Below are 263,181 nucleotides of genomic sequence, written 5' to 3' on the forward strand. Positions count from 1 at the left end.
CAGCCCCTAGTGGGGCCCTGAGCCCGGCGGGGGTGGGGGGGCGCCTTGCCAGGAGCAGCCTTGAGGGAGGGGCTGGGTCCAGGCTGGGGGGACCACAGGAGAAGCTGGAGCCCCACAGGCTCCCCCAAAGGCCTCCCGTGCCCAGGGCAGCTGCTCCCAGGTGGCACCGAAGTGGCCCTCCCTCGATGGCATGCTTGGGAGTCAGGTCTGGGCAGGACCCTGCTGACTCATGGCCCTGGAGCTGGGAGCCAGGCTCTCTGGGCCTCTCTGGCTTCCTTGGCTTTCCAGGGGGTGGAGGGAGGCAAGGAAGGAGCCTTCCTGGGCCAGGGAGAGGGGAGGGCTCCCAGACCATCACCAGAGTGTCCCTCCCTCTCCCTCTCCCACTCCACCCCCCCCCCCCCCCGCCCCAGTTCTGGGGTCCCTCAGAGAGCTGGTGGAGCCAGCCTTTCCCCTCCTGGGGAGCGCTTTCTAAATATCTGACGGTGGGGAGGCTCCAAAGAGGGATCTGGGTGGGGTGGACTCTGGCTGAGCCTCAAGAAACTAGGGAGAGGAGGGGGTGGGTCCTTGGTGGCCAGTGTCCCCATAGCTCTCCAGCAGCTCTCCACCCATCACCTCCCTCCCAGCTGCACTTTAACCCAGAGGGGGAGTGGGGTCCCGGGGACAGGGCAGGCGGGCAGTGAGGAGTGCCCCTCGGGACCGCTTCCCGCCTGTGTCTGCTCCTCTGACCCCAGGGCGGCTGGTAGCTCCCCCAGCCCCCTGCCTGGGGGTGCCCCCGGCCCTCACGGCTGTTCCGACAAGAGCTTCTGGAGCTTGTAACCAGCAGATTGTTTCCCTGACGGACCCTGAGTTTTCTCATGAATAAATTCGTTCAATGCTTGTGTTCTCTTCCTTACTAGGGGTGGGGGTGGGGGCTCTGCTGACCCAGGGTACCCCCAAGGGGCCCTTGCTGAGGCCTAGGGGGAGGCGGTCGGGCTGCACAGTGAGCCCCCCCCCCTCCCCCAGCACACCCTCCCTGGGGCCTAGTGACCCTCTCACTTTCCTGCGGTGTTGTGCGCTGTGGCTCCTGCTTTCCTGGCTCCCACCTCTTTCCTTGGGCGCCCACTTCTGGCCTTGTATATGTCTTGTGGGCCTCCAGACCAGGCACTTCCAATCTTGACCTTGGTCCCTTGGGCTTGCCTCCCGTCAGCCCTCTTCACCCTCACAGTGAGCCAGCATCAGCCGTTTCCTGGACCCCAGCCTAGCCCGGCTCAGAAGAAGGGGAAAGAAACAAAACCAGTGGTTCTAAATGAATATACGAGGTGGGGTGTTGTACCTACTATGTGCCAGGCTGGGCACCTGACCGCCTCACAATGACCCTATGGGTTTGGTATCATTGCTCCCCATGCCATTTGGTCCCCCCGCGTTCTCCATTGAGACACCGCGGAGCTGGTGGTGTGGGTGAGGACTCTGACCCTTTCTTCCTCACACACATCGCTGTAAACACCGTGTGCCAGGCAATTTACATATATTATTTCTAATCCATGGAAAATCCTCCTTTTGCAACTGAGCGCGTTCATGCCCTGGGAAGGCTGTGCCCAGGCTGGGAGGCAGCGGTGCCGGGAGTCTAACCTTGCGCCCTCTAGCGACAAGGACTGTGTACTACACACGTGGTTTCCCCAGTGGACACAGCCTTCCCTTCTTGGCTGCTCTGCGCTGTTGTGTACTTCCCAGCTCCAGGACGTCGCTCCTTGCAGTTGTTTGGACATACCCATCCATGGGTAAGACCTGGACTTGGATTGGAGAGAAGTATACCTCCTGTATGCAGACTTTAGTGACCCCTAGTCTGGTAGGGACAAGCCCTGGCCATATTAGTAGCCATTCTTTACGGCTGGTGGTGAGGACTGACGGGAGGGCACAGAGAAGATGCTGCGGCGCTTCCAAGGACTCAGAGACCAGGTCCAAAAGAAGGGCTTCCTGGGACCGTGTCCTTGGTGCTGGACCTCTGAGGCCCAAGGACCGTCTTGGCAGGATGAATCTTGGTCAGGAGCCGCCTCCATCCTGTGTGTGGAACAAGGCAGTGTAGACATACAAAGAGATTAAGAGGCTGGTTGGAAAGAAAGCAGGAAGGTGGGTTGGCGCGGCTGGTGGCAGGTCTGGAATGCTAGCCAGAGTTCAGACTTCATTCTCTTTGCAGTAAGCGCCCCGGAGGTGTCTGCACAGAGCTGGGTTTCTGGGAGAGCGGAGACCCGCGGCGGTGACTGCAGTGGTCCAGGCAGGAGAGGACGGACGCCAGAATTGGGCGGGGGCAAAGGCGCGCTGGGGAGGCGGGGCGAGGAGGAGAGGCGCCGATGATTGGATGCGGGAGCAGCAAATGGGAGGAGCCAGACTTGATTGCTGGCAAACCCTTGAGAAGCGGCGCTAGCGGTGCCAGCTTGCCCCTGGGAGTGAGGTGCACGGAGCAGTGACTTCGATTTTCCTCCGGGCCAACCTCAAGCTGAACCACCCAGAGAGCCCCCAGCCCCACAGCGATGGTGGAAGGACCTAAAATCTTTACAAGGGATTAACGCTGACAGCACAGGCCCCTCCCCGTAAGGGCGGGCGAGTAATTAGCTCCAGCTTCCCCACCTTGTTGGTTTACGTGGAACCTACAACTCCCAGCTAGTTTTCTTCCCCTGCTGCATGCCTTTGGGAATATCCAGTCGCCCTGGGTTCAAATCCTGGTCGGGCCACTTCTTAGCTGTGTAATCTCGAGGAGGTCGGTTAAACTCTGAGGCTCAGTCTCCCCATCTGTAGCATGGGGACTAATGATCACACCTCTCTTAACTCCCAGGGTCGTGGTGAGCTTTACATAAATTGATGTACAAATGGAGCTTGGAACGGTGCCTGGAAAGTAGAAAGACCTTGAAAAACGAGCTGTTGGTGCAGTTGGCTGGCTCAGTCGGTAGAGGATGTGACTTTCCATCTCAGGGTCCTGAGTTCAAGCCCCACATTGGGTGTAGAGTTTACATTAAAAAACAAAACACACATACACAAGAAAAATGCCAGCTGTCGTTCTAATTATCGAGAATGAGTGATTGGGTCACAACTGCTGGTGGATGGGCTGATAGTTTTGTTCACTCATTCATTCATTCATTCATTCACTGAACAGATGTTTACTGAGGAGCTTAATATATGCTGAGCCTACAGCAGTGAACGAAACTGACCACGAACACAAGGAATGTATCCAGTTAATAAGCATCTTCTGCAAAAGCAGCTTTGGGCAGACCTCACAACCTCCCTGGACCTCAGTTTCTCCCTCCCTGTAATGCAGAACTCTGGCAGGCATAAGAGAGGTGGCACCAGCCTTCTCCTCCAGAGAGGGAGCTCCCCATGGCTAGAAGTAATCAAGAAGAGACTGAGCATCCCTGAAGGCCCCTCTCTACCCTGAGACGTTAAGGGTGTTTAGGACTTTATTATTCCATGACAGAGATGATAAACTTTCAGAGCACACACATGGAGCTTTAAGAAAGTTCTTACATTCAAGATAATAACAGTGTGGCCACAAGGTGGCACCACTACCCAGCCCAATCTAGAAAAAAATTTTTTTTTAAAAAATTATAGTTAAGTACAGATCACAATATAGCAAACATCTTGGGGGACGCCTGGGGGGCTCAGTCAGTTAAGCGTCCGACTCTTTATTTCAACTCAGGTCATGATCTCCCAGTTCGGGAATTGAGCCCCACATCAGGCTCTGCACGGACAGCTTGGAGCCTACTTGGGATTCTCTCTTCCCACCCCCTTCCCCCACACCCCTCCCCGGTTCACGTGTGCACGCTCTCTTCCTCCCTCTCTCTCTCAAAATAAATAAATACACATGAAAAAAATCCTCAAACATTTGTGAATCTGTCACCAGAATGAACAAATAATAAAGTTGTCATGTTTTCTTCAGACTTATAAATGAATGAATGAATGAATGAATGAATAAAGGCCTCCTCCTCCTCCTCCACAGCCCCATCTGTGGGCAAGACTGGGACTCTGAGCACCAAATAGTGACTTGAGGGTGGATGGGGTGCTGCAGGGTCTTGAGGTTTTTCTTTTCTTTTTTTTTTTTTTTTTAATTTTTTATAACATTTATTTATTTTTGAGACAGAGAGAGACAGAGCATGAACGGGGGAGGGCCAGAGAGAGGGAGACACAGAATCTGAAACAGGCTCCAGGCTCCGAGCTGTCAGCACAGAGCCCGACGCGGGGCTCGAACTCACAGCCCTCACAGACCGCGAGATCATGACCTGAGCTGAAGTCGGCCGCTCAACCAACTGAGCCACCCAGGCGCCCCTGAGGTTTTTCTGGCTTGGGCGTCGGACGGTCCTGTTTCAGTTCCCCTTGATCTCTTGCTGACCTTGGGTGAGTCCCGGCTTAACACCCACATATCAGCATTATTGTAGCGGTAGGAATAATGGAGTAAAGCCTCTGGAACATGGCGCGAATCGTGTACATGGGAGGTACTCCTTTTCAGTTTCTGTGGAAGGAAAAAGACCCCCTCCCCCCTCAGATTCCCTCAGGTTGCTTGCTCTCCGTGTTTTCTTTCCTTTATGGCGACTTTAAAGGTTTATTATGCTTATTGTTTACTGTCTGTCTCCTTCGACTAGAATGTAAACTCCGTGAAGCTGGATGTTGGTTGTGGTTACTGTCGTGTCCTGATTGGTCAGAATAGTGCCTAACACCTAGTAGGTGCTCAATAAATGTGTGTTGAATGAATGAGTGGAAGCCCCAGTATTGATCTGTGAAGTTTCTGGTAGAGATTCTTCTTAGCTAGGGGAAGAGACACACAGAGGGGTCTCCTTCCGGGGGTGTTACACCCAACCTCTCTACCTGCGGTGTCTCCACCGCATCTGGCCTAAGGATTCCCGAATCGGAGACTTCACCCCCAGTGAGGCTGTCGGGAATGTAGGTTTCTGCTCAAAGGAACCCAGGGAGGAGGTAAGCTGCTGTTTAAAGGTTGGAAGGATTACAAATACTATTCTATACGTACATATGTGCACATATGCGTGTGTGTACACACTGGAGGGCAAGCGAGCTCCCCAGTAGCTCCCAACGGGCTCCCCCTGCTAGCGCGACGACCCCCGCTGCGGGTGGGCAGCCCCCCGTTGGGGAGCAGCCCTAGGTAGCCGCGGCCACAGCCCCTCCTCTGAGTTCCTCCTGCGCCGCCGCCGCGAGAGGGTCGGAGAGGGGTGTGCGGGGTGGAGGAGGCCGAGGCTGGGGCGGCGACCTGGGGGTGCGGAGGGCCCCGCGCGCGGCGGGGCGGGGGCTCGGCTGTCCCCGCCCACCGCGGGGCGGGGCGGGGGGGGGCGCAGGCTCCGCGGCGCGGGGGACCGCGCGCTCCTGGAAGCGCCACCGGCTCCTTCGCGCGCGCCTGCCCCTCGCGGCGCCTCCCGGGCTCCCTGGGCGCCTGCCCGGCCCGCGGCCGCCTCTTCCTCCCCCAGCCCCGCGGCGCCTGCCGCAGTCGCCGGCAGCGGAGCAGCGCCGAGCGCCCAGGTACCGAGCGCGGGCGGGAGCGGGGCCGGGGACCCGGCGGCGGCGCGGCCGCCGCTGCTCCTGTCCCCGCGGGTCGGCCCGGTGTCCTCCCGCACGCCGCAGGGGGCCGTGGCCTCCCAAGCCCGGGCTGCCTCTGCGCCGGCTCGGAGACCTGCCTTCCCCACCGGGGGCTTGGCTGGGGCTCGCACGCGGCCCCCCCCCCCGCCCCCCATCCGCCGCCACCCGAGTCACCGCGGTACGCCCACCTGCCACGGAGGGGGTGCCCCGGGTTGAGCGCGTCCCCCGCTCCCGGCTCCCCCGGTCCCCGCCCCAGCAGGCGTCCGCGCCCCGATCTTCCCGCCCGCCCCCTCTAGGGGGCTCTGCTCCCACCCGTCCAACCTTCCAGTCACTTGGCGTCTCGTCCTCCCGACTTCCCGCCCGCTCTCCACTTGGCGCCTCATCGTGTGCCCCCTCCCGAACTCCCCTCCAGTTTGCTCCGTAGCCCCACCTCACACCATATAATCCCTCTCCACCTTCCTGGGCCGTTGCCCCTTCATCTGGTGTGCCTGTCCCTGTCTTCCCGCCTGATCCGTGGTGGCGGTCTGTTCTCACCGACGACGCCCATCCAGTCTCCGCTCCTCCAGGTCCCTTGCCGAGTCCTCCCGCCCACCGTACCTCGTCCTCCGGACCCCTCTCGGGCCTGACGTCCTTGCTCTCCACCCCCTCGCCCCCATGGTCCCAGAGCCCGGCCCCGCCAACAACAGCACCCCGGACTGGGGGTCGCGGCCGCCTCCGGACCCCGCAGGCAGCGGCTGGGTGGCGGCCGCGCTGTGTGTCGTCATCGCGCTGACGGCGGCGGCCAACTCGTTGCTCATCGCGCTCATCTGCACGCAGCCCGCGCTGCGCAACACGTCCAACTTCTTCCTGGTGTCGCTCTTCACCTCGGACCTGATGGTGGGGCTGGTGGTGATGCCGCCGGCCATGCTGAACGCGCTGTACGGGCGCTGGGTGCTGGCACGCGGCCTCTGCCTGCTCTGGGCCGCCTTCGACGTGATGTGCTGCAGCGCCTCTATCCTCAACCTCTGCCTCATCAGCCTGGACCGCTACCTGCTCATCCTCTCGCCGCTGAGCTACAAGCTGCGCATGACGCCCCCGCGCGCCCTGGCGCTTGTCCTGGGCGCCTGGAGCCTGGCCGCGCTCGCTTCGTTCCTGCCCCTGCTGCTGGGCTGGCACCAGCTGGGCCGCGCGCGGGCCCCTGCCCCGGGCCAGTGCCGCCTGCTGGCCAGCCTGCCCTTCGTCCTCGTGGCCTCGGGCCTCACCTTCTTCCTGCCCTCGGGCGCCATCTGCTTCACCTACTGCAGGATCTTGCTGGCCGCCCGCAAGCAGGCGGTGCAGGTGGCCTCCCTCACCACCGGCATGGCCGGCCAGGCCTTGGCGACGCTGCAGGTACCGGGGTATGCAGGGAGAGCTGGGCTCGGGGGGATGGAGGGGAATGAGCAGCCACTGGGCACCCACCGGGCAGCGTGCACTTGGTGGCCATTTCCAGCTCCCACCCCTCTTCTGTGCTCTAGACTCAATGCTGTCTCTAGGACAGCTCCATCAGCATGTGGGGCAGGCTTCTCGAAGGTTCCATGTGCAAAAAGGGACTTCAGGGGGTCCCAGCCCTCCCTCCCTACTCCTCTCCCGTCTTTCCCATCATGGCAAATGGCAACATCGTGGCATCACCCGACAGAAAGTTAGGAATAATTTTTCTTCCTCATGCTCATGGGATTCATTCGCAAGGCCTGTTGGTGCTGCCCTCCTAAAGCTGTGCCACCTGTAATGCCACCCTCCCCATCTAGGCCACCAGTGCTTCTTACCTGGAGGCCTTTTCTAGTCTCCCACTGGCTTCCCCTGCCTCCACTCCAGGCCCACTCCTGTCTATTCCCTGCATAGGAGCCACAACAATTTACAGAACGAAAGTGATCCCATCATTCCTTTTTTTTTTTTTTATTGTTTATTTATTTATTTTGAGAGAGAGAGAGAGAGAGAGAGAGCGTGCGCACACACACTAGGGGGCGAGGCAGAGAGAGTGGAGAAAGAGAGGAAAGAGAGAGAGAATCCGAGGCAGGCTCCGCTCTGTTGGCACAGAGCCTGACGCAGGGTTTCGATCCTACGAACCATGAGGTTATGACCTGAGCCGAAACCAAGAATCAGAGGCTTAACCGACTGAGCCACTCAGGCGCCCCATCACTCTTAACAGAAAAGAGGAGACCCATGTCAGGATCTGGCCTCGGAATCTGGTGCTGACAACCTCTCTCGCTTCACCTCCTCCCCTTGCCCTCTCTCTGCACCAGCACGTTGGCCTTTCCATGCTCCTGGAAGGCGCCAGATGGACTTCTGTGTCCAGGACTTTGCACTGCTCTGCCCCCTGCCTGGAACGCTCTTCCCCTGGGGCTGCCCTGCCCGACTGCTTTTCAGCTCACAGGTCACCTCTTCCCAGAGTCCGTCCCTGCCCACCCTGTCTTCAGACCCGTCTGTGCTCCCTCACTCTGTTATTCTCTATCCTGACCACAGGTTTATCTGTTGACTTGCTCATTGTCAATCTCCTCTACTACAATGTAAGCTCCATGAGGGCTGGGAACATCTGGGTAGGTTTTGATCCCCACTGTACATAGTAGGTGCTTACTAATTACTCGTGAGTGGTAAGGGCCTGCAGTGTCTGGAGTAGACTGGCCGCTCTTGTCACTCAGGCCAGTTGGCACTGGAATCTCAGTGCCTATTGTCCTAAACCCCTGACGAATGGGGTTTAGGTTGACCAGGCCTGAACCCCAGAGAATTAGGTCACAGGCTCCGAGGAAAGTCCTGAGTGGGCCCTCCAATCTTTTTTGTGTGTTTTTTTTTAATTTATTTATTTTGAGGGTGGGGGGGAGTGAGACAGAGAGAGAGAGAGGGAGAGAGAGAGAATGCCAAGCAGGCTCTGCATTGTCAGTGCAGAGCCCGATGTGGGGCTCGAACTCACCAACTGTGAGATAATGACCTGAGCTGAACCGACTGAGCCACCCAGGCACCCCATCAGCTCTCCAATCTTGATCTATCTCCAGGTGCAGGAGGCTCCTGCAGGATCGAGGGGCGGTGCCTGGAGGTTTGGGTGGTTGGGGGCTGAAAGGCAGTTCCACAGAACAGCTTGCCTGTCCCACGCCAGCAGTGTGGCTGGCCCATAAACCGGGGGAACAGGCCTTGGGTGGACAGGAGGTCCTGGCAAAGCAGTCCTACTCCCTCCCTCTATCTATCTGTGCTTGTTGGAGAACATTCTTGAATCTCAGTAGGTGGCTGTGACCCTGACTTGGTTCTCCAGTGGTAGGACGGCTGCCTTGGGCCATCCACACTCTCTCCCTGGGTTCTTGTAAAGGAGCGTTTCCCAAACCTCAGGCATCTGGAACCACCTTGGAATATCTACCTTCCTTCTTTCCACCCACCCGCACGCCTCAAGTGGCTGCCTCCCTATGTACTTAGCATTTTCTCTAGATCATTTCACTTATCTTTTTACTTCCATGCACTTGTTTAGAAAGGAAACTTCTTATCTCTTCTGGAAATGGAAACTCAGTACCTTTGCCATAAACGGAAGGAAGGCAATCACAAAGACAGCTTCAGTGAGCGGCAGGAACCCCAGAAGTGTTATTGAAGTCCAGCTTGGCGTGATTGGAGTGGCCGAGCCCCCAGGCCCACTTTCTCTCGGGTGTTAGTGGGATGTTAAAGGCACAGCGGCATGAACACGAGACTTTCTCTGGACGTGACCAGAAGAGCTGGGAGGATGCTGGACAAGCCTCATGTTCTCACTCTGTGATTCAGTTATTTTATGGGTCCATTTACCATCTAGGGTCATCTGCCACTTTTGTGCTTTGGGAGGTTCTGCTCTAGTGGTGACGAAGGATGTGACGAGCTGGCTGGTCTTGGTGAGCTTGGGGTGGGACTGGGCTGGATTCTCCATTCCGACGGTGCTTATGACCCATCTTTTCTTTCCGTGAAGCCAATCGGCTGGTACCAGGATTGCACCTGAGACTGTGGCCTCAGGACCTGGGCAGGAATCCCCCCGGGGTGCTGACAGCTGCAGCCCCACAGTCTTTGAGCACTCACTATGTGCCGGGCACCGAGCTAAGCTCATCCCCCAAACACCCACCCGGGCAAGGACCACCATCATCCCGTTGGACAGATGGGGAGACTGAGGTTCAGAGAGAGAGGAGGTGTCAGACCCTACCACTGACCTTGCTTCCAGAACCACTCATCTCCTCGGCAAGCCTCCTCCATGCCTGTTTTCCTCATTTCCCGGACACTTGCCTGCATTTGGGGAATTTGTTTCTGGACTATTGCCTCTAGTCCGTCTTTCTGGGTCACCACCCCTTTCCTCCCACCCAAGCTGACCTGCCTCAGAGACCGAGCTTTCAGCGGGCAGTGGGGGGCTCTCAGTGCCAGCAGGAGCTGACGAGAATGAACAAAACTCGGGGTGCACTGGACCCCTTTCCTCCTGTCCTCAGTCCCGCTTAGCCCTTAGCTCCCTCCCTTCCCCAGTCCAGCTGCTAGCTTCCCCACGAGGGAGGGGTGGGGGACACGTGTTTCTGAGGCCCCAGCTCCTCTGGGGTTGAGGACATGGTACCTGAGCGGTCTTGAGCATTTTACTCTCTCCCGCTACCTCCCACCTCTACCTAGTTATTTGAACGGGGTTTTCTGAAGCCACTGGTTAGCTTGGTGGTTTCAGCTGCTGTCCCTGCAGCCGTGAGGAAGGGGTCCCACTTACAGCTGAGGCAGGGATTGGGCTGGGGGTGAAGAGAGGGGCGTGGGAGGAGTGGTGTCAGAGTGAGTGAGATGCTTGGAGGGCAGGGGGAGAGAGAAAGAGATCTGTGCCAGGGTGGGCTGGTGCCCATCCTCGGGAGGGACCCGCATGGGAGCTCAGCGATGGAGAGCAGCAGGAGAGAAGGAGGTCTGCCTGAGACTTTGCCTTCCCAGCTGTCTCAGCGCCAGGACCTGTGCCTCTGGTCTGGAGCCCTCTCCCCTCTGTCTTCCTCGGCACCTCATCTTTCTCCCCTTCTCCCACCCCTCTCTCCAGATCCACCTCGCCCCCTTCTCTGCCTTCCTTCTACATCTCCCCATCTTCCTCTCCCCCCGTCTCTCCCATCGGCTTCTCCCCCTCTCCTCCTCCGCCCTCACCCAACTCTGCACCACTTTGTCTCAGTGATCTGCCTTCCCTTCCATCGCTGTCCTTCCTCCTCCTCAGAAGAGGCTGTGATCACAGAAATATCTCGGGGGCGGAGGAGGGGGCTGAGCTGGGGAAGGGTTGCAGAGGAGCAGTGCTGAGCATGGCAGCCTCAGCTGCTGCTGGGAACAAGGTGGCCCGGAGCAGCCAGAGCTGGTGCAGGTGCTTGTACATCCGGCTGGTCAAGGGTTCGGGTCCTGCCTCCTTCCCATCGCTGCTGATGACTTTGGACCAGGTCATTCACCTCCCTCTACCCCAGAGTGATGCCATGTATCACATGAGGCTGTTTGAAGAATCAGTGAGATAATATATATAAACCTGGCACATACTGGGTGCTCAACCAGTGGTAGTTTCCCCCCTTTCCTCTTGGTGGTAAGATATATGGTTCCGGAGAAGTTATCCCTTCAAGCCTTTCTAGGGGAAATCCCCACGATTGCCATCAATAGCAGCCACATCACCATAATCAGAGCGTTGAGATGGACTCTAAGAGAGGATAGCTGACTCTTACATGGTGCTTACTATGTGCCAGGTGCTGTTCAAGGGACTTTATGCATATTATCTCAGTTAATCCTGACTACAATCCTACGAAGTAGATGCCATTACAATTGCCATTTTACAGATGAGAAAGCTGAGGCTCAGAGAGGTGAAATACCTTGCTTGAGGCCACACAGCCAGTGAGTAACAGAGCCATGATTTGAATCCAGACGATTCTGGCTCCACAGTCTGTCTGAGAACACTTACGCTAGGAGTAGGTGATTGTGGAAAATTTAAATCACACAAGGGAATACATCAATACACTTTAAAATAAAAATTCAGGAGGTGCCTGGCTGGCTCAGTGGGTAGAGCATGCGACTCTTGATCTTGGGGTCAGTAGTTCAAGCCCCACATTGGGGGGTAGAGGTTACTTAAAAAAAATAAATAAATAAATAATAAATAAAAGTCTGGCCATAGGGAGAAAATGAAAGACCCTCTCAAGTTCCACCCAATCACCTTCCATTCCCAGGGACACTCTTATCAATTTAAGATATGTCTTTCCACTCCTTTTTCTTTGTGCGTCCATATTTGTTGATGCACCCAAAGAGACTTAGTGCTTTGTTTTGTGTATTTCTTCAGCAATGGAATCACGTCGTCCCTATTATTTTGCAACTTGCTGTTATCACTTAATATCGATATTACGTCTTGGAGATCTTTTCATTTGATCGATTATGTTCTTTTAATCATCTGTGTCATAGTCCATAGTGGGGATGTACCATGGTTTACTTAACCACTCTCTTTCCATGCACGTTTAGGCTGTTTCCAGTTTTTTTCCTGTGTTGTGATACACATTTCTGTATATGCAACGTGTACAGACATGTGTATAGGTATTTTTTTTTTTTAGTGTTTACTTATTTTATTTTATTTTTTTTTAAATTTTTTTTTTTGACGTTTATTTATTTTTGGGACAGAGAGGGACAGAGCATGAACGGGGGAGGGGCAGAGAGAGAGGGAGACACAGAATCGGAAACAGGCTCCAAGCTCTGAGCCATCAGCCCAGAGCCTGACGCGGGGCTTGAACTCACGGATCGCGAGATCGTGACCTGGCTGAAGTCGGACGCTTAACCGACTGCGCCACCCAGGCGCCCCTAGTGTTTACTTATTTTTGAGAGAGAGAGAGAGAGAGAGAGAGAGTGCGAGTGGGGGAGGGCGGAGAGGGAGACAGAGAATTCAAAGCAGGCTCCACACTGTCAGTGCAGAGCCCCATGCGGGGCTCGAACCCATGAAACATGAGATCATGACCTGAGCCAAAATCAAGAGTCAGACCTCCACCGACTGAGCCACCCAGGCGCATTTATTGAACACAGGAGCCTGTAGGTGGAATTGCCTCCTGGCAGCCTGCGCTCTGGCGGTGACACGCATATCCGAGGGGCAGGCAAACAACAGATCACGGCCCTGAGGGGCCATGAGGTGGTTACAGGGCAGAGAAGTGGGCAGGGTGAAGCTGGCATCAGCTAGACCTCAGGGTGAGGCTGGTGGTTGCCACTGGCTTCTGCTTCATGAGGGCTTCTGGCTGACAGTGGTGGGGGTTTCTGGAAGCCCCCAAATGGAGGCAGTGCGGTGAGTGGATGAAGTGCAATTTCTGGAGCTAGAAAGGACTTTGAATCCCTGACGCAACACTTATCTGCTGTGTGACTTCCGGCAAGTTGTTTTGCCTCTCTGCACGTCACCTGCAAAATGGGGATAATAATGCCTACCTTGTGTAAAGATTAAATGGCATGATGAATATCAGATGCCGACACATAGTAAGTGGGTTGTAGTGTGGGCTATAAATGTGGGTTATAGTGCTGACTGGGGGTCACTTGGAGTGCTTCGCTTTGAGACCTTGTACTGGGACAATGTGACCTGGGAAAGGTCCCCTGTCCTCTCCGAGCCTTGCCCTTTTGTCTGTGTTTTTGGGTCACCTCTTTGGAGAGAAGAAGAGAAAGAAAAACCCAGGGTTTCCCCAGGAATATTCCTAGAGAGGGAGTCTGAGGCCGTCTTTAATTCCTTTTCTGGAGCTCCCTCTCTGATGATTGCCCCCGAATATCTCCCCATTGTCTCAGTTCCCCAGTGCCATAGAGCTCTGACAAGATCAAGGCTGTCTCTTGCTCCGTCCAGGTCACCAGAGGTCAGGGGGGATACTTGTATGAGTGGTCCCTCTGAGAATGGTGGCTCCCTCCTCCCCTATTGGCTATCCCCACTGTTGGAAGCAATTTGAAGGCAAGGCAGATCTTTGGGGGAAGCAGGAGTCTCTCCTCCAAGTTGACCATGGTGGGTCCACAGAAGCCATATAGTCTACTCTGGAAGGGAGAAAATGAGAAGAGGAAAGAGAAAAGCAGATCCTTTTTTCCTCCCTTGCTACATACAGCATGGTGAGTCAGAGCATTTGTCCTGACATCTGTGCTGCTTTGGGGAGCCTGAGTTGCTGGCAGAAGGACAGGGTTTCTGAGGGTGCTCAAGATTTCCCCAGTCTCCAACACATGCCACTGAACCAACATCAGGGCTACCATGTATTTAGCACTTACTCTATGTCAGGCACTGTGCATGCATTTATTATCCACAGCCTCACAATGACTCCACAGCTGAGTATTGTTTTTCCCATTTTACAGATGTGGAAACAGAGACTGTCTCAAGATCACAGAGCGAGTAAGTGGTAGAGGCATGACTTGAAGCCAGATCACTTGTCTTTACAAACCCAGCTCTTGCCTCCGCACAGTGCTGCCCCACCAAGACAGAGGGGAGAGATCAAGTGCTTCTCATAGGCTGCTCCTTGTGAATTTGTCTCTGGTGGTCATATAACCAGATTTCACCTGGATAAACATACTGATAAGCTCCCTGGTGGGAGTTACAGTGTGCTTCATCTCCGACTTCCTGCCCACTGTCATTCTAGAATAGGACTCCTTGATTCTATAGAAAGAGAATATATACCTGGGGTTTCAGCACCATGGACAGGACCCCAAGACTGGATACCCTGAGGAGGCTGGGAGAGAAGACACGGATGGAAGAGGGCCCCTGTGCCTGAGAGCGGGGTGGGGGTTTGGCTTTGGTGCTCCCCAGGACTGACATGTCTTCTTGGCTTTGCCTCCTCCGCCCCCTTTCCATCTGTGGAGGTTGCCTGGGAATCTGGTTCCCTTCCTGCCTCCTTCTGACTCTTTCATCACCCCATACCCAACCCACCTCTTGCTGCCGCAAGAGCTAAGCTGAGCTCTCACGCAGTTTAGGAAATGTTAGAGGAATCCCTGGCTTTCAAAGGCCAGGCGTGTTCCCAGGCAGCACACGCAAACTTTGCACAGTTCAATTAATTGTGCACACCTCGGCACACCGGTATTTACTTAAATTGCAAATCTAGGTGGGTCTCACTTTGTGCAAAACTGGTGTATGAAAATCCAAATTGACTCTAACATGCAGTTCAGAGGGGGGCTTCATCTCCCAGCTTTCATGGGCCCCAGGGGTTTCATGGATGGACAAGATGGTCTCTGAACCCACTGGAAATGTGGGATGTTTTTTTCCTTCTCTGTGTATGCATGTGTAAGAATTTATAAGCTTTTCGTTTTCTGGGAAAAGGTTTTGTAGATTTCATTGGATTCTCAATGAGCTCAGGAGGTTGAAAAAGTTAAGGGAATAGCTGGGCTAAAGGATCATCCAGTTCAAGGCTTTTAATATTTTGGGACTACTGGTTGCCAGTTTCCAAAGTCAAATTCTAACCTGCTCACGCCTGTGTCCCCTTCGATGGTTGCTGTGGGGCAGCTCCTTTTTCCTCCTTTTCTCCCCAAAATCCAGCTCTTAAGTCAGTGTTTGGGAATGAAGATGTCTGTCTGCCATTCCACATTGTAATTTGGGTTATAAAATGCCAAGGTTAGTGGCATCCCTAGTAGTCTAAGTTGATTTTATTGCAAACATTGCTCTGTGCACACGTTTTCAGAAAAGCACTTTAGCATGAGGGTAATGGTGCAGGCAAGAGCATTACTCCCAAATATGAAGAGAATCTGTATATGAAGAAAGTGCCAGACCTGGACAGCATCAGAACTTCTTTTGTCAAGTACTGTTTATTTTTCTTTTCAAAAAATTTATTAATTAAAAAAATTTACATCTAGGTTTGTTAGCATATAGTGCAATAATGATTTCAGGAGTAGATTCCAGTGATTCACCCCCTACATATAACACCCAGTACTTATCCCAACAAGTGTCCTCCTTAACGCCCCTTGCCCAATTAGCCCATTCCCCCACCCAAAACCCCTCCAGCAACCCTGTTTGTTCTCTGTATTTGAGAGTCTCTTATGGTTTGTCCCCCTCCCTGTTTTTATATTATTTTTGCTTCCCTTCCCCTATGTTCATCTGTTTTGTTTCTTAAATTCCATGTATGAGTGAAGTCATAGCATATTTGTCTTTCTCTAATTTCACGTAGGATAATACACTCTAGTTCCATCCATGTTGTTGCAAATGGCAAGATTTCATTCTTTTTGATCGTTGAGTAATATTCGATGGTATATATATATATATATATATATATATATATATATACCACATCTTCTTTATCCATTCATCTGTTGATGGACATTTGGGCTCCTTCCATACTTTGGCTATTGTCGATAGTGCTGCTATAAACATGGGGGTGCATGTGCCCCTTCGAAACAGCACACCTGCATCCCTTGGATAAATACCTAGTAGTGCAATTGCTGGGTCATAGGGCAGTTCTATTTTTAGCTTTTTTTTTTCAACGTTTATTTATTTTTGGGACAGAGAGAGACAGAGAATGAACGGGGGAGGGGCAGAGAGAGAGGGAGACACAGAATCGGAAACAGGCTCCAGGCTCTGAGCCATCAGCCCAGAGCCCGACGCGGGGCTCGAACTCACGGACCGCGAGATCGTGACCTGGCTGAAGTCGGACACTTAACCGACTGTGCCACCCAGGCGCCCCGTAGCTTTTTGAGGAACCTCCATACTGTTTTCCAGAGTGGCAGTACCAGTTTGCATTCCCACCAGCAATGCGAAAGGGTTCCTCTTTTGTCGCATCCTTGTTAACATCTGTTGTTGCCTGATTGTTAATTTTAGCTATTCTCCCAGGTGTGAGGTGGTATCTCATTGTGGTTTTAATTTGTATTTTCCTGATGATGGGTGATATTGAGCATTTTTTCATGTGTCTGTTAGCCATCTGGATGTCTTCTTAGGAAAAAGTGTCTATTCATGTCTTTTGTCCATTTCTTCACTGGATTATTTGCTTTTTGGGTGTTGAGTTTGATAAGTTCTTTATAGATTTGAATGCTAACTCTTTATCTGATATCATTTGCAAATATTTTTTCCCATTCCGTTGGTTGCCTTTTATTTTTAAAAAAAAAAAATTTTTTTTTCAACGTTTATTTATTTTTGGGACAGAGAGAGACAGAGCATGAATGGGGGAGGGGAAGAGAGAGAGGGAGACACAGAATCGGAAACAGGCTCCAGGCTCTGAGCCATCAGCCCAGAGCCCGATGCGGGGCTCGAACTCACGGACCGCGAGATCGTGACCTGGCTGAAGTCGGACGCTTAACCGACTGCGCCACCCAGGCGCCCCCCGTTGGTTGCCTTTTAGCTTTGCTGATTGTTTCCTTCGCTGTGCAGAAGCTTTTTATTTTGATGAGGTCCCAGTAGTTCATTTTTGCTTTTGTTTCCCTTGCCTCTGGAGACGTGTTGAGTAAGAACTTGCTGCGACCAAGATCAAAGAGGTTTTTGCCTGCTTTCTCCTTGAGGATGTGGATGGCTTCCTGTCTTACATTTAGGTCTCTCACCCATTTTGAGTTTATTTTTGTGTATGGTGTAAGAAAGTGGTCCAGGTTCATTCTTCTGCATGTTGCTGTCCAGTTTTCCCAACACCACTTGCTGAAGACACTGTCTTTATTTCATTGGATGTTCTTTCCTGCTTTGTCAAAGATCAGTTGGCCATATGTTTGCGGGTCCATTTCTGGGTTCTCTATTCTGTTCCATTGATCTGAGTGTCTGTTCTTGTGCCAGTACCACACTGTCTTGATGATTACAGCTTTGTAGTATAGCTTGAAGTCCGGGATTGTGATGCCTCCTGCTTTGGTTTTCTTTCTCAGGATTGCTTTGGCTATTTGGGGTCTTTTCTGGTTCCATACAAATTTTAGGATTGTTTGTTCTAGCTCTGTGAAGAATGCTGGTGTTATTTTGATGGGGATTGCCGTCAAGTACTGTTTAATTGGAACTAATTCTTATAGGCCAAAGGCTTTGTGTGGTGCTGGGGCTCACAGCCATGTGTGTCGACTGAGTGTTGTCCTTTGTGGGGTGAGCAGGGTGGTCTTCTGAACGGATTTGTGTTTGGGGCAGTGTTGCTCTGTTTATTGTGCTTCCTAGAGGTCCTTGTGTCAGGGTCAGGGCTCAGTGCAGGGCCAGGATCAGGGCTCAGTCTATTGCTGAGCTCAGGCCACAGTCTGGGGCTAAGGTTGGGCTCAGTCCAGTCCAGAGATGAGGCTCAGTTTGGGACCTTGGTTATGTAGGTCTCAATCTATAGTAGTTATCAGGGCTCAGTCTGGGACCAGGAGCAGGGCTCGGTTTACTGCTGATGTCAGGGCTTGGTCTAGAGCCGGGATCAAGGTTCACTCTGGAGTCAGGGTCAGGTCTACAACTAGGGAATCTAGGACCACAGGGCTCATTCAAGGATCAGGAGGGCTCCGTGTATCGCTCGTACTAGGGCTCAGTCTAGAATTAGGATCGAAGCTTCATCTGTGGCTGGGGTCAGCGTCGAACTGGAGCTCTTCTCTCAGGTATCTTATGTATGCGGCCTTCTGTTTCACAGGTGCCCAGGACCCCACGCCCAGGGATGGAGTTGGCTGATAGCAGGCGTCTGACCACCAAGCACAGCAGGAAGGCCTTAAAGGCCAGTCTGACACTGGGCATCCTGCTGGGCATGTTCTTTGTGACCTGGCTGCCCTTCTTTGTGGCCAACATAGCCCAGGTAATGCCACCACAGGGCGCAGGTGAGTCCAGGCCTTGCTGGGGAGGCCCCGAACCACACCCCAGCCCAGACATGGGGATGGAGGAGGGTGGGCTGCCTCTCATGGCATTTGTGTTTGTGTGTGCCTGTCCCATCCACGCTGGGTGGGGTGGTCTGTGAGCCTGCTCCGGGACCAAGCATGACATACCCCATCTCTCCAGGCTGTGTGTGACTGCGTCTCCCCAGGCCTCTTCGATGCCCTCACGTGGCTGGGTTACTGTAACAGCACCATGAACCCCATCATCTACCCACTCTTCATGCGGGACTTCAAGCGGGCCCTGAGTAGGTTCCTGCCGTGTCCCCGCTGCCCCCGGGAACGCCGGGCCAGCCTGGCCTCACCCTCCATGCGTACCTCTCACAGCGGCCCCCGGCCGGGCCTGAGCCTGCAGCACGTGTTGCCACTGTCCTTGCCACCTGACTCCAATTCTGACTCGGGCTCAGGCTCCGGTGGTTCATCGGGCCTGCAGCACACGGCCCAGCCGCTGCTGCGTAGAGAGGTCCCCCGGGACCCCCCGCCCTCTGCCAGGGTTGCTGCTGTGGTCAATTTCTTCGACATCGATCCGGTGGAACCCCAGCTGCAGCTGCATCCACTTGGTGCTCCCACGAACTGACCTGGGCTTGGAGCTGGTCAGTGGGGAGCTGAACCGGATGGGACCAAGTCCCCAAGGCCTTGGACTGGCTCTGGGCTAAGGCTGGAGGCTGCAGGTCTCCTGGGAGCCCTCTGAGTTCCGGTGGGGTGCATCGAGCCAGCCCCCACTGCCCCCTCCCTGGGATAAAAACTGGCTCAGATACTGTTTTCTCCAGGATGCTCCATTGCTGAGTGTTACCCGTGGATGTGTGTGGAGGTGGCTGGGGGACTGTGGCAGAGGGGAAAAGGACCTCTTGGTTCAGGTTGGGGCGAAGACAGCCATCTCCTTTGACATTCTAGGAGACTGTAGGGAAGGGATGCCTCTGTCTGCAGAGGTAGATTAGTGCTGAGCTGAATCCCTCACTCCTCAAAAAGTGTAATCCGTGGGCCACCAGCATTAGCATCACCTCCCTGCCATTTGTTACAAATGCACACCTGTACCCACGCCCCCACCCAAGACCTGCTGAGTCAGAATCTGCATGTTAGCGAGAGCCGCGGGGTTAACTGTGTGCACATTACAGTCTGAGATGTGCTGGCTGGGATGATCGTTAGCCCTGAGGATGATTGGCCGGTTTTCAGTCTGGCCACTGCCTTCAGGATGCACAGAAAAACACCTGCCCCGGGTGTCAGGAAGGCATATGTTTGAATCTCTGCTCCACTACTCCTGGCTCTTACACGAGTTCTGTAACCTCTCTGAGCCTGATGTTCCGTGTGCAAAGTGGGGTAACAATGCCTGCCTCCTAAGGTGTCATGAGAATTAGGACAGCATGTGTGGAACAGAACACGCAGCACCCGCAGGTGGTGCTGCTGTAGGTGGTACCTGCTGTTAGAACTCCTGGCCCAGATCCCACCACCTGACTATGGCTCCCCGACTTCTAGCTCTGGATGCTGAGTGGGGCTCCCGTGTCCACTCCCAGGCTGCGGCCCTACCTCTCCTGGGGGCCAAGTGGGTGCAGGTGGTTTCTTGCTCAACACCAGGAATAGGTTTCCCTTCATCTTGGACTTCCTTGGACCTAGAAGGGAGCCAACTGATGGGGGACAGGCCAGCCCATTGCCCCATCTCCTTCTGGCATTCCCTGGGTCAGTGAGGGAAACAGTGGTGGCCCCTCAGTTCAGCAGAGTGGAAGAGCCATCGCTGGTGTGGGTTACTGCCCTCGGGCAGGTAGGTGGACCCTGGCACAGGAGCCTGGGTTGCCTTTGAGGTGGGGGGACTCTTGGTCTCCACAGTTTACCTGCCGTAAGTTCTTTTTCAGTCAGAGGCCTCCCCAGTTTCCACCAACCCAAATTCCCAGGGGGCCCTCCATGGCGGCCGGGCGCTCTCCTTGGTGCTGATTAGAGTCAACTCTGGCCCTGGCCACCAGCCACAGAGGGGTCATGGTGCTTGTTGGGGCTTCCCCTCAGCCCCCAGGCCTGCCTGAGTGGACTCCCAATAAACACTACCTGAGGCAGTGACCATGGTGTGGACTGGATTTGCTTGAGGGGCCCCTTGGGATGGAGAAGCAGCTGGTGAAGTAGGTTGAGACCCTGGGCGAAATGGGCTGTTCGGACTCAGAGCAGCAGGAGTTCTGTAAATATCTGTTGAATGAACAAGCAAACGCATACGTGAGGATCCATTCAGCGCTAATATTCTAGTTCCTTCTGCCGTCCTCCTCCTGGCAGCCTGCCCCAGAGCTTGTCAATACTCTGCCTGGACCTTGGTTTTCCCCTCTGCACAATGGAGGATGACCTTCTCTGGCCCTGTCATTCAGGAGCACTGGGAGGAGCAAAGGAGATACAGACACAGTGGCCAAGTGTCTGGAATCTGACTGGAGTTTGAGACTGACCAGCTGTGTGATGTTGAGCAGGTTACCTAACCTCTCTGGATCTCAATAACCTTCAGTAACATGAAGGTAATAGCAGTAGCTACCTCATAGCTATTGGTAGGGTCAGCTGAGACAACTCATGAAAGCACTCCGTCCATGGTAAATTCTCAATAAGTGCTAGCTATTGTTGTTTTTATTATGATAATCATGATCACCTCTTCCTGTTCTAGGAAATCCTTCCCCACCATAGTGCATGCTGATTCAGCATATATTCACCACACTGTGACAGTTAGATCCAGGGCCACCATAGCACAACTGGGGGAGTGTGCCCGTTATATCACGTTCATGTGATTGAAGCTCCTGTGGTTCTGCAGTGCACAGCCTGGGTAGCTGTACAAGGCAAATTTGATCAGATCTCCCAAGAGCAGAGAGTAGTCTGCTGGCTCCCCATCTGTGCCTGCTCTGCCTGTGGGCTGCTGGGCAGCCCTGGAGTATGGGCATTCACCTGGATTTACTGGGGCTTGGGGGGGGGGTGGAATGGTGCCTTGGAAGCCTTGGGCCCCAGAGAGCCCCCCAGGCCCCCAGATGGTCAGCCAGACCCCACAACTGTGACCTGAAATATAGGAAGCCCAAGGCTGGTTGAGTCCTGGGGCTCTAAACTGTGCTTGGTCGTCTGCAGGGCTCTGGCCTTGCTTGCTCACAGAGGGAACGCTGTCTCTCTGCGAATCCCCCTCCTTCCAATTCCTTTCTTTTCAATTCCAACGCCTTTGACTTAGGAAAGGCACCGGTGGACATTCAGACTCGTGGGGGGCACCTGGTGGAGGGGTAAGAGAGTGCTGCATGTAGGAGCCTGGGAAGACAGCTCCAGTCCCCTTCTGCGGTCAGTCCAGCCCTGCGCAGGGCCCCTGGGTCTCTCTGGCACAATCGGGGCAGCCCAGTGGGTTGGGGCCCATGCCGTGGCTGCATATCTGGGGACTCTCGGCAGGGTCCAGCCCTGCTGGCACCGGGGCTCGGTTAGGGTCAGTGGCTGTGGCCACTTTGGGGCTGTCTCCAGGTGTGGTCTTGTCTGATGAGGAGGTGGCTGCTGTCTGGTGAGGCTCCTCCTGGGGCAGGCTGCCTGGGGCCAGCAGGAGCCCCTTTTCGTCCCAGCCTGGCTTGGTGTGGATGCCCACAGTCTTCAGGATGACGTCCATCTGCTTGGCGTAGTCCAGATGGCCGCTGACCTGTAGGGGGGGAGCAGTGAGTGACCCGTGGTGGGTGGTCAGAGCCCTGCCCTCCCCAGGGCCCCAAGCTACACTCCTGGGCCTCACCCTCTCCTCCCTCAGCAGCCTCAGCAACCCAATCCCTGACACCAGGAGTCTAGCTCTCAAGGATTCTCAAATCCAGAGTGGGTTGGGAAGCCTCTGGGTTCAAGGCCACTCCGGAATTCATTATTTTTTTATTTTTTTTGAGAGAGAGATAGAGGGAGGGAGCCGGGTTGGATAGGGGCAGAGAGAGAGAGAGAGAGAGAGAGAGAGGCAGAGAATCTGGAAGCAGGCTCCGAGCTGTCAGCACAGAGCCCGACGCGGGGCTTGAACTCACGAACCCATGAGATCATGACCTGAGCCGAAGTCGGACACTCAACCGACTGAGCCACCCCAGGCACCCCTAGAGTTTATTAAATAAAGATGAAGGATGTTTCTCTACATAGTCTGGGTCCGTTGGGGGCAGGAAGGAATCTCCTGATAGAAAGTTGGGGTGGAAGTTTTCATTCTCTGCCAGCAACTTTCAGGTACGGCAGAAGCTCTCTGCTGCTCACAGCTGTGGGACCGCGAGCGAGCCTCTCTAGACCTCGGACCTCCACTTGCCTCAGCTGTAAAATGGGAACAGTAAGAGTAGCTACATCAGGGGCGCCTGGGTGGCGCAGTCGGTTAAGCGTCCGACTTCAGCCAGGTCACGATCTCGCGGTCCGTGAGTTCGAGCCCCGCGTCGGGCTCTGGGCTGATGGCTCAGAGCCTGGAGCCTGTTTCCGATTCTGTGTCTCCCTCTCTCTCTGCCCCTCCCCCGTTCATGCTCTGTCTCTCTCTGTCCCAAAAATAAATAAACTTTGAAAAAAAAAAATTTTAATAAAAAAAAAAAAAAAAAGAGTAGCTACATCAGAGCGTGGCTGGGAGGATTCCTTCGGGAGAAGCCCCCAAACTGAAAACAGCTGTGGCGCAGACTGCTAGGTACGTCCTGCAATTCTCGCTCCCCGTTTCTCTGTCATGAGAACTCATAGCTGAGTACATTCTCCCCCGTCCCTTGTAGCTGAGTGTAGGTTGGCCACGGGAAGCAGCAGTAGTGTTACGTGGCACCCTTTGGGTGCCTCTTTATTTTTATTTTTTGGGGGGTCTGCTTGGCTTAGTGGAGAATGCGACTCTTGATCTCGGGGTTGTGAGTTCAAGTCCCGTGCTGGGAATAGAGCTTATTTTTTTTAAAAGGCAGAGGGAGTGCCCTTCTCTCCTCCACGTCCTCTTTCCTGCTTGCTGGAATTCAGACGCGATGGCCAGAGCCTGAGCGGCAATCTTGGGCCAGAGTTGGCCCTCTACAAGCAAGAGGGAATTTTGACCCCTGAAGCCTGCACAGCTACCATACCAGCCCTGAACTGCCTATTCTGGCCTTTCCTTCCCTGACAGCAGCAACTCTTGTGTGTTCAAGCTACCTCAGCTGGGCCTCTGTTCCTTGGACCTGAATCTTTACTATGACAAAGGTTGAGGACTCAGAAGTGCCCACCTTCTTCCTCGGAGAATAGGGACACCCCCACTTTTGTGTTGGCTTCAGGGGTGGCTGAGAATGCCCGATGCCTCACCGTGATAACGGACAATGCCCCGTACGGAGTAGGTCCGGATACAGTCCTGTGACAGGTGTCGGCTGCTAACTGTAGATGAAGAAATTGAGCCCTGCAGAGGTAAGGTGAGTTGCCCAGGGTCATCTAGCTAGGAAGTGTCCGAGTCGGGATTGGCATTTGGGGCCTGGTCTCTTCGTAGAGAACCGGCTGCGGTGGGGAACGCTGAAAATCATTTGTCATTTTACTGAAGAGGAAAGCAAAGTCCAGTGAGGGGTGGTGGTTTGCTTCATGACACACAGCACGTTTGAAGGCCAAGCCGTGTGGTGCTGTTTTTGAGATGCTGCAGTGGGGGCTGTTCAGCTGGGATCTGCTCCCTGAAATGCAGCCTCCTGCTCTCCCTGCCAGTTTCGGGGGGGGGGGGAGGTCTGCTTAGTGCCCAAGGTGAGTGCAACCCAGAACATTCCTTGTTGTTTAGAAAGAAGACAGGAAAAATGCCAGGGACGCTTAGGAAACCGCACGAAGGCTCTGCTGCTAACATTCACTGGAACCACACATCACACGCTATTCAAATGATTTCTCAAGAACACGAAGACACAATTTCCTGTACAGCCTGGTGGTTTGCTCATGACCAGAACCTTTCTCTACAAACACTTTTTAACAGTGTTCAGCGAACACACATGCACGTACACCCAGACGAGGGGCTTTTCGGATCCCTGCGTTCCAGGCGGAGGGCAGGGTGGGGCAGCATCTTTCCACAGAGGGTGGACCTTAGTGGCTGCAAAGCACTAGAGAGGACCTAACTTCGGGCTCAGAGAAACGGGGGTTCCAGCTCCTTCTTTTACGAGGAACTGGGGTGAGTCTTAACGATGTCCCGACCTCCAGCTTCTCCATCTGTAAAATGAGGATCATGATACCTACCTTGAAAGTCTACGACAAGAGTGCAAGGGCCTGGCACTTCGTAGGAATCAGCATACGTTACCTCTAACTAGGACGTGTCTTGTGTTATGGCTCAAAACACTTTCACAGGGACATTACCCAGTTAGAGTTAGTGATGCCTACCTCACGGGGTGCAGGGGAAAAAATAATACGTACAAGCCATGAGGTACATGGCACGTGGCTGGTGCTGCGTGAGCGTGAGTGAGTTCCCTTGCCTTAATTTCCCTGGAAGGGACAATAGGGGATAGAGGGTAGGGAGTTGGCTGGGCTGATCCACCTGGGAACCCAAGATGGCTGACCGGGCTCTAGCCATCACACCTCAGTGTCCAGCCAGCAGAAACCTAGACCCACAGGGACAAACAAGAACTGTTAGTGAAGGGCCGGTGCTGGGCTGGGTGGAGGCAGGCAGGCAGGAAGGGAGGGGTTTGTGGCCCCCGGCTGCCGCTGACTGCAGGTGGAAATCCCACCACGCGGTTCTTCTAGAATGCACAGCTCTGGCCTTCCCTGGCTAGGGACTGTCCCCGGGGGCTCCTCTGTGACCGTGTCCACCGCACCCCACTGTCTTCGTCTGCTTGCTCCTTTGTATCCTCCGATGGACTGTGAGCCTAGGGAGCGCAGGGGCCCCTTCTAACTCGCCGCACTGCCCACGGCTGGCCCGGCGCCCGGTGACCCGTGCTGCCTGGACTGGCCTCCGCACTGCCTGTTTGCTGCCTCGTGAGGCATCTTGGGACCCGCCTCGACTGGGCCGCTGCTGCCCGCCTCTGCCCGCCAGTAACTCCTTCCAAGCCCATTGGGCCCCTTCGGGTTCCTTTACCCCTTGGGCCTCAGTTTCCACATCTGTCAAGCGGGGCTAGGGAAGGCACCCGCGTCACGTGCGCTGGTGGGAGGAGTCAGTGAGCTAACACGCGTGGCAGACTCCTTGACCCGGAGGTAGAGGTCACCGGCGGGACACCACAGAGACGTGTGGGCGCGGGCAGCACGAGTCCAACGGCAAAGACCCCGGGCCCTGCCCGCTCCCCCCAGGTTCACCTGGCTCGACCGCTTGCGTGCAGCCTCGGTTTCCACGCCTGTACAATAGGGCTACCATCCCTGCCTCACGGGATCGTTATGGGGACGGGCGACATGAGGTCTGCAAAGCAGGTACAGCAGCACCTTGCACACGCCGCCTTTGTTACTGCTACCGTTGGAGCCCAGCCCTGCGCTAAGTTCTACAAGTCAGCTGGCATTTCCTTAGGGCCGTGAAGAGCGGAAACCCCGTGACACCTCAGGAGTTGGCCCCGCCCGAGCCAGACGCCCCCAGCCGCTGCACCCCAGTCCCCACACGGGACAGGCCGAAGGGCAGGAGGGCCGCCTGGCCTTCGTCGGCTTCGTTCACCCCAACAGGAGCTGCCTGCCTGCGACGGGGCCAGCCCCTCACTCCCTGCTGGCTCAGGCTTGTCCGCCACCAGGAGCCACCGCGGACCACGTCTGGGTGGGTGGCTGACGCCGGGCTGGTGCGCAAGGGCTCTGCCCGCGGCCCGGCAGGGAGAAGGCGGCCCGCGCAGGCCTCTGCCCGGAGCACCTGGGCAGCAGCGAAGGGAACTCACTGGCCGGCGGCCTCTCCTCCAGCAAGGATTTTCAGCACCAAAGCAATGCTAACTACCTCCAATTACCCAGAAGACGACGGCACTGCTTTTTCTGTGCTGTGTTCCTGAAGTGATAAAGAGCTGCGATCTCCGACGCCAGAAGCCGCCTCAAAGACGGTCTGAGGAGGGAGAGGGGTCTGAGGGGCGAAAGAACTGAAGACGGCGGCAGGGGTAGGACAGGAGGGAACTAGTATTACATGAAGGCCTACGAGGCAGCAAGCATCTTACTTGTGCTGCCCCGGAAGGCAGGGGCCTCCCCCCATCTCGTGTAGGAGAAAACTGAGGCACAGAGAGGCTGAGTAACTGGCCTGAGGTCACACAGCCAGTATACCAGCGGCAGAGCCTGGCCTCTCTGGTGCCAAAGGCTGCTGTGCTCTCGTCACTGTACCCCATTCAGGGGCTCCCCAGGGCAGAAAGCGGGCCTTGCCAGGGCTCTGTGGTGTTTAAAGGGAATTTCACGCACGAGGACGTTTCTTCTGACCCTTTGCACCTTTGATTCTTCTGGCAGAGGGAGACTGGGCATGGTGAGGCACAAAGTCACTTCTGTCCTTCACCCCTTCGGGGCACAGCAACCCTTAAATAGGACGGCGACCCCTGGACACGGTCAGGAGGCCTCGCTGTGGTCCTGTGGTTCCCCGGTCTGGTCACTCAGCCTGCCTCACCCCACAGGGAGGTGGACAGCACGGCCCTGGGCCTGGTTTCAGGGCCCGGATCCACGACCTCTGGCTCCATGAGCCCATTCTGTCAGGTCTCAGTTTTCCAACCTGTGATTGGGGATGCCCAGTACCGACTACACAGGCTGCCAGGAGGTTCGCATCGTGTGAAGCTGGTCTATCAGGGAGACAGATGACCCAAGGAGCCTCGTGTGGCACTGGGGGTAGAAGCTCTTATCTGTCCCGGGAAGACCGTCTCTCTAAACCATCAGTCTTGCGTATGTGTGAGTCTAGAAGGTCCTTTTTCTCGGGCCAAACGCCAGCCTCTGAGGCTACCAGTTAGGAAGGCAGGGGGTTGGGGCGCCTGGGTGGCTCAGTCGGTTAAGCGTCTGACCTCGGCCCAGGTCATGATCTCACAGTTGGTGAGTTCGAGTCCCGTGTCGGGTTCTGTGCTGACATCTCGGAGCCTGGAGCCTGCTTCGGATTCTGGGTCTCGCTTTCCCTCTGCCCTTTCCTCGCTCATGCTCTCTCTCTCTCAAAAAAAAAAAAAAAAACCATTAAAAAATATATATATGTTTTAGGAAGGCAGGGGGCTGCTCCATCCGTGTTCTTCTGGGGGGTTAGGACTTGTGTGCGAGCGTCCTGGGTACTTGGGGAGCAACGATGTAAGCGAGGAGGAAGTGGCCCAGCAGCACGGCGGCAGACTGAGCGAGAGGCTCAGGCAAAGGACACAGCCCATGGGCTTCAGTGGCGGCAGTGCCTGAAAAAGTTCTGGCCTTAAGTGTTTTGTGCAAGAATATTCTCCTGTGCTGCCTTCAGACCTCGGGCAGGTTTCAGCAACCACGTGGCCCTGAGTGAGCTGTGCGTGAGGGCAGGGTCCAAGGTGCCCAGCTCCATCCACCATCCAGGTGAGGCGTGGGTGTCGCTGGGGAAGCTGGAGTCTTCCAGAGCGCCCCTCCCCCCAGGGGCTTTCAGATGCCCCCCCAGGGGTCTGCTTTGTCTGCTTTCGGGTGCCTGGTGTGGAGCCTGGGAAGCCTGGGCCATGCCTGGGAAGTGCTTGGCACCTGACGCCTGGGGCCAACCATGTAACAATCAGATGCTCGTTCTTGTTCTCAGGGGCCCCTTGCATCACAAGGATTTTCCCTGGCTGGAGGCGGCCTGTGGATGTCGCTGCAGCTCAGTGCCCTCGCCTTCCTGGTAGCGGGCCCCTCTCCCACTGCCGGCCACAGCTCCCCGAGCAGGGGCGATGCCCACTGGCTTCAGACTTGGGGTTGAGTCCTGCTTGGCCATGTTCCCACTGTGTGACCCCGGGCAAGTCCCTTAGCCTCTCTGAGCCTCGGTGTCCTCATCTGTGCGATGGGGACACTGGTACCTGCAAAGGCTGAGTCCAGCTCAGAGCTGGACGGCAAGTGCCCCACAGACAGCTCCCTGTGTCAGGCATGCGCAGGCGGATGAGGCTCCTTCAAGCCCGGCAGATGGATCTAGAACCTCAAGTTAGGTTTGTCCCACCCCGTCTCCAGCAAGAAGTCTTTTGAGCCATCTGCGCTCTCCATCGAAGCCTAGTCTTAGATGTCCAGAACCACTGGGGAGGGAGGGGTCTGTTCAACCGTAGACTGGCAGGCTACTGGCAGACTCTACCCCGAGAGACTGATCTAAAGGTCTGCATTTTATTTATTTCCTTATTTATTTATATTATTTTTCCTGGTGTCCCGTGTGTGTGCGGGGGGGTGTCCTACGTTTTAAATAACCTCCCCCCCCCCCCCCACCGATGATTCCAAGGTGGGTGATCCTTGGAACACACTTTCCCTGGCATGCAGGCATTCCACAGTGTCACAGCCTGGCAGTCGGGGACATCTGCTGTGGTCAAGCCCCAGTCCCCCCACCTGCGCCCTCTGGTTGCTCTCCTTACTTCTGGGGGAAACAGTCTGTCCTGACTAGTACCTGGGGGTGGGAAATAGGGGGAGGGCACCAATGTAGGGCCGAGAGCATGGCTCTGGAGGGCCACATCCAGGCTACTGATTGCCAGTTGTATGACAAGAACTTTTCTAAGCCTCGCTTTTCCTCATCTGTGAAACGGGCCTAACCATGGCGGCCCCCGGGGCCGTGTAAGGATTAGAGACAATGTGTGTAAAGGAGCTGGTGGCAAAGCTCTGCACAAAGACGGCGCCCGTAAACAGGAGCGATGACCTCTTCGCAAGCAAATTCTTATGACCTCCCTCCTCTGGGGTGAAATGGGCCAGTGGCCCTGGGGCTGGCGGTGGCTGGGCTGGAGTCCCAAAGCACCCCCACTGGCCGACGCAGGGCCCTAGGCGGGACGGGCGATACTCACGACAGAGGACAGGTCCACGTTCTCTACCCTCCTGTCCTGCAGCAGCACGGGCTGTAGGCCGGCGACACGGAGCTGCACCGAGGACGTGCGGTACACGAAGCTCAGCAGCCAGTCCCCCCTGCGGGCAGAGAAGTGGGGGCCGTCAGCCCTGGGAGCCCCAGCTGGCCCTGGACAGCCTGGCGGGACCGGCACGTTTGCGGGAAACCGGGGCCCTGGCCGCACACGGCGGGGCACGATGGTGGAGCAGTGGCCGCCTCTTTGGGGGTGCTGCCCGCTCTGTTCGTGCTGGGTCCCCACCGCCGACCACGGTGCCTGGCGCGCAGGGGTGGGGTGTGTGCTGGGTGAGGGAATGAGGGAGCCAGTTGAGGTTCTCACAAGTCAGCATGTGGCTTTGGAGGGGGCTCCGGCTTCCAGGGTGGCTGGGCTGGGGCTCCACGAGAGAGAGGCAGCAGGGATCCTCCTGGTGTGAAGGGACTGCGGGGGGCTGGGGGTCTACCCTGCCCTGTGGCACGGAACTCTGAGGTCTGGATTCCTGTCTGTCCAGCTCGCCCTCTGAGTCAGGCCCGGCCCAGCCCACAGGCCTCCCTGCCCCCACTCATCTTGGAAGAGGCGAAGGTGTTTGTCCAGGCAGGTCACGCCCTGGGAACTGTCCTCCACCTTCAGGGGTGCGGTGAACCCTGCTCCCGGCACCCGCATCCCCAGCCACACACACAGTCCTGAGGGAAGAGAACCCTGGACCTGTTTCTTCATGTGCATGTTTCTTCAGGTGCCTGTTTCTTCAGGTGCAAGGGGCACCATCTGTGGGGGACATGGTCCGAGGGGCCCACGAGACAGCCTTCCCCTCAAACCCCTGACTTTGTCCGGCTGAAGTTGGGCCAACCAAGAGCCATGCCCTTGGCCTCGGTGCTCAGCAGGTCTGTGCAAGTGGACACTCCTCGCCTCCCCTCTGCATCCAGGACTTGCATCTAACTTAGCAGACCTGGTTGTCTTTTATTTAGACTGATTCTGACTCTGGTTCGTATGGCGACTCGAGTCCGTTATTTTTGCGTTCTTACGTGGAAGAAGGGCCCCCATGCGGCGCGAGGGAAGAAGGGGTCAGAGTCGGGTCCCTGCCCTGTCTCTGTGACTGCTGTCTGGGGCCCAGGGTTTGGGGGAACTCCCCAGGCTCCCTCATAGGTGCTCTCTGACCGCATGGGCGCTTGTGTGCTTACCACCCCAGAGACCCCTGGACGGACCGGGGCCCAGAGTCGAGGGGCCCCCTACAGACCTTCCTGATGTGTCCCACACCCGAGTTCACCGGCCCGGCTTCCCTCTCCACTGCCATCCTCCTGGTCCCTCAGGCAGAAACCAGCAGGTCAGTGTCTTAGGCCCCCTTTTCCCCGACGACCAAGTCAGCACAGAGTCCTGCTGATTCTTATTACCTGCCCCTGCACCCACCCCGTGTGCCCCAGCCCTGAGATCAGGCACTCCGGTCCCCAGGAACCAATGCAACAGCCTTCTCCCCGCTCTCCTGCTCCTGGCCTCACCTCCCATGTGCCACTGCGGCCTTCCTTAAACCCTCATCTGACCACTGCTCTTCTCTCTGAGAAGCCGACTGTGCCTCCCCGTGGTGGCCTCTGGGCCTTCTCTTCTAGAAAATTCCTTTTCTCTCTCCAGAGAGCAATCCTTGCAAGTCCCAGGGATTATCTTAATATCGAGGGCCCGAGAAGCACTGTCTCTAAGCATGGATGACTAAGGGGAGAAGAAAGATGAACTCAAGTTGTTGTTTTGCATTGATCACGACTTCCGAGCATCAGATACTGGGTAGGAGGGTGGTCTGTAAATATTTCTGCCGTAGACAGTTTTAAATGAGTAGAGTCAGCCTTAGTCCTTCCAAACTGTTTCTGTCTTAATGATCACAACACTGTACGTAGAACGTTGACTGCACTTACTTGTTGGTACACATTTAGGGACAGAACAGGAACATATGTTGGAAGGTTCTGTATCTTCTAAATTGTGCTGAGCAAACCATAGGGTCTTCACTGGCATTCGGGACTCTTCTCCATCTGGCAGCTGCCTCTCTCGCCCAGGGCGGGCCGTGATCCTATGCACGGGACCACACAGAGCAAGGCTCAGGTCACACCTTGTTACTCGCTGTGTGACCTTGGGCGAGTTGCTTGCCTCCTCTGAGCCTCAGTCTCCTCACTGCATCTTACTTCCCAGGGTGGGCGGGAGCATACGCTGAGGTGGCACATCACGTAGGTGGCGCCCACACACGTGAATCTTCTGGAAGCATCTGGTCTGATTACGCCTCCTGCTGTGGGCCTTCTTGCTTGGCCTTGTCTTCCAGCGTCTGATGGGCTCTTGTCCATCCTTTCAAAATTCAGCTTGGACATCACCTCTCCCAGGGAGTGCTCCTGAGGCACCCCCCCCCCCCCCCGTATTATTAATCCTTTGTGCCTCACGTGCCTGGTATATATGTTCCTTTGGGGACGTTAGTCTCGTGCCTTCTGTGTGTCCGTTCTTGGGTCTTTTTCCTTTTCTAGGCAGAGAGCTTGCTGCTGACAAAACTGTGCCTTAGTCCTGTATTCTGAGCTGAATCAGTGCTCCCTGGTGGGGGCCCAGCGAGCCAGGCTTCCGTGGCCCTCCAGGCCCTGCCGATGCGCCAATCATGACCGAACTCTTGATTCGCCACCACAAGGCCTGTGGGAGGGCTGCCTTGGCTGCTCCCAGGCCTGGAGGCCACGTGCAGGCAGGCGTCCTCACTGCCTCTTTTCCCATCATCCCCTCCTCATGGGGTACTCGAAGCGGCGACCGCGAGAAGTGCCCCGGGAGGCTCAGAATGAAACCCTCTCACCGTGGAGTGAGACAGGCCTGCCTGAGTTCATATCCTGGCTCTGCTGTGTGACCTTGGCAAGGCACCTGACCCTCTCTGAGCTTCGGTTTCCTCACGGTACAACAGGGAGCATTACCACTCGCCCCGGCTAGCTTCCGGGCGGTTCACGAAAGCCCAGCCAAGCGAACAGATTTGCAAAGAGCTTTATTAATGCATACGATAAAATTATAAATGTATGCTGTTTGGTAGTGTTGCCCTGAAGCTTCCCTCACCCTTTCCCTCCACCCATCATATTTATGTAGGTTCAATGCAAGTAAAACACCTTTGGGGGCCAAGAATATAAAATCCTGGTCGGTGCTCAGTTTAACCAAGAAACCACAGTTATTGTTTTGTCTGTGTTTCGCCCCCTTCTTTCCTGGATTTCCTCCTCCTCTTCCTTTCTCTAGAGAGATGGCTCAGGATCCCACAAAATAATTGAAAACCAAGCTTATTAGCCTCAGGTTTGCAGCAGAACAGATGAATTTAATACGTTTTTGCTGCTTTCATATTGCACCCATGCAATTTTAATTCTTTCCCTTTGCTGTTTATGAAAAACACCAAAAAATCATGCGCCGCGTGAACAGGCCCCGTTATTATAACCGCTATAGTTTATTGGGCACCTACTAAGAGCCAGTGTGTTTCCTAAATAACGTCGTTTAACCTCCCCAGAACCTCTGTGCAGGAGGGACTGTTATCACCACTTCACAGGTGGGAATACTGAGATTCAGAGTTGTTTGTCCAAAGCCACCCAATAGGTAGGTAACTGGCAGAACCAAGATTTTAACCGAAGGCTGCTTGACCCCCAATTGAAGCTTTGTCCATTCATTTCCTTCTCTTGTTTTTAAAACTATCCTTACTTAAAAAAAATCACATTAAAGTCTCTTTCATGCCTGACTTCCAGTCTTTAGGGGTGGCCACCGTTAACCAGTTTCCTATGGGCCTTCTGGACCTTCCTGTGTATGTACAGACATATAGATACGCATGTGCACACACACAGGTTTCTTCCCTCAGAAGTGGACTCTGTGCTTGCTCCCCCCCCCTTAACTGTTCTCCAGTTCGTGGTCATTTAGATTGTTTTAAATTTTTAATTAGAAACGAAGCTGCGATGTCTCTCTTTGCACATCCGTTTCTGTGTGTGTGTGTGTGTGTGTGTGTGTGTGTGTGTCCCTGTCCAGTAGAGCAGGATCACAGAAGTCAGAATGTGGGATCAGAACATTGGCACATTAAAAATTTTGATGGATATGGGCAACTGTTCTCCATAAAGTATTCACTAAGTTCAACTGTGGCCAACAGTGTATGGCAATGCCCATTTCTCTACATCTTTACCGACACTGAATGTTATTCATGTTGATAAGTGGTATCTTACTGATTTTATCTGCATGTATTTCATTACTGATGAGGTTGGCATCTTTTAAAAAATTTATCGACTGTATTTATTCTGTGAGTTTCTGTGTAGATCTCCTTTGACTATTTTCTTATTAGGTTTTTTTTTATTGATTTGCATGAGCTCTTTATATATTATGGCTCTGTCTTTTGTTTCTTTGTTCTTCCTACAGTATCCTAATTCTTTTTTTTTTTTTTTTTTACATTTATTTAGTTTTGAGAGACAGAGAGAGACAGAGCACAGTGGGGAGGGGCAGAGAGAGAAGGAGACAGAGACTACAAGGCAGGCTCCAGGCTCTGAGCTGTCAGCACAGAGCCTGACGTGGGGCTTGAACCCACACCACGAGATCATGACCTGAGCCGAAGTCCGATGCTTAACTGACGGAGCCACCCAGGCGCCCCTACCATATCCTAATTCTAAGAACTCAGCTTACAGTACGAGTGATAGAGCCAAACTGATTGTCAGAACTCCTGTGTCCTGACTAATGCCCTCTATCTGTGCCTGAAAATCGTATTTATCTTTAGCTCTGAACTACCCAGTCGTTGCTGCAGCCTCAATCATCAAAATGATAGACTTTTCAAATCTGTTCCATTTAGGTTTGGGTCCTACTTAGGATGGTTGGGCTTAGGTCAAAATTAAAATTAAAGTTAACTGGCTTCACGACTTAACCTGAGCTTCAGTTTTCTCATGTGTAAAACGGATGAACGTAGTAACACCACAGGGTTCTGGGTAAGAGTCTAATACTTGTTATATCCTTCCCCCTCATATTGTATCTTTTTAGTTTTGACTTTTTTCATAACTGTCTATTTCCACATGTGTCCTTTCCACCGGACGTGAGCCTCTCTCCTCTTGCCCATCTTTGTGTTCCCATGCCCAGCTACGGTCTCGGGCACCGAATGCCAGATGATCCCGAGTTGCCCCAACCTCAGCTTGGAACCTCTTCCTCCCTGAAACATATTACTTAGAATTGGGAATCCAACGCTTTTCTCTCTCTACACTTTGCCTGGCCAGTGATCTCTGCTGTCCCCCGGCTTCAGTGGCAGCTGGTGACCCCACTGGCCTTCACTCCAGCTGACTTCTCGGAGCTCCATGCTCTGTTTCCAGCTGGCTGCTGGAATGGTCGTGTCCAAAACCCAGGGATCAGCTGCTTCCCTGAGGCCTATTTCCTTGTTTTCTAAACGGCTGTATGTTAAGTTGTGTTCACGGAGCCCACAACTAGTCGGCCAACCTTCCTGTTTGCTATACTCCAAACCTGTTCTTCTGGGCTCAGAATGTCACCTTCTGGTCAATACCCTGTGCTTTGTATCAGGACCATAAAATGCAGGTCCCTTGTCGAAAATCCTTGGAGGACCGCGTTTCAGAATTCGGGGTAATGTTTTGGATTTTAGGGAGGTGATCCAGCTTGTAGCCCGTGTGTCACATGATCTCCCTGTGAGGTTTGTGTGTGGGGGGTGGGTGGCCCAAAGTCACCCAGCCCAGATGCCCAGCGGGAGGAGTCAAGCCTAGCAATCCCTCTCGGCAGCTCAGGCCGCACGGAACCCGGGGGAAAGCCTTTGATTTCACAGCTTCTGGAGTTTGGTGTCGCGGACGAGCTTCCAGATGCCTGATTGGAGCTGCCTGCTTTCCTATTTTCCTTGCTGGACGCTGGTTCCACGGGGCTGGGGAGTGTTCCTTATTGCAGCTGGCGCAAGGCTGGTGCTCACAAGTCTGTTGAATGAATATCCCAAGGCTGGTGGTCCCGGGGATAAATAGTGACACCCTCTGTCAATCACAGAGCATGCGCGCACCGTGTGCAACTCTGTGGATCACTTAACTATCATCACACCCTGGGGGAAGTTACTGCTATTACCCACCGCCCCCTTTTTCCGATGGAGAAACTGAGGCCAGCATGAAGATCCAGGTCCGGGCGATTCCAAACCACCACTCTTCAGTACTGTCAGCCCGTCCTTGGCTTCATTTGGCTGATGGGCCTGGGACCTTGTCAGGCTGACCTCCTGCGGTCTCCTCTTCCCTGGAGGCTGGGGCATGGCCTTGGCTGAAGCCCTTGAGTCCTTCTTCTCCAAGCTCCAACAAGTAGAGGGGGGGGGGTGTCCCTTGCAGCCTCACGGCCGCCAGCCTTCACGGGCCCCGCGTCCTGCCGAGGGTCGCGGCACGGTGTGGGGACTGGCTCCTGCACTGTCGCCCTGCCCCGCCTGGAACGGTGCTCTGAGAGCTCGGGCCCCCCCGCTCTCGCCCGCCCCTTCCCTCACGGAGCACCTGCAGTAGCCGTTGATGATCCTCCCAGACACCACCTTCCGGAAAGGCTCCCAGTGCTTGGCTTCTCCTTCCACGGGCGCACCCAGCAGGACGACGTCCTCAATGATCCCTTGGCAGTCTGGGAAGAGACCCCAGAAAAGGCTGTCAGTGTCCCTGGCCACAGTGGGGCCCGGAAGGGGCTCTTCAAAGTGGTGGAAGAGGGGGATGTCTCTCTCTCTCTCTCTCTCTCACACACACACACACACACACACGTGCACGCGCAGTAGTGGGGGCTTCCAGAGTGTGGCCCAGGCCATGGGCTTGATCTAGTCCTGCAAAGCACCATTACCGCTATCTTATTTATTTTTTGAAAAAGATACTCTTTTATTTAAAACGTTTATTTATTTATTTTAATGCTTACTTATTTTTGAGAGAGAGAGAGACAGCGTGGGAGTGGGGGAGGGGCAGAGAGAAAGGGAGACAGAATCCGAAGCAGGTTCCAGGCTCCGAGCTGTCAGCACAGAGCCTGACGCGGGGCTCGAACTCACAAACTGCGAGATCGTGACCTGAGCCGAAGTCGGACGCTTAACCGACGGAGCCACCCAGGTGCCCGTTTATTTATTTATTTTTTTTTGAGAGAGAGAGAAAGTGGGGGAAGGGCAGAGAGGGAGAGACAGAATCCCAAGCAGGCTCCTCACTGTTAGCACAGAGCCCGATGTGGGGCTTGAGCTCACGAACCGTGAGATCGTGACCTGAGTTGAAACCAAGAGTTGGACGCCTAACTGCCTGAGCCACCCCGGTGCCCATTAATGTTTATTTTTGAGAAAGAGAGAGAGAGGGAGAGAGGTGGGGAGGCACAGAAAGAGAGGGAGACAGAGGATCCAAAGCAGGCTCTGCTCGGTTAGCGCAGAGCCCAACGTGGGGCTTGAACTCCTGAACCACAAGATCATGACCTGAGCCGAAGTTGGATGCTTAACCGAATGAACCACCCAGGTGCCCCCCATTATCCCTATTTTTTTTTAACGTTTATTTTTGAGACAGAGAGAGACAGAGCATGAATGGGGGAGGGTCAGAGAGAGAGGGAGACACAGAATCCAAAGCAGGCTCCAGGCTCTGAGCGTTCAGCACAGAGCCCGACGCGGGGCCCGAACTCACGGACCGCGGGATCATGACCTGAGCTGAAGTCGGCCGCTTAACCGACTGAGCCACCCAGGCGCCCCCCATTATCCCTATTTTAGAGTTAAGGAAAACTACATTTTCAAGATCACATGGCTGGCAAGGGACACAGCCTGTGTTGGGACCCAGATCTATTTCCACCACCCACGAAGCTCCCAGCCGGCCAGGAACTCGGAGGGGATGTCTTCCTTTAGAAGGGACGGGTGAGCCCTGGATCATCACACACACCAGCGGGGGAGATGCCCACGCAGCAGTTCCCTGGGGCCTGCGCAGCGTGACGGGAAGGCAGGAGGGAAGGGAAGACGGGGCGACTGGGTCCCCAGGACACGGGGTACATTCATCAGTTGCACTGACCAAATGGTTCAGAAATATTTTAGACAGGGTTATTCCAAGTGCGATTTAGACCAGGGCTGGCCCATGGACTGTTTGTCCCATAAATACAGAAAGAGGGAAGAAGCGAACCCGTCAGTTCAGAGCCAGCACACCTTGAGCAGCAGGGCTCCTGACCAATGAGAGGTGCACGTGCGCCACCCCACCCCCACGGGCTCTGTCACTCTCCGTCCCTTACTCTGCTGTGGTCTTCTGGTCATGTACCATCTGTTGATGTCTGTCTGGGTTCAGTGAGGCCGGTGCTCTAACTGCCTCGTTCTCAGCTGTACGGCAGGGTCTGGAACAGTGCCTGGCATATGCTTGGTGCTCAGTAAAGACCAGTAAAGATCAGAGTGAATGAACGAAGAGTAAGTAAAGTGCCTTCCCTCAGGAAGGCCAATATGTGCACTTTTTAGCTGCAAAGCCCTGGATTAAAATCACGTCTGAGTTTGGGACTTGGGCCAGGTCACTTTTCTGAGCCTCCAAGTGGGTAATGACAGTGGCCTTGAGGGTCTTTATAAGGGTAAGTCACAATGTGGGGAAAATCCAGCACAGGGGATGCACAGTGGAAATTAGAGTGCTCTCTGCCTGCCCTGCGCTCCTGCCTCCCCACATTCAGCTCTTACGATTCTGAGTTTCCGCACGTCCTGGGAAGCTACGCGCTCAGTGTCACTCCTGGGGCGTGTGCCCAAGAGGGACAGCTCTGCCCAGGGTGCCACTCTCCTGACGAGTGATGCTGGACCGGTGGCTTCCTCTCTCTGGGCTCCAGCTTCTTTCTTTCTTTTTTTTAATGTTTATCCATTATTTGGAGAGAGAGAGACAGAGAGACAGAGTGTGAGTGGAGGAGGGCAGAGAGAGAGGGAGGCACAGAATCGGAAGCGGGCTCCAGGCTCCGAGCTTCAGCACAGAGCCTGATGCGGGGATTGAACCCATGAGCCATGAAATCACGACCTGAGCCAGAGTTGGACACTCAACCGACTGAGCCACCCCGGTGCCCCTGGGCTCCAGTTTCTTCTTTTTTTTTTTTTTATTTATTTTTATTTTTTTTTATTTTTTTTTTTTCCAACGTTTATTTATTTTTGGGACAGAGAGAGACAGAGCATGAACAGGGGAGGGGCAGAGAGAGAGGGAGACACAGAATCGGAAACAGGCTCCAGGCTCTGAGCCATCAGCCCAGAGCCGGATGCGGGGCTCGAACTCACGGACCGCGAGATCGTGACCTGGCTGAAGTCGGACGCCCAACCGACTGCGCCACCCAGGCGCCCCTCCAGTTTCTAACCAGAGTGCTTCCAACTGTCTTCTGTTTGGGATTCCACGTCGGCGTTGGTCTGAATAAAGGGTTCCAGGCTAACAGGTGTTTGGGAACCCCTGTAGAACCAAGTGCTCTTCTGGCTCTGACGTTAAAAGATGCCATGGCACAGAATTCTCATTTCACTCCTTCTGCTTCCAGGGAGATGACAATCTGGCAGAAGGACTTAAAACTTCAGTGAGCTGGGTGAGCATGTGCTGGGCAGGAAGGAGGACGTAGGCGCCCCTCGAGAGAAGGGCTATTTTGGGTACTTACGTTGCTGGCAAGGCTGTGGAGAACGGGACTTTATTCTAACCCCTTCCCTTGGCAGATGAGGAAACTGAGTCTCAGAGGGGATGGGATGCGCCCAAGGTCATGCAGGTAGTGAGAATAAAGCTGGGACCGGAACCCAGACTGCGCGGGTCCTTGTGGCCATGCTCTGTGCTGTTTGCACTAACAACATGAAGCACAGTGATCGCACGTGGGTTATCGTTGCTCCCACAGTGCCACACGGTTGTGGACCCAGGGCCGGAGCTCTGCAGCTCTCTCTGGGGGCTGGCCGCTCAAGGCACCTGCTCTGCCCTACAGAATCTCGCCTTCACCCGAGGGCTTGGGACCCCTTGTGGCCAGCAGCGGTAAGGCGGCATTCCTGGTGGGCGGCCGATCCTGGAAGTGGCTACAAGAGAACTGTTAGGAAAAGCCAAAAAAGCTAGTTCCCCGTGACCTTGAACTGAGACCGGTAGTTGAACTTCATAAGACAGTCCCGGATGCAGCCAAATCAAGTCAGGGTGGGCAGTGAGCTGGAAACACATTCACTTCGTCCTCAGACTGATGCCACATCCAGGCATGCTCCTTTCCTTCTTTTTTAAAAAAAATTTTTTTTTTTCAACGTTTATTTATTTTTGGGACAGAGAGAGACAGAGCATGAACGGGGGAGGGGCAGAGAGAGAGGGAGACACAGAATCGGAAACGGGCTCCAGGCTCTGAGCCATCAGCCCAGAGCCTGACGCGGGGCTCGAACTCACGGACCGCGAGATCGTGACCTGGCCGAAGTCGGACGCTTAACCGACTGCGCCACCCAGGCGCCCCACTCCTTTCCTTCTTTAAAGAGGGTTTGCTCGCGTTTCAACAATAGCCAAATTATGGGACGGGCCCAGATGTCCATCAACTGATGAATGGATAAAGAAGGTGTGGTTTATATACACAATGGAGTACCACTTGGCAATGAGAAAGAATGAAAACATGCCATTTGCAGCAACGTGGCTGGAACTGGGGGATATTATGCTAAGTGAAATAAGTCAGTCAGAGAAGGACAGATATCCTATGTTTCCACTCATGTGGATCTCGAGAAACTTAACAGAGGCCACGGGGGAAGGGAGGGGAGGAAAAGTTACAAACAGAGAGGGAGGGAGGCAAACCATAAGAGACTCTTAAATACAGAGAACAAACCGAGGGTGGTTGGGGGGTGGGGGAGAGGGGAAAATGGGTGATGGGCAGGGAGGAGGGCACCTGTTGGGATGAGCACTGGGTGTTGTATGGAAGCCAACTTGACAATACATTATATTCATAAAAAATAAAAAATAAATAAAGAAGTTTGAGAAGCAAAAAAATAATAAGTAAATAAAGAGGGTTTGCTCTCTGCGGGGCTGCAAACTTGGTGACGAGCCGCGTGGCATAGCAGGCCCCCGGTAAGGCGCAGGCGTTAGCTAAGGGAAGTCGGCAAGGATGACTTCAGACCCACCCAAGCTAAACCCTCTACGCCAGGCCCTCACCACCTGCCCGGCCTGGGAACGGGGACGGTCCAGGAGGGAAACCTGGGGCGAGGAGAAAGAGGCCGCTGGCTGCTATAGGAGATGCTGTACAGGAAAACACGTCAAATGTCATTGCTCAGCCCCAAAGCCTGTAACACCAGCAGGTTTCATGCTTCCAGGTAAAACAGAGAAAATCCTCACTCAGGAACTATTCGAGTGTCAAGTCGTGTCTTCACTGCCTTTTTGCTGCAGGGACAATGAATGTTTGCTGAAACACGTTTGGATTTACTCCTCTCACTACCATCTACTTCTCTTGCGAATTTTTACGGTATGAAGATAGTTCTCTGGCTTTACAAATAGACTGCTGGGGCGCCTGGGTGGCTCAGTCGGTTGAACGTCTGACTTCAGCTCCGTGATCTCATCGTTCGTGAGTTCGAGCCCCACCTCGGGCTCACTGCCGTCAGCACGGAGCCTGCTTCAGATCCTCTGTCCCCCTCTCTCTCCCTCCCCTTTTGTGTGCACATGTTCTCTCACTCAAAAATAAAACATTAAAAAACCCCCAGGGGCGCCTGGGTGGCTCAGTCAGTGGAGCGTCCGACTTCGGCTCAGGTCATGATCTCGCGGTCTGTGGGTTCGAGCCCCTCATCGGGCTCTGTGCAGACAGCTCAGAGCCTGGAGCCCGCTTCGGATTCTGTGTCTCCCTCTCTTTCTGCCCCTCCCCCACTCATGCTTTGTCTCTCTCTCTCTCTCTCTCTCTGTCAAAAATAAATAAACATTAGAAAAAAGAAAAAAAACCAAATAGTTAGACTTTTAATATAAAGGAGGGCAGGGATCCAACGTGCGTTCAGTGACTCTCCAGTCAGGGGACGCAGGCTTTCTAACATTTAAAGTTTTCTGTATGATACTAATATCCTGCTTTGTTAAAGCTGGAGGCCCTCCACCCTGTTATAACTCTGGCGAGAAGGAGGCTCTGAGCCTCCAGGAGTTCAGAAAGAAGAGCTTTGCCAGTCATGTCTTACCTCCCTGCTTCTAGTCCTTTCTGTCACTCGCAGGTGCGGCAAAAAACATTTCCTTCCCACACTTTCTTCGTTTCCACCTCTTATGTTTATTCTTAACACAGGAGCCCAAGTGATCCCTTTAAAAGCAAGTCTTAGGCACAAGGCATCTTTCGGGGGTGATGGAAATGTTCTAGAATCGGGTGGCGGTGATGGCTGCACGACTCTGTACATTGACTAAAAATCACTGAGTCGTATACTCAGAATGGGGGATTCTGTGGTAGGTAAATTATACTGCAGGAAAGTCAGATCATTTCACTCCTGTGCTCAGAACTGTCCTGTGGGACCCATGTCCCCTGGAGCCATGTCCCCTGGAGCCACAACGACTTGACCTGGAGCCAAGTCATTGTGATAGCTCCCAAAGGCCCAAGTGACCTTCCCCATGCTTCCCCCTTGCTGACTCCCCTCCAGCCACACTGGCCTTGCCGTTCCCTCTTCCCGAATGCTCTTCCCTCTAATATCTGCGTCTCCCTACTTCCCTCCCCTCTTCACTTAACTGCCACCCTCTCAGAGTAGACAAATGCACCCACCACCCCATGGGCCCCACCTCCCTTCCCCGATTTCTTTTTCTCCATTGCACTTAAGACTACCTGACTTCCTACCTGCTTTACTTTTAAAAACCTCATTTCTTGGGGCGCCTGGGTGGTTCGGCCGGTTAAGCGTCCGACTTCAGCTCAGGTCATGATCTCACGGTTTGTGGGTTCAAGCCCCGCATCAGGCTCTGTGCTGACAGCTCGGAGCCTGGAGCCTGTTTCAGATTCTGTGTCTCCCTCTCTCTCTGCCCCTTTCCCACTCCCACCCTGACTCTCTCTGTTTCTCTCTCACTTCCTTTTTTCTCGCTTACTTATTCTAAGTACACAAACTTTAAAAATAAAAAATAAAAATAAGTAAAAATAAAAACCTCGCTTCTAGTCTGTCTCTCATTAGCACACGGGCTCCCCAAGGGCTGAGATGGGCTCTTTGTGCTCTCTCGTGAGCCCCCAGTGCCTGGAACAGTGCCTGGCACAGAAGCTGTTCTCAACAGGTATGTGCGGAACGAATGAAAGTGAGCAGCGCGACTCAGCAGTATGAACCCTTCGTGTTGAGGATACAGGCACAGAGGGTATTTCTTCTTTTCCTTTTCTTTGTTCTCTCCTGGCACTATTTTTTCCCGGCAGCTACGGTTGGGGATCTCTGAAGACTGGATAAAAGCAAACGAAGAGTGCTAACCGAGGTGAAAGCAAACGGAAATGTCTTTACTGTTCTCAGTCTTTCAGTGGCTCATTTCTAGAGCCGTGTTCTGGGGGACGGATGCTACTGAGCATGACTGCAGGCTGCAATGGGGCAGAATATGAGTGGTCCTTCTAAAGCTAACGCTGCCTCAGTCTCCCTCCCCTGGCCTCAGATCCCCGTGCCAGGCTCGAGCATGGAGCCTGCTTAACATTTCTGTCTCTCTCCCTCTGTCCCTCCCCCCACCTCTAAAATTGAAAAAGAGAGAGAAAGAGAGAGAGACAGCCTCACACAACACACACATCAGGTGTTGTCATTTTAAGACTGTAGGCAGATGCTGTGGTGAATTCCTGGTGATGACAGCTCTTGGCCATTCAGTATCTCCTCAGCCAGGAGACACTGAAGATAATGACCGCTGCTGTGGGCGGGTCTGTGAAGACGTGCGCCACTAGAAAGGGCCCCTGGGCTCAAGAGGGCTGGGAATCACCTGCCCGGGGAGAGCCGCCTGGCTTGTGGTGTGAGAGAAACCCGTGTTCGAATCCTGGCCTCACCGCTGCCTGAACGGAGGTCAGTTATTTAATAATGTGGATTCTCAGCTGCCTCATCTGTCAGAGGGAGATAGAGAAGGTAGTAATACTGATAATTGATAATATTGATAATAATATTGATTTCCCAGCGCTGGTGTCAGGCCTTGTGTTCGGGGCACGCGGCTCGGTCCGTGGGGTCAACTCCACGTTCTCCCCACACGGTCAGTTTGGTAATCGGGGCGGGGGGTGGTGGGGGGAATGGGGTGTGCGAGGCCCTGTCTGTGCAGACGGTCCGGCCGTGAATAGAAACACTAGCGGCAGGCACTGCTGTGGCTCAGCGGCGTGGGTCAGATGGTGGCAGGAAACAGCAGCACCGGCCCCTCGGAGCAGAGCCTCTGCAGGAAGCGGCTGAAGGGCTGTGAGCTATGGTCAACCGCTTCCTCAGCTACTTTTCTTTAAACAGAGTTTTTCGTGGTGATAAGACACATGGAACATAAACTTCACCATCTACCCATCTTTAAGCGTATGGTTCAACAGAGTCAAGTATATTCACTTTGTCATGAACCACCCTCTCTTTTATCAACCGGAAATTAGGTCCATCAGTGTATATCCTGTCAATTACTCTTCTCACGCTTCTGGCAGGTCGCACTGGATTCCTGATGGGAGGCTTTCTACGGGACGCTTTTTTTAAAAAAAAGTTCACTTATTTCTTTTCGGGGTGGGGGGGGGGAGCAGGGGAAGGGCAGAGAGAGAGAATCCCAAGCAGGCTCCGTGTTGTCAGCACAGAGCCCGACACGGGGCTGGAACTCACGAACCGTGAGATCATGACCTGAGCCCAGGTCAGACGCTTAACCGACTGAGCCCCCCAGGTGCCCCCACACAGCGGGCTTTCTCCTAGTGAGGCAGGCCTCTGCAGGGCTCTCCAGGTATTTCCAAACAGCCCCCCCTAAGAGTTCGCAGAAATCTCATCAAGCGGCTGGAAAGGCGACATCACACGCTCGCCCATGCCTATCACGCTGTCAATAATGAGATTCTCCTGGGCTGCAAAGACCAAAGGATCTCAAACCTGAGAAGCAAAAAAAGAAGCATTTTCTCCCTCCTGGCAGGGGGTCCATGTGTACAGGGAGAGATAAGGCGGGAAACGAAGGAGGAAATTATCTCCCAACCACGGGTCCAGAAAACAGACCTTGAAGGAAATGATATGAACTGCGTCGAACACGAACAAAATCCATTCCGAAGATATACACACACGCACACTATAAACACACAGATGGAAGCAGCCAAATGGACAGGGAGGGAGATGGGTGGCTGGGCAGGAAGGGACTGGAAAAGGGAAGCTCTGACGGTCCCCAGGAATGAGGTTCACACTGGAAAGAATCGCTTCGGGGAGCCCGTCTGGATATACTGTAAGGATCCAGGATGAATTCTTTTTTTTTTTTTTTAATTTTTTTTTTCAACGTTTATTTATTTTTGGGACAGAGAGAGACAGAGCATGAACGGGGGAGGGGCAGAGAGAGAGGGAGACACAGAATCGGAAACAGGCTCCAGGCTCTGAGCCATCAGCCCAGAGCCTGACGCGGGGCTCGAACTCACGGACCGCGAGATCGTGACCTGGCTGAAGTCAGACGCTTAACCGACTGCGCCACCCAGGCGCCCCCAGGATGAATTCTTTAGAGAAGGAGAAAACCTGCATCCCGCCTTTGACTTGGCTGTGCAAAGTGATAAGGCTGGCACGAGCATCCCGGGGCCCTGGAAATGAACCTGCCCGAACTCTCGCCGCTCTCGACCAGGATAAAGCAACGGGCGGGTGCGGTTCCGTGTGAGGGAAACAGATGACGTCATATGAGATGTCTGCTATCGTGAACACGGAAGAGCCAGCTGAGCGAATGACAGTCCGTTCTGCACGTCAGCTGGTGACAGCTCACAAACAGTTTTCAGCCAAGTGGGAGCTTAGGCACTCACAGGCCAGGATGCTGAGATGTATCTGTGTGAGCTTATTCTATTAAAAAAATCTTTTTAATATCTTTGAGAGAAAGAGGGAGAGCGAGCGCGAGCGGGGGAGGGGCAGAGAGAGCCGGAGGCACAGAATCCGAAGCAGGCTCCAGGCTCCCGGCTGTCAACACAGGGCCCGACGCGGGGATCAAACCCGCGAACTGTGAGATCACGACCTGAGCCGAAGTCGGATGCTTAACGGACTGAGCCACCCAGGGGCCCCTGTTTGTTTGTTTTTAAATAATTAATTTTTATATAAGCTCTGAGCTCAATGTGGGGCTTGAACTCAACCCTGAGACTACAGACTGAGCCAGCCAAGTGCCCCATTCACTGCTTTCTGAAGTAGATCCTTGTGTTATTGCTGCAAAAGTCTGTTACAGGTAAAAGTGCTCAGTTTGAAAATATCTGTGCTCTTTTCTCTTGAATGATACGGCCGTTCTTTTTCTTTCTTCTCTGGCTTCTATTGTTGTTTTGTGGGGTCTCCACAGTCTAGTCGCTCTTTCTTTGTAAGCCATCTTTTTCTTCTTCCCTTTTAAAGTCTTCTCTTCATCCTGGCAGTTCTACAATCTGACTATGGTGGGTGTGGGTGAGATAGTTATCCTGCTCAAACATGCTTCTTGAATCTCAGGAATCAATTCTGGAAAATTATCAGCCAACAGACTGCATCTCTCCCCTTTTCGCTTCTTTTGGAGCTGGTATTAGGCAACTGGTAAGCTCTTAACTTCCCTCTCCATCTCTTGGCTCCTTACCTCTCCATGGTGCACTGTCGGTAATTTCTTCACATCAAAATTTCCAATTCACGATCTCTCTCTCCAGCTTTATCTAATCTGCTATTTAACTCATCCAACTAAGGTCATCCCAATGACCTTGGTTTTTCACTTCTCGAAATTTCATTTGATTTATTGTCAAATTTCCCTGTCTTTTCCCACCCCCTCCAGTGTCATCTTCTTTTGCCTTATTTATAATGTTTTAATTGAGGTCTTTAATAATTGTAAACCGACTTATTTTCTCAGAGGGTGCTCCTTCAAACCATTCTGTCAAAGACTGAGGGTCTATTCCTGGTGTTTGTTGTTTCTGTGACTTTCCCACATGGTTGGGCTTTTCCTTGTGCGTTTCAGAAGTCTGGATTATGGGCTCATCTTTAAGCTGGTCTTACATGTGGCCTGGATTGAGGACCTATTTTCTCCAGAGTAGTCTGGTGTCAGGTTTTTGACTTGGGGGTTCCGGGATCCTGCAGGTAGTATAATCATGACCCCTAAATCCCAGTGATACCTTATCCCGTGTCTCTGAATTCCCCAAAGAAACTTTTTTTTTTCCTCTCTCCAGTCAGGGCACATGCTTACTTTTCCTCCCTGTTTCTGCTTCCTCCTTGTTTCTCATCTCTGGAAATTTCCTTTATTTTTAGGAGTGCTGCTTTACAACTCTTTGTTCCATTTCGAAATGAATAGCACAATGATTGCTGGTGAGGAAGAGTCAGGGAAGACAGCGTTGATCAACCTGCTGGTGGCAATAATTCTGTGTGACAAACCCCGCCATCTCTTTGAATGAGTGGCCTGCCAAACAGCAGAGCCCCGGACTGTGGAACGGCCAAGACCCAGCCGCAGCCTGCGTCTTTGAACATCTCTGTGAGCATGAGTGTACATTCACGGACCTCTTAGGCTAAGCCCAGTTCACAGGTAACGACACATCATGAACTTGGTCTTCCTCCTCTCTGCCAATGATTTCTCCATATGAGTCTGCCACGTGGCAGGGGCCTCTCAGTGTCCTCTGGGATGCCGTGGAATTCTCAGAAACAACCCCATCTGAGTTCCCTTGCATTTTTAAAATGCGCCACACCACCCTGCTTGTGTATAGTTTTGGTCATTTTCAAAAAAGGGGACTTGTCCCTGACGGGATCCAATTTTTCTTTCTTTCTCTTTTCTTACAAGAAATTCTTCATCAGACCATTTCCTCCTGATTTTCATCTGAAAAGCACAAGGTCACTGAAATAGTAGCCCATTTCTGGCAGCTGCTGCCAGAAAGTCCAGTCGTGCCTGGATGAGCAGAGCTTTTGCTCGGATAGCGTGTAAGCAGGGGTCTGAGGCTGGCCCTGTGCTGTCCGGCTGTGGGGGTCGGGACTAGAGAGCACCTCTTCATGTGCCCATGTCCTCATCTGGAAAGTGGCCCGAGAATCCCTCACTTGCAGGGCTGTTGGGAAGGCTCCATGGGATGGGGTCTGGAAACCCCTGTTACAGTAGGTATTCACTGTTTGGTAGTTCCTTCCCTTTGTATCTTCGGTACCTAATAAATGCCAACAAAAAGGATGTAACTGGGCGGCATGCGAATTTCTCGCGAAGCAGGAGCAACCGCTCGGCTTTGCACCAGCCCTCAATGGAAGGCAGACTGTAGACCCTCCTGGGCCAGCATTTGCTGGAACCCACCCGTCACTGGGCATGGAGGAGCCCTTTCCCTGTGAAATGTGTGGCCCCTCTGAAAGTCACCACAAGATGGTACTGTGGTGCCCACAAATGTATCTACAGGACCCGGCACTACTCCAGGGACTTCCTGGAAATGCTCAGCTGAAAAATTAAAGGGACGAGTGAAGGGTCCCTGTGGGTGGTAGAGAGAGGACCGCTGGGGGAGTCTTCACTTACATCTGTGTGACTGTGGACAAGTTCCCTGGGCTCTCTGAGCCTGTTCTCTTGAGCACCAGCGATAACACGTCTCCCTCTCCCAGGCTGGCTGGGATGGTTGGTGACACTACATGGGAAGGGTCTGGCATGAAGGGCACTCGGTCAGCTGGCTTCACGTGGTGCAGTTCACCCGGCCCCAGGCCTGGGGAAGCAGAGGAAAGAGGCCTCCAGGCCACGCAGAGGGACGGGTGGGTGCAGCCTCAGGCGGGAATGCTGAAGGACGGGGAGGGAGTGTGGTTGGAAGGGAGGTCCTGTCTCATCCAAGATCTCGCCGGGTGGGGCTGCGGTCTGGCTGACCTTGGTCCCTGAGCCCTGTGCAGGTCATGGCACATGGGAGGTCCTCAGCAGGTCTCTGCTGACCGACGGACACAAAAATGCAGCAAGGGAAAGAAGCACCAATACCAAAGCCTCAAGGCAGAGCCTGCATCCAGGTCCCATTCGACAGGTCAGGTCCCTGAGTTCCGGACCCTGCTCACCTCTCCAGCCTTACTTCTCCCAACTTCCCAGAGAAACCCGGGATCCGGCTGCCTGCCCTCCCCTGACCGTTCAGCTTTCTACCTTGGGGTCTTCGCTATTGCCAGTCCTGGGATCTGAGGCATCCTGTCTTCCTCACGGCCTTTCAAGGCTCATTTTTTCCTTTGAGGCCCGCCACCTGCTCCCTGAAGCCGTCCCTGCCATCTGGAAGGAAAGGCTCTCTGCTCTGAACTGCTTCATGCTTAGGCCCTTGCGATGTGGCATCTGGTACTGTTATTTATGTTTCAAGGCTGGCATCTATTCTCTTAGCCAGACTATCGGGCAACTTGAGGGCGGCAAGCTTATCATCAGAAGAAGCATAAGAGATGCGTTCACGGGAAAAGGTTTAGAGTAGGATTCACCTGTGTTAGCATCCCAGCTTTGCTGTGTGTAATCCCAGATTACTAGCTGTGGGCCCTTGGACAAGTCACTTAACCTCTCTGGGCTTCTGGCTCCCCATCCTTAAAAACAGAAAATGCAATACCAGGTGTAGTAATGCCCACACCTTAACACTGAGATGGGTTCTGTTCCCACCTGGCACACAGTAGGTACTCAATGCGCCTCAGCTCCCTTCCCGGCTCCCCATCTTGGAAAGATGCTTTCTTGTTTTCGAGATGAAACTGTTCTCTATCAAACTTCAGCAGAAGAATGTGGCCGGCCGAACCAAAAACCATGTTTTCCACTGCTCTGTAAGCTGGTGATCCAGGCTCAACAACAGTCCCTGAAGCCTCAGTCTCCGCCAAGTGCCAGATGACAAACGGAAATGCAGCTGGGGACGTGCCGCCTGATTAACAGTCTCCCAAGTACCCAGCTGCTCGGGAAAGCTCAAGAGATCATGATCTCCAGACCGAGTTTCCGAAGAAGCCCCTGCTCCAACCCTCCCCATCACCAGAAGGCACCTTGGGAAGATTATTCTCAACCACGACATTGCCCTCATGATTCCGGTTTGTAACTTCCAGTCGTGACCTTCCTAGTGAAGCAAAGGTAGAGACGTTTGAGGCTCTGAACCTGTGCGCCCAGCTCCCCAAAGGCGAAGATAAGCTGCTCTCAGACAGAGGAAGTGAGGGTGAAACAGAGGGTCTTGTTACCCGTGCAGCTGGCATCTCCACGTCCCCCCATGGAAGTGAGAAACAAGCAGCTGTGGCCTTATTCACAGCTCAGTTACCGCAACTGGGTCATCACAGGAGAACTCATAACAGTAACAGCGACAAAGCTCGTGGTTACCGAATGCCAACTACTGGCCAGCCATTCTGCTAAGTGCTTTACGTATATCACCCCCCTGAATCTAGTCCTACTAGACCCGTTTCACAGGCGAGGGGACTGAGGCACAGGGACGAAGTGCACGCGCCTCTTTGCTGAGCTAGTATTCAGATCCAGGCCCGGTGGCAGGGTCTGAGCCTCCTCTGGCATCGGGCCCTGCTCCCCTGCATCCGAACTTCCGGATTGGCTCAGGCCCCTATTCACAGGTGCCGGGTTTTGTGCTCCCAATGTTTTACATTTAACCCTGAGTTGCTGCGTTTGAGGCTGTATTTGCTGAGAAGTCCTGCAAGTCCTTTGAGGAAGGAGATGTGGATTTGCATAAATTAATAAATGGATGTCTGAGAAAATGAGTCGACAAAAGATGGAAGAAATAAAGAATAATGGAGAACCCTCGAGAGACCTGAAATGTCAGAGTTCACACGGGGACATGCTGTGTTGGGGGGGGGGGCAGGGACAGGGGCCTCAAATCTCAGACCCTGTCATTAAATTGCCAAATATGGGGGACACACTGACCCCACAGGTAGGAACGTTTTATTTTATTTTTATTTATTTATTTTTTCAACGTTTATTTATTTTTGGGACAGAGAGAGACAGAGCATGAACGGGGGAGGGGCAGAGAGAGAGGGAGACATAGAATCGGAAACAGGCTCCAGGCTCCGAGCCATCAGCCCAGAGCCTGATGCGGGGCTCGAACTCACGGACCGCGAGATCGTGACCTGGCTGAAGTCGGACGCTCAACCAACTGCGCCACCCAGGCGCCCCAGGAACGTTTTAATCTGCTGCTGCAAAGCGGGCCTGGCCATTTTCTAAAAGACAGCAGTTTGAGGATACTAGCTAAGCAGCCTTGATGATCACTGACATCTTAGATACAGGGGAAAACCCCAAGAGTTTCCATTACAGAGTGCTGTGAACCGAGATGGTCAATTAATATGTAAATCAGTGGGACTTGGGGTGTTTTCTTCCTTGGATGGAATCCACCCCCCCCCCCCCCCACCCCACCAGGAGTGCTCCCTCACTGCACATCGTCTGGATTCTTCCGTTGTTATTAAGCAGGACTCATACACAGGACCTATTTATACAAAACTCTGAGGGGAGGCCTGGGGTGGCGGGGGTGGGGGAAGGAAACTGGGAATGGCCACTAGAGGGCCGATCTGGCCCATGAGATTGGGATGGGCACCAGGGCTGATCATGGCCAGGAAAAGGAACATTCCCAGAGACCGTCCCCTCCCCATCCCTGTGCTCACCATAGAAATTCTGGCAGAGAATCTGTTTTCCCAGGAGATTGGGCAGCGAGCAGGGACAGCTGCTCCATCTGCTTGAGGGTGACAATTACTGGTGAGCCTAATGAATCAGCATTCAGTTCCCAGCGCTGTCTCTTGTGAGTTGGCTTAATGGGACTCTGATCAGCTCTGGGTGCAAAACGGACACAATCATGTTTCTGAAAAGCCTAGGAACAGACCTGGGGATGTGCTGGCCGCCCAGGTGCTGCTGCAGCGCTCGGGGCTCGGTCGTGGTGCCAGCGGCCACTCTGGATGACATCTGAGCACAAGCAGCCTGAACAGATGCCCTGGGGCAGAGCCCAATGTCCCACCGCCCATAAGCCACGGATGCGCAGATGAAGTCGACCCATTCCTAAGTTCCTAACCACTCCTGGGCAGAGCAGTAAGCTTCCTGTCACCAGAAGCAAGTAAGCGGAGGCTGGTAGGCACCTCTGACGGATGATGCCAAGGAGATCCCGTTTGTGTAGAGGTCTGAACCAGGCGATTCCAAACAATCCCTCGGAACCTGCGCGTAGGAGTCTGTACTTTCTGGTGTTCATGGGATGGAAGAATGAAGGCCTTGCTGACCGACCCCAAGAGGACGCTGTGAAATGCCCCTGGATCGTCAGACTATGATGGCCTGGAGTGTTAAGTGCCCCTTACAGTGTTTTAATGCTTTCGAGGCTCAAACCACCGACCGTACCATAGCCAGTTAGCAAGCATTTACTATGTGCCAGGCTCGTGCTAGGTGCCTCCTATGTGCTGTTTTCTCGATACATCACCATGAGGTGGGTAGCATTAGCTCTTACTCACAAGGAAGGCTTGAAGGATTTATGTACTCTGCACACGGTCACAGAGTTGGTAGTGGAGGCAAAATCTGAACCCAGGGCTTTCTGACCCTGAGCCCCTGATCTTAACCCTGTGGTGCGGAGAACAGTGGCCTGCTGGGTAGTTGTTAGCAGACCCTTCTATGGCTTTTCATAGAGCTACCCCTCCTCATTCCCCACACAGGTAGGAGGAGGAAAGCAGGTCTACAAATGGCTAGACCAGGCGGTAGGAAAGCCAGGCTGGGGAGACGGGTTGGTTTCTGGAGGCCCCGGAAAGGTAAGAGGACTCATCTCGTAGGGGCTGGTGGCCAGTCTGTGGGAGCAGCTGGGTCAGCTGGTGGCTCTGCCCCGTGGGTTGACGGTGGAGCAGGGAGGCCGGGCCCCAAGCGAGAGCAAGCCCTCCAATCCTTGCCTTCTTCACACAACCATGACAACCCAGGTTCTGTGTGTGAATAAATGCATTTTGGCAGGTGGCAACCACCAAAGTTAAGGGTGTCTGCATCCCCAGGAGGATGCAAATGCCTTTCCAAGGGAGCCAGGGGCCGAATCTGCAGCCGAGCCTGGCAGGAAGACCCCATTCGTTTGGACGAAGGCAGCAAACAATCCCACGTTCTGCTGAATCATTCCTCCCCTGGGAGCTGCCATCCGAAGACGTTACTGTCCTAGAGCGAGGTCAGAAGCAGCGTGTTACAGCCTTGGAAAAATCCACGTGGATAAACTAATGGAAAGAGGGAGAAAGGAGTTCTTACTTCCTAAGGGCCCACCGTGTGCCAAGCACTGTGTGTTCACATCTGCTATAGCAAAAGGCCAGCAGTGGGGTCGAGTTGAGCCCCGGGGTTGCCATATGCACATGACTGTACCCCTTCCCTGCACCGAGTCCCGGGCCAGGTTCTGGTGACACAGGTGAGGAGGACATGACACAGTCCCTGCCTTCAACCTCTTCACAGGCACAACACAGCACTAACAGCTTAGTGCCACTCATATGTGAAAGGAGAGAGAACATGCCAAGTGCTTTTAGCATCGTAAGTGTTCAATAAATAGGAGCCATTAGGGGTGCCTGGGTGGCTCAGTCGGTTAAGCTTCTGACTTCGGCTCAGGTCAGGATGTCACGGATCGTGAGTTCGAGCCCCGCGTCGGGCTCTCTGCTGACAGCTCAGAGCTTGGGGCCTGCTTCCGATTCTGTGTCACCCCCCCTCTCTGCCCCTCTCCCACTCACGCTCTCTCTCTGAAAAATAAACATTAAAAAAAGATTAAAGATAAATAAATAAATAAATAAATAAATAAATAAATAGTAGTTATTAAATCCTAGGACCAGCCCGAGAGGCCTTGGTACCCTGCTCCGAGGTGGGTGACTAGCCTCAGGGCACCCAGAGAGTAACAAGCAGAGAGCCTGGATTTGAACTCCGGCTTCCAGACTCCGGGTCCAGTGCTGCTTCTTTCTGTCATCCGCCTTGGCTGCCACGATCCCTTGCGTCTTGGAGACACAGGAAAGGTGAATGAATGGAGCCAGCTTACAGATGGAGTGTGGATGGGGGAGCCAGGCTGAGTGGATGCAACGCACCCCAGGACCCAGAGCGCAGCACGCCCGGCGGGCTTCCGTGTACAGACTGAATACGCCGACAGGTGGGCTGGCTCATCTCAGATGTCTCGCTGACTACCTGCCTGGAGCCACGGGGCAGAGATAATATGGAATGCCTCTAATTAATTCCCCTCAAATCCTTTTGGAACGAAGAGGAGAATAAATGCATAAATAAACTGAAACAGAACTGATTTTCTTGGTTCATGAGGCCATTTCCTGGCTCAGTCTGCTGCCATGAGTCAGTCTGAATTGAGCTCGCTCTCCAACTACTTAATTTTTGAAAGCTTTCGATGGAAATGCAGAGAAAAACGAACAGTCTATCATGATCTGGGGCCCAGAGGCTCTCAGTGAGTGCTTGAATGGTGGTTCTTCTTGGCAACGGGCACTGCTATAGTCCCCCTGCCACCTGCCGGGGCCAGAAATACCCTTGGTTTGGACGGTCAGCCACTCCCAAAGCACATCCATCCCGTGGGCTGGCAGACGGACCGCCGGAAGTGGACGGTTCGTCTCTGGGAATTCTGGCTACGTTCATTTCCTGCCCAAAGGCACAAACACTTGTTGGCAGGTGCCCATTGTCTCGGTTTTGAGTGGGCAGGATTGGTGCATGGGGGTGTGGGGGTGCTGGCCGATTGTGCCTGCTGGGCACGTGCTGGCTGGAAGCGGAGCGGTGGGGGGGGGGGCTGGCCCAGGTCTTGGGGGCTGTCGTCGCGTTCTGTAGGCTGCACTCACAGCAAACTTCCCGGCTACCGTCGTGTGCCTCATCAACGAATTGGCTACTAACACCTCCTATGTGCCAAGTCCTGGGTCAGAGGTGAACCTGAAAGACAGGTCCTCCCTGAGGCTGACTGCCCTCTAGTCCGGGAGAAAGACCAGTAAACAGCTGCACAGCACAGTGTGGTGTGTGCGGGGACAGCTGGCTGGGGAAAGAGCGGGGGGAGAGGCAGCAGAGAGGTGGCCCCCCAAACAGAATGGCTCACACTTAGGACTTGGATGCTGGGCATGAATCTGAGCTCTGCCGCCTCCCGGCTCTGCCTCTGGGCAAATCCCTTCGGCTCTCTGGGTCTCAGCCTCCTTCTCCGCAATTCTGTAAAATGGGACCAGGAATACCACCTCGTGAGGAAGCTGTGAGGATCAGTTAATAAAACTGTGCCATTAGGCCGAAGCACGGACGTCCCATCCTGTTGTGGCCCAAACCCCAAAGACAAGCAAACGTCCGCTTTATCCTCTGAGAGAAAGCAGAAACAGGAGGGCCCCCTTGTCACATCTAGTTCCCCAAATGAACGAGCACCTCCTGCAAGCTGCTGACTCCATGAGAATAGCTCTGTTCGCAGCATCTGGAACACGGATGGCGGAAGATCCTGACACCCCATGTGGCTTCCATAATCTCATGAGAACATGGCAGTTTTCCCACCGTGTGATAAACACGGGGTAACCCTGGGACTCAGGAGTGTGAGTGTGTGTGTGTGTAATTTGATAAGCCTGGCCTTCTGAAGTCTGGCTAGTTTGCACCTTTTTGCAAGAAACACCTTTTCCTTCCTCACTGCCTCCGAGTCTGAGACTTCTCCCTCCATGAGGAGTACGGGGGAGGGGATCTCTGAGCCACATCTTGAAGGATGTGTCTGAGCTGGCGCCACGCCTGGGGCTGGGGGAAGGCGGAGAGCCTTCTGGGCAGCAAGAACGGCTATAAAGCACAGGATGCTCTGACCCAAACAGACAGGAGCCGCCCTGAACTTGCAGTTGTCTTTCCCGGGCACGGGGCAGCTGATGGGAATCCAAGGCCTTGCAACCAAAAAACCCTACTGGATGCACCCGGAAACGTGGCTTTGCCTCACACTGAGCCTTCCCGCAAAACGGAGAGAATCATCCTGATCTCAGGTTGCTGTCAGGGTTAGCGACCAAAATCACGCATATGAGCACGGGTCGGCCACTGTGGATGCAAGTTCCAGCGGCACCATTAGCAGCCCTGTCACCGTGGCCCAGTCGCTTCACCTCTGTAAGGCTTGGTCTCCTCATCTGTACAACGGGGTTAATTAGAACCTCACAGGATTATCGCTGAGGACTAAATACGGTACGTACAATATGTAGCTGTGGTGGGCACAGAGTAAGTGCCCACGTCTGTTAGCTAGCAAGGCGAGGATGAAGAGAAGATGATGGCTGACTGGAGTGAGTCAAACAGGGAGCAGCCATCAGCACACCCCGGCGCAATCTGGGTCTGTCTATTTCTGTCTGAAGACGACGAGCTTCCTTGGCCACATGACGCGTTCAAAACGCTCATCCAGAAGACAAGGGATTCCCAAGGGGGGAGTCAGTCCTTCCCGCTGAATACGCCGCCAGGCTGCTCTGAGACTCCGAATGACAGATGGAGAAAGCTGCATGGGCAGAGCATGGTCCAGCCCCCACGCACCGCTGCGAACTCCGAGCCACCTGCCTGGAACCCCGGGAGGAGCAGAGCAGCCCTGGAAGTCTCGCTAAGCATCCGACTGCGTCCCGGGGGGCTGTGTTTCCTTCCATGTTCTAAGCCAACTCCTTACGGGAGATGGCGGTCTCCCCGCGAGGGCGGGACACTCAGGTTAAGGATGTCAGCCCCCACCAGGCTACTCTGTGCCAGGCGCCTTTCAGGTGACTGACACACATCATGGGCAACCTCCGTGGCCATTCTGCAAGGCCCCACCTCCTGTCTCAGATGGCAGGTTCTTTCAACAGACTGGGCTCTTTGCTCTGTGGGCGGGGAGGGGCTGTACTGGCTTCCTCACTGCCACCTCCCCCAAAGCCCAGCACAGTGCCTGGCACACAGCAGGTGCTTCATGCGCGTGGACAGGTGGAGCAAATTTCTTTTCTTTTTTTCTTTATTTTTGTTTTTGGAGCGAACTGAATTTAGAGTAGTTCTGTTTAGCAGGTCTGAGGTGAGCTACTGCTTTCAGTGAATATATCCAACCAGAAGGGGCCCCAGATACTAATGTAAATAAAAGTTCTGGAGTCAGAGAAAGGTTTTAAGACCTTGGTTCTAGGGCAAGATACTTAGGGTTCCTTTTACGGAACCACGAGGCCCCCATCGAGAATATACAGGAATGACAACATCGGCCTGGGTCTCTGAGCGACGACGAGGATCGGAGCCCCTGCCCGCCCACAGTGGACAGAGAGCAGGCGTGAGAAGGGAACCTTTGTTGTGTTTCGCCTCTAAGATTTGGGGAATGTTTGTCGCTGTGGCATAACCTAACCTATCCTGACTGATACAGCGTGAAGGCTTATAACTCTACACTTGAAGTTCAATTCGCTTAAACAGCATGCCCTCTCTGTGGGCTTCATCCCAGGTGCAGGCAGCACAGAGGTTAGTCAGACGCAGTCCCTGCCCTCGATGGGCTTGTAGCCTAGGCGCCTCTTTGAAAGGATGCTGAGCCTAAGACGAGGGCAGGTGCGGCTGGGAGGGGCACCTTGTGAACACTGGCATGTCCCCCAAGCAGTAACCCCCTGCTGTTTGCAACATCACCCAAGAGAGGAGATAACGCTGTGAAAATGGTTAATTCTACAAGCAGCTTTTCTTGGGGGCGAGGGAAGGGAGAATAAGTGGCAGCTAGGAGGCAGTGGGGAGGGGGAGGCGGGCGGAAGTGACTCTGGGATTTATTGCTACATTTCATTTACTGGGCACCAAGGGGCTGCAGAAAACAATTAGTGGATTCGGACGCATTAGAGCAGTTCCTTTTTTACATCCCCTAACTCAGATAATGACAGCTTTCCTGCAATTAGGAGAGGGTCTCCTTCGTGCACAGATTAACTGGGTGTTAAGCAGGGCTGCGTGAAACCAGACAGCTGAGCTGGAATGAACTAGATGTGAGGCCTCAGCTCCAGGAAAAGGGTGACTAACTCATTCACAATCACAGCCAGCTGCGGACTCGAAGATCCGCCCCCCCCCCCCCATCAGTAACACAAGGTGGGGGTTGGAAGGGGCTGGGGAGGAAGCCGGGAGAAGGTGGGTGCAGGGGCGAGGTCACGGTTTCTCTACCGGGTCCATTTTCCAGGCACCACGTGCGTGGGGTGCCCTGATACAAAGTGCCGGCTCCCTTTCATAAAGCTTAAGACAGCCCCTCGCATAACAGAAATGCTCAGTGAGTGTCACGGGGTGCATACATGCTGGCCTTTAGGCATACTCTCGCGCTTACTCCCCGCAAGCACCTCGATGAGCGACTGTCCTTTTCTGCCGTGTTTCGCACGAGCCAGGGCAGCTGAGAGAGGTTGCTAGGTGGCTTGCAGCGTGGGGGGTCTGGGGTTCCAACCAGATGCCCTGACTGCGGAGCGCGTACGCGTGCAGCCCCTAAGCCCGTGCAGCTTCTCAGCTGCCCACCCCCCCCCCCCATCTCATGAGCACCCACCACAGTTCCTGCTGTGCCAGGCCTGCGGGGACCGGCGGGGACTGGATGGCGGGTTGTGGAGCCCTGGAAGGCCAGAGGCTTGCTGGAATGCTGCTAAGTGAGCAGGTGCAGGAGGAATTTGAGGGCCTGAGTGGAGGGCGGACGCATAACCGTGCACGTGTGCGAGCGTACTTTTGTGGGCGCGCGTGTGTCCATGTTTTCGTGTGTTTTACTTTCTGGTGTGGGTTAAAGAACTGTGGCCTGCAAGGCGCTGCTGGAGTCCCAGCCCTGGGCCCCCTGACCCCCCCCCCCCCCCCAGGGGCTGCTGGCGGGGGGGGGGCGTCACGCTCTCGGGATTCAGGACCTCTCAGTTCCCTTTTGCAGGTTGGTATGTTTCGTGTTCAACTTCCCATTTGTGGGAGCCATCAGGAGTTCCCTCACCCTCCAGAAAGAGAAAGGGAAATGGGTGGGGTGGGGGTGGGGTGGTGTAAATGGCTCGGAGGCCTAGCTTTGGCAAGCGCCCCTCTATGTGGAGTCACCGAGAAGGCCAAGGGGGTGCAGTGGGTTAAGCTGAGTGTGGCCTGCACACCCCTGGCACAGGAGCCAGCCGGGCCTAGGTTGGGAATCAGCCAAGACTAACCAAGGGACGGACCTGCCGGAGTGTTTGGGACCAGGGTCAAGGCAGAGGGTTCCCAGAGCTCTCTCACCTCCCATCCAGACACAGGATGGGACAGGACATTAGGAACCTGAGGGGGAAACTATCAGAACTACCAAGAATGAAGACTTGTTCATGGGGCGCCTGGGTGGCTCAGTCAGTTAAGCATCTGACTCTTGGTTTCAGCTCAGGTCGTGATCTCACGGTTCGTGAGTTCAAGCCCTGTGTCGGGTTCTGTGCTGATGGCACAGAGCCTGCTTGGGATTCTCTGTTTCTCTCTCTGCCTCTCCCCCGCTCACGCTGTCTCTGTCTCTCTCAAAAAGAAAAAAAAGAAAGAAAGAAAGAAAAAAGAATGAAGGCTTGTTCAGAGTCTTCTGGCCGTGAGTTCTCCCTTCTGAGCAGAGGCGAGATCAGACCAGGTGCGCTTTGGACCGACGGGTTTCTGTTCCGATTCCTCCCGAACTCTCGTTACTCGGAGGGCTTCCCATCTTAGTGGTTCCCGCTTCTTTTTTTTTTTATTATTATTATTTTATTTTATTAGTTTTATTTTTGAGAGGCAGAGAGAGACAGAGTGCCTGTGGGGGAGGGTCAGAGAGAGAGGGAGACACAGAATCTGAAACAGGCTCCAGGCCCCGAGCCGTCAGCACAGAGCCCGACGCGGGGCTCGAACTCACGGGCCGCGAGATCACGACCTGAGCTGAAGTGGGACGCTCAACCGACTGAGCCACCCAGGCGACCCTCGCTTCTTCTTTTAAAATGCAGAGGTTTTCTAAAGAGAACGTGGATGACTCTTTGCTGCCAGCATAAAAAGGCCTCCCTTTTTCCTGCAGAAATCTGTGAGCGTCCACAGTCGGCCCTGGCAGTGCAGAGTTGAGCGCGACACGGTTCATCCCCGCAAGGCGGGGGAGGCCGGCATGCAGACCCCCGCCCCTGACCCATGGTGGGGCTCATTCCTTCGCGTGGGACACTTGTCACGTGTCCCTTTACGTGCCAGACGTAGGCTGGCCACAGGCTCGGGACGCGGTGACGAGGAAGACGAGGAAGCGGCATGCCCTGCCCCCGCCTGCATTATGGTTCCTGGCCAGGGGACCGGCTTCCACCACAGGGGGTGACTGACCCCCGCCGTGTAGGGCCCTGGCACGTATACTTTGGGGAAAGAATTGCCCAGGGAGTTGTGCTATGCGCTCCTAGCTCCCAGTGACTATCGGACCGGCAGGACAGAGGAGTCGACAGGCCATTGTTAACGGTGACGCCAGTGCTGGGAAAGATGCTCGGCTAAGAACGGAATGGTGGCCTGGAGAGGTGGTCTGGCTTTGGGGTCGAGGTCACGCAACCCGTGGCTGGACCGCCTGCTCTGCCATGAGCTGGCTGTGTGGTTCGGGCACGTTACCTGAGGTCCGTATTTCAGTTTGTTCATCTGCCTAATGGGTACCGTAACAGCATCGACCTGACGGGGCTGCTATGGAGGATCACGTGAGAGAAGAGACGGGAAGAGCGTCAAAACCGCGGCCGGCAGACGGAAACACGGAGCGTGTTAGGGGAGCGCACTACGCGGCAATCACTACGAGTGCTGTTATTACCGATGGAGGAGTTTCACCCTTGCCCCTCGAGACACAGCCCGGAGAACACCACGTAAGGACGTCAGGTGAGCCTACGGGAGGATGCACAGTCCGCCAGGAGGGACTGAGGCATGCCGGGTGACCGCCAGCACCCGCGGCCAGTCAGTGGGAGAGGTCGGCCTGGACGTTCCAAGCCTTCCAGCTGCGCCTGCAGCTGCACGAGTGAGCCCAGGTGCAGAGAGGAGAGGAACTTCCTGGTCAACCCCCAGAAGTGTGAGAATTATCCAGTTATTGCTGTGTTAAGCCACTACATTTAGAGAGGTTGTTTGCAGCAATAAACAGCGGACACAGAATGTTAGCAAACACGGCACGAAAAGAGATCCTAAATGTGCACATGTGGCTGGCCTTGGATCCGGAGCTCTAGCGATCTACCGTAAGGAGGAACACGCCCTGGGTGGCTGCTCCCCTTCAGCCTCAACGGGACAAATGCACATGAAGCGGATGTGGGCCCAGCCCGCAGCCTGGGGCCAAGCCTGTCCAACCCGCAGCCAGAAACAGAGCCTGTTCTAGAGCAGCCGAACCACAGCCAACCCACAGATCCTGAGCAGGAGAACATTCGGTGTTGTTGCCCTCGGAGTTTAGGGGGTGGCTTGTTATGCAGCATCGCTACAGCAAAAGCTGACTGCTATGCCCATCCTGCCTCTCTATGACCCACACGTTTGTAACGAAGGTCCTGTGTCCTGCATGAGAAATGCCATCCCCCCAATTTTCGTGAGAGATTCTGTCATTTGCACAACGCTGCAGGAATACAGAATATGGCAGTATGCAGGAGTCGAAGGTGTTGTTGTATGCCGACGAAGCCCTTTACTGCAAGAGGTGAAGAGCTGAGGACGGGGAGACATAGAAGGTCTCCAGGGGGTTCTTCCTAGCAGGCCAGAAGGTCCCAGGTAGATTATTATATTTTTAAATGCTTATTTATTTATTTTGAGAGAGAGACAAAGTGGGGGAGAGGAGCAGAGAGAGAGGGAGAGAGAATCTTTAAAAAAAATTTTTTTTAAATTATTTTTATGTTTATTTAGTTTTTGAGAGAGACAGAGCACGAGTGGTGGAGGGGCAGAGAGAGGGGGAGACACAGAATTGGAAGCGGGAGCCAGGCTCTGAGCTGTCAGCACAGAGCCCGACGCGGGGCTCGAACTCACGGACCGGGAGATCATGGCCTGAGCCGAAGTCGGACGCTCGACCGACTGAGCCACCCAGACGCCCCAGGGGAGAGACTCTTAAGCAGGCTCCATGCTCAGTGCAGAGCCCGATGCGGGGCTCAATCCACACCCGTGAGATCATGACCTGAGCTGTGATCAAGAGTCAGATGTTTAACTGACTGAGCCCCCCAGGAGCCCCCCAGGTGGATTATTTGTACTAGGTAGAGCAGGAAAGGCAGGTAAGGGATGTCTTTTTGACTCATTCGGCTCTGGTGATGCCTGGGTAGGGGAAGAATTTATATAGAAAGGAAAAGTACAATGTTCTCCACGGTGTAAGTGGAAACTCACTTTCACCAGAGCCCCAGATTCAGCCCTGCTTCCTCCGTGGTTTTTGCCTGACCTCTGACCCCAGCCTGGATTTTCCTGGTGAACGCAGCTCCGAGCTGGCTCCCCAGGCCCTTCTGCATGGTGGCCCCAGGTTACCCAAAGCTCTTGGAAATAGGACAGAGCTACCTCCTCATTGCTTAGTGATGCAGACAACACCGGGTGATGGGGGGGGGGGGGCAGGGGCTGCTGAAAGCTACAGGGGAGTGGGGGTGGGGGGGTCCTCCAAAATGACACAGAGAAGACACGAGGCTCATCTGCAGGCCTGACACACAGGGGCTTGGCCCTTCCACGGTAAATGCCAAGGACGGCACATCCACCTTGCCCGTGTAACCGGGAAAATAGCTCTGATCCTCAATCCAAGGTGGGGGACCATTTTAGCAAAAGAGAAGAAGCAGGAATGAGTCATGCCCCTCAGCTCCAGGGTCTCTCCCAGGCCCTCCGGGGCTGCCAGCACTGCAAATAACCCGGGTCAGCCCGACACGTCCGGCTCCCTCAGGTCCGGCCAGCGGCGGGCATTCCCGCCCCTCCCTGCTTGCTGGCAACCGGCCAGCAATCCGGTCACACACTTGGGCCGGCCGGGGAGCGGCCAGGGGCCTCCTTCGGGGCTGGCCTCAGGCTGGCAGCAGCTCTGAAGAGCAGAAGCTGCAAAGCGACATGCCTTGAGCTGAATCTGGTCAACCATGGGTTTTGCCATTTGCAGAAATACCGCACGATAAGCGGGGCACCTCAGAACAAGCACGCGGCTGAGCAGGAGAACTCCACGTTCGAAGTCGGGGAGCTGACGCCCAGAGAGGCATTCGAGGCAGCCCCCAGCGAGACGGCTGGGCGGAACTCTGGCCCTCCCTGCCAGCCACCCTCTGCTCCCAGGCCAAGGAGTCACCGTCTCAGTGCCTCCTCCTGCTCCAGGGTCCTACTGCTGCTGTGTTCCCCTAGGAAACATTAAGTCTGGGCCCCGCAGACCGTGGACCACTCCGAGCGCCCCAGGCTCTGCACCTGTCTCCCCCAGCCGTCCCCTACGGGCTGTCCCAAACCAGCATTCTGTCCTGTAGACCTCACCCACAAAGGCCCGGAGCAATGACACTCAAGCTTTCCACTGCCTCAGCACTCCAAGTATGTCCCTGGACGGCACGACACACACCCAAAGGTGTCTGTGGAGGCTAGCTCCCAAAGATACATCCACCTGGCAGCCGTGAATGACACCGTCTTTGGAAAAGGTGTCTTCAGATGTAATCGAATTATGCAAACATAATTAAGTTCAGGATCCTGAGATGAGATCATGCTGGCTTTGGGGGGGGGGGGGCCCTAAATCCAATGAGACTGTCCTGAGAAGAGAAGAGAAGAGAAGAGAAGAGAAGAGAAGAGAAGAGAAGAGAAGATAGGAAGGAGAAGATGTAAGGATTCAGGCAGAGAAGGCAGGGACGCATCTACAAGCCAGGGAGGGCCAAGGGCTGCCAGCCACACCAGAGGCCGGAAGCGACAAAGAAGGATCATCCCCTAGAACCTCCGAGGGAATGTGGCCCTGCCGATGCCTCAATTTCAGACTTCTCGTCCGGCTCCCTTCGCTCCCACTCAAGAACGCACATGAGAACGCCAGGCCAATGCCATTATCGTAGGACCGTCTCGCATCCACTCGAATTTGCGTACAGAGAAAAAACAAACCATTTTCCAAACGACTTCGCCGTTTTGTCCATTGTCAAACTATTTTTAACTTTTAACGACTATCACCAAGAACTGGGAACACATTCACAAGGCTCGTGACCCCTGGCCCAGAACCTCCTGCCTGGGGGATGAGCTGGGGAAGGGTTTTCATCCGTGACAAGCCAGACTCACCTTTCTCCTGAGCCATCTCTTGCAGACAGAAGTAGATGACCCTTGCTCCCAGGCTGAAGCCAATCAAGGTGACAGGTCGCCGGCCCTGTGGGGAGACAGGACACAGGTGTCTGGGGGATGCACAGCCACTTCCGGCAAAGCATCAGCCCTGACAAGGACGGCCCCCTGCACACCCCTCGGTGCCCGCCTCACGCTGAATGAATCATGCCTGTGCTCCTGTCCTGGAGCTCTGATGTCTTAATTAATTAACTAATCTTATTTGAGAGAGCGTGGGGGAGAGGGGCCGAGGGAGAGAAGGAATCTCAGTGCGGAGCCTGATGCAGGGCTTGATCCCCTGACCCTGAGAGCATGACCTGAGCCGAAATCAAGAGTTGGATGCTTAACCGAATGAACCACCCAGGCACCCCCAGAGCTCTGATGTCTTAATCAGGACGGGCAGGGCCCTCATTCATGCAGGAGTGCACCTGCTGTGGGAACCGCAGGCAGCCTCTGGCTGGGTTAATTCCCTTTCATCTCCAACCATCATCCGGCCACTGTCTCTTCTGCCCAGGGGACAGGACTCAACTATCAGGTGGCAAATGACTGCAGGAGAGCGGGGCCCTTCTGGAGCCAGGAAGAGGAGGCGGAAGGTACCCCCAGGGGTGATGACGGGTAAAGAGGCAGAGACAGGTGAGGGATGATTGTTCTGTTTCTAGATTGAAAGGTGGGACATGAAATCAGGCAGTAAGTTCGGCATGAAGGGGAATCTTCTGACTAAAGAACTTGCAGAAAAGGCAACTCGTAAGAAGAAGAAAGTTCCCTGAGGTGTCTGGGTGCAAGTTCTCCATGGAAGGAGGAGGAAGGAGCAGAGGAGCTCCAAAAGGTCCGGTCGGGTCCTGCCGGTCTATTCGTTTTCCTTGTTTTTGTGCCAAAATGTGTATCCCCCCTCTCCGCACCCCCGCCCCCTTTACGACAACAGGAAACCCTTGATCAAATAGTATCTCCGTCCTGCAGGAACTTTGTGGCAACGGCTGCTGGCCATCCCCCGACACCTACTCTCCCTGGGTCCCTGGGAACAAACTCCCGAGTTTTGCTGGCACACAGCTCCTCGACCAGGGACGAAGTTTCTCCGACTCCCCTGCAGCGAGGGATGGCCAAGGGAGGAGAGGGGAAGCAACTGTGTGTCTACGCCTTTCCCTTCACTTGCCTGCCTCCAACTGTCTGCAATGTCCGTCTCGAACTGAAGGAGAGACTGAACGCTGAGGACGTGTGGCCATGACGTTGAAAGCTGCCCACGTGAGGCAGAGTGATAGCCCCCGGGAGACGGTCCCATCCTAACCCGTGGGCCCTGCGAATGCCACCTTATATGACAAAGGGGGAGGCAGGAGGGTCCGAGTCAGACAGGTGACCTGCTGGCAGAAGCAAGGGACAGAGAGAAAGATCTGACGATGCCACACTGCTGGCTCTGAAGACGGAGGAAGGGGGCTCCCAGCCAAAGACAGCAGGTGGCCTCTGGCAGCTGGGGGAGGCAGGGAAGTGGATGCTCCCTGGAGCCTCCATAAGGAACGCGGGCCCGCGTTTTAGATTTTCATTTATTTTTCCTTAATGTTTATTTATTTTTGATAGAGTGCGAGAGAGCGGGGGAGGGGCACAGAGACAGGGGGACAGAGGATCCGAAGCAGGCTCCAGGCTGACAGCAGTGAGCCCCATGTGGGGCTTGAAGCCACGAGCCATGAGATCATGACCTGAGCCGAAGTCAGGTGCTCAACTGACTGAGCCACCCAGGCACCCCTATTATTTATTTACTTTGAGACAGAGAGAGAGAGAGGGAGAGCGCATGGACAGGGGAGGGGCAGAGAGAGAGGGAGAGAGAGAATCCCAAGCAGGTTCTGTGCTGTCAGCATAGAGCCCAATGTGGGGCTTGAACTCCCGAACCGTGAGACCATGACCTGAGCCGAAATCAAGAGTTGGATGCTTAACTGACTGAGCCACCCAGGTACCCCACCCCCCTGCCATTTTTAGATTTCTGACCTCAGAGCTGTAAGATAATAAATTTGTGTTGTTTTAAGCCAGTATGTCTGGGGTAATTTGTTACAGCACCACGAGCAAACGAATACACATCTCATTGCCCTGGATGCTGATACCCAGGCTATTCCACGGGAGAGGATAAACGTCTACCTTGTTTAAGCCGAGGCCACTCTGGTCTCTGCCTTACTTCCAAACCTGCCACAGGACCTCCCTATTTCTTCTGGCACAGACACAGAAATCAGATGGGGGTTTGGGGTGTCAAGCAATTTACCCGCTGTGGCAGAAACTGCTAGCTGTCCCTCAATATCCATCCTCCCCTTCCCATAGCTGAATTTCAGCTGGGTTCACTGACACCCAGAATAAAGACGTCCCCCAGCCTCTGCGGCAGTAGGTGTGGTCCTATGGCGAGGGTCTGGCCAATGAGACGTCAGTGGAAAGGCTACAAGGCCTTTCTTTTTCCTGCTTACCTGGAGGGCGGATGCTGGCATCTGGTACCACGAGGTCAAGACCCCCTACAGCAGAGCAACAAGCCAGATGGCCCTTTGCTGCCTTGCCATGGCACAGTGTTCTAGTGCAAGACTGCCTTCCTAGGCTTCTCCTAGAGCAATAAACTCCCACCTCGCTTAAGCCACTGTTATTTGGGGTTTTCTCTCGCCGCTAAAACTAATCCTAACTGCACAGTCATCTCTGAAACTTTTCCCCAAACTTCTGTTTCCATTTACTCAAGTTTATTCTGAAGTTACGGGACGGGGGGGAGGGGGGGGGAGAGGGCGGGGCATGCAGTTTCATTTCCCTGGTAAGTACTGGATTCAAATTTTAAAAGTATTCTGATTGTTTATCTTCCTGATCATTTTACACGGTATTTGGACCATGGGACATCTGCTCAGATGGTGGCTCTAGACTTCCAGGAGGGAACACCTGCCCTTGTCCCTTCCCTCAATGTCCCTGTTATTCAGTCTTCACCTCACTACCTGCGAGAAACGCACAACCTACAATTCTCACTGGTCCATCCTGGGATATTCTTGTGACTTGGACTGTAGGGGCAGTGAAGGCCATCCACCCCCAAAAAGCCACTGGACTACCTCCATGTGGGCTTGTCTTTAGGGCTGACATCTGTGCACAAGTCAGTTTCCACACTTCCCTTCTTCCCTGCCCCTCCCCCAACAGCCCAGGTACCTGCTGCCGGGAGAGCAGGATGTGGGCCAGGTGCTTGCCAACCTCTGCGGATCGATGGAGACACACGCCCCAGGGGTTGTCGATGACGTTGGCGACAGTGAGGAGTGAGGCTGGCCAGGTCAGGGCAGCCACGATGCCTGGGGAGGTGGGATATCAGTGATGAAAGCAGTGGGGGAGGTCCTTCTCGGGAAGTGGTGGGCTGGCCAATGGATGCCCGAGTGAATGTGTGCAGAGTCTTGAACTTGGAACCTGTTAAGTTTTCCAAGTGCTGTCAAACTGCTATTAGAGCAATGAAGAAAGCTGATGCTCATGCATTTCTGACTCATGGACTAAATTCCTTCTGTTCAAGCATCGGTCATCAGTGAGATGCCAAAGATGGCCTCAGTTTGTCACCCGACCCTGTATCCTCCCGCTTTGTGTTATAATTCTGCAGGGCCCGGGCCCCTGCCCTGCCCTCCACTCTAGCCTTGGCCATGTGAGTTGCTTAGGCCAATGAGCTATTAGTCGACGTGAAGCTTGAAACGGTTTTGTGCGTTGGGTCCAGGCTCTCACGCACTTCTAGCGCTGGTGTGGGCTAGCCTGCTGATCCCAGGAGGAGGTGAGAGACAAATGGAGCAGGGCTGAGTTGTCCTAGTTGCCCCAGACCAGGCTAGCCCAGATCGGCGGACATTTGGCTGACCCACGGACGCATGAGCAGGCCCACCTGAGATCAGCCAAATGAAGCCTTACGACTTCTCAGCTATTATGAGAAATGATTGCTGTTTTAAGCTACTGAGTTTTGGGGTTGCTTGTCATGCAGCAATAGCTAACTGATACGCCGTGGGACAACGTGATTGGCTATTTACCGGTCGCCTCCCCACAGAGACCATAAACTTGATAGACAGGAATGCAGTCTTAACCTCTCTGTGTTCCTAAGACCCAGCACGGTGCCCGGCTCACCAGGGGCCTCAGGCACGAGAAGATATGCTACTGGTGTGAGTTGGGAGCTGTGGGCCTGCTGCTGGCGGTGGTGGCCACGTCGGGGGGTGCTTACCAGACAACACTGTGTACTTCAGGGCCTCCTGGGCTACCATGTTGGCGAGACCACTGAGGATGGTCTCCAGGGCGTTGCCGAGCTCCATCAGGTACTTGGCCTCCCAAGCCAGGCAGTATTGCTCGCGGCTGCGGGCCAAGGCTGCCCACGGGGCGCTGAAGGTACCTAGGGAAGAACGCAGGTAGGTGGGGGAGGGGGTCTCTCCGGTCTGTGACAGAGGGTGGCCCACCCCACCTTCCCAGACAGGTGGTGACAGGGGACCGCTTGCCCTTGTGGGGAGACAGAGCCCCGTCCCCCCCGCTGATGAGCGTCAGCTGTTAGCAGAGCCGACAGAGCGCAGCGCCACCTCGTGAGTCAGCAGGCTGGGGTTCAAGTCCCAATTCTGCATTCAGTAGTAGCTGGGTGACCCCGGGCATAACCACTTTCCTACCCTGAGCCTTACTGCGCTTATCTGTGCAGTAGGAGATGAGTATTTATCTCCTTCTATAAAGTGGGTAGGAATGAAGTCTTCGAACTTCCGTGCACGTGAAGTGCTACTCTGTCTCTCCCTGCAGAAATTCTGGCATCAGCTGCCGGGGACATACAACAGGAACGTGCACTGCACACGGGGACGAGCAGCTGGCTCTGTGAACCAGTGGCAGGTCATTCAACAAGCTCGGGCTGGGAAACAGTCTGGAAGCTTGGGGCAGAGGTATCTGAGCCCGGCTCTGCCACAGTCTTGCTGGGTCAGCCGATGCTTCCGGGCCTCGTTTTTCTCACTTAGGGACGAGTTAATGGGGAGATGTGGACAGCACCACCACAGTGACCAACGTCAAGCAGGAAGTATAATGTCGAATGTCTGCCTCCCTCCTTTTCCTTGCTCTGTGCCCTCCTTCTGCCCCTAGGATAGTGTCACCTCTCTGCATGACACTGTAGCCCTCTGCCCTCTGTGATGTGGCCCCTGCCTCCTTCCCAGCCCCTCCCTCATCAATGCCTCACTTATGCCCTGCCCTTCAGAAACACACTTCACCTTCTCACGGCCTCTGAAATAGGGTGCCACAATTAGTCTGATTTAAATTTTTTTTTAATGTTTATTCATATTTTGAGAGACAGAGCGCGAGTGGGGGAGGGGCAGAGAGAGAGAGGGAGGCACAGAATCCCAAGGTGGCTCCAGGCTCTGAACTGACAGCACAGAGCCTGACGTGGGGCTCGAACTCACAGACTGTGAGATCATGACCCGAGCTGAAGTCAGACGCTTAACTGACTGAGCCAGCCAGGCGCCCCCAAATTAGCCTGATTTTATAGCTGAGGAAACCGAGCCATCCAGCCCTCTGGCTGGGCACAGACAGGGACATGCACACATCATGCTGTCACTCTATTCTGGGAGAAGGGAAAGGGGCCCAGGAGGATGCCTGACCAGTCCCCCCCCCCGCCCCATGCTTTCCTGCCTGTGGCCCCAGTGACCTTTCCAAAACAGAACTCTCCTCCCACCCCCGCCGAAACCACCATTTTCTCCCTTCACTCCTACTTGCCCTTGAGCTTGTAGTTCAATCACCTCTTCCACAGGGAGGCTGCGTGGCCCCTCTGGCGGAGCAAATGCCTTTCCGCTGTAAGTTCTCATACGGCCTGTAGTCACACGCTTACTTTTGTGACCGTCTGTGTGACGCACGTCTCCCACAGCCTGTTTGCCAAGGACCAGATTCTCAAAGCCCAGTGACGTGGCACAGGGTAAAACTCATGAAAATACGACGATGAATGAATGTGCACCATCAGCTTCCCGGAGGCTTCGGGTTCTGGACGTCCGCTACCTGCCTGACTCAGAGGTGTCATCCCTACCTAAGGGCGCCATGCAGACACGAGGACCACCCTGGAGCTGCTCCCTGCTCTGCGGGGACCCTGCCATGGCTCTGCAGCAGCTCAGGGTGGAGAGCAGGGGCGGGGGAGGGGGGCGGTGGGGAGAGTGAGAGGGAGGAAGGTAGGCCGTGCCGGGTCACCGGCCTGGGCTTGCACCCGGCTCAGTAGCTTCCTGGTCGCTTGGCTCGCAGCTAGCCAGGCCGCCCTTGTGGGCCTCGGCTTCCACATCTGTAAGAATGGATGATACCTTCTGACTTCCGAGTGTCGTGGGGCTCACGTGAGATGTTGCATGGATAGCATTCGATACATGTAAAGCACTGTATCGCCCCGCGGCCCAGAACACGGGGTGTGGGGCCAGACAGAAAGAAGAGTGGTGAGTCCTGCCCCAGTCCCTGGCTACCCAAGTGGACCCTGAGCAGCCCTTACGAGCCTCAGTTTCCTCATCTATAAAATGGGGGTGACATTGATGCCCACCTCCCCGGCTTGCAGTAAGAGACCAAGAGAGCGAGGCAGGCAACACGCTTGGCTTAGTGCCTGGGTTAGTTTCCTGTTCCCTACAAAGCGGTGGTCATGATTGCACATAATCCTATCCAACGAAAGGGTGGGTCAGGAGACACGGGTTTGAATCCTGCATTAGCCACGCCCCTGAGCTCACGTGACCGCCCTGGGTTTTGCCCTTCTGCCAGAGCAGGACCGGAAAGGCCCCCACCTCAGAGGGTGGATGTGAGGCTCGAGGGAGGTAACGCATACAAGTTCCCTCTGAGAGGGTAAAACGTCTGACTCAGGGTAGGCACGGGCGAAGTGCTCAGCTGACACCAGAGGCCCGCTGTGTGCGGATGGGGCCTGGCGATCACATACCAATGAGACTGGCACCCGGGAAGGCCGCCACACAGAGATGGGGCATTTTCTCACTTGCTTTCTTCTGCGTCACGTAGAAGGACTGTGGCTTCCAGCCTCAGAGCCCAGAGATTTGGAAACTCAGGAGGCTGTCAGCATGGGTCTGGCTGGAATGTTCCGGATTCCCTGGCCCACCCTGCTCCCTCTCTCTCAGTGATGAACTGTTCACGGAGCCTCACACTGGGCACTTGCAACAGAGAGCCAGGCAGTGGGTGGACCATGGTGTTAGTCCTCGATGCCACCCTGGTTGGCCTCTCCCCCAAAACACAGATTCAGATTAGAGCAGCAGAGGGAACTAATGTTTGCGGAAAGTCAATGAGAAACCAGGTGCCTTCCATGTGCTCTGTTTAATTTAAACTTTGTAAGTGTCTCGAAAGGCAGAGACAATTTGTTCTACTTCACAAATGAAGCAGCTGAGGCCCAGAGAGGGTAAGTAACTTGCCTGAAGTCACGCAGTCAAGATGTACTGATCTCGCACCTACTTAGAAGTCCTTTCTACTTGAAGCCATATGCTTCAATCCTTTGCTCTTTCCCACTTGCTCTGAGGATAAATACACACTCCTTGCCATAGCTCACATGCTCCAGCACGATCTGACCCTGCCCACACTCTTGTCTTCTAGCTCCCTGTTCCAGCCATCCTGTGGTCTTTTGTACCTGCTGCCCCTTTACTTAGTGTACACTTCCTGCTCCTTCTTACCCAGTTAACTCCCAGTCCTTAGCCCAAAGTCACTTTCTCCAGGATCCTTTCCCTCATTCCCCAGAAACACTCCTGATTTCCTCTATTGTGCCATCCGTAGAACTTCCCTGTAATTCCTGCTCAGTGGTCTTTCTTCCACCCGGGACCGTAAGTTCCACGAGAGCAGAGGCCATGACTGTGCCGCTCACCACTGAATTCCTAGGGCCTGGCTCAGTGTCTGGCAGGTGGTATGAAGATACTCTATAAATATTGCTCAATGGAGGAATTAATAGGTGAATGGGTGGGTGAATGGATGGATGGGTAGATGGATGGTTGGGTGGATGGGTGGATAGATGGATGGATGGACGAATGAATGGGTGGTTGGCTGGATGAACTGATAGACAGTTGGATGGGTAGATAATAGATAAATGCATGGATAGATGCATAGATGGGTGGATACATGGATGAGCGGGTGGAGAGATGAATGAGTGGATAGGTGAGTGGGTGGATGGGTAGGTGGGTGGATACATGGATGGAAGGGTGGATGGATGATGGATGGACGGATGGATGGGTGGCTAGATAAATGGGTGGCTGGATGAATGGACAGATAACTGGATGGATGATGGATGGATGGGTGTGTGGATGCATCAGTGGATGAGTAGATGGGTGGATGGAAGGGTAGAGATGGTTGAGTAGGTGGATTGTTGGGTAGGTGGATGGAAGGCTGATGGATGGGTGGGTGTGTGGATGATGGGTGGATGTGGGTAAGTAGATGGACGGTTGACAGATGGATAGATGGATGGGTGGGTAGGCGGGTGGAAAAATGGATGTGTGGATAGATTGGTGGATAGATGAATGGGTGGATGGACACGGGATGAAGTCATCTCACCTCCTTGAGCCTCGGTTTCCTCCTCTGCAAAATGAGGCTCCCCTCCCCACCCTCTAGAGACATCCACAGGCAAGAGCCTAGGCCGGGGTCTGGCCCACAGCAGCAGTCAGAGTCATTCAACACCCACCTCTCCCCGCTCCGCTCCCCCACCCTCAACCTTCTTTGCTTTGGCCCCGGTCCTCACGGTATTTGCCAGACGCCAGCCACCCTGTGATGGCGATGGTGATATGCAGCTGCCTGCCTTCTGTCAGAGGCAGAAATGTGAACTCTTCAATGGCCCCGACACGCTTCTTCATCTTGTATCCTAAAGACGTAGATACAAAAATGACGATGGGATTAGTGAGAGTGGCTCTCTGTGCTCTCAAACTCACAGTGAGTGCCAACTGTTTGCCTTGCCCCTGGAAACATGTCTCATTTTTTAAATCGTTAAAAGTAGGTGCCATTATTGTCCCCGATTACAGCCAAGGGTCAGAGGCTTCCAAAGGTTGGCCAGCTCTAGTGGCAGAGTTGGGGCTGGAACTCGCTGGTCCATTGTGACTCCGTTGGTTCTGTATGTTTTCTCCTGCCCATGCGTGTCATGGGTGTAATATACGCCTCTCAAAAAAGCGGATCAAACTGATGATGATTCTCAACACGGGGAGGGATGGACCCCACCTGAGGAGTGGAACAGGAATCTCTGTGTGTGACTGGGGGGCTACTGGCACATATGATCTGGAAAACCCACCCAGGAGACACAGGTAATTTCAGGGTATCCTCGTGGCCTCTGAACATGAAGAAGCCCATGTGTTTCCGAGGTGGCCTGCCTGGAAATTTCCTGGATGGAGACCAGCAGGTCCAATCAGACCCTCCTCAGAAAATCTGTCCAGGGGCAGGTGCTCACATCCAGCTCTTTTCTGACCCACGTCAGGCTCCTGGGGCAGGTCTGTGGGAAGCCTGCTATGGGTTCTGGCGGGGCTGGGACCCAGCGTGAGAAAAGCAGTATCCTCCTCCGTCCCCGGGGGAGCCGTCTTGGGGGAGAATCTGGGCATGTTTTGGAACAGCCGGGCGCCCCTGGCTGAAAATCCCCCCGAGGCCACCACCCCTTTGGAGCCTTACCTGTCAGGCCGGCTCCAGCCGCACCAAACAGCGAGGTCAGGACAGCGATGCCGGCCACTGAGCCCAGAGCCGCTGCCCCGGCACTGCCGATGATAGTCGCAGCGCCAGCGGCAACAAGAGGGGCAGCCAGACCCCCGGTGACGCCTGCAAGAACAATCCATGGTTGGTGAAGACGGGAAGATGCGGCCCACTGGGTTCTTCCCCCGTCAGCTGCCCAGTGCCTTCCGTGGATGCTTCTAACGCTAATGAACGCGCTTTCTGCTGACAGAGCACCTAATGCGAGCTGGGGCCACCTCCCAGCTGCCCTCCTTACGCTCTGCTCTCTAGCTTCGAGCCTGGCACCGTCCCTGGCTCCGCACTGGCCCACGTGCCACCGGCTCAGCCTGGGCTGGCCTTACCAATCACCGTCCCGCCTCCGACAGTTGCCAGGCCTATCAGGAGATAGCGCTTCCATTTCCTCCGGTTTTCCTTCTTCTTCCGGGATGCCTCAGCCGTTCTGGGGGAAAAGAGGTTGGTCGTTAGGGCTGGCTGTGCCTGGGAGCCCGTGAGGCCACCCCGCCCCACTCAGCCCCCAAGACTGGGATCGATGCTGCCATGCAGAGCAAGGTACCAAAGTCACCCTGGGCCCATCGACGCTTTTAAAAAGCCGAAAAGTTTCTACAACCCAGCTGGGAAATCCCAGCGAGTGGGGCGTGCTACTTACCCGACGGATCCATCCTAACAGGGTTGCAATTTGAATAACAAAAAGACAAAAAAGTAATAATAATAGCAAGAGCAGCACAAAAAAAATATCTTTGAACAGACGGACCCAGAAAGAGTAGCAAATATAATCACAGACTCCGTCACTGCCATCTTCCCATCCCTCCCTGCCCCCCACCATCTGGTCCCAGCTCCCTCGGGAAAGGTCTGCCAGTTGGAGACCTTGGCCTTGGGGCAATAGCTAGGATCAGTCAGACTTGACACTTAAAAGCTATCAAGTGGAGCAGAAAGGAGGCACGTGGGGTGAACGGGGTCAGGCGAACGGGAGAATGGCCGCTGTGAGTGTCCCTGAGCCTGGCTCTGGCGTCTGGCGCGCAGCCCTCGCTGCTGTGGGGCAAGAAGGAGGAGGACGAGGGACCAAGGGCAGGTCGGTGAGGTCTTCACGAGCTCGAACTCTGAGCTGACGGTGGAGTTTGGACAGCAACTCAACGTATGGTGTGATAGCAGACGATAATGATAAAGAGGGAAAATGGTTAATGTTTACTGAGGAATTCCTTCTCGCTGGCCACTGTGCTTTGTATTTCACGTGGGTTATCTTATCCTGGAAGCAGGATCGTTATTGTCCGAGCTGGGCGCTCAGGATCTGCTATGCCTTCTGGTTCCCTGCCAGCTCACCTCTATAAATTCTTGTCCTACGTCCCTCCTGGGTGTTCAGGACAGCCCTTTGCAGCTACTTCACTACAGGGAGGCGGAAACATGCAAGATAAAAGTCTCCATGCACGGGGCGCCTGGGTGGCTCCGTGGGTCGAGCGTCCAGCTTCAGCTCAGGACGTGATCTCACGGTTCATGCGTTCGAGCCCCATAGAGTTCGGGCTCTGTGCTGTGAGTGCGGAGGCTGCTTCAGATCCTCTGTCCCCCTCTCTCTCCGCCCCTCCCCCACTTGCATTTTCTCTCTCTCTCTCTCTCTCTGTCAAAAATAATAAACATTAAAAAAACACATCTCCATGCACACCACAGGTGCTGGTTTCCCAGGGCTGAAATTCATGCCCTCAGATGTGGGATGAGGCGTGAACGGTGCGCATCTAGCCAAGTGGAAGGCAAGGTGGCAACACAGAGTGTGGGTTCTGACATCAGAATTCGACCCTGTGAACTTGACTCTGACCTCTGTGGTGTGGTACTGGAGCACCAGGTTCGATTCTCCCTGCCTGCACTGGCCCTCCCCGCAGAAAGATGACATCCTTGCCCCGTGGAACTGAGGGGCCCCGTGACCCACTTCAGCCACTGAAACGTAGGCAGGAGGGAGGTGTATCACTTGTGGTACAATCTTTAAGAGTCAGTGTAGGCTGGGGCGCCTGGGTGGCGCAGTCGGTTAAGCGTCCGACTTCAGCCAGGTCACGATCTCGCGGTCTGTGAGTTCGAGCCCCGCGTCAGGCTCTGGGCTGATGGCTCAGAGCCTGGAGCCTGTTTCCGATTCTGTGTCTCCCTCTCTCTCTGCCCCTCCCCCCGTTCATGCTCTGTCTCTCTCTGTCCCAAAAAAATAAATAAAAAAAGTTGAAAAAAAAAAATTAAAAAAAAAAAAAAAGAGTCAGTGTAGGGGTCGGATGAGTATCCTGCTCTGCCCTGAATCAGCAACGTTCCAGATGGAAGTCACTCTGTGACCCCAGGCCCAAGACAGTGTGGACTAAAGCCACCGGGGTGTGCAGTGGACAAGTACTGGGAAACAGGACCTACAGCTTTGCTGCTGTAAGCCATTGAGAAGGGGCGGTCATTTGTTACTGCAGCAAAACCCAGTCCATCCCGATGGGAGAGCCACTTCCTAACTGACTAAGCACCAGTCTGACTTGCCTCACCCAAGTGGGGATAATAATAGCACTTAATCCCTGGGGGCGTCACGAGGGTAAGTGAGATCATCCACATCCAGTGGCCGGCATATTGTAATGGGTCGGTATGTTTGCTGTTATTATCACTCCTTTTATTACTACAACTTATTCCATACACAAGGCTGGAGATACACTTTGGCCCTTAATCGCTAGCACCATTCCGGGCAAACAGGAAGACTGGGAATGAGCTGCTTTCGGCAGAGTTCAAGGTCTGAGGTGAAACGCAAGCTGCTGAGGACGTGCAGTAAGATCGCGCACTGGGACAAGCGGCTGGGTCTGTGAATCAGCGGCATCAGCGGCATCTCGTTTAACCACCTCGGGCTGGGAAACAGTCTGGAAGTTCGGGGCAGAGGTATCTGAGCCCGGCTCTGCCTTGATCTCTCTGGGTCAGCCAATGCTTCCGAGCCTCAATTTTCTCCCTTAGGGACTGGCGATGGGGGGATAGGGACAGCATCACCATAGCGATATATACAGTATAACCCCGACTGTCTGCCTCCCTCCCTCCCCACCTCTGTCTGTGTCCTCCCTCTGCCTTGAGTGAGGGCAGCGTCACCTTTCCGACATGACACCTGGCCCCTGCCTCCTTTCCAGCTTCACTGCTCATTACTTTCTCACACTCTGCCCTCCAAAAACACACTGCCTACGCCTCAGTCCCTGTGCTCCTGGGACCCCCACGGTTTCACCTTCTCACCTTCCTTTGACTGGCTAAACATTAGTCACCATTCAAGATGACATCATTCCTCCTCCAGGAAGCCTGCCTGAGCCCTGACTCTGGGGCCCCTAACCCTCTGTCCTCAACAGGGAATTCTAGACCATTGTTTTTCAAAGGGTGGGGCTTTGTCTCAACTGCATCACAAGCCCCCAGGGTAGCTGTTAAAAGCACCCACGGGGGTGGGGGGTGGGGGGTGGGCGCCCGGGTGGCTCAGTCGCTTTAAGCATGGCACTTCGGCTCAGGGCACGATCGCACGGTTCATGAGTTCGTGAGCTCGAACCCCGCATCGGGCTGTCTGCAATCAGCACTGTCCCCCCCTCTCTGCCCCTCTCCTGCTTGCACATGTTCTCTCTCTCTCTCTTAAAAATAAATAAACGTTAAAAGGAGAAAAGGCACCACTTCCTGGGCCAGAAGCTCTGGGCAGGACGGTGGGAAAGCTGGACCTGGAACAAGCCGTCCAGGGACCCGCCGTCTCTTGAGTTGGAGGATTGCACAGATAGGACCTTTCCTGCTCGCCGCCCTCAGCAGCTTGTCCAGGGCTTGGGACCTGGAAGGTGCTCAGAAAACACCTTTCTCGAGCAGAACCTAATCACTCCAACAAGGACTGGACGTAAACATATTGCTGCAGTATCTATCCCCCCGATCACTGCCCACATCTACAAAGCCAGCGCGGCATTTTGGCTAAATATTCAGCCAGAGAATAGGCCGATCACCATCAATAATAAAACTTCTGAGATATTAGGACAAATCTGGAATGTTATAAAATTTCATAAATTTCTGCTCCTACATTGTTCCTGCAGTGACATCTGCACATCCATGATACTAATCTTCCCTTTTAGCTGAGTTTAGGGAAGGGGAAACTCAGAGCCTAAAGGGAATAAAATAACTAAAAAGTAAATGTGGTTCTTGAAGCTGTTTTATTTCAATGTATGAGTGCTGGTACAATCAAATCAATTTTACGAAGATTAGATGGATGATACACTCTAATCTCTAGTATTCAGCTTTGTATTATTGTTGGAATGTTCATAAAAATTTGCTGAATCAAAGAGAATACAGTATTTTCCCCAGAGTTATTCAGCTAATTCCCTCTCTAATGTTTACCTGAACTAATCTCCTTATTTAAGTCCTCAAACGTTAATAACTGTTTTGTACGTAAAATGAATAGCCTTCCCAATCATCGTTCATTATCACAGCATTTTACTCCTGCAATTAATCCATTGTGTGAATTTCAACATCTAAAGCACCACAATGTTGGCTCGGAGTTACGTCTACAATGCTTCCTATATTAGGAAGTGGGAATTCAGATCACAACACTAAATCCAAATGGAACCCTGTCCCCATCACTGACTGCCTACGGGTTAGATACCAGGCCAATCTCTGCCATCCTACCTATGGTCCTGGCCACATTCATGCCTCAGGATGCTAGAAATGACCTTGAGTTGGCGTTCCATGTGAGCCTTCCCAGGCCAGAGGCTGAAGCCATAGATAGTGAAGGGCGAGACACCCACACCGCCCGTCTCACGGATCCACAAATAAATGTCGCCCACGGCTATCTCCTCTCCCATGACAGGGTGGTTCTTACCCTTATCACCATCACCACCACCTTCTTGTTGTTTTCTTTTTTAATCACCTTCTCCAGTTCATAGACGGTGAGTTTATTTCTGGGAGGTCTGGAGACACTTTCCTAGTAAACACTCAGAAAGCCCCATTAAGAATTATCTTTACTGCTTTTTTTCAGAAGGAAGGAAGGAACTGGGGCTTGTCAACCATGAGGTGAGGGATGTACTAAGGGCCGTTCAGAGGGATATGGTGGTTGAGTCTGAGGGCGCCACTGGCCAGTGGTGCAACCTCGGGTGAGGCAGTCAGCCCTCTGACCTTCTGTTTCTTCTTCTGCGAAACCCTCAGGGGCTTGTGTGCCCATCTTGTCCCGCATCTACTAAGGGCTCAGTGAAAGTTAGATGTTGACCATGTCATTCTGATGTGATCAGTATCAGCCTCCAGCAGCACAGCAGCCAACATTTACTGGCACCTACTATGTGCTAGGGCACTGCTCCAAGTTTTTGATATGTAGCCGTTTAATCCTTGCAACAGCCCTATGACGGGGATACTGCCATTACCCCCATGTAGGAGGTGAAGGAAATGAGGCACAGAGAAGGGAGGTCACCAAGCCTGTGGGGGAAGCCTGGATGGCCTCAGGGCTCAGACGGGGACCTGAGAACAGCAATGTGGTACCTTACACCTGAACTAGGGTAGCAAAGGATCGCCTCAGGGTGTCGAGTGATAAGCTCACCTTGCAGAAATGCAAACCTTGGAGCTAAAAGAAACCTGCACAAAATTTGATCCTGTACTTGTATAGGTGAAAAAAAAACTGGTGCTGTTGACCAGAGAGGGAAAGCCACATGCCCAGGGCCACACAGACACTTAACAGAATCACGCTGAGACTAGGCTGAGACTAGGTCTCCTGGCCCAACAGTTGTTAGCTTCCTCTGGGTCTCAGACCCTTCCAGAGCCCACAGGTAGAACCTGAGAGGTCTCTACGGTCCCTAAATTGGAATTAAAAAAATTACACACGTGGAGTATTTTTTGAGGAAAGGGAGTATCAGCAATGATGACTGTACTATAGCAAATGATGATGTTTATCAACTCGTTTACTCCATGCAAAGCCTGCTCAGAGCACTTGTATGAACTCATTTGAGCCCTACGAGAGACCTAGAAGGAGGGTGCTGTTATTATCCCCATTTTGCAGAGAAGCAAACTGAAGCCCAGAGAAGTTCAACAATTTCCCCAATGTCACACGCCGAGAAGTGGCCATATTAGAACTTGTTTCACAGGGTCCCTGATCTGGCATTACTAGTATTATCAGAACAAATCCTCTGGACAATACGTTTTTTCGGATGATAAGATTTCCAAACAAATAGCTAACAAAAACAAATAGCTCTCCCTTCATCTCAAGGTGTGTGCGTGCATGTGTGTGTATGTGTGTGCGTGCGTGGGCGATACATCCAAAGAATCTGGGCGGTGCTTGTGATTATGGGAATTGGCCTGGCTCCGGGTGTTTCTTTACTGACCCAGCTCTGGGAGTCAAAACAAGCCGGTTTTCAGGTTATTTCAACAGATCCGGTTTCCCCCTTTCTCAAGGAACCAACCCCTTCCTGGCAGGAGGGCAGCTCCAGCCCTGAACCTGGCTTCAAAGCTAACTTCCCAGTGGGGTTGAACTGGCTCAACCCGGCTGCTCAAAGATAGCCATGGCAGCCCAGACCAAAAGGACGCTGGAAGACGTGCCTGGTTCAAGGAGCCTGCAATTAGGCTGTGACTGGGATTGGCTTTATTGCTCTGGGATCAGATCCTGCATGAGGTGTTCTGCAAGGAGCTGAGCTCTGGCCAAGTTACCAGGATACTTTCCCTCTGCACACTCCTGACCACACAGAGATAGCAAAGTCGCTCTGCAGCTGGTAGGTATAGGCGGCCGTGGCGGAAGGGAAGGCCTCATATCTACTGAGCACTTGCTCCGTGCCAGCCCCAGGCCAAGCCCTCCACGTGATCCCATTCGTTTTTCACAGTGACCCTGGGAAGACTCTATCCTTACACCCATTCCACAGATAAGAATAGTGTGGTTTAGAGACGCGGTGGGGGGGGGGGGGAGCACCTGCCCAAGGTCAAAAAGCAGCTGGGTATCAGAGGTAGGATTTTAATCTAGGCCACTCCGGCCCACGGACAAGATGTCATGAGAGTCTGAGGTGGAGCGGGGTGTTGGGGCCATCCGTGTTAAAGCTATAGACTCACAGTCCTCAGGAATAATCCATTCAATCCCCATTTCCTACCATTGAGGACTGGGGCCCCCGAGAGGGGAAGTGACTTGGTAAGGCCACACAGCAAGTCAGGGCTACACTGGGACTCTCGGTCCAGTGCTCCTTCCACTTCAACGGACCATCTCTTAACGGGGTCATGGGGACAGAAGGGGAACCTCTGTTATCCGAAAAGTGCAAGTTCCTGATTCCTGGCAAGTGGAGCTAGGGTCACAGGGCTCCCTTACTCAGATTCCTCCTCTTTGGTTTCCTTCAGGCTCTCAAGGAACGTCTCTTCAAGGAGATCCAGCTCCCCCACGGGCACTCGGAAGAGGGAGGTCATGTGGCAAATGAGGACTCGGGCCCGTGCATCATAACACCCTCGAAAGAGAGACACAAGGGCAGAGAATCAGTTTGGCCTTTAAGCACAGTGACATTAACAGCGGTGTAATGGATAAAACCCACACCCTGGAAGCGTCCTACATGCACAGCCCCAGGGAAGCGGTCCGTTAAACCACAGGACAGACTCCCAGACCGAATAGTGTGCAACAATGAAAACCACTGATCGGGAGTAAGATGGTCTTTTTCACCAGTCGAATGAGTAAAGATGAGTTCTTTCCAACTCCAGAGCTGTGAAGAAGGTGGTGAAAACAGGTAGGTGCTCGAGGACATCGCTGCTGGGAGTGTGTGTTGATTTTAACCGCCGAGGGCAGCGATTTGACGATATGGATCAAAACCTGAGCACAGTGCACACCCCCAAAATCGTAGAGACGGAAAGGAAATGGCAGCTGGGGGCTAGGAGAGGGGACAAGGGGAGTCAGTGTTGATGGGGACAGACTTTCAGTTTTGCAGGATGAAAAGAGCTCTGGAGATGGACGGACGGTGGTGGGAGCACAGCACGGTGAATTGGGGAATGCTACTGAACCGTACAGTTAAAAGTGGGTAAAACACTGAAGTGTATGTTACGTGTATTTTGCCGCAATTAACAAAAAGTGGGTGGGAGGAGGTGTGCATCCCCATTGGCCCAGGAATTCCATTTCTGAAACCCTAAATCTTTTTTTTTTAAGTGTTTATTTTTGAGAGAGAGACAGAGAGGGAGAGAGAGACAGAGCACGAGCGGGGGAAGGGGCAGAGAGATACAGAATCTGAAGCAGACTCCAGGCTCCGAGCTGTCAGCACAGAGCCCGACGCGGGGCTCGAACCACGAACATGATCATGACCTGGGCCGAAGTCAGACGCTCAACCGGCTGAGCCACCCAGGTGCCCCTCTGAAACTCTAAATCTTAAGAAAACAATCCCAGATGTAGAAAACAGTAAGCGAAGGCCCTACTTTATAAGGTGAGAGTGATAACAATCTGGAGACTTCTAACATCAGGGGGTTAGACAGGTAAACCACAGCATGTCCACCCTGTGGAGAATAAGCCATTAAAAAAAAAAAAAAGATTCCTAAGAAGTTTGTAAATCTGAAAAAAATGCTTATGTAATGAAAGAAATTTTTAAATGGAGAGATTTCTTGATAATATGGCATCAGGGCCCAACTAAGAGGAAAAAAAAAAAAAAACAACAAAACACTGCATAGGAAAAAGGGAGAGAAATATACCAAATAGGATTTTTTTCCCATCTTTCCAAAATTATCCATAATGAGCTTGGGTTAATTTTCTAATTGGAACAATTAAGCGACCAAAGGTGGTCTGTCCAAGCTCTATTTATTATAGCCCGAAAGCTTGTAAGAATGCGTTAGTATCTGGTTAGAGCAGAGTGGGGGACCTGAGGGTGCCCCATGTCAGAGAGTGACACGGCTCAGCCACCCAAACGAGACCGGGAATACACCCACCCTCCTCCTTCACCCTCACAGCCCAAGGGCCCGGGACCCTTAGTTTATCCAAAAGCAGCTCTAATGCGTCCTTTCCCTGCTTCTCCCCCGCCCCCACCCCCTTCCATTAGGAGGGCGGCCTTTTCGACCAGGACAGTCTGGTGGTCCCTGTTCTCTGTAGAGAACCTGGCCGCTCTCCCACATGGTGAGCTTAGCGGGGCAGCGAGGCCCCTCGGGGTGAGGCATGTCAGCACCTCAAGTCCCCAAACTGCCACCATAGTCTCCTGTCATCCGCTGACACTGGGGCTCCCCTCTGCCTCACCCAACTGGCTCCAAACTCTGGTGGGGGCAAGAGGGGTGTTACTCGGACCCCTGAGTACCACTCCCCCCCCACCAAGAGATTCTGGTTCCATAGTGGTGGGACAGGCCCCCGGGGCCCGTCCCTGCAGGTACACAGCCAGATTTGAGGACCACTGGCCCGGGGGCCGGGAGTCGGAGGCACAGAGCTGCTGTTACTCCTGACTCTGCTCTCGGGTCTCCCTCCCTCAGTCTCCCACTTGCCCTCCTTGATTCTTCCCCAACCCAGAAACAACTCCATGACTGGATATGGGACTCCAGTCAGGGGTCTCACTCTGCTTTCTTTTTTCTTTGGTGATCATGAAGCAATTGGTCATGACAGAACCCAATCCAAACCCTAACCTGACCTATGAGACCCCCTGGTCAAAGTCCCTGACCTTGCCTTCTAGAATGTTCTTGCTTCAGGGCCTGTGCACTTGCTGTGTCCACTACCTAAAAAGGCTCATTCCTCAGATCTTCATGTGGGGCGTCTCCCTATTCAGGTTTCTGTTTATTTTTTAATGTTTATTTTTGAGAGAGAGAGTGAGCGAGCACGAGCTGGAGAAAGGTAGAGAGAGAGGGAGACACAGAATCTGAAGCAGGTTCCAGGCTCTGAGCTGTCAGCACAGAGTGCGGGGCTCGAACCCCACAAACCGTGAGATCATGACCTGAGCGGAAGTCGGATGCTTAACCGACTGAGCCACCCGGGCGGCCCTCAGGTCTCTGTTTAAATCCTCCTGCCCAGAGAGGCCTTCCTGACCATCCCTCCAGCACTCTCCATTCCTTTTCCCTGCATTTCGTTCCGCACAGAGCTTCCTACTGTCTCATATATTCATTTACTTGTTTGTCTCTCCTCCCGAAATATAAATGTTACAAGGGTAATCACTGCTCTATCTTTAGTCCTTAGCATAGTGCTTGCCACAAAGAATAAATGTTCAATGAGTAACTTGACAGATCTGGGTAGGGACCCTCTCTGTGTGTCTAACCCTGGGCAAATAGCACATCCTCGTTCAGGTGGAAAACGGAAGTGGTGAGAGTCACCTCACAAAGTTTTGAGGAGAGGACTCCTGGTCCACGAGCGGCCCCTGATGAATGTCACGGAATTAGACTCCTGCGCTGGGTGTCCGCAGTGTGGGCAATCATATTATACTAAAGTAGTAGTGGCTAGCCTTCAACATGACACAGCCCCCCCCCAAAGTCCTGAAGTTTCAGCTTCTGTGGAGTAGACCGGCTCCTTCCGTGCACTAGGGCACTCGGAGTGAGCCACGATCTGGTAGCCTTTGCCCTGCTGTCCTGGACTGCCTCCTTAGATGAGCAACTGTGTACGTGCTGGGGAACAGACACGTCGTGGCTTGGGATCACTAGGTCAGTTAAAGCCTCACACAGGAGCTCCTCACTTTCTCAAAGGATCAAAGATGACTGCACCCAGGCGATAGTCGAGCTGTGGAAATTCAGCCAGCCTTGGCCATGGGGATTAATTGGTGGCAATCATAATTACCTGCTAATTCATACTCCACTGGTTAAGCCAGCAGTGATTCAGCTTCTGGAATATAGGTTACCAGATGCACAGGAGATTAACCTCCCAAGATATTCTCAGGCATGGGGTTCTGGAACGTCAGCCTCCTGTAAGGGTCACGGGGGGGGGGGGGCCAGGCTGCAGGATTTGGGGCTGAGGTTCTTTCAAGGCAGGTGGTGGGCAGTTGGGGAGAGGCAGGAGCCTCCGGCAACCTTGACGGTGGGGTTTTCTGGTCTCTGCGGCCAACTTGCCGGGTGGCCCAAGTTCACTGCCCAAGGGCCTGACTATCCTGCTGTGGAGCTCAGGTCAAACGCCTGGGCCTTGTTCCTGGTTTTTCTTGTTGCCCTACCCCGACACCCAGTCCCACCAGTGCTGTCAGCTGCACCTCCACAATCTATCCTGAGTCTGACCCTGGCACCCGATTCCCACCACCGCCGCCTGCCGCTGCCCCTGTGACCACCTTCCCTCTTCAACTACCAGCCGTCACGCAGGTACTCATCTTTCACTCTTGCCAGCACTATACTTGCCACACAGCAGCCAGAAGGGCAAAGTCATACGGCAGATCGCGCTCTCTCCCCAACTAAAAATTCTCCCAGTGCACTCAGAATAAAATCCACACTTCCTCCCCTGCTCCGCAAGGCTGTACATTAGCTGGCCCCTAGCCACCCTCCCTCTCCCGCATCACTTTCCACTGACTCCTGTGTCATGCACCAGTATCTGGCCCAACAGGAAGGCAAGCTCTTTCCCACCCCAGGGCCTTTGCGCTTGCTTTTCTAACTCGAAAGCTCCTCCCTCCCCCGGAGCTCTGCCAGGCTGGTCCCTTCTCATCACTCAGGTTGCAAATATCACCTTCTTAGAGAAGCCATCAGCCTCTAAAGTACAGCAGCCCACTTCTGGTCATGCTGTCCCCACCCCCGGTTCCCACCACCCTTGGATCTGTGGATAGAGTTATTGTCCGGCTCTCCCCACCAGAGAGTCAGGCCCACGAGGGCAGAAACCTTGGCTTTGTTCCTTGTCTCCCAGGACGATGCTCGGCAATTAGTAAGACGTGTTGGCTCATTAACTAACTGAAGCTCTCCCTTGTCTGCCAGGATTCTCTGACATGCCCACTCTTTTCTGCTTCCTACCTCCAGCCGAGACTTATTCTGTTTCTAGGACCATCTGAGTCCTGCTTCCCCAGGAGACAAGGAGACAGCGGCTTTACTGGGTAAGGCCTCTCTCCTCCTCTGGGTAGGGTCATCTCTTACAGTGATGAATTACTCTTGAATGTCAAAGTCTTCACAGCGCCTAGCATACTCTCTCTTGGACCTGTTTATCATTCAGTTCCTTCCTTAAGTGCTGCCTCCTCTGAGAAGTCCTCCCTGACTCTACTGCTTTCTATCCCTTTATCAGGAGGTATTTTCTTATCGCCATTTAAAGCTAAATTTTTAGTTTTATTTATTTATCTATTCATTTTTAAGTTTATTTATTTATTTTGAGAGATGCGGGAGCAGAGAGAGAGGGAGAGAGAGAGAGAATCCCAAGCAGGCTCCACAGCATCAACGCAGAGCCAGGCATGGGGTTCGACCCCACGAACCGTGAGATCATGACCTGAGCTGAAATCAAGAGTTGGAGGCTTAACCAACTGAGCCACCCAGGCACCCCCTATCTATTATTTATTTTTTTTTTAATTTTTTAAAAAATATTTATTTATTTTTGAGACAGAGAGAGACAGAGCATGAGTGGGGATGGGGCAGAGAGAGAGGGAGACAGAGAATCTGAAACAGGCTCCAGGCTCTGAGCGGTCAGCACAGAGCCCGACGCGGGGCTTGAAATCACGGACCGTGAGATCATGACCTGAGCCGAAGTTGGACGCTTAACCGACCAAGCCACCCAGGCGCCCCTATTTATTTTTTAATGTGCATTTAGTTTGAGAGAAAGAGAGCGCATGCAAGTGTGGGAGGGGTGGAGACAGAGAGAGAATCCCAAGCAGGCTCCACGCTGTCCGCACGGCGCCTGACACGGGGCCCAAACCCACAAACCGTGAGATCACGACGTGAGCCGAGATCAAGAGTTGGACGCTCACCGACTAAGCCACCCGGGCGCCCCTAAAACTTTTCAATTTGCCTACTAGTTTATCGTTTTTGTCTCTCCTTCTAGGAAATAAGCTACAAATTCATTGTACATCCCTAGCACCTAGCTCTGTGCCTAAAACCAAGCAGATGTGTAATTATCTTTGTAAGAGTGAAGAACGGAGTATTTGTAGGAATGAACGAACGAACGAACGGGTCTCAGTTGGGAGAGGTCCAAAATAGGGGAGCATAATTATGCTGGAAGAGATTCGTATCCCCTTCTGGCAGAAACACCCTGCGATTAATAATCATATTCATACTGGAAGCTTCACATATGCACTGCTCACTCGAAACCACACTTGGTGCTGCCCTCCACATGCACTGATTCCCTGAACCCTCACAGCCGCTGCAGGAGGCAGCTGCTATGGTATCTCCATTTAATCAAAGAGGAAACAGAGGCACAGAGAGCTTGGTCGCTTGCCCCGGGTCGCCCAGCTGGTGAGTGGTGAAGCGGGCGGTCTGGCTGCAGAGGCTGTGCCCTTGTCCTGGCCCAGAACACAGGAGCCACAGCTGAGACAGCAAAACACGGTCTTGACGCACCTCCCAAGCTGACACATGGCTTTTGGCTTCTGCTCCTCCCTCCTGGCCTCCCCTCGAATCTGTGTCAGGCTTTGATCTTCCCCAGCCTGCCTGGCAGTGGGCAGTGGGACCCCACGACCGCCCTGGCTGATCCTGTCCCAGTCCAGCGCCTGGGCTGGCACTTCTGGAAACCCACCCAAAGGACTAAGGCCAGAGAAGCTGGTCTCCTGAGGTCCCTTCCAGCTCAGAGATCTAAGGGTCAGCCCCAGGGTACCTGTCCCCACCCCCACCTTCCCCCCACCCTCTCTGGGAGGAACCTGCAAAAGTCCAAGGTCAGATGGGCTTGGAGCAGCCCCAGGGCAGCCTCTGCACCCCCACCTCTCGGGACCTCAAGAGACGGGAATCTCCAAGTCAGCATGTGAATGCAGATGTGGTGACGTGCGGTCTTGAGACCCACAATGGGAGGTCACAGGGGAGCTGGTGAAAATTCAGATCCCCAGGCCCCACGTGCAGGTGTGGCATGGGGCTCAGGAATCTGCACCTTTAACAAGCTCCCCAGGAGATCCTGGAGCGGGTGGTCCCCACTGTGAGAAACACAGCAGGGGGCGTCCTGGTCTGAGAAGGTCTGGGCACCCTGATGCCCAGAGGCAGGGGCGTGATCAAGACGGCCCCTTGTGCTACCTGGGCGGGAAGGAAAATCGTTGTCCACGGCACCCCTACTGAAGTGCCAGGTATCATCACCCCAGGAGCTTGCACGTGTGATTGGCCGCCCTCCCAACGGTCTTAGGAGCTTGGAATGATGATACTCAGCTTTGTACAAGAGGGAAGCCCAGAAGCAGGGAAACTTTCTAAGTCACTCATCTGAGAGAGTGATGAGCCTGGATAACGATGCGGGGCTTATCTGATGCCAACGTTTCTGTTCATTCCACTGTGGCTGTCTTTTTTTTTTTTTTTTTTTAATGTTTATTCATTTTTGGAGAGAGAGAGCATTAACAGGGCAGGGGCAGAGAGAGAGGGAGACACAGGATCTGAGCCAGGCTCCAGGCGCTGAGCTGTCAGCACTGAGCCCGATGCGGGGCTCAAACTCACGAACCACGAGATCATGACCTGAGCTGAGGTTGGATGCCTCACCAACTGAGCCACCCAGGCGCCCCTCTGTGCCTGTCTTTTAAAGGCAAATCTAGGGGCGCCTGGGTGGCTCAGTCGGTTAAGCGTCTGACTTCGGCTCAGGTCATGATCTCGCGGTTCGTGAGTTCGAGCCCCACGTCAGGCTCTGTGCTGACAGCTCAGCACCTGGAGCCTGTTTCTGATTCTGTGTCTCCCTCTCTCTCTCTGACCCTCCCCTGTTCATGCTCTGTCTCTCTCTGTCTTAAAAATAAATAAACGTTTAAAAAAAAAAAGGCAAATCTACTATGGAGTGAGTTTGGGGGTTCTAGGGCAATCCTGTGAGGTCAGCGGCAAATCCTATTTTCCGTGTTCCATGTTCAGGGGTATGTAGCGTGTGCATACAATTCCAGGCATGGCCCTAGGCCATGGTCCACAAGCACATATAAAGGTGACAAATCACCCTGTTCTTTAGATAATCTTAGTGTGGTGGTTGGTGGGGGAGGGAGCGGGGGCGGGGGGGGGGGTGGGTAGTGACCGGCTGGTGTGGGGAACCTAGGGATCTCAGCTCTGCCACCAGGGGGCAGGAGTGTGCCAGCCCCTGCACCCACCTCAGACACACAACCACATACTGCGGAACCCCTTGGTGCCCAGCTGGTCCCTCTGGCCGAGGAAGAGCAAGGGGCACGTCTGAAGTCACCCAGGGTGTTCATGACAGAGCCAGGGGCCAGAACCCGCCCTTCTGGGCTCCTTCCTCCCCCAGCATCTCCCAAGAGAGAAGCTACTGCATTTTGCACGTCATTGTCCAGCGCTGTCCTGGGCACCAGAGGCCAAGCAGCACCTCTGGAGAGCAGTGCGAAATGCTGGCTGCACCCCAGGTCTTGTAATAACAAGGCTGCCCTCCCCACGTTTTCTTTCTTCTTTTTTTAATTTATTTTTGGGAGAGACGGAGAAAGACAGAACTTCTTATGCGAAGACCCCGGCTAAGAAGTCAGGACAGGAGGTACTACCCTGCTACTGTCCACACCGTGCACCGTGTTAGGCAGGCCGGGGACTTGTTCACTCCTCTCCCGAGGGTTTGAGGACACACGTCTCAGCCTGTACACATACAACTGTCACCCAGCCTGCTGTGCCAGCATCCCCTCAACTGACCGACTTAAATTTTTTTTTTTTTAACGTTTATTTATTTTTGAGACAGAGAGAGACAGAGCATGAACAGGGGAGGGTCAGAGAGAGAGGGAGACACAGAATCTGAAACAGGCTCCAGGCTCTGAGCTGTCAGCACAGAGCCCGACGCGGGGCTCGAACCCACAGATGGCGAGATCGTGACCTGAGCCGAAGTCGGACGCTCAACTGACTGAGCCACCCAGGCACCCCTCAACTCACCGACATTTAGAAACTTCGAGAAAATGTATCCCCATTTTTACACTAAGTGAACTTTTTTTGCATGTAAAGAATCTACGCCTTACTCCAACCCCGTCCCACGCTGCCCACCACTAGGCCCTGGGTTTAAGCTTTTCTGTCTGCCTCTCGTCTTCACTTTGCGACGCAGAACACAGATGGAGGGATGCGACCTTTAGGACGGCCCCCCCCCCCCTCACAGGGCAGGAACTGACCTCGGATTGTTCCGGGTATGACGCCTGCCTTTTCCGTCCACGGCTTATTTCAGGGGGACAATTAAGGGCATGAGGGTGGTGACAAGGCTACTTCAAGGTCATGGTCCTTCAGCTCCACCTTCTCGTTCTTCCTGCCACCCGGGGTACCCCCTCTCAATTCTGACCTTGTCAAATCTCCTCAAAGTCAGCTACGAGGAAGAGGATTTTTTAATCAATTTCTACCTACGTGGGAAGCACAGCAGGAGCTAAGAGTAGACTCTAGAACCACGCTGCCGGTGTCTGAACCCTGGCCCCACCGCTTTGCAGCTGTGTGACCTTAGGCAGGTTATTTCCCTCTCTGGGCCACAGTTTCTTCTTTTGTAAAATGGAAACAGTAATAGCATCTGCGCATTAGGGTCACTGTGGTGTTTAATGAATTAGTATAAAGACTTAGCTCAGGGTGTGCACACAGTGGGCCCTCAAGGAGTATCAGCTATGAGGAGAACTACTCTCAGGGCCTCGCACAGGACCAGGCACACACAGTGGGTGCTCAGTTCTTACCTGCCGGTGTTTGGACCGGTTTTTGATACTGATAACAGGTTGCATGAATCTCAAGTTGCAGACAAAAACACTCAGCAATCAGGTGATGGTGTTTGCAATTTCACCACGCCACGACACCAACACCTCAGTCTTCTCTGATTCATCAGGGAGGGAGGGTTTGCAACTCAGTAATTAATAAAGACATCACAAAGTGGAATCAAGTCTGTGCGAAGACTGCCTGGACGTCCAGTCCCATAGCCTGGAGTCGATGCTATCTTTGGATTCAGAGTACAGAGGGCAAACCCCACGATTCAGGTGAAGTTTCCTGGCCACCAGCGCAGAGCTCACGGTGACACTCACTTTGCCTTCAATGGAATTTCGAAACTTCCTTTGAAATGTAACCCTGGGCTACTCATTTAACCTCCTGAGCCTGACTGCCTCCCCGGTCAGTGGGGGTAATATTGCCTTCCTCAGCAGTTGACCTGAGGATTATATACTGTGTAGCAATTCCCAGTCCACGTGCAGAACCTAGGAGAGCAACTAGAATAACTTATAAAGATTACCAGCTGTACATAAACCGGCCCCACCTGAGATGGGCGAATTCTGGGTCCTAGAGCACTGGTTCTCAACCAGGGACATTTTTGCTCCCCAGACGACATTTGGCAACTTTGCAGACATTTTTGGTTGTCACAACCCAGGAAGGGCTACTGGTATCTAGTGAGTGGAGGCCAGGGACGCTGCTCAACGTCCTACAGTGCATGGATGACCCCGGAACAAAGAATGATCCAGTCCCAAATGCCAATAGTGCCGAGCTTGAGGAACCTGGCTGAGAGCTATCAGTTTGGATTCAGTGGAACCTTCACATAGAGAAGACTCATTTTTTTCAGTTGCGTGGGGAAAGAGTGTGGTGGGTTGTTAGTGGATGAAGAGAACATGATTAGCACACACACAAGTCCACCCAGCTGCCAAGATGGCACCGTCTGGTGACGAAGATGCCAGTACTGTCGGTAAAGGTCAAACTTCCAGGAAGTTCTGAGAAATGCCGTCTTTCATACTGAATTTCTGGGCTGATTCCATGACTAATCACTCCACCTCACACCCAGAGAAAAACCTAAGGGCACAGAAAGCCTCTTCCTATTGTATTAATCTCTGTAGAAGAAGATGGTTTAACCCTCAAGTTCAGACAAACCACCTTGCTAATATCCAAGCTCATTCTCTACAGGAAGGCCATCTATCCACCCACCCATCCATCCATCCACCCACCCATCCATCCATCCATCCATCCATCCATCCATCCATCCTTCCATTTATCCATTCATTGATTCATCCATTCACCCTTCTGTCCACCTGTCCACTTGTTCTTCCTCCCATCCATCCATCCATCCATTCTTCTGTCCATCCTTCTATCCATCCATCCTTCCATCTATCCATCTAATAATTACTATATGCCTACTACGTGCCCATCAGTGTGATAGGTGTTGGGATGCAATGGTGAACAAGCCAGACCAGGGCCCTGCCCTCGTGGAGTTTATGGGGGAAGTAAGTACCTAAAAAAATGGGCCAACAATGACCCTGATCTTCTCCCTCCAAGATCCCTAACTGTGCTCTTAGAACCAAAGACAGTTTTTGTTTGTTTGTTTGTTTGTTTGTTGTTTTTAAGGAGCATCTGGCTGTTGCCCCTTATTTTTATTTGATATTGCAGTTCAGAGAGGCTAAGTGGCTTGATCAAGGTCACACAACGAGGGCGTCTCAGGGACAGGGTAAGTATCCAGCTTTCCTGATTTCCAGGGCTTTGCCATTTACCTCTAACCCCCACCACATGTGAGCGGCACCCATGGCCAGCTCTGTTCACAGCACTTGGCATGTGTTTCTCACTGAATCCTTACCACCACCTTGTAAAGACTACTCTTATTCTCATTTGACACCTTAGGAAACCGAGGCACAGAGACGTTCAGTTACTTGCCAAAGTACAACCTGAACTTTAACACCCAGGCAGGCTGGCTCCCGAAATGCCCCCACTTCTTGGTCCCTGGTTCTTCATTAATATGGATAAAGAGTTAGCCATGACAACTACTGGCGAGCCAGTCCCACCTCTGGACCTCATTTCCCCATCTCTATGATGAGATGGCAGTCTAGATGGTTTCAGGGTCCCACCTCTGACCTCTGTAGACCTTTGGAACCCCAGCACCTGCCCCCACTGGGTCCCAGTGTGTTGCTGAAGCTACTCTTGTTCATGTCTGCAGGCACTTGGTGAGGCCATCAGATAAGCCGAAGGCCCCCCGATGTGATCGGGGACTGGTGTTATTCAGATACGGGGTTCTATGACATTCCGTGGGGACGCCTCTGGATATCCCAACCCTTGGGGGTAAAATCTGCTAAGGCTTTGGTTAGCAGTACTCGTTTTAGAAAGTCGAGCTCTGCCACTCACCAGCTTAGGCCAGTTACTCAGCTACTCTGAGCTGAGGTTTGCTCATCTGTAAAGTGGGCGGGGTGCCTGCAGTAAAGGTGGCTGTGAGGGTGAAACGCAACAATGTGTGAAAAGGGCCAGGTGCCAAGTGGTGGTTACTGTCAATAGAATCTAAAAGGCAGTGCTGGGCTCAATGCAGCTCAGAGAACGCCCCTGGGATGTACCGGGTGGTGACATGACATAAGACACGCAGTTTTAAACCCACCCCAACTGTTCTGCAAGAACAAGACCTTGTGGCCAAGGTCACCCATAGCAGAAGGGGTAAGTTGCGTTCTAACTGCTCGAGGGTGCTCGGGAGGGTTTGTGGTTTGCAGGTGGGGGGCAGGAAGCGGGGTGGGATGAACACGGCTCTCCAGGTAAGGGAGAAACTGAGGCAAACGCAGGAGCACTGGGACAGCTTCTCCTCCCACCCAGTGGTAAGGCAGTGGGACAAAGTGCTGGTCCGGGAAGCCAGAGACCTGGGTCTGACTCCTAGTCTGCCTCTGGCGCTGTGTGTCCCTGGGAAAGCCTCTTCCCCTCTCTGGGCCTTAATCTCTCCACTTGGAAAAGTGAGAGGCTCATCCAAGATGACCTTGACCATGTGTCTCAGACCTACAAAATGGAAGCAACAGCCTCAACCATGCCCCACCCCCCCACCCGGGGGAGGGGTGCTGCACAGCCCTCAGCAACAGTAGACACTCAGTGAATGCTCGGCTGGTGGCTTAGTCATTACAGGATTATAGCGTGAGAGTGTCTGTGCTCTCCAGCCACTTGGGTCTCAGACCTCCGTGCAAACTCAAATCCTTTCCTCCGCGAGCATCTGGGAGAATCAGACATTATTATCCCTCCCTTACTTCTGTTAAAAAAAAAAACAAAAAACAGGGGCGCCTGGGTGGCGCAGTCGGTTAAGCGTCCGACTTCAGCCAGGTCACGATCTCGTGGTCCGTGAGTTCGAGCCCCGCGTCAGGCTCTGGGCTGGTGGCTCAGAGCCTGGAGCCTGTTTCTGATTCTGTGTCTCCCTCTCTCTCTGCCCCTCCCCTGTTCATGCTCTGTCTCTCTCTGTCCCAAAAATAAATAAACGTTGAAAAAAAAAAAATTAAAAAACAAACAAACAAACAAACAAACCAAAAACCCAAAAGCAGTGATGTGACTGAGCAACGTTCTCAGACCACTTGTGCCACGTCCTGGGGCAAGCCTCGCCAGCAAACAGAGGAGTATTACTTGATGCCACACGTGTCCGAGACCAGGGGCTCAGCAAATCACCCTTGGGGCCCCATTCAGCTCTGAGATATGGAGTGAAAATATTTTGTCTGGATACAGGAGGACCAAAAAATATACTTTGGGTTTTGAGCCTTAGAGCTGTGCTTCTCAGACTATAAAGGAACCCCCTGGGATCCTGTCAATGCACAGATTCTGGTTCAGTAGGCCTGGGTGGTGCCCGAGGGTGGCCTTCCACCAAGGTTCCCGGATGCTGACGCTGCTGGTCCCTGGACCACACTGTGAAAAGCAGGGACTTAAGGCTCTTTCTTTTTAAAAAAAACTACGAAAGAAAAATGTCTTCGTCTCGTTATAAGAAGCCCCAAGGTAGGGTGACCTCTGTGCTCTGCTGTCCTCACGGACCTTGCGCTGAACAAAGCTTTAGTTGCAAGCGTGCGTGAGAAACCAGCTTCTGTGACCTGTCGCGTCGGGCTTGTGTAGGCTCCCTACTCTCTTAGGGTCCCTGACCGCCACTGTGCCTGAAAGCGTCACTTAAGACACACACCAGGATTCCCCAGCTGGATCTGAACATGCAGGCAACCGGCATCGGGCGACCAGAATTCCAGAGACGAGACGTCACTCCTGGTCGCTCTCCTGCATTCCCTCTGTCTGGCCCGTCAGCCATTCTGCTGTCTCTCCATCAGAATGACTCCTGGGGCAGCCCTTCACCCCAGGATCTCGGCTGCCCTCGCTGAGGCCACGTTTCCTCACGTCTAGCTGATAGGGACGCCTCCTAAAGTCTGCCCAGGGGAAATGCACCCTGCTGTCTTCCCCAGCTCAGCCGCCAAGGTGGCTCAAAGCCCTGCCCGCTGGGCTCCTGCCCCCAGTGACCTGCTCCCGTGTGCTCTTTCCTCCCGTGTTCCTGCACACGCTGTTCTCATGATTCCATTCTTCTTCCTCCTCCCACCCTCCACTCCCCACGAGCCAGGGCTCCAACGGGAAGTTGGTGCCACTTTCCCTAGGTACCTTTCTAATGTAATTTTCTGTAATTTTTCCAGCAAAATTTTGCCCCATGTGATGGTCTGGAGGTTGTTGGGATTTCACCGGTCATTCTCTGTTCCTCCTCCCTGCTTGCCGTCAGAATAAACATCGGAGGTCTTTGTGCCAAAACCCCTCGCCAGCTCAGGGAACAGAAGAAGCCGCACACACAGTAACAGGGGAGCCCGGGCAGAGAGGAGGTGGTGGGGAGAATCTGATGCGGAGCTACGGGGGCAGGGGGCTGCTCACGAGGCAGCCCAGGCGTTTGATGGAGAGCACCCTGGGGTGCTGCAGGGGGTTGAATGGTGACCCCAAAAGATACATCCACGCCCTGACACCTGGGGACGTGACCTTATTTGGAAAAAGGATCTCTGCAGATATAATTACGTTAAAGATCTCCAGATGAGGACAACCTGTACAACGTCCTCACAGGAGGCGAGGAGAGGAGGGCAAAGGGAGGAGGAAGCCACGGGACAATGAAGGCAGAGACCAGAGAGATACGGCCACAGGCGGAGGAACACCGGGAGCTAGCAGAATCTGAAAGAGGCAAGAAGGAGTCTCCCCAACAGCCTTCGGAGGGAACAAGACCCTGCCTGACACCTTGCTTTCAGAATTCGGGCCTCCAGAGCTGTGCGAGAATACATTTCTGCAGCTTCAAGCTGCCCAGTTTACGGTAATTTGTCATGACAGCCCCAGGAAAGAAAGCAGGTAGAATCCCACACTGCCACTTGCTGTGCAGCTTTGGGTAAATCACTTAACCTCTCTGAGCCGACTTCCTCATCCACAAAACGGGGCAGTAAGATCTATCTCCTTAATTCATTCAACAGATAGCTACTGAGCATGTACTATGTTCCAGGTGCTATGTTAGGTACTAGAAACACGTGGTGAAGGAAACCAGATGTGGTTCTGCCTGCCTGGCACTGATGGTCCGGAGGAGAAGTCTGCAAAGAATCACGTAACCATTCAACTGCAGCTGTGGCCACGTGGTGCTGGGAGGAGCATCCCAGACGGGGGGTGGGGGTGAGGGGGTGGGGGGCAGAGGCTTCCCCAGGGAACAGATGCCTGAGTGGAGGGTTGAGGGCAAGGTGGGAGTAACTGGATAAGAGGAGCAGGGAAGGGCATGTGCAAAGTCCACGGCGCAGGAAGCACAGGTGCTTGGGGAGGCCGCTGTGGAGAGGGGGGACAGGTGTGCTGAGAGATGAGGCGGGGTAGGCTGGGGGCCACGCTCCTGAGGGCAGTGGGAGCTGCGCGTGGTCCCACGTGCATCTGGAAAGATCACTGAGTTGCAGCGTGAGAACAAAGTGCTGACTGAACGGAGGCAGGAAGACCAGTGAGGATGCCAGGAAGGCGCAATGGTGGCTGGGGCTGGGATGGCAGGTGGAGATAGCGAAGGAACCAGACCCAAGAGCTACTTAGGAGGTAAAACTATGGGGCCTTGAGAAATAACTACCGAGCACCCACAATGTCTGGCACAAACGAAGTGCTTATTGGCTCCCCCATCACACAAGGGTCCCTTTCCTTCCCTGCACCAAAAGACCATGGTGGGGGCGGGGGGGGGGGGGTAGGTCCACAGGTCGCAACACCTGTCACTGGCTTTCCTGGCCAAGGGTGGAGATGAGCACCCCAAATATACAGAACTTAGAAAATCAACTCACCATCCTGGAGGGAGAAGCTCAGAAGGTCCTGGGGGAAAAGGGGACAGGAATTAGCAATACGTTCGATATGTAACTAGCCTGCTTGTTTGAACAGCACTTACTGACTTTTACCAAGTGGGGGAACGAGACCGACAAAATATCTCTGCCCAGTGTTCTAGTGGCGAGCCAGCCACACAGGTAGGAAAACAAAGAAAGAAATGGGTAAGAATTTCAAGGAGGGAAACCCACTGATGCGACAACAGCCGCGTCATAAGCTGCCTGCTGTAACTGCACCCTGAGCAGGTCGAGTGACATACCCAAGGGCACAGAGCAGAGCTTAGCACTCAGGAGCCCGGACTCTGGGGTCAGACTGCCAAGGTTCAAGTCCCGGCTGAGCCACCTGTCAAGCCGCATGTCCCTGAACAAGTTACTTAACCTCTCGGTGCCTCAGTTTTCCCATTTATAAAATGGGGATGATCACACACTCTAACTCATAAAGTGGCTTGGAGAATTAAATGGGCTACTATTTGTAAGGTGCTAGCACATAATAAGCACTGTTTAAGTATGAAATTAAAGCCACGGTAAATATTCAGTAACGGTAACTTACTGTTAGCTCTGATCATCATCCTGTGATATCACGACAAACTATTTTAGCTTTCAATGACCCCACCCCACTAGAAGCGATTTCTAGGCTGACTCTGAAAGGAAATCATTTGTTCTTTCCCCAGCAGCCAGCTGCACCGCCCGGGTGGTGGGTGTACCTGAATGATCACCAATGGGTCGTCCTTCAAGATGGGGTCCTTCAATAAAATGGCAGCAAACACGTCTGCTCCTTCGCCTCCCAGGCCGTTGGCAAAAGCGGTCATGGTTGGCAAGACGGCTCCAGGCAACTCCAGCCACTTCACCAGGCCCGCCACAAATTCTGTGCAGAAGGAGCTGTAAGACAGACATGGCTTAGATCCCAGGGCTCCCAGAACACGTCTCACGAGGCCACTGGGAAGTTCGGGTGAGATGCATTCATGGGTGTGAACAGCCAGCTTGTACAAAAACCACGGTGACCGTGACCCACGGAAGGAGACAGAGAGCCAGAAACTTAATTTCAGGTGATGTGGATCTTAGCTTCTTCTCCCACCAGAACTTTCACCAAAGCAGCTGATGAACCACAGGAAGGAGGGTAATGAGCAGTTACTGACAGGTGGCCCTGCGCCCAGCCTGTGCTGGGGGATTGAGGAATCAGAGGAACAAGGCACCCCCGCCTCAGGGGAGAAGCTCACAGACACGTACATGACTCACACACCCTCGTGCCCTGCCACAGGCCAGGCCAGAGGCAGGAATGGAGCCCCATGTGTCCAGAGAGGGAGTGCCCAGACCCACCTGCAGAGGTGAGGGGCAGCTGCTAGAAGCTGCTAGAAAAGGCATCCTACAGGTGATTTGATCTGCTGCTGTCGGAAATCACTGAGGACATGCTTTCAGGAAAGAAGTCGGCCACTGCAGGAGCAGGTAAGCGCACAGGAAGGGTCTTTCCCCCCACGGTGCCCATGGCCGTCGTTTGCTTTAGTCCCACAGGAGTCCCTGGGCAGGTGATGGACCCCTGGAGGACCCCAGGAGGAAAGGGACCCCTGAGCTGTGGGAAGCACACAGCGTTTGGGAGACTGGGACAGAGTCCACATCAGGCTTTGCTTCAAAGCCAGCAACGTTCCTCACAGTGACCGTGGTGAACTAGGTGGGGGGATGGGGGGCCCCGGAGCAGGGGGTCAATTAGGAGGTGAGTCCACCAGTCCAGAAAAAAAAGGCTGAGGCCTAGAGGCCAAGTCTCTCTGCAAACCCACGTCCCAGCCTGCCTCGACCACACTACCCTGGGGCTCCTCAGGCTGGCTTCTGCACCCTGGGTTCTGACGGGGCCGGGGTGGAATCAGGTCTCCCCAAAACAAATTGAGCTCCCTGGTGGTGTGGGCAACCTCGGGGGGCCCCCATGGATCCCAGGCAGCCCACCCACCCCCTCCCTAGAGCCGCCAGTGCCCAAGCCCAGTGGAGAGGTCGCTGCGGGCCAGCTACAATCCTGCCCTGACAGTGTTATGGTTCAGTCTCCAGGAAGCAAGACTGGCCGCCAGGCCGAGCTGCACTGCAGCCTCAACAGAAGCCTCAGCCAACCCTGCAGGGAGATAGGAGACCCTTCAGGGCTGCCCCCAGTGGGGCCTTTCCACGCCCGCCCCATCAGGCCATCACTGGAAGAGGGCTGCCCAGGAAGGGGGCAGAAGCGTGGGCAAGATGGCTCTCCTCAGCCGAGGCAGCCCCGGCCGTGCGGGCAACCCTGTCTCAGCAGTGGCGGGAGGAGGCCATTCCCGAAGGGACATCTGAGTAATGTGGCACCGTGCCAAGTAAACTGACCTCCTCTTGCCCCAGTTTCCCTATCTGCAAATGGGTTTAAGAGACCAACTGCAAATTTGTTTAATGTTTATTTACTTTGTGTGTGTGTGTGAGAGAGAGAGAAAGAGAGAGAGAGTGTGGGGGAGGGGCAGAGAGAGAGGGAGACCCAGAATCCAAAGCAGGCTCCAGGCTCTGACCTGTCAGCACGGAGCCTGACGTGGGGCTTGAACTCATGGACTGACAGATCATAACTTGAGCCGAAGTCGGACGCTTAACCGACTGAGCCATCCAGGCGCCCTGAGACCAACTTCATTAAGTTGTTTGAGGACTCAATGAGATGATACATACGAAGCATCCAGAGCAGGGCCTGGCATGCAGGAGATCCTCAAGTCATGTCAGCTGGCCTCACTGCTTTGGTTATAACGTGGCCAAGGGAGCTAGCGGAGAATAGGTTTCAGAGTCAGGCTCTGAAGTCCGGTGCCCGGGGAGTCCTGGCTCCCTCAGCGGCTGGGTTCATGTCCTTACTTCACTTCTCTTAGCTTCATTTTCCTCTGCTATAAAATGCGGATGTGCCTCAGAGATTGGATAGAAAGATTAAGTGATATCGTAATAGGGCCTGGCACCTGATAACCCTTCAATAAATGCTAGCTATTGCTACTACAATTATAATTTACCCCACTGCAATCTACTGGGATAACCCCGGGGGTGGTTACATGGGTGTGTATGGAGGCAGGAAACGACGTAGTGAACTAAACATTCCTTCGGAGTAAACTAAGCGGGGCCTGGCCCTGTGTCCAACAAGGAAGTCTTGGATGTAGACAAGCATCTCCTAATAAGAGTGGAGGCGTAGAGAGCACAGCCTCTGGTTCAAATCTCAGCTCTGTCACTGGCTGTGTCATCTTGGACCAGTTACTCAACCTCCGTGTGCCTCGGTTTCTTGGTCTATAGAATGGTGGCGATAATGACGAAACCCATTTCACAGGGTGGCCGACAGGATTAAGTAAGTTAACATGTGGCCTTGTGCTCAGAACGATAGCTGGCCCGTATAAAGCGCTATGCGTGTGTTTCTTTAAAGGAACAAATGAATAAATATGGTCGTAAAGCGGCAGCACAGCCATTGATTAAACAACAGCGTTTAGATCAGCGGGGTTTTGGTAATCGCTTCTAATGTGGTTGTTGGTTTATCGAAATGTGTGATATCAGCAGCAACCGTGATCACAAAAGACAATCACAGAGCAACCATCGGTCAGTCCCTGCGCTAGGTAAGCGCCTTCTACACACCGACTCATTTACTTCTCGCCATACCCCTACCAGGGACGGACGTGTTATTTTTACTCCAGTCCAGAGATCAGGAAACCTAGACCCAGAGAGGTGACATGACAGCTCTAGGGTTCAAAGCCCCATCTCCATGACACCAGGGGCCGTGTTTAACCACCGCAGAGACTGCCCCTCTCCAGGGATTATATTCCCGGGCACTCACCAAGCTCTGGGCCCTGGCTGGGCAGGTGCATCAAACGTCCCCTTGCATCCTGTGCCACCCCCTCCCCCCCTTCCCCACGGATGGAGCACGTGGGCTGCAGAGGTTCAATGCCATATCGAGACTTTCAAAGCCTCAACAGGAATCCAGCGTTTCTCACGATGAGTCCAAAGCTCCAGCCCAGGGCCGGCAAACTACCCACGTGGGCCAAAGCTGGCCCTGCTCTTGTAAATGAAGTTTTATTGGAACACAGCCACACTTATCCTTTACATGTTGTTCCTGGCTCCTACCAGGCTATGGCAGCAAAATTGAGTGACGGCCACAGCAGCTACGTGGCTCGCAAGCCTAAAATACCTGGCCCTTTACAGAAAACGTTTGTGGTCCCCTACTATACCCCATTAATTTCTCCACGCTTAATAAACAGAGTTAATTTTAGGGAATATTATCTGTGATGTTTATGGCTCAGATAATAAATACATTAAAAAGGCTGGCTTTTATGTCCCACGTGACAAAAAAATCCAGAGTGTTTTTCCAAAGACTACTGAAACTGGGGCACCTCGGGTGGCTCACTTGGTTGGGCACCTGACTTTTGATCTCGGCTCAAGTCATGATCTCATGATTCCTGAGCTCAAGCCCCGAGTGGGGCTCTGTGCTGATGGCTCAGAGCCTGCCTGAGATTCTGTCTCTCCTTCTGTCTGCCCCTCACCTGCTTGGGTGCTCTCTCTCTCTCTCACTCAAAATAAATAAATAGGGGCGCCTGGGTGGCGCAGTCGGTTAAGCGTCCGACTTCAGCCAGGTCACGATCTCGCGGTCCGGGAGTTCGAGCCCCGCGTCGGGCTCTGGGCTGATGGCTCGGAGTCTGGAGCCTGTTTCCGATTCTGTGTCTCCCTCTCTCTCTGCCCCTCCCCCGTTCATGCTCTGTCTCTCTCTGTCCCAAAAAATAAATAAACGTTGAAAAAAAAAAAATAAATAAATAAATAAACTTAAAAGGAAAAAGATTACTGAAATCAACAAGTACATCTGGGTTGTAAAATGACTGAGGTCATTTTTAAAATGTGTTTTAGGCCTAAGAAAACAGAGATCTCGTGGAATGAACTGACAACTGGATCGTAAACTTTCAGAAAGGAAATACCCCAGGGCAAGTGCTTCTGGCCAGGCAAAAGCATGTGTGCTTAAAGTGGTACCTGGATGTGTGTGTGTTTGGGGGGCTGGGGGCACACAGGATGATAACTCACTTCTCCATGTGCCATCCTAGGTGGTGCCCAGCACAGGCCTGGCACACAGTGCAGGCTCATGAACATGTGTGGGGTTTGTAAACATTTTAAAACAAATGTCTTTTTAATTAAAAATTTTTTTAATTTTTAAAAATTTTTAAACATTATTTTATTTTTTTATTAAAATTTTTTTTTAATGTTTATTCGGAATCGGAAGCAGGCTCCAGGCTCTGGGCTGTCAGCACAGAGCCTGATGTGGGGCTTGAGCCCATGAACCATGAGATCATGACCTGAGCCAGAGTCGGACGCTCAGTCGACTGAACCACCTACGCGCCCCTAACTTTTTTTTTTAAGTGTTTATTTATTTTTGAGAGAGAAAGAGACAGAGCACGAGCAGGAGAGGGGCAGAGAGAGGAGACACAGAATCCGAAGCAGGCTCCAGGCCCTGAGCTGTCAGCACAGAGCCCGATACAGGGCTCGAACTCACGAACTGAGAGATCACGATCTAAGCCAAAGCTGGATGCTTAACTGACTGAGCCACCCGGGCGCCCCATGAACATCTGCTGATGTGAACAAAGTACACAAAGTTCTCCCCACTGTGTACTGGCTTGTCGGCTACACCAACCTGTACGGGAGGCTCTGGGGACTTACAGGTGAGCCAGGCAGCCCCTGCCCTCCAAGAGCCCAAACTGGAGGGGCGGTGGGTATGGGAAGAGCGTGGTGGTCGCAGGGCTGGGTCGCTGAACATGTGGCTGGAGAAACACCCTGGTCTAGGGTGTGGGGAGGGTCCCAGAAGGCTTCCTGGAGGTGCCCCCCAAGTAGAGGGCTGTGCTCAAGTATTCAGCGGGACGGATGAAGATAAAAAACAAACAAAACAAATAAAAACCCAGCTAAGACCTAAAGCATGGGGAAGTTTACTCACGGGGGACCTTTGGGGAGGAAGTCCTGAAAATACTGCACATGCAAAAAATCTCCTGTCATTTCCTGCCCTCATCTGTTGCTTCCCCTCTCGGTGATGGTATTTCTGTCCGTCTAGCCCCACCCTCCACCTCGAACTTTGGGGCCATAGACAGCTCCTCCCCCTGCCCCATTCACAGCATCCAACCTGTCCCTGAGTCAACTCCATTCTCCCCAAGGAAAGTCTTACCTGTGCGCCCCCCCACCCCCACCCCCTGGTCACAGCCCTGGGGAGACACAGAATCCAAAGCAGGCTCCAGGCCCTGGACCACTCCGTCTGCCTCCCTACGCCCCCTCGTCTTGCCTCTAAACTCTCTTCCCCAAGAGCCCTCAAAGGCTTGGAGGCTTTTCACAGCTCTGCTATTCTGACTCCAAATGTGTGATTGAAACACATCTGTCCTAGATACCAGCAACAACAGATACTAATGTTGTCATTAAACCCATCAATCTTTTGTTCCTAGGACACCTGGTTTGAACTCATCCGGGCACTTACCCCATCTGTCTAGTATAATGGTAGTCAGTTATTGGGTGCCTTCCCCCATCCCAGACCATAAGCCCCTAGAGGATAGGAGCCAGGCCTTGCTTGTTTTCTCCACAGGGCCTAGCACGACACCCAGCACAGAGTAGGTGCTCAACAAAGGCATGCTGCATGCATGAATAAGCATCTTTTCTCCATTAGGCTGTGTCCCGTTTATGGGCAGGGACAGCATCGGCCTTGTCCATCTTATTTGCGTATTCCTTCCATGTACTCCAAATCATGCCCGGCACAAAGTAGGTGCCCAGAAAATGCCTGGTGAAGGTATGAATGAGTGAGTACTGAAGGAAGGCTATCTAATCCTCTAGACTGTGAGCTCCTTCAAGGCAAGGCCAATGACTTTCTCCTCTTTGCCAGTAATACCTGGCAGGTGGCTTGGCTGTCAGTAACTGCCTCCCCAAGGAAGCATGACATTTCCTCTGTAAGGACAAAGGCACTCACCTTTGCTCAGGTTCTGGAAATAGCTGGGACAGGGAGATGCCACAGAGGGCGGCATAGGCAAAGCGGTTGGCCTCAGCCAGCTCCCGGCCCACGGGCAGATGAGGCTCCCCCTCCACGGCTGGCTCGGCCACCGGAGGCAGCCCCTCACTTGAACTGTTGCACGTGGCCATTTCCAGCCCTGCAGGAAAAAAAAAAAAAAATCTCAGTGAAAAACGCAAACGGGGGTGAGGGGTTAGGCCAAAGTTACTTAAATGGACACAATAACTACCAATCATGAAAGAAAAGACTGATAAATAGGCCTTCATCATCTTCGAGAGAGTGAAAACACACACCATGGGCTGGGGGGAAGATATTTTCAGTATGTGTATCAACAAAGGATTTGTATCCATAGTATATAAACAATTCTTATAAATCATGGTGAAATAGAAATGAGGCAAATTTAAAAACTGGCAAAAGACGTGAACAGGCACTTCATAAAAAGATATCCAATGGCCCAATAAGCACACGAAGAGGTTTTCAACACCATTAGTCGTCAGAGAAATAAAATTAAAACTCCAAGATACTGCTACTTACTCATCAGAATGGCCAAAATTAAAAGCCTGACAATCCTAAGTGTTGGTGAGGATAAGGGACACACAGAACTTGGACACATGGCTGATGAGAGTATTCATGGTACAACCTTTTGGAAACTGGTTTGACTTTATCATTAAAGCTAAACGTGTTTTATACGCAATTCTATACCCCAGCGATTCTACTCCTGAGAAATGAGGGCTTTTGTCCACCACGGGGCGTGTACATGAATGCTCATAGAAGCTTCATTCATAATAGTTGCAAGCTGGAAGCAAGCCACATGTTTGTCCACAGCGGAATGGGTAACTTTGCCATATTTGTAGCACGGAATATTACAAAACAATGAAAAAGAATAAAGCCTGGCTAGCCACAACAATAGGAGTGAGCCTCACAGACACAACGATAAACAGATACACTTATCTGCGGAACTGAGTTCATTCCATACCTTCCCAGTCTAAGGTAAAAGAAGACAGAAGAGAGGTTGCCCATGGCAAGCCATAAGTATTGGCTCAGAAGGGGCACAGTGAGGCTTCTGGGTGATGGAAATCTTCTCTATCACCCAGTGCTGATTACATGTGTATAAATACGTTTAAAAACTTATCAAGCTGTATGCTTAAGATTTGTGCACTCTGTGTATGTTATGCTTTAATGAAAGGAAGGAAAGAAGGGAGGGGAGGAGGTCTCCTTTCTCCCCTCCTTTTATTCTTTCCTTCCTTCCCAGGGGCAGAAGGGGAAGCGGAGAAGGCAGGGGAGGGAACAAACCAAGCCAAGCCAGGCATTCAAGGGGCAGGAGGGGTCCTGGGAGTGGATACCAGGAAGGGAACCCGCCTCGACCACAGGGCACTGTGGATATGAATGCAGGCTCAGAACCAGACAAACCTGGGCACGAATCCAAGCACCTCCATCTGATAGATACAGAGCCCTGGGCAGCTCAACCTCTCTGCACTCACATTTCTTCACCTGCCAATGGGACTATAACATTATCTGCCTGGAGGAACTGGGTTAGCAGTAAATGACATAGCCATGTAGGTTAGTATTTGTAAAGCACTTAGCACAAAGCCTGCCAAAGGGCCCATGCCACATAAATGTCTGTTAAGAAAATAAATGCATTAAAAAAGTCAACAAACAAATCACCGAAATGCTCAGCACGGTGCCTGGCACACAGCAAGGTGTGTAGATAACGGCAAGAGCTAACATTATGTGCCTGCTGCTGGGGGCCAGGCCCTGGGGCTGCAACGTTAACATGTTCAGTCTTGGCTAACTCTATGAGCCCAGGCATCACCATAATGTCCAGGCTCAGAGGAGAAGTAAATGAGTCCGGGTCACCCAGCCAGTAAATTGCAGACTGGAGCCCAAAGCCAGAGCTCTTGGCCACTACCTCTGTTTAAATACTCACCACAACTGCCAGGAGATATCAAGTCTAATACCCACACTCAGCACTGCCTTTGGCCCATAGATGCATTCTTCTCCAGCTGAGCAATAAAAATGTTTATTCTCAGGGGTGCCTGAGTGGCTTAGTCGGTTAAGTGTCCGACTTCGGCTCAGGTCATGATCTTGCGGTTCGTAAGTTCAAGACCCACCTCGGGCTCTGCTCTCTCTCTCCCTCTTTCTCTGCCCCTTCCCCATTTGTGTGTGCGCGCGCTCTCTCTCAAAATAAATAAATAAACTTAAAAAACAATTTTATCCTCAAAATATTACTTCTACAGAGGAGTTATTAAAAGTCTGTGCAATATTAAATATTAAAGTCTGTGAAACTAAATATTTCGTTAGTTTTTCAAAGTAACCCTGAAGCAACAAGTCAACTTGTGTAGAAACATAACAGTTTGCAAAGCACTTTACAATGCACTTAAATCTCACAACTACTACGTACGGTTAAGGACATGAGCTATTAGGATTCCCTCCTGTAGCTGAGAAACAGGCTCAGAGAGGCCAAGGGCTTTTCCCAAAATTACACAGTAACTAAGTAATGAAAGTCACACCAGACTTCCGGCTCCAGACCCTGGGTTCTTTCCTCTATGTATGCACAGGGATCCTTCTTCCCTTGTTTCTGATGAAGGAACCGAGGCCCAGAGAGGTTAAGACCGTGGCCAGTGTCACCCAGCAAGACTGGCCTCCAATGGTTGCTCCAGAAACCCAAGTTTGAGGTTCGCAGCAGATCTCCCTGGCTCACAGGATCAGCCCAGATCGTGGTGGTGGACAAAGGGGACAAGTCACAAACGAAGGGGTAGGGGCAGCACCCAGCCATGATGTGGCAGGCTTAGTGATTTAATCCACTCCATTCAGAGGCCGTGGTAATTGTGCCTCTCACCCAGAAGAGCCCAAGATGGTATTTTATCGGGCTGGTACTTGGAGGGCCCCATGTTAGTTCTCAGTTCAAGAATAAATAGCCTTCCAGTCAGAGAAGCACGAGCTGGCCTGTCTCTATCCACAGGGGAGAGGGGATGAGCTTGGGGCACAAAAAAAGCTCAGATCAGGTCAAACTGCCTCATTCATTCAACAAGATACACTCTTGATGTCCTATAATCCCTTCTCTACACAGCAGCTGGAGTGGCCCTTTTGTCATATATACCAATCATGTCACTCACCCGCTTAAAAGTCTCCAAAGGCGTCCCCTCACACCAGGACGCACACTCATCCCCTTAGGATGGCCCTTGCCTGGCCCTGGACTCATCTCACGCCCCCCAACCCGGCCTGCTCACTACCCTACGGCCACACTGGCTGGCCATCGATGTGCTTGCAAATATGCAAGCTGGTCCCCCCTCCAGGCCTTTACACCTGCCGTTCCCCTGCCTGGGACACTCTTCCTCTGACCTTCACATCATTCTGCCTCAGCCTGAATATCACCTCCTCTGAGAGGCCCTCCCTGACCTCTCAGGCTCAAGTACTCCTGCCCTTCTACCCTAGCACCCTGTTCTAGTTTTATACTTACTCCCGTCTTCAATAATATACATGCAAATTATTTATTTACCCATGTATACCAACAGAACATAAGCTTGAGGGAGGCCCCTGGTTGTTTTGTTTTTTGTTTTTTGTTTCTTTTTTACTGCCAGGCTTCTAGCTCTCTGAACAGGCTGTGGAATATTGCAGGCATTCGATAAATATGTGCTGGGTGAATGAAGAAGGGAACGTGATGTGTGACACCCTGGTCTGGGCCTTGGGACAGATCAGGTGACAAACTGACAAATTCCCTGCTTGTGTTCTGGTGGGACGCAGGCAGCAATCCAGCAATATATAATAATAATCTAAGTAACTTGCCCAAGATCATGTGCCTGGTAAGTGGCAGAACGAGAGTTACAGTCAGGTCTGACGGTCGGATCCATGAAGGGATCATCAGGGAAGAAGCATCCGGATGAGGGGGATGTGAAGTGATGTGGCAGGAGGGGGTGATGACGGTGTGCAGTTGAAGGGGACCGCTCTAGCGGAGGCCTGTAGGAAGCAAGGGCGACAGCCGGGCGGGTGGATAGGAGAGGGTATTCCGTAGAGGAAGCCGTGCGGTGGTAGAGACAGACAAGGAAACAGATGATGACAAACCAGCAGGATAAACGTAAGGGCAACACGGGTGGAGGGATACAAACAGGGGCCTGCCACCCAGAACCGGCTTCCGAGAGAAGGTAGCGGTCAGACAGGGGTGAGGTCGACAGCAAGAGCATGTTCTGGGCACAGGGGACAGCACGTGTCAAGGTCCAGAGGTACAAAGAGAAGATGCTTTAAAATTTTTTTTTCTTTTAATGTTTATTTATTTTTTGAGAGAGAGAGAGAGAGACAGAGTGTGAGTGGAGGAGCAGCAGAGAGAGAGGGAGACACAGAGACAGAAGCAGGCTCCAGGCTCTGAGCTGTCTGCACAGAGCCCGATGAGGGGCTCGAACTCATGAACCGCGAGATCATGACCTGAGCTGAAGTCGGATGCTTACCGACTGAGCCACCCAGGCGCCCCCAGGGGAAGATGCTTTTGAAGAACCAAAAAGATGCTCGGTCAGACTTCATTGTGAAGGCAGTGGTCGTGGGGGCGGGGAGCTGAGTTAGGGTATGGGTGGATGTCTTGGTACTAATATTTTGCCTGTGAGATTATAATTATTTTAAGATAAAGAACTTTTTAAAAAGCAGCAGGATGTCTCTATAGCATGGCAAAAACCTTAAGTTCCAAGTAAATTAAAAGCAAATGTTCACCTTACCCCAAATTAACCAGTTCATTCTTTTATTTATTTATTTTTGAGAGAGAGAGAGAGAGAGAGAGAGAGAGAGAGAGAGAGAGAGAATGGCAGAGACAGAGGGAGAGAGAGAGAATCCCAAGCAGACTCCGCAATGTCAGTGCAGAGCCTGATACAGGGCTCGAACCCATGAACCGTGAGATCATGACCTGAGCTGAAATCGAGAGTCAGATGCTTAACCAAATGAGCCACCCAGGCACCCAAAACTAGTTCATTTAATAAATATACGTTTGATCTTGGCCAAAAGGTCAAGAAGCAACTAATTTAATAAATACATATCGGCACCTATTACGTGGAAGGCATCATCCTACACGCTACGGGAACAGTGGAGACTAAGACAGACAGACAACAGCCCTCCATCATGGAGGCATATTCCAGGGAAGGAAACAGACAGTAAGTAAATTCATATTTACAATAAGACAATTTTAAATAATGGTGAGGGTTTGAGGAAAAAGAAACCTTAAATAACACGTACCCAGATTTCAGAAAACAGTTGCTGGCTTCCCCTGGCCTCTCCTCTCTCCAAGTCTGGAAACAGGCTGCTCAGCTTCCTGAAGGTTCTTGGAGAAATATGCAAATTGCCCTGGGGGGAGCAAACCAGAAAAACCAGCCTGTAGGTCCATAGGGTGTGGGATCTGGAGGAGGAGGAGAGAGAAAGAGGCATCTGTTAGCTAATGCTTTGTCCTCTGGGTCTTCGCCCCCCGTGGGTTCCCCTACCTGGGATACTTTTCTCTGCTGGACGGCAGGCAGCGGCCATCACTGAGCACAGCCCTGGCATTTCCCCTGGGCTCGTGCATTTGTTGTCTCATTTAATATCCCTGTTCTGACTTCTCCTAACTTGAGATGTGGTCGCAGCGCCCAGCTCCACGATTAGCCTGGCAGTAGCTGGCAGGCACCGGATCTCCTTCGTAGCTGTACCTTGTGCCCTGAGCGCTCAGAAAATGTCTGTTGCAGGAATGAATGAATGAATGAATGAATGAACTAGCTTTTAGGCTTAAGCAAGAGCCGCATTTTCCTGCTAATTCTCTCCCCAAAGGTGCTCCTGTTCTTATACTTTGCTGGAGCATCAGATGAGCAGGGGGAGATGGGACAGGGGGCCAAGCAAGCATCTGGAATGACCCAGGGTTCCCCACAACCTCAGATAATCCGCGCTTCCTCCTACTGGCCATTTTCCATGCCAAAGAACCAGAGTATGATTTTCTGCCTCTTTAATCCTTAAAAAAATTTTAAGTTTATTTATTTATTTATTTTGGGGGAGAGAGATCGAGAGAGTGAGCGGGGCAGAGGCAGAGAGAGAGGGGAGAGAGAATCTCAAGCAGGCTCTGCCCTGTCAGCACAGAGCCCGAGGTGGGGCTCGAACTCACAAACCATGAGATCATGCCCTGAGCTGAAATCAAGAGTTGGACGCTTAACCAATTGAGCCACTCAGGCGCCCCACTTCTTTAATCCTTTTTAAGGAATTATCAGGGATAACGTCCTTCTCCTGGAGATGCCCTTCCTATGGGGCATGGCAAAGTGCCTTCACCATGCCTACAAACTACGAGACTCAAGCTGTGAGTCCAACCATGTTAAAAAATGCAGAGGAGACAAAATGGCTAGAGAAATAGTCTCTCAAATTCTCCATGAAAGGTGAGATAGCGGAGTCTTTTCCGCCATACATACGTGTTGCTTTTGCATTCTGAAGAAATGCATATCTAGTACATGTATCTGCCCAGAGAGTGGAGACTGTTAGGACTCCTATCAGGATGGCAACGGTGGCTGTCTCTAATCGAAGCAGGGGGCTCTTGGATTCTGGATCATCTTAATTGTTTTTCTTTATTAATTATGTTTTGTGAATTTTCAGTAATGTGTTGATTTTATGATCCAAAAAAAAGGACATGATTTTATTTATTTTTATTTTCTATTTTTTTAATGTTTATTTATTTCTGAGAGAGACAGAGACACAATGCGAGCGGGTTAGGGGCAGAGAGAGAGGGAGACCCAGAATCCGAAGCAGGCTCCAGGCTCCGTGCTGTCAGCACAGAGCCCGACGCGGGGCTCGAGCTCACAAACCACGAGATCATGACCCGAGCCAAAGTCGGACGCTCAACCGACTGAGCCACCCAGGCACCCCAGGACGTGATTTTAACTTATAACATGGGTTGCTGACACAGGCTCATTCATACTGGCTGGGGAGAGCTGATTCAACAGGACACTGGCAGCCTGAGATGGGCCACAGTGGGAGTATTTCTACTACAGAAATTGGCCGATGCTACAAATGATGGATTTTATTTTCCAAAGAGATGGTTAACAGTATATCACTGGATATACAAAATGATTCCAGGTGTGTTTTTTGTTTTTTAAAAATTTTTGAAGAGACAGAGAGAGAGAGAGAGCGAGCATGAGCAGGGGAAGGGGCAGAGAGACAGGAAGACCCAGAATCCGAAGCAGGCTCCAGGCTCCGCGCTGTCAGCACAGAGCCTGCCTGATGCAGGGCTTGAACCCATGAATCACGAGATCACGACTTGAGCCAAAGTTGGCTGCTTAACCAACTGAGCCACCCCCCACGACCTTCCAGGTATGTTTTTTAAAACAGTTTCACAGAACAAAAAGATCACTAGGAGGGGCACCTGGGTGGCTCAGTCAGTTAAGCGTCCAGCTCTTGTTTTCTGCTCTTGCCTTTCATGAGATCGAGCCCCACGTCAGGCTCCTTGCTGTCAGGTCACTATCTCTTGGTGGCAGGGTTGTGGGACTAGAACTTATTGGGTTTTGTTCTATTTTTCCGTATTTTTGACATTTTCTGTCCTGAGCATATTGATGCTTTCATAAAGAAAACAATTTTTGTATTTTTAAGTTTGTTTATTTATTCTGAGAGAGAGCGAGAGAGTGTGTACACAAGTTGGGGAGGGGCAGAGAGAGAGGGAGAGAGAAAATTCCAAGCAGATTTCGCACTGAGCCCGACGTGGGGCTCGATCTCACGACCGTGAAATCTTAACCTGAGCTGAAATCAAGAGTTAGATGCTTAACCAACAGAGCCACTCAGGAGCCCTGAAAAGAAAAGCAAATTTTTTTTTTAACATTTATTACATTTATTCATTTTTTTGAGAGCCAGAGAGAGAGTGTGAGCGGAGGAGAGGCAGCTCTGAGCTGTCAAGACAGAGCCCGATGCAGGGCTCGAACTCACACGCGGTGAGATCATGACCTGAGCCAAGGTCAGAGGCTTCACCAACTGAGCCACCCAGGCGTCCCCCGAAAAATTTTTTAATTAAAAACAACATTGCTCTTGCCCCAGAAAAGGAGTGCTTTATCTCAGAAAGCCCTGGTCTCATGTGGCCCACCAAGCCCACGGGGCTGAGGTCCCAGTTAAGTCCCATTCCGTTGACCAATAAACAGGTCTTGTAATCAACAAGATGGACAGGGGGTAGTGTGACCCATCTACCCAGTTTGTTGTGATGGAGGAGCCCCTGGTCCCAACCCTACGGACTGTCCACTTGCATGGGTTGGGCCCCCCAACTATGCCAGCTGAGGGAGTGTGGTGGCAGCTCCCCAGCTCACTGAGGGAGTGTGGTGGGGCTGGGAGATGTACCCTTGAACTGTGTATACTGGTCCTCACAGGGGACTCTCCCCCTTGGTCTGATTTAGCATCAGGCTCCGGTCCAAGTTGAGCTGAGATGCCCAAGTATGTCTGAGAAGCTAAACCGATTTCGAGAGGGAGAGCTGGATTCCTGCAGTGAGAAAAAGACCTTGCTGGTCGGGGCCAGTGGTGACTCCATGCCCTGGGGCCACCTAGTGTGCACACAGCTGGTCCAGCAGCACCCACGGCCTTGGAGGTCACCGATGGACAGAGTAGCTTCTAGTCCAGGTACTGTGGAGATACCAAGAACTCCGAGAAAGGCCTGCACTTGACCTGCACTTGACCAACTGGCAGGGAAAGAACATATACATAGTGAGAATGAACGGGGTGAACACTCAGTCATGGCTAGCCTGCACAGCCCAGGCCCAGGACGGACAGGCATGCCAGAGCGGGCCTTGTCATGATGGTCTGTGATTATGAGTTTTATGTAGCCAGCTACATTACCTACCACCGAAAAAAAACAAAACCAAAACCAAAACCAAAACCAAAACCAAAACCAAAAACTGGTTGAGCCATTTTTGTCAGTAGTGAGGGCAGAGAGCCACTCCACATCTGCCCTCGGCTCTGCATGCACCCACAGTAGGCACTCAACCGATAATCGTTAACTAACGCCATAAACAACACAGCGGGATTTCTCCTTGGGGGGGATGAAAACTTCCAAAGTCAGCACCGAGGAGAAAACCAGTATGATCAATATTATCCTTGGACGTCCTTTAAATCACCCTTAAAACTCCATGACCTGAGCCTTTCTTTAGAAGATCACATGCAAGGATGGATTTCTTGTGTTTTTCTTACACGCCAGCCCATTATGGACTTTTCCCCCCACTTGGAGCAGCCAGTGAACGCCAAGGTCAAATTTGATGTGAATGTATGTGTATGGAGAGGGCGGGGAAAGTGTTCTCTTTCTCGTTTTCCTTCTTTTTCTGGTTAACTGGTTACAGTTGAGTTTTTATGACAATAAAATAAGCATCGCTAGTGGGATAACTACAATATCACGGGAGGGCTGGGGAATGAACTGTGTTGAAGCCAAGGGGGAAGAAAAGCATGTGACCGAAGAAATTCTTCACAACAAACAGAGTCACAGCACCGTTCTTAGGCCAGAAACTCTCAAGATGGTAGTTCTGAGCTCATGCCCACACACACCCATACCCCCCCACCCACTCCTGGGATCGTCCTAGAAGGGAGGATTCTAGACAGTGCCAGCTCATTCCCCACCTCCCAATCCCCTCCGGCATTTTAGGAGAGAAACCCATTCATTCTATACCTCTATCTGGAACTTACATGGGAAGCCAGTGGCAAATGTAGCGTCTCAGGAGGTCTCCATGGCAACAGAAGAACCCAGAGGGTTTCAGGCAATTCCACTACAGACCAGAAGAAAAAAGAGATGTTGGCCCAGAGGGAAAGTTCCTATCCCATCTCACCTCAGCAGCCTGGAGGATAGTAGGTGGTGGAGTAGGGTGACAGCGTGCCCCTGGGGTAGATACTCAGGTTGTATGACATCTCGACCACGTTGTGGTCGCCCCATTCCTCCCCGACGAGCACCCTGGTACAAGCCGAGATCATCTCAGGTGGATCCCAGCGGGAGTCTCCCCACCGGTTTCCTGCTCCGTCTGCCCTCCCCCCTGGCTGGCTGTCCACCACGCAGTGGCCAGTTGAGCTCCGTCTCCCCCCGAAGTCAGCTCATGTCCCTTCTCTGCTCCAAACCTCTACTAATCCCCTTTCCATGCTCGACAGTTCTTCCAGTGGTGCCTGGTCCATATGCAACCTGGCCCCTGGCCTCTCTGCCCTCCGCCCCCTCTCCCGTCACTAGCTCTGCTCCGGCCACACCATCCTCCTTGCCGCTCCTGGAGCCCACCAGGCACGCTCTCATCTCAAGGCCTTTGCACTTGCCTGTTCCCTCTGCCCGGAATGCTGTTCCTGCAGACAAACGCATGGCCAGCTCTCTCGCCTCCCTCCTGTCTCTGTTCAAATCTCACGGTTCGGTGAGACCACCCTGTCCCTGCCTTCCATCCCAATCCTCTTTACCTGGCGCCTGCACTTGGTCCACAGCACGAATCGCCGTCTGACCTACTAGATCATTTTCTGGTTTACACTTACGGCTCAGTGTCTAGCTCTTCCTGCCCTTACGTAAGCACGGTAGGCACTTACGAACATTTGTTGAATGAATGGTGGTCTCTGCTTGGGAGTAACTAGAATATAACGTGAGGCACATTTGCCGAGGAAGGAGGTGGGGGTGGGGAGGCAAAGCTTGTAATGATCCACACGATCCACTGGTTCTCACACGGCCCCAAAGGGCCCCAGGGACTTCTCCTGGTCCGGTGGGCGAGGGGAGATACGGTGGGGACCTTCAATGCCCCACCTTCAAATTATAACAGTAAAATAATCCACAATACCACCTTTGGGTATTTTCCACTCAAAAGAAATGAAAGCAAGGTGTCAGAGACATCTGCACACCCATGTTCATAGCAGCTAAATAAAAGGTGCATGTAACCCAAGAGTCCGTCAATGGATGAATGGACGAACAACAGTAAGGAAGGAATCGATCCCATGGAATATTACTCAGCCTTCAAAAAGGAAGGAAATCCTGACATATTACAACATGGATGAACCTTGAGTCACAGAAAGACAAATAGTCCAAATCATAGAGACAGAAAGCAGAATGGTGGCCAGGGACTGGGGGAAGGGGAACTAGACAGCTGTTTAATGGATCCGGAGTTTCAGATTTGCAAGTGGAAAAGTTCTGGAGATAGGCTGCATGACTATGTGCATATACTTAACACTATTGACCTGCACGCTTAAAAATGGTTAAGATGGTAAGTTTTATGTTATTTTATCACAATTAAATTTTATTTTCTTTTATTTTTTATTTTAAAAATTTTTTTTTAACGTTTATTTATTTTTGAGACAGAGAGAAACAGAGCATGAACGGGAGAGGGTCAGAGAGAGAGGGAGACACAGAATCCGAAACAGGCTCCAGGCTCTGAGAAGTCAGCACAGAGCCCGACGCGGGGCTCGAACTCACGGACCGCGAGATCATGACCTGAGCCGAAGTCGGCCGCTTAACCGACCGAGCCACCCAGGCGCCCCCACAATTAAATTTTAAAGAATTGTAACAGTAAATTCTCGGTACGGTGCTAGCCGTGTGCCACCCCCTTGCACACATCATTTCATTTCCTCCCAACCAGCCCTACAAGGTAGGTATCTCCAATCTACGAGAGAGACAGACAGGCCGTGAGAAGTGAAGGTTAAGGTCACCGGGCAAGTAATGTGGGATTTAAATGCACCTGGGCCTTAGCCCAGAGGTAGCCGTCTCAGCTATGATGCTGCACCACTCTCTTTAGTCTAGCTGATGTCCTGAGGTGGCCCAAAAGATTCCAAACACAAATTGAAAGCCACCAAATTAGATGACTCTCACTAGTTCCCATCTGACCACAGGCTAGCACCCCGCTTTGCAGCCAGCCCAAGCACTTCTGGGACAGACCTAACCTGTCTTTCCATCTTCATTTTCCTCCAGTCCCTTTCTTCCAGCCAGGCCTTAGCCAAACTGCATTATCTGCGGCTTCTAGCCCACACTGGGATGTCCACCTCGGGCCTCAACTCATGCCGATCTCTCGGTGTCCAAACGATGTCCTTTTTCAAAAGTACAGTTTAATACTAAAATCAGTGAAGATCTCCTGCCAGCTTATTCTCATGAGCCCAGTTCAGCCTCACAACTGCTTTATGAGGAAGAAACTATCATTGTCCCCATTTTACATATGAGAAAACTGAGGCCAATAGAGGTGAAGGCCACACATCTGGCAAATAGCGATGCCTGGATGCACCCCCACAGGCCTGTGTGACTTCAAACTCCAAATTCTTCTCTACTTTATCAAAGGGGCTCAGGGATTGCCATGAGCCTCCCTGGATTTGTGCAGCTGAACTGGGGCCTGCTGCCTCTGGACACCCCCCCCCCCCCCCCGAGGCTTTCTCTGGCCAGCCCCTCACCTGCTTTGGGGTCTAACAGCTGCTTGCTTAAGTGCCAGTCTCCTCCCTTAGGAGGGTCAGGGTCAGAGTGGACAATGCTCAGGACATCAGTGCTTCTCCCCCCAGGCTCCTCAGCAAAAGAGCGGGCCCCACCCCTCCTCCCTCCCAGCAGACCCTGCATAACTTCCTTATCAAATTTGTCACCAATGCACAATGGATCGATTACAGGTTTACTTGTTTGTGGTCTGTCTCTCCAGAAAAAGCTCCACCGGGCAGTGGCTTTTGTGTCGTTTCCCTGATGCTCCCTACAACAGTGCCTGGCAGAGAAGGCGCTCAATCCCTGTGTGTGGAATGTGACAGCAAGGGTTGTAAAGGCTGAAATGCTGACCGTTGCCAACATTCCGTTTCTCGAGCCAGGCAGGGAGCCTCCTCGCCTGGAAGTCAGCCACCCCCACCTCTGCCTCTTTCTTACATTTCTCTACTGAGGGCAGTAACAGGTTACCAACAGGGACACCGGAGCCTCTGAATAAATACACCTTTGCTTACACCTGACTTGGCAAGGCCTCTGATACAGGCCACACTTTGGACCATGCTTTACCATTTGAGAAGCATTCGGACGTGGTATCATCAACGCTATGCACTTTTATGACCCCTGCTGAATAACAATGACAGGCTCACAGAGGTGGGGGGTCACATCACAGCTATAGAGTGGCAATGCCAGGTTTATGGACTCTGAGGTTGGCTGGACCACTCTCTATCCACTGACCTTCCCACCCCCTACCAAATTCCTGGGGAGTTGGGGAGAACGCTCAGGCTGGCTGAGCATCTAGATAGAGGCCCACGAGGGTTTGAGGCTCTGACGTTCAGTCTCTCTCTGCCCTCTTCACATGCTTCACAGTTGGTAAGAGTCCCATGGTCTCTCCTCTCTGCTCAGCCCTCCCCAACCCTCCCCCCACTCCCCAAGAGCAGGATTTTATTCCATTCTTTGTAGCATACTCCCCAAGGGCAGCACTTGCCTTGTTCGCTGCTGTATTTTCAGTGCCTAAACATTACACACTGGCACACAGTCGGTGCTCAATTAATATCTGTCCAATGAATGAATGGATAGCCCTAAAGCTTAACGGGGTTTCATATTTTCTGCAGTGAAATAAACCCTGAGTCAGGGAAAAGAGAACTAACACGTTCACTCCTACTTCGTGTTAGGCACTAGTCTTAGGTCAAGGCCCAGAGTCCAACCCCGCTGTACTCCCAGCTGTGGTTCCAGAGAAAGGACATGGTGAACGCCTACTCTGTCTCTGTGCCCGGCACAGGTAACCCAGGTTTTAAAATGTTCTCCTCCCTAGGGGTACTGTCTTGGGGAAGTCATCTCTCGCAGCCTGTTTACCTAGCTGTCAAATCCCCTCAAAAGTTAGTAGGGCTAGTCCTTCTTTCCTACTCTGTCAACAGGTGGCAGGGTGAGAAACATGGCCCATCTGTAACTGGGGGCTTTTTTCCAGAAGGAATTCCCAGCCCCACCTTGGAATTCTCAGTTTGAAGGTGTGCTGTGAGCTCAGAAAGCCGCAGGGGCAAGGAGAGAGGACATCAGGGGTGCCCGGAGGCCTTCTTCACCGGTTCGTGGAGGGGCCACTTGCGACAAGGGAAAGCCCGCGACCCTGTGTGACCTTGGGCAAGTTCCTTCCTCTCCCAGGACCAGAGCAGCGTCCTCACTTGCCAAGGGAGGCGCTGGGCGACCTTTAAGGGCTCACAGCCCTGAGCCGGGAGGCAGGGAATGGCCTGAGTGCTCTGCCCGGCCTCAGTTTCCCCATCTGTCGCCCTATGTAATTTCTAGAGGCACTTTCCCTTCTGAAAGAAACCAAGCAACAACTAGGCAGCCTGGACACCTGCAGTCAACGCTGGGAGCAGTGTGAGGCCACTCCTCGGGAGGCCTGGCGCCCACGAGGGCGGAGAGTGGGGGGGCGGGGGGGCAAAGGCCCGCGGGGCCGGGTCGGCCGGGCCACGCAGAGGCAACCCTCGTGCGGGCAGCCGCGGGGAGTGGCCCTGGGGTGGGGGAGCTCCACCCGCGGCCCACTTGACCCCGTACGTCTTACCTGGCGGCGGCGGCAGCGGCGGCAAAGGCAAGGACTCCTCCGGTTCCCCCCGCCCGCTCGGCCCCGCCCCGCCCGCTCGGGCGATTCCGCGGCCGGCGCAGCAATGGGCTCCCGGCAGCCCCGCCCCTTCACGCTCGGCCCCGCCCCACCCCTCCCGCTCGGCCCCGCCTTTCCTGCCCGGGTGGTGCCGCCGCCTGCGCAGACCTTCCCGAGCTTGTGGGTGGGTCGGCGTTCCGGGACCCAGGCTCCTAAGTGTCCCAGCCCTTTTCTCTTGGTCGCCACTCCACCACAGGGGTGCCGGCATCAGGAGGTGACGGGCCAACCCGAGTGCGAAACGCGGTGTGTGGGTCTGTTGGCCTTCCAGAAACAGCAGGACCTCAGGGCCAGAGAGAAGGCCCTTCGAGGTTCCACCTTGTGGACACTGCTAGCCTGGGGCTTGGTCCCAGAGTGGAGGGCCAGAAAGCATTTGGATGGACATCTTCAAAAGTAAAACGTGTGACATCAAGGAGCCAGCCACAGAAACAACCTTGCTGCATGTGTACACAGCACTTTGAAATTTAGAGTATTGACATAGCGATGGCCTGTGTGATTCTTCTTTCGGTTTGTCCTGGCGCTCTGCCCGGAGACCTGCCTTTTCCTGCGTCTGTTTCTAGCTTTCCACTCAGGGAAGTTCTGTGAGTCTTCCCTGACCACCAGCCACATTCAGTCATTGAACAAATATTTACTGAGCACCTACTGTGTACCACGTACTGTTCTGAGCACAGAGAATCACACACCAGGTGCCGCTTCTGTTCTCTTTTCATGGTAGTACTTACCACTGTATGGGATTATTTTCTTGTTTGTTTATTTGACAATCTGTCTGTCATCATCCCCACTAGAACTTAAGAACTCTGAGTGTAGGGGGTCTCGGCTACCTTGTCCTCTGCCGTGTGCCCAGCCTCGGGGACTGTGCTGGGCACTTGGTAGGTGTCCAGAATTTAATGAATGCAAGAATGGCTCTTTATTCCTCTGGCAACCTTGTGAATTCTCATCATACCCGTTCTACAGGACAGGAAACTGAGGATCAGGTCCAGGCTGTGCGGAAGCTGTAGAGCTAATGAGTGCCGGAGCCAAAGCCAAAGCCAGAATTGCCACAAAGCTCTTTCTCCTGGTGAAGACAGCCCAATACCATCAATGGAAAAGGCACTGGAGAGGGTCAGAGACCAGCTTCCAGGGCAGATCCGTTGACTCATGCTCCTTGTGGAATGCTCTATGCTTCCAGCTCCTCATTGCCCCACTGGCCAGTAATCATTAAGAAGAGCCGCTCTACCTACCTACAGGGCTCTTGTGAGGGTCAAATGGGTCAATGGTGTGCACTCTTCAGGGGCTTAGGGGCTTATACATGATCATGAGGGTTTTGTGCAAGATGGAATAGTAATAACCATATGGAAGCGGACGCCAACAGAAAACCTTCAGGCAGCCCCCCCCTTTGCTCAACGTCTGGTGGCCCCTTCCAGCAAGATTGTGTGGAACGATGCTGGACCAGGCACCACTCCACACAGTGGTTTTGCCCGGTCTCTAATTTGCTTAGAGACCCTTTGTTGAACACTCTTGAACCTGGACACTGGATCCAGTTACAGCCATGCCCACTTAACCATTCTCACCCCAGCCACCCCCACGGAACAGCACACAGGACCTAACCCATAACCAAGGCTACAGGTAGGAAAGGTGGAGAAAAGATGTTTACCCCTCTGGCATAGGCTTTTGAAAGTGTCGAGGTTTGGTGTTGGACACTGAAGAATTTACTTTCCTCATCTGTAAACTGAGGATAATTATGGCCTCCACAATCTACAAGGATGGTTGTAAGATTCGATAAGAAAATAAAGGATTTTTTTAAATCGATATTTTATTTAAAATATCGATTTTAGGGGCACCTGGGTGGCTCAGTCGGTTAAGCATCCGACTTCAGGTCAGGTCACGATCTCGCGGTCCATGAGTTCGAGCCCCGCGTCGGGCTCTGGGCTGACAGCTCGGAGCCTGGAGCCTGCTTCTGATTCTGTGTCTCCCTCTCTCTCTGCCCCTCCCCCATTCATGCTCTGTTTCTCTCTGTCTCAAAAATAAATAAACTTAAAAAAAAAAGCTGCTGAGGATTCAACTCAGTTTAAAAAAATATAAAATAAGATATCGATTTTATTTATCGATAAGGATTCGATAAGAAAATAAAGGGAAAGTGCTTTGAACAGTAACACGCAAGACACGCTCAGAAAAAATAAGCCATTACTCTCGGTAAACATCGTTTCTACTAAGACGGACTCTATCAGCTCCTCCCAAAGGAATGTTTAGGAGGTTGTGCTGGAAGGAGACGCCTTCTCATACCCACTACCTACTTCGACCAGAATTTACTGAAAGTTGGTGAGGTTCTAGCCATTGCAGATACAGCCGAAGGATTTCCAGCAAAGACATGGCGTTTGCATTCTAGTTTATGGGGGAGAGGCGAGACGGACAGGAATAACAAATAGATAATCTGCCAGGGAGCGGTGTTATCAAGAAAAAGGGAAGCAGGGTGAAGGGCACTGACAGAGGGGATGCTATCACAGTGGTCAGGGAGGCTTGCTGAGGACATTGGAAGTGAGAGGAAGCCAGCAACTGCAAAGGTGTTCAAGGAGGAATGTGCTTGACACTTTCGAGGAAAAGGCCAGAGGAGAGAGCTGGGGGGGCGGAGCGCGGGGGAACAGACGAAAGTAGGGAGGCAGTGAGGGCCATATATCACCGTGAGCTTTGTAAAAAGCTGATGCTGGGGTCACCAGATTAGAGCAAATAGAAATACAGGACAACCCAGTTACATATGAATTTCAGGTACACAACAAGTAAATACTTTTTAGTGTGAGCATGTCCCACTGTTACCCAAACCATACTTCTATTAAAAAATTATTCAGGGGCTCCTGGGTGGCTCAGCCGGTTAGGCGTCTGACTCTTGATTTCAGCTCAGTTCATGATCTCACGGTTTGTGGGATTGAGCCCTCACCCCATGTCAGGCTCTGTGCTGACAGTGTGGAGCCTGCTTGGGATTCTCTTTCTCTCCTTCTCTCTCTGCCCCTGCCCTGCTGGTGCTTTCTCTCTCTCAAGAAAAATAAATTTAAAAAAATTCATGTGTATCTGAAATGTAACTGGGTATCCTATATTTTATCTGACAATTCTACTTGAGCCCGACCCCCAGAGATTCTGATTCTGTCGGTCTGGGGTCTGGTCAGGCATAGGCATTGTTCACAACCTCACTAGGTATTTCTGATGTGTGCTTAGCTTCAGAGACCACTGATATAGGGCCTTGCCTATGGATTTTATTCTGCATGAGATGGAGAATTGTAGAAGGTCCGGGGCAGTGATATGACACGATCCCACCTTTTAAAAGGATCCCACTGGCTCCTTGCAAGGACACGGGGGTAATCGTGGACACAGGCAACTGGTTAGGAAGCTATTGCTATAGCCAGGCTGGGGAAGGGGCTTATCTCTGTTGACTGCCCTCTATGGGCTAGGCACAATGAAAGCGCATAATGGAGGCATAGATTCCTGAGTCTAGTCCCAGACCTATTCTATTTAGAATTGTTCAAGGGTATGGAAGTCTGAGAATTTCTATTTTTAACAAGTTCCCCCTGATGATTTTGGTGATCAGTCAGGTTTGGAACAACCAAATGGTTGGGTTTCATTCTCCCCAAAATTGTAACCATGGATACTGTTTAGGGAACACTATCCTGTGGCTGATGCTACATGCTTTCCATACTTCTTTATATCATTCGATCCTGTGCAGTTGGTACCGTGATTAGCCCCATTTCGCAGAGGAAGGGACTGAAGCTCAGAGAGGTTAAATAACTTGGCCAGCGTCAACTCTCTGCAAAATGGCAGAGCCAGGATTCGACCCCAGACCCGACTGATTCTGCTATCCTGTCTTTTCAGAGGCTTAAATATCAATACAGGTTCAGAACTATTTAGATGACTTTCGGATCATGAATCCTCAGCAGGAGACGGCTCCTTCACTATGTCCAATAGATGTCTGTCCTTCCAGGATGTAGGTGGGACTGGCCTGGCATTGGTGTTTGTTGAATGGAACTGAAATATGGGGGTGATGTCACCGATGACAGTTACTCATCCCTTCCTGTAGAGTATGCTTATGATGCCCTTATGCTGAACTGGAGACTGAAGGACCCAGAAGAATGTTTATGGTCACTTCTTTCCTAACAACACTCAGAAATAAATAGGGCTCCCCTGGGGAGGAAATGGATCCACCATCAGAGGAGGCCCACTGTGGAGGGTGCTGCAGATGGTCTGTGGTTACCATGGATATTGTTATATTGATGAGCAATCCCTTGTTTGCATTTCCAAGGCATCTTTGACCCAGAGAATTAAACATCTTTTTGTTAAATTGGACCTTCAATTGGTGCAATGAATTGGAATTGGCTAAGCTAAGCAGCGGGAGGTTGGGGTCAAAGCCGCTTGGGTTAGTATTTTCCCCCATTGTTCCTGTGTGTTAGGTGATCATTTCACAGTCCTCTGTCTTATCTCTTATACAGAGGCTTGGGTGACGACCTCTGCCTGCTTCTTATCTAAGAATGCTTTGCACTCGCCCCTGGTCTGATATTTTCTAATGGATGAGACCCACATCATCAGTGGTATGTGAGGTAACTTTAGCTGGCACATGAACTTACATGAACTTCTTGGATCATACATGAAAAAGTTGTTCCCTTCAATCCTTATTCCACTGAAAACATAGTTTAATGCCATTGCATCTTTCTTTTTTTTGAGGTACAATTTAAAAACTTTTTTTAATGTTTTTTTATATTTGAGAGACAGAGAGAGACGAAGACACAGAATCCGAAGCAGGCTGCAGGCTCTGAGCTGTCAGCAAAGAGCCTAATGTGGGGCTCGAACCCACGAACCATGAGATCATGACCTGAGCTAAAGTTGGACGCTTAACTGACTGAGCCACCCAGGCGCCCCAAGGTACAATTTTTTTTTTTAATTTTTTTTTTCAATGTTTATTTATTTTTTGGGACAGAGAGAGACAGAGCATGAATGGGGGAGGGGCAGAGAGAGAGGGAGACACAGAATCGGAAACAGGCTCCAGGCTCTGAGCCATCAGCCCAGAGCCCGACGCGGGGCTCGAACTCACGGACCGCGAGATCGTGACCTGGCTGAAGTCGGACGCTTAACCGACTGCACCACCCAGGTGCCCCAAGGTACAATTTTTTTAATGTTTATTTTAATTTTGAGAGAGAGACAAAGCACGAACAGGGAAGGGGCAAAGAGAGAGGGAGACACAGAGTCCAAAGCAGGCTCCAGGCTCTGAGCTGTCAGTACAGAGCCCCACGTGGGGCTCGAACCCATGAGCCACGAGATCATGACCTGGGCCCCCACACAAAAGTGAGCTCAGACGCTGTATTTGCCTTTATGTATCTGGCTTATTTCACAACACAATGTCCTCCAGGTTCCTCCGTGTTGGAGGACCACAATGGAGGACTCCCTTCTTTTTTTTAGGGCTGAGCAATATTTCACCGTGCTCTTTTAGCATTTGCTAATTTTCCTTTTTAGCAAAGGGAGAATAGGTTTCAGCTCAGAGCCTTTGGCTCTCCAAAATACCAAGTTAGGATTTGATCTTTCTGGTATTTATTATTTCATAGCCTTTGTATTTTGGAATGGTCTCAGATTGATAGAAAGTTACAAAGATAGTACAGAATTCTGACCTAAGAACCACGTGTCCTCCCCCATTTCTCCAGTGTTAGCCTGACTCAGGGCTAGAACCCATGAACTGTGAGATCGTGACCCGAGCTGAAGTCAGATGTCCAACCGACTGAGCCACCCAGGCGCTCCTCATTTTTTAAGTTTTTAAGAATTACTTCCTATAATGCAAAAAGATTTTTTTTTTTTTTTTAATGTATGACAGTGACCTATTTCTTTTTAAAACATTAAGCACGGGGGCACCTGGGTGGCTCAGTCAGTTGAGCGTCCCACTTCGGCTCAGGTCACGATCTCATGGTTCATGAGTGTGAGCCCAGCATCAGGCTTTGTGAGGACAGCTCAGAGCCTGGAGGCTGTTTCAGAATCTGTATCTCCCTCTCTCTTTGCCTCTCCCCTGCGAGCACTCGGTCTCTAAATAAATAAATAAATAAATAAAATAATTAATTAAATAAAATAAAAAACATCTTAAACATTTAAAATCAAAAATGAAACATTAAGCACAGAAAAATGGGATTATTTTAAAAAAATAATAGTAAAAGGGGTATGCAGACATGGTAAAAAAAAAATTCTTAATTTCCTTCAAGTTGACTTCACCTGTAGGAAAATTGTCCCCATGGGCTGGCATGACGGTTACCAGCCAGATGGGCGGTCTTCCAGCCACGCCGGTTTCTCTCACTAGTCTTTAGGACGTACGTTACCCTTAGGATGGTAGGCCACTGCTATGACTATCAGACATTGACCAGCACAGTGGCCCACATCATGACATTGATGACTTATGGAGCATAAAATCCAGAGGGAGGTGGTTCCATAGTTGGTCTGGTAGCTCAGTGATGTCAGCAACGGCCTACACTTTTTCCACTTTTTCTCACCCTTGGCACGTTGGACCACTCTGTCCTGTGGTCCAAAGATGGCTCCCTCGGGGGCACTCATCCTTCAGTAGTTATGTTCAAAAGCAGAAAAGAGGAAAAAGGGAGCTCTCCTCATGGGCCTTTCCTCATGGGATTCTCCCCCACGATCAGGGTGGAAACGATTTCCCAGAAGCCCCCTCGTTAGGATCACATGTCTGTGTCACATGACCATCCCTGGCTGCCAGGGACTCTGGGAAAGGAAGGATCTGGCACGGAGACTGGCTCAGACCCCTGTAGATGGGAACAAGCCAGCCCTAACATTTGTGGGGCTCAGGGGGAAAACACAAAATGATAAATGAAACATGTCCAGCCCGACAGATAGACCTTCAGAACCACGCGGAAGATCAGGCGTGGATTTAGAATCCTTCAGCTCCTTGGGGTTCCGTGCCAGGAGGTGGCTCCTGGCTCACTGCCCATCCTCCATCTCCCCCATCCCATACCACATGAGGTCTCACACACAGGTGTGTGGACACTCCAGCTTACACATCTGAGCTCTGTCTGCCCCTCCCACAAACAACCGCCCTTGGCCACTCCTCAAACCTAGGTGACTGCACCCTTGGGAGAATGGGTCAGGGAAGAGACTGACTCCTATAGGCTGGAAGTGAGCTCGGGGCTGTTTGGACAGGGGATATCGGGGTACTAGGTATCCACAGTGTGGGCTTAGGTGGGCACAACTTCTTGGTTTTGTAATTCCTCTCTCCATTGGGATGGGCATGGCTGGAGGAGAGTCAGAGTGGGGCTCTCTGAAGGGTGGGGCACGGAGCAGAGACTGCTCTTGCCAGTATTGATTGGGCACCCTACTGCCCCCCCCCCCAAATCAGGTTTCTCTCAAGGCAGGAGGGACAATGGCTGTTGAGCAGGCAGCCCTCAGTGTCTGTCCCTGTGTAAATTCAGTGGTCTTAAGTCTTACTGACTCTCACCTTTCTAGGACCTAACCCAATGCCTCGTGTTTGGCAGGTGCTCAACAAATACTTTCTGAATGGTTGAGTGCATGGATGAATGAATGAATGAATGAATGAATGCTATTTGAAACTGTTCTTTATCCCCCTCACACAGGAATGGATGCTATTGAAAGCCAGAGTCTAGAAGGGAAGCCCTGAGGGAGTTTGTTCAGGGTCCAGGGCAGAGCAACAGCCCCGAACTCCTGACGTCTTGTCTGCTGTATGCCCCCTCCACACCATGCTCACCTCCAGCGGACACATCTTTGTCATGCGTGCGGCCACAGACTTCTCTCCGGGGTTTGTTGCCATTTCAGACTTTCTGGGCTGCTAGGAGCTCTGAGTGCTCCCACACCCAGCCCTCCATGCCCAGTATTGGACCTCTGCCACCTGGTGTATGGGACCCTCCCCACCATCATGGCCTCCTTCCTCCCGCTGACAAATCCCCAACTCAGACAGGTCTGCTCTCTGCCCCTGACTCTGTTGTGTACTAGCCAGCTTCCATGCTTGCCTCCCATTTCCTGCTGCCTGCGATACTCTCATTCAACCCATTTTTTTTTCTGGCTGTTCAAATCAAATCCTTGATTCAAGACCCAGTCAGTTCCCGTAGCCTTCCTGAGGCTTGCCTTGGCTGCCCCAACCCCCTTCCTCCTGTCTGCCCTAGGAACTCACCGATGCTGTGTTCTGCCCCAGACAGTCTTCCATTTAACACTCAACGGAGGTCACAGGCCTCACCAAGCACTGGCTTTTATGTTGGGGAAGGGATGAGGAGGTATTGGAATTCTCTGGGTAGCCAGCCTCCTTAAAGAGAGATATTCAAGGATATGACAGGGGTCGCGTGGACAGGCAGGATAGGATTGGCAGACAGCTAGGACTCACCAAGACTGGTGATCAGGGAAGTCAGGGCATGAGGCTTATCTTTTTGCCAGCCAGAGGCTACGTGGCCTCCCTCTTGTCTGCCTCTCTGTGACTTTCAACTTCATTAGTCACTTGCATCCAGCTTCCTACCTTTGACATGCACAGGGCTCCATATCAGCTCCTTAACTTTCACTGCACGTGACCTCGTAACTCAAGCACGTGCAAATGAGTCAGGGTTCCTTTGGTTACAAGAAAAAACAAACCAGTCAAAATGGTGTAAGCAAAGAAAGGGGATTTATTGACTCGTGTGACTATTGAAAACTCCAGAGGAAACTCAGGTTTCAGGCATGCCCGACCCAGGTACTCAAATAAAATGATTGGGAACTTCTCTCTATCAGGGAGAATGCTGGGCTCAGCTTCCCCCTGGGTTGGCTTTACCAGTAGAAAAATCTGTCCCGTAGGGGAGCCAAGACAGACACCAGAAAGTCCAGACAAACATTCTACCAGCTTAGCAAGTCTGGTGGAGAAAACACCCCCTCCAGGTAGTGCCAGTAAGATTCCTAGGGGGAGCTGTCACTGGCTCAGTCTTGAACCAAACCCTGTGGCCCGGGCTAATGATGCTTTGATTGGCAGGTTTGGGACACATACTCTCCCCCCAAATACAAATATGGTATTATTATCATCAGAAGCCACCTGGACAGAGATTAGGGGGGGAGGAGGCAAACCCCTCAAAGAGACCTCCCATCAAGGTGGAGGTTGACCTCTAATGAGCTGGAGTCGGGGGGGGGGATTGGGGTACACACCTGCTGCTCACACAGGTTCTCTACGGGGCCATCAGCTACTGTCTGTCTCCTCAGTGCCCCTCGTTCTTCTGCAAATAGCACCATTCTTTGAGGTCCTTCTCCTCTCTCAGTCACGAGATTCCATTGGGGCTGCCAGTCACAGCCCTGCTGGTCACGGAGGGCATGTGACCCAAGAGGACCAATCAGAGTCCTTCCTTGGGATTTGTCATCATTTACCGAAGGAAGACACTTTGTCTGTTTCTGGAGGTGAAGCTACGAAGACACCGGCAGGAGATGGTCAAGTTTCCAAGCTAGTGGAAAAAGCTGGTCGGAGAGAACAAAACCCAAGTGCAGAGAGAAAAGGAGACAGAGATGGGGAAGAGTAGTCTGAAGGAAGAAGGCCCAGGCCCTAATTTCATCGTTACCAACGCCCACCGGGAGACTGCCTTTGCCACCTTTTGGTTATGTGAGCGGTACATTCATCTTTTTGCCTAACTAGAGCGGTTCATGTTTGCGTAGTTGGCGTGTCCTCTGTGCCAATACACCATGCCAAGTGGTCTCTACAGGTGTTCTTGTTTGATGCTCGCTAGTCTGTGATTATTTCCCCTTTTTATAGATGCGGGAACTGAGGTTCAGAGAGTTTGAAATAAGGAACTCATTCATACAGCCGGTAAGTAGCCGAGTCGGGCCTCAAACCAGACAGACTGTCTACGGAGCAACCCATAAAGCTCTATATAATGCTGGGTGAGCCCTTTAACCCTGGGGCACACATCTCAGCGTGGGGTTAGTCCTGGAAACCAGTTTCACACTGAGTCGTTGCCCTCAAACCGCTTAGACTCCACAGCGTTGTTACATTGGGCTTAACTCATTTTTAAACTATGAAATATGCACAGAAAAGCACATACACGATGTAGGCACTGACACCCCGGGCTTTAGGTCTTTAACCTGTGAAACGGGGACAATAATTCAGTAATTGTAATATGATTGTTGCAAAGATTATTTAGGATATTTAGGAACCGTGGATGGCGAATCTAACGCCATCTCTAACGTAACAGGCACTTTTGGTGGGGGATCACTGGGCTTCTCCGAGCCTCCATTTGCCACCCATAAATGGGAGAGGTAGGATCTAGTCTTAGGAGTCGATCAGACCTGACTTGAACTGACGTTGTCAGTTCCGTGCCACAAGACTCTGGGCAAGCTGTTGGCTGAACTTGAAGTGGCCCCGGCTGAAGAGTACAGGGCCAGCCTCGGCCCAGGGCAGGTGCGGTATAGGTTCCAGAGGTTTCTGAATTCTTCAGAGACTTCTCTACTGACCCGGGAAATATTCCTCCCTTTTAAAAAGGTGATTTCAAGATATTCAGAGAAGAATACAAAGTGCATAAGAACAGCTCCGGGCAGATTCAGAAACTTGGATGTGATTTCTCTTTGAACGTGTTCTATGCTGTTCCTGCAGCCTGAGAAATTGCAGGCAGGTCCTTCATTCCTGGAAGTGCTTTCCTCTGCCACAAAGAATTCTTTGCTCTAGCAGAGGCTGAGAAACTTCCTCCAGGCATTTGAAAGGAGGTTCCCAACAATGAACACGGGCTGTCAGGTGAGATGAGCAAATGCCTATGGGTAAGGAGACGGGTGGATTCCCACAAGCCCCTGCCCCCAGCACCCACTAAGTCAGGAAGCTGTAACCACGTGGAGGAACCCCATCTCTCCTTAATTCTTCACCCTTCATGCACCCACATACCACGAACGCTCATGATATGCCTGGAACGTTCCATCAGATACAGCTAAGTGACTCAAAGTCCAAACTCTGGAGTTGGACTTCTGCGGTGCACTCTTGGCCCTACCACTGCCTCACTGTGTGATCTTGAGTAAGTTACTTAATCCCTCTGTGCCTCAGCATCCCCGTTGGTAATTTGGGGGTAATAACAGTACCTCTCGTACAGCATACGTGATGGCATATGCAATACGCTTTACGTGGTGCGTCCAAGTCACGTTAGCAATTATTTTGCTAATTGTTGTTGGACCCGCTGCTGATGCTGAGGCCGATAGCAGAAGAGGTGAATTCTAGTGCCCAGGCTTTAATAGACTTCCTTATCAATAAGATCGAATAACATAAGATGAGCCTGTTAGTGCCTTCTAGAACTCAACCCATATCTTTCTCCTTGTCTTCTCCCCCGCTTTTTAACTCCTTGTGATCCCCAGTGCCCAGCCATGGATGACTTCATTACTCACCCAGCAACCCTATGAGATATAGGTGAGGTGGCTTGTGAACGGTGATGCTAGAATCAAGCCAGGTATGTCTGATTCGAAGGCCACAGAGTAGGGAAATGGTCCAGTAAGGATGAAATTTGGCCTCTCCCTGCCATTCCTAATTCCCAAGCACAATTCCTAAGTGCAAAGGTCTCCACCAGACTGGCCCGTTCTGGACAATTCTCCTACTCTGGACCGGCTTCACCCCATTGTCAAGGCCAGCCCCCTGCCTGCTCTCATAGTGAACAGACCCCCCCGAAAGCCCACTCACCCACCAGGGTCACTGGTTGGTGATAAAAGCAGCCCGTTTGGACATGGGATTCTCATCCAGTAGCACTCCGAATCCTCATGGGGGCTCTGGGAGGTGTGTGGCATCCTTCTCCACTTTATAGGTGAGCAAAGTGAGGCTCAGAGAAGTCCTGTAACTTCTACTGGTCACACGCCAGGTCAGACTTAGCTTTGAGCCTAGGCCTGCCTCTCTGATTTCTTCCACATCCAGGCTTTTGCAGCCCTGCCTGTTTCCTCCGTTCTCTCCCCCGGCCCCGGGACAGCCTGCACCAATTTTGGCCTCTAGTGCTCTCCATGAAGATACTGCCAGGGGCCAGAAGGTGGTTGGGACCAGCTGGGCTTCAAAGTGGGTGGAGACAGCACTGTCAGGGCCTCTTTCCCTGGGGGTGGGTGGGTGGGGGGGTGGAGGGCACACTGGTTGGGGGCCATGTGTCCACACAGCTTCCTGCAGGGGAGGTTGGGGCTGGGTAGTAAAAGTCTCTCGGAAAGCCATTGCATTTTTATACTTCTGTGTTCTGTGTCTTTAGCATAGACATCGCATGACATAGCATGACATTTAGCATAGACGTAGAATGGGTTCTGGAATTCTCCGGCTTCTCTGTGCACCTGATCACTGGAGTTCAGAGGATCTTGAGATTAGTTCCCTGTTTTCCCTTGCAAGCCCACAGACAGCAACCACTTTTATGGTTGTTTCAGAACTGCACGCGAAGGAGGCAGCTTAATGGAGCAGAAAGAACGCTGCATTAATTCCTTGGGGAGCTCTGGAAGCAATTGGCTGTGCGACCTTAGGCAGATGAATTTACCTCTCTGGTCCTCAGTCTCGTTATTGGCAAAGCGATTTCTACCTCATAAGGTCGGGCTGAAGATTCATCTAGACGATGCATATGAAGCAGTTAGTGCAGCGCTTGGCGCATCATAAATACTCAATAAACATGCGCCTGCCATCATGATGGTAGAAATAGTGTTGCCATTAGCAACTGAGACCTCGGTGCAGGTTTTCTTCTTGGTGGAGGGTCTAAGAACTAGATGGAATGTGAGTGGAGGCAAGTGGGGAGAGAATGTTCTTTCCCTATCCTACTGGCAACCATCCCAAACTGCACCTGCCTGAGGCCAGCTCAGGAAATGTGGAACAGTTTTCATCATTTACTCATCCCGGGCAGACAGGGTGTTCTCCACTTGGCTTTGGGCTGAGTGTGTGGGCACACGCCTGTGTACACACACTCACACACGCTCTCAGCGTGAGGAGCAAATAAGGCCAATAGCACCGGTGTCCCAGAGTTGCCTTGGAAATACCTTTTTAAGAAAAAAAGGAAGGCACCCAGACTTCAAGAACAGCTAATTGCACACATACTTATATTTTGAGCCTTCTTTGTGTGAATTCGGGGGCGAGGTGACTCATGTCCACCGTTCGGGACCCAGTAGTGCTCTCAGCTCCTGGGCTTCAGGGGTCTTAAGAGTAATCCAGCCCAATTAGCGCATTTCAGGGAAAATGAAACTCAGGCCAAGGGCCTTGCTGGACAAGACATACCCATGGGGCCAGGATCAACCCTTTGTGCTCTGATGGCAGAGTGCTCTCGTTCCTCTCTGACAGAGGTACGGTCTCCAGGAATGAGCATCCGGCCAGAAACTGTCATCTTACCAGGAGGAAGGGGGCAGTAGGGAAGGACCATGCATTGTCCTCAGCGAGCCCCTCTGAGGTTTCAAGTCCGCTTCCCAATTACAAGGCCTTTGGAAGGAAACAAGGTATCATCTCCCGCCCTCCACTCACCGGCACCCCCAAGGGTCCCCTCTGGCTGAGACGTCTCCCTCCAGCAGAAGCCTCCTTTGTGTCCCAGAGCAGCCTTTCCGATAACCGGCACTGTCAGGGCGGGCGGGAAAGGTGGAGTTATTGTCAAGGACCGTTGCATTTATGGGGCATCTTATCTTTATGACAAAAACTCAGACAGGAATTGAAATGCAATAAACCGGGAAAGCAACACCCGTACAGAGTTGGTTCTGTAGCATGAGACCGTGCATCTGCTGGGCAGTGGGGTCTGCTGTTTGGGGGGTGGGCACCGTTAGTCCTTGTAACCCCGAGATTCTCTGTTAAGCCAGAGCCCAATGACCCGGGGCTGGGAAACCTGGTGGGGCTGCTGGGAGCAATTCCTGGATTCCCCTGCATCCTCTCCCCGCCTCCCCAACTCTGCCAACTAAACGTGGGACCCCCGGCCACCCCAGAACCGCTCCCGCACACAAATTCTCCCCCTCCATCCCTGGGGGCGATCACGGGGACACCGAAGCCACCGGGCCCTTTGTTGAGATGGATGGGCATGGGGTGGGCAGCCCAGGAGGACTTCCCGTGGGCTCCGACTTCCCACGAGGAAAAACGTGTGACGGCCACAAATCCGAACAAACTGCCCCAAACGCCAAAGACCAGACAAAGCGAGAAAATCAAACCAGGCACGTAAACTGCAAAAAAAGGGGGTCTTGGTTCTGTTTGTTTTTGCAATAACCTCATCAAGGCATCTGAAGGAAAACCAGGAGCATTAGCGTCCGAGGAACAGGAGGCCCCTTGTGGCCAAGTGGTATGGGCCTCCTCCCCCACCCCAAACAGACAGAAGTCTATCATCCAGGCACGTAGTTCCTGACCCAACCCAGCCCTCCGGCTTTGGCTTGCAAGTCCAGCTGGCATTTAATCCCCCGAGGGAACCAGCCTTAGTTCGTAGCCCCTGACCCCGTTCGCCGTGAGCCTGATGGGGCCCAAGAGTCCGCAGGCGCCGCCCGCCCGGAGCGCACTCAGGCGATGGAAGCGATCTCGCTGTGTTTCTGTTCTCTGCAGAAAAGCGCCCCGTGGGGAGGCCAGCAGCTGCCCCGGCTGCTCCGGTGACAGCAGAAGAGGGAGGGCATCAGCAGGGCCAAGGTGATAATGACGGCGAGCACCCACCGGAGGATGCCCGGGTAGAAGAAGGGCAGGATGAGGGCGACGAGCAAGGCCAGTAGGAGCAGGTGTGCCGCCAGGCGCCGGGCCGCCACGCGGTTAACACTTGCCACGTCCTGCCCTTCCTCTGCCACCCAGCCGGGGTGCCTGGCCGTCGAGGTGGCGGAATCCGCCAGTCCCTGAGGACAGAGCCGCACCTCCGGCCAGACCAGCCGCCCCGCCACGGCCTCCTGGTCACGCAGGCTGCAGATGAGGCCCCCAGGGACGGTGGTGGCCTGGCGGCACAGTGGGCAGGTGACGGACCAGGCGTCGTTCTGGATACACAGCAGGAGCTTCAGGCAGACGGCACAGAAGGGATGCTGGCAGGCCAGCAGCTTGGGTGGCCGGGCATAGCTGTAGGGCTCCCGGCACACCAGACACTCGAGGTCGCCATCCGTGGAGCCAAGATAAGCCCTAGCAGGGCCTGTGGCCTCCGTGGCGGTGGCTCCTGTGGAGACGCGCTGGGGCTCGGCGCAGGCCATTCTGGGCACGGAGTCAGCGGGACGTGGCAGCTGGGGGCCTCGGCATTGACCGGGGGGGCGGGGGGGCGGTCAGCCAGCGCCGCTAGGACCTGGCTGCCGTCTGACCTCAGGCTGGACGTCCCCTTGTCCTTCTCGGCAGGCGCCTGGTGACAGCAGCCGTCTGGCACCCCTCTCCCGGGGCTGCTCAGGTTGTGTCTCGTCTTACGTCTTCTCTCTAGTTATTATTATTTCTCTTCTTGAAACCTAGGGTTAATCAGTAACTTGTGGGTCTGGAGACTTTGAATTGCCAAAGGGGGCAGGGCCCACGCCGTGAATCAGGACTTTCCTGTTGAGGTCAGGAAACCTCAGATGCCGGAGGAGTACCGGCAACATGATGGCTTATGAGCCTTGAGACGCATTCGAATCCCCCCCATGCCCCCCGCCTCTGGAGACTTTAAAAATACAGATCTCCAGGCCCCAGATTCATCCGGCAGGTCAGGAGGGGAATCTAAGAATCTTCAGGCACCGTTAACAGGCGTCTCGTCATGATGCTGACGAAGGTGGACTGGGGAACCCACTTGGAGAAACACCACCGCAGCCGGGTTTCAGAGGGCACCCTCCAGCTGTCAGGATCAGTGGAAAACAGTTTGTGCCTTGTGCACATTTGCAAACAGGTGGCCTCTGAAGAAGAGAGAAGTGAAGGGAACAGAATTCTGAGTGGGTGGTGGGTGGTGGGGGGGCGGGGAGAAAGCCCAGGTCAACACAGAAAAACCAGAACCTGAGCAGCTCATGGGTATTTATTTATTTATTTATTTTTAAATATTTATTTGCATGTGTGTGTGAGAAAGAGCACAAGCTGGGGAGAGAGAGACGCAGAATCTGAAGCAGGCTCCAGGCTCCGAGCTGTCAGCACAGAGCCCGACGCGGGGCTTGAACTCACGAACCGCGAGATCACAACCTGAGCTGAAGTCAGACACTTTAATCGACTGAGCCACCCAGGTGCCCCCAGCTCATGGGGCTTTAGCACCTGCTGCTGGAGCCAGCTCCTTTTTAGTCACAGCGGCTGTGTTAACAGCTACGGATTCATGAGCATCAAACTCGTGGCCTGCTTTGTCGCCACACGACTGACGACAGGTGCCATGTGTTGCTAGACACGTGCATACCCAGTAGTTGTAAGAACAGCCGCCATTTATCTGGGATCACTTTGAGCCAAGCCGTCATCTGGGGGATCCTCCTGCACAATCTCCTGGCATCCTGGCACAGCCTGTGAGGGGGCCCACTGTGAGGCCTGGAAGCAAAGACGGGGTGTGGTCAGGGCAGGCCTGCTGGCAGCTTTCCAAGTGGACTCCCATGGGGCCAGGGCCTTGTGGAATCTAACAGTACCCAAGGTCGGTTTCCCAACGTCGCGGGTCCGGGAGCTCAATCTCGTCAGCTCGTGCAGAGGCCACTGGCCTCCGGGCAGCCGACTCCACCCACCGGGACGCCTGTGGGACCGACCGATGTGAGCCGCATGGCAGTTGAGAAAACATGATCCCACTACTTTGCCCTGAACATCAGAGGGCGAGGTGACACAATCCAGTCCTCAGAGAACTGCATCACGTTGGCCTCACCGACTCCAGAAGGACGCACTGACTGGTCCTTTACCGCTCATGGTACCTGTTGAGGTCCACACAGAGTCTAGCTCTTCGGATTCAGCTCTTTCCTCCACCCCAAGGGGCAGGCACTGCCTTCCTGCTTCACCCCATCCACCCCGCCCCCCCCCCCCCCCCCAAGGCCTCTCTGTCTCTGAAATCCAATCCTCCGAATCCCACTGTCATTCTGTATGGTTCCCATTCGGTGCAAGGGGGCAGGTGATGGGCTTCAGAGCAGACCGATCAGCATTTTCCACTCTGTTGGCTGCGGCAACTGCTTCAGACACGGGCGGGTGACCTAAACCAAGCCAATGCGATTCAACTCTGGCAATTCTGCTGAGAAGTTTCTCTTACCGCTGGGTTTCCAAGCCGAAGGATGGAACTTTGGGGCTGCTAGGACCACAGTGTGCAGAGAACCTGCCTCAGAGTAAGGCCAGCACAAGAGAAAGAGGAGCAGAGAGTCAGAAAGAGCCCTGATGACATAGTTGGAATGCCTGGATCCAGCCGTACCTGCGGCGAGCTCGATCTTTGGGTTTTTTCGTTATGTTGACATACAAAATCCACCCCGATTTGTATTCTTAAGCCAGCTCAAGTTGGATTCCTGTCCCTTGCATGAGAAAGGCTTCTGAGTAACACAGCAGAAGATGAAGAAAAGAAGCCTTTACTTGCTGCCTGACACAGGGTCAAGCATCGACAAGACAGTCAGCCTGTTCATGGCCAAAAGGGAACTAATGCTGCTAATGTGCTACGATGCCCAAAGGGACTCTGTGGTCTTTTTGATGCTTTCACTTGAATCGTACAATACTCCGTTCTATTTGCTAGACTAGCAGGGGTTGGGGACAAGAGGAGGAAAAATTTGTCGAGCTGCATTCATTTATAATGAGAAATAGAAAATCAGGTGGACAACACAGTGATGTCAGCTTGGCCAGAGCCCCGCTCTCTCTGCTAGCCAGCTCTGTGGAAAGCCAAATAATCAGGAAGTTAGCTGGATGAACTTGACATCAGACCAAGGAAAGCTATTTAGGGCTAGTGTCTAAAGAATAACCTTTTGATATTGTTGCGCGGCCACCATTGGGAAAATATATTGGTTATAACAGCCCAACTATTATAGAAGAGTATACAGTAGAACATAAAAGCTCCTTTGACTACCGCTCCCGCCCCCTCCACAAGGATGACAGCTTTAAAAAAATTTTTTTTGCATTTATTTATTTATTTATTTATTTATTTTAAGGTTTATTTATTTTTGAGAGAGACAGAGGCAGAATGCGAGTGGGTTAGGGGCAGAGAGAGAGGGAGACACAGAATCCAAAGCAGGCTCCAGGCTCTGAGCCATCAGCACAGAGCCTGACGCAGGGCTCGAACTCACGAGCTGTGAGATCATGACCCGAGCCGAAGTCGGATGCTCAACCGACTGAGCCACCCAGGCGCCCGTACGTTTATTTATTTTTGAGAGACAGAGTGAGACAAAGTCAGAGTGGGGGAGACGGCAGAGAGAGAGGGAGACACAGGATTGGAAGCAGGCTCCAGGCTCCGAGCTGTCAGCACAGAGCCTGACACGGGGCTTGAACCCACAGACCGTGAGATTATGACCTGAGCCAAAGTCGGATGCTCAGCCGACTGAGCCACCCAGGCGCCCCAGGATGACAGCTTTTAACACACATTTCGTTCGTTCATGTTTCTCACATCCTGCCATTTCTGTTTTTTTGAGAGAGAGAGAGAGAGAGAGAGAGAGAGAGAGAGAAAGCAGGGCAGAGGGAGAGAGAGAAAAATCTTAACCAGAGCTCTATCCCTTGACCTCGGGATCATGACCTGAGTTGAAATCAAGAGTCGGATGCTCAACCTACTGAGCCACCCAGGCGCCCCAACTTTGTTTCTTAAAGGCACCTTGGCTTAACTATCCTCTGCACTTTATAGTTGGACATCCAGCTCCTGTCACTTTATGGCTGTGTGACCCTAGGCAAGTCCTTTCAACTTCACTGGGGCTCAGTTTTTAATTTGATTGAATGGAGACAGTCACACTGTAGGGAATTGCAGGAGACTCCTTAAGCCCCCTGCCTCCGTCAAACCCTGCTCAGGGGAGACCCAGTAATGCATTCGCCTTGCTTTAGTCGCCAATCGTAATGTCACGCATCTCTCCCAGAGACATGGAGATGAGACGCCCGGGTGGTCTGTTGAGCCAGGAGAAGTGAGTGTGTGCACTCGCCCGAGCGGAGCCTGAAGCAGATCTAACTCAGGGGATGTACAGAATGTCTCTGGAGACTCAGCCTGCGGAATTCAGCCAGGATTCCTTTTCATGTTGTTCTGTGTTCTGTTTACGCTTGCTGTGCTATTAGACTTGGAAAACGCAGAGTCCTTCCAAATCTTCAAGTAAAATATATTTTGTAACTGCTGTACCAATCCGAACTCATTAATTCTTCATGAAACTTTGTTTTCCTCTTTGAAATGTCGTTTCTTTCGTCCTATGGGTTCACGCGATGTCCCCCCCCCCCCCACCCCTGCTCCACCCCAGGGCTATAAGGAGTTTGATACGTACAACCTCAATGGAGGTCAGACTTTTCACTGTTGAGGGGGGAAGCCAAAGCCAATTCTCCCGATGGACCACCTGGGCACGCGGTGCAGGTAACCGTAGCCCCGCGCCCTGCAAAGACGTTGCTAATCTGAGCTTTAGGCCCTGTCTCAAGTTCACCGGGGAAGGAGTGAGAGAATAGTGATGTCTTGAGGTCAAACTGGAGAAGAAGAGTGTGAAGAAGAGGTGTCCTTATTTTGTTGCGAGCATAGCAGACCACCTGAAGCCTAGGAGATGCCATGGCCTTAGACCTCAGATGGCCAACTGGACTAAACGCCTGGCTCATACAGAGTTCCCTTTCCTCCAAATCCGCGTGGCTCACACCATGGGCCACGGATCTCTGGCTTTCTGTGAGTTTCTTCAGAGGTACTCCTTAAGAAACTGGCAGTGGGCGGAGAGGAGGGTTCCAGAGATAAACTCGGGAAAGAATGGGTTCTTCAGCTGAACTTGGAGATGCACGTGGATGCTGGAGTGTTAAAAGCTCTTGAAAGTCCCCTTGTTAGAAAACCTGGTTGATTGGGCTTAATCCTGATTTCATCTTGAACTCCTCTCCCTGTGGAACCTTTTCCCCACAGAATGCTTTTGAATGTGCTGAGAAGCAGTTCGGGAAATGCTATTGGGTCAAACTAAACCATTAGAAAGTTGCATTTGCCTCTTGTGTTTTCTTTTCTTTTCTCTTTCTTTCTTTCCATCTTTCTGTCTTTCTCTTTCCTTCCTTTCTCTCTCCCTCCCTCCTTTCCTTCCTTCCAAGTAGGCTTCTACCCAGCATAGAGCCCCACATGGGGCTTAAACTCACGACCCTGAGATCAAGAGTCGGACACTTAACCAACTGAGCCACCCAGGCACCCCTGCCTCTGTGTTTTCTAAATGCTCTCACTGAGTTGTATTTGGGATTATTTTCTCAGCTTTTTTTCAAAGGACACTCTAAGAAACAGACCTATGAAACCCATTACTGCATGTCCATTCATAGGTGTGGCCAGGGACACCCGTGTATGACACTACTCAGTGTCACCTGTACACACACGTATGAGAAAATTTTCTTTTTTGGGCTAAGTGCTGGAAAAAGCTTTGTTTCCTCCGAGGGCAGATTGTGTCTGTCCACACTACCTAGATATTCCAAACTACACAATTGTGGTTTCCCATTTTTGCTTTGGCCACCAGGAAGCTCAACCATAGCCATCGTGAAATGTCACAGTTGGCACACGGTGCTGCAGTCCCCTTAGTGTGCAATTCCTGTTCTAGTTTGTGGTTTACCTAGTCCTGAGGTCTAATGTTCAATCTTTGTATTTATATTTGATCTGTATATATATTTTTGTAAGTAATTCCAAAATGTTTGTGCAAAGAGGAGATGTAGAAAAAGAGAAGAAAAGGCATGAAGCTAGAAGAACAGAGGAAAAATTGGTAAACACAGGATAGACGGTGGAGGCGGGGAGAGCGTGTGGGTGTGTCATGTGGCATTTCTCGCTCGAAACGAAACCCCTGGGCTCTTGCCTCTTTTGACTCATGCTGTCCTGGATACAGGAGCCTGAGACGACGTGTGCCTATCTGAGAACACCTCTCCATTTGTCTTCTGTTCACCACATTCCAGGGAGCACAGACCTGGGATCTGGACCACTGGGCCATGAGAAAATTAAACCTCCCAAGCATGGCCTGGGACCCATTAAACTGTTGTGCGGCGTGATCAGCCCAAGGTCAGGAGGCTGCCAAACCAGCCTCTCTTTTTTCCCCCTCAATGTCCAGTCCTGGCCTTCGCAGAATCTTCTTGGGAGAATCTAGACACTGGACTAGAAATAACAGAGGCTCCTGGGCCCTTGGGCTGTGAGTCGGTGGTGGGAGGGTTATTTCTGAGCAGACTGTCAGGTCAGACAGACCTGCGTTTACATCCGAGCTGGAGTAGCCAACTTAACCTCTCTGATTCTTAGCTTCCTCATCTGCCTAATAACAGAGATGAAAATAGTGTCTGTGCCAGGAATCTTTTGGTCATAAGGGTCAGAAGACTCAACTTCAGCTAGCATAGCCCACGAGGAAAGGGCTGTGTTCGGGCTCACGTGACTGGGAAGTCCAGGGGCAGTCTGGCTTTGGGTAAGACTCTGTTAGTTGTGTGGCTTTCACAAGAGCTACCATTCGTTGAATGCTTTCATTGGCTCCTCACCACGCACCTAGGAAATATTTCTACTCTGTGGGTGAGGAGACCGGGTTGCAGAGAAGTTAGGTGGCCATACGTGGCTGGCGGTCTGGCTTCTGCACCCGCGCTCCAGCCACCAAGTTAGATTCCTCCTTTGGCGGCAATGCATGAGGAGGAACGTGTGTCTTTAAGGGTAAAGAAAGAGCCCCAAACACCCGGCCCTGCCTATGCCGGCACTCCCACCGCGCCACTGCGATCTGTCTTGAGCCCCACGACTCATCTCACGAGCCCCTTGGTCCTGGTGTTTGTCATTAGCCACCAGGACTCCAGATTCCCAGGGTGCTCCTTGTCTTGGGTTGCTAATCTCCCAAAGGCTCTACTGTGCTCTTTTCTGCCCCCTTCTCCCACTCATCCTCGACCCCTGAAAACCTTCCACTGTGCCCTCTGGAATTGGGTTACCAGCAAAAATCTCCATATCCTGACCTCTTCCCTGGATGTTCCCTTTGCCCACACGTGCTAACAGGAACCCAGCTCCCCCTGGGGATTCTGCTGCCCCTTCTGCCTCCTCTCAGGAGGTGGTTGTGGCTCGTCTTGGCACCCTTATACTGAAGGGCTGGAGGTGGGCAGGTGTCCTCTTTGCTCGTTATCACCACATGTAGCCCCTTCTCCCTTCCCTCATCCCCAAGCCTCTTAGCTTTGGGCTTCTGTCATCGGAGTCTACTGTCTACTGTCATCTGCTGACTTCTGGCTCATTCCTCTCGTTTCCCAGCGATCTGGGCTCCTGGCTCACTGTTGCTTTTTCCCCTGACTCCAGTCGGAATTCGTGACGGTTGCCATATATGTGTGGATGATCTTTGCAAGCCCTGGGCCTCTCAGTTCCTTGACCACCCCACCTCCCGTGATCTTGACTCCCATCCAACCCAACCTCTCACTCCCTTGACCGTGTTTTGTTTTTACCAATAAGCCACAATATCGGTTTTGTGCAACCAGATCTCCACCTATGGCTTCCTGCCTTTCTATATCACTTTCTTTAACATCCAAACTCTGACCATCCTTGGACATTGGAACCTCCAGTGTTCCTATCAGGGTTTTATGGCCCCTGGTCTTTAAATGTCCTCACCCCTCTCCTTCCCCAGCTACAATTCCATGGTCAATAATAACAATCACTTGACTTCTTGATAAAATCCAACTCTCTACCTGTTCTGTGCCTGTCCCAGTGAAGCTAACCAAGGCTGGAGGAAAACACACAACCATGCTGAGCATGATCTTCCAATGGGGCTTTCATGTTGCCAGGCAAGGACCTGCCATGTCCTTAGTCCATTCATTCTCCGCTCTTCAGAATGGCTAGTTTGCATCTTCTTCTCTCTCCTTAAACTCCCACTTCTTCCCTGTCTTTAATCTCAGCTGTTGACCTTGCTGCACATTTACTGAGAGATTGAAGCAATCAGAAGAGAACTTCTCTAGTCTGCCCCTCCTCATTTCCCCACCCACTAGGATCTGCCGCCACATTCTCTGCCTCCCATCCTGCTTCCGTAGGTAAACTTCTGTGCTTCTGGCTGAAGCCAGCCCCTCTACTGTGAACTCGATCCCATCCCCTTGGGTCTGGCCAAGGACAGGGCACAGGCGTTCTCTTCTCTCTTTCGTGCAACATCACTGTCCTTGCGTCCTTCAAGATCTTTCCCCAAAGCATAAAAACATCTATTATTTTTCTTACAAGTTCTTCTCAAGTGCACATGGAACGTTTCTCAGAATAGACCATATATTAGGCCATCAAACAAGTCTCAATACATTTAAAAGGACTGAAGTCATATAAGGTATGTCCTCTGACCACAATGGGATAAATTTAGAAATCAATAATAGAAGGAAACTTGGGAAATTCACAAATATGTGTTAATTAAACAGCATATTCCTAAATAATTAATTGGTGAAAAAAGAAATCACTCGAGAAATTGGAAAATACCTTGACTAGATAAAAACAAAACCACACTGTACCAAAAGTTATGGTAGGCAGTTAAAGCAGTGCTTAGAGGGAAATTTATAGCTGTAAACGTCTGTATTAACAAAGAAAAAAATTACAAATGAATTACCTGCACTTCGTCAAAAAAACCAACAGAAGAAGAAAAAGAAGGAGTAGGAGGAGGGTGGCAGGGGTAGGGGAAAGAGGAGGAGGAGAAGAAGAAACTAAACTCAAAGAAAACAGAAGAAGAAAATAGTGAAGACAAAATGAGATAACAGGTAGAAAAATAATAGAAAAAATTAATAAAACGAAAAGATATATCTTTGGAAAGATCAACGAATTCACAAAACTTCAGCTAGAGTAACCAAGAAAACAAGAGAGAAGACTTAAATCCCAAAACTAATGAATAAAAGGGGACTACTACTGACAGTACATAAATAAAATGGATTATAAGGAAATATTAGGAACAATTGTATACTGTCAATAAATCAGAAAACCTGGATGAAATGGATAAATTCCTAGGAAGACACATGTTACTAAAACTGACTCAAGAATAAATAGAAAACCTGAACAGACTTATAACAAGAACAGAGATTGATTAATACTCAAAAAAATTCTCACAAAGAAAAGCATAGGATTAGATGGCTTCACTGATGACTTCTATTAAATGTTTAAAGAAGAATTAAAACATGGGGTGCCTGGGTGGCTCAGTCAGTTAAGCATCTGACTCTTGATTTTGGCTCAGGTCAAGATCTCATGGTCATGAGATTGAGCCTTGCACTGGGTGTGGAGCCTACTTAAGATTCTCCCTCTCCCTCTGCCCCTCCCCATTCTCGAAAGAAAGAAAGAAAAAAAGAAAGAAAGAAAGAAAGAAAGAAAGAAAGAAAGAAAGAAAGAAAAATTAAAACCAACTCTTCCAAAATATACAAGTATGTGGGGGGGTGGGGTGGGTGGGGGAGAATACTTCCAAACTCATTCTCTTCCAAACTAGACAGAGACATCACAAAGAAAAAAGTAATAGACTATACACCAACATTCCTTATGAGTATAGATGCAAAAATCCCCAACAAAAAACTAGCAAACCAAATCCAACAGAATATAAAAAGAATCATACACCATAACCAGCAGGGATTCATCCCAGAAATGCAAGATTGGTTCAATATAAAAAAATCAATTAATGTAATGCACAGTTTTAATAAAATAAAGAAGAAAAACCATATGATCATCCCTATAGTTGCAGAAAAAGCATTTGGCAAAGTTCAACACACTTTCATTACGAAAACACTCAGGAAGTTAGGAATGGAAAGGAACTCCCTCAATTTGATAAGGGCATCCACACACACACACACACACACACACACACAAAATCTATCAAGGGGCGCCTGGGTGACTCAGTCAGTTAAGCATCTGACTCTTGATTTTGGCTCGGGTTATGATCTTGTGGTTTGTGGGTTTGAGCAACATGTCAAGCTCTGGGCTGGCAGTGAGGAGCCTGCTTGGGATTCTCTCTCCCTCTCTCTCTGCACCTTCCCCACTCTTTCTCTCTCTTTCTCTCTCTCTAAAAATAAATAAATATTAAAAAAACACAACATGGGGTGCCTGGGTGGCGCAGTCAGTTAAGCGTCCGACTTCAGCCAGGTCACGATCTCGCGGTCCGTGAGTTCGAGCCCCGCGTCAGGCTCTGGGCTGATGGCTCAGAGCCTGGAGCCTGTTTCCGATTCTGTGTCTCCCTCTCTCTCTGCCCCTCCCCCGTTCATGCTCTGTCTCTCTCTGTCCCAAAAATAAATAAACGTTGAAAAAAAAAAAAAAAAAAACAACGTATCGAAAACCTACCTCGCTTTCTCTTTTTGTACAGAAATTTACAAGCTGATTTTGAAATTCACATGGAAATGTATTCGACCCAGAATAGCCAGAACAATGTCTAAAAAGAAGAATGAAGTTAGACGGCTCAGTTCCCGATTTTAAAACTGACGCAAAGCTATAGTAATCAGGAATATGTGATACTAGAGAAAGACAGAGGTAGAGTTCAGTTGAATTATGGCCAACCGATTTTCAATGAGGATGCTAAAACAACTCAATGGGGAAAAATTGTCTTTTCAGCAAATGATGCTGGTTCTACTGGATATCCACGTACCAAAGAGTGAGTTTGGACATCCTATGTGAAAATTAAAGTCAAAATTTATCAAACCAAAATGCGATATTTGAAACTATTAACACTCGGAAGACCACATAGCTGGGAATCTTCATGACTTTCGATTACCAATGGTCCCTTACATAGGACATGTAAAACACAGCAACCAAAGGGAAAAAAAAACTGATACCTTGATCAAAATTGGACACTGTGTGCTTCAAAGACACTCTCAGAAACGTGAAAAGAAAATCCATAGAATGAAAGAAAACATTTGAAAGTTCTATGTCGGATAAGGGTTTAGTATCCAAAACACATAACCAACTCCTATGACTCAACAGGAAAAAGACAACCCAGTTAAAAAATGGGCAAAGGAGTAGACATTTCTCCACAGAAGATACACAAATAATGACCAATAAACATATGAAAAGATGCTCAGTATCATTAGTTATTAGCAAAATGCAAACCAAAACCACAATGAGACATCGCTTCACATCCACCAGGAAGCCTGTAATAAAACAGACAGACAGTAACTGATGTGGGGAAATTGAAGCCCTCGTAATTGATGGAGGGAAAATAAATCATACAGATTCTTCAGAAAACATTTTGGCAGTTTCTCAAAAAGTGAAACAGAATTACCACGTGACTTAGCAATTGCACTCCTGGGTATATACTCCAGAGAATCAATAACATGTTCACATAAAAACTTGTAGATGAGGGACTCCTGGGTGGCTCAGGAGTCCCTCATGAGGGTCAGTTAAGTTAATGAGGGTCGGTTAAGCGTCTGACTCTTGGTTTCGGCTCAGGTCGCGATCTCACAGTTTGTGAGTTCGAGTGCCCCATCAGGATCTATGCTGACAACGTGGCTCCTGCTTGGGATTCTCTCTCTCTTCCTCTCTCTCTCTCTCCCCCTCCTCTGCTCACACTGTCTCTCTCAAAATAAATTAAAAAAACTTAAAAAAAAAACTTGTAAATGAATGTTCATAGCAGTATTATTCATAATAGCCAAAAAAGTGAAGATAACCCAGACGTCCGTTAACTGATAGGCGAAACATGGCTTATCCTTAAATGGCTTTATTCAGCTATAAAAATGAATCAAGTCACGACACGTGCTGCAACATGGGCGAACCTTGAAAACACCGTACTAAGTTAAAGAAATCAGAGAGTAAAGGTCACATGTTGTTTGCTTCCATTTATAATGTCCCAAACAGGCAAATGTATAGAGTCAGAAACTATACTAGTGGTAGGTGACAGGGGATAGGAGGAGGAGGAATTTGGGGAGTGATTCCTAACTGGTCTAGACCTTCTTTTTTGGGGGGTGATGAAAATATTCTGGAATTAGATAATGGTGATGTTTGCACAACCTTGTGAACATCCTAAAAAACAATAAACTGCGCTTTAAACTGGTGAATGGTTTGGTATGTGAGTTATAGCTCAAAAAAAAAAAAAAAAAAAGCAAGACCTAAGTTTTCACTGTTGGAGAAGGAAGATAACACACACGGAAGGGAGAAGACTAGAATAAACTCTGAGGTTTTGAATCGGAATTCAAGGTTGATGTGAACTCATGGCTTTCCATAAAAAAAAAGACAGACAGATAGAGAAATAAATATAGATGGGTATGTTTGTGCGTATGTGTGCGTGTATCCTTGTATCTGTCTGCTGAATGGGCCTGGGAACAGTGACGCCCTCCTAGTAATCCTCGGAGCATCACTAGTCAACCCAGACCTTGGTTTCTAAATACCACTCTCCACTAAGGACTCTGCTAAGGAGTCCAGGGAAGCAGAACACCTTGGAGAAATGGCTTGATTCCAAGGCTAGGGTGCGGACATTTCCAAGTGACCCTGGAACATCATACGGTGTCCCCCCTCCCCCCAAAAAAGGAAGTGCTCAAAGAACAATGTCTCACTGCACTGTGATGCATCAGATTGGCAAATGTCCAAATCAGGGACAATTTGGCTACAAAATAATTAATGATAATAATGGATTAAAACTCATGAATTGAAATAGGAAACCACAAGCCCACACAGACATAAATCAACAAAGGAGTGAATTGCCAATGTCATGAGGAAAGGGATATTTACACAGTTTCAAAGTTCCTCCCCCACATAATACTTCCTAATTACCAAAGGAAAAGAGGATAATGTCATGGTGCCGGCCAGATGCCACCTTAATCAAGAGATAAAAATGATCATCTGTAATGGCATAGATCTAAAGAATGTTCCACGTGATGGGACGCAGGGAGGACTCAGAACTGCTCCTCTAGCGTTCCTGCCAATGTTGCAAAACCTAAATAGAATCGTGAAGAAATATCAGTCAAGCCCATATCGAGGGATGTTCTATAAAATCATTGGCTTGCAATCTTAAAAAATAGGCAAGTCAAGATCAGGCAAGTCAAGGAAAAACCGAGGAACTGTTCCAGATTGAACAAGACTTAGAGAGACTCAACAAGTAAATGCAGCACGTGATTCTGAACCGGATCTTTTTGCTCGAAGGACATTGTTGGGACAATTGGTGAAACGTGCAGGGGGTCTCTGGATTCGATGGTGTTTATTTCCTGATATGTATAGTTTTAATTAATGTGGTTGTAAGAGAGAATGTCTGTGTTTGTGGGAAAAACATCCTATTGTGTTTGGGGGTGATGCATCAGATTGGCAATTTATTCTCAAATAGTCCACGAAAAAAAGTTCTTTGTGTCAGCGGTATGCTGGAGTCTTAGGTTTATAACTTCCCAACTATGCATTCAGTAACAAATTGGCTGTGGCGGGAGTATTTACATCATGGAAATCAGCAAATGTTACAACTCAGGACTTTTTTGCACTGAAGAGACAATTGTTGAACGTTCATTTTTGTATTATTCTTTGTAGCATTTTTCCAACATATTTGGTACATTTTTTGTTATTTCACGTACTTATTTGGTTAGAAAAAGAAGAAGAAAAGGTCACTGTTTTCAAGTTACTGTTTCAAACCATTCTTTGAACAAGGCTTGCAATAAACATATAAAGAGCATTTATATATTTTTTCTACTCAGGTATAATTAACACACAGTTGCTACATCGTTTCAGGTGTACAATATAATGATTCAGGAACGCTATACGTTTCTCACTGCTCATCATGATAAGTGTACTTTTAATCCCCTTTATCCCTTCCCCCCCATCTCTCCATCCACCTCCCCTCCGGCAACCACCAAAATTTGTTCTCTATAGTTAAGATTTGGGGGTTTTGTTTGCTCTTTTTTTTTCCCTTTGCTCATGTGTTTTGTTTCTTAAATTCCACACGTGAGTAAAATTATATGGCATTTTTCTCTCTGACTTATTTCACTTAATGTTATACCCTCTAGGTCCATCCATATTGCTGCAAATTGCAAAATTTCATTCTTTTTTGAGGTTGAGCAATATTCTATTATATATATGTATATACTACATACCACACACACACACACACACACACACACACCATATCTTTTTCCATTCATCCATCGATGAATGAACCCTTAAGTTGCTTCCATGTCTGCTAATGTAAATAATGTTGCAATAAACATAAAGGTGCATATATCTTTTCAAATTAGTGTTTTTGTTTTCTTTGGGGAAATACTCAGTAGTGGAATTACTGGATCATATGGTAATTCTAATTAATTTTTGATATTTTTGGCGGAATCTCCATAGTTTCCATAGGGCTACAAAAAAAAAAAAAAAAGAATTTGTACAGTGTATTATAGTTAACAGAAATAGACTTCTATACCTTCATTTAATATTCTTGACAACCCTGTGAAGTAGAAATTATCATACCCATTATAAAGACAAGTCAATGGATACTCAGGTAAGTTAAGTTAGGGTCTTAAATTTAAATTTTTTAAATGTTTATTTATTTTTGAGAGAGAGAGAGAGACAGAGCGCGAGCAGGGGAGGGGCAGAGAGAGAGAGACACACACAGAATCCAAAGCAGGCTCCAGGCTCTGAGCTGTCAGCACAGAGCCCGATGTAGGGCTCAAGCACACAAAGCAAGAGAGCATGACCTGAGCCGAAATCGGACAATCAACTGACTGAGCCACCCAAGCGTCCCAGGATCTTAAATTTTAGAACAATGGCTCTTTTTATTCCTTTTTGTACCCTCAGTGCCTGGCATATTCCTTGGCATATAATAGTTGCTCACTGAACAATGGCCGGATATCTCCAAGTGGAAAAGGCAAGTCTCAAATCTAGGGCTTAGAATTGTATACATTCATCCTGAGATTGAATGCACCCTTACTGAGATGGAATTTCCCTGAACCACATTTACCACCTCCTTTGTGCCCCCCACGGCCCCAATCCCCATCCTCTGTAAGCTCGGTCTTCTCCAGACCCACTCTATGCATTTGTGTTTTCCTCTGGGCCACACTGGGTGGCAAGTTCATGGCCAGCTCTGACAATCCCGGAGCATCAGCATTTTCTCTGGGAATGAGCTCCACCCACTTTCTTTCTTCTCTCTGTCAACTGTGATTTTCCTTCTCTTTTTCAAAAAAAAAAAAAACAAAAAAAAAACATAAAGTCATCTGACCAGCAATGGAGCCACCCTCCTGTGCACAGAGGCCTCCAGAAGAATTATTTTCACCTCAGAGTAAAGTCCTGGTTTGTAGCCTTGGCCCCACATCACAGAAAAAATCGCCAGCATTGTTGGGCTGTTTCTTGACAGTGACCTTGTGCTATAAAATAAACAGCTGTGACCCGAAAAGAGAGAATATTTTCCAGATGTAAGAAAGAGTGTGAGGGTGAGGGCATGAGGGGGTGAAGGGTGGGGCTTGGGATTTTTTTCCCTTTCTTTGGTCACCTTCTGAGGGGACCTGTTCACCCCACAGAGTCAGCATTACCCGTTCATGGTCAAGAAATTTGTCTGCCTCCAAATACAACTGACTCAGCGACTAGGGAGGCCTCGGTCCAGATGGTGTTGGGACTGAGGTCAGAGCACGTGGTTGGTGGTGTAAGTTTTCCGCCTGGGGCAGGTTGGCTCACGAAACAAACGGAACAAAAACAAAACAACGGAACAAAACCAAAGGGAACTCACCTTACATCAGATTTTAAGGAGTGTGAAGAACATGTTACTTGTGTCTATGTGATCATTTTCTGAGACATCAATGTGTATTTTTGTTCTCGTAATGGTGGGTAGTTTCCCCTCTTTCATCCCAAGAAGGTAGCCAGAAGCAGAAGTTTCCAGGCCCCCTTAAATCAGAGCCCCTCCTCCACCCCCATGACTTGAGCTCCCCTGGGTGACCGTCTGAGACAGGATGGGGCTTCCATGGGTGGCAAAAGCAGCTCCTAGTAGGGAGGGGACAGAGGAGGGAATGGGGAGAGCTCCCCCAGAGGATAGGAAGGGTAGGGCAAAAAGATTTACTGGGTTCCCGAAAAGCACAGTTGGCAGGACCTCTAATGGGCATGGCTGTGGGCTGAGCAGAGGGTGCTCTGACTCTAGGCACAGAGACACCCTTCCCCCGCGGCTGGGGCAAAGACATCCTGTGTATAAGCTTGGCTTCAAGGCAACAGAAATGCCACCTTCAAAGCAGGCTGGGGCGAGTCCAGTGCGGGCTGATAGCTGGAGGGTCTCTCCCGGCATGTTCCAGACTGCACGAGCTCCCAAAGACTTTCATACAATTTTGGGGAGAGGAAGGTTTCGCAAAATCTTACTGAGATGGAATTTTCCGGCAGCCAGGTGGGTGGGGGCTCATTAACTGATTTAGAGAATGAACATTTTCTTATGCCAGATCGTTAGGGAGTTTAACGCACACTCATTACACCCATTACAGAAACACCGACTTTGATCCACGTAACGCTCTTTATATGTCTTTCCCTTTCAAATTTTATCTATATGGGTGTATTCCACTGAATACTTTATGAGATTCAATAAAGCTCGGTCACATACGAAATCCCATGTTATCCTCACATTACGCTTTGATGGTGAATAAGGGAGGTATTGTCTAATTTGCTGAACAGAGAGAAACTTGATCTATAAATGGGTCTTTTGTGGCTCTTTCCTGTGTCCTGGGAGGGCTAGGTTGGGCCCCATGCTATTCCTCCCGACCCTGAGATTGGCCACCAGCACGTCATGGGTCAAAGCCTCATGGCTTTTCCTGGCCTTGAAATTTGCCAACATTTTCCTTCTCTAACACCCATTGCTCTGTGCTATGCATACAGGACTGTCCCCCCCCCCCCCACCTTTTCTATCCCCTGTCGACACTCCGTGCCTGTCTGTTGTTTCCCATCATTTGCAGTCTTCTCAGCCTGGAACACTTCTGTTTCTTGCTTCAACAACTGATTCAGATCTAACAGACATCTAATGAGCACCGCCTATGTGTCAGGCATCATGCAAGGCATTCTGGTACGGTAACTCATTTCATCTTTATGGGGGAGGTATGGCATGCCTGGTTTTTAGACATGGAATCTAAGGCTCAGAAAGGTTAAGGAATGTGCCCAAGGTCACCTAGCTAGGATGTGGTAAAACAGGGATGCATACCTTCCTTTTCCGGGTCTGAGTCTCTGTTCTGTGCCTAACCGCACTTGGTCACCTTACAAAGTTTCTGCGTTCTCTGTCCATTTCCAAAGAGAAAATAAGGTCAGTGTTAAAAAGGAAATCTATGCAGTATTGCTCTGAATCCCAACTTGAATGTTAGTACCTGTCCTGATTTAAAGTTACCCCTGGAGGAGGGACTCCGTTTTGACTGTTATCCACACCAACAGAATAGTAACCTTCACTCTTGTAGCTCAGGTCCCAAAGTGTGTACCGTGGGACCCTATTACATGGGACAAATTTTGCGAACAAGCCTGGGAAATGGGATGTTAGGTAGAGTTAAACAGGATTCACTTTTGCGTCCCTTCTTATGCAAACATGTGAAGATAAGGAATATGAAACTAAGTATATAAAATTAAATATAGGGCATTGGAGGAGGGTGGACAAATGAGTTACCCTGAATCTTAAGCTTTATTAGCTTTTCAGTAAACCTATTCTGATGCCAGCTCAGTATCCATACTCCACTTCTTAATTCTCAACAGAAACCAAATTTTGTTTGGGTGGTGCTATGGGCTGGAAGTTTGTGTCCTTCAAAATTCATATGCTGAATCCCCCCCCCCAAAACGTGATGGGATTTGAAGGTGGGGACTTGAGGAGGTGATTAGGTCACAAGGTGGCGTCCCCATGAATGAGATCGGTGCCCTTATGAAATAGGCTTTTGTCCCTTCTGCCATGTGAGGCTGCTTATGAACTGGGAAGTGGTGTCTCACCGGATCTCACCAGGACCTTGATCTTGGGGCTCCCAGCTTCCAGAACTGGAAGAAGTAAATTTCTGATGTTTTTAAGTCACCAGTCTATTTTGTTATAACAGTCCAAACAGACTAAAACAGGTGGCAATCGTCCCAGCTGAAAATAAATAAATACATAAATAGATAAATAAATAAATAAATAAATAAATAAATAAATAAATAACGCCCCCTCCCCATTTTCCAGGTTCTCTTGCGGCTAGGTGTGCACATGTGGCCTACTTCTTGCCAAGGAGATGCTGGTGGAAATCTACTGGTTGTATCTGTAGAAAAACAATTGTTTCCTTGGTTAAAAGGCACAGGTTCAGCTGATGCTCTTCTGCCTTTGTTCTTTCCCTTCCTACCTCTTCCTTCTTGAAATGAGGACATATTCCAGGAGGCGCAGTAGTTATCCTCCAGCCATGAAGACAAAAACCACACATCAATATGGCTGGTCAGAAAGATATAAGGCTCCTGGATCCTGGGTCGTATCATGGAGCCACTGTACCTGGACTGGGTGGTCTGGCTCCAGAATTACTGGTTGCAAGAAAAATAAATCCGTTTGTTCCAGCCCCTATAGTCTGGTTTCTGCTACTGGAGCCAAATACAATGCTAATGGAGCAGTATCAGAAATACCTGGGTTCCAATCATAATTCTAGCACTTACTGTTTGAATGACGTTGGGTCACTTACCCCAATTCTCTGAAATTTAATCACCAGATTTAAAAGACAAGGGTTATGGTGGTGATTAACTATCAGAACAGACAACTCAGAAGCAGACTGTGTATATGGGATGCTGATGTATGATAGAAATGGCTTCACAAATCAGTTGAGAGAGGACAGATTATTTAGTAGATGGTGTTGAGAAAATCGCTCTATAAAATAGAAGTTGAATCTCAATTGCCTACAATATGAAAACAAAAATCCCCAATGGATTTAAGACCTATCTATGAAAGGTAAAAACTATAAAGCTAGGACACCTGGGTGGCTCAGTTGGTTAAACGTCCGACTTTAGCTCAGGTCATGATCTCAATGTTCATGAGTTCGAGCCCTGCATTGGGCTCTGTGCTGACAGCTCAGAGTTGGGAGCCTCCTTCAGATTCTGTGCCTACCTCTCTCTCTCTGCTCCTGCTCCAGAGAATTATTATCTTTATTCAGGGTTCTAGGCCTGGACTGTTCAACATATCACTAACCACAGATGGCTACTGAACATTTTATATATGACTAGTACAGATTGAACTGCACTGTAGTATAAAATACATAAGAGTTTTCAAAGGCTAAGCCTTGAGTGGGCTAAGCCTAAGGTTTAGGCTAAGCCTAAGCATGCACAAAGGAATGTAATGTGTCTGAGTAATTTTATATTGATTACATGTTGAAATGATATTTTAGATATGTTGCATTAAATAAATATATTGTCAACATTAACTTCACCTGTTTACTTTTACTTTTTAAATGTGGCTATTAGAAAAATTTTCATTACATGTGTGGCTCACAATATATTTCTACTGGACAGTGTTGCTCTTGGCAATGCAAGAAACTCATATATCTGCAGGAAAAAAAAAGAGTGGGAACTCAATAGAATAATGGGCAAAAAGCATGAACAGGCAATTTGCAGAAAAAGGGGGAAACACAAATGGCTAAAAAATAGATGAAGAAAAAGAAATACAACAAGACTAACACAACCTATCAAATTAGCAAAAATTTAAAAATTAGTAGTGCCAAATGGTGACAACATTTGAAAAAAGGGATCTTCATGCACTGCTGGTGGAGTGCAGTCTGGCAGAGCCATTCCTGAGTTGCACTAATGAAACTGTGTTTGTGCCTCTGCAAGGCAGATATACACTTTGTGGGTACCAATCTGGTGGGTACCAAACAGGCAGTGCCTGTTCTGAGTGGGCAGTGCCTGCATCTTGATGGTTGTTAAATAGTTTGAATATCACGTACGTGTATATCCTATGAACAAGCTATCCCAATCCTAAGACTGCTCCTCTGAGAAACTCTCTTACACACATCTGTAAGATAAAGAAATACAAATAAATACAAGATTGACTTGACACCCATGAAATGTGCACACAGTCTGACCCAGAATTTTTTTGTGGAGCCAGGAGGTAGAAGTTTCCTTGGTGTCTACCACTGGGGGACTATTAGGTAAAGCCTGGTCAATGCTTTCGATGAAATATTATGAACCCAGAACTAATGATCCAGATGTATATGTAGCAACATGGATAGATCTCAAGAAGAAAAGGTTGAGGAAAAAAGAAGGAACAGAATGAGATGTATAGTACAATTCCATTGTGTGAGTTAAAAAAACATCCATACAATACAGTTTCACGATTATGTATATATCAGAATAAACAAATGAAAGGTATATTAGATGGACTTATATTAATTAAAATCAATTTGGATGCTTATGATGGGAGAGAAGAACAGAAATGGAAGTGGAAGATAAAGGAGAGGGGAAAAATGAAACAGAATAAAACCAAAGGGCGCCTCTTTCCAGGGCTGTCATATTTAACAAATAAAAATACAAGACACCCAGTTAGATTTGAATTTCAGTTAAAGAACAGATAATATTTTAGTGTAAGCATGTCCCCATACTTAGACATGTAAGTATATCTATAATGTTGACCGTAGTTGAATGGTGGAATTCAAATTTAACTGGATATTCTGGATTTTATCTGGAAATCTTAAACTCAGTATATACGAAAGTTCTCTCCTCTCTCTGGCTATACTGGCTAAGATGGTCATAAAAGTGATGTTTATCAGATTACAGTTCTGGGGCGCCTGAGTGGCTCAGTCGGTTAAGTGTCTGATTCTTAATTTCAGCTCATGATCTCATGGTCTGTGAGTTTGAGCCCCGCATCGGGTTCTATGCTGACATTCGGAGCCTGCTTGGGGTTCTCTCTCTCTCCCTCCTCTCTCAGCCCCTTCCCTGCTCATGCTCTCTCTCTCTCTCTCTCTCAAAATAAATAAATAAAACTTTAAAAATAAATATATTTTTTTTAAGTGATGTTTATTAGATTACAGCTCTGGGGCGCCTGGATGGTTCAGTTGGTTAAACATCCAACTTCAGCTCAGGTCATGATCTCAAGGTTTGTGGGTTCGAACCCCACATTGAGCTCTCTGCTCTCAGCATGGAGCCACTTTGGATCCTCTGTCCCCCTCTCTCTCTGCCCGTCCCTAGTGCACATGCTCTTTCTCTCTCTCAAAAATGAACATTTAAAAATAAATAAAGTTACAGTTCTTGGGAACTCAGTCCCAGCTTACCACAATGATGGCCCTGAAACATCCTTGGCACTGCTCACATCTTTCTGGTTGGGTTTCTGGGTATCAGAAGGCTATCTCCTTGGATGCATGGGTGGTCTGAATTAAGGGTCTCTTGGACCACTTAACAGTAACAACCCACCTTACACATGTTTAATCCTTGTGCCGTGTCAAAGGCCTGTCACTCGGATCCCCTGGGAACATTCTGCCCATCACTCCTCACTCACAACCTACAGTGAAGAACACCTGGGAAGCTGGGAGAGAAAGCAGGTGATGGGTGAAATTATGGGAGTTTCTGCCAGTCCAATCTTGGTTCAAATCCCAGCCCTGCCATTTATTAGCTCTGTGACCTTAGGTAACTGACCTCTTGAGCCTCAGTGATTTCATCTGTAAAATGGGAGAAAAAACAAATACCTCACAAGTTTGTTGTAAGGATTATAATAAACAAGAGTGAGAAAAATGATAATAAAACATATGTAAAGGGCTTAGCACAACTACTGAAAATATTTATGTTGTATTAAAAAAAATAACCTGGAAGGAAATCTGAAGTATTGACAGTGGTTAAGTACCTGACAAAATGAGACAGATCATATAAAGTGCTTGGCACATGATAATCACTTAATAAATATTAGTGATCTTTCTCTATTGGTTTCTTGAAGATGGGCTCATGAATGATGGTTATTCTTTCCCTTATACTTTTTGGTATTTCCTCCCATATTTTCTAAAATGAGAGCATAATTATGTTTGAGTCAACAAACATTTGTGGGGCACTTACCATGTCCTGGAAACCATCTTTGTTTCTTTTAGTGTTTATTTTTGAGAGAGAGAGAGAGAGAGAGAGAGAGAACGAATGGGGAGGGGCAGAGAGAGAGGGAGACACAGAATCCGAAGGAAGTTCCAGGCTCTGAGCTGTCAGCACAGAGCCCGATGCAGGGCTTGAACGCATGAACCATGAGATCATGACCTGAGCCAAAGTCGGGCACCTAACCAATGGAGCCACCCAGGCGCCCCATCCTGGGAACCATTTTGATTGCTTGGCATAGATTCAGAACAGATGAGGTTGTAGTGGGAAATCCAAGCTAAGATGATAGGATAGTATCTCTACTGTTGCTCTTTTCCCTCCTGCTATTTGTGTTGTGGGATCTGTAGACTAGTTACAATAAATGAGATAAGTAACATAGCCCTCAGGGGACTCAGCATCTTCTTCTAGACTTTCAGACCCCTCCTTTCTATCACATATCCTCTTTTTCCCTCTTTGCTACCCTCCCACCACAGAGTACAGGTAAGGGGCCCTAAAAATTATCTAGCACTGCCCATCAGTTTTACAGACGGAGCACCAACCTGCGGCTTCTCTCCTCTCCCACCTTCTAATCCATCAGTGTTCTTGCTCCTCAAGAGACAGAATTAGGTGGCATTAGTTTTTCTAGACCAAATGTTAAAAGTCTCCAAGTTCAAGTCCCCAAATACCAGAAGTACCAGTTGCAATATAGCCTGAGCTTACACTCTGGTGCCACGGTGTGTGCTGAGCCCTTTTGAATATGTTTTTTTTTTTTTTCTTGGCTGATGCCAAGACACCCAGAAAGGTGTCTGAAGAAAGACAGCTTCACAGAATAGTTAATTCTAAAATATTAACGAATGCTAGCAGGGCCAATCCCCTGAATCCAGCGATTTTTAAAAAATTGCTCAGGTGCAAAAGCCCTTTTAGTCATAGTGCTTTTTGTAGAACATTGTAAAACTCGTATCTACTCCCCCCAAGGAACAAGCTAATGCAACTATGTTATATGTTCATCTCCATTAAAAAGAGAGAAAGAGAGAGGTGCCTGGGTGGCTCAATCAATTAGGCATCAGACTCTTGGATTTGGCTCACGCCATGATCTCACAGTTCATGAATTCGAGCCCTGCGTCAGGATCTGTGCTGCTAGTACGGAGCCTGCTTGGGGTTCTCCCTCTCTCCGCCCCTCCCCCACTCACGCTCTCTTTTTCTCAAAATAAATTTTAAAAACTTAAAAAAGAGAGAGAGAGAGAGACATTAGGTGAAGCATGGATTTGTTTCAGCTTTCTCTCTAATTTTAGGCTGATACTTGTTTATTGGTTTAGTCATGTTTGGGCATTCATCAGATAGCAAACAGATACTATGTTTATTGGGGACTTTTTAAAAAAACTTTTTTTTTTTAAATTTTTTTTCAACGTTTATTTATTTTTGGGACAGAGAGAGACAGAGCATGAACGGGGGAGGGGCAGAGAGAGATGGAGACACAGAATCGGAAACAGGCTCCAGTCTCTGAGCCATCAGCCCAGAGCCTGACGCGGGGCTCGAACTCATGGACTGCAAGATCGTGACCTGGCTGAAGTCGGACGCTTAACCGACTGCGCCACCCAGGCGCCCCTAAAAAAACTTTTTTAACGTTTATTTATTATTGAGAGACAGAGAGAGAGTGCATGAGCATGGGAGGGAGAGACAGAGAGAGGAGGAGACACAGAACTGAAGCAGGCTCCAAGCTCTGAGCTGTCAGCACAGAGCCCAACGCGGGGCTCGAACTCACAAACCGCGAGATGGTGACCTGAGCCAAAGTCAGATGCTCAACCGACTGAGCCACCCAGGCACCCCTATGGGGGCCTTTTAAGGGTTAGACTCTCAGCAGACAGATGGTAGTAGGTTCCAAACGTCTGGGAAAAGATATATTTATGTGGGAAAAAATGAAGATGGGCAGAAATTCAGGACCCTCTCTAGGGATGTTCACATTTTGGAAGAGGTTTCAGTACTTTTCACCAGAAGAGGGACAACTCTGGTGGTGGGGCTTCAGCCAGTGTGATGTGTCAAGATAGGAGATGGATTTGGGGGCAGGGATACCCTTCCAAAGCCACTCAGCTCATCCACCTGAGGCCTCACTTTCCTCGTCCTGGGAGAGGGCTTCCCAATGGGGGGGGGGGGGCTTGGTGCCAAAATACATTTGAAGCTTCATCCTAAGGTGAGATGGGGGCAGGGATCCTCGGGAGCTCCTTGATGGGACGTGGACTTTGTACGAGTCTGAAGAAACAAGAAGAGAGTAACTGGAAAAGGATGACCTGGTGGCACTTGCCCCATTAGTGGCCACCTGGGTGGTGGAGCAGGTGTTTCCAGGTGTGTCCAGATTGACATGTTGACAAACAGGTCAGTCTGCACCCACCCTGCTGTTTTCAGAGGAACCCTCTCCTGTTCCTCGTGTCCTTTGCTCTGGGGTTCAGCTTCCTCAGCTGTGACTCGGAATGAACCCAGGCCCCAAGAAAGCGCTATGTCCCCACTCTGTCTCTCAGTACCTACAGACGTGTCTGTAGGTGGGGAAGGAAAGGCAATAGAAGATCACTGACTTCAGACTTCTCCTGGGCTGCTTCTCCCAACCAGGTGGCCATGGCAGGTTGTCTCAAGGCCCTTCCGGGCCTCGGTTTCCTAATATGAAAGTGAGAATAATAATAGAATCTTCATTAGAGGGTTGTCTGAGGATTTTTTAAAAAATGCATAAAGGTGCTTTGGCACACTGGTGAATGCTCAATTAATAGTAATTTGGATGGTTATTAATGTCCTAAAAATTCAAGATATGGGACCGCCCAATCCCCAGAGAGACTCATGGATCTTGTATGAATCTGTCTCCCACTGCCCTCTGCCTGGCAACCCCAAGTCTACTTTGCATATTTCTTAGAAGAGAAGTGGCTTTCTTTATGGGGTAAAGTCTCCCACTGCAAGAAGGAATTCAGAGGGGTGGAACAGACTGGGTGTTGGATTCTGATCTCTGTGGGTGACTCACCTGCTTTGGCTTGGAATCTGCCTTTGCCAAATGGGGACAATAAAACATTTTCTCCTTCACTGCCTCACCCTTGTTTCAATTTATGAGACTGGCGGGAGCACTGATTAGCCTGTAAACTCTTCTGGTCTCCCGTGGAGAAAAACATCGATAGAGGCGATGAGGATGGCTGTAGTTTATAGAACTGCAGATTTGTTTTCAAAGCAATCCTTCCCGATAACTGGAAGTGAGGACTTTGTTTTATCTGGGCTTAGGAAGGTGTAAGTAAAAATAGTTTGGAAAACCAATCTTGGAGAACCAATAGTCCTAGAATTGATATTTGTGACTGAATCTATGTGGTAGGTTACATGATTCTCAGGCCCTTGGCAACAGGACAGTTTTGTTTAAAACTTTGCACTTAGGAGCACAGGCTCTGGAGTTGGACTCAGGTTTGAATTCCAGCTCAATCCTTGCTAGATGTGTGACTTTGGGCAAGTTTACTTTGTGCCTCAGTTTCCTCATCTGTAAAATGGAAATAATGATAGCACCTAACTCATAAGATGGTTGTAAAGATTGAATGAGTTAAAAAATCTAAAGTTTTTAGAACAGAGTGTCTACAGAGAAGAGGGTTAAGAAGTGTTAGCTTTTATCTATCTATCTATCTATCTATCTATCTATCTATCTGCCTATCTATAACATCATCATCTGGATTGAGCAGTGCAGTGTAGAACAAAGAATGTAGGATTTGAAACAGATCTTTCCAATCCTGCCTGTACTACTCAGAAGATTTGAGATCTCTGGAACATACCATTCTTAAGTTTCTATATTCAGTAATGGCTAAAAGCTGATGATACTTAAATGAGCTGTATAAAATACAAAAGCATCTTAAAAGTATCAAAGAGCTAAAAAGATGGTGAAGCATACTGGCTTAAATCTGGGAACAGATAGGATCCCAGAGAGGTGAGCCATACACTCGGGGCCACTTTTGCTCAGGAACACTTGCTGATATCAAATAATCAGCTGAGCTATTGAGCTGTCTTTTGGCAGACCCTCAGAGCTTGGAGGACTAAAGTAGGATTTTGAATCCCATCAAGGGTAGTGATCCTAGTCAACCATTTCCATTTTTAGCTGAGACTCAAAAGTGCCATGTCCTGGAAGAAAGTGTGGAGTGGAACTAAACCTGCTCAGAATGGCACTAGTCTTTGAGTCATGAGAATGGTCCAGAAAACCCCAATCTTTTGGATTTGATTAAATTGTCCCAAGCAGTTAGTACCCTCAGGTATTTCATAGAAGCCAATGAAAACCTTTTTTGCAGAGAACATAACATCATTTTAGGCCTTCAATTATTTTAACAAATATACTTAAAAATACAGTATTCAACGAGTACTTGAAGATAACTAGGCACACTAAAAGACAAGACACCACGAGCAAGTGTCAACAGAAACAACAGACAACAGAAACAGACCCATATGGAACATAAGAATGACCAGAAACCAAAAATAAAACAACAACACTTACTTTATTCAGGGAGATACAACCTAAGCTGGAAATTTTGGTTAAGAAACAGGAAATGATAAAAAAAAGTGACATAATAGATTTTAGAAAGAATCAAACAGAAATTTTAGAACTGAAAAATAGAAGAATCAAAACTAAGAATACAACGGACAGTTTTTTTTTTTTTTTAACTTTGTTTGTTTGTTTGTTTAGAGCAAGCAGGGGAGGGGCGGAGAGAGAGAGAATCCCAAGCAGGCTCTGCACAGCTAGCATAGACAGAGCCTGATGTGGGGCTTAAACTCACAAACCGCAAGATCACTACCTGAGCCAAAATCAAGAGGCAGATGCTTAACCGATTGAGCCACCCAGGCACCCCTACAATGGACAGTTTTACCATCAGATTAGGCACAGCTAAAGAAAGGATTAACAGTGTATGCTATAAGACAGGTAAAGAAAATCTCCAGAAAAAAGGATGGGAAATCCAAAAGGTCTGAACCACAGAAGAGGTAAGCGACATAGACTGCCTCATTGAGGATTAATTCGAATCCCAGAAGGAAAAACAGAATGGAGCACAGGTTGTATTTGAAGAAAATGACTGGAAAATTTCCAGAGATGAGGGCACATCTCTCCACAGACACAAGAAGCCAGGAAATTCCCAGACAGAATAAATAGAAAGAAATCAGACTCTGGGCACCTAGTGGTGAAATTGCTCCAGTGGTTCCTATATCCAGAACATTCTTCCCCAGTGCCCATTCTAGCTGAATCCTATCACAAGTTATATCTCAATTTATATCTAATGTAAATTAAAATGCTTCATTTCTCACCTCTCCCCACTTCTGAGTTGGGTGGTCCTTCCTGTTTGCTCCTATAGTGTCTCGAGCTTACTCAGAATTTTATTTTTATTATTTATTATTATTTTTTTTTCATTAAAAAATGTTTATTATTTTGAGAGAGAGACAGAGCATGAGCAGGGAGGGACAGAGAGAGGGAGGGAGACACAGAATATGAAGCAGGCTCCAGGCTCTAAGTTCTCAGCACAGAGCCAGAGGTGGGGCTCGATCTCACAAACTGCGAGATCATGACCTGAGCCGAAGTTGGATGCCCAACCGAGCCACCCAGGTGCCCCCTTTTTTTCATTAAAAAAAAAAAGTATTTATTTCAGAGAGAGAGAGGGCGTGAGCCAGCGAGGGGCAGAGAGAGGGACAGAGAATCTGAAGCAGGTTCCATACTGTCAGCGCAAAGCCCAATGTGATTGATGCTCAATCCCATAAACCATGAGATCATGACCTGAGCCAAAGTCAGACACTCAACCAACTGAGCCACCGGGTACCCCATTTTTAAAACTTACCATACTAGAGACTGCCTCTTTACCTGGCTGTATCTCACACCAGGCTGTGGGCTCTATGAGAGCAAGGAACGTGTCTTTATTGCCTACTGTTGACTCCCAACACTCCAGCACAGAGCCTGGCACACACAAAAGTACTAAAAAATGTTGTCAAAGAATGAAAGTTGTTTATACTCTTTGAACCTCAGTTTTCTCATCTGGCAAGTGGGTACAATAATACCAATCTCATGCATTCGTATATGGTTGTTAGAATTAAATAAACAAGGTACCAGCCCTTTATTGATATAATAAAGCTATGTATTTGACCTCCCTGAGGCTCTGTTTCCTTATTTATCCACTGGGGAAAATAATACCAGTTAAGCCATTTTTATTATGGCTGAGATAAGCTATCAGTCATGTCATAGTTGGCAATGAACTAACAGGAGCTAAACGAGCTAAAGGCAGATCAGACTGATTTGTCAAATTTCTACTATGTGTCATTTGCTGGGATGGGAGCTGTATACTCATTATCTCATTCTATCTGTTTGTTTGTTTATATTTATTTTTTTAGTTTTTAGAAAAACCCCATTCTTTTTTTTGTTTGTTTTTTAAGCTTATGTATTTATTTTGAGAAAGAGGGAGAGACAGAATCCCAAGCAGGCTCTGCCATGACAGCACGGAGCCTGATGTGGGGCTTGAACTCACGAACCATGAGACCATGACCTAAGCTGAAACCAAGAGTTGGAGGCTTAACTGACTGAACACCCAGGCACCCCCGTTATCTCATTTTAAAATGGATGAAAAGGGATGCCCGGGTGGCTCAGTCGGTTGAGCCTCCGACTCTTGATTTCGGCTCAGGTCGTGATCTCATGGTTCGTGAGATCGCACCCCGTGTTGGGCTCTGTGCTGACGGCACTGGGCCTGCTTGGGAGTCTCTCTCTCCCTCTCTCTCTGCCCCTCCCCTGCTCGTACTCTCTCTTTCTAAAAATAAATAAACATTAAAAACTAAATAAAAAGGGATGAAAACACGAGGCCCATAGTTCTTTTCTTCCCTCTTAGACGCCTGAGAGCGAAAACCCGTATCACAGAAGAGTTGTCCTGGAGGAAGAGGAAGTAAAAAGAGAAAAGACGTTTTACATTCTGGGTGAAGCTCTTGATTTTCAAGCTCCACTGCAATCTCTGAGCTCAAGGAGGAGAGAGGTGAGAAAGATTCTTTTCTCCTGTATCCCCATCAATTAAAAAAAAAATTGTTTTTTGGACAATACAACTCTGCTAAGTCCAAGGAACCTAATATCCCCTCGTCCTATAGCTACTGATCTTCCCAGAAATAAATATCCAACATAGTAAAAAACCACCCCCTTCTGCAAGGGTGAGGAGGGGCAGAAGGTCAAAATCTCATGTGGCCCACTGGACGGGATTCAAAGCCCTGTCCTCGGTTATGCTCAGGCAGCTGCATGACGCACACTGTAAGGCCGTGTGAGCAAGTCCAGCAGCGTGGATGCCGTCACGAATACACCCTTGAACTTCAGTCGCTGCACACAACCAGCGCTTGTTTTTCCCTGACTTGGTCCAGTGAGGGTGTTCCTGGTCAACGGGTGCTTTTCCTCCTTGAGGTGACTCAGCGACCCAGGCCTGGAAGTGGCCCCCATAACTTCCATGCACATCTCAGTGGCAAAAATGTGGGTTTTGGCTGAATCTGGAGGCAAGGGGGGCTGGAAAATGGACTCCATGGTGGGGCAGCTGCCTTTTAGCAACAACTTGACGCTCTAGAAGAAGAATTGTGGATTTTTGGTGGGCAGTTAGTGATGCCTTTTGTAAAAGTATTATTGCTAAATATGAATCCTCCTCCTCCTCCTCCTATTTGGGTGGGGAAACTGAGGCTCCAGTGCTTAGGTAACTTGTCCCAGATCTGTAGCTAGTAAGTGGCGGAGGCAGGATTTGAGCCCAGGTAGTGCGGTTGCCAATCCCATGAGCTTGCCACAGCATCCTGCCAGGTCGCGGCGATGAAGGAGACCGAGTGCCCACTGTCAAGAAAAAGGTGGTGTCAGGCACGTTCCTGAAATTCTATTTTCAGGATCGGAGCTCTTGACAAAAGCTAAGTAAGTACTTGAAAACGAACACTTTCACGGTCATCCAAAGTCAGAGCTCAAACGCCACCTTCTCTGAGGGGCCTTCTCTGCCCCCCTTGCCTTCCAACCACGCCGAACCCCAAGGCACTCTGTTTCCTGTGCGTTTACAACCTCTGCAATTTGCTCATAGCGCTATCACCATCTGAAAGCAGACACACTTGTGTTTCCTGGTGGATTGACTCTCTCCCCAGCTAGCATATAAGCTCCCTGCAAGCAGCAGGCTTGTCTGCCTCCCTTGACGTCCCGGTGCCCATCACAGAGCCTGGCACACAGTAAATCCACAATAAATTTTTGTGAAATGAACAAGCAGTCATATCTACAAAGTGGTGCTGGAGCAGACGCATGATCTTATTCATTCACTCATGTCATATTAGTCACTCACTCATTCACAGAATCTTTCTCAGTTGCCAGAGTCTGATCTGAGGATAGAGAGATGACAGTCTTTGGTCTAAGAGTAGCTTGTGAAACCCGGGAAGGCTTCTTGAAGTTAATGGTGTTAAAGGGGGCATTTAATTATGAGTTGGGGAGGAGGGTGTCATGTTACCTCTTTGGACACTTTTATAGCTTCACTTGACCTGTTACCAAATGTGTTGCTGCCCTTGGCTTTGTAAACTACCATGGTTCGGCATGGACTCTAGCCTGGATATCGCTTTATGGTTGCAAAGCTCCTGAGCTGCAGAAGGATGGACTCCCAATGGGACAAGGTGGGTTTGTCCTTTCTGTCTTATTTAGAGGGGCATCGCAGGCAGGTTCTAGGTTCCTAGCAAACAGCTGGCAGCTTTCGTTAGCCTATAAATAAAATGATCCAGCCATTCACGGGATGGCCAGCCCACCTCCAATTCCAGATGCCACAGCAATGCCAGTGTCACGGCTGTAAGCATGAGCGTCCCCAAGGAAAGGTACGTGATGTTTTTCTGAAAAATCTGAATTCCTACTCTCCAAGTTGCTTTTTGGGCAAGCCAAGCCAATGGGTATGGCAGCTCTTCATTCCTGATACTAATGAAGATGCTTAGACACTGTCCAAAAGGGACATGCACGGTGCAATCCAAAGTTAAGGTCAGCGACTAGAGAATGAAGGGTTTCCTCCATAAGAGGCCACTCCAGCCCTGGCCTTGGGAGTTCTGGCGCTGAGGGAAGCTTTCAGGAGCAGGTTTGGAACAAAGACCCGCGTGTTCCGATGACTACGCACAGCTTTTGGGAGGCGTTTTTCTGACAACCATTGTAACAAAATTCCAGTGCCTAGAATTTAGAAAAATACAAACAACAATGTAAACCGAAGAAAATAAAAGTCACCTCCACTTCCAAGAGCTCAGACATGATCAGTTTGGCAGTCTGACATCTATTCTTTCATTCTTTCTGTGTGTGTACGTGTGTGTGTGTTTTTTTTAAATTGTGTTTTTTACCTCTATAGAAATGGGATCCTTACCTTTGTGCAAACTGTTTTTTTTTTTTTTCCTACTAACCCATTGCATACATTATTCCATTCCATTTTCTTTGATTGATTGGCTATTTGGTGTGGCTACAAATTGAACCATGCAGGGATTAGGAGCACTGGCCCCCATGTAGTTGAAAATTCTGCACTCCCCAGAAACTTAACTACTGATAGCCTACAGTTGACCGAAAGTCTTGCCGACAACACAACCAGTCGATTAACACATACCTTGTAAGTTATATGTATTACCTATTGTATTCTTACAATAAAGTAAGCTAGAGAAAAGACAGTGTTATTAAGAAAATCATAAGGGGGGCACCCGGGTGGCTCAGTCGGTTAAGTATCTTTGATTTTGGCTCAGGTTATGATCTCACGGTTTATAAGTTCAAGCCCCGTGTCTGGCTTAGTGCTGACAGCAAGGAGCCTGTGGGGATTCTCTCTCTTTGCCCTTCCCTCTCTCTCTGCCCTTTCCCCGCTCACACTCTCTGTGTTTCTCTCTCAAAATAATAAAACTTAAAAAAAAAAAATCATAAGGAAGAGAAAATACATTTATGGCACTGTACTGTAAAAAATCCGCATACCTGTGGACCCATGCAGTTCAAACTCGTGCTGTTCAAGAGCCAGCTGTGCTCTGTGGTATGGTGGCACCCTAGCTTATTTGAAAAACCCCCTGTTGGTGGATCTTTAGGATGTCTACCACTTTGCCCATGATAAATGCCACAGTGTGGTTTTTTAAGGTTAGGCATTGAGTCAAACGGTGTGTACATTTAAAATTGTTTTAATTTATATATTTATGTTTTATTTGTGAGGGAGAGAGAGAGCGAGCACAAGCAGGAGAGAGGGACACAGGGAAGGAGAGAGAGAATCTCAAGCACAGAGCCTGACGCGGGGCTTGATCCCATGAACCTGGGATCATGACCCGAGCCTAAATCAAGAGTCAGATGCTCAACTGCCTGAATCACCCAGGTGCCCCAGGTGTGTTAATTTTTGTTGTTGTTGTTTGAGAGAGAGACAGAGAGAGAAAGAGAGAGAGAGTGTGTGTGCGAGGAAGGGACAGAGAGAGGGGGACAGAGGATCCAAAGTGGGACCTGTGCTGACAGCACAGAGCCCGATGCAGGGCTCGAACTCATGAACTGTGAGATCGTGACCTGGCTCAGCCGACTGAGCCACCCAGGCACCCCATTTTTAAAGCATAATTTAAAATGGCAGCATAGCAGGTAAATCCCATGGCTCTAGCTGTGCAAATTAAAAGACCAATTTAAGTGAAGCATGTGTATAAGACATTACGATGAACTAAATACAAAATACAGACATTAGACGTTAACTTCTTTGAATAGATCTACCCCAAGGGGGTCAATTTGACCTCAGTTTCTTTTTCTCTAACTGGAAGAGAGAGAGAGAGAGAGGGAAACATGTTTGCTTGGGAAGCAGTAGGTGTGTTGGAACCAGCACATGTCCCCTCCTTTCAGGATGCTTGTGAGTTGTGCTTTTGCAGCTGGAGATTTCACAGGGGACACTGACGGGTGTGGGAACAGTCCATTTTACTTGAGACATCTTATCTCTAGGTCTGGGTCTCTGCTGAACTTTGCCGATACATACGCTTTTACTCAATCTTCTCGAAGAAGAGAAATGAACCCAGAACCCAAGGCAGCTTCCTGGGATGCCAAAGGACCGACGAGCTCTTGAGGGAGAGCCGAGAACGACGCTTCCCAGCTGCGGTGCAGGACGGGAAGCTTGCAACACAGGCAGTCCTGGTGAGATTCTGGGTTTTCCTCACCGGGAGCAGTGTTTGCTCTTTCGCAACAAGCAATGTGCAGCGTCAGTAATCAATGGCAGCTCCCTGCCAACTCAGCTTGCTAATAAAAGCTGCTCCCATTTATAGAAGGTGCACCGGGCACCACCCCTGGCAGGGTGCACCCAGCAACTTGCAAGGTGGTATCTCTGTTTTGCAGACAAAGAGACAGAAATTGAACGAGGTTGGCCGTCTCGCCCACGGTCACACATTCGGGAAGTGGGAGAGCCCGGCTTCTAACTCTGACTCCAGAGCCCCTAAACTCTTACCGTTATGCCTCATTGCTACTGTGGCTCACGGTGTTCCCTATATTTTATAGTCCAGTTTACAGGCAAACTTTAAAGTCCTCAGGGTCAGGAAGATTTTGACTCTCAAAGGAATTAGTTGTTTGTTTGTTTGTTTGTTCCTGGTTGCCTGTGTTCTCAGTGTCAAAGTGCACCACTTTCAGTTTTGGGGCACGTGGGTGGCTCAGTTGGTTTAAGTGTCTGACTTCGGCTCAGGTCATGATCTCGCGGTTCGTGGGTTCGAGCCCCACGTCGGGCTCTGCGCTGACAGCTCGGAGCCTGGAGCCTGTTTCAGATTCTGTGTCTCCCTCTCTCACCCTCACCCACTTGCACTCTGTCTCTCTGTCCCTCTCAAGTTATAATTGTCTGAACAACTTGGAGATGAATATAACCAGCGAATCCCGCGAACACATCACTGCCTTAATCTGAAAACGTGGGCTGTGGGTTGTGGTGGTGAAAGGGACCTCTTCCTCTTTCAGGAGTGGGCTCAGGACCCTCGGGAAGCTTTTCTTCATGCTCCTGCCCTTCCCCTGCAGCTCCGGACAGGATGCCCTAGCACCCGTGTCTGGCACCAGGGAGGTGACATCCTAATGTTCTGTTCAGCTTTGACGTCTGCCTGTCAATCACTTCTCGGCCTTCTGGCTAAGATCAGGTGCAGCTTTGACGTCTGCCCGTCTAGATCCGAGAGCCTTCTTGTCCTCAGGGTGCTCTGCCTTGGGTCCTCAACGAAGGAGGCTGGGTTTTTCTAGCTCAGTGGTTCTTACGCTTTCACTCCCTGCATTTCTATAACACCCATTTGTGGGCCCTCTCAAGCTGCAGGTAACGAACACAGTCTTGGCACAGAGAAGGCCAGCCTAGTGGAGAGAGAGGCACATAGTGAATCTGAATATTTAATAGCAAAAATGGAAAATGTATGAACAATGGGAATGCAAGCTGGTGCAGCCACTCTGGAAAACAGTCTGGAGGTTCTTCGAAAAAACTAAAAATAGAACTACCCTACGACCCAGCAATGGCACTAGTAGGCATTTATCCAGGGGACACAGGTGTGCTGTTTTGAAGGGACACATGCACCCTCATGTTTATAGCCGTACTATCAACAATAGCCAAAGTATGGAAAGAGCCCGAATGTCCATCGATGGATGGAGGAATGGATAAAGAAGATGTGGTATATCTATACAATGGAGTATTACTCGGCAATCAAAAAGAAGAAATCTTGCCATTTGCAACTAGGTGGATGGAACTGGAGGGGATTACGCTAAGTGAAATTAGTCAGAGAAAGGCAAAAATCATATGACTTCACTCATATGAGGGCTTTAAGAGACAAAACAGATGAACACAAGGGAAGGGAAACAAAAATAATATAAAAACAGGAGGGGGACAAAATAGAAGAGACTCATAAATATGGAGAACAAACTGAGGGTTACTGGAGGGGTTGTGGGAGGAGGGGTGGGCTAAATGGGGAAGGGGCATTAAGGAATCTACTCCTGAAATCATTGTTGCGCTAGGCGCTAACTAATTTGGACGTAAATTAAAAAAAATAAAAAATAAAATAAATAAAAATAAATACATAATTTTTTTAATTAAAAAAAATCTTGGCTAGCAAGTTTATTAGCATTTACAGGAGGAAGGAAAGGAATGTGTTACAGATCGTTTCCCATGATCCACTTCACCTGACACAGTACAAGTCGTGGGGAGGTTGCTCAAAAAGCATTTATTGAATAGAAGTTACTGTAATATGGAGACCACCTGAATGGGCCACTTACTTTGCTTGGATGATTTGACTGCTCGGTTAGAGTGTAGGTTAGATTTGCTTGCTCTCAGAGGACGTATAGTGTCCACATCCAGAAAAAAATAAAGTGTGACCTAAAATTGCAGATAGACCCAGGATCCATCCACTGGTGTTCAGTAAGTGGGAACTGGTTGACGGCCTCCCTCACAGCTGAAAATGATTGCTATTTCTGGTTACAGCTCTCCTCCCATTTTTAAATGGCGAGTTTATTTTAAACATATCTTTCAGTTTTGGGGCACTTGGGTGGCTCAGTTGGTTTAAGTGTCTGACTTCGGCTCAGGTCATGATCTCGCAGTTCGTGGGTTCGAGCCCCACGTCGGGCTCTGCGCTGACAGCTCGGAGCCTGGAGCCTGTTTCAGATTCTGTGTCTCCCTCTCTCTCTCACCCTCACCCACTTGCACTCTGTCTCTCTGTCCCTCTCAAAAATAAATACACATTAAAAAAATTTTAAACATATCCTTCAGTTTTTCCCCATCCTGACATTTTCCTATTGATTGCACCACAATTGTGTTTTATTTATTATTTTTAAAATATCTACTTATTTATTTTGAGAGAGAAAGAGAACAAACAAGCTGGGGGGGGGGACAGACAGAGGGGGGAAGAAAAAGAAAATGTATGAACAAAAGCTATATGTCTTGACACGGATAAATGTTCAAAAGTATAATGTTCAATACGGTATATAAGTCACAGGATGGTAAATCCTCTTTAGTATCATTTATGTAAAATTAAAAATGTTAAACGATCCTGCGTACTGCGTGGTGATGCAAACCTATGTATGATAAACACCAAGTTTATGAGAATGGCTACCTCACGAAGATACGGAGGGGATGACCATCGGGGAGGGGCATGTCTGGGGCTTCGGTTGTATATGTGACATTTTATTTCTCAAGGGAGCAGTGGTAGTCATGCTTGTGTACATACAGACGTTTGTTACTAATATTTCATTTGAAAAGACAGGCTTTGAAAAAATGTTTATTTTTTGAGAGAGTGGGGGTGGGCAGAGATGGAGAGGGAGAGAGAGAATCCCAAGCAGACTCTCTGCTGTCAGCACAGAGCCCGATGCAGAACTTGAACTCATGAACCATGAGTTCGGCTCATGACCTGAGCTGAAACCAAGTCACCTGAGCCACCCAGGCGCCCCTGAAAAGACAGGCTTTAAAGATACACACACATGTGTGCACATAATCCCATCTTGAATTTGTATTTAAAAATGCATTCATGGGGCACCTGGGTGGCTCAGGGTTGAGCATCTGACTTTTGATTTCAACTCAGGTCATGGTCCCAGGGTCATGGGATTGAGCCCCTCATTGGGCTCTGCAGTGAGCACGGAGCCTACTTAAGATTCTCTCCTCCCCCTCCTCCCCCCCTCACTTGCACTCTCTCTTTCTAAAATTAAAAAAAAAAAAACACATTTGTGTTTGTCATACAGAAAAGGTGTGAGGAAATATTAGGTTAAACCACATGAAATTGTCATTTTTTAAGTTAAAAATGCTCAGGTATCAGCCATCTCCTATGATTCAAGTCAAGACACAAACATGCCTACAATCACTATCTCTGAGAATGGGATTATGGATGGTTTTCCTCCTTCTTTATTCTTTAATATCAAGATTTTCTCTCATGAACATGCCCCCTTTTTCGCATCAGAGACCTTTCCATGTGCATTGTTTGAGAGGAAGGAGAGAAAGCTGCATTTCTGCTGCCCCCTCGTGTGCCCTCCAGGACAGAGCTTCTCTTCCCTTCGCCCTGCCCTGCAGGGTTAACGTGGCCACAGGGCGGGGTCCTGGCACAGGTCCGGATGGTGTGGTGGCAGGTAGTTTACGTAGGGTCACCGTAACAACAGACTGCGTGAGCAATTAGGCTCTTTGGCACAGAGATGCCAAACAAAGAAGTTGCTACGGAGCTGTAAAGATTAATTCTGCAGTTCAAGGACCAGCAAAGTCACTGAATGAGTATGAGTATCTAAAATCTAGCCCGAGGACAGAAGCCCCCATTCCCACACCCCATGACCTTCCCCCCCTCATCAAGGGCCATCAGTGAAATGGAGAGATCGAGCAAGGATCACCCGAAAACAAAAACTGATGCCTTCATTCCCCACGAGAGCAATGAATGTTCTCTTCAGTTGCTAGGAAAAAGAGGAATGGAGAATATTCAACTACTCATTTACATATTTACATAATTTAGTATATAGGACATATTTCAGTGGATTATAGTATAGGGTATATAGTCATTTAAGAGAAAGTGGAGAGAATGGGTGGTGGTGAGATAGGACAAAAGAGAAGGGAGAGAGGAGGAAGGAAACTGGTATTTATTTAGTTATTTTTACTTTTTTTTTTTAAATTTTTTTTTTCAACGTTTATTTATTTTTGGGACAGAGAGAGACAGAGCATGAACGGGGGAGGGGCAGAGAGAGAGGGAGACACAGAATCAGAAACAGGCTCCAGGCTCTGAGCCATCAGCCCAGAGCCCGACGCGGGGCTCGAACTCACGGACCGCGAGATCGTGACCTGGCTGAAGTCGGACGCTTAACCGACTGCGCCACCCAGGCGCCCCAGTTATTTTTACTTTTTAAAAGCCTATTTATTTATTTAGAAAATTTTTTTAATGTTTATTTTTGAGACAGAGAGAGACAGAGCACGAATGGGGGGAGGGTCAGAGAGAGAGGGAGACACAGAATCCAAAGCAGGCTCCAGGCTCTGAGCTGTCAGCACAGAGCCTGACGCGGGGCTCGAACTCACAGACCGCGAGACCATGACCTGAGGCGAAGTCGGACGCTTAACCGACTGAGCCATCCAGGCGCCCCAAGCCTATCTATTTATTTTGAGAGACAGAGAGAGAGAGAGAGAGAGAGAGAGAGAGAGAGAGAGAAACAGAGCACATGAGGGGGAGAGGGGCAGAGAGAGAGGGAGAGATTGAGACTCCCAAGCAGGCTCCGCGCTGTCAGCGCAGAGCGCGATGTGGGGCTCAAACTCATGCACTGTGAGATCATGACCTGAGCTGAAGTCAAGAGCCGGAGGCTTAACCAACTGAGCCACCCGGGCGCCTCCCGATATTTACTGAATTAGGCATGAGTCTGTTAGGGTCGTGATCTCAATGTCTCAGACCAACTCTGAGAGGAAGTCATGACTGCTGTCATTTTCCACACGAGGAAACTGAAGCTGGAAAAGATTCTGGAAAATACTGCCGGTCCCAGGGGTTTAAGCAACAGACATGGGATTTGGATTGCTTTCAATGTGACCACTCCCGCATTCTTGTGCTTTTGGTCCACCAGGTGCTAAGTGAGTGGGACAAGGGGGTGCTGTTGAGGGCAGAGAAAGAGGATAAGGTCCGGGAGGGAGAGCGGGGCCACGGGACCAACCCCACCACCAAGAGCAGAAGCCACAAATGGAAAAAGAGACGGAGGAGTGACAAAGCTCCCTGTGTACACGTGCACAGATCCGCACGCACGCGCGCGCGCACACACACACACACACACACACACACGACAACAATAAACGTAAAACATGCAGAAACAAAGAATGACCAAGAGAAAAGACTTTTGTTGAGTAACATTCTTCCTGGTGGCCTACTATGGGACTGTCCCGGGAGAGAAATAAACTGTGTGACATTTTCACCAGGGTTAAGTACAGGGGATGAAGTTAGAGATGTGGCTTTGGTACCAGAGGCTCCCTGCCCTGAACCTGTTCTTCTCAGACACTCTGCCAGTCAGTGAGCTGCGCACAGCACCCATCGTGGCCAAGTTCACTTGGGGAGTGGGTCTGGGGGTGGGGGTGGGGTGATGCTCTTCGTCCTGAGTATTTGATGTCTACATATGGTCTCTGTGTCCATCGGATAAAGGTGGCGTCTCGTTAATTCAAATTCTAGTAGCACGTAACCTGCGATAGTTTGGACATGGCTGAGTTGATATCTGATTTTGTTTCAAAGCCCTGTTCTCACAGGAGGAGCAAAATGACAATGAAACAAGATCGATCCAAGAGCGACGTGGTGGAGATACAAGAGAACAAGATGCTGTGAACTCTAGAGACACGAAATACCCACTTCTCAGGAAAAGCAATATGCTTATTCCAAATTCATGTTAGCTGATAAAGCACTCCCAAAAGAATTCTGCAGGGCTTCAGTGTGAAGGAAGGAATAGATGGTAGTCCAAGGAAAATAATTTAGGTAGTGAAATTATATACATCATACACAATTACGCTGCCTTAATTAAAAACAAAAACAAAAACAAACCACATAGGGGCGTCCGGGTGGCGCAGTCGGTTGGGCATTCGACTTCGGCTCAGGTCATGATCTCGCGGTCTGTGAGTTCGAGCCCCGCGTCGGGCTCTGTGCTGACAGCTCAGAGCCTGGAGCCTGCTTCAGATTCTGTGTCTCCTTCTCTCTCTGCCCCTCCCCAGCGCATGCTCTCTCTCTCTCTCTCTCTGTTAAAAATAAGTAAACATTAAAAAAAACTTCAGAACGGATAATGAGATGCGGTGTCTCTGGGTCATCAGGCATTTAAAACCTTACCAGAGACTGTCCCATTGCCCTCCAAAGTGGCCAGACTAGTTGGCCTCTGAAGAGCAGTGTGGGACAGTTCTCATCTTCCCATACCCTTCATGGTACGTCCTGGCATGTCCTAAAGCTGCATTTTTCAGGAAAATTCTGCCAATCCCACTTTTTTTTTTCTTTTCTACTCATCCACAAGTAATCCCCTCTTACCCACGGTTTTGCTTTCCACAGTTTCAGTCACCTGTGATCAACCCCAGTCCAGAATCAACCCCAGTCCAGAAGCAGATGATTCTCCAGATGGGTCATTAATGGACTGTCAGAAGGTCGATAGCAGTCTAGGACTACATCACATGACCTGTCATTCCTCGCAATTCACCCTGTCACGCGGGCATTTTATCATCTCACATCATCACAGGAAGAAAGGTAACTACAAGATATTGAGAGAGACAGACAGACAGACAGAGACAGAGAGACTCCACATTCACATAGCTTTTATTACAGTATCTTGCTATAACTGTTCTATTGTATTATATGTTATTATTGCTAATCTCTTACTATGCCTAATTTATAAACGAAACTTTATCATATGTTTGTATATATGTATGGGGAAAAACATAGTATATATAGGTTCAGGTAGTATCTGTGTTTTCAGGCATTTGCTGGGGGCTCTTAGAATGTGTTCCCTGCAGAGACGGGGAGACTCCTGTACTAAATGCCACCCATGAGGTTTGATGAGTCTTTGGATGATCTCTGATCAAGCTGGCAGAGCATTCATGTAACTCACAAGGGCTCCTTCCCTTCGGCCTTTAGCTATAATATAGAAGGAGTATTCATTTGCACTCAAAGGGTGATAATGGTCTAGCACAGGTCTCTGCTGACAGAAGACCACCTGGCACCTTTAAGATTCTAGGTGTGGGCTGGAAGGCCACGGACTTGTGGAAGACCAGAATTTTCCAAGAAGGGCAAGTATTTGCATTTCCACACGTTTCCTGAAGACGAACCTCCCTCTTCCGGTTTCCGAAGTTGCCAATGGCAGGCTTTGCCCGGCTCCCACGACCTTCCCGCCACAGAGGAATGATTCAACCAACATCGCTAAGTTGGCAGGCCTGGGGCTTTCCGTTCCTATTAATGTTGACAGCTCTCCCTCCCATTCCTACCTGAGTATGGCCATTTGACAGGGTAGAAAACTGAGGTGCAGAAGTGCAATAACTCACCTGTGGTGAGACCAGGATGGAAACCCAGGGCTATGAGGCTCTAAACTGTGATCCGCTTTAGCGCAGAGAAAGTTAAATAGAAAATTGGACAACAGTGACGTGTGACAACAGGGGTGGTTGAAAGACCGTTATCAGCGATGAATGTGGGACACATCAGAGAGTTAATAACAAAATAAATGCATGTGTTACGTAGAGTTTTGTGCAGTTTATGGAAAGGTATATGTGTGGTGGTTAAAAGCCTATGGTCCTGGGATACCTGGCTGGCCCAGTTGGTAGAGCACGTGACTCTCAATCGAGGGGTCATGAGTTCAAGCCCCGCAGTAGGGCATGGGGCCTACTTAAAAAAAGACAGGTACCTTGGTTAAGTGTCCAACTCTTGACCTCAGCTCAGGTCTTGATCTCAGGGTCATGAGTTCAAGCCCCGCGTTGGGCTCCATGCTGGGCATGAAGCTGAAAGAAAGAAAGAAAGAAAGAAAGAAAGAAAGAAAGAAGAAAGAGTATATAGTCTGGAGTAAAATGACCTGGCTTAGGGGTGCCTGGGTGGCTCAGTCGGTTGAGCGTCTGACTTTGGCTCAGGTCATGCTCTCACAGTTTGTGAGTTTGAGCCCCGAGTTGGGTGCTGGGCTGACGGCTCAGAGCCTGGAGCCTGCTTCGGATTCTGTGTCCCCCTCTCTCTCTGCTCCTCCCCTGCTCATGCTCTGTCTCTCTCTCTCCTTCAAAAATAAATTTAAAAAAATTTAAAAAAAGAAATGGCCTGGCTTCAAATCCTGGTTCTGTCACTTTGTGACTTTGAGCAAATTACTTAACTCTCTCTGTGCCTCAGACAGTACATATTTCATTGGGTTGTTGTAATGACTAAGTAAGATAGTATTTGTAAAGCAATTAGAATAGTGCCTGGCACATGGTAATACCATAGAAGTTTGTAATTACTGTCATTACTATTGTATTTGGTCTTTACTGTTATTATGTATGCTATTTTAAAGACAGCAAAAAGGAACTTGGGAGGTGAAGCAACTAATCCAAGGTCATGGAGTCCGTCAGTGATAGACCAGGCCAGAACCTAGGTCTCTGCCCTCCCGTCCAGGGGGTTTCCACTCCTAGCACTGTCCCGCCCCTCCACCTTACTAAACACAGCAGAGGGGTCATCTAAGGGCTCAGCATGTCTGTGCAAGAAAAGGCGGGTCCAGGCACAATGTACGCTCTTTCTTCCTGAGAACAAAGGAGGGATCTGTGCAAAAGAATTTCAGGAACTTCAGAGAAGCATGTGAAACATTCCAAGACAATTCAGTCCAGTTCCATCCGAACACGTGACAGAAGCATTAGGAACATTCTGAGGGATGGCAAGATTGGTTTGGGGGGCCAAGAGGAGGAGAAGGCAGTACCATGACTATGGGAAGGGAGAGAGATGGAGCTTAGATGAGGGAGGAGAGGGGGTTAAGATAAGTAGACAAGGAGACCGTTAGACTGAGGTGGCTGTAACGCCTTATAACCACAGAAGTGAACCCAAACCCAAACCGAAGCCAGAGTCAATGAGCTGGATTCTCAGAAGATGAAACTTAAGAACGAAGCACAAACAGGTTTTCCCAAATAAGTCAACCGCTTATGCTACAACCAAGCAAATAATTTCCTTGCTTAGCTTCCTGTCTTCTCTATAAAATCCTCTCCTCTAGGTCCTGTTGGAGGAGCGCCCCCAACCACCTTTGGATTGGCACTGCTTGATTCCGATGCCGATGATGTATGCTCAAATAAACCCTCAAAATGTTGGTCTACCTCAGTTTGCCTTTTTACAAAGGGATTACTGCAGGGGAGAGGAGGTTACAGAGTGATTAGGTTCCAGAGTAGGTGGGTGTGAATGACAGCGACCAACTATCCTGGTTCGCCCAGGACTGTCCGTCCTAGCTTTAAAACTGAAAGCCTCGCATCCCAGGGAACTCAAGGCAAACCTGGGGACAGGGAGGGGTGGGGGAGGTCACTCTCGAGTGGAATCAACATTACCCTAGTTGCCAGAAGTTTTGGACAAGGGCAACTTCTCCCTTGAGTTATGAGGATGGTAGAGAGGTAGAGAAGGGAAGGATCAAATAAAGTGTATGCGCTTTGGAACAGGGCAAAGCTCTGCTCCTTGCCGTGTGATCGTGTTGAAAATACCCTCGCAGGCCCAGTTTCCTGTAGTATGGGGATACTTAAACAAGACTGAGCCACGTGAATGCGCCTACTCCAACTGTGGGCTCATACGTAGCGTTAAATTTTTAATTTCCTTTCTCTCCTCACTTTTGCCGCTGCCCTCATCTCCCACTTTTCAACCCTCCCTTTGTCTCCCTTAACCTTTCCTGGCTTCGTTCTCCCGGGCCAGCCGCTCCTCAGTCAGCACCACCCACCACCAGGGGGAAGAGCGGAGCCAATAAAGATGGGTGCCCCTCTAGCTCTCCGAGGCGAGCTCTCTATGGTGCCGCGCGCGGGGTGGGGTGGTGTGGGCGGGGTTGCGTCACGTGACCCGGGGGCCCGGGGCCCGCGCAGGCGCGGTGGCCGCGTCGCCGTCGCCGGGCTCCGTCGCCGCGTCGTCTCGCTGCCTTGACACCTGAGACGGCCGCCCGGCGGTCCTGCGGCTTTCCGTCTTGCCGCTGCGGGCCACGAACCGCGGCCATGTCCCGAAAGCAGGCGGCGAAGGGCCGACCGGGCAGCGGCAGCCGGAAAGCCGAGGCTGAGCGCAAGCGGGACGAGCGGGCGGCGCGCCGGGCCCTGGCCAAAGAGCGGCGGAACCGGCCGGAGTCCGGCGGCGGCGGCGGCTGCGAGGAGGAGTTCGTCAGCTTCGCCAACCAGCTGCAGGCCCTGGGGCTGAAGCTGCGGGAGGTGCCGGGGGACGGGTGAGGCGGGCCCGGGAGCGCGGGAGGCGGCGCCGGGGGACGCGCCGGGCATGGCGACCGTCGCCCGCTCTCGTCCAGTCATTCATTCAGGCGGCGCGGGCGCCAACGCTTCCCAGTGCGGGGGGTCCGGTGGCGGCCGCGCGGCGAGGCCCCTCCCGTCGGGACGCTCGAGTAATCCCCCAGTTGCCCTAAGGGTGGCAGAGGCCACGAGGAAACTGTGAAGTGGTCCTAAGAGACAGCACTGGGGCAGGTGTCCTTTAGATCGGTGCCCGGGAAGGCCTCTGAGAGGTGACATTTAAGCTGAGACCTGGAAGAATGAGATGGAGCCCGTCCCTCGAGGAGCAGGACAGCACGTAGGGCCGTCAGAAAGATGCTGAGACACGGAGAAAGAGGCGAAGCCCCACGTGGTATAACGCTTTGCCCCTTTCGATTCTTACTGTGCGGTGTTGCCCTCCTTTTACACTCGGGAAATTAGGTCTGTGAGGGCCTGCTGTTTACTGAGCAGAAGGTAACTTCTCTAATTCTTACTTCCACGGGCCTCACTTTCTCCTCTGATGCTTACCCCAGCTTGGGGGCTTAGACCGGAATCTAAGGCCAGCTTTTTTAGGGAACACAGGCTAAATAAGTGGGGTGGGAGGGAGAAAATGGGGAAAGGGAAGGGGCTATGGATCCAGGAGCATGGATGGCAGAAGGAAAAAGGTAGGGGAGGGGGGGAGGAGAACAGCTAGCATCCTCATTGCAGGGGTAGGTGAGAGGGAGTCTGGTTACCGGGATGTGTCACTCTGGAAGATACAGTATTAATAACAGCCTAGCTGTTCTTGTCCTTCCCATCATTTGAGGGCTCAGAGAGGGCAGAGGGAGGAATAAGATGGAATTAAAGGCTGTGTAGAAGTGCCTGACTTGTTAAGCATGGGAACGAGGGAAGAGAGTGTTTTTTTGGATTTCACATTACATTGTGGCTCGTTAATCAAGACTATGAATCGACCCTAATTTATGTATCCCACCTTTCCTACATGTGCTCAATGCTTAGACACTTGGCTTTAGACCTTGGTTGCGTTTTACTCACCACCACCTAGCATAGTGCCAGGTACATAGAGGGCACTCAGTGCAGTTCTGTCGTATGAATGAATGATAAAAATACCACGGAGGCCCACTAGACCCTCAGCTGGGCCTCTCACAAGGACATGTCCCCCCTCCCTCCCTTCCTTCCTTCCACCCTCCGTTCACCTGTCCCTTCCTAACTTCCAGAGCAGGGGAGAGGGGCAGAGGGAGGGAGGGAGGCAGGGAGGGAGGGAAGGAGAGAGAGAGAGGGAGGGAGAGAGAAAGAATCTTAAGCAGGTTTCACATTCAGCATGGAGCCGGACGGAGGGCTCGATCCCATGACTCTAGGATCATGACCTGAGCTGAAAAATCAAGAGTCGGATGCTCGCTGACTGAGCCAGCCAAGTGTCCCTCAAAGGAACATTTTCTCAGGGGAGTCACTACAATTAAAGTCTTGCTTTGCTGTGTCTTGCTTTTAGTTTAGTACCTTGATTTCACCGAATACCGTTTATTAACTCTCTGGGCCTTACTTATCCTAATCCAACTCACAAGCACAAGACACTGCTGTATAAACCAGATGCCAGGAGACTACTTTACACTGGGATTGGGGTGGGACTGTTCCTTGCGTGGAACTGCATTGTTGGTGTCTGTTATAGTGGACATATTCTCAGTGTCAGGGTGTCCAGGGCACCGAAGTACTCAACACAAGGTTGCTTATGAGTAGAAATTGCAGCACAGGGAATTGTAAAATCTCGAGGGAGCTTTCATAATGCCATGGGAAACTTTGGGGGTATCACCTCTACTCTGCCCCCCCCCCACGAGAACGTACTTCTTTACTTAATTCAGCAAATGTTGGTTGAACAAGGTGCTGGGAATCCATTGCTGACTAAAATACTGAAGGAGTTCACAGCCTGGTAAGAGATAAACGTATTAGTGGGCTCAAACATTTTGGTCTAGGGATCCCTTTACACTCTTCAAAATTACCCAGAACTCCAAAGAGCTTTGTTTATGGGTCATAACTGTCAACATTTACTGTATTTGAAAGTAAAATGAAAATTAGAAACAAGAATACACAAACACATTCCCTTAACTGTCAGAGTGATAACCTCATGTATCAGGGAGCCTCTGGAAATCTTCACTGTACAGTTGTGAGAGAATGAGAAGAAAAAGATAAGTCACACCCTAGTTTTGAACTCAAGAATACCTTGAAGGGGTCTCAGAGATACGCGCACCCCCACCCCCCCCAAACTGGGCCAGACTTTGAGAATGGATAATATAAATCAAGTCCAGTTTGGTATATTTTAAAAATTTTTTTTAACGTTTACTTATTATCAAGAGACAGAACGTGAACAGGGGAAGGGCAGAGAGAAGGAGACACAGAATCTGAAGCTGGTTCCAGGCTCTGAGCTGTCAGCACAGAGCCCCGCGCGGGGCTTGAACCCACAAACCGTGAGATCATGACCTGAGCCGAAGTCGGACGCTTAGCCGCCTGAGCCCCCCAGGCGCCCCAGTTTGATATATTTTTAACAGTGACTGATCATAGTACCATTGAGCAGGAAGTGGCCAGCACTCCCTGAAGGGATCAGGAAGGCCTTTTCATTCATTCAGCAAATGTTTATTGCAACTTACACTGTGCTAGATGCCTCTCCGAGGAGGTCCTACTCAGACTGGGTCATGAAGGACCAGTAGGAATGTGCCCAGAGAACACTTCAGGCTGAAGAGTAATGTATGTAAAGGTATAGGAGCACGTTATTTTTGAGACATACAAAGTTGTTTAGGATGACAGTGAGTATCAGGTTACAAGGTAGAACAGTGGCAGCGAGACTGCAGAGGCCGGCTTGCCGGGAATGTTCGTGTCTCTCCCTTCCGAGGCCCCTGTTCTTGAGACAATGTGAGATAAGATGATAATGATAATTCCCTCTGTGTGAGTTCCAGGAAGCTCCCCGCTTTCTGTTCACAAATTCTTCCCCTGGGTACCATGAGACGGACTGTGGTCGGCCCTCTGGTATTGTGACGCTTTTGGAGATGGTGATGACAGCCTTTATCACCGTGCAATGGGTGGCGTTCCCTGTGTGTGGGATGGGTTAGTAGGCATCAATAGAGTCTGTATTCATATTCATGGGATACTCTTGGTGAAACAGAATAAAGTTATGGTAATATTAAAAAGTCAACAGCCTCCACTCTTCCATTCTAGTCCGATTCCAATATTGAGTAGCCTGACATAGCGTCTAGCTATGGAGGCATAATCGTTGTAGGCAGTATGGTACTTACAGCATCCTCGAACCTCTGAGTGCTTGGGGACAAATTAGCCGGTGTCCTTTAATGTAGCCTTTACGTGGGTTGAGTCAATTTAGCAGAGTAATCACAGAGCTATTTATAGGGTTTTGTAATGCATCATGGGCCGCCTTCATGTTTGTCATGTTGTATGGACCCACATAAATTAGGTTGTTTCAAAACAAGAAAGAAATATTTTAACCTTGGTGTTGTCCTTAAAAACATGATTGGCTCTAGTGTGAAAAGAATCTCTAATTGGATTAGGCAGTACAGTAGCATCTCTCTGAACTGTATCCACTTGCATCTACTAAATGTTGCCCTAAATTACATTACTAATTACTAGTGTTCTAAAATTAAAACATGGAAGAATCACTAATTTTAGCCATTTATCTCTGTCCTAAACAAGTTATTTTATTTTTTTTACTTACAAAAATTTTTTTTAATGTTTATTTATTTTTGAGAGAGAGAGAGGGAGAGAGAGAGAGACACAGAGGGTGAGCATGGGAGGGCTAGAGAGAGAGGGAGACACAGAATCCGAAGCAGGCTCCAGGCTCCGAGCTGTCAGCACAGAGCCCGACGCGGGGCTCGAACTCATGTGCTGTGAGATCATGACCTGAGCCGAAGTTGGACACTTCACCAGCTCAGCCACTCAGGCGCCCCACAAGTTATTTTATTTTTCTAATTTTTATTTTGTTTTTATAATCCTAGGATTTTAGTGATGGAAGGATCTTCACACATCATCTTGTGTAATTATCCATTGGTACCTGCATCCCCTGCACAGCAGCTCTGTGTCTAGCTCAGTGCTTTTCAGCTGTGGTGGCACAATAGAATCACTTCGGGAACTTTGGAAAAAATACAGTGTCTGAGCTCTCCTAGATCAGCTATTAAAGAATTTCAGGCACTGGGGCCTGGTTATTGGTAACCTTTAACATGTCCATAGGTGATTCTGATGTGCAGCCGTAATTGCAAACCACTGATTTGGAGTCTAGATTCTAGGCTAGTGTTTCTCAAACTTTAGAATGCAACAGAATCATTTGGGGGAGCTAAATTGGTAGATTGCCCCAGAATGTCTGACTCAGTAGGCCTGGGGTGAGGCCTGAGAATTTTCACTGCAAATAAGTTTTTAAGTAGTCAGAGATAACACTTTTGAGAATCAGTGATCTAGACCGGTGCTTGTCCAATAGAAATAAAACAAGCCACTATGTAATTCAAAAATTTTCCATTAGCCGTGTTAAAAAAAGTAAAAAGAAATAGGTGAAACTAATTTTCATATATATATTTAAGCCACTATTTGCTCAAATATTATAATCCATCAACGTGTAATCACTATAAATATTTTAAATGAGATATTTTATGTCTTTAAAATACTATTAAAAAATCCAGTGTCTTAACAACACATCTCAGTTTCGATTAACCACATTTCAAGTACTCAGTGGTTACACGTGGCTATTGGCTATGTTTTGTACAGCACATAAATGTAGGCAATTCCTGAGGATTGCCAACAGATAAAAGTTTACAAGATCTTTGGTTTATAGTCTGTTTCCATAGAGCTAAAACAGAGTTTCCTCTCATTTGCCCCAATCTGTGTCTTTGGAACTCCCATGTTTTAGTTTTAGTCTTACTGTACAGAGACAGCATCCCTTTCATCATGACACATAGTTGGAGGTGGCTCTCATGTCCCCCTGAGCCTTCTTTAGGCTAAACATCACTAGTTGTTTATGCTTTTCATATTATGAATGAAGTTTAAAGCCACTTCTCATCCGAACATGTCTCTCTTAAAATGTGGTAACGACAAATCATGTGTAGTACGCTGGCAGTAGTCTGACCTCAAAGAAGACTACAAAACCTGCCCCTCCACCCGACTCTGCCCTCTGTGAACATTTACTACTCTTATTGCAGCCTAGAAGGCCATTGTAGTTCTTTCGATGGCCAGAGACACAGAAACGATGTTGTCTCCTACTCAACTACTGAGCTCAACTACTGAACCCAGAACTCTTCCATGCTACTGAATGTAATTGCTTATTTTTGGGAGCTCAAATGCAAGGCTTTCCATGTATCCTGATAGTGCAGTGCTTCTCAAGCAGAGATGGTTTCAATGCCCCCCGGGGACATTTGGCAATGTCTGGAGACAGTTCCGGTTGTCACAAGTGACAGGGAGGGAGGCGGTGGTGGTGCTACTGGGATCGAGTGGGTAGAGGCGAAGGATGCTCCTAAACACCCTACAGCATACAGGACGACCCCCCACAACACAGAAGGGTCCCAAAGGTCAGTAGTGTGGGGTGGAGAAGCCCTGCTGGAGGGTAACGGGGGAGGGTGTGGGCTCAGGAAGCAGTGGGGATCTTCTCGAGGGCCTTCGGGTTCTGGTCGCACTGTTCTTATGGCTATCATGAGTGCCCTTGCTGGGCCCCCGAGGGTACCTACTACACTCACGATATAGCGTTTGCTCACTTTTCCCATGTCACCAGAAAAGGAAGTGATTTGTCTACCTTGATTTTTCCTTTCGACTATTTATTTGTAGTCAATTCAAGTGAATATAGAAAAAAAAATACAGAAATACATTTAACAGGTACTGCTAATTCCACTATCTAGGGATAACCACAGCTAACATTTTGGTGCCTGGGTTTGAATCCTGGGTCTGCCATTTACTGGTTTTGTGACCATGGATAAGTTACCCTAGAGGGATAGTATCAGTACCCATCCCATAGAGTTGTGAAGACCAACCACATCGAATGCACGTGCTGTTTAGAACAGTCCCTGGCACATTGTAAGAGCACTTTAAAAGATGGTTTCAGGTGTTCTTCTTTGTATACATTTGTGTGTATTTCTGTGTCTGTCTATATAGTGTGTAGATGAACTTGGTCAAGCTCATGCAGTGTGCCTAAGCCTATTTTTTTGGCTTATATGGAGAACACTTGCCCGTATTACTGAAAGTTCTTAGAAAGCCTGTTACTTTCTGTAGAATACCATGAACTTAATGTAAAATAACTAAATACGTAATTTGGTGCTGAATCACACCTCTTAAACTAGATTCAAGAATAGACTGACTAGAGGTGGCAGGTAGTAATGGTTTAAAGAAGTTTGAGAAACACTTAAAATTGAGAACGTTTCATCCATTACCTTACTTTATTTTCCTGTGGGTGAAAATATCTTAGCAACAGACACTTCAGGGTAGTGTATAGAAATGGCTGTATTCCAGTCTGTTCTAGAATCTTGCCCCAAATTGACGCAGAGTTTCTTGGTTTCCAGTTTATGGAATCTGCATTCTTTACATTCTCTTCTTCCCCTTTGCAAATATATATATATATATATACACACACACACACACACACACACACACACATATGTGTGTGTGTATATATATACACACATACATATATACACATATATACGTGTGTGTATATATATACACTATATATATACACACACGTATATATATACACGTGTGTATATATATATGTATACATATGTATATATATACATATACGTGTATGTATATACATATATACGTATGTATACGTATATATGTATAAAGATCCTTATACGTTTGAAGAAATTCCTGCCTTCTCTATAGCTTTCCGTTGAAAATTCACTTTTCTGAATTGAAAACAAAAAACCTCTTTCTCCTACACATTTAGGTCTGAAGTTCTAAAGTGATGAGTTTCTATTTTGTGATTAGACTATCCTAGATTTTCATTTGGAAGAATAAACAGTTCGGTGCGAGACTGGGCAACAGTTTGGCTTCTGAGTGGCTTATTTCCTTAGTTTTAAGGATACTAGATTGTGGTTCTCTCACTTCAGTTTCTGTGTATCTGGGCTCTGTGTTTTGTGATACAGTTTGGAACTTTAGAAGCCTTTGAGGGGTTTCCAAGTAAAGATAGCTCTTAAAGTTTATTACCAGCATCTTAATTAAAAAAAAATTTTTTTAATGTTTTCATTTATTTTTGAGACAGAGAGAGACAGAGCATGAGCAGGGGAGGGGCAGAGAGAGAGGGAGACATGGAATCGGAAGCAAGCTGCAGGCTCCGAGCTGTCAGCACAGAGCCCGATGCGGGGCTCGAACTCACGGACCGTGAGATCATGACCTGAGCTGAATTTGGGCACTTAACTGATGGCGCCACCCAGGCGCCCCCCAGCATCTTAATTTTAGAAGCAAACAGTGTGTTTTAAAGTTTCCATTTGGCGGGAATAGCATTATGGCTCCCTGGATGGCAGGAGAGGAGCCAGGGAGGGGAGTATCGTTGCATAGCACAGCTGTGTGTTGTCCTCATTTTCTCCACTGTGTTTGTAGCACTCAGACAGGATGTAGAGTTCAATTGCTTGTATTGGGAACTTGACAGATTGCTATCTTTTGGGTACTCTTTGTTAGATGAATGATTAGTTAGCCTGGAGCTTGTTTCAGAAAAGAAGCACTAGATACAATTTCTTATTTTGGAAGGGGCTCTAGGAATCCCAGTCCTTGGGTGTGGAATGGTCTGTAATGTCTGGACCCTGCCTTGAGGCGGGTAGCGTATCACCACCTCCAGGTGTTGAAGCAGCTGAGGCCCCAGGAGTCGAATGTCTCCTGAGTCAGCCAGCTGGTAAGTGGGGAATGAGGTCCCAGTTTGTTGCCTCTCAAGAAGGTAGTGTGGTTGAATGCCTGCCCTAGTGCTCTCCACACAGCCTTTGGGAAGAATCCTGCACTGTCAGAGTTGAGGCTTTATCTCTGTGTGAAGGCTTTCCGTGGATGGCCTAGCCATCTGAGTGTCAGATGAACTTAGTTCATTTTTAAAAGGTCTTGACCGACATTTTTGTTTTGATAGCAATTGCCTGTTCAGAGCACTTGGCGATCAATTGGAGGGACACTCCCGAAATCATCTCAGGCACCGACAAGAGACCGTGGACTACATGATAAAGCAGCGGGAAGATTTTGAACCCTTTGTAGAAGATGACATTCCTTTTGAGAAACATGGTAGGTTCACCGTGGGACGCTGGATCCTCCAGGAGTAATGCATTGGGTAGTTAAATGCATCAGCGTTCCCCGCCCTCCCAGCCAGGGGTTTGATGACATAAAATATGGCATTCATTTATGCAACAAGTATTTATTTGTTTGCTCTGTAATAGGCAGCATGCTAGGCAGTTGGGAACTAGTAGGTTTAGGCGTATGTACCTTTAATAAAAATGATGATGTTAATTAACCTGAAAAGTTGTTTATGACTTCTTATTCATTGGGGGGTAAAAGCAGACTATAAAATATATGTAGACTGATCTTAGTTTTAAAAGGTATACACACTAGGAAACACACTAGGAAAAGTGGACAGATACTAACATTTTATGGTTGTTGGTGCTTGGCTTCACTTATTTTCCACTCACTTTCAACAGCTTCTATAAAGGAAAGGTAATAGTAATACCTAACTTACAGGGTTTTTGTAAAGCTTAAATTAGATAATACAGTTAAAATAAGTTCTTAATAAATGTCAGCCATCTGGGGACGGTGGGACTAGGACTATTTTAAATGATCTTCTGCATGTTTTTCTGATTTTTTAAAAATGACCGTGTATTGCTTTTATAATCAGAAAAAGCAATACTCATTTTAATTTCTCATCAAAAACCCAGACACAACCACTCTTCTTTGAGGCAAGTGAGTTAGTGATTTAAATTAGTTTCTTAATATGCTCAAATCTAGTAGGAAAGTACATATGAGCTTTTAAACTTTAAGGATCTACTAAACTAGGTGTTGATATATTTAGTGTTTTACAGCTAACATTTTCATCACGTGGTCAGAGTCTTATCTGTCCCGTAGGAGGAGACAGAATCGTTCTGTGTTTTAGGGAGCTAAGTCTGGAAACCGTGTCAAGAATGGATGGAAAGAGACTGAGAAGAAGGATGAGTTGGAAGGCTCTCCGCATTGGCCCAATGAAAGCATAAGAGGGTCTCCACCAAGGCAGCTACTGGGGATAATGAGTAGGGTCCAGACCGAGACCCGGTTTGGCAGTGTGGCTGACAGGTCTCATCGGAGGTGGGGAGGAGGGGAGAAGGAGGAGACCAAGGTGATTCTGAAGTTTCTGCTTGGGGAATGGCTAAGTAGCTGGAGGCTTAGCCAGATAGAAGACAGCAGAAGGAAGACCTTTGGGAGGGAAACTATCCATGACCCCAAAGCCTTTCTCATTCCTCACGAGCAAAGGGCTCATTCACTAGGTACCAGCAACAAAAGAGACACAGCAGCAGACTCCCCCTCCCCTCCTGCCCCCGCCCTTACCCCCATGAGTAGTTCGTACTCATGAGTAGTTTGACCGAGTTCTGACAGTTCCGCTCCCTGGCTCACCTTTGGGCCTAGCCGGTACCAGTTTACCAGACGGTCACCTGTTTGCAAGTGTGGGTTTGTGGGGCAAGGTTTGTAGTTGAGCGTTATATAAAATGACTTGTGTCATTAGTCCGATTAAAATCATTTTGGATGAAGAGAGTTTTTAGTTGGTGACTTGAAATTCCACTCTGAATACCTTCAGCAAAGGTCACGTGGTAGTTTGGGGGGTGTGGCAGGACAAGGAACTCAAACCCATCAGTTGCCAGTGTGACAGTGACTACAGATGTCCAATGGGAAGGTGTGTTTTTGAAATGCCACTGTGTTTGCCTGATGGTTGGTCGGTGCTCTGGAAGGATCTGACATCACAGGAGTTGAGAGGTGGCTCTGATTGCCACAGCAGAGAATGGAAACCGAGAAGTCTGCACTTGGCATTTACATGTCGGTTGGAGACTATACTTACTGTTACGTGTTTTTAATGCCTGTCTACCGTTTTATACTGTGAGATTCTTGAGGGACAGGGACTGTGTCTGTCCCCCACTTGGTAGGCACTCAGAAGATCTTTGTTAAGTGAATAAGTGAATGGTACACTTAACTCTTTAGGGCTTGGTTACCCTTGCCTGTGGCTGTATTTTTTAGGACTATTCCTTTCCTTCAGACTCTGGCTTCTCCAACTGTACAGAGACCTCCTCTCCCTCTCTCTTCATACCCCGTCATCCATTAGTACCTCACTGTTTTTTCTTTCACTACTTCAACCTCGTAAAATCAAGCCTCTGTGGCCATTTGCCTAGATTTCTTCAATACTTTTTGGACTGGTTTCATTGCCTCTTGACCCTTTGAGTTTGTTTTCCACATTGCAGCCAGAGTGGTCATCTGAATGTACTTATTTATTTATTTATTTATTTATATGAAATTTATTGTCAAGTTGGTTTCCATACAACACCCAGTGCTCCTCCCAGCAGGTGCCCTCCTCAGTACCCATCACCCACCCTCCCCTCCCTCCCACTCCCCATCAACCCTCAGTCTGTTCTCAGTTTTTAAGAGTCCCTTATGGTTTGCCTCCCTCCCTCTCTTTTTTTTTTCCCTTCCCCTCCCCCATGGTCTTCTGTCAAGTTTCTCAGGATCCACATAAGAATGAAAACATATGGTATCTGCCTTTCTCTGCAGGACTTATTTCATTTAGCATAACACTCTCCAGTTCCATCCACGTTGCGACAAATGGCCAGATTTCATTCTTTCTCATTGCCAAGTAGTATTCCATCGTGTATATAAACCGCAATTTCTTTATCCATTCGTCAGTTGATGGACATTTAGGCTCTTTCCAGAATTTGGCTATTGTTGAAAGTGCTGCTATAAACACTGGGGTCCAGGTGCCCCTATGCATCAGCACTCCCGTATCCCTGGGGTAAATGCCCAGCAGTGCTATTGCTGGGTCATAGGGTAGATCTATTGACATCTTTCCCCTAGCTTAAACCTGGGGGCAGCTCCCCACTGACCGAAGGATGAAGTCCAGACTCTTCAGCTCTTCTTGTTTCTCTACCCTCGTCCCTTGCTGTTGCCACTGTGTCTTCTGCTTCCCCCACCCCTCTGTCCCCCTGCCACTCAGCAGTGTGAGTTCCTGCCATACCGTAAAGCATGCAAGCTCATTCTCTGTCTCTGTCTCCGTCTCCGTCTCTCTCGCTCTGCCTGGAACATGATCCCTTCCCCTTCTGTCTCCTGCTTGCCGTTTGGAAATCACTGCGGTCGTGTCAGCTGAGAAGCTTATCTGATACCCTTACCTCCCCCTCCCACTACCAGACGGGCTTGAGGTCCCCATCTGGAGTTAGCCAAGCGGCGGGGTTTGAGGGCACGGTCTTCCACAAGATACCAACTGAAAATCTGGGGTTTCCAAAAACCACCCGGAGGTTCGATGGTTTGTTAGAAAGACTCAGAGAACTCAGTGAAGGTGATTGTACTCACAGTTATAGCTTATTACGGGGAAAGGATACAGATGAAAATTAGCCAAGGGGTAGAGTCTGGGAAGGTTAGACAGTCACAGAATATTTATTGTCAACCAGGGAACTCACACGAATTTCCGTGGTTGGAGTATTGGGGCTTCATTATGTAGATATTATTGATTGATTGCCCGAGAATCCAGCTTCCAGTCCCTCCGGTCTTCCTAATACCACACGGCCAGAGAGGCCCATCATGTGTCACCTCATGAGCGCAAACTGTCAAGTGTGGCTAAGGGACCCATCCTCCTTGCGCTTGGGACATTTCAAGGGCTTAGAGGTTTATTACCCAGTTGCCAGGGACAAAGGCCAGATCTCTCCGGTAAGGCCAAATTCTTTACCACACATCCCTTTCCGGCGGCACTTACACAGTAGTGCCTGTCTGCTTATTTGACTCCCCGCTGGCTGTAGACTCCTTGAGCTCAGACCGTGACAGGCTGCGTCATGGGGTGGCCACGAGCCAGGTCTTGGAGTCAGACTGCCTGGGATGAAATCTCAGCTCTGCCATGTCCTGGCTCTGTGACCTTGCGCACAGTTATAAACTTCTCTGAGCCTTGGTTTCCTTATCTGTAAGATGATGGATAATCTCTTTCAGAGAGTTTTGAGTAATAATCCAGAGGCGAGTGGAGGAGACGTGCTTACTACGTAATAAGCACTCATCAACGCAGATTTAAGATTACTCTGGTTCTCGTTGCATTTCCGGTGTCTTTCAGAGCTAGGGATATAGGAGGCATTCCATAAGCATTTAATGGAGGAAGGAAGGAATCCGTTCTTTATGAATGACTGGTTCTCTCCCGAGTAGCACTCGATGTACTCCTGTCCGACCGGCTGAGGTCCTAGATTCTGACAAAGCTGATGGACTTCTCAAATGTATACTGTGTCTTTTACCATTTGGAACTGAATAAATAGCGAAGCATGTTTGCATTTGGATCTTTCCGTTATAAAGGCTTCATTTTTCTTTCTTCTGTTTCTTTGCAGTGGCCAGTTTGGCAAAGCCTGGCACATTTGCTGGCAATGACGCGATTGTGGCCTTTGCAAGAAATCATCAGTTGAATGTGGTGATTCACCAGCTTAATGCCCCTTTGTGGCAGGTGGGTCACCTACTGAGGGATTTATCTTAAGCTCTTATTTATAAATTCGCTTTGGGGAGTGTCCTGCGATGGTGCAGCAGGGTCACTTGGACCGCAGGCTTAACCAAGATGGAAAGCTCCCAGGGGCTTGGACTTAAACCCCGGGCCATGTACAAATGGAGTCCGAAGTATAATTCAGGGACCTTTAAAATATCATTCAGCAAGGTGATGGGGATGATGCACCTGTTGTGATGAGCACCAGCTGTCGCACGTAAGTGTCGGATCGCTAAGTTGTACGCGTGAAACTAATATTACGCTGTATGTTAACCAACTGGAATTTGAATTAAAACTAAAAGAAATAACCATACATGTGTGTGTGTGTGTGAGAGAGAGAGAGAGAGAGAGAGAGAGGGAGATACATATATATAATTCAGCGGTCAGTTAACTGGGTAGTTTGAGGGTAGAGAGCCTAATGTGGAAATACTTTAGATGACTTTGTTAAAAATATTAGAGGGGAGGTTGAGAGGATTAGTGCAGACACGTTCTGGTTTGGAGTATGCGTATTCCACGTGTATGTTTTGTTTTTTAGGTGGAGGGAAACACAAACCAGATGTACTCAATAAGCCTTGCTAACAGAGTTCTGAACAACAGAATTTATTTCATGGCTTAGGACGTCAACCTCTGTTTCCGTGCTCTGCTCAGGCATGCGTAACGGTTTTCGTAGTTTTTCGACGGCAGAGAAGATTTTGTGACAAATGTTCAAGATGGCCTCCCCACCCCTGTTGTGAAGTACCTGTCCATTCAACTGTTTTCACTTGTCTTTACCTTTGGTATCCTAAGTTAACCTCACCTCCGCCAAACGGTCCATCGGACCACGCATTCAAGTCTGGAAGGTCACAGGCCCGGGGGAAAGGGTCTCCAGGCCACCACCCTCTTGTGCTTGCCCCTCGCATTCAGGCTGCTCCTTTCACTTTGCGGCTCAGCTCCTAAAGACGGTGCCTAGGACTCCTGTCAGTCCTCCTTCCCGCCACTCCCCCATTTCTAACCGTTCCTTTTTTAATTAGCCGAAACATGTTAATCATAGAAAACGGTGACATTTCAGAAAAGCCCGTCAGGCAAAAATCACCCAGAGTCACGTTATCCAGAGAGAATCGTGATTACTGTTAATATGTTAGGCGTTCACATAAACTCTGAAAAACAGCTGAAAACATTCATACTCAACCGACAAGAGACGTGTCACCGTGGTTTTAAACACATTTTAAGCACCTCTGTTAAAAAAAAAATTACAGAAAGAAAGCACCTCTGCACATGTAGTCATGTCCATATGCACGTTTACACAGTCACGTATCGCTGTATGTTATTCGTCTCGTAAAGGCAATGGTGACTTTTTTTCTCATTTTCTTCCATAGACCACCTGCACGCATATATTCCTCTGAAAGTGCTTGTTTCTAGCCTCTGCTCGTTAAAAATACAGTTTATAGAGATACAATATATAGGTAGCAGAATTCACCCTTCTCTACTGTGTACTTCAGGTGTTTTGAGAGACACAGGTCCCACTGTGAACATATGGTGGGACATTTCCGCCAGCCTAAGAAGTCTCCTTATGCCCCTTTGCGGTCACCCGTTCCCTCTCCCCATTCCTCATGCCACTAATCTACGTCTTGTAGTTTTGCCTTTCCGGAATGTCGTACAAATGGAAGCAGATAGTCTTTTGTGTCTGTCGTAATATTCTTTAAAGAAATTATGTTACAACAAAGTAAATTAGACACTCCGTGGATTGGTGCAGGGTGCAGTGAGCAGGAGGAAGCCGGTGACTGCAGGTGTCGTTTTTGGGGGGCGGTGTTGTAAGATGTACCGACCCCAGGGAACGCGCTCATATTTTGTGAGCCTCTCTCTTTCTAGGGAGGGTCTTTGAGCCAAGAATACTGGTTATGGCCTTTGTTGTCCCAAGTTTTGGTCATGAAAGTTTTACTGTTCAGCAGAAGTCACTGAAATCATTTGAATATTTGAAATATTTGAATAATGACCCTATTCTTGGAGAAAAATATTCTGTGCCAACTTGGGAACCACACAGCCTGCCTTTCCCTCCATTGATAACTATTTTTTAAAGTTTTTAAATTAGGTGCTTGTAGAAGATAATTCTGCATAGTTAAAATTTTATTTCCAAATACATTTCTGTAGTGTTCTTTCTCATGGATTGCTAAACATTGAAAGTATATATATATATTTTTTGGGGGGGGTGGGAAGAGTGTGTGTGTGTGAGCAGGGGAGGGCCAGAGGGGAGGGAAAGAGAATCTTAGGCAGGCTGCAGGTTCCACGCTCAGCACGGAGCCCGATGTGGGGCTCGAACTCATGAACCGTGAGGCCACGACCTGAGCTGAAATCAGGAGTCGGATGCTTGGGGCGCCTGGGTGGCTCAGCAGGTTGCGTGTCCGACTCCCCGATTTCAGCTGAGGTCGTGACCTCATAGTTCGTGAGTTCGAACCCCACATGCTACTGGTGTCAGCGGTCAGCCCAGAGCCCACTTCGTATCTGTCCCCCTCACCCTCTGCCCCTTCCCCACTTGTGCTCTCTATCCCCAAAAATAAAACATCAAAAAAAAAAAAAAAAAAAAGTCAGACGCTTAACCAACTGAGCCACCCAGGCGCCCCGAAATATATTTTTAAAATAAGTATATTTGCCGTATGATGGAACTCTGTGCTGGATCTCCCCCATCTTCCGCCTCCCCAGTGAGGCATCTTATACCATTTAAGAATTGAAACTGCGTTGGTTGCTACTGTCTTGGGTAGGAGCTCTGGCGTCAATAACAAGTAGGCTCGCACTCACACCATGGAGGTGCTGAAGCTTGCGTGTTTTCCTGGTGTCCAAAGGAGCTTAGGCTTCTGTGAACCATAGAGGCATGTGTAGCATAGAAAGTGATACATAAATGTAACATAGTATCTTACTACCTGTGACTTCCAGCAAAAACAAGGAGGTGCTGATGTTTTGGAGTTTTAACAAAGAAACGGTTACTGGGCTCTTTAGGGGCGGGATTCCGAAAAACTTCAGAGTTTCGGTGGAGGTGGTGGTTTTCTGGGGGGCATACCGGGGCTGGACCGTCACCCCATTCTTGTCCGGCTGTGCTCCATGGGAACATTCACAAAAGACTGCCTTGGGAGTAATGCCTTCGGGGCTGGACTACATACAATTTTGTTTCAAAATTGATTTGAGTGGGAGATTTTGGAGTTTGTTCTTGTTAATGTTTCTTCCTATGTGGTTGATGGAAGATGCTATTTTTGCTTGAATGATGGGTAGAGGTACTGTGAAGCCAATAAAACCTAAATGTCTGGTCCCTCATTTTTATGGTCCCCTTTCAAGGTCTTGGGAGGAGTTGTAGCAATTTAATATTTGTAATTTTGTATTCTTTTTCTCAGAGCCCCAAGTTGTTTGAGCTTCAAGCTCAACAAATCTGCATCCTGGAACAACCCTTCCATCCTGGAAGGGGCCTGTGCATTTGAGGGGCTGATGGGTGCCCACCCCCACCCCCCAAACTTGAGCTTATTTAATTTCATTGTAAATTTGCCCCTGACTTTTGATTATGTGTTTTCCTATGGATGTATTTCTGTGTAGTTAACCATTAAGCACATGGAAGCATACTTACACGGCCACATGGGTAGGAGAAAAGAGAATTCAGAAATTGCCTAAGCATTTTTTTTTTTTTTTTTTAGAGAAGGTCTTTATTTTTTCCCCACACATTAAATCAGAGGCTCAAAACACAGGGCCCACAGTCCAGCTGTGTAGCACCAAATCTCTTGTTGCAGTCAGATACCTGTTCTTCCAGTCCAGCCCTCTGGCACATCCCGGGCATACCCTGAATTCGTGTCTGCATAGAGCCTGTTGGCTAGCCTTCCTAGACAATCCAAGTGGCGTTTCTCTCCCCCAGTAGACACCTTCCCCATCCTCGCTGGCATCCCTGTCCCCTTTCTTTTGCCTGCAGATTCGTGGCACCGAGAAGAGCAGCGTGCGGGAGTTACACATCGCGTATCGGTGCGGAGAGCACTATGACAGCGTTCGGAGGCTCAATGACAACTCGGAAGCACCTGCCCATCTCCAGACTGATGTGAGTGAGGCCTCCGTGTTCTTTTGTGATAAAAAGTGCACAGGGTCAACCACACTGGCACAATTTTTGTTACTGTTCTGGTGTTTTAGATATAGCTGTGTTTCCTTTCCCACTCTGTTCAATTAACCTGATTTCATGAGGCTCTTCTCACATTATTACATGCTTTCTTTGTAATTTTAAAAAATAAAGTGAAATCGCTCTTCCAGTGTTGTTCCCCTGCCTGAACGCAACCCGCGTTATCCGTAGGTCATAAAATCTCCTGGAGATATTTTCCCCATGAAGCAAACGTGTGCGTGCACGTGCACGTATTTGGCTTTTGCGGTCTTTCCACGCACTCTGCCCCCGATTGTAAGCATCCTACACATACTGTTGTGCGCCGTGCTTTTCAAATGGAAGGTATCTTGGAGTCTCACTCACCGCAGTGCATAAGGAGCTTGCTAAACCGTGTTCAGTGGCCACACGGCATTCTGCTGCGTGGAGGCACTGTCACGTGTTTGACCAGTCCCTTTGGCGGACTTTTAGGCGGTTTTCACACTTCCGCTTTTAGAAGGAACATGTGGTGCCTTATATATACGTCTTTTCACGCTTGTACGAGTGCGTGTGTGGGATAAATTCCTAGAAGGTCCTCACTGCATCAGAGGACGTGTGTATTTATAATTGTGACAGGTATTGTGCAGGCTTTACCAGTTTGCACTCCCACTCTCCGCGTGCGCCTCTCCCTGCGTCTTCGCCAGCACAGCGTATCACATTTGCGAACCTCTGTCAGTTCCGTGGAAAGGATTTTTTTCCTAACAGTTTTAACTTGTGCTTCTCTTATTAGTGAGTTTATCCATCTTTCCCTGGGTTTGCAACCTATTTGTATTTCCTTTTTTTCGTGAACTGTATTCATTTTCTTTGCCCACTTTTTTCCCTATTCAGGTTTTTTGTTTTTGTTTTTTTTTTTTTAGTGATTTTTAGGAGCCTTTATAAATTAGGGAAATTTATGCCACTGTCTGTGGCATGAGTTGCCAGTATTTTTTCACAGTCTGTCATTTGTCTTTTTATTCTTTCCCCACTGGTCTTTGCAGTGATGAAGTTTTAGATTTTTATGAGGTTAAATTAATCAAGGTTTTTGTTTCTGTTTTTTTTTTTTTTTTTTTTTTTTTTTACATGTCTTCTGGGTTTAGGGGTCATGATTAGGAATGTCTTTCCTACTCCGAGGTTAAAGAGAATTTTCCCATAGTTTATTTTAGTACTTTTGTGGTTTCATTTTTTCAAAAAAAAAAATTACACCTTGTCTCTCTTTGGAATTTATATTCATATAAATGTGTGAAGGTAGGGATCCAACTTTATGTTTTCCCTTGTGGTTACCTAATTGTACTCCAACCATTTATTATGTATCTTTTCCCCACTGACTTAAAGCGCCCCTTTTCTCATCTATCAAATTCTCTGTTTCTGGGTGTAGATTCTGTTCCACTGGTTTCTTTGTTCATGTGTGTGTTGTTTTGATTAAGAGTATATTTTAAAATCTGGTGGAATTTTTCACTTATTTTCTTTCTTTATAATTTCTGCATATTCTTGTTTTTTGTTTTATATATGAGTATTAGAATAAGGTTGTCATATTAAAAAGAAGTCCTGTTGCCTTTATTTTTATTGGGCTCTCATTAACAGATTAACTTCAGGAAAAATTGGCATCTTCGTGGTGTTGAGTCATTCTGGCCAAGAACCTAATAAGCTTTTTTTTTTTTTTTTAATGTTTATTTCTTTTTGAGAGAGAGACAGAATGCGAGCGGGTTGGGGCAGAGAGAGAGGGAGGCACAGAATCTGAAGCAGGCTCCAGGCTCTGAGCTGTCAGCACAGAGCCTGACACAGTACTCAAACCCAGATGAGCCTCAAATTCATGACCTAAGCCAAAGTTGGATGCCACACTGACTAAACCACCCAAGCGCCCCTCTCTGATTCTTTCTTTTTTAAATGATGGCCATCCTACTAGGTGTGCAGTGCTATCTCATGGTTTTGATTTGCATTTCTCTAATGACCAATGATGTTGAACATCTTTTCATGTGTTTGTTGACCATCCATATGTCTTTGGAGAAATGTCTGTTCAGGTCCTTTGCCCATGCTTTAATTGTGATGTTTGTGTTTTTGTTGTTGAATTATAGGAGTTCTTTATATATTCTGGATACTAGATTCTTATAAATCTATGATTTGCCAAAATTCTTTCTGTCTGTGGTAGTTTTTGGTCGATTCTTTTCTTTTATATATATATTTTAGGTATAGAATTATATTATCTGCAAATAGGAATAATCTTTCTTATTTCTTTTCAGTTTTATACTTCTATTTTTTGGGGGTGGGGGGGGGGACTAATTGCATCTGCTCTTACTTCCAAAATATTGTTAAATAATAGCGGTAGTGAAATCTTTGTGTTCTTTACTTTAATGGAAATTAAGCATCATTGTATGGATTTACCATGGTTATTTAATTATACCTACACCGTGAAGCCCTCAGGTTGTTTCTGGTTATTCGCTGTTCGTAGCACTGTGGTGAGCACTCTTACATAAATCCTTAAATCCTTACTACAGTTGACATTATTTGACATTATTTCCTTTGGATAAATTTCAAAGACGATACACATCGCCAAGTTGTTTGGGTATAATTTTATAATTTTATAGTAGATCACTTTTTATTGTGAGGAATGTACTGCACACTGCGAGATTCTCCTACTTTTCCGTGCAAACAAGTAGAAATTTGTCCTTCCCTATTTCCCATCTCTCTGTGTTAATAGGAAGCAAAGGAAGAAGGTGATCGGGCAGCCACAGAGGAATGATTTTAGCTTTTCTGAAATAAGCTTAGGTCATAAAAGCCTCGTGGATACCGAGTGAACTGCTCTCTGTGTCTTTAGAAGTTGGATCGGCAGGTTCCCTGGAGTGGGCTGGTGTGCACGTGGTGTAGGTGAGGTTGGATGAGTTGTGCTCACCTGTGACTGTGGCTGGGACAGGAACTTCACACCAACGCTTGCTGGTGATCAGATGGGGCCTAGGGACACAGATGAGAGATGTATGTCTGTTTCTTCCAGACAACTTGTCCTGCTGCAGAGGCTCATCGGGTGAACTTCTGTCACTAGGCTCCCGGCTCTGGAAGTGGACGGACACAAATGTGTGCTGTTCGAGCCGGCAGTCCTTACCAGAATGTTGGTATCCAGAAACTACGTAGGAGCTCTAATGCCATTCGTACTGAACCCCTAATCTTGGGCCTTTCTTTTTCATACTTCTCTTGTGGTCTGGAATCTCAGTGTCTGGCTGAAATTGAGCCTCGTCACTGCTATTCCCCTAAGATTGTTCCTGGGATCTTTTCCTCATAAATATTTAATAGGATGATTTTGAGATTAGAGTGTCTTCCTGTGTTGAAGATTCTGAATGTAATTTGCTAGTGTTCCATGATCGTTACTCTTTGCATTTCCTTTAGTTTCAGATGCTCCATCAAGATGAATCGGATAAAAGGGAAAAGATGAAGACGAAGGGAGGTGACCTCGACGATGACCTGAGAGATGAAGTAGAAGATGCCGTCCAGAAAGTCTGCACCGCAACTGGGTGTTCAGTCAGTGTCTTTGTCCTGCAGTAATGGCGGCTAAACACGCACTGCTGGGCCTGGTTCACCTGCCAGTCTCGTAGAGCCAGCCTAGCGTGCCGACACCTGAGGGGCCAAAATAGGTTCATGACCTGTAGGTTCATGGCCTGATTAGGTTCAGTGCCAAGAGCTGTTTATTCATTTTTCTCTTGTTTGCTACACTTTACCCAGTAATACTGCTCAAAATCCTAAGAAGTATGTGGATTTTTTTTTCCTCTGACCAGTGTTTATGCTAGTAAAAGTGCAGTTCTCTAAAGGAATTCATTTATATTAAAGGGTTATTTCTGGTGGCCAGCTTTGTTGAAAATTAAGACCTTTTTTAAATGGAAAAGGTCTTCAGACCATGCCTCAGGTCTCACCATTACGTCATTTTGTGTATGCAGTTGGTGGAAGGACGTGCCCAGTCCTAAGTGTTCCTTTGTTTCTTGGATAGGATTTTAACCTGATAGTCCAGAACCTGGAAGCTGAAAATTATAATATTGAATCTGCAATAATTGCCATGCTTCAGATGAACCAGGGGAAAAGAAATAGTAAGTCCATGATTGATATTCATAAGCTTTCAAGCTGATTACATTGGTGATTTTCCAAACATTTAATTTTAATCAAGTCACAGGTGGTAATTATACTGTCATTTGTTCATTCACCAGCAGTTGTTTATTGAGCACTTTCTACACGTGGGCACGATTTACTAGGTCCTAGCCCTGCATCAGGGAGAAGGTAATCTGGGGTCGAGGTGGGGATGGGGGTGAGAAGTAAGTAAACTGATATAATAAACGGATTGGAGTGGTGTGGGTGCAGGGTCCCAGGGGAATGCGTGAAAAGGCCACTTAACCCCGTCGTGGCGGGATGCACAGGGTCAGGAAGACTTTGTTCTTTTCGAAAGAATCCCTTATGAAACCAAAATGATAACCGAAATAGAATGGAAAGAAAAATCAGTTACTTTTCTGATGGAAATACTTAGATTACTACCATCTATCAACTGGTGATAAATCAGAATTTTTTTTTTTTTTACTTGAACTGGGTTTAATTCTGTGACTCAGAAGAAGGAAGAAAGGATGTGGAGTCTCACTGTTTCTTCACATTAATTACTTAAAATGATTTCAATGCATATTGCCAGATACGTGCCAGATACTGTTCCTGGCAGTACAGCCGTCTGTGTGATTGAACATTTTATCATCCACTTTGTATATTTGCTGTGCTTTCTTAGAAAGCTGTAAGTAACTTGGTCCTTGTGATGTTACGACAGTTGTGTGTGGTGCCTGTGCGTGTAGTGTGGTGTGTGCTTGACATGTGTGGCTGAGACCAAGGAATTAAAGTTTGAACTTTATATAACTTTAATTAATTGTAATTGAATTTTATTTTTTTTAAGTGTTTTAAAATTTTTATTTTATTTATTTTGATATAGAGAGACTGACAGAGAGAGTGAGCAGGGGAGGGGCAGGGGCGGAGAGAGAGAATCCCAAGCAGGCTCCATGCACTAGCACGGAGTCCTTACGTGGGGTTCGAACCCACAAACTGTGAGATCATGACCTGAGCAGAAACCAAGAGTCCGATGCTTAACCAACTGAGCCCCCCAGGCACCCCTAATTAATTTTAATTTAAATGGCTGCAAGTGGCTGGTGGTCGCTGTATGGGACAGCACAGGTTTAGAGCCTGTTTCCTTTCTGGTTTTTGGGTGCAAATGAAAGCTTTCCCCCTAAAAACACATGTTTAACACATGTTAAAAAGTGACTTAATCTAGTAAAACACTGTGCAGGTGGGAAGCCAATGATAAGGCTGGTCAGCAGGTTATTTTTAAATTTATCTTCCAAATATTACCAATTGTTTCCCCCCCTGTATTCCCCATTGTACTGATATTAGAATTTTGCTTCAAGGAAACTTGCTCTCCACACGCAGGTAATTTTGGAGTCATTTAACAGTGTACGTTGTTACGCGTTGTGTAACGATCTCAGGTTTGTGATTTTAATAAAAGGTCTTTCTTTGGAAGATGCAGAGGAGAACCTAGAGTCCGGCGGCCGCGTGCCCAAGCCATGCGACCCTTTATGGGAGGAGGGTGGCAGTGGCACGAGAATCTTTGGAAATCAGGGCTTGACTGAAGGCAGGACTGAAAACAGTAAGGAGCGGGCCAGCCCGAGTGAAGACAACAAAGCAAATAAAAACCAACTCCCTAAGGTATGAAAAACGGGGCTGCATGGGCAGAGGGTGGGCTGCTGTCGTGCAGGGGCAGGGGCAGGAGCCCGGAGCTCATTTTAGTGTTTTCTTTTGATTTTTAAAAAGTAGTCATTGCAGAAAACAGGGGTGGGAGCATAAGGGTATATCAAGAAGCAGAACGAGGACCTTGCTTGTCCGGTTTGGTATGTGTGGGGATTAGAGGTATACCCTGAAATCCTACTGTGTGTGTGCACCTACAGCCCTACAGCCTGCCTTCCCTGCACAGTGTCACTGTGTGCCTGCGTGCTTCCGTGGTAACCCACGTTGTAAGATTCCCTTAAATGCTGTCATCGTTAGTGGAAAACTCTGTGTATGAATCTTTGTATTTTGCATTACTATTCGTGTGTGTGTGTGTGTGTGTGTGTGTGTGTGTGTGTGTGTGTAGAGTCCCAGAAGAGGAATGGACAGGTTAAAGGGTATGGATATTTGAATCTTTGTAAGGCTTTTTGATGAATTGTCAAATGCTTCCCAAAAGGGTGGTACATCCCCCTCCTGCAAGTAGTATATGGCACCATTCTTTTTACTGAATTTGGAATTTATTTTAAAAACTTCCACCAAGCAGTTCCGAGCTCAGAACGCAACATAATGTAAAAAGCCACAGGCAGAGGTAAAGATGCACTAAGCTTCTGAGGATTTTGTGAGGATTCCCTGGGGCATTAAATTATGCAGAGAAAGGTGTCTGATGGCATGTCTGAGCGTCAGCTCGTGCAAGGACCAGGGTTACTGTTTCTTAGGTCACTGTGAATTGGATGAGGAGGAGAATGGAATTGATTTCATTTGCCAGCTCAGCGAGGGGACAGAAACTTCAATGGAAATTTGAGCAGTGATGGGAAATACATCAGTTCTGGTCTGATCGGTGGGTTTTCTGTGTTCTTGCTGAGAGGCGGTGTGTGCCCCCTCTCTCTGTCAGTGAGCCCCGTGTCTGCCTTCGGCAGGGGGTCGCCGTGCGGGCAGCTCACCTGCCTTCTCTTTCAGGTCACCAACAAACAGAGGAGGGAGCAGCAGCGCCTGGAGAAGAAGAAACGACAGGAGGAGAGGCACCGTCACAAAGCCCTAGAGAGCAGGAGCGGCCACAGGGACAGCAACCGGAGTGAAGCAGATGCCAACACGCAGGTCACCTTGGTGAAAACCTTTGCCGCTCTCAACATCTGACTCCCCGCCCCTCGGGGAGATGTGAGAAGCGAGCGGAAGGTGGAGTGCCGTGTACCGGGCTTTCCGAGCAAGGCCCACCTCTCACAAAATGAAACACAACCCACAGAGCTCTCACACGAGCTCACGCACTGACTTAGTTTCCTTCAAGCTGCCTCTTTTTTGCGCAGACTTTTGTTAGTGATGTGTTTTATTTTATGGAAGTTCAGCGAAGCCATTCGTGTTCTGTGATTAAAATACCGAGTTCTAGGGTTGGATAGTTAGTCCAGGAAAAACCTTTTAAGTGTGGTTTCATTTGCCCCCAAAATCAGAGTTCAGTGACCCTGGGATTTTTCCTTAACACTGGGGTGAGGTTTGCTGTAATTGTTCATGAAGTAGTTTAGATTAATTGCTAGAAATTCAGAATGACAAGTTTCCTTCGTGTCTCTTTCATTTTCAAGCAGATATTCACGTACGGGGTAGTTTATAAACGGTCTCCAACTCAGGAACACGTTTAGATTTAATTTTCTACTAATCCAAGTTAATCAGAAATTAATTCAGGAAGTATTTTCCCAAAGTAATAGGACATGAGAGGGGCTGCAGCCTGTAGTCAGGGTGGAAATTAAACAGCTGCTCCTTCCTGATTCTGATGTTTTTTCAGATGGGATGCGGGTGCTGTGAGTTTGTTTGCACTCAAGCCATATGATAAATATGCCCGACTGTTAATTAGGCCTGGACCTTGCTGGAAAAGCGATGACGTTGTTGAGGTTTTGGTACGTGTTGTGTGACAATCAGAAGGTGGCAAGTCACTGCTTATGATGTAATTCTGAGATTCTGATGGTCGGGATGGCAGAGGCCGTTGTTGTAAAGGGAAAAAAATCAAGAGATTCCTGAGTCTTTGTTTTTCTTTTCTTTTCAACGTTTTTATTTATTTTTGGGACAGAGAGAGACAGAGCATGAACGGGGGAGGGGCAGAAAGAGAGGGAGACACAGAATCAGAAGCAGGCTCCAGGCTCTGAGCCATCAGCCCAGAGCCTGACGCGGGGCTCGAACTCACGGACCGCGAGATCGTGACCTGGCTGAAGTCGGACGCTTAACCGACTGCGCCACCCAGGCGCCCCAAGAGATTCCTGAGTCTTAAGGAAGGGTCTAAAGAGTTCCTTGGTTTTGTAGGGGCAGGAGGTCTGGAAGAATAACTGAGGTTTTTCAGGTTCACATTTTAAGTGATGTATTTTCTTCCTTGCTATGCTAGACTTGGATGCCTTCAGAGAAGTCGTTTGACCTGTTGTTCAGTTTTCTCAATACTGTGAAAATGGACTCTCACGAGATGCTGTATCTTCCTTTCCATTCAAGCCCTGTTTGGGATTTTGATGTTGGGAAAGCTCTCCAGCGCTCTAGTAATTGTCAGTGACCTAGGTTCGCCCAACAGGGCAGAGGCCATTGAATGACTCCACACACAGTTCTGATGTGGAGAGAGGTCATTCCTAAAACTGGTAGATGGATGTGAACTCTCAAACCGTAATGTCTGAAGTGGCTGGTCGTGGACAGTCCTTGCCTTTTAGCGACCCGGCATTTGGACGAATAAAATCTGCTGAATCAAAAGGTAAATGAGTTACTTTTCCGCTCAGATTTCAAAATTATGTAAGTTCCAGGGAGAAGGGAAAACCATAAAAATGTTTTGGCCGTACAGATGTATCATCGTCTGGGCTGGCCCTGGATTCATTGAATCGTCTTTATCAGCAGGTGATTTGTTTCCTTCGGTTGTAAGGATGTGTTTTAATTTTTTGTTTGTTTGGTGACTTTCTGTAGTTGGAACATCCATCAGTAGTTTCCTGGAATCGCTCTCAGGACATTGCCGTTTGGGCTACTTCCTGGTACGGTGCATTGTAGTATTTAGCAAATTTAGAAATGGGTGCAGCATTTTTTTCTTTGCACGTTGCAGAGTTCTGAGTGTGAAGTCCAAACAAGTGAAGGGTCTCTGTCGCCTTGCCATTTCCAAGAGCGTGAGATCCAGTGCTGAAGGATCTATTGTTCTCTTGGTTTTTTCTTTTTTTTTTTAAATGTTTATTTATTTTTGAGACAGAGAGAGACAGAGTGCAAGTGGGGGAGGGGCAGAGAGAGAGGGAGACACAGAATCTGAAACAGGCTCCAGGCTCTGAGCGGTCAGCACAGAGCCCGACGCGGGGCTCGAACCCACGGACGGTGAGATCATGACCTGAGCCGAAGTCGGACGCTCAACCGACTGAGCCACCCAGGCACCCCTTCTCTTGGTTTTTGAATCCGGACCCCGTCCCGACTGTGGCTGATCTTTTCTGAGTGAATGCTCTTTCTTGTCTGTCTTGTACGGCAAGAGTGCAGGAGACCAGATCCTCTCTGCAAGAATTGAAATCATGTACCAGAAACTCAGCAGAATTAGGAGTCCGAAATAGCTTAAGGGATACCCCTTGTCAGAAGCAGTAGAATTGCTTTATATACCTGGTTAATGAAGGTGGCCTTGGGCCCTACTGGGTTTTAGAAGTTTTACTAGAAGCTGCGAAAAAGTTACTAAGGAATATTGGGCACCCTTATATACACGTTACCAACTTCTGATAATAGGCTTCGGCATTTCTGGGGTAAAATAACAGTGGTTTTAAAAACCAATCATATGGCTTTGGTAATTTTCTTTTATTACCATTTCATAGTTTTCCAGTTCAAATTGGTCTGTGTTTAGTCAGTTAATTATTAGGAACGGGGTACGTGCATCCGGCTTTAGTGAACTCTTCTAGCTAGGGGTTTGAACTTAAGACTTTCTGCCTCGGTCTCACTGAAGTGTGAGGTAATGGAATCCATACACTTAGTTGCTTTGTAGGCATTTGAAAACTACGTTATCGGCAGCCTGAATGGAGGTGCAGACGTGGGTTTAGTTCTGGGAAGATACCGTCGGTGGCTGTGCCCTAGTATGTTACTCACGTGCACCCCATGTTAGGAGGCGCGTCTTTCCGAGTCTCTGTGTTACCATCTTGGCTCTTAGAGGTTTACATCACAGCGGGTTGTCTCGGTAGCTTATAGGGAGGTCGGGAGAAAGGGGACGGGGCAGTGGTCTGTAGCTGCTTACTAGTCTTATAAGCTGTATATAAAGGTTTTATGGATTTTAAAACGATTTTTTTTAAAGGTCAAGATAAGAAATAAAATTTTAGTGGCAACAGCTTTGTACTGGAGAGGTAGGTGTATTAAAACAACATAGAACCATGTGTTCTAGATAACATAGTTGCCATCAGGAGATATTCGAGAGAGAGAGCTCCTGTGTATATTTAACCTTTCAGTAGTGTGAACATACGCTTTCAGGAGCAGAGCCTGGTCGAGGGATTGTGGCAGAAAGATCGTGGATGTCAGCTGAGGCTGTTGCCTGTAGTTTCTTTCATAAGCTCTGAAAACCCTCCCAAACCCATTTTGATCCCGAGGGCTTATGAAATGGGGTCTCCGTGTGGGGCAGCTCAGGTGGGCGCCACGGGAACCTTCGAATAGGCCAACTGTAGCGCTCTGCCTTGCCCCACCCCCCGGGGTTTACCATGTGAAATGGCACGGTCCTGGGGCGGGGAGGGCCGTGCCGAGAGGGGGAGCGCCGCTCACACGTTAGGTGGGTAGGTATCAGATGGACTTCGGCATTGAACTGTGCTCGTAGTGAGTCCCTGTCGTCCATGTGCAATTTCTCTCATTCTGAGAAACTCTAGACTCTGCCTGGGTTTTACTGGGTCAACATAGAATGCTGTCTGTTTACCTCTGTGAAATGTTCGACTCGAATATGCAGTCGGTGACGGGAGACTTGGATTTTTGTGAGTTGACTAACAGTCTTCCCGAACGAAAGGGCCTTTGTGGGAGGGATGAAGGTGGTTTCTTGGTTTCCGTGTGTCCCCTCTGTGGCCCACTCTGACTCTCATTTTGGACAGACACGTAGCTCTTCACCTTCACCTTTTTACCTCAAGGCTCTGTCTGTAGCAAACCTTTAGATTCAGAGCCTGACGCGCTTTTCTGTTTTGCCGTCTTCGTTATTCACCAAGTCGCCCATCTCAGCTTTCAGAACAGGTGTTGCTAAAACTCTGGGGCCTTCCGACAGTTGTTCTGAGGTGATTTAATGATGGCACTTTTTACGCGGTGTGTTTTCCCGACTCCAGAGCAAATTGTATTTTTCCGCCGACACTGAAGCGAGGATCTTCTAGGTTGTGTATTTATGGCACGTCTTCTGCCGTCACATACCAGAGGGGGACACGGACCACCCGTGTGAAGGGGAGATGGTGATCCCTGGTCACAAAGTGTTGCACCGCGTGGGGCGCTCCCTGCGGGCCGCCGGGCCCTGCTCCGGCCCCAGCTAGCACTCCCTGTAACCTCAGGTTCTTAGCCACCTCTTGTAAGCTCGCTTTCTGGTCTCTCTAGCCTGGTTAGGGGTACTTCGTAGCTTGGACAAATCTTTAGCATGCTTGCAGAGTTCCTTCGCGAGGGGCTGCTGTCTGTGAAGAACGTCCCCGCCAAAGCATGAACTTCCCTCGCGGTGGCTCTGTTTTCAGCAGGGCCTCCCCGGGATGCAGAAGTACCGCTCCCTGTGGTTGTCGGGGGAGGTGACGGTCCCTGGGCAGAACCGCTGTGATCCGCTCGCGCGCGTGTTGGCAGCTGGTGGGTCACCGTGACCGGCTGTCCGTGACCATCACCGAAGCTCAGTCAGAAACCTCAGCCTGTGGTTGGATCCCCGGGCGGGTCCCGCGGCCAAACCCTGAGGAATGCCCGTGTGGGGCTGCTCGCGTCTTCCCACTCTCGTTCATTTCCCCTGGCGGGAGGCGCCCTCGGCCTCCCCGGCCACCCTTCCAGCAGCCTCCATCGGCACCGAGCTCAGCGAGAAGAAGGAGGTTGCCTCGAGGTAGACTTCAGACCTGCGCGAGCCTCTGGGCGCGAACCCCCTGGTGAGGGAGGGCGGGTGTGTCTGGAGAGCACGGGGCCTTGGCAGGCTCAGGAACCTTCTCTTTTTTCTAGTTGCACCATACTTGTTGTAGCTTCAGTCTGGAGATACTTAAGACCTCCATGGGGTCATGATCCATAGACTTAGCAAGTCTTGCCTTATCTATGGAGCTCGACGGGGAGATGTGTGACCACTGTCCAGTGTCCATAGTTCCATTTCCTCGCGGTTGTCTCTTTCCACAGACTGTCTTCATCTGAACCATTGTATTTTATTTTTTTACCGAAGTACTGTACTTGGCTATTTGCAGTGTTTTCAAAACCAAATGTTTCCTTTTTTTTTGTGTTTTTAATCTTCAATACTTGGTGCAATAGAAGCTGCAAAGATGTGCCACTTTATCTACGACGTGGGGTTTTGTACGCCAATAAATTCTAGTTTAAAGACAAAGCTTCGTGTTGTTTTTGCCAATCTGACCACCGTTCGCGTGTGTGAGCCTGAGGGGGACGGGCAGGAAGCGGCCTTTCGGAGACCTTTGCCTGGAAGACAGGAGGGGACAGTCGTTGGGGGATCTCACTGAGCTCGAGAGAGCTGACTAGCTCTGGTGCACGTGAGCACCGGCACACGCGGGCAGAGCCGCCCGTCAGTACTGGACCCTGAAGCCTTCTGCCGAATCCTAAGAACATCTCTGGTAATTTGGAGTTGCCTAAATATGGAGCAGCTGTCTGTTGGCTTCCACCTGGGCTCTCTCCAGAACTCTGAGGGTTGGTTTGGCCCCATTTAAGGAGAAGGCACAGCCCTCCCCCTCCAGACACGCACGGACAGCTGTGACCGGAGCACAGACACCTGCCAGAGGTCCTCCGAAGGGGGACGGAGAAGGGAGAAGGGCAGCCGCAGGAAACCAGTGGGTGGGGACTCCGCGTGTGCAGCCCACACGAGGGCTCCGGCCAGTCTCGAGGTCAAAGTTGGTACGGTCGCACCCCGCCTTCCGGTGTCCTTGGGCTTGTGGCCTTGAGACTCTTGCTCTCTCTTGTTCTGATTTTGTACTCGTCAAGCAGCCTTTGGATCGGCTGCACTGATACCTTGATATACCACTAGGTATCTATCCAGTACTACCCTGGAGGGCAGAAAACGTTCTGGCTACTGACAAGGACATTTCCCCTTGGTCACTGTCCCTATGTGATTTCCACCTCAGTCCACGACTGAGAGCTCCGGATGCACCAACACTATCCAGGTCCCGGGCCCGTGAGGCCTGGGCTCTGGACCTTGTTAGCCCAGTTTGAGAATTTTGCCGAAAGACCCTACCAGAACCAGAGTGGTGTCCCAATTTAGGATCTCCCTCAGCTGGAGAACTTCCATGGCCTCAATTCCATCCCTGCAGTGATTCATGGGGGCCAGGGAGCCACCTGCTAGGTCGGGTGGTGGTCAGGGGCTTCCTGGCAGGGCCTGTCTGTGAGATGGCTGAGCCCATAAGGACAGAGAAGAGTTCAGAGTTCTCAGGCCAGGTGGGGAATAACTGAAGTTCGTTATTTGTATTTTCCTCTAGGCCACGGCACTGTTTACTCGGGGTGAGTGACAGTTTATGATGCCAGAGACTGAAATTCCATAAGGGGGAAAGTGGCTGTTCCCGTGTCCCTTTCTGCTAACTTCATGGTTGCCTAGGAGAAAGCTGGGTTGAAAACCCAAGTTTAAAATTTGTCGTTTGCCAGACACACTACAAGCCCTTGCCCCCAGCATGTGGAAAGCGTACGGGTGCCTTAAGATACAATAAAACTTTGTCATAGGATGTTCTGCACCCCTGTGGCTTTTATCTGGGCTGCTGGACAGAGTGGGCACTCAGATCATAGCGATGCAGCGGTTTAGAACTTGTTTGGTTGTAAAGGATCAGGATTTAGAACTTGCTTGGTTGTAAAGGATCAGGATTTAGAACTTGCTTGGTTGTAAAGGATCAAGATTTAGAACTTGTTTGGTTGTAAAGGGTTGAGATTGATCCTGCTACTTCATAGGTTCTGGTTTGGCAGAGGGAAACTTCCCCACCTTGGAGAAACTTGTCTGAACCTCCCTATGGTAGAGGGACTTAGATACCTCAAGATACCCTGTTTTGATTTAATTTATTCACCCATCTAGGCATCCAAGAATCCATCCAACTTGTACTGAACTTGTATGGCCTATGGGTTCTTATTTCTGGGCGTAGCATGAGACATGGACCCTGTCCTCAAACAGTTTCCAGTCCTGGAGTGAAAGAAGACACGATCTCTCTCTCTGTCTGTCTCTGTCTCTCTCTGTCTCTCTCTCTCTCTCTCACACACACACACACACACACACACACACACACACACACACACACGACGTAAAAGGAGGTACTGCTAACAGGTACTGATCGTGTGGACTCAGAGGGAAATCAAGGAAGGCTTGGTTGAGGAAGTGACTTTTGCATTGGGCTGAAAGGGAAGATAGGAAAACCCCAGAGTGGGGGACAGAGTTTATTAGGATAATACAATTAGTTTGGGGAAAGACGGGGAATTTCTTCAAACGTCTGTCTGACGGCTTTTGCTACCAATTCTACGATGAGGCGTACTTTTGCCCAGCGTGACCATCTTACGCCGTCAGGAGTTGACCTCTGTGCTGTGTTTTGACTTTGGAACTCACCACGGTAGCAGCCCTTGAGGCAAAGTGCTGTGCACAGTCTCTCCAGCCAGTTTTGCCTCATTTCCTCTATGGGACATCAGCTCAGGGCAGTGAAGGTTAATGACTTTCAAACACGTGTCCACTTAAGATAAATGAGCACTCACAGCAGCGATCCCGGGGGCGATTCAAATAAATGAGCATAGAATTTATCATATGTATGATGCCACTTCCCTGAAATAATTCCAGTTATCATGCGTCTGTGGCTTGAACGGAACACATGTTTATTTAGCATGTACTGTGTGACGGATGCAGGAGGGGAGGCAAATATACATACAGTGACCTGGCGTAGATGGGGCTTCCAATGATGCTTCAGGCACCCTGAATAGGTTGTCTCATTTATTTTTATTTTATTTTATTTTATTTAAAAAAATTTTTTTTAATGTTTATTTTTGAGAGACAGAGACATGGCACGAGTGGGGGAGGGGCAGAGAGAGAGAGAGGGAGATACAGAATCGGAAGCAGGTTCCAGGCTCTGAGCTGTCTGCACAGAGCCCGACGCGGGGCTCGAACTCACGAGCTGTGAGATATGACCTGAGCCGAAGTTGGACGCTCAGCCGACTGAGCCACCCAGGCGCCCCGAGGTTGTCTCACTGAAACCTTCAAACCGCCCTGTGAAACTGGTGGTTCTGTCCCCATTTTACACACAAGGGAATAAGTAACTGGCCCAAGATCACAGAGTAGTAGCAGAGACAGGACTTGAATCTTCGGCCATCTGCCTCTACCTCATAGGAACCCCAAGCAGGGACCCAAATAGCTGGGGTAAGCGGCACCAGAAAAGGTATAAAAACATTGCCTGGCAGCTCAGAGGAGGGTGAAATCTCCAGCTGGAAAAGCGTCATGGAAAAGGTGGCCTTTGAGATGCACCTAACGCGTGTGGATTTTCACATGCGAACAGGGAAGCTTCTAGGTCGAAGGGAGCTATTGTGCAGAGGGGTGAAGGCTGGAAGGCAGCGGGGCGGGGGGGCAGGTTCTGCGAACGATGGAGAGGATTAAGAAATAAGATATGGCTGGATCGATGAGGCTGGAAAAGCAGATGATACCGAGCTTGAACGCCAGGGTTTGGGTGGACGATAGGAGCTATTTGATGGTTCGGGGACAGAGGAGGGACATGATGGAAATTAAACTGGGGGAAGATGAAGAGCTAAGATGTCCAGTCTTAGCTCTGTGAAAGCGGTCACTAGTGTAGAATAACTTGTGTCTGCCTGCCGGTTGGCCCCATGTGATTTGTCAAGGGACCAGCCGTGTACCCAGGCTTACCGAAGGAAGGAATGGACGTTAAGGCAGCGTTCGGTTCTCCAGCCGTGACACTGCGAAGAGCCCCAAAGAGGCAGGTGAATGTCCGTGAAATCATAATCGGACTCTTAGGTTAACTCGGGAATTCCAATGTGATTTGATTTCTAATCACTTACTCAGCCAGTTACTTAATCAAACATTTCGTGAAGAGCTCTTGTTAGGGGTTAAGTGGGAACAAAGCAAGTCAGTCCAAAGCATGTCATCAGCATTGGAGAGGTAATCCAAGAAACATTCAGGTAACACAGTCCCTCCTCTAGCCTTGACAGAACCCTATGCCTCATTCGTTCGTTCGTTCGTTTGTTCAATGAATTAATAATCATAAAGCACTTAGAACGGTGCCTCGTAAATGCCAAGTACTAAATAAAGTGTTAGCTGTTATTGCTATGGCCATCATTCATTCATTCGTTCATTCATTCATAGAACATGAGTGCTTATTATGTGCTAGGCGTTATTTCGCGTACTTTCACAAATGCCAACTTATCGAACCCTTACCACAACCCGCCCGCCAGGGAAGTGTCATTGTTCGTTTGGCCACATGTCAGCGCTCTTTTAGATTTCAATGTGCACACAAATCACCCGGGGGTCTTGTTAACCTATCGATTCTGCCTTAGGAGGTCTGTGGTCAGGGCCAAGATTCTGTATTTCGAACAAGGTCCCTGCTCCCTGAATTTCGAACGAGGTGCTGCTGCTGTCCCGGGCCTCCCTGAGCAGCAGGTCTGGAACAGACGCACTGTTGCTAACTGGCTGAGCAGAGAGGTGTTGACCAAGAACCTGTGATCTCCAGTCTAGGGTTTTTCAGTCCTTTCCCTGAGTCTGCAGCTGGAAATGAAGTGTGTGTACGGAAACATATGTGGAATTTAGACCCATTGATTCGTTCACCAAACATTTACTGATCAGCGGGAACACAGGCTACACCAGGTCCAGTCCTTGAGTTCCACTTTCCGGATGGCCACACAGCTGTCCAGTCAGCAGGTGCCTGTCTCGTTGCTGCCTCACATCCGTCACGCCCAGAACATGACCTCCCTCCATCTCTCCAAGCCCGTTCCCTCTTCCTGTGTTGCTCATTTATGTGGCAACGTCGGTCACTGTAAGATGTCTGTAAGGGCTTTGTGGTTATTTCTCAGCATATTTATTATTGACAATGCCAAGGAACCGCTTTCACTAGCCCAGAAGCAGTAGCCCCCACTGATGGAGAGAAATCCAAGTTTAAGCTGAATTTAGGGTTCCTCCTCGCAGCCTAACCCAAATGGACACCAGAGGGCGCCTCAGGACCACTTTCCCCCACAAATGCGCCCTGGCTCTTTCCCCAAATCCCATTCATTTCTGCTTTAAGACCTGGTGTTCCCCGGAGTCTTTACCAAGGATTGGCGTCATTCACGGCGGCAAAGTGCACACACCCCGACCCCCACTTTGTTTTTACTAACACAGGACTTCTTCACCTTTCCAAGTTTATGATGATCATCCCTTTGATTTCTTCCTGCTCTTTCCTGCCCTCAAAGTGTTGAAAGTTGCATATAAGTCATGAAAAGGATAGGAGTGAACACCTATTACATATCTGCTGTGAGCTGCCCCCTGCCATGTAATACCTTTTCACATGCTTGCCCGTTGAATGGGCACATCCCAATCCTGGCAGATTTTATCAGCATATTGTAGCTAGTGGAGATATTCTGTCCGATATTTAGGAGAATTTGGTGAAGTACATTGCTTCCGGGGTAGGCTGCATCCAACGTGGGGGGAATCCTTTGGGGCATTACATTCCTCGTGGGTCCAGAGTCAGCCCCATGGTGGCTGGAGGCTGAAGTCTTTCCTCTTCCCCTCCCTGTATCAGGAGGCTGACCCGGCCTAGGCACCCTCCCAGCGGACCTTCCCTGGCCACTCTAGGCTGTCCAAGATGACAACCAGAGGGCCGGGTTGACATGGCCACAGCAGAGTGTCACTGGCTGCTACCACCTTGTAAAGACACAGAGACACGCAGGCTGGGCGTGAGGCCACCCCCTCAGGTGGGACTTCCCCTCTCTGACCCCTGGCTGCCTCTCTGTCAAAGGAAGGGTCTGGATAAAACGATTCCAGAGCTCCTTTTCACACTTAGCCGTTCTGCTAATGGGAGGGATTTGAAGCCTGATGACACAGCGGGACAATATTTTTAGGTTGGTATTTTTCGTGCTTCTCGCATTGTGCCATATGGCCAAATATATTCCTTCTGGAGATTGCCGTTATTGTGTTGGATAAGATTGTAGGATGTTAGAAAAAGAGAATCACAAAAACTTACTATAAGGGGAAATTAAAAGGACAGAATATTAGAATTGCACGCAGGGGCCACCCATGTCCGACCTGTTCCTGCTGTGTCCCAGCGCTTAGCACGATACTCAAAAGAAAGGCTCAAAAAAAAAAAAAAAAAAAAAAAAGGGAATGAATGAAAGAAACTGTAAACTAATTAAATTCTATAATGATAGAATCTGAGAATCAGGGAATATTAGGATTACGGGACATTATTCACTTATTCAGAAGCGGAAACCGAGATCTCAGGGCTGGGTTATAGAATCTTCGGGGGGCTAAAGGGTCCCTTGGCTCCTGGGCACGGTGGCTGCTCCTAGCAGGGGGGAAGATGTGGCCCAGGAGGCCAGCCACGGTCCAGACCACGGTCTGGGAGCTCTCAGGGATGGGTTTGCAGGTAAGGAATTTTCTGGCGGGAGGGCTGGTGGTGTCATTGCTGCCCAGGCCCCGGGGCTATAGCAGCTGGAGGCGGGGCGCAGGCAGGAGGTGGGGCCAGGCCCTAGCAGGGCGGCGTGGGGCCGCTGCACAGCTTGTTGGGGTAGCGGACGTAGCTGCGGTTGTAGGTGTCCAGGTTGCGGCGGAAGCAGAGGGCAGCCCTCCGGTCACACTCGCAGGTCTGACGCTGGCAGGTGGTTCTGCCGGCTGGCGGGACAAGGCGAGTCAGGGACCATGTGGCTCAGGCCTCCCGCTCTCCGGGGTCCACGTTCTCTGTCCCACTCTGCCGGAAGCCCATTGCCACCCGGGGCCGTTTCAGGAATGGGTGAGAGTCAGGGCAGGGCGCGCGGGGGTGGGGGCGTGGGGGCCCAGGACGCTGGGGCAGGTGGGATGTCTGTGATGTCCGTTCTTCCTCTCCCAGGCCCACACATCACCCTTGGCCCTCCGGCTGGTGGGGAGACCATCAGGTTCACTACCACATCCGCTCCAGTCTGGGGGGATTTCTAGGCAGCCCCTTCGCCGCGTGAGGCATGGCTGGTGGCCGAGTGAGGCCATCAAGCTGACAGGGGAGCCATGAAATGACAACGACTCAGTCCCGAGTGGCCTGTGTGCCCCAGAGCAGCCTGGGCCCAGAATGGAGCCTGTTGGGACCGAAGCTCGGGGCCCGCTTGGGCCCTGGGCCCGTCTCTGTCTGAGTGGACACAGCCCGCTTTTCTGGCATTTATCTTAGGGTGTGTCCCCACACCCAGCCTGGGATCGGAGCTGGCACTGGGGAGCCCCAGAGCCTCCTGTTCTCTCCACTGCCTCTGTCTGCCCTCAGTGGCTCTGGCTCCTCTCAGAAACGTCCAGCGTTCCTTGTTTTCCCCGCAAAGGTCAGCCTCCGCTTCCCACCAGGGTCCTGCCCACACCTGCTGTTCCAGCAAAACTCAGCATGGGAGGGGGCTTAATAGTCTCTCATCAGTCCTTTTGGGTGGTTCTTGCTAGGAGCTGGACTAAGCTGGGGCAGTGAGTGTGATTAGCACCATTTTATAGATGAAGAAACAGAGGCTTTGAGAGGTTACACCCTTTGCCTGAAGTCACACGGTGGGTAGAAGGTGAAGCCCTGAGCCTCCGTCCCTATTTTCCTGACATCTCTCCTCAACCATCCTCTCAGTGCTATCCCCGACAGGTGGCTGTTTCCACCTCGCATAAACTGCCGGGGACGGGGAGCTCACTACCTGTCAGAGCTGTCTAGCTGAGTAGATAGATGGCTGTAGGAACAAGGAACTGAGCTAAATCTGCCTCCGGTTGTTCTGGTCCTGGAGCTGCCCCTGCCCCAGGATAGACCTTAGCGATCTGAGCTGGCTTCTTTGACCCTCCTGGGTCTTTCCGCTGTGCCCCTCCCTCAGCTCCCCCTCCTTCCAGGCTGTTCCTGGTTTTGCATCAGCGACAAGGTTTGGGGCTCTGATGTGGGCTCCCTCCACTGGGCTGGGCTGCATGGAGCCCTTCACACGGTTGCTTGGGTCAGGTCACTTCCAGCGGGGCAGTGCTGGGGACCAGAGGAAAACTAATTGGCCCACGTGGGCCTTGGATGTGGCCAAGCTGAGCCAATGACAGCCCCACGGCTGGGGCGGAGGGGGGAGTCAGCCTTTGGAGAGGGGGGGTTTGCTGTCCCACATCGCAGCTCCAGATCTCTCTGTCTGGGACCGTGCCCTCGAGTCTCTGTCCTGGGGACCTTGCCTTGGACCTTGCTGCCCAGGCTTTGGAGCGGCCCTGTGAGGGCAGCTTCCCTGACCCGGCTCAGCTCCGCCCCCTTTGTTCCTCTTCCCTGAGGCTGGAGTTGGGAGGCCCCTGGCCCGGTAGGAGCGCCTGGGGCCAGGGCAGGACTCCAGGGGTCAGGGGATCTTTCCTGCGGGTGCCAGGTGAGCATCTGGGTGGAGGGAGGGACAGTCCTGTCTGCAGTCCCGTGATAGTGGAAGACCCACCTCTCCCACATCTCTACCCCAGGGCCTGGCCCCGATGAGGAGTCAGCGACCACCATCAGGAAGGGCTTCCTGTCTGAAGCCGTCACCCCTACCCGGCGTCTGGGGCGCTCCGGGGCCCTTCACTTACCGCAGAAGATGTTGTGCCTGCTGGCAGAGAAGAGATACCTTTCCAGTTTGGGTTCACAGCCCAGCTTCTCCACACGCCCATAGCAGCAGTCATGGGCATGGCAGCACCTGTAAGGGTCACGGTCAACCTGGGGAGGGGGGCCCGTGAGTCAGGGTGGGCTGGATCAGGGGCTGCTGGGGCGCCCAGGGCTCAAAGGGGTCTCAAAGGAGAGGTCGGCCTCCACTTGCTAGGTGTCCCCTCCTGGGGAAGCCCCTCCAGGGGCCGTCTGCTCACCAGTCTGTTGGGTCCACAGGCCAGTGGGAGCCACCAACGCCACAGTAGCAGCCGTAATCATTGTACTGCAGTGCCGGCTTCCCCGTCACCCTCTCAATCATTACCCCAAACTGGACCAGGTTCCCGCCAGCCAGGGCCACTGTGGGCAGGGAGGGCAGAGGGCAGATCTGTCAGGGCCCCACCCGGGGCAGCCAGCCTCCCCCAAGCCCCCTCAGATCGGAGTGCAGACACCTCCCCGGCTGTCCAGTTAACCCTCCCTTGCCAAGCACCTTGCTCCCAACAACAACAGTGCTAATCAGTAACCGTGTTCCGGGCCATGCACCCCACCTTGATCCCCAGTGCTCACCCTGCCCCCCATGGCAACACGCCCAGGGCCCGTCCCGCTCTCCTCCCTCATCTCCAGAGCACCACCCACTCATCCTGCTTGTCCCCACCCCCGCTGCCCCCTCAAATGTCTCCCAGTAGGCCCTGAACGTCTCCCCAGGGGTCAGCGCCATGCCCTCAGAGCACTCCGTCCCCACCAAGTCCCATCAGATGCTACTGGATAGGCTTCATGACCACCTGTGCTTCCCCCGAAAAACCTCCAGATCCTGCTGATACAGCAGCGGTGGGGGCGGGGGGGGGGGGAGGGGCAGCCCACCCAGGCAGGTTGGAGCCCAGAACGGAAGCTAATGGGGCAGGGGGTGGAGTGCAGGTGGCAGGAGACTCGTGTGTGCTATCTGGGGTTCCCACCAGCCCCTTTCCTGTGCCCTCCTGGGCCACCCAGCCTGCATCCCCCTCCAGCTCCCCCCCTAGCTTGTGCTGGCTCGGGCAGAGCTGGCCTGGCCATGACCCACCACACCCTCCGGGACCTCCGGGGAGCTCTGTTCCCAGCTGGGGAGGAGGGAGGGGGAAGGCCACATAGGTCACTTACCCAGGAGGCAAAGGAAGGTCAGAAGAGGGGGAGGCTTCATCCTTGGGGGGGGAGGGGAGGTGAGCAGGGGGCAGAGGAGCAGGGCTGCAGGAGAAGGAAGTGAGCGGGGTGCCTCTGATCTCAGGGCACCTCCCCAATTAGTTAAATACTGGGTCCTGTCCACTCCCCATCATTAACCCCTGAATACTCAGTGATGCAACCGTACTTCTAGGTCTTTGGCCAAGTCCCCAGGGGAGGGGCCGGCCTGGGGCCTGTGGGCTTTGCTTCCAGGCGGTTTTAGGGGAGCAATCTGTAGCTCTCTCTTTCCACCGCCTTTCCCTTCACCTACCCCTTTCCAAAACTCACGGTGCTAGCTCCCACCGCCTGGGCTGTCAGCCAGGGGTTGCGCCGAGGGCTTTTCATTCTTGGCACTTTCCCTCATCCCCATTTTACTGATGCAGCAACTGAGGCCCAGAGAAACTGAGAAACTTGAGTCCGCATGGCCAAGTCTGTCTGTCTCCATGCCGCTAGCTACTCGGGCGTGCCCTCTGCTCCCTGTCCTCCACCCCCGGCCACCATGTTACCCAGAGGGACAGTGCCAAGGACAGCTGGACCCCTGGGAAGGCAAGACCCTGGGGACCTGCAGGGCCATTTGTCCAAGATCGGATAGGCCGGAGGCCGGGAGCTCAGCCAGCTGAGCTTTGGGATTTTTCTTCATTGTTTTTTCCCCAGGCAGGCTCCAGCTTGTTTGACGAGCAGTGAAAACGCTCCTAGAAGTGACTTCTGTCTCCCTAGATCCCCAGGCAGTGGGGCTGTAGAAGTAGGCCCTGTCTGCGTCAGCTGGAAAACCACATTCCAGCATGGACTGGAAACTTCTGTCCTTTTGATGTTATCTTAGGGGCTGAGTTGGGGAGATGGTAGCCCCTGGCACAGCTTGTGCCCCCACCGTGAGCTGCTGTCCCCACGGTCAGGTCAGAAGGTGGAGGCCAGGCTTCGGGGCTTGGCTAGAGGTCAGGGGGATGGATGGAAGAGGGGGCCCCGTCCTGTTGTGGTTAGCAATGTCGAAGTCCCAGCGGTCGTGGGCTCACGAGTGGCCTCGTTTGCTGGCTGCTGCCCACCCCCCTGAGTCCATGCAGGCAGACCTGGAAGCAAGGTGGCCCTGTCCTGGCCGGTGACTTCCTCCTGCCCTGCCCTCCCCGTTCCTGGTCTGCAGCTGGGATAACTTGACCGGCCATGTCCATTTGCACAGGACCTGGGAGCTGCTTGATCTGCGGCCTGGTGGTCCTGACTGTGCCACTTATTCCACGGCCTTAGGCAGACCCTTTCCCTTGTGTGTCACCTCAGTTTTCCTATCTGTATTATGGGGATGGAAGGCATCCCACCCTTGCCTCTTTCCTGGGAGGATAGGAAGCACAGATGCGAGCAGGCAGCTAGCCTCCCCCCCCCCCCCCCCCCCCCGAGTATTTACTGTGCTCTTTAGGCGAGATCTCAAGCAGTCTTCAAATAGCCCCGTGACGCCTGTGCTCCGATCATCCCCATTTTACGGAGGAGCAAACTGAGGCATACGTCTAAGTACACGGGGAGCCAGAATTTGGTCCAGACAGTTCCAAGGGCTTACCTAGTGCCTCTGGGGGAGGGAGGGGCACAGGGTCTCTAGCACGCACAATGCCTGTGGCGGGGGGCACAATGTTTTAATTTCTTTAGAATCAGAATGACAGGAATCCAGCCTGGATTCTCTCTGTCTTCCTACCAATGTGGTCATAACATTTGCTTTGCTTTGCTTTTTTTTCTTCTATTTTAATGGAAGAAAGGGCCCACGAAAGCATAAGTCATGATGTGACCTGAGCTCGACACCAGGCAGTAAGGCCTCCCCCCTCAGGGGCTGATCTGGTGCGGAGGCCGGAGGCCGGGTCTCACTCCGCAGCCAGGTGAGATGCCCCCACACACGTTCCCTGACACCCAGGGAGGGGGAGGGTACCACCCTGGGAGGGGAAGAGACGGCTGGGTGGCGGGATCTCTGCCAGTGAATCCAGATTAAAAGTTTTTAACACAAGTGTAAAGCCGGGTAAACACTGACGTAGTTGGGCTGCAGGCCTGCCCGCGCCCCTCCCATTTCCTGCTCCAGACTCCTCCTTGGAACTCATCCTCCTGGACAAGACGGGGTGGTGGGGGTGGGCGGCCAGGGAGGTGAATGCACCTGGCCAGGGTCACCCAGCAGCTGTGAATCATGGTCTCCAGAGAGGGGGCTCCCCTTTGCTCACCATTGCCTTTTGATTTTAACAAGGGCACCTCCTGACAGCCCCTGGCTCCTGGCCTGGGTCATGAGAACCCAAACGGTGAGTCACTGAGGAGCCACGTCTAAACAGCTGAAAATGAGCTTTGATTCCTGGGAGGTTTGGCCCCCAGCCCTTCCTGCAGCAGCATAAGGGTGTTCCCCGGGAAGGGCTGGGTTTCTGAGGCAATTCCTTTGGTGAGCCATTTTGACTCCCAGCCTGGTCCGGATGGGGCCCCTACCGGCCCCTGCCCCGTGTGTACCTGGGGCAGCAAACCAAGGACGGTGGGGCCAGAGCCAGGCAAGGAAATCCCGGCAGGCTTCTAGGCAGAGGTGTCCTCATCTGAGGTTTGGGGGGAGGGGGCTGCGGAGGACTCGGACATGGAGGAGAGTTTCAGGCATTTGGGAAATACGGGTGGTTTTCACACAGTGACGCAATGTGGTTGAGAGTGCCGGGGTCCCAGCATCAGCGAGATTAGAACCTGAGTGCTTGCCCTGCCTCTCAGGGCCTGTGTGACCTTGGCCAGCCCCATCACCTCCCTGAGATTAGCTTTGTCATTCATAATATGCGGATCATTAGAACCACCTTTGGGAGATCGGGACCAGACAGAAAGGAAACGAAGGGTGTCAGGTTCTCTGCAGGATGCCATGCCCATGGGAGGCACCCACAGGTGCCGGGCCCCTCCTTCCCTTCCTCCTTCCCTGGCCAAAGGGGCGACTTACCCCTCCTGGGGCGTATCAGTGCGGCCAGGCCAGGGCCCCAGCCCTCGTGCAGGACGCTGGCCCCCGCTCGGCAGATTTTACCTTCCTCGATGAAGGGTGGTCAGCTGGGGCTGAGGAGAAGGAACAGAGGCCAGTCTCGAAGCAGCGTCTTCTTTCTCCTGGTGTGAACGTGTTCCTAGTAGCTTAGAAGCTGTCACCATCATTGTCATCACCTTAACAATAAAAATGGCAAAACCACTACCATTTGCTAAGCTCCCGATGTGTGGCAGGCACCATGCTGGGGGCCCTTCGTCTGCTCGGTCTTGTCACTTCTGTTGCGTCCCTCAGAGCCCGAAGAAGCCCGCAGACCTCTCCCAGCAAAGCGGGGGTAACCTCATTCGTGAAAGGATTCGTTGCCTGTTCAGTCAATAACCTATGCTGAGGACTTCCTCTGGGCTGGGGATTACGCTGACGAGTGAAAATACACTGTGATTCCTGCCCTCATGGAGCTGACAGTCCAGTGGGGAGACAGACCTTAGTAATTACATACGGAAGGGAAACTTGCAAATAGGGATAAGTGGTTTGACAGGATGTTCCATGGGGCCATGCGAGCATTTATGATGGTGTCTGATCCGGGCAGGGGACCAGCGAAGACTTTTCTGTGGAAGAAGAGACTTAGCAGGGATCTCAAGAAGTTAGCTGGATGAAGAGGAGAGCAGAGAGAGTTTAGGTAGAGAGACAGCCTGTGCAAGGGCCCTGTGGTCTGAGGAACATGGATCCAGGAGGGGCTGAAAGGGGGCTGAGGTAGCTGTGCTGTGGCGGGCGGGCCTCCACGGGCATGATTCGCTGGGAAGCTGACCTCGGGAACTTGACCTCCTGTTCACCTCACGGTATGCTTTTTCCTTGAGCATGCTGGGCAGGTGGTCTAGAGCTTACAGAATGCTGGAGAGGGCCCCAGAGTCCCCCATGAGGAGGAGAGATCGGTGGTATTTTCATCCCAATGGGGGAGAAGCTGGGGGCACCTGAAGCCCGGGGAGACTCGTCCCTCCACTGGAAACAGGCTTTGTACAGCTGTGGTCACACAGTTGGGTTCTTCCATTTGTGATGGAGAGTAAAGAACAAGACTCCTTGGCGTGGGCCTGTTGTCATCTTTTATAAGGCCGCCAACGCCAACGTCCTTGTAAAATGGCACGGCCGCGCCTTGTTGGTCTTTGTCCAGGGAACAATGGAACACCAGTGAAGGGTTTTACACCGGGAGGCATCCCTGCTCATATCTGAGTTTGGGCCAGATGGTGCTGGCTGCCGAGGGAACCAACAGGAGGGGCAACAGCAAGGAAGAGAAAAGCCCACTTAGCAGGTGCCGCCGGCTCGGGGATCAGGCGACAGGAGGGGCTGGGCTGGGACACACTGGGTAGGGGTGGCGTCTGAGGGATGTGAGTGTTTCGGGTCACCGCCGTGTTCGCTGAGCGTTCATGGATGCGGGGGTCGTGGGGAGGGACAGGAAACAACAGACACTTGTCCCGTGGAACTCTGCCCCAGGCTGACCCTAGGAGGCAGAGGGACCGGACGACTCTGGGGCTTAGGGACACCCTCATAGGTGTGGGCGGATGCCTTGTGCAGCACAAGAGCCCGTGCGTTTTGCTGGGACTTGTGTCGGGGGCCATGTCAGCCCCCTGGCCACTGTGTGGGACCCCTTTGCTCCCGAGTGCCGCAGGGTCCTGGCTGATGGGATGCCCTAGGCTTTGCATCCAACTTCGTGGTGAGGCTGCCTGGCTTTACCACTGGCTAACTGGATACTCTCGGGCAAATGGCCACACTTCCCACGGTCTCAGTTTCTTCACCTGTACAATGGGGATAATAATAGCACCCATTTGTGATATGGTTGGGAGTTAGTCAAACAGTACCTGCAAAGCACGGTGGTTAGGGCTATAGTCAGCATTAGGAGCACTCGTCCTAGTTAACGTAGATTTGTGGGCCTCCTCTACAAAACCCCCTCCTGCTTGGAACCCCCTCCCCATCCCTTCTTTCCTGGAAGCCTCAAGGACCTGTTCTGGTTGGTGGCGGTCAGGCTCACCCCTGATGCTTGAACGCTTGTGGGTCTGGGGCAAGAGTACGTGTGAGGGTCCCTACACCGTGTGTCTAAATATTTTAAGTTTTCAGTCAAGTCACTAAAGTGAGAAATAAAGTATGTTCTATCCTTCTATCTAAATATACTTTCCCGGGGCGCCTGGGTGGCTCAGTCGGTCGAGTGTCTGACTTCGGCTCAGGTCATGATCTCATGGTTCGTGAGTTCGAGCCTCCTTTCCTAACAACAGATTAAAGAACATATGGAGAGCCACAGTTTTTGTATGACTGGAAGTCAGAAATTAAGTCCCAGTCGCTGGAGTTTAATTATTATTGCATGTGTCCGAATGACTCATAAAATAATAGACATACATACTTCATAAATGATTGCATCTTTGTTCCATAAAATTTGTTTTTCTTGCTTTCATTTCAGCAACATCGCCATTACCTTCTAATCAAATTTTTACATGATTTTTGCTCTTCTGACCATAATGACCTAAAAGATTTAAAAAAAAAAAAAAATTTTTTTTTTCAACATTTATTTATTTTTGGGACAGAGAGAGACAGAGCATGAACGGGGGAGGGGCAGAGAGAGAGGGAGACACAGAATCGGAAGCAGGCTCCAGGCTCTGAGCCATCAGCCCAGAGCCCGACGCGGGGCTCGAACTCACGGACCGCGAGATCGTGACCTGGCTGAAGTCGGACGCTTAACCGACTGCGCCACCCAGGCGCCCCCCTAAAAGATTTTTTTAAATGTACTTGTATTCAAAGTGTACAAGATCTGTGTTTTATTAAACAAGTGAATCTAAAGAGAAAAATTGAAATTATTTTGTTATGTTCTCAAAAAGATTTCTCTCCTGGGGCACCTGGGTGACTCAGTCGGTTAAGTGTCTGACCCTTGATTTTGGCTCAGGTCACAATCTCACAGTTCCCAAGTTTGAGCCCTGCTTGGGATTCTCTCTCTCTCTCTCTCTCTCAAAGTAAATACATAAACATACTTTTAAAAAGGGTTTTCTTCTAAAATACTCTACACTCTATTAAAATTCATAGGCAAAATATAAATTATTGCTAATGAATATATAAAATTTAAAAGAATTTGAATGAAGTTCACTCTTGGGAAGTATTTTCGTTGAAATTTAATTACAACTCGCCAAGTATTTGTTTATTTATGTATTTATCTGCATGTTTATTTATTTATGTGTTTATTTATTTATTTTGAGGGGGGGAGGGGCAGAGACAGAGGGAGAGGGAGAATCCCAAGCAGGCTCCGCCCCATCATCGATCTCACGGACCTTGAGATCATGACCTGAGCCGCAATCAAGAGTCGGACGCTTCACTGACTGGACCACTCAGGCCCCCACGGCCAATTTTTTTTTTTTTTTTTTTTTAGATTAAACTGTTCGCTATTCCAGTGTTCGGTGTCATGTAGCTGCCAGTGAAAGCGTTGCTATCATGACCCAATGTTATGTGTCCACCCGCATTATATACATTTCCGCGTGATATGCATTGTGTGATACGGCCCCGTGTTCCTTAGTCGCCCTGGGAAACTGTGGCCCACAAGCGGCTCCACACTGTGGGTTGGAAATGACCAGGCACAAGGAGATGGGCGAAGTGACATTTGCTGAGCAAGACCTGGAGTGTCTCCGAGAGGAAGGGTCTGGCAAGCTGACCCCTTCCTCCAACGACCAGGCGACCATGTGGCTGCAGTGGGGCACACAGCCTTCTGATAGTTTGACCCAGGTGCTTTTTGTTGCCAGGACAGGGGGCACGAGAGGCCGGGAAGCCGTTCACGGGGCTGAAAGGTGTTAGTTATGAGAACAGAGGAGAGAATTATAACCAAGGAGCCGAGAGGCCAGAAACAGGGCTGACCCAGTGCTCGGTGCCTGGCAAGGGACAAAGGCACTCAGGCGCCTTCCAACAAATTTGGGGTGTGTGTGTGTGTGTGTGTGTGTGCGCGTGTGTGCCTGCGTGCGTGTCTGTGTGACACGCAGGTCCTCTCAAGCACCGGACCCAGGGTGGGGCCTTTTGCCTGCATCCCGGGCTGGCGCTGGTGGTAATGAGGCCATATGTGTTCTAGTCTTTACATTTCACCTCACCACAACCCTGTGAAGTATTATTGTTTCTGTTTTACAGATGATGAAACTTAGGCTCAGCGCCCTGCCAAGGAAGCGACCAGCCAAGGCCACTTGAGGACCCAATTCACAGGAAGCCCGCAAGACCGGAAGTCCCATGCTGTTGCTCCATGCTGCCGCCCAGTGGTGAGTTTGGGAACAGACCCTGATGTGTTTGGTCTGTCAGATGCCCTGGAGTCCGGGGTCCTGAAGACTGGTGTTTAGTTCCATGGATGCCCTGAAGCTGACCTCGGCGGCCTCCTCTGACCATTTGTGCTCTGGTTTTCCAGAACCTGCTGCTGTGCCCTCCCTGGAGGCACCCAGGTACCCAGAACCCAATCCTTAGGGTTTCTTTTGGCTCCTGACCTGGATTTCTGGAAACTGAGAATTTCCTCCCCTGGGATCCATCATCTGACATCATCACTGCCCCCACGCTCAGGGAGGCTCCTCCTCAGAACCTAAGAGGCCCGAGACAAAGACCGGAGGAAAGAATTCCAAACAAGGAGGTGAGAGGTCAGGCTTCGGTTCTGCCACTAACCCAGAGCACCAAATCCAAACCAACCCAATAAAATGGTGGGGCTGAACCATTGTGTGTGTGTGTGTGTGTGTGTGTGTGTGTGTGTGTGTGTGTGAACCATTGTGTGTGCCTGGAGAAAATCCAGAAGAAGCCCTGCTGGGCGTGGGACAGTTCCGGAGATCTTTTCTCTAAGCCCTAGAGTCTTAATCCAAGAATGTGAATCGTGCTGTCCTGAGTCATTGGGAGATAACGTAGGTGATATCAGGAAGTCCACAGAACAATGGATTCCCTTACAGAGAAATGCCAGCCCCAGGAACACAGCCCAGCAAGATAAAAATGCCAGAACAAAGGGAACATCTCAAAAACAAAGCAAAGCACCTTGGACGCTCACAGCAAGTCTTTCAACACAAACAAAGGAGCTGCCAGAAGTCAGTAGAGAAACTTCCAGAGCAGCAGTGAACACCCCAGTGTTGCCTGGAGATCCCCAGTAGGTGCAAATTAATGGGTACCAAGTCCTCACAAAGAGGGAAAAGAATCCAAACACATTTGTGAAACGCGGGGTCCCTAACGTGTGTCCACCGCCAAGATGAAAAGGCTCCACGGCTGACCCCAGGGGACAGAGAAGCAAAAAGGCCAGGGGCTCCAGCAGCAGTGTGGTGGAAAGCGCCAGGATGCCACGGGAGGGCCACGGAGGGGACAATTCACGCTGCCTGCCTGGCCTTCAGGGAGAGCTGCAGGGAGGGGCTGTCGCCTGAGCTGGGCTCGGAAGGGTGAACTGGGGTTCAGCTGATGATGGCCGTTGACTACAGCCCCGAGGAGGGTGATGCGGTGGCTACAGAGGCCCAGGGGCTCAGAAGTCCTGCTGACATCTTTGCTTTTCTCGGTTCAGAACACTTTCTCCCCTCCTTTAATGCCGTCATCCCAATTCTCTCCTCTCCTTATCTGTGGTCCTGGCGGAACTGCCAATCACAATGAGGCCCCACCCCCCAAAGGCAGGTACTTGACCCAAGCCAACCAATCAGGCGGGGGCTCTCCCTCTTCAGGGGAACCCTGCGCTAGTTTCAGGCCAATGGACAGAGCCTTTCTGTCCTTAGTGTTCTAAGACCCTTGCTAGAGACTCCTTCTTTGCCTTCCGTCTTCCTCCCAAGGCCAGCTAGATCAGACTTTCCTTTTCCTTTTTTTTTTTTTTTTTAAAGTTCATTGATTTTGAGAGAGACAGAGAGAGCGCTTGCAGGGGAGGGGCAGAGAGAAGGGGGGGAGACACAGAATCTCAAGCAGGTTCCACACTGTCTGCTTGGAGCCTGATGCGGGACTGGAACTCCCCTGTGAGATGGTGACCTGAGCTGAAACCGAGATCCCAAGCCTTAACCGACTGAGCCACCCAGGCACCCCAAAGCTTTTCCTTTTATTTCATGAGACACCCAACTTCCTTTCACCAAATTCTTCTTTGTCTTTGGTCGGTCAGAAGTTTCTGCAGCTTGCAAGCAAAGATATTTCGTTGATAAAGGAAGAAGGTGGGAGGCGAGAGGCCCCGAGGGGAGAGGTGGAGTGGTGATTTGGCACACTAGCTGCCCAGGACACCCACAGTCGCTAAACAGGCACCTGCTCACCAAGGGCAAAGCTTGGAAGACGGGCGGTTCCTACCCTCTGGCAATTTAAAGTGGACGAGGACTGGGGAGGCCTCAGGATCGGATGGTTGTTTTGACAAAATAAGTTACTTACAGACCGAGATATTTATCCTAGCTGGCACCACTCATACATTATATGTCAGGTGTCTTCATTTCCCCTGTTCTCCCCGAAAAGAGTGTGTGTTCCTCGAGGGCAAGCACTTTTTCCCGAGCACACCTCTATCCCCTGTCCTAGAACAGTGCCCGGCACACAGTAGGTACCTAAGTATTTGATGGGTAAAGGGTGTGAGTAAACATCAGGCTTAAGCTTGGGATTTCCAGAATAATATGCAGAAGGGTCATCCCAGAAAAAATCCAAGGGGGGTGGGCGCCTGGGTGGCTCAGTCGGTTAAGTGTCCGATTTGGGCTCAGTTCATAATCTAGCGGTTCATGAGTTCAAGCCCTGTATTGGGCCCTGTGCTGACAGCTCAGAGCCTGGAACCTGCTTTGGATTCTGTGTCTCCCTCTCTCTCTACCCCTCCCCTGTCTGTGCTCTCTCTCTCTCTCAAAAATAAATAGACATTAAAACGTTTTTGTAAAAGAAAGAACTGAAGGGGTTTGCTAATTCATATTAGCCAATGGGGAGAAATTGTGAGCATCGATGTTGGGGCTCCTCCATCAAGAATGAAATGTTGGGTCAGGCTGGGCATATTACTACGGGTGCCCTGGTCCATGATGCTGAGTCTCATGTCGCCTGGGTTGGCACATTCAAATGTTGGTGTAAGCCATGCAACATGGAAAGCCAGATTCATTGTCTTCATGTGGGGGGGGGGGGTGAGGGGGAGACAAGAATTCCTGATTGGTACCTATCCCATGCACCCTGGCTCTACCCACTCTCTCGTGTATCACCCCCCTGAACCCTCCGGGGTCCAGATTCCTCTTCTGTTCCTCTCACTTTAAGAACCCAATTGGGGAGGGGAGCATCATAATCCTAAGAAAGCTTATCCTGGGCTTTTCTTTCTTGGCCAGTGATGCTATGGAGGGGCTGCAGCTGAAATGATTTCTGAGGGGTTGAGGGATGCCCAGGGTGGCACAGCCAAGAGGCAGCAGGCAGACCCCGGGCCGGAATGAGTGGGGTCATCGTGACAGGTAGTGGGTGTGGAGGTGATGAGATCTCAGAGCATGGGCCGATCCACACGGGAGTCATCAGAGTTGAAATGGGCCGGTGACCCAAGGAGGTCTTGTTTGATTTGTGTAATTGTCACACCTGAATGACCGGAATGAGGTCCTCTAGGGCCCCGGAGCCTGCTGGAAGGAGAGTGAGACTGGCATTCAGTTTCCATCAGACATAGCTGTCATTCATTCTGGGACTTTCTTTCATTCTCTTTGTGAGTGGGATGCATTGGTTCTTGGACTTTATGTCCTCGCCTCAGCTCACCTTCTTATTTTGATGGAATGCTTCCCCCGATAATTTCTGGGAAAAGGAAGCAAGCTTCTAAGTCTTTCCATGTCCCAACAGGTCTTGGCTGCCTCATACTTCCTCTGAATGTAGAACCCCAGCCCAGGTGCTGGCAGACTCGGGACCATGGACCAAACCCAGCTCTGTGCCTGGTTCGTGTTCTTTTGTAGATAATCTGTTTATTTCCCTCTCTTTCACGGAAGCTTTTAGGATCCCGTCTTTGTCTTTAGTGTTCTAAAAGTTTACAGCGATGGTGCTGGGCATAAGTGTTTTCCCCACAGGAGTTGCCTGCATTAGGTGGGGTCATTCAACCTGAGGACTGGTCTTCGTTTCTTTGAGAATTTCTGTTGCTCTGTTTTCTCTTCTTGGATTTCCTAAAAGTGGACTGTCGAACTGCCTGGATTGATTCTCTGAGTCTCTTATCTTTTCTGTTATATTTTCTCTTTTACAGTCTTTTTGTTCTACTTTCTGAGAACTATCTTGCCTTTATCTTCCAACCCTTTCTTGGCTTAAGGAATTGCGGCAATCATATATTTTCTTAAAATTTCTTTAATTTTTTTTTTCAACGTTTATTTATTTTTGGGACAGAGAGAGACAGAGTATGAACGGGGGAGGGGCAGAGAGAGAGGGAGACACAGAATCGGAAACAGGCTCCAGGCTCTGAGCCATCAGCCCAGAGCCTGACGCGGGGCTCGAACTCACGGACCGCGAGATCGTGACCTGGCTGAAGTCGGACGCTTAACCGACTGCGCCACCCAGGCGCCCCTCTTAAAATTTCTAAGATAAGAGCTCTTTCTGGTTATGTAATTACTATTTTAACATAACTTCCTGGTGCCTTATGAATGCATTGTTTTCTTGAATCTCTTTGAGAGTAACAACAAGAGACTAAAAAAAAAAAAAATCATTTTCTGTTCCCTGAATTTTCTCTATTTCTCCCCGGTCATTTTCCCTACTTTGTTTGATTATGCTAGCCTCCATCATTTTGCAATGTTTTTTTTTTCTTCTTCCACATTTCTGTTGATTCTTGATTGTTCATATTTGCAAACAAGACAATAAACATCTCCACTCATGGAAGCAGGCTTATCATCCAGTGGTTTCTGCTTTCATTTAAAAAAAATTTTTTTTAAGTTTGTTTAATTTTAAGAGAGAGAGGGAGGGGCGGGGAGGAGCAGAGAGAAAGGGAGACACACAGAATCTGAAGCAGGGTCCAGGCTCCGAGCTCTCAGCACAGAGCCTGATGCAGGGCTCGAACTCACGAACCATGAGATCATGACCTGAGCTGAATTCAGACCGTCAACAAACTGAGCCACCCAGGCGTCCTGGCTTCTGCTTTCAGATAAAAGGGAGCCAGCCTTTATGCCACCATGTGAGGCTCTTCTATCTTGGACACTAAAGTCCACACTAGTTGTCCTAATTATTCCCAGTTTGTTGAAATAGAGAAAAGTCCTCTGGTTTTTTTTGCTAGGAGTATAGTGGTGGTGGTATGGCAGGGCATGAGGAGATTGGGTTACAGGCACTAGACATTCTAAGTATGTGTGTGTGTGTGTGTGTGTGTGTGTGTGTGTGTGTGCGCACGCACGCACTGCAGTGGGAACACTTTGTGTTAATACCTTTTCTCCATCTTGTTGGTAATAACCATTGTTTACCTTGAAAAACCATCACTCCACTCCATTCCATGTGATCCTGTAGGGCTGTCTGTCATGGTGTCCTGCACTTTCCACAAGGGTGGACTTGTGACCCAAGGTGTCCAAACACATGTCTCATTTCTCCTGGCCACAGGAATATTTCCAGGTGTAGGCACCCAAACTGTACCCCTCGGAAGGTTTCATTAGGTTTTGTTTATGAGTCTTTTTCTCTGAGGTCTTGTGCTATAAAAACCAGGCAAATCTGGAGCTGCCAGTGACCATCTTTCTTAACTACATGGAATAAGCTGCCTGTAGAAGGAAGCTAATGTGCTTAAGGAAGCAGAAAGAAATTGAGAGAGAGAGAGAGAGAGAGAGAGACTGACTTTGGGATCCAACATTGTTTGACTTCTACTCTAAACCTTCAAATCATGTGATCCAATAAATTCTCTTTGTGACTTGGGTTGACCTGGGTTCTGTCATTTGAAACTGATAAGGATCCGGGCCGATCTGGGAGTTTTCCATGGGTGGCAGAAATCTAGTCTGTTCGTGCTCAGGAGACCCCTGGGTGGTGTATGGAGGTATGGCTGAACGCCAGGCGCTGTGGTTGGAGACCTCAACGAAGATCGGTGGGCCCAACCTTGTAGAGAGGACAGCCCCAGGCTTTCCAATAGGCTGAGTGACCACCAGGAAGTACAGCCATAGTTCACCAAGTGGTCAGCCAAATTGATTTGGTTTGGACAGTTAATATAACTTGACACTTTTTATACTTGATTGTCATGGAAGAAATCATACTGATGACCCCCCCCCCTTTAATCTTATGATCATCATCCTGGTCACCTCCATCATCATCCCCTCCCCACATGCCCATATGGGAGATACCAACAGCCATGTTGAGGCCCACCCTTGTCTCATTTTTGCTCACCAAGGACTAAAACAGCGCTGAGTCTTTTCCTACCCAGAGTCACCTTGTTATACTTTGATGTTAGGCAGAGAACATTTTCAGATCTAGATCTGAAATAATTTGTTAATCACATCCTTAGCTGCGGAGGTAATGGAGCAAAGGTGATCTAAGAACAGATGAAAGCAGACAAGCTAAGTGACTTCAAACGTTAACAAAAGGCCAGCAGTGAGTGATACAAGGAGAAATCAATCAGCAGATTAGACAACACGGCCCACGACCTGCGAGACAGAAATAATTTCAGACTTCCAATATGTGGGAGAGGCTCCGACCAGGGTGGGCTCGCCTAGAAAACTAAGTTCTATGTCACACTTGGAAGGAGTTGAAGAATCACTTAATTCGCTAGTAAAATGGGCCAACAGGGCATAGTAAACACAGTCGTGACCATTCACAAGTAAACATTTCTTGAGCATCCTTACATGCGAGCTTTTGCCTGGGTGCAAAAACGAATCAAATACGTAGCCGGTCCTCCAAGCTTGTTGTCCGGAAGAGGAGATGGGCAGGTGCAGAAATGACTTCAACTCTCAGTAGAAAGTGGTAAGTAGCACAGGAGACAGAGAGATATTATTCTGTAGTATTGTGTTAAAATGCTAAAAAAGAGGAATAAGACGGTCTCCTGGGTTGGGTTAACAAGAGAGAGTTAACCCACTGCAAGTTAAGTCCACTGCAAGAGCGACCTCACATGGGAAAGGGAAAGAAGACATTACTTAATGCTTCAAAACCTCAAATCTGATGCCGGCTGGGAATTTAAGAAACGGACAAGGAGTAAAACTAGGGGAGGAAAATGCAAGCGACACGTTTGTGACAAGCTGCTGTTCGTTTGCATACAGCTGGAGCTTCCGGTGAGGGTCTTAGCAGCCAAGGGCAGGGTCATGGGAGGGACTTAGGAGGAGCATGGGCCATGCAGGTTTTGGTGTGTAGGCTACTTCAATTGGACTCTGGACTAGAAGAGGCCGGCCCTAGCACCTAGCACCTAACACCATGCATGGGATAGCAGGGGTCTTTAGCAGATGCCCCAGGGCTGTGGGAGCTTCAGGCAGCGGGACCAGCCAGAGTCCTGGATCCTTTGGGGGACGGGGGAGAGGCTTCCCTAGGCAAATCCTGCAGATGCTGGAAGCAGAAGGACAATTTGCTGAGTTTCCTTTCCTTCTGCCAGCTCTGCAGGCTGGGACTTAAGCTTCAGCTAAATTCGAGTGTATGTGGTTTTTTTTTTTTTTTTTTTTTAATTAAAAAAATTTTTAATGTTAATTAATTAATTTATTTTTAAGAAGTGTTTATTTACTTATTTTTGAGAGAGAGAGAGAGAGAGAGAGAGAGCGAGTGAGCACAAGCTGGGGAGGGGCAGAGAGAGAGGGAGACACAGAATCGGAAGCAGGCTCCAGGCTCTGAGCTGTCAGCACAGAGCCCGATGCAGGGCTCCAACTCACAAACCGTGAGATCATGACCTGAGCTGAAGTGGGACGCTTCACCGCTTCACCGACTGAGCCACCCAGGCGCCCCGCGAGTGTGTTTTTCTAGGGCAGTGCTTCTCAAACTGTAATGTGCACATGAATCACCCGGAGATTTTGTTAAAAGTGCAGATTCTGATTCACTTAGTCTGGGTTGGACCATGCTTTGGGTAGGTCCCACCCAGACCTCCTGAGTTGGGATCTGCATTTTAACAAGATTCCCTGTGCAATCTGGGGGCATGTTAAATTTGGAGAAGCGATGTTCTAGATCATGAGGGTTTTAGCTCTTAGCATTAAAGGCTTATGTGGTTGGCACAGATGGAATGAATTCCTTTTTTTTTTTCTTTTAATGTATGTATGGTTGTTTGTTTGTTTAGAGAATCCGAGCAGGCTCCACCCTGTCAGCGCAGAGCCCAACCCAGGGCCCGATCTCACGAACCTTGAGATCATGACCTGAGACGAAATCAAGAGTCGGACGCTCAACCGACCAAGCCACCCACCTGCCCCTTGAGTTCCTTTCCATTCGCCTTGTTTTGAGCGGCTTCAGAGCCAAGGGACTGAACTGTAGAGGATTGTTGTCAACCAAGGGCGATCTGGGTCCCCGGGGCACATTTGGCAATGGCTGGAGATGCATTTGATGGTCACAACTGGGAGGAAGCTACTGGGATGCAGCGGGAGCAGGCCAGGCTGCTAAACATCCCATGACGCCCAGGGCGGCCCCACAGCTGAGAAAGTTAGTAGCACCAAGATCAAAAAACCCTCCTTTGGAGGGATCAGCCTTGAATTTAGATGGCTTATCCAAATGTGGTCAGTCCCATTTGAAGTCTCAAGTTAGCTTTTATTATTTATAATTTATCAAATATAGAAGTCAGATCTCGGCCAAACACTGGATTCACCAATGGACAGATGGTAGGTTCCATAATACAGAAAAAGATCAAAAAGGAACAGGCACTCTTATAAATATAACATGACATCTACCTGCACTGAGGTGTAGAAATGATGCAACCAAATTATTACCCACTCGAGGGGCGCCTGGCTGGCTAAGTCAGTTAAGCCTCTGACTCTTGGCTTTGTCTTGGGTCACGATCTCATGGTTCGTGAGATCAAGCCTTGCATTGGGCTCCACGATGACAGCATGGAGCCTGCTTGGGATTCTCTCTCTCTCTCTCTCTCTCTCTCTCTCTCTGCCCCTCCCCCACTCATGATCATATTCTCTCTCCCTCTCTCTCTCTCTCTCCCTCTCTCTCAAAGTAAGTAAAATTAAAACAAAATTATTGTCCATTTGAGGCATAAGAAGGCAGTTTAAGCGGCCTGCATTTATAATACTCTGTTGCTAGGGATCAAGATTGTTTGGGAAATTTTTAAGAGTTGGAAGGACACATGCAAATTCTCAGGCCCCATCCCTGACCTTCTGAACCAGAAGCTTTAGGGTTAGGGCCCCGGAATTCAGTATTTAGAGGCTTTCCAGGTAATGCTGATGCCCACTCTGGTTGGAGAACCACTGCCTTAGGAGAAAGGCTGAACTGTTAGGGGTCTGGCTAGAACATAAAGAGGGAGTTGAGATCTTGGGCTGAGACTGAACCAATGAGGAATTGGGGAGGACACGTTTTGAACCATAATTCCCTTGGATTTGAGCGTGTAAGGCAAAAAGCACACTCTCTCTAATCTATATGCTTTGATGCTGGTTCTTTGATCTTATCTGAAGTGATCAACAGAAGGTTTCTCCACAACTAGGTCAGGAATGCCACCTGTGAGACAACTGTCAACTGACATTGATTTTAAGATGTGTCTCGATTGCATGAATGCATCAAATCTGGATGCATTAACATGAGGGGGGAGAATGTTCATTTAGAATAAATGTATTAGGGTAATTTTCAGACTTTACTTTCTTCCTGGGAGTTTGGTCACGGGAGAGGGTTCATATTAAACTGAGGAATTTGTTATTGGAGTATCTTTCTGATGGCATTTGAGCTCACTGCTGGACAACGAGGCTGAATGTGAAATGGGAAGCAGATTTTCAGCTTTGGGTTCAGGGTGGCGTATCAGAATTAGGTTCAGCTGTGAATGATAGAAACCCCAAATACTCATGGCTTCAACAAGATGGAAGTCTATTTCCCTCTCACAGAAGTCTGGAAGTGGGGGCTGCTTGAAGGTGAAAGTGAGTTAAGCATCAAGGACTGGGTGTCCTCTCTCCTGCTGCTCGGCTGTTTTAAGTGTAGGGCCCCATGGTTCAATATAGTTGCTTGAGTGCCAGCCGTTGTGTTCACATTCCACTTGTGGAGAGGGCTGAGGGCCAAGTTCAGGGGAGCTCTGGTCAAATCAAGGAGGGTGCCTGCAATGCAGAGAGAGAACGAGTGGCCAGTGAGGTGAGGGACAACTCAGGAGAGTGTGGATCAAAAGAAGGAGAGCATTTGAGGAAAAGCAGCATGAGGGCTTCTCATTCCCATTTGGGTCGGGGCCACGGTGGTCTTTTCTGGCCACGTGGATTTACTCTGCGTTCCTTAGAAACGTTCTCTGGGAAGATCCATCCCACAAAAAACACGTAGCATTTCTCATCGCCTCACTGTTTCGACCTAAAACACCGCCTTTCTTTTCAGTAAGTCCTAAACAATGCTGGGGAAATGCCTCATAACACAGCAAACACCGTTTTCTCACCCACTCTGTCCTGGATGCCGTCTGTGTGCCCTTCAGACTCTGTTCCCACCCTGCCTGCATCATGGAGGCCGGCCTCTGCACCTGCATCCGTAGGACCCCTTACCCTCTGGCTCCCTGTTGGATTTGGCTACAGCGATGACCAGCAGGACAGAGGAGAGAGGAGAGCGAGGTCAGGGAGTTTCTCCCCCTGGGGCTGGGTGCGTCCGTCAAGCCAAGGCCACAGCTCCTGGGTCCCTCTCCTCACTGCTCTCTCTCTGGGTTCCGCTAGAGGCTTCTTTCCTTTGACTTCTCCGATGTGGGGATGGTAACAGCTACCCACCGTTACATATTTCTCGGGATTTCCCTACACCTGCCCACCTTTGACAAAAGCCCCTTGATTCAAGTCTCCCTGAGTTTCCCAACTTGAAGGGGCCTTTCCTTCCCATTGGGATCTTGATGGATGCACACTCTGGTCCACCAGCCTCCCTCCCGAGGCTCTACACGACACTTCCTCAGGTCACTGATGACCACCACGTTGCGAGTCCGGTGGCCAATTCTCAATTCTCATCCGAGTGGACCTGTCTCAGCACGGAACATGCTGACCCCCTCACCCCCACCCTCCAACCTCCAGACTCATCCTTGCCTTCCAGAACCTCCTCTCTCCGGGTCTCCATCCCACCTCCCAGCCACTCCCCAGTCCCCTTTGCTGGCTGCTCTGAGTCTTGCTTCCCCGTCTCTTCCACTGGGTTGCCCCAGGCTAACTTTGAACCTTTTCTCTTCTCCATGCTGGCAAACGAACCCAAGCCCGTCTGCCTGATGTCTAGCAAAGCAAATCACTGACACATCAGGTTTGCAGCAAGGAAAGGGTCTTTGGAGAGGCAGCCAAAGGAGGAGACTCTAGGACAGCCTCAAATCTGCCTCTGCAAAGGCTGAGATGTATTTTTATGACCAGCGAGGTTGAGTTACACACATAAAGGGCGGGGAAACAGGAGGAGGTCATGATGAAGGACGGAGCATGTGCACAGGGTGGCATATATGTAACCCACATCCCCCGTTTGCTGGAGGGGGGCGGGTGGAGACTTTGCATCAGAACCAGGCGCAATTCAATCCTGCCTCCTGGAGGTTATGCCAGGACGGGGAGAAGGGCTATGGGCACTCACCAAGAGCTGGTACATACTGGATGGAGTCTTGGGCTCATTGCCTTGGGGAAGGAATGCAGGGCCTCCCTTGTTCCTAGGCTGGAACCTTGTCAGCTGACCCTGAGTCCAGGCTTCTGCAGAGACAGCCGCTTAGTGGGGTCTGAGAAGACACAATAATAGTTGAGCAGGGAGAAACAGCTCTATGAAAAATGAGCTTTCAACTTTCCGCTGGTCTCAGCCTCGTTAACCCCACGGGACACAGTTTCAAACCCACTCCTGTGGTGATGCGGTCAGCTCCCGCGCTGGATGCGTTCGCTCTGCCTGCCATCTCCACGTGGGTGTCTTGTGGGCGTCAGGACGCCACACGACCAGGCACAAACCCCCGACCTGCCCCACAGAACTGTTCCACGCTGCCTTTCCCATCTCAGCTGGAGGCAATGTCTGCTTGCGGGGGTGTTCAGGCATCCCTGACCCCAGGGATCCAATCTGCCCGGAAGTCCCCTTGGCTGTCCTTTCAAATTACATCCGGAAACTGACCACTTCTCTCTGCCTCCATGGCTACCGCCTTGTCCGTGCAGCTGCCACACGTCCTCCACCTGGATGATCGCAAGGAGCTCCTTCCTCCTCGCTTCGGCCTCTGCTTCCTACCGGCTCTTCCCTGCACATCGGCCAGAGCGATCGTGTCATGTGCAAGTCACGTCACCCCAACTTTGTCTCAGAATAGAAGGCAAAGCCTCAGTGTGGCGGACGGGGCCCCGCCTGGTCCAACGCCTTGTTCCCAACCCCTGTTATTTTTCTTGTTCACTCTGCTCTGGCCACCCTGGTGTCCTGGCTGGTCCCCCAACATGCCACGTATACCCCTGCCTTGGGGCCTCGGCCCTGGTTGTTCCCTCTGCCTGGCTCCCCCCCCCCACCCCAGATATCTGCGCGGTTGACACCCTCTTGTCCTTAGTTCTTCATTCAAATGTCACTTTCTCAAGGAATCCCGCCCCCATTTACAATTACAGCCCTTTCTCCTGACCCTCTTTCCTCTTAACCTGCTGTACCTTTTCTCTTTTCATAGCAAGTGTTACCTTCTAACATACTCTGTAACTTACTCGTTAATTGCGCTCCTCGGTCATTGATTATCTCCTTCCTCCTTCCCACTCCCCACCGCCACTGGGCATGGACCTTGGTCAGACATCTGTTTTTGCTTTTGTTAAGTTTACTTATTTCTTCTTCTGAGAGAGAGAGAGCGGGCATGAGCAGAGGAGGGGCAGAAAGAGAGGGAGAGAGAGAGAATCCCAAGCAGGCTCAGCACCGTCAGTGTGGAGCCTGACGCAGGCTCGAACTCACAAACCGTGAGCTCATGGCCTGAGCTGAAGTCAAGAGTCGGCCGCTTAACTGAACCACCCAGGTGCCCCAGATATCTGGGTTTTGTGTGTGTGTGTGATGTGTTCTGAGCATTTGGAACAGTGCAGTAACATAATAAATGCTCAATCAAACTTTACTAAATGATGGTATGGAGAATCTAATTGGTCTAATTCTATGCCCTATAAAGAGAAGCTTTTCCTCCTAGTCAAGTGTGTGCTAGTCTAAGGGAGGGGGCTTCCAGATTCCCAGAACCACTGAGCACGCTCCTTAAGTCACTAAGGGACGTCACTGGGTTTCCGCCCAGGTGTTGCTTCTCCCCAGTCACCAGACGGTGATGTCCACCTGCCACAGCCTCCTTGTCTCTGGGTGAGGGGGGAAGCTGGAGGTCCTCTCTGGCCTGGCTTGGTTCACCTGTTTCTCTGGCCCTGGTTGTTTCCACCTTGGGGCTAGGTCGATTTCCCCCGGTTCTTCGAGGAGGTGCCGGAGGATGAATGAACTGGTGTGTGGGGTCGGGGAGAGAGGCGAAATACCTGAGGTGGGAAAGCCAGTGAGATTCACCTGGCCCGGGGAACCCAGACTTCGGGGGGTGGTCAGGACCCGCTCAGTGGTTCTGGGAATCAGGGAGCCCCTCCTGAGCCCTGAAGGCAGAGGACTCAGAATTTGAGCTCATGTCCAAGATCAGCAGTGACAGTGGAAGAAGGGACAGAGCAGGGGTGGGCCCAGTGTTGTCCAGGTGAGTGTTGTCCATGGTGGCAAGGTGATCGGTCGACGTGTCACCAGTCACGGTGATGCCACTGGCGAGGTCCTCTGCAAGGCCCTAACTCCGAGCCACCAATCCAGGAACCTGTTCAGGTGTCCACACACCTTCCCTCACACTTGCGGTTCCGGGTGGCAAAGCCACTGGGAGGGGGCCTTCTGTTCAAGTGCCCAAGCCCTGCCCTGGCACTAGCTGCCAGTCAAGTCAAGGCCCCTCCCACCTCCTCCCTGGTGGTCCAGGCCCTCCAGAAGCCACCGGTGTCTACCCATCCCTGTTTCAGCTTCCCAAGCCTGCTCTGAACTTGCCACGATCCTGGTGGCTTAAAAGAACACAGTTGATTCTCTTACAGCATCGGAGGCAGAAGTCCCAAGTCAGTTTCACCGGGCGGAAATGGAGGTGTATATAGTCAGGGCTGCGCTCCCCTCTGGAGGCCCTGGGCAGAATCTGTCTCTGGCCTTTTCCAGCCTCTTGAGCTGCGTCGCTTGGCTTGTAGCGCCTGCCTCCGTCTGCAAAGCCAGCAGTGTCACTGCAGTGGTCACTTCCCTTTCTTTTTCGGCCGCAAGCTGTCCTTTGCTTCCCTCTTGTAATAAAAGGCACCGCGTGACTCCATTTAGGACCCGCCTGGACCATTTAGGATAGCCTCCCCGTCTCAAATTCCTGTTTTAATTACCTCTGTCACATCCCTGTTGCCACATTAGGTGACATTCACAGGTTTCTAGGGATGAGGACTGGGTAACTTTGGGACGTTTCAGCTTTTACCACAGTCTCCATCGTCGCAACCACTTGCCCTGACACCTGCCCTGACCTCCCATGAGCCCCCAAGATGCCAAAGGGGGGGGTGGTCCTTTTGTTGTGCCGGGCTGTTACCCCGGGGACCCCGTGTGGGTGGTCCCTTGGTGGCTGGGGTCCCCCCACTAGCTCTGCCATGTCCCACCACAGACCCCACAGACCCTCCTCTCTTCCTCCTGCTGCCGGCTGCAGAAGTAAGCACCCCTCTCCCCGTGAAGCCCCAGGCAGGGACCTTCCCTGAGTAGGGCCGGAGCAGCGTCTTTTCCAGTGAAATCCTCCAATAACCCACCTCCTCCTGGTCCAACTGCTGTGGTGGGGCTCCCCCCGCTGGGGAGGAGTGGTATTACACCTAAGTCTTAACAAAAAGTCCCTACGTATTTGTGTCCTTTTCAGCTAAAGAAAAGGGAGGCCCAGGGAAATTAAGATATTTGTTCTTAGTGGCAGAGCTCGGAATTGAAAAGTCCATTTGCTCTTTGTACCACAATGCGCCGTCTTTGTGAAGCGAGAGTATGTGGGGTTGAAAGACACAAAAACACTACGGCAAAAAGCTACAGCCCTGGAGGACAAAGCTCTACCCTTCCTGGGGTGGAGGCGGGAGGGATACCCAGAGGCGGGTGGCAGGGGGCTTATCCTGAGACCCCTGTGAAGATACAGGGAGAAGTTGGTCATACGCAAGCCGAGTGGAAGAAACCGACCCCGCTGACACCTTGCTCTTGGATCTAGCTTTCCAAACTGTTGTTCGAGGTACCTAGTTGATGGTGCTTTATCATGACAGTCTGAGCAGACAAATACACCCAGGCAAGGGCCTGACTCGGCAGAGACAGGCGGGAACTTCCTGGGGAGGTGCAAATGTTCCATATTGTGATGGGATGAGGATTACGTGGGTGTATCCACTTGTCAAACTTGTCCAGCTAAGATTTGTGCATTTCAGCACATGTGTCTTTTCCCTCTAAGAAGCAACCGTAAACAATAACGATGATGATAAGTGAGTGCAGGTGCAGAGTGGGTGGGGGGGGGGGTGGATGATAAAAGAAGGCAGAATGTTGATAAATGTTGAAGCTTGGGGATGAGTACAGAGGAGTTCATGATATAATTTTGTTTACTTTGTGTCTGTCAGACGTTTTCAAAGATCAAAAGTTTAAAATGAAAAGGTAAAGCACATGGAAATGATGCTCTCTTCTCTCTCTCCTTTTCTCGTGGTGGACTTCCTGGCTCTCTTTTCTGTCCTTCCACGTGACTGGTTGAGGTGTGGAAAGATCCTGAGATTCAGGCTTCATGGATGACTTGTTGCTGTGGTTCCATAGAGCTGATATATCATGGAGATTAAGCATTCAGTCTTTTTTTTTTTTTTTTTTTTTGTTAAAAATCTTTTTAATGTTTATTTTTGAGAGAAAGAGGGAGAGGGAGAGGAACAGGGAGTTGGGGGAAACGAAGATCCAAAGCGGGCTCTGTGCTGACGGCAGAGAGCCCGATGCAGGGCTTGAACCCATGAACTGTGAGAACATGACCTGAGCTGAAGTCAGATGCTTAACCGACTGAGCCACCCAGATGCCCCAGGCACTCAGTCTTTGGAAGACTGAGTTGGAATCCCAACTGCCACTAAGAATTTGTGTTAATCATTTGGCTTTTTTTTATTCTCTGTTTCTCATCTACACAGTGGAGTTAATAACAGCTACTTCATCAGGGAAGTTAAAAAATATTAAACATAAGAATGTATACAAATCACTGAGCATGCCTTTAATGCAAGTAACAGAAAACCCAAGTGAACTGGTTTAAACAATAAAGGAAGTCTATTGACTTGTGTTTAAGAAAAAGATTATCGGCTTTCAGGTAGGGTTTGATCCAGAGGCACAGCTTATTATTATTATTATTATTATTATTATTATTAATTCAGAAAGCCTCCATATCTCTTTATACCTCTTACCATATTTTATTCCAGATATTTGAGATTTTTCTTCTTTTCTTTTTTCCCCCCTGGCTTATCTATCTGAGAAGAGATTTTACACATAGGCAAGATCAAGCGGCCTCGATTTCATTTCCTATACTCTCCTGCTTGCAAACTGTACTGCTTTTGTTTTTTTCTGTTTATGCTCTGCACCATAATTTCCTTCCTTCTGTTCTCAAATATGTCAAGCTCAGTCCTGCCTCTTTGCCCTTGTTTTAGCTGCTTTCTCTGCCTGGTTTGAGTTTTCCTTGATCATCTTAGGGCTGACTTCTTCATATCACACTTCAGATATTCTCTCCTGTGTATACAGCGCCTTTCCTGACCACCCTCTCTCAAATTCAGACCCTGTTTCCTTTTATTCTCTTGCTTTCTTTTCTTCATATTCATTACGACTATCTTTTTTTCCCCCTTGTAATTTGTTAATTGGCTGCATCTGTCTCCTCCCAGGGGCTTGTAAGTGTCGAGAGGCAGGGACCTTGCCTGTCTGACTTTTGCCTGTCCCTGATTTTTGCGCCTGAAACATTCAACATACGCAATAGACATCCTGCTGAATGAATGGATGGAAAGCAGGGAAGAAAGTATTACCTACCTCATAGGATTGCTAAGAGGGTCGAATGCAAAGATGCATTTAAAAGGAAAGGTACAGCCTAGGGAATAGAGTCAATAATATTTTGGTAATTTTGTATGGCGACAGATGGTGACGACACTTACCGGGATGAGCATTTCGTAACGTACGTAATGGTTGAATCACTATGCTGTACATCTGAGACAGATATGATATTGTGTGTCAATTGTACTTCAATAAAAAAAACCAGAGTGCTTGGCCTGAGACCTGCATTGAGATGCATTGTTGTTGCTGCTGTTGTCGATATCCCTGCTTCTGGGTACCTTTCTCCAACATGCTCTCTTTCGGATGGAAATTACTCCCAGGCCATGACCCAGTTGAAAAGTGGGAAAGTCCCTCAGTCAGCCAGCTGGCTTTTTTCATCTCATCCAAGCTACGGAAAGCCGAAAGCCGTCGATATGATTTATTTCCCTTAGGGGATGGAATTCATCAGTAGCTTTTGCCCTTGAAAAGTCTCCTGGGCTGGGTTGGAACGAAATGTGGGAAGCTCAGATGGTCTGGATTTCATTGTCAAGGTCTTCAGAGACCGGTGAGAGCTTCCTCGCTTCACTGGCCAAATAAAAGCGTGAAAATTAAAGATGTGCTTGTGGGAAGGTGGCTGGAAAAAGTCTGGCTTCTCCCAAAGGTTTAGCCCTTCCTGAAAGAGCCTCTTCTTTGGGGGCAAATCTCTCCACAAGTCCATTCTCAGAGTTTCTAGAGCCAAGAGAGCAGTAATATCATTCTCAGACCTGGTAGCTAGGGCCCCTGCCCTGGGGTGAGGACTGCAGGCCAGGGATGTGCCTGTTTGGTGCCTGTGGTCCCACCTTCTGCAATTTCCTTGTCCTAATGGCCCTGAGTCATTTCCACATGCAGATTGCTTGCCCAGGTTCAGCCTCTTGAGTGAAGGTGAGGGATGCCACATGCTGGGTAGAGTGGGAAGGCATGAGTGGAGCTCAGTGGCTCAAGGGGTAGGCTGTGTTAGGCACCATTGACGTGTCTCCCCAGATTCTTGGGGCCCCGCCTATGTCCTGGCCCCTCAGCACTTGACTGCATCGTGGCCAGGCCTCAGGTGAACCAGGTGTGGTTTCTATCCCTGGTTTGCTCCCAGTCTACCATTCACTCATTCATCTACCTAATTATGTCTCCTTATATCACATCTGGAAGATTTGCAGTCTCTGATGATCACCTTTCTGCCACTTGGCATGCACCTGACCTTGTTCCACTTAGTACCGGGCAGGATGCATCAGTTGAAGTCCATCCTAAAAGTCAGGACAAAGGCAAAATAAGAATGATTTTTGGATTAAATGTGTGATTTTTTTTTTTTTTTTAATTTGAGAGAAAGAGGGGGTGGGGAGAGAGAGTGCTAACGGGGGAGAGGGGCAGAGGGAGAGTAAGAATCTCAAGCAGGGTCCACGCTCAGTGTGGAGCCTGACTCGGGCCTTGATCCTATGACCCTGGGATCATGACATGAACTGAAATCAAGAGTCGGACGCTCAACCAAATGAGCCACCCAGGCACCCCTGATTTCTGTTAATATAGCTGAGACATAGTATAGGGGCCGAGGGCAGACCACCCCAAAATGTGCCACTTTGGCATATTGATAATTTAATTTATTTTAATTTTTGTTTTTAGTTTTTAAAAATAAAAAAAAATGTTTATTTTTGAGAGAGATTGAGAGAGTGAGCAGGGGGAGGGGCAGAGAGAGAGGAGAGAGAGAATCCCAAGCAGGCTTTGGGCTGTCAGTGTGCAGCCTGACTTGGGGTTCAATCTCATGAACCGTGAGATCACGACCTGAGCCAACATCAAGAGTTGGACACCCAATGGACTGAGCCACCCAGGCGGCCCTAGTGTTTTTAAGTTTTAATTTTTATAGATTTTATTTTAAGTAATCTCTACACCCAGTGTGGGGCTTGAACCCATGACCCTGAGATCAGGAGTCCCATGCTCCACCGACTGAGCCAGCCAGGCTCCCTGGCATATTGGTTATTTTAAATAAAAGTTACCTGTGCATGAAGGACGGTCGGACCCTCCTTGTCCCCCCAACCCCCTCAAAGCAGGAGAGAAATCTCCTATGTGAAAGGTACCCTCCATGTCCTAGGAGGTAAAGAGACATCCTTACCACCAGAAGTGGGAAATTTAGAGCCCAGAGGGCTATATTAACAACCATTGTTACTTTTTACCTATTTACTACCCTGGCCCAAATTCAGTTTAGAATTCTTTACTCATGGAAGCTCCCAAACTTAAGTTGTTTTTTTTCTGCCAATTTCTCAGGTTTTTTTTGTCTTTTTGTCTAAAAAGTGTAAGAACTGCTTGCCCCTAGTCGTTTCCTTGGGTCTCAATTTCATTACTGGGCTCCCATGACTGCATAATAAAACCCTGTTTTTTTCCCTCCTATTAACCTGTCTCATGTAAATTTAATTCTTAGTCCAGCTGGAAGACTGTGAAAAGGGTAGAGGAAGGATGCTCCCTTCCCAATGAGAGCAAAAACTGAGACATTGTTGTTTCATCCCGGCCAGGCTGCGCGAACTACCCGGAACTACCATCCAGGGGCCGGGCTGCCAGACGGGTCCAAGTGGACATTCCTGCCAAGCTTTCTAACATCAGAAGCGGCAGAAACAACAGACTTTGGATCAAGACAGTGGTGGGTGAGAGTTCTCACTGTCCCTTACACACGGCTCTTGCACCAGTGTGCGTGTGTGTGTATGTGTGTGTGTGTGCATGCACGATAGGGTAAATTTCCAGAAGCGGGGTTGCTGAGTCAAAGGGATAGAAGCACTTATAGTTGACCAGTTGCCGGTCAACTATAGTTGATCAGTTACACCACAGTTACGCCTGTTACGCCACAGTCCCCCCACCCCACCCCCCTGTCCCAGCACAATGTTATTGTTGGCTTGTACAAGACACCAGTTTTACTTTATTAATTTCATCCTCTTGCTCCCTGCTGATTTATTCTTCATATGTTTATGGTTCCTTGAAAAATATTTAGTCTCTGTGTGTGCTTTAAAATCATACACAAGGTATTAGGATATATATTTCCCTTTTTCTTCTGCCAAGGTGGCAAACGGGCATGGGGGCTGGCTCCCTTAGCCAAAACCAGTCTGGCAAAGCCACAGATCTGAGAGAGAAGCTTGGATCTGAAGCACAAACAAAAGAACCTCTGTAGGGTCCTGCAGGGAAACAGGGAGCTGATCTCGACTGGACTGGCAGGGGTGGTTGTCAAAGACGGGGAGAAGGGGCTGGCCCTGCCCTGGAGTGGAAGACTGCCCCCTTTTGGCAATGACTGGATAGGTTGGCAGGAAGCTTCTTGAACTCTCTTCTTCCTCTCCCTTTGCTTCCTCCCCGGAAGCCAGAGCTGAGGGGCTTAAGTTCTGGTGGTAAATATTAGGACTGTCCAAAGGCCTGCTGGGGTGAGGAATTGTTGGAAACAATGCAGAATGCTCAGCTGCCCTCAGGCCTTCATTCTTTCCTCTCCTTTTCCTCCCAACCGGCAATCCCAGAGGTTGTCGATTTTAATCTCGGGATGTGCCTGCCAGCGCTGCTCCTCCCCAGCTGTTTAATGAGGAGATCCTGATCAGAATATCCTTTCAGGGGCGCCTGGGTGGCTCAGGCAGTTAAGCGTCCGACTTGGGCTCAGGTGATGATCTCGCAGTTCGTGGTTTCGGGCCCCGCATCAGGTTCTGTAATGACAGCACAGAGCCTGGAGACTGCTTCGGATTCTGCGTCTCCCTTGCTCTCTGCCCCTCTCGCGCTGTGTCTCTCTCTCTCTCTCATAAATAAATAAATATTAAAAAGAAGAAGAAGAAGAAGAATATATCCTTTCAAATTGTTATTCAGTGTGAGGTTGTAAAAGCAACCTTCTCAGGAATGGAAGGCCTCCTAAAGTTTGCACACAAAGACGTACACTGAACATACTCTTGGAATACTCGGTTAAGGAATGCCAGGTCTTTACTGGAGGGAGAGGTGTAACAGAGCAAGTAGGTCCCTCCCTTCCTTTCCTCTAGAGGAAGGCACTGAGGAGAGAAAAGCCCTGGGAGGGCATTTAATTGTGGCTTTTTCCAAAGGGCAACTTTGGAGCTTCTCTTGAAACCGAAAAGCAATTATGGAGGAACAATGTGGTCCATCCTTCCTCCGGCAGGCAAAAATTTTACCTACACGGTAGTCAGTCTCTTACCGTAAATCAAAGGACAGAAGCAGATTGCTAATTATGAAGTTGTAAAGGGCGTCTGTCTTTCCTCAATACAGGCTCAGCTAGCGGTTCCCAAAGTGGGGTCCACCGGCTAGTGTTGGTAGGTTCCCATCTGCCGTGAGGTACCTCGTACAGAGAGTGAGAGTAAGAGTTTAGGAATTTCAAAGTAATTTGACGGGGTGGTTTTGTGTCCACTGAATTGAATAATAAAACATTTGGCTTTTATTTTGCAAAAGTAGTGATCTGAGACGGATCAAAGACAAGAAGAACTGGTCCTTCACCAGGGATGGTTTGAGAAGCACTCCGTTAGACCAGAAAGGAGCGAACTTTTCCTGTAAGAGGCCAGACATTCTTTGTCACGCTATTCAATTCTGCTACTGGAACATCAAAGCAGTCAGACACAAAACGTAACCCAAAAGTCAGGGTTGTGTTACAATAAAACTTTATTTATTGCCACTGAAATTTAAATTTTGGAGCATTAAAAAAATTGGGGGGACCATTTAAACATTTTTTTAAACATTTATTCATTTTTGAGAGTGAGAGAGACAGAGCACGAGCTGGGGAGGGGCAGAGAGAAAGGGAGACACAGAATCCGAAGCAGGCTCCAGGCTCTGAGGCGTCAGCACAGAGCCCGATGCGGGGCTCGAACTCACAGACCGTGAGATCAAGACCTGAGCCGAAGTTGGACGCTCAACCGACTGAGCCACCCAGGCGCCCCTGGTGGGGGGGGGGCATTTTAATGTGTCACAAGATATTGTTCTTCTTCTGACTTTTTCTCCAACCATTTAAAAATGTAAAAACCATTCTTAGCTTGTGGACAGTAGATAAATTTGGCCGGCAAACTGCGGTTTGCCAATCCTTGGATTAGACTATATCGTCTCTGAGAATTAGCATCTGCTTTAGGGAGAGGAATGTTTGCATGTGTTTGATGATGCTAATTTTCTTTTAAGTAGGAAATATATTCATGGGCTAAACATTTTTTAATTAAAAAATGAGATATTGAGAAATCTCCCTTGCACCCCATCTGTCCCCATCCGTCTCCCTGCCAGCCCGGCTCCCTATATAGGTAATCATTTAAATTAGCTTCTTGTGTGTTAAGTGTTTCTGGCAATATTAGCAAATGTGCATTCACACTTGCACCCTTGCCTACGTAAGTGTAGCACAGTGTTTATACTGCCTTCTACCTTATTCTTGTCACTTGCCACCCCGTCCTGGGGGTTTTCCATACTGCAACAGAGGAAGCTTCTCTCATCGAGCAGATGTTGTCTATTGCAGGTTGAGGATGTATCATCGTTTATTTAACGAGTGCTCTCTACATGGACACGCGTGTTATTTGCAACCCAAGTCAAAACAATGTGGCAACGAAAAACTCGCTCATGAATCACCGGGCACGCGCTTGTGCGTGTGTGTGCACATTCATAGGGCAAATTTCCAGAAGCGGAGTCACTGAGCCAGAGGATGAATGCATTTATCGCTCTGATAGCTGTTGCCAAGTGGCCCTCTGTGGGCATTTTGCTCTCCCACCGGCCACCGATGAGGGCTGGCTTCCCCGGGGAAGCCTTGCCAATGGAACAGGTGGTCACACTTGAGGATTTTTGTCCCTTTTGACAGATAAAAACGGTACCTCAGTGGAGCTCTAATTCGTAGTTCTCTTATTATGAGCGAGAGTGAACACAAGGGTTACTGCCTGCAAACGAAGTTTTTTTTGTGCAGAATTAGACAAGGTCACTCCTTCCGGGGCAGATGCGTTGCAGAAAGGCACCCCCTCTGGGTGAACGCAGTGCTGGCTGAGCTGTGTGTCGGTAAGGTTTCCACGGTGCCCCCTAAGTGGGGTGCCTTTGTGTAGGGGTCCACACCCAGCAGCCCTGAGGATTCAAGAAACAGGTGGGGCTGTAGCTGGTCCAGTTGGGAACAGCCCAGCAGAACCCCGGACCTTGGATGACTGGAAGGGAAGAAGCATCCAGGTGAGGGTAGGACCCGCTACCTAATTTGTGGGTCCCAGTGCAAAATAAAATGCGGGACCCCTTGTTATTAAGAATTTGGAGATGGCTGCGGCAGGGCATTAAACTAGGTGCGGTCCCCTTCCAGGCACTGGAGGTGGCATGCCTATGGAGCTGGCCCTGGGGGAGCGGGTAGTGCCCTGAGTGTCCACTGGTGGTCAGAATTACACCGACCCTCTTCACCAGGCTGGCCACACAGGAGAGGAATGTGCTACACGGAGGATGTGGGCTACAGCTCCCTGGAGCAGGACCGGTGCCCATTTCCTCCCGGCAGGCCACCAGGAGCTGCTCGCACCAAGGGAATGAGAGGGATTCTGCTGGGTCCCGTGGGTGGTAACAATGACACCTGCTGACAAACCAGTCCCAGCGCTTTACGTCCGTTGTCTCTTTTAATGCTCCAGCAAGCCTGGGAGGTCGGTACCAACGTTGTCTCCGTTCGGATGAAGAAACTAAGGCTCAGGTTGGGGTACAGGGGGCATCTGACTCAGCCAGCGTGACTCCAGCCTGTGTTTCGAACCCCTTACTCTGTATCACCTCGTACCGGTTTGCTCGCACGCTAACAGCACGCACACGCACACACACACCCCTCCACCCACACAGTTGACCCATGAATCGCTCCATTCAGACGAGGCTTCCAGGAATGGGGCTGCTACTGCTAAGCAGGAAGTTGGGCTTGGAGACGGTAGAAATTGAGAAATCTACTGCCCAAGGAAGCCGGGGGAGAGGGGCCAAGGCACACATGGCCCAGGCTGTGGGCTTCTCACTCTGGACAGAAGACTTCTGTCTGAGGATAGAGGGCTCCTGGCTTGTCTCTAGAATGGAAGAAGGGTGTACCCTTCTTTGCCAGGGAGCTCAGTCAGGGTAGGGAGTGGGGTGCTACAGAAGGAAACTCAGTATTGGGTGGTGAGGCTTCCAGGGTGAGGGGGCTCTCAGCCCCCGGGGGGCCCTCCCTGGGCACCACAGAGAGTTACCACATTGGCACTTTTGGGGGGAGGTGTTCTGGTTTGTGGAAAAACAGTAGGCAGCTGTTTTATCACATTGACCGCAGTTGACTCCTACAGTGGTCCTGTTAAGTTGAAAGGATAAGAAAGAAATACCAGATGGGGGTTTGTTTTAATATTCTATGATTTTTTTTTTTTTGTAGGAACCCTGGGGGAGAAGACACAGCCCCTGTCTTCCAGAAGCTTCTAATCTGAGACAAGTGCCTATGCTCCAGATGTTTCTGACTGATGGGGAGACAGAATTCCTGCCCTTGGGAAGCTAGCTCCGGTCTGATGGGGACGCACAGCAGCCAAGCATGGGGACGCTGTGCTGAAGGCCTTCTTAACAGCCGTTGCCTCTTTCTTCTTGCTAATAGATGTGTCCAGGTGCAAAGTCCCCCCGCCCCCCACCTCCTTCTTTTAGGCCACGATGCTTGGAGCTGTAGCATGAGTCCTGGCATCGTGAGTGTAGAGATGGCCAATATGGCGGAGCAGAAGTTAGGGAAAGGCTGAGTCCTTGCCAACATGTTTGGGACGCTGCCTCAGCTCTTGCACTGCCCTCTTTCCAAATTCTTGTCACGTGAGAGTCAGACCTGCCCGTTATCCAACCCTCTTTTTGCCAGGCACTTTGTCTTGCAACCAAAAGTCTGCTAAAGATACATACGTGACTCCATGAAGAGGTCACGATAGACAAAATTTCTGCTCTTAAGTAACTCAGGCTGTTGGGCAAGAGCCACGGTCCCTCAAAATCCCACTCATGAGTCTGCTCTCTGGGGGGCACTGAGCAAAGCCCTCCAGCTACCACCCATCTCTCTCTGCCCCTTCAGAGCCCATGTTTTCTCCAGGAAGTAGTCTACACTTACTATCTTTGCCTCGCTCCCCACGTGCTCCCCTGCCTGCCCTACTCTGACCTTGTCCTCACCACCTCGTGGAAATAGCCCCCTCGGAAGTCTTCAGTGGTCTTCCTGCCTCAAATCCAAGGAAGCTTATCAGTTCCTATCCTGGAGGACTCCTCTCATGACATTGGCCTCTGTGGATCATCTCCTCCTTGCCAAGGCCCTGACCTTCTCTCAGGGTTCTCCTTGTCTCTATCTCCCCCTCTGTCTTCTTTCTGGCCCCTTAAACCTTAAATGGGTGGCTGCTTCCAACTCTCAGCTCCGCGATCCACTCCTGAATCTGTGCCCCCATTTGGCCTCTCCTGTGAGCCGTGAGCTCCTACATTCACATGCCTACTGCACATCTCCTTCTGTGGGTGTTCTGGAAGCCTCTTCAGCTCCACGTGCCCTAAACAGAACATCTCCTCCCCTCTCCCATCAGGACCTCCTCCTGGGGTCTTTACCTCAGTGGCTCCATGCACACAGTCCTATACCCACTCAGCTCCCTCTCCCTTTACCCCGTCCATCACCAAGCTCAAGTGCATCTGAACTTCTCCATCCCGACCACTCTTGAGGTTTGTACATTTTAATAAGTTAATTATTGATATTAAATTAGAAGTGGCACACTATATGAGTTGCCTGCGTACAAGATAGTGATTGGATGTTTTTATACATTATTAAATGATCACCATGATAGGTTTAGTTACGGTCACCACACAAACTTCCTACAATATGATTGACTACAGTGGCCATGCTGTACTTTTCATTCTTGTGACTCATTTCTTTTATAACTGGAAGTCTGTATGGTACCTCTTTTTTTTTTTTTTAAGTTTATTTTTGAGAGAGAGAGAGAGAGAAAGAGAGCACTTGAGCTAGTCGGGGGGTGGTGGGCAGAGAGAGAGAGAGGGAAAGGGAGAATCCCAAGCAGGCTCCTGGCTGTCAGCGCAGAGCCCAACACAGGGCTCGAACTCACGAACGGTGAGATCATGACCTGAGCTGAAACCAAGAGTCAGACGCTTAACTGGCTGAGCCCCCTAGGCACCCCTGGAAGTTTATACCGCTTAATTCTTTCCCCTATTTCTCCCTTCCTCCCACCCCCCTCCCCTCTGGCCACCACTGGTTTGCTCTGTACCTATGAGTCTGTTTCTGTTTTGTTTTGTTTGTTTGTTTTAGATTTTTACATAAGAGTGAAATCATATGGTATTTGTCCTTCTCTGCCTGACTTATTTCACCCAGCATAACACCCTCTCGGTCCATCCACATGGTTGCAAATGGCAGGATCTCTCTCTCTCCCTCTCTCTCTCTCTCTCTCTTTATGGCTTGTATATATTTATACTTCATTTTTTTTCAAATCAAGAATAGATCTTCTCTTTATTCTTTCTTTATATTAAATATAATTTATTGTCCAGCTCGTTTCCATACAACACCCAGTGCTCATCCCAAGAGGTGCCCTCCTCCATGCCCATCCCCCACTTTCCCCTCTCCCCCACCCCCATCCACCCTCAGTTTGTTTTCAGTATTTAAGTGTCTCTTATGATTTGCCTCCCTCCCTCTCTGTAAATATATATTTATACTTCAAATGGGTGAGCACTTCTGGCTCCCGGCTGTGTGGCCAATTCCTGAATCTGTGGGCATCTATTCCACTGGGTATATACACACTACATTTTTACCTATTCATCTACTGATGGGCACCAAGGCGCCTTCCATATTTTGGCTATTGTAAATAATGCCACAATAAATGTGGGGGTGCAGATACCTTTTCGAATTAGTGTTCTCCTTTTCTTCGGAGAAATACCCGGAAGTGGAATGGCTGAATCCTACGGTATCTCTATTTTTGATTTTTTGAGGAACCTCCACATTGTTTTCCAATTTTGTTCCCACCAACAGTGCACAAGGGCTCCCTTTTCCTCTCATCTTTACCAACACTTATTGCTTTTTGTCTTTTTTTTTTTTAAGTTTATTTATTTATTTTGAGAGAGAGCACGAACAGGAAAGGGCAGAAAGAGAACTAGAGAGAGAATCCTAAGCAGATTCTGTGCTGTAGGCTCACAGCCCAATGCAGGGCTCAATCTCACGAACGGTGAGCTGAAATCAAGGGTCAGATGCTTAACTGACTGAGCCACCCAGGCACCAGCCATGCCAACGGGAGTGAGGTGGGCCTGACCACGACCTTTGCATGTCAAGTTCTTACTTTCTCTTGTCCTGCTCTGGCAGCGGCCTTCTCCCTGGTCGCCCTCTACCTCTCCATCCACCCAGTAGCCAGAGTGAGTCCTCTGAAATACAAATTTGATGGGGTCACTTCTTTGCTTAAGGGACAAAGTCTAACTGCACTATGGTCTTGAAGTCTGGGCTTGGTCAGCAACTTCTTGTCTCCCCAGAATCCGCCTCTCCACCCACTCCTCCTCTGCACACCCCCCCAGTGGCACACCAAGTCCCTCTGGTCCCTTTGACCCTGCTGTGGCCTCTTGTTGGAATGCCCCAACCCTCCTCTCCTCTGACTCAAGACTCAGCTTGAGCTTCACCACTCTGGAACCTTCCTTGAACCTCAGGCTGTGTTCAGGGCCTCACCCTTTTCTTACTTCCTACTGGACTCTACCATGCCGTGTTTCATTGTCTTTACTTCCCACTCAACTCTGGATTCCTGGCAGCAGGCACACTGTCCTTTTGTATCTCTCTCTGGTGCCCAGCACTGTTTCGGGCACAGCAGACATGCAGAAAAGGAAACAAAGGAGAGTAGGTAGGACTCTTTATACCACACAGGATTTGTCTCCTGTCTTATGCAAACTTGGAGCTCAGAAATTGGGTGCCACAGTCACGTTTCTGCAGATAGCAGGAGCAGTTGCTGACCCTGACCCTGACCCTGACCTGTGACAAGAACACCCTATGGGGACTGCCTCCCAACTACTCCAGGGAGGCTGGTTCCCTGTGGTCTTATGATATGGAAAAGATAGGATAAGATAGGCAGAGAAGAAAAGATTAGGACCTGAGGTCCCTGGGTAGGGAAAAGTGCATGTTCGGGAACAGTGACTGACCAGAGCAAGGGTTCCTCCTATGTTTATTTTTGTGTATGGTGTAAGAAAGTGGTCTAGGGGCGCCTGGGTGGCGCAGTCGGTTAAGCGTCCGACTTCAGCCAGGTCACGATCTCGCGGTCCGTGAGTTCGAGCCCTGCATCAGGCTCTGGGCTGATGGCTCGGAGCCTGGAGCCTGTTTCCGATTCTGTGTCTCCCTCTCTCTCTGCCCCTCCCCCGTTCATGCTCTGTCTCTCTCTGTCCCAAAAATAAATAAACGTTGAAAAAAAAAATTTAAAAAAAGAAAGTGGTCTAGTTTCATTCTTCTGCATGTTGCTGTCCAGTCCTCCCAGCACCATTTGTTAAAGAGACTTTTTTTTTCCACTGGATACTCTTTCCTGCTTTGTCGAAGATCAGTTGGCCATACATCCGTGGGTCCAACTCTGGGTGGATCTTGAGAAACTTAACAGAAGACCATGGGGGAGAGGAGGGGGGGGGGGAGAAAAAAGTTACAGAGAGGGAGGGAGGCAAACCATAAAAGACTCTTGGATACTGAGAACAAACTGAGGGGTGATGGGGGGGGTGGGGGAGAGGGGAAAGTGGGGGATGGGCATGGAGGAGGGCACCTGTTGGGATGAGCGCTGGGTGTTGTATGGAAACCAACTGGACAATAAATTATGTTACAGAAAGAAAGAAAGAAAGACCACCCGCTGCCTCCCATTGCTCCTTTCTGATCTTCTGCTGTAATAAACTTTGGCCTGCTGCTCGTTTTGTGTCCACCTCTTAATTCTTCAAAGCGGCGAGACAACGAATCCCTGGTATGGAGGTAAAAAAAATCTCACAACAGCCTCACCCCCTTGGCCTTGGACGGAGACCCAGTGGCTTTGGAATAGTCTAGAGCAGAGTTTCCAACATGCTGGCTGCTTTTCCAGCCAGCAGCTCCTGGGGTTCTGTGCTGATGGGGCACCCACGTTACCCTTGCAGCTCCTCGCCCTGCTGGGGCCACAGGAAGGCAGAGGGAAGGGAGGGCTGGGTGGGTTCACCCTTTTATCCGCACCCCCGGGGGATCCTTCGCTGGGGGTAGCAATCATAAAAGGCATAGCTGAGCACAGCTTCCTTTCCGTTGCCAATCAGATCATTTCCCAATCAGCCTGGAAGGAAATGGCCTGGTGATGCGGCCAGGTGTCCCGTGTCCTCCCTCTCTGCCTCTCTCTGCTACTCCCCTTCCCTCACCTCTCTCTTTCTCCCGCAGAGAGAGGGCCTGCTGCCCTGGGACAGGAAACTGGGGGGTGAGGGCGTATCCTTCCCTGGGCCAGAGCTCGCGTCAGCTCTCACCAAAGGCCGTGATCTCTGCCAACTGCAGGAGGGCGTTCGTGTTGGGAGTTCTGTGTGGGAGAAATGCAGATGCACAGGCCTAGACTCCTCTCCCAGGTGATGCACCTTCTGCCCCGGCACCTGCTCGCTCGCTCGCCCTCAGCAAGGCCTGGAGAAGGGCGTCTTCAAGGGAGCACGCGGACATGTTCCCCAGTCCCAGGTGGGGTCCAGGGTGACCACCCTCGTTTCACACAGAGCACACGAGGAGCACGCACACGCCTGACCTCCGAGCCCTTCCCAGCTCTGTGGACCACCTCACACACGTGCAGGCCTCAGACCCATCGAGACACCCCCATCCCTCAACCCCATGATGCACCAGTGAGACCTCCGTGCTCTTCATCTGACTGAAGTCTCCAGAAGTTTCCGACCAGGTCATCCCAACAGACTGGGGGTTCCCTGAGGTCGTTGGTGACGTGTCCCCCGCTAGACATATCGTACTTGTCCCCACGCTGGATTCCCTCCGCGGAGCTGGATGCCGGGTGTCTTTCTTCACAACTAAAGCAGCCCCCTTCCTGTGCAAGGCTCTCCGACCCTCACACGTGTACCCACGCACAGACACGCACACGCACGCACCCACATACGTACACATGCATACACACGCCCTGGAGCTCACCCACTAGTGCAGACATCCTTTCCTACAACACGCCCACATGCGCACACGACACACGTGTGCACACACGGCCTCTGGTGCACACCAAGTCGTGTGCACGCCTGCTCGTGCTCACGTGTCCCTGCATACGCCCATGCACACCCATGCACAACACGGCCCCTCTCAAAGGCAGCCAGTGAACAGGGACTCATACTCCTGGCAGAGCACTAATTTCTGGGCACTGACCCTCGGAGGATGCCAGAGTTGGTATCCCCGAGCGACTGTCTCGTTTATTCTGGACTGTCTCCCCTTAAATAGCTGCTGGGAGCTTGGGGGTTGGGGGAGGGGTAGAAGAATGGGGCCGGGGTGTGGCCAGTGGCTGCATGCCCTATAGAATTCCCTTTTATTTATTTATTTATTATTATTATTTTTTTATAAATTCTTTAAAAAAAATTTTTTTTTAACATTTATTTATTTTTTTTTTCAACGTTTATTTATTTTTGGGACAGAGAGAGACAGAGCATGAATGGGGGAGGGGCAGAGAGAGAGGGAGACAGAGAATTGGAAACAGGCTCCAGGCTCTGAGCCACCAGCCCAGAGCCTGACGCGGGGCTCGAACTCACGGACCGCGAGATCGTGACCTGGCTGAAGTCGGACGCTCAACCGACTGCGCCACCCAGGCGCCCCATTAACATTTATTTTTGAGACAGAGAGACACAGAGCATGAACGGGGGAGGGTCAGAGAGAGGGAGACACAGAATCGGAAACAGACTCCAGGCTCTGAGCTGTCAGCACAGAGCCCAACGCGGGGCCCGAACTCACGGACCGGACCGTGAGATCATGACCCGAGCCGAAGTCGGACGCTTAACCGACTGAGCCACCCAGGCACCCCTATAATCCCCTTTTATAATGCTCTAGACGGCTCCCACGTAATCCCCTTTCCTTCCCCTCATCAGCTGGCCGGGCAGAGATACGACTGGAAGAATTTTGCGTGCCCTTAGCTGACACCAACATTGTAGATGATTTTAGAACAGTTCTATGGCCCTCACTCCTGACTGAGTGAATTCCCATGAGCGGCTTGGGGTGCGACTGACCGACCTCTCCCTGCCAGCCCTGCCGGGAGAGCACAGGGGCCAGCTGCCTTTACGGGGCCACCAGGGCCATCGACTGAGTGAGGATCACTCCTTTCTTCTGCTGAATGTGGCACTTGGCAACAGGAAACAGGGCATTTAGTGCTCTTCATTCCATCGAGCGTTCACGCACAGGAAGTACAGACTAAGCCTCTACAAAGCTCCTGTAGGCGGGCACCCGTTTGCAGATGAAGCGGATGCTCTCCGGATGGTTTGCCCTTTCTTCTTCAGCCTTCAGGGACACGGTGGCTCCCGCTCTCGTTTCTAAAGCAAATATGTATGTTCCCCACCCTGCGATGCTTGCTAAGAATTCAGTTTCCACGCCTTAAGCAAACACTCCCTGATACCAGTCCCAAAACAGTGTGGTGGAGGCTATGGAGTTCACAGTCACTCCATCCGCTCCCCGCGTTCTCCGGGCCGCCCCGCCACAGGCCCAGAGACGGGTTCTGGCTGTCAGAGCCTGAGCCTCGGTGCTGACGGCCCCATCCAGGCTGAAACGCGGTAAAAACCGTGAGCAAAGCAAGCAACATCTCAGCCTTCTTCCGCCCCCGTGGCAGAAGCAGCAGAAGAAAGCAGCTTGGATCCCTGAGTCGCGGCCCGGGGGGGCACCTGTCCTGGAGAGTCCCCCAGACCCTCAGTGGTCTTGGTGTGAGCGACATGGAGCCCTTTGCTACCACTGAGGCTGGTAGTGGGTGCGGGTAGGTACCTGTTGTGTGCCCATCTCAGCCTCTGAATAAAAAATGTGGGCTGGACCAGCCCTTGTGGTTCTTACTGTGATCGCAGGATGTCCTTTAGGAGGGCGGGGCGCCCGGGTGGCTCAGTCGGCTGAGCATCCGCCTCTGGATTTCGGCTCAGGTCGCGATCTCACGGTTCGTGAGTTCGAGTCCCGCGTCGGGCTCTATGCTGGCAGTGAAGATCCTGTTTGGGGTTCCCTCCTTCTTCCTCTCTCTGCCCCTCCCCAGCTTGCTCTCTCTCTCTCTGTCTCAAAGTAAATAGATAAACCAAACAAAAGAGATGCCCTTCAGCAATAGCCATCAGGGAACTTTTTAAAAATAAAGGTTTATTACTTATAGGACCTGGGACTTACATAGCACACCTGGGGTCACACAGAGAGTGTGTATGAGCCTGGGGTTCTGCTTTTCTTGGAGTGGGAGCCTAGGGTTTTGCGGACTCACTCTTTATTGGTGAGCTTAAACTGTAAGAGGGGAAATTTAAAGAGCAGGAGGAGATCTGGGATCGTCACTCAAAAAGCCGTTTATTTTAGGCCCAAGTCAAGGTGCAAAGGTGATGGGCTGGCACTGGGCCTTCTGTTACGCATCTCAGCCTTTGGGACTCCCTTGGTTGCGCAGTTGGCCAAGTACCTCCTCCCGGGGTATTCTGGTGGCCCCTGCCATCGCGTCCAGGCCCCGATACTCAAGAACTCTGGTGACATCACATGTTGCCTCTCCCTTTCCCTTTTTTTTTAGGATTTTTCCTAAGAATTCAGAGTCTGTGATTTGTCCTTCTGCCCTTCATCCAAGGACTACTTTAAGCATTTGGAGTACATCAGGGAACAAAACAAACATCACTACCCCCGTGGGGTTTCCACTGTAGGGGAGAGACAGACAATAAACACAAGATACCCTAAGTCGGTTATGTAGCACGTTGGGTCGTGATAATGCAGTGTGGCAAGAAGCCATAGGGATGTTCAAGGGGTAGCAGGAACGCAAGGTGAAAGGTAGGTGGCAATTTTATGTAGGACGGATGTGCTCCAAGGGGACGTGCTTTGAGCACGGTCAGCACTCAGGAAAGTCTTCGTAAATTATTAATAATTAAAAGAGTCAGCTTACTTGGACGTGGTTGTTTTCAGTATCAGCACTATGGTTGAAATTTTTCTACTAACCTTTGCTGTTTCCTGATGTTTCCTTTATGAGGAAAGATTACTCATCGTTCTTTCTTGGTGGTAAGAAAGGCTTTGATTTTGAAATACATTCGCACTTCCAGAAAAGTTAACAGAAGCACAGGTCCCGTATACCCCTCCCCCAGCTCCCCTGAACGTGAACCTCCTACGTGGAGCAGTGGTACAATAGGGAACCCAGGAAATGAACATTATTCATTAATCTATAGACCATTTTCGAATGCCAGCCATTTTCCTGTTAATGTCTTGTTCGGGGTCCAAGGTCCAGTTCGGGTTCCATGCATGTGGTTTTCTTTTTTTTTTTAATGTTTATTTCTGAGACAGAGAGAGACAGGGCATGAGTGGGAGAGGGGCAGAGAGAGAAGGAGACACATAATCAGAAGCAGGCTCCGGGATCCGAGCTGTCTGCACAGAGCCTGATGCGGGGCTCGAACTCACAAGCCTCATTATACTTCCATTCACTAATTTTAGCATGAATCCATGGCTCTTGCCTGCAACAATTAATGCTGGTGTTTTTTACTCCTCATTCCTTCTACATTAGGAATTCAAATTCTGCTAGAGGCAAAGGGTTTTCCTTGTATTTCCGTATTTAATTACTTATTTATACTATACGTACTCGTTATTTTCATCTCTGGGTTATAATTTAATGCCATCATTGTTTATTTTTTCTCTTGAATTATGCCATCTTGGCCATGGAGAGCGCATTCAAGTGGACACCTATGTCTTTTTGACGTGCCTTCATTATTTTTTTTCTTAGCACCTCCCTAGTTTCTCACACCACAAGGTATCTTAAGCTTGTCCTGTATTGTATCTTTCCAAGCTTTGGAATCAGCCATTTCTTCTAAGGGTCCTGGTTCTTTTCCTGTCTGTCTCTCTCTCTCTCTGGGAATAGTATTTAAAAACAGACATTTGGGGAGCGCCTGGGTGGCTCAGTCGGTTGAGCATCCAACTTTGGCTCAGGTCATAATCTCGCGGTCCGTGAGTTCGAACCCCGCGTCGGGCTCTGTGCTGACGGCTCAGAGCCTGGAGCCTGCTTTGGATTCTGTGTCTCCCTCTCTCTCTGCCCCTCCCCTGCTCATGCTCTGTCTCTCTCTCTCTCTCAAAATAATAAATATATTTTAAAAAATTTAAAAAAAAAAAAAAAAAAGAAAAAGAGTTTGGTTTCCTCACAACAAGTAGGTGCTCTGGTCCGTGTTGGCTGCCTAATCATTGTCTTAGTTGGCTTTCGGAATCTGTTCAATTTCTGCAGCAAAATCTTCTTTGGCTCCAGGACAGAGCTGGGAGCTTCTCCAGCCAGATGTCCCCAAGGCCATCTGAGGTCAGTGGAGCCTGTAGCCAGAGTCAGGGGAAGAAGGTGTCCTACCTGTGCCCAGCGTCCTGGGGTTTCCAGCCTGCCCAGGAGAGGCTGCCGTCCCGGAACAGGATTCTCCCTGAGCTTTGAGTTGTGAAGTCAGGCAGCCAGATGGCTCTAGCCTCGTCTGACTGCTGCTCGATGGACCAAAGGAGAGATGGGCATGGGGGTGGGAGGGATACAGCCAGAAATTTGAAACCCTTGCTCTGGAAAAAGAAGAGGCAAAGCCCTGGTTTGGAATGAACACACTCAGAATAAATGTAAAGAACGCAGGGCTGGAAGGGCCCTTAATGAGGATGGGGCTCCATCATCTTTTGCAGATGGGGCTCAGTCCTCTCCCGGTTGTCGCGTTGTGCCACGCCTCTCTGGGAACATGGACTTTGCACAGTACAACCACCTGCCTCTCACGGGGTTTACCACCTGACACAAGAGGCTCCTTCCAGTAAGTAGCGTGTGCTTACTAACCTCAAAGTAACCATTGTCTGGGCAGCCCCAGTAGTGACGGTCAAAGCCTCTAGAATGCTATACGCACTTCCCTTGCACACACACATATATCTGGTGGCCCTCTGGGCTGCCATTAGAGTATTATCGACCTTTTGTTGAGTTTCACTGAGACATATGAACTTCTGATCTCAGCTGCCTCATTTAGTCGAAACAAAAAGTTCCAATGCCTTTGGAAACAGAAAATAGATGTGATTCAGAAAGAAAAGGGCAAGGAAAATGGTCTTTTAAAGATGGTTTTAGGGGCACCTGGGTGGTTCAGGTGGTTGAGCATCTGCCTCTTGATTTGGGCTTAGGTCATGATCCCAGGGATGTGGATCGAGCCCCAAGTCAGTCTCTGTGCTGCTTTGCTCCATGGAGCAAAGTGGATTCTCTCTGTCTCTCTCTCTCCCTCTCCCTCTCCCTCTCCCTTTCTCTGCCCCTCTACTCCACTTGTGCACTCTCTCTCTCTCAAATGAAAAAAAAAGATGGATTTAAAAATTATCCTGGTAAACACTGATTAGCATTTCCATGAAATTAGATTTTTCTTCCCCCTTATTTAGAAAACAGAATACGGAGGGTGGAGACTGAGTTTTCTGGTCCTGTTAGGTTGTCTGTTTACATGTCCTACTACTCTTTTTTTTTTTTTTAATTTTTTGAATGTTGATTTATTTTTGAGACAGAGAGAGACAAAACATGAGTGGGGGAGGGGCAGAGAGAGAGAGAGAGAGGGAGACACAGAATCCGAAGCAGGCTTCAGGCCCTGAGCTGTCAGCACAGAGCCCGACGCAGGACTCGAATTCACAAACCGTGAGATCATAACCTGAGCCGAAGTTGGACGCTCAACTGATGGAACCACCCAGGTGTCCCCAGAAAACTGTATTTGTTTTCTTTTTAATGTTTATTTATTTTTGAGAGAGAGAGGGAGCACACACGTGCATGCGAGTGCATGAGCGGGGGAGGGGCAGGGAGCGAGAGAGAGAGAGAGAGAGAGAGAGAGGGAGACACAGAATCAGAAGCAGGTTCCAGCCGTGTCCTGCTACTCTTGACCACATACCAGCAGCATCGGGCTCTCCCGGGAGCTTGTTAGAAATGTAAAATCTCAGTGCTCACCCCAGACCTGTGGATCAAAGTCTGTATCTTTAACAAGGTCCCCGGGGTCATTTGTACGCACGCACGGAAAGATTTGAGAAGCACTCCCTTAAAGCACGAAAGCCGGTGAAACACAAAACAGGCTCTGAACGAAGAAAGAAAATAAAATCTTTACCATGCACGTGTTGTCATCAGGAATATACGTCATCATGTAAACGCACTTACTGCAACAATGTTTCTTTTAAAGAACCGGTTTTGGATTTGGACAGTTCCATATGCCTCCTCCCAAGGCAGGCGTGCACAGAGCTTTGCCTGTTATTAACATCTCTTATCAGTGTTGTATGCTTGTTACAGTCAATGAATCAATACTGATACATTATTATCAAAGCCCATAGTTTATGTCAGGAGTGACTCCTTGTGTTGTATATTCTATGGGTTTTGACAAATGCATTAGGTCATGTCTCTACCGTCACCATGTCTTACAAAATAGTCTCATGGCCCTAAAACCACCCCGCACCCCATGTTTCACCATCCGTTCTCCCCATCGCCATCTCCTGGCAACCGCTGATCTTTTTACTGTGCCCATTGTTTTTGCTTGTTCCAGAATGTCAGATCGTTGATATCATATGGCATGGCGACTTTTCAGACTGGTTTCTTTCATTTAGTAATCTGCCTTTAAGATTCTGCCATATGTCTTTTCGTGGTTTGACGATTCATGTCTCTTGTCGCTGAGTAATATCCCACTATATGGATGTACCACAGTCTGTTCATCCAATTACTACAGAAGGACATCTTGGTGGCTTCCAGTTGTTAGCAATTATGAATCAAGCTGCTATCAACATTTATGTGCAGGTTTTTATGTGGGCGTAAGTTTTCAACTCAATTGAGTAAATATTGGGCGCAATTGCCGGACCATATAGTAAGACGATACTTAGCTTCATAAGGAATTTTGGAAGCCAAACTATCTCCCCAAAGTGGTTTTACCGTTTTGCATTTCCACCATCCTCGCCGGCATTTGGTGCTGTCAGTGTTTTGGATTTTAGCCATTTTAATAGGTGCGTCGCATTGTTGTTGTTTTACTCTGTGTTTCCCTGGTGACACACGGTGTGGGGCATCTTTTCATCTGCTTATTGGCCATCTGTATATCTTCTCTGGTGAGCTGTCTGCTCAGATCTTTTGCCCATTTTGTAACTGAGCTGTTTGTTTCCTTACCGTTGAGTTTCAGGGGTTCTTTGTATATTTTGGATACAAGCCCTTTACCAGACACATGTCTTGTAAGTATTGTCTTCCGGGCTGTGGCTTGCGTCTTTCACAGAGCAGAAGTTTTCCATTTTAATAAAGTCCAGCTTAACAACTCCTTCCCATTTGCACATCCGGTGCTGTCATGCCGGTAGCTTGAAATCAGTTGTAGTGGGAACACTTACACTTGGAAACTGGCAAACCCTACAAAGGAAGTTTTGCTTTGCTTTTTCCCTGCACACGAGAGTTGGTTGTAGAACGTTTGCCGACACACCACAGCCTCCTGCCGTCTACCAGATCGTCCCAGCTGCTGTTACTTTCCTAATGATTTGTTTATATGTACAAGTGTTTTTATTTTGTGTACATAGGTAAAATATTGGTATTTTCTCTTTCTTTTTTTTTTCTTTTTGTTTAATTGCTCTTAATTCTCATATGTTCCCCACTAACACAGGAGCTATGGTTATAGTCATTTCTTATCTGCGGATTTTTTCATGCTAAATAATACAAATTGTTTTTTAGCCTCAATTTTTACTGTTATTTATTTATAAATGATTTTGATACATATATTTTTTATTTTAGAGTGAGAGAGAGAGAGCGAGTGGGGGAGAGGGACAGAGGGAGGGAGGGAGAGAGAGGGAGAGAGAGAGGGTGGGGGAGAATCTTAAGCAGGATCCACACTCAGCACGGAGCCTGCTGTGGGACTCAATCCCATGACCCTGGGATCATCACCTGAGTCGAAATCAAGAGTCGGATGCTTAACTGACTAGGCCCCCCAGGTACCCCATAAATGACTCTGATATTAATCATTAGACAAAGTTCTGACTGCTGATGCAGTGTCATCACAAATAATTCTTTGTTTGAGAAACAAGTTTGGATCTGAAATGAATAATCCCAAATAATTTAGTGAAACTGATTCAATAAAGGAGACGAGGAGCTTTTAGAACTTCAGATAACTGATTTTTTGAACATCTCTAAAGTCATTCAAAGTGTAAGTAATGATCATACTTGCGAACTTTTCAGAATTTACAGAACTAAGAGCAGTTTGACATGACAAACCTATTTTGCTTTGCTGCCAGCTGGGCGAAGTGCCTGTCTCATAGTAGGCGCTCAACAGATATATGTTAAAATAACAATGAAAGTCAGAAGTAAGACACAGACACCCGCTCTCACACCTGGAATTCATTATTTTACTAGAAGTCTTAGTCAATGGAATAAGACAGTAAAAATAAATAGGTATAAAATTTAGGGAAAGAAGACAAAATTATCACTTGCAGACACTTCAGATTTTCTTTGCAGAAAATCCAGGAGACAATTAGCATTATAAACCAAGAAAATTTGACAAAGTTACTAAATATAAGCACAACATACAAAAAAAAAAAAAAAAAACCACAAAACAAAGTCATACTCACACACCACCAAAAATCAGTTAGAAATTGTAAGGAAAAAAACTCCATTCACAGTAAGAACAAAATATATAGGATTTGTAGGAAAAAAATTAAATAAACGCAAAAGCCTTTTTGAAGGAAAATAATAAAACTTTATTGAAGGACATTTAAGAAGACCTAAATAGTAAGACCATGCCACGTTCAGAGTTGGCAAGACTAAATATCATTGAACTATCTACAAAATTCAATGTAATTCCAATAAAACCCCAATGGAAGTTGCCATGGAGCTTGAAAAAACTGCTCTTAAAATTCATGTGGAGGAGTAAGGGTTCAACCAAACCCTTTGGGAATAACAAAAACCTTTCTTCTTCTTCTTTTTTTAATTAAGTAGGCTTCATACCCAACGTGGGGCTCGAACCCATGACCCTGAGATCAAGAGTGACATGCTCCACGGACTGAGCCAGCCAAGTGCCCTGAAAACATTTCTGAAGAAGAAGGAAGAGGAGAGATTTTCTTTAGGATATGTGAAGACGTAAATGGTCCTACTCATCAGGCAGAGTGATACTAGGGCATGTGTGTACAGGTAGATGAACATCTAGACCAAAGCCTAGGAGGAAACTTATGTCCTAGAGGAAATATTAAAATGGGGGAGCAACTGGGTGGCTCAGTTGGTTAAGCCTCCGACTTCGGCTCGGGTCATGATCTTGCATCTGTGGGTTCAAGCCCAGCGTTGGGCTCTTTGCTGACAGCTCAGAGCCTAAAGCCTGCTTCGGATTCTGTGTCTCCCTCTCTGCCCCTCCCCCACTCATGCTCTGTCTGTCTGTCTGTCTCTCTCAAAAATGAATAAACATTAAAAAAAAAATCAGAGGGGAAAGGTTGGATCATTCAACCAAAGGTGTTGAAATAATTGACCTTTATGGAGATACGAAATTAAATTCCTGCCTCACGTCATACTCACAAGCAAACCCCTGACAGAAGAAAATGCAGAGAACGATTCATTGGGCCTCAGAGTCATGAAGGACTTTGTGAATGAGATACCAAAGCAGACCAATAACTTATTCCATAAGAGTCAAACGTTTTTCTACTACACAAGATGCCGTAAATAAAGTTGAAAGACAGTTGGCACGCTGAGAGCATGTATTTGCAACATACGTCGCAAAAGAGTGATGGCTTGCCAGTCTTCTGCTTCCTGGAAGCAGCTGATACGTACCCCTCCCACCGCCCCACTGCCCCCAAATAAAGCTGAGCAGAGGAAGGACAGGGGTGGAGCTGGGGGCAGATGGGGTCAGAAGTGACACAGATACAGACAGACCATTCATGAAAGAGGAAGTCCAAATGGCCGCCAAGGAGATGGAAACTGCTCTAATGGCCGGGGAGTCAAAACATGTTACAAGGACAATGATGTACCATTTCGTATTCATCAGATGGGGAAAATTTGACAAAGGTGACATTATCAAGTGTTGGCCATGGCGCTGCTCTGGCTTGTGAACTGGTACAACCATTAAGGACAGTGTTTTGGGATAACTAGGAAAGTTGAAAATGCCCTCCGTGATCACTAAACATGTTTAACCTGATAACCATGAGGAAACAACCAGACCAATCAAACCAAAATCAAGTTTTGCTTTCAAATGGCCTAGATTAAAAAATGTCAATCATTAAAAGACTAAAAAAAATGATTGAGTATACAATGGAATCCTACTTGGCAATGAGAAAGAACGAAATCCTGCCATTTGCAGCAACGTGGCTGGAACTGGAGGGTATTATGCTAAGTGAAATAAGTCAGTCAGAGAAAGACAGATACCATATGTTTTCACTCATATGTGGAACTTGAGGAACTTAACAGAAGACCATGGGGGAGGGGAAGGGGAAAAATAGTTTCAAACAAAGAGGGCGGCAAACCGTAAGAGATTCTTAAATACAGAGAACAAACTGAGGGTTGATGGAGGGGTGGGGGAGAGGGGAAAATAGGTGATGGGCATTGAGGAGGGCACTTGTTGGGATGAGCACTGGGTGTTGTATGGAAGCGATGAATCACGGGAATCTACCCCCAAAACCAAGAGCACACTGTCTACACTGTATTTTAGCCAACTTGACAATAAATCATGTTAAAAAAACAGATTGAGGAACTTTGGAGATTATTAAAAGAGATGTAAAAAAACACAACAGATTACAACTAAATGCAATGCTTGATTCTTGTTTGGATTCTGGATGGAAAAAAGCAAAAAAAAAAAAAAAATAGATATAAAGGACATTATTTTGGCAATAGGGGAAAATGTAACATTAGACATTTATAATGTCCACTAGATAGGGTATTATTGTATCAATGCTGAATTTCTTGAGTGCCATAATTGTATTGGGTTATGTAAGAGAATGCCTTGTCCTTAGATGGTAGATGCTGAATTCTTCAGGGTAAAGTATCTGTAATTATCCTCAAATGCCTTTGTGTGTGTGAAACAGAAGTAGAACAATTGTAGCAAAATGTTAACAATTGGTGAATCAAGGGGTTTATGGGGTGTTTACTGTATAGGTTTTTCAACTTTCCTGTGGATTTCAAATTTTTCAAAGTAGAATTTTAGGAAAAAAGGTGAATACTCTATGACCCAACATTGCCATTTCAGTACATACCTAAGGAAAAATATCAGTTCTGGAAGGACCAATATGGATCCAGGGATCAAGCAAATTGTGGAATGTGAAGTAGCATTCCATTTGTGGAGGGAAAGAAAGAAAGAAAGAAAGAAAGAAAGAAAGAAAGAAAGAAGAAAAAGAAAGGAAGGAGGGAAGGAAGGAAGGAGCAAAAGGAAGGAAGAAAGAAAGAAAGAGAAAGAAAGAAAGAAAAGAAGAAAAAGAAAGGAAGGAGGGAAGGAAGGAAGGTAGGAAGGAAGAAAAGAAAGAAAGAAAAAGAAAGAAAGAAAGAAAGACATTGTTTTGGATACATGTATGCAGCAGGAGCATAAACTCTTGACTGGATACACATCAATTTCAGAATCTGGTTACCTGTCGGCAGAGAAGGAGCAGGGGAGGAAGGATGGAGACAGGACCAGAGAAGGGGCAATGAGGAATTTCCATTTAATCCATAAGGCTTTAATTCTTAAACAAATAAACAAACAAAAAACTAAACAAACTAAAAGCAAACAAACAACAAAGACCTGAAACCACCAGAAAAGCCAATGTAGACAAAAACAAACAGAAAGAAAAAGAAACATTATTCTTACTAGTGATTACCTTGGGTGAATATGGGGAAGTTTCACTTTTGACTTTACGCGTTTCTAGATTGTTTTTCTAATGATTTTTTCCCTCCTCTCTGAACGTGAGGGAACAAAGATTTAATGTCTGTGTTGTGTCAGGGACTAGAGCAGTCAAGCTGGGAGTTGCCAGTCTGAACGAACAGAGACCTTCTAGGCTCACGGGAGCCTCTGGTTGGTTAGCTGTGACCTTGGCCATCTTCCTGGACCCCCTGTCTGAGTAGCACTTTTTCCCATGGAGTTAATGTCTGTATAAATGGGGGAAATCACGGGCTGCGCTCAGCACAGTGCCTGGC

General features: G+C 50.1%; 6 protein-coding genes, 1 long non-coding RNA gene and 1 other non-coding gene across 19 annotated transcripts in view; 4 read left to right on the forward strand and 4 right to left on the reverse strand.

Annotated features, from left to right (window-relative positions):
- NBL1 (NBL1, DAN family BMP antagonist) overlaps positions 1–876 on the forward strand; it is an 11,622-nt gene extending 10,746 nt beyond the window's left edge. For all 3 annotated transcript variants that reach the window (XM_045475885.1, XM_045475886.1, XM_045475884.1), the window contains exon 4: positions 1–876. This exon is cut by the window's left edge and continues 592 nt beyond it. The gene's annotated coding sequence lies outside the window, so the exon portion shown is untranslated.
- A 4,477-nt stretch (positions 877–5,353) lies between these two features.
- Positions 5,354–18,915, forward strand: HTR6 (5-hydroxytryptamine receptor 6). Its single transcript, XM_045475895.1, has 4 exons — positions 5,354–5,493; positions 6,117–6,918; positions 18,009–18,167; positions 18,368–18,915. Exons 2-4 carry the CDS (start codon positions 6,205–6,207, stop codon positions 18,815–18,817), a joined length of 1,323 nt encoding a protein of 440 aa, XP_045331851.1. The 5' UTR covers positions 5,354–5,493; positions 6,117–6,204; the 3' UTR covers positions 18,818–18,915.
- Positions 18,916–20,796: 1,881 nt separating this feature from the next.
- TMCO4 (transmembrane and coiled-coil domains 4) lies at positions 20,797–117,007 on the reverse strand. Of its 7 annotated transcripts, none has more exons than XM_045475888.1 (16): positions 116,875–117,006; positions 112,106–112,185; positions 107,687–107,794; positions 102,434–102,611; positions 96,204–96,378; positions 95,464–95,491; positions 79,842–79,974; positions 72,916–73,013; positions 72,518–72,661; positions 71,607–71,726; positions 67,128–67,292; positions 66,095–66,231; positions 62,912–62,996; positions 35,480–35,597; positions 28,986–29,103; positions 20,797–21,859 (listed from the first exon to the last, which is right to left on the reverse strand). In XM_045475888.1, the coding sequence occupies exons 4-16, from the start codon at positions 102,601–102,603 to the stop codon at positions 21,518–21,520; spliced, it is 1,833 nt and encodes a 610-aa protein (XP_045331844.1). In that variant the 5' UTR covers positions 102,604–102,611; positions 107,687–107,794; positions 112,106–112,185; positions 116,875–117,006; the 3' UTR covers positions 20,797–21,517. The 7 variants fall into 7 exon arrangements, with proteins under 7 accessions (XP_045331844.1, XP_045331843.1, XP_045331845.1 ...); XM_045475887.1 differs by having other exon boundaries at positions 107,687–107,846; XM_045475889.1 differs by lacking the exon at positions 112,106–112,185 and having other exon boundaries at positions 107,687–107,846; positions 116,875–117,000.
- Positions 117,008–130,325: 13,318 nt separating this feature from the next.
- On the reverse strand, positions 130,326–132,315 carry RNF186 (ring finger protein 186). The gene has a single exon (XM_045475896.1). The coding sequence runs from the start codon at positions 132,037–132,039 to the stop codon at positions 131,377–131,379; it is 663 nt and encodes a 220-aa protein (XP_045331852.1). The 5' UTR covers positions 132,040–132,315; the 3' UTR covers positions 130,326–131,376.
- A 42,836-nt stretch (positions 132,316–175,151) lies between these two features.
- Positions 175,152–199,490, forward strand: OTUD3 (OTU deubiquitinase 3). Of its 3 annotated transcripts, XM_045475898.1 has the most exons (9): positions 175,152–175,509; positions 183,624–183,772; positions 188,071–188,183; positions 192,139–192,261; positions 195,706–195,837; positions 196,301–196,397; positions 197,855–198,039; positions 198,813–198,934; positions 199,054–199,169. In XM_045475898.1, the coding sequence occupies exons 1-8, from the start codon at positions 175,289–175,291 to the stop codon at positions 198,903–198,905; spliced, it is 1,113 nt and encodes a 370-aa protein (XP_045331854.1). In that variant the 5' UTR covers positions 175,152–175,288; the 3' UTR covers positions 198,906–198,934; positions 199,054–199,169. The 3 variants fall into 3 exon arrangements, with proteins under 3 accessions (XP_045331854.1, XP_045331853.1, XP_045331855.1); XM_045475897.1 differs by lacking the exon at positions 198,813–198,934 and having other exon boundaries at positions 175,154–175,509; positions 199,054–199,490; XM_045475899.1 differs by lacking the exons at positions 175,152–175,509; positions 198,813–198,934 and adding an exon at positions 182,882–183,401 and having other exon boundaries at positions 199,054–199,490.
- Positions 199,491–210,532: 11,042 nt separating this feature from the next.
- LOC123597304 (group IIE secretory phospholipase A2) lies at positions 210,533–221,666 on the reverse strand. Of its 2 annotated transcripts, XM_045475902.1 has the most exons (6): positions 221,589–221,666; positions 217,069–217,280; positions 214,095–214,178; positions 213,182–213,320; positions 212,909–213,015; positions 210,533–211,024 (listed from the first exon to the last, which is right to left on the reverse strand). In XM_045475902.1, exons 3-6 carry the CDS (start codon positions 214,132–214,134, stop codon positions 210,882–210,884), a joined length of 429 nt encoding a protein of 142 aa, XP_045331858.1. In that variant the 5' UTR covers positions 214,135–214,178; positions 217,069–217,280; positions 221,589–221,666; the 3' UTR covers positions 210,533–210,881. The 2 variants fall into 2 exon arrangements, with proteins under 2 accessions (XP_045331858.1, XP_045331857.1); XM_045475901.1 differs by lacking the exons at positions 217,069–217,280; positions 221,589–221,666 and having other exon boundaries at positions 214,095–214,646.
- On the forward strand, positions 215,762–221,806 carry LOC123597305. Its single transcript, XR_006712070.1, has 2 exons — positions 215,762–216,001; positions 221,245–221,806. It is a non-coding gene; the product is annotated as an uncharacterized LOC123597305 (long non-coding RNA).
- An 18,146-nt stretch (positions 221,807–239,952) lies between these two features.
- Positions 239,953–240,025, reverse strand: TRNAR-CCU. Its single transcript has one exon. It is a non-coding gene; the product is annotated as a tRNA-Arg (tRNA).
- Between the last annotated feature and the right edge of the window lie 23,156 nt (positions 240,026–263,181).

The sequence above is a fragment of the Leopardus geoffroyi genome, chromosome C1 (genome assembly GCF_018350155.1).
Source record: "Leopardus geoffroyi isolate Oge1 chromosome C1, O.geoffroyi_Oge1_pat1.0, whole genome shotgun sequence".
In the NCBI taxonomy this organism is placed as follows: Eukaryota; Metazoa; Chordata; class Mammalia; order Carnivora; family Felidae; genus Leopardus; species Leopardus geoffroyi.

What these genes read in the sequence shown, in the direction of transcription:
- TMCO4 (XM_045475888.1), bottom strand. Translation starts at nt 102,603, where the DNA reads ATGGCCACGTGCAACAGTTCAAGTGAGGGGCTGCCTCCGGTGGCCGAG. An exon ending in TTTCCAGAACCTGAGCAAAG is followed by an intron (nt 96,379 to 102,433) that starts GTGAGTGCCTTT and finishes TCTGTCTTACAG; the next exon opens with CTCCTTCTGCACAGAATTTG. An exon ending in GAGCTTCTCCCTCCAGGATG is followed by an intron (nt 79,975 to 95,463) that starts GTGAGTTGATTT and finishes CTCTCTTTCGAG; the next exon opens with GGTGTTATGATGCACGGGCC.
- HTR6 (XM_045475895.1), top strand. Translation starts at nt 6,205, where the DNA reads ATGGTCCCAGAGCCCGGCCCCGCCAACAACAGCACCCCGGACTGGGGG. An exon ending in AGGCCTTGGCGACGCTGCAG is followed by an intron (nt 6,919 to 18,008) that starts GTACCGGGGTAT and finishes TCTGTTTCACAG; the next exon opens with GTGCCCAGGACCCCACGCCC. An exon ending in TTGTGGCCAACATAGCCCAG is followed by an intron (nt 18,168 to 18,367) that starts GTAATGCCACCA and finishes CCATCTCTCCAG; the next exon opens with GCTGTGTGTGACTGCGTCTC.
- LOC123597304 (XM_045475902.1), bottom strand. Translation starts at nt 214,134, where the DNA reads ATGAAGCCTCCCCCTCTTCTGACCTTCCTTTGCCTCCTGG. An exon ending in CCTGTGGACCCAACAGACTG is followed by an intron (nt 213,016 to 213,181) that starts GTGAGCAGACGG and finishes TGACCCTTACAG; the next exon opens with GTGCTGCCATGCCCATGACT. An exon ending in CAGGCACAACATCTTCTGCG is followed by an intron (nt 211,025 to 212,908) that starts GTAAGTGAAGGG and finishes TTGTCCCGCCAG; the next exon opens with CCGGCAGAACCACCTGCCAG.
- OTUD3 (XM_045475897.1), top strand. Translation starts at nt 175,289, where the DNA reads ATGTCCCGAAAGCAGGCGGCGAAGGGCCGACCGGGCAGCGGCAGCCGG. An exon ending in CGGGAGGTGCCGGGGGACGG is followed by an intron (nt 175,510 to 183,623) that starts GTGAGGCGGGCC and finishes TTGTTTTGATAG; the next exon opens with CAATTGCCTGTTCAGAGCAC. An exon ending in CTGCCCATCTCCAGACTGAT is followed by an intron (nt 192,262 to 195,705) that starts GTGAGTGAGGCC and finishes CATTTCCTTTAG; the next exon opens with TTTCAGATGCTCCATCAAGA.
- RNF186 (XM_045475896.1), bottom strand. Translation starts at nt 132,039, where the DNA reads ATGGCCTGCGCCGAGCCCCAGCGCGTCTCCACAGGAGCCACCGCCACG.